Below are 288,358 nucleotides of genomic sequence, written 5' to 3' on the forward strand. Positions count from 1 at the left end.
CACATAAAACACGATGCTTCCTGAAAAGAAGCAGTAGCCTTCAACACACTAGTGAAACTCACCCAGAAATGGGCAGGAGGTGGAAGATGGAGATGGTGACTAGAATATGTGAGTCCAAGAGATGTCCAGTCAGATGGACTCTTGGAGGATCTCTGCCAAAATACTAGTGAAACTTTACTTTTAGCAACACATTTATGTTTAGCCCGATACAAATCTTCATGCCTCCTAGTCTATTCAATACCCTGCTAAAAGTACCTTTTGCTTCCCTACATTCAGCACGTTGCACACACACAGCCCAGTTCTGCTCCAGCAGAGCTGGAACTCGTGCTGCTTTGGACTGTGCCGTACATCTTAGGCAGCCATGACATAGCTTTGCTGCTGGGGCCACCTTGTGCCCTCGCTGCTCAACAAGCTTTGCTGTAAACGCACCTTAGCACTGCAGAGACCAGAGGGAAAATGTATGCACTAGTGATGGTTGCTCCATCACCTGGTTATTTTGAAGGAATCTTCCTTCCTGACAGGCTCTCCTGTGAGTGAGGACAACCCCAGTAGACAAATTTGAGTTTCCTCAAATCACAGTTTTGCCAGCGCCAAGCCGTTTTGAGATGTATTATTTCTGCTGTGGCTGTCACCACCTCCTCTTTGCTGGAATGGGAGAATGCCACTTCTTCTCAGTCTGCCCAAGTCCCACTTTCCCAGTCCAGCTGTTACCCTCCCGATGATGGAAGGAGAACTGCTGCCAAGAACCCATGAGAGAAGAAGGGGAAGGGGCACTGCGCTGATGTGTTCCTGCAGTGGGGGAGGTGATCAGCGGAAAGAGGAAGGAAAAACCAGCTAGACCAGGCCAGCCCCCACTTTCTTCCCATCCTACCAAGGGAGAGAGCTAGTGCCTTGCCAGCTGTGCAGAGGAGGGCGAGCCAAGCTGGAATTGGACCAAAGCTGCATAAGGGAAGGAGGGAAAGGCAGAGAGCTAGTGCTCATGCAAACCTGCCCCTGTTCTCACTTCCTCTATGTGACTACAGGGAAATAGTCAGTCTTTCTTTTCTTTGTGTTTCAGCCTGTTTCCAAGGGAGGTAATAGTTGAGAATAAATATTTCATGTCAGCCAAGTGTTTGGGTTCTACAAAGATGACAGAAGTGTTTGTTCCTCAGCCATCACCTGGGTCCTCGCTTTCTTCAAGCAGAGTAGGTGCAGAGCCTGTGCCAAGCCAGGCACTACCACCCTTTTCATGGCATGCTTCCCCATGGAAAAATTTCAGGCTCTCGTTGCTGTTCGCTGTGGCATGTTAGCAAAGGGTTCATCTTCTGTCCTGAGGGATTTAGTGGATTCGGTGACTGATTTGCCACTTGTGTAACAGGAGCTTCCCTAAAGAAATCTAAGCACAGTGATCTGTCTCTCCACGTTCTGTCAATCAACCTGGATATATGGTTTTTAACTGTGTTGCCAGTTGCCTCGAGGCCTTGCCTTGTTAGGCTCTGTTTAAACACGTAGGAGGTATTGTCCCTGTCAGGAGGAGCTCTCTAACTAACCTGACATATGTAATGCTATAACATGTAGGCAAAGCATGAACCAGCCACCAAGGATTCGTAACTGTTCTCTTTGGATTCCTGCTTGTGTTTTAATCTCCCTCAAACTGTTCACCTTCCTGTCTGTTCCTCTCAATACTCAGCGAGTACCTGCTGCCTTGTGAGTTGCTCAAAAATACACTTAGTGTAATGTGGGTACCTATGGGAGAGGGGGTCACTGGAGACAACTGAGCGTTATTAGGGTTGGAAAAAGATGGACAGTATCAAAAGGCTACCCCCGTTCTGCACATCCATCCCTTGCTCTTATGGGGAAAAACTTTGTGGTTTGAGAGCATAAGTGAGGTCATGACACCTCTTGAATCTGCAAATCTTCCTTGTTCTTATTGCATCCCTTATTGCATCTCCTCGGGAGAAGGGCTTGTATTCTTTTTTCAAACTGTGGGTGACAACTGCTTAACAAGAGACACAAGGAAGCGGGGATGCTACAACAGCACAGGGAGTCCTGGAACCGAGGTTTTGTCCCCCAACAGTGTGCAGGAGCTTCTGTCTGTTTGTGGGGGATGTGGCCTTTCCCTCACCAGTCCTTTGAACTCTACTTTTGGTGAGGGCAGGTGAAGGGTGTGTACAATTCACTTAATTACTACCTTACCCTCCTCTGAAGTGTGGAGCAAGCTTCATTTGTAATGAGTTCACCCCTGTAACAACTTAAAAAAAAAAAAAAAAGATATATCTTAACAAATGACATAAAGACTCTTAAATATAGAGTACTCTCCTAATTGCATGGTAGTATAAACCTATCTCTCTCTAATACATACGCCCATAAGTCTTTGGACTAATGGATTAACTGTTTACATTTACTAAAGATAAGGTTTGATCCAGAGCATCTTTGCATTGATAGAATGGAGAGGATATTTCTAGTTATCAATACATAAAAATAAAAAGAAAGGAGAGGGGTTATTCCTATACTAGACTCTTATTTTTACTTCTTGACTTCCTTGAGCCACAGTGCTATACTGATTGGGCAGGGAAAGATTTTTAAAACACAACAAATTATGAGGAGTTTGGTTTTGTGCTTTGTAAGACAAGATGGAGAATCCCACTGCACTCCCTTGTTTTGGTCAAAGAAAGTACCTACAATTTTTTCCACAGGATCCTGCCCACCAGTAAAGTCAGCAGTGTGAACAGGAGTTGTGCCCCAGGTGAGGTACCTAGCGCTCAGGATCAAAAGCAAGTTAGACGCAATGTGATAGACATATCAAAAGATTCCCCTTGTGCCACGCATCCTCTCCTTGCCCCAAAAAGGAAATCATGGTGGTTTGGGAGCACAAATGCAATCAGGACATCTCTTGAATTTGTGACTCTTCCTCTCATTCCCACTTATTTATTATTGTACCTACATATTCATTCTCTTAGACTGTGGGGGGCAGAATTACCCCCTAGCACCCAGCACCAGGTACTGATTAGGTACCGCGCGGGCTCTTGCAGGGGTTTGGGCTTCTTGCATTCAGTGCTGGTAATGCCTTTCAAAACTTACTCTTAAAACATTGTTAGAATAACAAAGCAATTTGATGTGTTTCTATAAGAGCTTTTTGATTTAACTTTAAAGTGATTTAAAGTGATCACTGGAGGCAGGGGCTCCACGGGCTGGATTTAAGCTGGATTTAAATTAATTTGTATAGTAGACAACATTTTCCAGGTTTTCTGTAGTAGAAGATAAATTCTCTTGACCTGTGCAACTTTTAAATACAAAGGATGAAATTCTCTGACATGCTCCTGGGAGGCGGGTACTCTCATGAAAGCTATGAGATTTTGAAACTATTCTAGGAACATGATGTTGAAAATCCTTTTATGGTGGCATTCAATCAACATATTAAAAGGAGTATGACGTGGTTAACTATAAAAGCATCTGGACATCTACTTCCCAAACCCTGCGTTTCTAGTGAAATGCACTGCTGCTTTATAATTTTTCCTGTATGTTGTTGAGAAGACTTATCTGCTCCTTTAGAAGCTGAAGAGCGGATAAAGCCCAGGAAAAAAGCTCATTCAAATAAGTTAATTCTACTGGGGCACTCTGCAGCCCTGTGTTTGCAATCTCTGCTCCAGCCAGTGACAAAACATAGTCAGATCCAACACAGACAGTCGTGTCTACCAGACACGGAGCACTGGCACGAGTCTCAATCTCTCCAGTGATAAGGCACGAGAGATGGTGGCAAACACTTTTTCAGTGCTGTGGCTCCAGCTGACTCTTCCTGAGGGAGGGCGTGTGGTTCCTTGCTGAGCTGGAGACGTAGGCAACACTCCTCGCTGACGGGAAAGCCCATCACACCGCAGTCACAGACTGCACTCTCAGCAAGATATGGGATGCCTGGCAATGAGCCTAGACATTTTGCATGAGTGGATGGTACCTCTGGAGCTGCATGAGGAGCTTGTTTTGGCCCACACAGTTCTAACAGACTCAGGTGGAAAGGGCCAGAAGTAGCAGATGCCTGGCCAGATTGTTACAGGTCCCTGGCTAATTGGTTTGGAATTGGTGAGTCACCCACTAAACCCATGGTTATGGATGCTTGCTGGGGGCAGTTATTGCTTCGGTTCACTTGCAGGTGGCAAAAGAAGAGTAGTGTTCTCGAAATAATTGCAGGCTTTCAGTGAGCTGCAATAGGGACACTGAGGGCACACAGGAGCCTGTTATCTGCTACCCTCTGGAGTATGCCAGCAGGAAAGGACCTTGCTCAGATGACGTACAGGCGTTGTCAGAGGGTTGAGAGGAATCTATGGACACTTACCCATTGGCAGCTTCCAAGTGCCAAGAAATAATACCCGAGACACAGCTTCTTTGCATGCTAGTAGTCTTCTACCATCTAATTCTTTGCGGTGTGATGATCAGCTTGAATTGCAGACATCTGGCTGAAGTTTTTATGATGCCCCAAGCCGATGTGTGGTGCTGGCAGAACGTCACTCAGTGATCCTGCCTAACCTATGGGAGGAAAAGGGGAAAATGTTAGCAATGCTGCTTTTATAGACCAGTGCCAGCAGGCTGTGAATGCACCTCAAGAATTTAGACTACGTTCAGGAGAACTGGGGAAACAAGGCTGTTCCCACCAGACTCGGCTATGGGGAGGTGTGTTAGCACAAGTACCTCTTTTGTGCTCTGTGCAAATTAATTTAGGAGATATATGAAAAGCTGGGTGAGGGCCAGAGTTTCTTCCTACTGAGTATAGACACCTTAGTCCCAGTTGCTAGAATTAAGTGTGAGGTAGTAATAAAACGAGTTCTCTAAGAGACTGTCTTTCACACACAGAGGCATTTATTGAGGCATAGCCCAGCTGCCAGAAAATAAACCACAGACAAATGGGCAAAAGCGATGCATTACCTAAGCCATTTGAGACCTGGGACAGCAGGGTGCCGTGGCCCATGGGCTAGTATTGCAGACTGTCAGTGTACTGGCCACCCTTCTCTCCTGCTGTCAGGGGAAGCTGGGGGTCCTGGGAACCTCTCACCTCATGCTGTCCCCTCTGCAACAGGGCAGTGCAGCCTCCAGTGTGAGTTTCCAGCTGGCTGCCATAGCAAGGCAGAAAGGTGGTGGCATGGGCAGGGCTAGGCTTGAATCTTCTTTAGATCTCGCAAGGGATGTGTCGCTTTGGCTGCCAGAGAGGAGGAGAGGCAAAGGCTGCAGGAGCCTATTCTCTGCTTCTGCACCTCCATCTCCCAGTTCTCCTCACCTCCAGATCCGTGCTGCTGTGGCCCGATTTTCCAGCATCAGTTTGTGCTTTGTCCAATGCACTCTGGCATGTTGTCTTGGCTCCTTTTCCTCCTGCTGCAAAGATTTAGTAAATGGCATGCTGTTAGCACCTCCTGGTAATAAGTTAATTCCACTTTCAGTATAGCGGCTGTGGAAAGCACTAAGACACTATATAATTTGGATTTTGGGGAGAATCCAGGTGGCACAATGCTCTGTGTCACGGGAAGGCAAAACCCAACACTTCTACCTCATAGTGCTTTACACTTTGTCTTTGCCTCTTCTACCCTTGTGGCTCCAGACATCGATGATATACCTGTTTATTATATACTGTTTAATGTGCACTGCCATTCGTAATATTACATTGCAGCTAGTGTAGTTTAGATATTTTTCCTGTGTGAGCTCCCAAAGGGGGTCAGGAGAAGGAAAGGGGCAGATGTCAGAATGGAGACACTGCCTCCTTCATCTGATATTTAAACTACCTGGACAGCAAAAAAAATTCCTCCTTTCTCCTTTCACTATATTCTCAGCACTAGTGTAAAGATGGGATATTCATAGGCAAACCCACACAGCAAGTGCCACTGTATGTGATGGTGAAACACACTGCTAACTGCTAACACGTGTGTCTAATATGGGTTGAAGCTGATGGGTCCACTAGCCGGATTCTAGGCATGCTATGTAAAAGAAGTGATTAAGCCTTTTATGGGTTAAACGAGCTAACACAACAGAGGCCACCTGCCAAAGTGTTGGCCATATGAAATGCCAGTGCAAAAATTCTCTCAGAGGAAAGAAGGGAGGCTTTCCCAGGAATGTGAATACAAACACAGGACTGAGACATCGAGAGGTTTCAGAAGTAGAAGGCAGTGAGGACACGTGGCCTGAATGGAAGCTAAAAGATAGAAAGTGAACTCTAGTTTTGGGTAGACAACTGGATGGGGTGGGTGGACTGGAACTGTGCAGAATAAAATAGTCTATTTTTTTTCTTTTTCCTGTTTTATTGCAGAAAAGCGGTCTTTAAGTGCATTGCAAGTAAACTGGAATGCAACGAAGAAATACCTAGCACATATCTTCATTTTCTACTTATAAATGAAACAAGCTGTAATTCCCTGTGCTTTCAACTCATTGCTTAAATCATGAAGGTGATTTCTAAGGGAGATCCAGAAGCCCAGGAGAAAAACCCATTGAGTCAAGATGTAATGCAGTTGAAGAACTCTTATGTCAGGTGGTAGAAGTACTTGCAAAACTCAAATATTGACTAATATATTTGAAATCGAAACTGAAACTGAACTTGTCAAAAGCAATGAAAATAGCAGCCTGAAGCATCCCAAGAAGTCCTGAAGGGTGACCTTTCATACAAGAGAAAAGCTCTGATGCAAAGACTTTGTTGGGTACAAGACGTCAGAGCAGATTGCTCTCCCAGCTTCAGATGCCAAAGTGAGAACCAACAAATCAGACTCAGAAAGAAATTAAAAGGATGACCTAAGGGAAAGAATTGGGAAGTGAACCACCTAGAGAATGTGGATGAAGTAGGGCATTGCCATATGTTCCTAGCCTTTTTTTAATCTGTGGAAAGCAGGAGGAGAAAGGTCAGATAATCCTAGCTCACAGGATACAAAACAACACTTCCTCTGAAGGGAAAATCCAAAGCTCATTTCTCTGAAACAATAAGACGACTTGTTTGTCCTAGATGAATGGCTGGAAGGTAGGGGAGAGAAGGGCATTTCCCATATCCAACTGAAATGGTCCAGCTCTGCCAATGCTGCAGAATTTAGCCAAGGAGGAATTAGTTAAAACTAACACAGCCCCCTCACCGGCAGTTTGGAAGCAGCCGTCCATCAGAGTGGGCTGAAATACAGCTAAGAATTAATAAAATCACATGACACTTCCAAATATCAATAATGAATTTTAGGATGAATTAGTAAAGGACATGGCTGTTCACCTTGACCTGAGACTTGCAGAATCAGACCAAGAAAAGAATGCCAAGGATCCTCTCATAAATTTGGAGTGTGGATTTTTTGCTCCAGTGGTAGGGTACTGGAAAGGAAAATACCTCCTGTGAGGAAGCTGGAAGCTGGTGTTCATCCACCTGGTAAGTACAGCTTGCTGTCTAGTAAGTGCAATGGCAAGGGGGAGGGGACAGTAATCCTGGTTTATCTACTTTATGAAAGCCTGGAAACAAAATATTGGTTTGCAATATGAAACAAGCAAATCAAATTTTCAGCAATGCAAACTTTATTGGTAACCCCCCCCCCAGCTTTGCAGCTTTTTTAAGGGAACTATGGGACAGCACGGGGAAGGCTCTCTTAGACAGCATTCAGGCTACTATTGCAAGAGAATAACCTGAGGCTTCGGTCTCAGATGGTAGGGTGAGATCACCCAAACTTTGCCCTCAGCCTCACCCACAAGCCAATTTGTTACAACAACCAGTGGGCGTGAGGAAAGGTTTTGAGATGGGTGGGTGGAAATCAAGGTAGTAGGAGCATTTCTGCTTTTGTTGTTGTGCCCGGTACCACTGACACCCCACCCTTGGAGCACAAACCTTCACCACCACCAGCACCTTTCAGCAACGGCTTTTGAAAATACTCTCCAAATTGACCTTAGGCTGTTTGGAAAACCACTAGGTTTTGTATATAAGTTAAAAGTACGTTTCTGGGCTTTGTTAACAGAATACATAATATTAAAAACTGGGTTTGAGTTAAGGCAATTCAGTATCTGTAGCTCTTTGTAGATACCTTCGAGAGAAGTATTTTGTCCTGAGCACCATTCATGTAGCAATTGTGCGTGTATTCATACAGCTATTAGAAACTAAAACAGAAAATATCAAAGCACCAAAAATAGTGATGGAAGATGCCAATGAGTTAATAGTCAGGGACACAGCTCCTGGACAAGCGTGACCACAAGTAAATCTTAGAGTTGTTGTTTTCTTCTATACCTTCTGAGATGGTGATTTGCCCTGCACAGCAGAACAGATCTTGGCCTTTCTTTTTCACTTACTAGAGGATTTGCAGAGCAGGAAAAGAGGATTACAATTCCTCTCAGCAGAAAGTAATCCTTTTAAGTTAGGTATGTCAGCATTCATTGAGAAGTGTGGGAAAGTGCGTGCTACTTAAAATGCTTGACAGGTCTCAGAGAAACGTGGTGGCAGGAAGATGGGGGCAAAGCCCCCAGTCATGATTACAATGGCCCCCAAATTAGAGACTGTTGGAAGGAGCAGTGAAAACAGAGCTCAGGAGCGAGGATTGATTTTAATGCTTATCCACCTCAGTAAATTCACAGCATTAAAGTCCAGAATTATAACCTAGAGTGGTATTTGTTCATTCGAAACTAATGGCAAACAAATTTTGCATTTACAAGGACACTTCAGAGAGATGGTGGTCCCATCCCGTAATTTCACTGTGCATCAGCATCTTAGTGAGGTGGTCCACATAAACTTGTGGATCTGCTATACCTGATACACATTCCAAGCAGCTCTTAATTCCTTCAGTACATATTTGTTCTGTTCATAAAGTTATAGTATGATTATAATGGTCACATCGAGCCTGAGAGAGAACTTATTGCTATGAGTTTCATTATATCATTTAGGATTCCAAAGACCTAGACTGAGACATTATCAGCAACACTCTCACGGGATGATCAGCAAGGTCAGAAACTATTCTGGACCCACTTGTTGCAAAATAATTCAGGCTTAATATATAAGGCTGAATTTGAAGAGTACCCGGAATCCAGCTGAACCTCCTCTGAGCAGCTGACGAGATCCTACTGACAAGGCAAGAACATAAAAGCTATCGGGGGTTAGAAAAACAAACTTTGAAGTAATATGAAAAGAGGTAAAGAAAATGGGCAGGAATTCAGCGATGGAAAATCCACACTGAAAAGTATTTGAGGTACAGCTGCAGACAAATTAAACTAAGGAAATTTAAAAAAAAAAAAACAACCACTTTGAATAGAGCAACATAAAGAGCAATAGCTGACATGAAGGGCTTGAAAATGCTGGAAAGGAGAAGGGTTGTGAAAGTACAAAACGAAGTGGAAAGTTAACAGAAAAAAGAGAAACAAAGCAACAAATTGCATAAAATAGCACAAGATATTATCAGGAGGTTCATAATGTATTTGTAACAGCATAATAGCTGCACATCTCTATTGTAACAGAATGCAATTTTATTCACTCTAATTTAGCACAGGACAGCCAACACAGTCATTTCAAATCTGTTGTTCACAATCCAAGATAGCATCTTGACAGCTTTTAACAAACAAAGTGCTTCATAGCGTATACTGTTGGGGACAAGTGAAAGAACCAAACCCAGGGTCAGCAGCAGAATACATAAAATACACGTCTTTCAGGAACGTATCGCACAAGAGATCTTTATTCTTTCGTATTTTAAGAAGTCCGCATTTCAATTTTGCTGATATTATACGTAATTCCTGCATTTTGTCTTCTACAGAATTCCGTCCTCCCCACCTCATCCCCAAAGCTTCTTATTCCTGCAGCCTGAGTGACAACCGCAAGTGCCTCTATAGCGGATATTGCAATGCAAACCAGTATTTAAATGGCCTGCTTTGGCTAAATGGTTCTTTGTTTGCATGTAACTACTTTCCTCACATTCCCTTCCAACCAATACTCTCCATATGGCTGGAATATAAAGGCTTGGAACTACTTAAATGGGTAGTCCACCATGTGTTACACTGAGGATCAGATAGCATGGTACACGGAGAGGCTCTTCCACATGTTAGGGTGACTGTTCGGAGAGGGGCAGAAGACCATTTCTCATCCATCCTTCACTTTTCTACAAAATGTAACTTTTCTCTGACTTTTATTTTAAGTCAATATTTACAGTACTGTATTTAAAATACCAGTTCTGGGAACTCATTGTAGTAGGCAGACTGTACAATGCATTTTGGAGCTCTCCCCTAAACTAAAACATACATAGAACATTTAATTCAATGGCATCCAGAAAGTATTAAAATAGTCAAAACAATCTGAATTTATTTTTAGCGTGGCAATTCACAATTGGGTTTGAAGACAAGCTACAGAGGAATGCAGTTGGTTCATCCGAGTTGCTTTTATCAATGAAAAAACTATAAATACAGTTATCATGGGCTTATTTCAGCCAGATTACGTGGTCAAGTGAATCCCTTGCTCTCCTGGTCCAACTATCCAGACTAGAGGGCTCATGGAAGCTCACCCACATGCTGCTAGACAGAAACGTCGGTGTGGAACACGCCCCCAGACCTCATCCTGGCATCCCCCGATTCAGACATAGCCATCAAGCATTCTCCTATTTGCTCAAATCCCAGAGAGAGAACGGTAAAGACGCAGGTTTATTTTATAGCACTGCGAACACTGAAGGTACTTCACTGCCAATCCCAAGAGGGCTCTTTACCTGTGAGCCACCTGCAGAGGCCACCCTGTTGAGATGGATGATGAGCAGTTGCCAACAGCCCCGTCAGAGGAGGCGTGCGCCCGCAATACTGCCAAGATGGAGGACGCTTCTCAGGCCCACCGAGGGGGAAATGTTCAGATGCAAGAATGGGAAAAGGGAGGGGAACTGTATAAAATGCGCCCTAATCACAAGAGTTACTTTATTACGACCCTGTTGGAAAGCACACCATTCCATTACCAAAGCTGCAGCAGGAAAATACCGTCTCCACAGGTTTCTACTGGACCTGCTACACATTGCATGGGACAACTGAGGATTCAGAGTGCCAGCGGGATGGGGGGAAGCTGTGCATGGACCCCCACCCGATCAGCCGTCTCTAGGAGCACATCTCTGCTCAAAGGGCTGCTTTTCTCACTGGATTACTGAGTAATCATAAGATAAAGTGCCTAATATAGTACCACCCCCCCTTGATTAATAAGGGGACGCATATAATGTTGTAAGTTTTTAATAAAAATTAAACTTCTTAATTGAGGAATACAGGTTATTCAGAGGAAAGCAGAAAAATAGCTTCCATTCCTTTGTGTTCATTTTTCTTCCTGCTAGCTGAAGAGTGGAAAAATATAATAACACAGGATATTTCTTGGAGGAAAACTGCTTTAAAAATTTATATATTCCCGTTTTTCCAGTTTGCTTTCTCTGATTTACTTTCCACTATTTGTGGTATTTTGAAATTTGAACTCTTGACTTGCAGTTGAAAGAAAAGGGCTCTGCTGCTCCTCGCTTTAGATTTCCCCTGCACTGTGAGTTAAGGGCACTTCGGAAGCTGGGGAACGCTCACACAAAGCATTTAAAGCTACATCATCTCCATTTTCTCATTCATCCCCCCCCCCCCCCTTTTTTTTTAGAGGCTTCAAAAGGCTTACACTTCACACCTGTACCGCAGAAGTAAACATTTTAAATTATTTGCAGGACGAGAGGGTTTCCCCCCAGGCAAGACCGCTCCTTTCAGACTAATAGCGGCTGCCGAGCGAAGGGAAGAACCGAAGAGGCTGGGTGCCAACGGGGGGGGGCACCCGCTCCACCCGCCCGAGGACCGGGAGCTCCGCAGAGGGCCCCGGCCGGTTGTTACCCATCCCCAGCCAGGCCACACGGGGTGCCCGGTCCCCATCCCGCCCTTCCCGCCGCCGCCTGCCGGCTCCACCCCGCCACCGCCCCCCGCTCCTCCTTCCTCCTCCTCCTCCTCCTCCTCCTCCCGCGGCGAGGCGGGCGGCTCTTCGCGCCATGGCGCGGCGCGGCCGGCGGCGGCGGCGGCGCGGGGGGCGGCGGCCGGTAGCAGCGGCGGCGGCGGCGGCGAAGAGCCGCGGCAAGGTGAGGCGGCGCGGAGCGGGCGGGCAAGGCCGGGCCGCAGGGGGGAATGGCGCCGGCCCGGCTGCTTTCCGCCTTCCCGGGGCCTTTGTCCGCTGCCCGGCGGCGGCGCGGGGGTCGGGAGAGCTGCCCGCCGCTGTCGGCGGCGCCGGGATCGGCGCCGCCGACAGCGGCGGGCAGCTCTCCCGACCCCCGCGCCGCGGTTCCCCGCCGGATCCCCAGGGTCGCGGCGGCCCGCCGTCCCCCCTCCACGTGGCGCGGCGGCTGCGGGCTTGCAGAGCGGCGGGGCGGGGGTGGAAGCCGCTTTTGGGGCGGCCCCGAGGCGTTCGGCATCGGCGCAGGGAAACTCCAGCGGTGCGGGGTCCTGCAACGTCCCTAATAAAGGCCGATGGGCTGCGCGTAGCTTATTGGGGAGGAGCTTTGTTAATTAATTAGTCTCTGTAAGCCTGGGGATGTCACTTTTGAAATAGCTTTTTTTTTTTTTTAAGTTCTGGTGTTCTCTTTTTTTTGTTGTTGTTGAAATGCTGCGATGCCACAAACAGATATTTGAGTCGCCTGAATACATGTGAGTATTTATAAGGCTTAGGGACGAACGCAGGCGTGCTTTGATCCGCGCACCCTCTTGGGGTCTGGTCCAAGCCCGGTGCGCTTGGATCCATCAGGCTGCTTGTGGGGTTCAGGGATTGAAAGGTGGTATGGTGAGTCTCCCAGGGGGTGGAAGGGAGGGAGGAGAAAGTCAGCATCTCGGTCCGCCCTTGCTGGTGGAAGGTTAGGCAGTTACATGTGTTTCTGTGGAACAGGAGGGTTGTAGAAACACTGAAATGTTTGTTTGGACCTCTGTCTTCTCAGGGACTTTGTAAACCTACCACCTCTCCATGGCCTCAGGCTCTCCATCGGCAGAGTGGAGGTAACAGCACTGGAAAACAGTTTGGGAGACACCTGATTGACATGGTACAATAGAAGCAGATAGCACCTACTTGTCACCTCTGGTGCTGTAAGGAGAGGCTCTTACTGTCTGCTGGTCACCTTTCTACTGCACAGCGAAAAGAGTGTACGTGGTGTTTCGTTTAAGGCTCAGCAAAGGGGAGGACGCAGTCTGTTCTCTGTGCTCTCCTGTTTCTCGTGGGAGCTTGTTTTTGGCTGAGCAAGGCCGCCTGCTGGCTCCTGCTCCTCGCTGTGGCACACTGGGAGCAGCGGTTCAGTCCTGGCTGAGCCAGAAGGACGTGGTGGCAAAGGTGTCCCTGTCTCCGAAGTGACGGGTCGTCTGCTGACTGGTAAATTAGCTTGTAAGTGAGTATGTGCCCCCATTGAAAGCAATTGCCAAGGAAGTCAGCAGTACAGAACTGTTTTGAATCGCGAGACCTGCAGTTCCACTTCCCATCCCGGGGTCTCATTTAACAGGTCCTTGCACAGCAGTTTCAGTACACGGAGCTTGGTAAAGGGGTGCTGTCTGGCAAAGCATTTGCACCCAAAAAGCCTGGATGCTAGCCGTCCAGACATGAAGAGGGGACAAGTTGCATTCCTGTGACGTTGTACAAAAGTGTTTTGCTTGGAACGCTGGGGCTTGGAAAGTAATTAGGCACCACCATGGATGTAAGGGATGCTCTTGAATTATGCAGAATTAATTCAGAAATAGCTGTGACTACTGTTTGGATCAGCGAGAGATTAGATATTACAAAAGAAGAGACAGTAGCAGTTGACAGAGCATTTGTACTGTTCATATGCCAGCATGCTGGTATTCACGTTATTAACAGCGTTTTTGAACAGTAGGGGATAGTTTCTAGGTAGATGTTGCCTATGGAAGGTAACGTTTTAAATGACTAGCCATGTGATTACGATAGTCGGACATCCTTTATTTTAGGGTAGCTTGATGGGTTTTAGCTTATTTAATTATCAGTTTAAATAAAGCAACGTAGAACCCATTCTCTACTGTTCTGAAAATAGCTGAATTTACTAAAATTTCATGGAGTCCTTGGGTTTAGCAGTAGGTTGACTGGGGTGAAAATTCCTGTAACTTTTCATGGGGGTAGGGGGAACCACCCTCAAAGTCCCAGGACTTGTTGCTGTGACAGATTTCCAGGCTCAGGCATAGTCCATCTTCACCTTTGGTGGAATCAAATTATCCCTGCGAAGATGGTAAAACTATGTGATGACTGCTCATTTTATCACTTGTTCCTTCTTTTCTCTGAATGCTCACTTGCCTTTCACCCTGGTGCCACTTATGCCGGGAATATACTTCACCGTCCAAAAGGTTTCAGGTTTTTGTGCTCTGAAGCTGTTGAGAAATTGCCGAGATCATCTGGGATCTTCCTTGCCTTCCTAGATTTTGTTGTTGCCCTTGAGCCTCAGGCTGGCTGGATGGTGTTGACTGTGTGTCTAGTTGTGTGATTCTTCTGCACTGTAATACATGCCTTTGCCTCTCTGCCTTCCGCGTCTTTCTTGTATGATGTTTAAAATTAAGCTTTCATACAATGTTGTTTGCCTTTATGATTCCAGTGGAAAGACCACGATTTTGACTTGTAAATAGCTCGGGTTTTTGGTTTGACACCTATCAACATTCTGGCTGGGGCCCTCTATTCTTGTAGCGCTGCCCGTAATTGTCGGCCTTGGAGTGCTTCCCTGTTCGGTTGTTATTTCAGGGCTACGAGCCAAATCCAGTGCCTGTAACCCTTGGGCTTGCTGCGTACTAAGCCCAGGGCAAGTCAAGAGGTTTTCCAGCATGAGCTCAAGGTGTGACTTTGCCTGAGTTTGGTTTGTGTGAGTATGCATTTGAGATTAAACTGGGATTATTTCAGTTTGACTGAAATGAATAAGCAGCAAGTTTGAACGTTACCAAAATTATCTGTCCTCTGCTTCAAACAGGAATGGCCATCCATTGTGCAAACTTGAATGAGGGGAAAACAGCCCAATTGATTTTCTTTTTTCATGGTAGGAGCAAAAATAGGGAATTACGTCTAGCCCTGCTTTCTCACACAGTACGTTCTCCTGATACATCATTGTCAGAGAAGAATGTGCGAGTGTGACAATTGGCAATGAATGTGGTATGTACAAATACCTCTTAAAAATAAAAAAGAAATATGGTTGACAGTGGCGTAGAAATAACTTTGATGCTTCCCACCAAAGCTGAGGGTGTGCATGCGCGCGAGCGTTCGCTCCTCACAGCATCCCAGGGTGGTGCCTTGCAGAAGGGCAAGTTGCAGCTGTTTTGGTTCTGGTATCGGGAAAGTTGCTTTTTCACTTGAGACACGAGAATTCTTCCTGTTGATGTGGAAAGTAAAACATCTCACCTCAGGCATTTCTTTTTTTCCTTGCCTAATGTGGCAAGTGGAATTCATGGAGCTGGTGCTTAAAAAAAAAAAGTGTTTTGACTGGTGGGGACCTCAGGTGCCTTACTGTTCCCATCACTTGCATGGTGAGTGCGGTTCAGTCGCCAAAACAGGTCTGACATCCCTCCCGGCCTCGTTTGCCGTCTCAGTCACCCTTGTCCCTCGGTGGCAGGTCTGCCAGCCCCCACGGGCGCGCGTGAGCCGCCTGCTCGCGGTCCTGCAGGAGCGGTAACTCTCCTCTGCGCAGCCCGGCCAATTCGGGTGCGCTCCTGGGTGTACTGATGGCATTTTGTCAAATTTAGAGAAGGAGAAACAGGGAGATGGGAATGTCTTGAACTTTGATCTTTTGTTGAAAAAAACGTACTTAAGGTTGGCTGTTTGGAAGTTGTTGGATTGTATGCTCTTTGTAGTGGGGAATGTTTTCTGCTGCTTTTGAAAAGTACCTTGTGGGTGTTTTAAACAAGTAAGTGTGTTTTATGTGCAAAAATAACTGAGCTCAATAGGTATAAAATTTCCTACTAGAAATGAGACTTTGACTTTTTCAGCAGCTGTGAATTATTTCCAGCTTTTACTAGATTTTCAGTACTTAGCTTTTTGTAATTGGTATCTTTAAAAGAAAGTATTTCTCACATCTCTGCAGCATTTCAGCAGACCATTGTGTCTGAACCTCTGTTTTTTTCATGTTGAAATATTTCCCCTGAGCAAGCTTGAAATGTTCATCATCTCTCTGCCTTCCTGCCTTTTTTAGGAGTTTAGTGGCAAAAAGGTCCTCTTTTGAAGCGCCTGCATCTTTCAAGTGTTTAGAAGAGGCTAATATTTTGACATTTGTGTTTAGGCAAATATGTATTTTATTTCTTGGTATATGCTGCTTTGTTGCCAGAGTTAAAATGCTAGGCTCTGATGCTGATTATAAATCAGTTTCTGAATGTATTTTAATTGAAAGTTCGAAGTGGAAATGTCTGTGGCTTCCAGGACTACACAATAAATAACGCCAAACCAACCCATCACAGCAGAGGTGTTTGGTGCAAGCTTGACTTTGATGTCTGTCTGCTGATGGCAATGGACTTCTGCTGGAAATAAACTTCACTTGTGATTTCAGGTGTACAAATACTGGATTCTTCATAGTCAGGCTATGGCGAGCAAGTCATAAACTAAAAATCTTTGAAGTTCTGCAGTAAGTTACTTAAATCAGTACCTTAGTATATGGGAATGCATAAAGATTAAAAAAGGTCTTCTACTGGGAAAGATTTTTCTTTTTTCCTTTGTTCAAAATCAGTAATTACACCCCCATAACATCTCCTCTGGTGCAGATGCAGAAGTAATAGATGAAGAAGAAATGAGTTAGGCATACAGTAATCACAGCAGTGGCTAACTCAGCTGTACAATAGCACAAGAACTAATGCAGCAGCTCCTGGAAGCAATTTATTCATAGCAATGAGCCTCACAGCTCCTTGTATGTTTTTCCATTAAAATGCACGATACTTCATTTTTAATGAGTGAATTCCATCACAGCAATGGAGCTGGATTCTGCCTGTTCGTTTTAAGAGGTGGGGGTGAGGGAATATCCAAAGGGCTTCAAATGCAGAGAGCACGACTTCTGCATTGCGTCGTGCTGTTATATGCCTGCAAGGGTCAGTTGTCCAGAGGTGAATTCTGCTCTTGCTGAAGCAACAGTAAATCAGTTTTGCATCAGTCTACATCAGCTTTATAAAAGCAGAGCAAGAATAAAATTAAGCCCATGTATGCCCATTACTGTAGCTTATTTCAGAGGGCGAAGCTTTGGTCAAGGTGCAGCTCGCTCTTCTAATGGAAGTGGAATTTTGTCAGCAACATTAATTTTAGAGAATGAGCCCCCTTTGGGCCACTTGTCTTGGCACAAATTAAAAAAAAAGATAATAATAATAATAAAAAATTCATTATATGGGGCCCTGTATGAGCAACCTGGGTTAACTAGGACAGCGGATAAGGGCAGGCTGCTCTCGGTTCTGGAGTTCATCTTGGGAATGTTCTCTTGAACGTTCAGGGCTGGGGACCTTTCTCCTTTGGACAAGGTGGCCCCTCTCACCAGGCACCTGTTGGTCTCATGGTCTTGAGAATTAGCGAGCGAGTGGGAAATCCACGTGCGGCTTTAGCACACAGCAAACAGCAGAGAGGCTTGCTTCAAGTAAGAGTACCGTGCGTGACTTGTACATGTGGTCCTGGGGGTGTAGAAGATAAATGTCCAGGTGCTGGTGAGCAATGCAGACACTTTGCTCTCTGAGCATTTCTGTGAGTGGCAGAATGGTTTTGCAAATGATACTAGGATGTGTTAAAACCGTGTCCTGAAACTTGGCAAAATGCCTTCTGCCTCGGTTTTTAAGGCTGGATCTGATCATCCCATCCTTCCACACACCAAATCCTAAAGCAGCCAAGGTGGGAGCTGTCTGAAGGCTTCCCTGCTGGCCCGTTTCATGGAGAGGCTTATCCGAAGTGCTTGGTGAAGTACGTGGCCGGTGGGAATGGTTACCTCTGGTAGTACGAGTCTCCTTCCATGCTGGGACTGGACTTCTCAAACTCTGAAGTTGTGACCTTGGTCACCTCAGAAAGTGCCGCTGCCTGCCCTTGGCAGTGCTTCCTCCTGGCAGGCTACATTGTGGGCTTCTAGCAAACGAGAAATGTTGTTGGTTAAAACGGGTTTTCACTTTCTTACCAAGTGTTGCGGAAAAAGCTCTGCGGCAGTACTGACGAAAGAGAATGAGTTGCATTGGTTTTATTTTTGGAGTTAGGTAAGTGTCTGATAAAATATGTTACAGTACTGTTGTTGGATCTAATGGTAAGGGTTCTTTGTACTTGTTTAGCATTGCAGTATATTTGAAGGTGTGTTCCTCATCGTTGCTCTGTAAGAGGAGAAACGGTGGTGGGTTTCACTACGGATAAAGGGTGCTCTGAGCACATGCTTGCAAAGATGAGGCACACGCGTATTTTTACATCTGAGAAGCACTGTTGTGTGGAGCTAAACAGCCCTGCATATTGCATCCCCTCCCTGGCCCCAAATCTGGAGTCTGTATTTAGGGATTAAAACTGCCTGTACAGAATTTCCTGGAGTTTAGCTAAATGAGGTACAGTTTTGCTACACATAGCATATTTTGTGATACAAATTTGTACTTGCATAGGAGTATAAAAATAAGTTGTACTGTTGCCAATTTGAGTTTTCGTATTAAGTTGGCGTGTCTGACTCGTGTCTTCTGTCTTGTTTTGAATCAGAAACAGATACCCAAGGAAGTGGCTGACATTTTTAATGCCCCCAGTGACAGTGAAGATTTTCTGGGGTTCCAAGATGATGCTTCCAGACAGAGGTTGTCAGAGGACAGCTATGCTAATTTTGATTCCCTGGAGTCAGGAAAAAAGGTAAGAATGGATTGCCATGGCCCAGTTATGCTCTTTTGGTGCAGTAGTACTCTGAGCTTCTGTCAAGGCTGCTCGGGCCGTAACTCGTATCAAAACCCATAATCTGCAGTCCTCATATTAAAAATAAATGTAAACAATCTTGCTAGCCTTTTTAGGTTCTGATGATGATTGCTTTTAAAAACTCTTTCACAATATAAGGAAAATAGGTTTCATTAGAAGGTGAGTTTAAGTGAAGTAGGTAAGTGAAGCAAATGGTAGAGAGAGAATTACCATCCTGGGCTGGTGTGCTCTGGATACGTAAGACAATGGAAATGCATGGTAATAGATGGGTTTTGTGAGTATGCAGACTTCAAGGTATTTCTTCCAGAAATTTATATCAGTGCTGTTTTCTGCACTGATTTATATTAGTGCTTTTTCTGCGCAAAACCTGCTGTTTTAGTGATGGTGACCCACAGAAACCATCAGCTTCTGCTTCAGTTGTGAGATTTGCTGGTTCTCTGCTCTCTTAATGGTGAAGTAGCTTGGATCAGCATAATGCTTTGATGTTTTTCATTCTCTGACTTGGTAGCTGGAGGTAGTGTCTGAATTCACAAGAAAGGAAGAGAAGTGGTGTGCTATCTTGGCTGCCAGAAAATTTAGTTTGTCATCTTTTAGAAGCTTGTAATTATATACTTGATAGATATGGGCTAATGTGCTAAAAGATACTCTTGTCAGCTGTGCTCTCAAAAGGGTCCCTCCATTCCATTAACAAAAAATTGAAAATGTCTCCTTTCTCCTCCCTTTCTCCTCCCTTTCTCCTCCCTTTCTCCTCCCTTTCTCCTCCCTTTCTCCTCCCTTTCTCCTCCCTTTTCCTCTGTCCGTTAGGTCAGTACCTGGTTAAGAGTTGCTGAAGACAAGGAATATGACTAGTTTTGGCAAAGGGAACAGACAGAATGAAGCTTGTATGAGTATGTGCTATTTCTGAGCCTTCATAGGCAAATGGCCCTCAGAGAGGCTTGTACAAAGTGCAGAAGCTGGTTGGGAGCAGAGCCTCAAGTCTGTGCTACGGAGAAAGACAGCAGCTTAAAAGTAATGAAGTATACTTGGCTCTAAATCGCTCTGTCATCTTGCTAGACAGTGGTACTGGTAACTTCAGAAAACCAGGAGGTAGCTTGCTCTTGTGTCTGTGGCTTTGCGTGGAGCATGAAGAAGGATCAGCGAGTAGAGGTGGTGATGGTGGAGAGGGAGCCTTGTGCAGGAACCTGAGCTTCTGCTGCCTGCTTGGGGACTGCAGGCACCTTACTTTACTTCTCTCTGCTTTCGTTTCCCAACTTGTGAGATAGAGATTATGATAAAGATCTTTTCTGCAAAGCATTTGAAAATCCTCTGATGAAAAATGCTGTGGAAGAGCTAGGTACTGTTAATTTAACATGCGTTACTGGGAATCCCAGTAAGACTTGTTCCAAATTTACAGTTGGCACTGCAGCCTTCCTCACCATTCCTGTGTTTCCCTTGGACTGAGAATTATTTTAAATCTCCATCACTATTGAGTTTAACTCCTTTACTGCTAAATGGTACAACAAACCCACGATTTTTTTTATCCTGAGTTCCATCCATTTATGATGCCAAACACCACTGTCGCTGAGAAAGACCATACATACTTGTTGTGCAGAAAACCAAAAGGTGTGGTGTGAAGACGAAAATGATGGGAAATTCAGAAAAACGCTGCAGTTGTTGGCAGAGGAGGCAAGGCATCTGCCCTGCTGGAGTGGTGAATGGGATGTTAGTGCATTAGATGTTCCCTTGGATGCTGACGCGCAAACGCTTTAACAAGTATTGACCTCTGTGTGTCTGCTTTTCCTCAGGGCTTTCTGCAGTCCTACTCCCATAATCTCTGCACTTCTGCTGAGTTTCCACTGTTTCTCCTATAGGTATTCCTGATGCATATTTTACCTTGTGTAGAACATTCTTCATAGGTGTAATAGCATAGCTCTAGGTGTGTTATTCTTAGTCACTTTAGCTAACAAACAGCTTACTTCACCCCCGCCCCCAACCTTCATTGTGGAATTTCATGAAAACACAGAATGCATAAAAACTTCAGTTTCCCTCCGAGAAATGCGATTTAACTTTAAAGTAACTTCCCTATTGTGTTTGTTCCTTTCTCAAGCAGCTGCACTGCAGCTATCAACAAAAGAATAAAGTAATTTTGCTTAGAGAAAACTCATTCCAATTACCCGTAATAATTTGTAGGAGATGTGTAAGTGTAAAGAAATGGCATATGCAGTAGCTCCCCCCTCCCATTCCCCTGTGAGTATTTCCACTCATCTATTGTATCTGTTTTTCACCAGATATTATCTTAACGTAAAGAAGTGTGTAACTGAAGTCAGGGAAGGGAGGAAATTGAAAGGATAAAGAAGAATAAAGATATTTAGCAAGTGCATCGTATGAAAGGTCATTTTTGTATCCCGCGTGGCAGGAAGAAATAGCAGAGGAAAATTGGGGAAACAAACTTAAGTGAGTGTTGCTGACTTTCAAGAGGCAGGTGTGGTGTGAACATGGGTTATATTCCCACCATGAATGAGTCTTTCAGGAGACTAACAGGGACAAGTTGACAGATGCTCTTCTACTAATTCTGATTAGAAGTATGCAAATATATGTCTGATTTAGTAAATGCATTGTGTTTAATTGGTATGTAATGTGCGTATCATGGAGAGTGTTTTAATGAGATCTTGGTTTATTTTTCATGGACTGACTTTTTACTTCCTAGTTTGTAGGCAGAAATTTGGGATCTGTCTACCTTAAACCCCATTTGAATGATAAACTGCATGATTAAAACAGAGAGTTGAGCGGTCAGAAGGTGGAGGGGTGTTAGTCAGGCTGTTCAAAGCTCCGTGGTTTTGTGTTGGTATGTGTCACTTCAGTGATGGTGTAACAGCGTGAGAAGGAGCAGACTCCATCTCCAGGAGCCTTGAGTACTGCTGCAGCAAGCCCAGAGGAGAGGGTTGTTTCTACTGCTAAGTGAAAAAAAGGAGGGCTCTTTCTTGCTATGGTTGTAGTTTGTATTTTCTTTCATTCAAGGCCTGTTTCTTTACATCCAGAAGAAAACATACAAAACAACATGATAATTTACACATAAGAAAACTGATAGTTTATTTTTATTGGGTAGTAGTGAAGAAGAAGAGGTGAAGAAGAAAGTTTCCTTCACAAGAAGCAGCTCAGTTAAAGCCTTGTGCTCAAAGTGAGGAAAAAAAATCCTGCTAAGTTAAAATAACTCAGTGCTGAAACTCTGAATGTCTTCTGCTTTTTTCTTTTGACAGGGTTTGCCTGCAAAGTGCTTTCACACTATATGCCATCTAGTTGGTATCTGCTCGAATCTTAGAACCTGTTTATTGTGACTGTGTGACTCCTCTGTATCTGACTGTCTCTCACAGCTGCTGGCTGGTATTTTTACAGGGGGTTCGATTTCAGTCCAGGTACCTCACTGAAGAACTGCGGAGGATTTTCACTGAAGACACTGACTCTGAAACGGAAGCATTTGAAGGCTTCGCTTCAAGCGAGGTGGATGTGAACAAGAAAGGAGTTCTGGTAAAGGCAGTCACCTACATGTGAATGTATATGTTGACTTCTTTTTTTCTGTCTCTTCTGTGTAAACCTCATGTTCTGGTAGGAGTGTTTCTGAGACACTGTGATCTTCTTTCTTCATGATGAAGAAAAATATATGTTGCGTTAAAAGAGAAAAAAAGCTTTATTGGATGTAACATCACATATTAGAAATGAGAACTTCTTCCCCTGCTTATAGACTGACTGTGCTGGGCAAGATTGTTCCTCTGAAGACAGCCATTATCTGTACCCCAGACAATATTAATATGTAGATTTTGTGTTGTTCTCTGCACAGAAAGAAGTTGTGTACTGTGTACTTTTAAAAATTTGTTCATTTAGGTGAATTTATGACAATGCCTTCAGGTGCTGAGACTGCTGCCTAGAATTAGTGATTTAAAAATGACCTTTCTTGTGTCACAGCCAATGATGTAACGTGGGATTCTTCCTGCCTCTAGGCGATGGAGTCGGACTTGAGTGATGAAGAACGTGATAATTTATTGGGTAATGAGGAAGAAGAGGAGGAAGAGGCGAAGAAGAAAGTTTCCCCCAAGAGAAGAAGCTTTGGCCTTCGTGTTGCCTTGCAGTTTCCCACCAGAAAGTCGTCTGAGAAAAAAGTGCCTGAACAGGCTTTTTCTAACTTACCTCTAAAGGACAGTGAACCCCTCACACCTCTTTCAAAAGAAATAAGCTGCAAGCGGTGGGACAAACTAGAGGGCTCTGCTTCAGAGTCTGAAGAAGACATTAAAGAAATACAGGAGGAAAGTTCCAGTGCTCTGCTTAAAAGAGCCATGAATATTAAAGAAAATAAAGCCATGGTAAGACTTACGAGCGGTGCTTTGTTCTCTGACATTTACATCCGAGTACTTAGCTTCAGCACACTTGAATTCTGGCGTCCCCGCTGGTGCTGTGCTGGGACTGTGCGAAAATCGCATGGTGGTTTGTGTTTGAATTTTTCTACCTGGGAAAACCCTAGAGGACCATCGGCACTCAGACATTTACCCCTAAAATAGCCTCAAGTAGGACTAGCCTGCTCAAGTTTAAAACTAGAGTTGAACCAAGCATTTTGTATGTGGATATGAGCAAAGTTACAGATGGCCAAGTTGCAGTCCTTATATTCAGAACATGTCAGAAAACCAGCTGGTCCCTTCAGGTGGTTTGTGGTGTCATTTGCACAATAGAGTTTCTACTTTGCATTTGTGCCTGACAGATCTGCTGCAGTTACTGATTGGAAAGCCAGCTAAAAACTGCTAAGGACGATAAATGCAATTTTTCTGTTGTGTGGGATGTGATGCTTACAGTTACGCTTTGCTATATAACTACTGAAAATGTGTGTATGTGTGCGCGTGTAGGTGCGGAAGAAAGAGACACTGATCATTCCCTAATACTTTTTCCTCTATTGTCCAAAATGCCACCACTTCTCTTTAATTGTCACGCTGCTGTGCAAATCCGAGTTGATGCTGGGTCCTCAGTGGCTCCTTCAGTTTTACTGTATTCCAGGAAAAGTTGCAGCTTCCAAGCAGTCTTGGGGCTCAAGTACACCTCTTGGGTATGTGGGCCTGCAGGTCCCATGTAAAAACTGCTTTAGTTTTGTACCTGTGTTTCTAATCTGTGTTGTATACTCACTGCTGTTGTGTTGGTCTTGCTGCTCTTCCACCCTTCTCACCTTCCACTCTTCCTTCTAGTTCAACCACTGCAAAATTCATTCGCATCCTAGTTGCGGTACTATAATGACATTAAATAGCTCTTAATAAATGCCACACTGAAGTATTTACTGAGAAATGCTGTATCCAGCCTTTAATCTCATGATTGATATGGCAGTGGCAGAGACAGCTAGCAGCCTGGCTCATCCCCACTATTGCTGGCTTTTCAGGAGATAGCCTCATCCTGGCCTTGCAGAACAGGTCAGTATTTTTTTTGGACCTGTCAGCCACTGCTTCTGTTGAAGTGTACCTGCAGGACATCTACACAGTGCAACAGATCATCCTCCTGAAGTGCTTCTGATACTGCATATGCCATGGTTAGGGGACCGGCCAGCGGGGCTTAGTTGTTTTAAAGCTTTGCAAATGAGTGTGTACCCATGTCACTGTGTGTATCTGCACAAAGCAATGGATGTGTAGCATTACTGGCTGTGGTTTGCAGCATTTGTGAAATCAGCACTAGCTGTCATGATTGAAAGAAGAGGGACGTTCGTAGTCATTGCTACTAAGGACCACTGAAAAACCACAAGCAGTTTCCCTGCTGCAATGTCACTGGTTAAGGGGACACTCTGAGTTCCCTGGCAAAAAGCACAGGTGTATCAGCAGTCATTCAGTAAAACAGCCCACAGGGAACATCGTACAGTCTTCTGGCCAAGGGCGCCCTGTCTTCCTTTTCTCCCTTCTGTCATATGAACTGTGAATTTCTTGTTATCGGTCATAGATATTGTAACCACGTTGTAATGCACTTCTTCAGTGCTGTTTCAACAAGATTGGATGCAATTCTAGCTAATTCTAATCCCCAGTAAGAATTAATGGGAGCTGTGAAGTTGGTATTGCCTGCAGAGTTTTGCTCATTCAGGGGTAAATGAACCCCTTTTATGAGCTCCACTTAAATAAAGTGCCTCCAAAAAGGTTTTATGCACTGAAACTTCATGTGTTTAGATATAATTCAGAGTGCCTGCAAAGAGTGGATAATAGGTGTTGCTTATTTGCAAGTTTGCAGTGAGTTTTCAATGCAGCATCACTGTTGATTTCAGCTTGACCAGCTGCTGGCAGAACTGAATTCCATACCCGACTTGTTCCCGGTGAAAACGCCCACCTCGACTCCTTCAGTAAGTTTCCGGTACTGCCTAGATGTGACAGTCGTTTTTGCTAGATTTAGGATGAATGTGTTTCCTCATGAAACACTTTCGCCAAGTTTGTTATGGTTATCTTTGGGTTTGGTCACTTTATTTGTATAGATTTGCTGTTGGTCAGTATTTAAGTACCAGAGGTTATGTGAGGAAATGGAATTTTATAAGATAATTTATGAAGAAATATGGAGACCAAGGTGATAAGCTTCTTAATCATTTTTGCCCCAGAAATACTGTTGAGATGCTAGACAAATGTTTGTGTATGTGGGAATAAGGAAGAGTAGTTGCCTTCCTTTGGGTTTAGATCCTGTTCATTTCCCTGTTAATTTCCCTCTTGCAGGCTTTTCTTTTAAAATCCAGACTTTCCAGTAGAGCAACGCTAATGAAATTCAACCACTTCAACATGAACCTGGAATGATACTGTAGTTATTTCAACTGACTTTCTGTGGCTAGAAACAGAAAACTGTCAAACCCTCTAGGTTCTTCATAGAGCAATGTTTTTCCACATATATTATAAAGAGATTTGAGGAAGAATTGAAGGGTCATGTCTTTGGGAAGCCCATGTAGAAATGCTGGTGGGGTGGTGGTTAGGTGAAAAGGTGAAGCCAAATTATACAGTCTTTGAAAGGCTGGAACCTTGCTAGCTCTAGTTAAATGCTTTAGAAACTTAAACATCCTTTGAATACATATATAAGCCTGCTACTTGCATTTAGTATCTTTACTTGAGGAGGGGGAGGGCATCAGGAGCATTCTAGTTATCTCTTCTTGGCTTTTGACTGTCTCCTTGTGATGTGCCTTTCCTTCTTTTGAAGGAACTAACTAAAGAGTACAGTAGCAAGTAGACTTGCTTCCTACATCTTGTTTATCCTGTCAGATTTACTAGATGTCTTTATGATAGTTATCTATGCAGGACTTCCGTTGCATGAGTTCAATCATGCAGTAATTGGCAGGTTGACAATATGAAGAGGGTATCTTGTGCCTCCTAGTAATTTCCAGATCTAGGAATCTGGAAGTAGGAGAAGAAACTTATTAATGCCCTTTCAATTTAAAAAAAAAAAAAAGAAAATAAACTAGAATTCAGATTATTCCTTGAAGAAGTATTCAGTTTGTAGGAAAATCTGAACCTTTAGCTGCTGAAGAAGAGTGAGAACAAGCTTCTACCTTAATATGCCATACAAAAAATTTTGGTGTAGTTTTGTGACGTTAATTGGAATAGAATTTGACTGTGAAAGTGTGGTGTTTTAAAAGGATCAAAAAGGCGTAGCATGTAGGAAGAACTCTTAAGTATGCTAGAAATTGGTGAGGTTTGGCTTAACAAGTATGGAGTGGGAGAATAACAACAGATTAATTCATGATAGTACAAGCGTGGTACAGACATTTTGAGATAATTATTTCTGGTGTTTAACACTACAAACGTAACTGAAAGGACAGTTACTGGAATCGTCTTCTCTTTCCAGAAACAGAAGAAAATCCCAAGGAGGACATTTTCTGAAGGCCAGATAACACGTCGCATGAACCCAACCAGAAATGCTCGTCCACCAGAGAAATTTGCCTTGGAAAAATTTACTGTGTCAGCTGTTAAATTTGCAGAACATTTCCGTAGCTATAGACAACAAAACCTCTTGAAGAAGAGACTCAGTGTGGTATTTGCCAGACTTTGATATCTCCAGTAGTCAGGGATTAGGAAACATTCTTTTAAATTGTTGGGCAGCACTTAGAGCAGACATCACATCCTATAAAAAGTCAATGAGAACCTTTGGTTTGGGATTAGCTACAGAAGAAGTTGTCTTCAGCCCTTCCTGCCCCATCTTTCACCCATTAACTGGGTTCTATCTGTGACCTGTGTTGTCCAAAATATAACACGGCAGTTTACTTACGGTCTATTACTTATTTATTACCTGAAAATTATTAGAGCCCACAATGTAGAAGGCCTTCGAGTGACAAGGCGGTGGGTAAAGGTAGAGGTCACAAAGGAGATCTTCTCTGTCTTCCGGCTCAGGAAAAGGTAGCAAAAACCTCTCTCTGGAAATAGCAGAGGGAATATAGAGAGGAGTTACATAGCTGGACTGAGAATGAATAAAGGGAATCTGCACCAACAAACTGCTGATGTACTGGCTAGCCATTCAAAAGTTGCAAATATTATTCTTCCCTGTTTTTTTTAAATCTCCTGTTTTTCCTTCCCTTGTCTTATGGTGGTCATTTGTCTTAGTGATATTTACTGTATAGCCTTTATGATGAAGACTCTTAAGTTTGTATCTCTATATAGCAGAGGCTGGATCCCAGTTCTGCTTATAGGAATGAGTGCTGGGTGTAGTTGAAGCATTATAGAAGGAATTTGGCTATTAAGCAAGGTGGAGTAGCACTGAGTGAGAACCTGGGCTGATAAATGACAGTTTTGGAGAGACCAGAGCTGATTAGGGTGAAGGACAAATTAGGTGTTAAGAGTGGGGTAGGTGGAAGGCTATGGATCTGTTGAGACTTGTACATGAAATTTGAAATCTTCTGAGGGGCGTAATGATGATCCATGGCTTGGGGTCAAAGAGAGTGATAATTTGGAAGGAAAAAAAGAGCACTTAATAGTGAGTAGAGGACTCTCTTCCAGATAAGAAACAGGATAGTAACAAAGGACTGGGTATGGCAGGACTAACCTAAAATTTCAGTAAAGGTTTTTTTTGCAGGACATTAGAGATTGTCATTGGAGAAAGCAATTAGCATGCTAGGAGATTGAAGGAGCAAAGCACGGGAAGGCAGATGGTTATAGTTCCTTATTTTGAGAGGGAAGAAATTGAGTATGAAGAGTTACAGTGGAGGTGTGCAGGGAATGCAAAGAAAAGGAAGTTGCAGAAAAACACGTTAGGAATTTGTGGAAATAGAAAGTAGCAATGATAGGAGGGAAGAACATATAAACAGAATAAATAATTAATGGAGTAGAGAAAAGATTAGGGAGGAAAGGGAGAGAAAGAGGCGGTGATGATTCGGAAACTCTATTCCCTGTTCTTCCAGTGGTCCATGAGCCTGCAGTCTGCCCCTTCTAGCCTGCTTACTACACATTATAAATGAAAGAATTTGTCACCAAGTGTGGTGACAGAGTCTTCATGACACCAGACAAAAGGTGTTGAGATGAGTTTGTTTAGCAGGGGGATTGTGGAGTGCGCAAAAGAAGGAGATCATCAAAGTATTCATCTCACCGTCCAGTAGAAGATATTACTGAGGAGGACTTGGACAACATTGCAATCACTGTTAAAGACAAAATCTATGACAAAATTCTAGTAAGTGGCTGCTGTTTTCTCTAGCGTGTCCATTTGCTTGAAATTGAAAGTCTCCTAACAGTTCACCTTGCTACAAGGTGTGCTTTCCTGAGATTCTGGAGAGTGCAGCTTTGCACTATTAGATTACACAAGCACAACTTGGAAGCCTTGCCAGGCTTCTGTGGGCTTGCCCGTGCTGGTTGATACGCTCTACCAACTTTTTACGTCTGCAAAGAAATACTTTCTTGCCATAGAGCTATTAAGTAGAATTTGCTATAGCTATGACTCACCACTGATAAGAGTTGACATCCCTTTTATCTCTCAAGCTCACTTCATATGAATGTGGTGGTGGTTGTACCATTAAATAATAGTGATCCCTGCTGTTCCTTGTACCCCCTGGAAATGACATTTCTGTACAGGTTGGGTAGTTTCCAAAGCTCTTGAGGGAACAGCTCCTCCTCTCTTTCACCAGGTTTGGCTATGATTAATTGTCATAAAGATGTAGATGATCAGCTTACTATATATTTCATGCTTCATTGTATTTGCAGAGATAAGTCAGAAGGTCATTTTCTGAATAGATTTAGCTTTTTTCTAGATAGAGGAAAGGGTCAGAACTGCGACATGAGGTACATGTAGCTTGAGACTCCCAGTGCAACTGAGGCTGGGCACTGTCTCTGTAAAATCCATAGTATCTCTCCAGATAACTATATGATTTATCATAATAACAGAACTTAAGGTTCTTACTAAGATTTTCATTGCTGAATTTGACTTTGGTTTGAAATTTGTGCTTTGCTATCAGCAGATGTATTAGGAAAATTCAGCAGCAAGCATCGAAGATATCCATCATACATACATATTTCTCCTCCTTTCCAACTTCAGGGTAGTACTTGCCACCAGTGTCGACAAAAGACAATTGATACAAAGACAATCTGTCGCAATCAGGGCTGTGGAGGAGTCAGGGGGCAGTTTTGTGGACCATGTCTTCGGAATCGATATGGGGAAGATGTGAAATCAGCACTGCTTGATCCAGTAAGTATCATTTCTTGGGCTTGGAAAGAAAGTGTAATGAACACTGTTTTGTTAGTAAGCTGTGACGAGTATATGCTCATGATAACATGGTGTTCAAAGCTTTTTGCCTTGAGAAGATCTGTAGTACTGTTATGACTGACACTGATCTTGTTGGAACTCAAGTGGAAGGTGCTGGACCTGGGTTACAATCCATCCAGCTTCATGCTTTGAAGCGCCATTTGCTTACCAGATAGTGGAGGGAAAGCATGAAAGCTTTTGAGGGAAGGAAAGTCCCCTTTCAGAAAAAATGCCAAAATGTACCTTTTTTTTTTTTTTCTTTCTTTAATGCTCTCAGTAATGTGGCATGCAAAGCAGGTTCCTTGTTTTAGATTCTAATTTTTAAATATGAGAAGAAAGAAGGATACCTAAAAGTCGTAGGGTTGATTCCCTTTTCTTTGTTGGCCCCAAGGGCACTGAGCAAGGAGAGAGCACAGGCTGCTGCCAGAGAATGAGGCACGTGGCTACGCAAAGCCCTCTTGGCAGAATAGCTCTCTCTGTGCTCGGCTTGTTCTGGGACTACCTCTGCCCCATCTCCGCTTGAGAGAGGGGCTTTTGGGCTCTTCTGAAGGACAGCGAAGAACTAACAGCTCCCATGTGCTGGCCCAGTGTGGCAGTGGCTGCTATACTGTAATGCAGGCTGTTAGCACCTGCGCCTCCGTGTTCAGTTGCTGAGCAGCTGGGAGATGCCTGACTTCATGTACATGCTGGGTAATTCAGTCTCAGGAATCAGGCTATGCCAGCAGGCAGAGCCAAAGAAACTTGACACGGTGGGTACCCATCTTTTTCTAGGGAGTTCAGTATGGTCACCCTAACATAGGATGAGTTATCACTAGGCATTCCAGATGCCTTTAGTCTGTTTTAAATTAATACTGAACAAGTCAGAGAGCCTGAGTCTTCAGAGTAAGAAGTATTCAAGCAAACAGGGTAGTACTTAATTTCTTTAATCCTGCACAATTTGGAAAGCGTTAACAAGGTTGGTTGGCTGGCTGATTCAGGCTTTTAAAACCTTGCCCTGAAAGATCACGCAGTAAGAAAGCCATACTTTTGTATGTCTGAGCAACGGGAAGGTGAAAATAACCTTACTCATGGCTTGCCTTTAACCCCCCCCTCCCACATTCACCCCCTTGCAGGCCTGGATCTGTCCTCCTTGTCGTGGGGTGTGCAACTGCAGCTACTGCCGCCGGCGGGATGGGCGCTGTGCCACAGGCATGCTCATCCACTTGGCCAAGTTCTATGGCTACAACAACGTCAAGGAGTACCTGGAAAGGTGAGGGCCATGCTCTGCAGTCATTCCTTTTCAAACTGTTGTAGCCCTTTAAATAATACTTGACTTTTGTGGCCTGGGGCAGATCCGGGACCTATGCAAAAGAAGTCTCTTGGACTTGAGATTTCTCCTAGGCTGAAATCAGCTGCATTGAAGTGAGTCATATTGTCTGTGTAAACAACTCGTTTGCTTAAGAAATTGAAATGCTTTTCCCTATTTTGAAATCAGTATTGATTGCTTCAAGCATATAGAACAGCTGTTTTGGAAGTTGTCATCTTCAGCCATGGAAATTGTCTGTTTATGGGGAAGCCGGGTTTCCTAAAAAGCACTAACACTGTTTTCTCACATGTCTTCTAGTTTACAAAAACAACTGGCGGATGACAATTGAGAACACTGAACTCAAGCTGTGCCTGCAACTGCTTACTATGTTACAAATTTTGACTTCAAAAGGTTATTACTATGTTTTATATAAGATAGAATTGTAGAGTATAGTACGTACATTTCTGTGTTGGGAACTTTTTGATTGATGTGGTCTTATGCAAAAGATCTCTCAGGAAAATGTTTTAGTAGAGAAATCTACATGCACAGACCTATAAGTTAGGTGAAATGGCACTCTTGAACCTTGAGTGGTTAATTTTTAATAGAGCTACACAACCACATGATGGAGAACTTGGTCAATTTGAGCAATATTTTTATTTCTATAATTGTGCAAGTTTGCAGAAAGGGTGTTTAACAGCTACCTGTAAAGCATACCCCATCTTTAAAGAAAGAAAAACCCCCTTGTGTTCCCGCTTGACCATTAAGATTCAGTTTTCCGACCCTTGCTTTCTGAACCTATTCCTCCACCTGTAGTTTATGGAATTTGTCCCTGGAAAGAAGGGAAGGGTGCTTTCATCTGAATGCCATTATATTCCAGCCAAAGCTGATGCAACCTACTAGTGGGAGGATGATTCTTTTTTTTATTCCAAAGTGCAATTAATCACTGAAACATGAAAGTGGAAGAGTGTTTTGTAAAAAAAAAAAAAAAAAAAGTAAAATTTTAAAAATTTTAAACATCATCCCAATAAAGAAAAAGAATTTCTCACCAGCAGTTTGTGTGTGATGCACCTGCTGCCTGAACCAACTACCTTACAGCAGTCATAACCGGTTAACTAGTTTAAATCACAAAGTTCAGGATTACTTTTTTTACATACAGTTCATACTTAGATGTTTTATCATATGTACGACTAAGCTTTCAAACAACTTTGTTTAAATGCAACATGTTTGTATTGTATTGCAGTATGATTATGTTAAAATTCTTGTAAGATACACATTTCATTTTATGTAGAGAGAATAAAGAATAATCAAGAGGAGTATTTTGTGAGTCAAACTACACCTAGATGCTGATGTTTCCATTTACTTTCCCATAGCTGGTGTAATGAAGGAATGCTTGCAGATCAATAATCATGTGGAGAAACACAGGAACACAACACTGACGGATGAGGAAATAACAACGTAGAGCACATAAGTGTTTGTTAAACTAAGGATTGTGTTTTTGTGAGGCAAATCTCCTGCTCCAGCTGACTGAAAAATATTTTTCTCCTTTTGCTTTAACTAGCATGCACTATTGAAAGCTTAGTACTAAACTGGCAAGAGTAAAGCTACTCCTGGCTTCTCCTGGCTTTTCAGATTGAAAGTCCAAATGTAAGTTGGCCCTCTGCTTTTGGTTTTATAAACTGGACGTTCATAAACATCCTTCGATCCACTGGAATAGCCCTTACAAAACTGACTGACATTGCTGGAGTCAATTCCTTGAGCCGGGCTTCAGCTATGGCCCCCAGCTAGATGTCCCACCTGGCACCTGCAGTAAACGTAGGCACATGGTTTATGTGGTGCTCTGTAGTGCAAGACCAGAATAATTTGGGTTTAAACAGTTGCTTATTGCTAAATATTTAATGCTACATTTGAACATACAGATTTAGTGTCGACTGTGGTTGGCCTGTTGTGCGTCATCTCTTTGTATGAATGTGGAGATGAGTACATAGCATCTGCCTGGACTGGACTTCTGGTTTCAGCAGCATGTCCTTCTATTGAAAGCAGAGACTGGAAACTACTTAGAGTTGGGACTTTGAGTATGCCTGTGACTGAGTGTGCCTGTCAAAGTCAAGTGCTCAGATTTTCTCCAAATTCTCCACTAGTTTATGGTCAAGTATTCCAAAAGCTGGAGAACTACACTGGAGTATTTAGTATATGTTTGTACAGTGAGATATCAAACAGGTACTTAAGTGTAGTTAAGACAGAGGAGATCTGTGCTGCTGAAGGGCCATGCACTTTCTGAAAGCTACTGGATTTGTTAACTTTGTTGTTGTGTGTTCTAACATAAACCAGCATACAAAATGTTGCAGATGCTTGTTGTGGATTTTATGAGTGTTTATGTAGCAACAGGAAAGTTTATATTTGCAAATACCAACACAAACGCAGAAACACAGCAACCGCAGCTCACAAGGTTCCTCAATACCTTCCTCATATCCAGAGGAGGAATGAACAGTATTGCCCTGTGAATGACAGATGTTTAAAAAAAAAAATCCTCTGAAAAATTCAGGCTACCTTTTCAAAAAGCAACAGTCAGATGACATGCTCGCCATTGCTCAAGTCCCTCACCCTGACTTTCCCCTTGGGGCTTACCTGCTGTAGTAGCAAGTCCCCTCCAAAAGAGTGGCTTTCCTTTTATTATATTCAGGTCTAATGAAGAGTACGAGTAATGATAATGTTTCTCTAATTGCCTGTTGGAGTCATTCCCCTTTCCTCTAATTAGCTGTAACTTAGTTGACAGCCTTTCTAAGTTAAAACTAAAATCCCATTTTGACTACAGGCCTTACTTGTCGTTCCTGAACTAGATGCTTCAGTCTCAGGAAAATACAGTTCCAAAAGAGCAAGGTACAATGTTTATCCTCTGAAAGTTGTTAAAAGAGGGTTGCAGCTCAACAGATGAACACGGTTTCCATTCAGGGACAGCCTACAACCATACTACAGCTACTGCAATAATTGCTTGGAAACCCACTTGAAAATCTACTCATGTCATACTTGCACCTCACCCACTTAGGTGTGTCATTATACCTCATGCTAATACAGGCGTTCCCAAGTATTTCTTTACTTCTTGGTGTCTCCCCAATGACCTCTAAGTATTATGGCCTAGGAAATGAAAAATTCAGAGTTCTTTAGATCTGTTCATTTAGAACTGACAACTTTCTGCCAAGGTGGAAGAAAAAATGGGAGAAAGATGATTTTGAAAATAGCTTTGTTGGTGGATTGTTTGTTTGCTTTGGTTTGTTTTGGGGGTTTTTTGTTTGTGGTGTTTTGTTTTTGTTTTTTTTTTAACTGCAACTGTGTATACGGCTTGATCCAGGTTACCAATATCTGTTAGCTACTAACCCTATTCTGCACCTCTAAGAGCTGCAGAACATTTCTAGGTCATCAGTATCGGCGTGAAATTTAAAGTCTCTGGAATAGTTGTAAGCTTCTGAACCTCAACGAGATTAGAGCTGCTGCTTTATTACAGTGCAGACATTGTTCAGGCTCAGTTAACAGGTATTTAAATGCATGAAGTATAGTCAGTGATTAGGACACCAAGCTGGTACGAAATTTAAAGTCACAGTGGACCAACACCAACAATCCACCACCATTCCTAAACTTCCTCAGTGGTGTTCATAGGATCACAACACTTCAGTCCAAGTCCTGATGGAACTTATCTACCTAATGAAGGAAGCTAGAGTCCCTGAACTAGGTTACTGAGATCAAGCAATTTAAGTTTATTTCTTACCTTCCATGAGAAGCCCACAGATACAGGCTCCTTCCCTTGGTGGGTGGCCATAATCTTCTTTGGTCTTTTTGGTAACATCTACAGTCAAGCACACTTTATCCAAAGGCCAGTTGTTCTTGCGTGCCATGCTCTGCATTACAGCTTTAAAAAATAATACTTTCAATAATTCAATATCCAGATAGTAATTTTAATGTCAGAACTGTTAACGTGCCCCTCTTGGGCCTTTTGTGCACAAGCCTGAGACTGACGTGTTTATTTTGTTTTGGTTTTGGTTTTGTTTTTTCCTTTGGCCATTAGTTGAAGTAAGGCAAAAAAGCTGCATGAATGCAATTGTTTGGGAAAAAAACATTCTGCACAGGACAGCACAAACCAACCCCCTCCTAAGCAGGGGAGCAAGACCGCATTGCTGTCTGCACTCTGAGATACCACCTCTCTCCAGCTGAGTCCCTGTTCAGAGCAAGCCCAAGCTAATGTCTATTCTGGCCTGCATGGTCCTTACGTCCCCCCAGCCCTTGACAGGAACAAGCACCCAGAAGAGAAAGCTTGGAGACAAGCAGTAAAGGGAGTGAAAAATACAGCTGGGCTTTTGGTGGCCATGCAGAATTTGAGATACCCTGTTATCGGGCTCTCATGTGGCTTCACTGTGGTCTTCAGAATAAATAGATTTATATGTGCTGTGATCACGGCAAGAAGTGAGACATCAATACACTGCTGAAGATTTTTCATCCCCTACTGTGGGAACAACTACACTGGCAGACATTTATTTTTTCTACTGAGCCTGGTAACTGCGTTAATACTAAGGAATAAACCAGAATGGTACCATGACATATGCACTGAATTAGTTAAATAATAATGGCAGGAAAACTTGCACTCTTAACCTTTTTTAAACTATGAAACTCAGCTTTTATTTCCTTAGCTGCTTTGTCTTCATGCTTCTGAGTAGACTGAAGACGTGTTTGGGTTGTTTCCCCCACTTCCAGATGGTTATTCTGATACCAATGAGTCTACCTACAGGAGAACTTGGACTAGAGGATTTTAAAAATGGGACAACTCACTGCTAGGAGTCCCTGTTACAGAGCAAGTTTTGTCATTTCTTTACTGTTTTATTCAGCTTAGATATTTGGCTGATTTTTATCTTTTTCTTTAAACTGTGTTTAACTCTCCAAACAGCATCAAAAACATAGCTAGCACCAATGGTAAAAAATAAATGTCTGGCAGTGAAAGGATATGCCTGGTTCCTTACAACCATCACTGCTTACCTGTCAGAAAGGACTGAGGATTGAACAAGCCAGAAAGCCACACCACTGCTGGCAGCACAAGGTCCTCTGTCCAGATCTCAAGTTCTCTGTACCACATGAGATCGGTAACCCTAAAAGAGAGGTAGTAATAGCTTCTGCCTTAATCTATTCGTACTACTTTTTTAGACAAAATAAATTGCAAGACGTCAAATGTAAGAGTCCTTTTGTCTACAGAGAAGGTACACGGCTGAAGTAACCAGAAAGTATATGCTTATGCAAGCATAAGGTCGTGGTTTTAGTGGACTTTGTTCTTTCCTTGATGTAGGTATGTCTGAAATCAGTTGTAGAAGGGGATCAGCATGAGACACATTGCTGGCAACAAAGAATGTGAGTATGCTCAATCCTGTAAATCTTGGGGAGAAAGCTGAACATCACCATTAGTCATGTTAACACACCTTCAGAAACTGCCAAAAATCGGTAAAAACTGATAGCTTCTTAAATGCAAATTGTCTGATACCGTCTTCAGTGGTGCATTTAAACTTCCAATAGGCTAGAGCAAAGTACAAATCAGGAGCACAAGACAGTCTGAGAGAGACTCCAGATAACGGCATACTGTAGCACACATTGTGGTGAGATGTTAGAGGAATTTCCAAAAACACTGCCTATTTTTTCCATATCTAATGGCCTGCAAGTGGCAGGGTAGGGGAAAGGGTATCCTGAAGGATGCTGAACACCCCTAGCACGTGTGACAAGGGAGGTGACAAAGCCTTGCTTTAGCAAAGTGCTTAGCATTCCTGCAAAATTCACTTCAAAGTAAAACTGACTTGCATTAAGACAAATTTTGGACGAAAAAATAAATGGGACAAAGCTACTGGTTTTAGTTCACTGGAATAGCTCTGTGTATATAGTGAAACCCTGTTACTGTGGCATACTTACACGGGGCAAGGCTTGTATGTGGATGGATGTGCTAGTTTAGTCTATGTGTCTGGCACAGCATCATAGAAGAATGTGGACTGCAGCACTACCATGTGAGGGGAAAACATCAACTCCCCCTTTCTTTGGAGAACAATAAAAAGCACACTGGCATCATAAAGAATAGCTATTCTTTCATTGCCAGAAAAGCAACAGAAAGCCCCAAAATACATAGAAGAGCAACAGTACTGTTAATAAAAAGGTCACTTGCCTTCAGACTGAGGTCCAGCTGTTTAAGAGACCTACAGATCTCTGAAAGGAGGAGGTTCATCTCTCACACTCTTGAAGGCAAACAAGGGCATAGGGCTTCAGGCAGTAGTCATCTGCATGATTTCTGCCATATTAAACTCCTCAGGAAGCATCTCCAGAATACTATCCAGGACATTCTTAACCTTTCCAGGCCAATGCAAACAGAGCCATTAGAAATCACTGCAATTCACTCTTTTTGACTCTTCTACTTTCAGGTCTGATTTCTTCTCCAGGAGAGTGCAAACATCCCATTTTCTTAGGCAGATAAAAAACAGAGATGCTCCCCCACCTTTGCCCTCTCTTTGGCAACAGTATTGAGAGAAATGACTGCAAATCAGTTAACACTTAGCCGCTTCTATTTAGCTTTACATTTTCAAGTAACACTGACTGCCAAAGCCCACCACACATCACCCCTGGGCTTAGGATGACCACTGTTACAAGGATGTACCCTAAGATTGCCTTGGTTTTTAGTCAAGTGTGATTAATAGTTTGTATTTCCATAGTACCTAATAGCTTCTGTCTCCCGCTCCACCGCCCACAGTCCTTACTGTCTTGGGCATCAGGCAAAATACAGCGCAGGCACATGCACACACAGTCTCACCCCCAAAAAGAGCCTCTCTCCCTCCTCGCAGGCCTGCTCTGGAACTGAGACAGAACACAACTGAAAGCCAATTCATAACAGTACTAATGAGCAGGAACTGAAATCACAACATTCATGCAGCTCAGTTTCCCTTTCAGCCCTAGCTTTGGCAGAATTAATGATGAATGCCGTATGTAATTGTCCACACTCACTAAAGTGGATGGGAACCAAACATGAAAAGCACAAGCTTCCCCGGGGAAATGAAGTGTTGTTTGGCTACTTACATGCAGAGCTGTCATATTCCCTTCTGCAAAACCCCCATGATCTGATAAGAGATGGTGATAAGAGAAAAAAAAATAGTGCCCAGAGGTAAAGGACATAGTTTCTCAGGTCTACACTCAGAAAGGAAGGTGCAGAAGACAGCAGGGTCTGATAACGGAACTAGCTGAGATTTCTGATTGCATTTTCCTTTCCTGCTCATCCTTTATTAATTTAATCTATTAAGCACAGCACCAGTGCTTTTCCACGCTTAAAACCCAGTCTTTTACATTTTTCTGGAATCAGTTTGGCTGTACTAGGATATCTGGGTATCTGAGATACCTTGACTGTGAACAGAACTACAGTGCCCCAGTTAACTCCATATTAAGTGACAAAGCTTATCTTTGTATTAGCACTGGTCCCTTCAACCCAGCATCTGATAGCTTATAGGTATTAATGTTATTGTTCTGCTAAACTCCAGATTTGGTACAAGAGAGGTGCTGAAGCTAAGAGATGGTCAGACAGCCTCCTTGCCCAGATTTCATCTCTTCAGACTACCAAACTAAAAATCCCTGAAAACCTCTTCCTCAGCTGCTGCTTGCAAGGGAAGTCTCTTGGAGCAGCCACATGGCTCCTGCTCAGATCAAGGGCCCAGGAAGGGGAGCGGTAGGAGAGCACTGTCCTTGGGCTGCTCTCCTGATGTGGAGACCCTACACATCACTGCTAGGCAGAAAGAAGCCAGGACCATGGGCTGGGAGGGACCTCCTATGCGCAGCACAAGTGGGAAGGAACAGGGAAGCTACACAAAGGGGATTTCTCATGCAGGAGATGGGAACAAAGTACAGAGGTGAAGACTAGACTCACCAACTCAGCCAACCGTAACTTTCTTTGGTAAGTTAGCGTTGCTGTACTTGTTTATAAAAGCACACAATAAAAGCAAGATAGATTCATCCCTTGTTTCCCACCCTATATTAAATTCAAAGTGAAAAAGAAACAGTCTGCATAACAGGTTAGATGTTCCTCTGGTCCAAATTCCTCCCTAGTGCAGTATGTTGCACCAGCTGGCGCATTACCATCGCTACTATTAACTCTCAGCTGATCTTTGCTAATTTCACGCACCTCTATTTTCCTAGAAACGCAGTCTCTTCCTGAAATAACACAGTAAGATGTGTGCTCCACATGTCATTAACAGCACTGAAACGCACCAGATGGAGAACTTTACCTTTTCCTGTGCAGACTGGCCCGATCCTTCTACGAATGAATTCATGGGTTGCATTTCCAGAAGAGTTTTGAAAAGATTCTCTGACTTTGCTGTCAAGTATCCCATCTCAGCATTGGGGTGCAACCCATATAGTACAGGGCTTTTCAGAAGCTTTTCATCTATATAGTTATGGTATTCAGCATAATCCAGATTTGGTGGGGCCAAGAAACCTGGTACCAGAGTCAGTTCCCCTTCAAGCTTCAGTAAAAGAATCAATAATGTTATTGATAATGCTGTCACCAGTTCTCAAAACATTCTTCTGCATCTACAAAGTTTCAGAAATTCATCTGGAGTCTATGAAAATTACACCTATATGTTCTGATATAGTGGAACAGGGTTAACAAACTATTTTTAGTACAGTTACTGTTTGCACACTTTCCCGATGTTCCCATTTTCTGCAGTATTGAAATACTGTTGCTGCTTCCTTTTCCTTCATGAGGACGCTCTGAGTTTATTTTAAGGGCTGCCACTACTGAGGTGAGTGTATTTTAAGTACTGAATTTCTGCAGCCCCTCAGTAGACAAGCAAGGATCGTTGTGCTGTTTTGCAGATGAGAGTCTGAGACACGCTGATGGTGTGTCACACAGGACACCTGTGCGAGAGGCAGGACTGGAGCTTCAACTCCCCTGAACCCCCATCCCAATAACACATGAGCTGCAACATTAATTCTGCTTGGTGTGTTGTTAATTAGGGGCTTTGCACAAACACACTGTGCTCATAATAACCTTAAAGAGATTACAGGGAGCGACAGGTCAATGAGACAAGTAAGTGCAGTGTGGAAATGGGACAACACACACCAATATTTGTGTAATTCTTAGCTTGTCAGAAACAGTGATCCCAGTTTCCACAGAAATGGTTGCCAGCTAGGACATTTCTTCATGTGTTGATGTCCCTTCCTTTCTCTTCTGCCTGGCTGTTAACACCCAGGAGCTGGAACAGAAAGGAAAAACACACTACTCCATTTCATCTCTCCAAATGCAGGACTCTTGCATGGGATTTTGTACTGCTGCTTTGGCCTCAGTGAGATAGACAGTGGTGATAATTTTCACAGCAGAAAAAATTAAGGTTTCATCAGCTCAATATTGAACCAAATACTATTAACTGTACCATTCCTATAGAACAGGCAGGCCCTACCCCTGTCAGGATATTAAAGATAAGACTCAGGACTTGGGAGCAAGTCAAGAATGAAGTAGATAGACAGAGGGCTTTGGTGAGATGTACTCTCGGTGGGCTGCCCTCCTACTGATGACAGGACAGAATAAAAGCTGTAGCAATCACATTTATTTTCCAGGCTCCCCCAGCTCCTGCGCTGTATAGACTTCTCTGGATTCAAAGAGTTTCTCTGAACTTATTGCCATAGAGCTGTCTGGGATTTAAACCAGACTTGGAAGTTGTTTTTGCTGAAAAATATTTCTAGCTCTAAGTGGTACTTTTCACAAGAGCTATTTCTTCCTAATGCAGGGTCCACTCCACAAAATCACAATAAAATTTAACAGCTTTTGGCATTTAGAACAGTCAACAACAAGCTGCTGCTCACAATAACACCAGTAAGCACTTATTTCTGAAGTCATTTTGGTTCTGCAACCAGCCATTTACCTGCGCCTGAACCTGCACCACTAACCTCACCCACAATAAGCTATCTCTTAAGACGCCACTTTGAAGTAGTGCGCAGGTTTTGCAAAAAGCCCTGCTATTCACCTCGAGTGGAAGATCAATTCTGTCAGACAATCTGTACTTACCGGTCTCTCTGCTGGCACTTAAAATGAGTTTTACTGTATTCCTTGGAGTTATGTACACAGAGGGAGGCTGCGGGTTACGGGGGTTCAAAGCAAGAATTCACCGCCCTTCTGTCCTCACAACAGATCCCAGATGAGGTATAGCAAAGCTGACGTACACTGAATTATTCTAACACACCTTGTGGAATGAATTTATAGCTAAAAGAACTCATCGGCAATGCGAATAGGTAAAAGGTAGGTAATCTCCCCAGTGAACACAAAGTGCCATCCCTGACAAAAGGCATTGCCATCCTGTTTGCATTCATTTGGCTGCCAGTCAATGAAGGATTTTCTGGTTTTGCTGGTAATTTGGGGCTCTAACATTTTCCAGTTATGGCAAAAAGCTTGGAAAGATATCTCACTGTTTAAAATACCAGCGGATCCACACTCGGGGTTGGGTCCCTAAACTTTCCAAAGGCCATACAAATAGCAGTGATTCTCCTCAGGTTTCACCACCTATACTTATTTTACAATTATTTGAATGAAAGTTCAGGCTTGTGAAGGTTAATGGACTGCCTAAACTGGAAGCAGTAATTCTTTACTTATCCATAGGCTAGAGGCAGAGCCGGAGCTGGCAGGATGAGCTTCCCACCATGCCCCCGCGACCTCAGCTGTCATTTGGAGAAATCAGCCTCCGCTGAGGTCAGGAGTACAGTGGTGTTTAGCCTTTCCATCTCCATGGCAACTTACTCTTGGGCATCTTCTTCTGAGCAGTTACTTCCAATTGCCTTCATCTGAGTGTGGCTCTTTGACATATGAAAACCCACTCGTTAGGGACCAAGGAGACACCAGCAAGCTCATCTCGCTCACGACCAAAAGGCAGGCTTCAGCCGCGTCGCCAAGGGCGAAAAGTGCGCTTTCCCCAAGTTAGCCAGGCTCCGCAAATGGCCTGCTCACACGTAACATGCTAATTTTATTTTTTTTTTCTCCCAAATAACCTTTTTACCTTTGGACAATGAAAAATAACAAGTCTGGAAAGGGCACTTGAAAAATCTCTCAGCTGTTTTTAGCAAATTGTGTACAATCAGTTCTCTAAAATGACTAGTTCAGCAGCTTAGGAGAAGCAGCTAGTTGGGTTTTTAAAATTTTTTTATACACACACCCCCACCCCCCTACACCTATATATGCATACACATTTTATATAAATGTATGTATATGAAAATAGATTAAAGCAGTTTCCATGCAAGACTTTATAGAACTAAAGTTAAAGCAATATTTTCTTTTTGTATCCTCAAAAATTCTACCATTTGTTTCTGATTAGAAGCAACTTTAGTAATCTTGCACCTTGGACTCATGGATCCTCCACATACACTGCTGTCCAGGGCCAAAACTCAATAGTGAAATTTGAATAATTCAGTATATATCAGCTGGTGATAATCTGACAAAAGTACAGAAACAGATGTGTGAGAGGGTGGTGGAAAATAAGAAACAGGCTAACAAACTGTTTTCCCTATTATGGAAACAGGAAAACACAAGGAAGTGTATAATATTTCCATTCTATTATTTTTCCAGAGAAGAAAACATAGAAACAGCAAATATCAGTTTTGAGGATAGTGCCATTCTGGCCTGCTGCAACTGGTGAGTCTATCAGTTACGCTGGTTAAAGCGCAGTTCCATAAAAGATACTTTCCTATGCCCACCCAGACTTTTCTGAACGGCAGCACCTTAAAAGAGAGTAGTTTTATTAGGAGAATGGAAACCTAAATGTACTATCCCCTAATGTCATTAAGCTGGCTATACAGGCAGTGTTACAAAACGCTGAATTCAAGTTGCCAAGTAAGGGTGCTTGCAAAAGTATTTAAACAAGCAATATGCGAATTCACAAACCCTTGCAGACAAAATCTGCTCATGATGAATCACTGTGCTCATTACAAGTTGGAGAATTTATTCCCCCACAGCCAGACAAGACCTTGTTACAGGTGGGGCTGCGTAGATGAGAAAGTTTGTGGTCTTCTTCACAAGGCTCCAGTTCTGAAAGATGACTTTCTCTTAGGTTGAACGTACTATACACGTGTTCAAGAGCTTTAGGCATATATGAAAGTTCTTACCACAGGTGGGCTGATGAATTCTTGCAGATACATACAGCAGAGCCTGCGGTCCCAGGCATCGGTGATGTGGCCACCGTACATGATCTCACCAAAGAAGTAATGCAAGTCTTCCCATGGAACCTACCCGGGGGAATAGAATGCATCACTGAATGAAACAAGTCCTTTCTGAAGGACAAACCAAAGCTGCTCAGAATAGATGCTGTTAAGAGAAACAAAAGAAATTCAAATACTTCTTTTCAGAAAGCTTCATCGTTATATATTCACATTGCTGGGTTTTGTTTGTTTAGCAAATAAGTACATTGAAACACAGATTTCTTTTATTTCAATCCAGTGAGAGGTATCTATAAATATCTGAGTAAAAATATCAAGTTTGTGACTAAAATTCAGTAACAGTGTAAACTGTATCATCTGAGCCTTATGTCATGTTTTCTACCTTATCCCTTATAAAAAGCTTTTAAGAGAAAAGTACATTTTCAAAACTCCGCGTGATATAAGAGAACATAACTCATTAACAAGCGCATGTATTTTCCCATACAGATCGTTAAAAACATAATCCTCATAAGTGACAGGAAGGTAACCTACTGTGCCTTTCTTAGAGGAGAAATAAAAAACTTGTATCTGATTGCAGTCTTTTATGTCTCCTCTCTAGGAAACACTCAGTAACTGAAATTCTACATTATTTGAATTTGGGATGTATTCAAGAACTTTGGTAAAAATTGAATTAATATTAATCCCATTACTACCACATCATGTAAGCATTATGATTATTGTAGAACTCTAGTCATAATGCCACTGTTATAGCATCTGATTAACAGTGGTAACACATTTTATTCAAGGAACTACTGTCTTTTGCTTTTATTTGGCTTCACAGAGTTCGAAGCTTCTTTTTGCTACTCTTTGGTTTGCAAAATATGCCAGTTTGTGATGAAGCCTTTCCAGACAGGAACCTTTACGCCCTTGGGGGCAGTATTTGCCTCCCAACAGTTCAAGTAAAAACTTAATTATAGGCTTTAAATATTGCATGATGTGACAGAACAGAACAAGTAAAATAGCTACAGCTATTCCAGTCTGCTTGCTACAAGTTTATTTCAATTTGAATATGTAAAACTCTAATCCATCTTTCTTTTAAACTGGTTTGAAGAGAATGAAAAAAAGAAGAAAAAAAAAAAGTCCACTGGAATATAATATGCAATGCTGCATGCTGATGATGAGAAGCCTGAACAGAGAATCCCTGTGAAAAATGCCAACAACTTCGATTTAGAATGAAACATTCTTGCAGTTAGAATAAATCTGCTTTTCGTTTTGTTGGCAACAGAAACACATTTAATGTTTTTCTAATTTCATATATATTTATCTCACGAAATGGCTTTTTCCTTTGTCTTTTAGAAGAGTGTATCAATATTCCAACTCAGTACAAGCTCATCCAGCTGCACACTTCTGGGGACACTGATTACACTGGGATAATCAAAGCTTGTGATATAAAAGAGACATTTTTGCTAGTGTGAGAAAACTGAGGGGTTTGCATTAGAAATATTTTGGGCTCTCAGGTTTGCATAATTGCCATTGTACTGTATAGAAAACTGGTTTGTTGTACTCAAAAAAAACACTGAGCCATTGCTCAAGGGATGGGTATGGTGAGGCTGGAGTCCACATCCCCCTCGCAACATTGAACGACAACTCCATTAACATGCATATGGGGATCAGAAGGCGGAGGGGAAGAGTGGGACAATGAGGCAGGATCAGGCATCCTGCACTTCACCTGAGGAGACCTTAACTATCAGAAGTTAGTGTGGTGGAGTTTGTCTTAGCAACAGGAAAATGGGTTAAGTGAAACTGAGATGCAAGAAGATTAAATATTCACAGGGAAGCACCATAAACTGGTACAAGTGATGATGGAATTGGGGCAATTTCCACTAGCTGATGGGCTAGCTCAAGTTTCCCAGTTTATGCTTTCTGGTCTGTCCCTAATTGTCTTAAACAAAGTCATCCCCAAAGGATATTTAACTGGGAGTTTTTATATATATATACACACACACACACAAAGTAATATACATGTATATGTACATACAAAGTCACGTTTTGAAAAACTATTGTCTCTTTTCTGTCTCCAATATCTATGTTAAAAAAATGCTTATAAAGCCACAGGGTAATGAATCACTAACCAACATAGTGAGAAGGGCCAATAAGCAATATTACCAAGAGGAGAGAAGAAATAATTCTCGCTCTTACAGACCTTTCTAGTCCTGCCTGCCATCAGAATCCTCCCTCTCATTAATTAGCAAAATTAATTATCCAGCTTTTGAATTGTGGTTTGAAAACAACAGAGCTTAAAGCAGCAAGATTTATTAGCAAAGAAAACTAAGGGTTGGAATAAGCTGATTTTATAGACTTGTTTTCTAAATGGGAAGCATTATTAAATCATCACTATAAAATTAAGCAATTATTTCACTATGACACCAAGTACTACAGAAAGGAAAAACAGTTTCATGTCCTATTAGCTAAGTAAAGGTCAGTATGGGTTAAAAGAAAAAAGGAAAATGAATTTCTAAGAGTAAATACAAGTTGAGAGATACGGAGAAAACCATACCATCAAGCGGTGAGATTTCCCTCTCTTTTTTTCTTTATAAGTATCTCTTCAATTTCTTTAAATTACTAAAATGAGAGGATCTGTTCAGTACTATCCTATATCATTCAGTAATAAATAATTATTGCCTTTATTTAGGCATTTCATACACAGAACTTACACAAATGACCTCAGCTGAGTATTTAAACTGTACAAGTGTGAAATATGCTGTAGCTCAGAAATAAAATCACTCATCTACCCTTAACTTTGACTCAAGGGGAACATTACTGAGAAAGTCACAACAAGGTGGCATCCTTAATACATAATAATGACACATGCAGGAAATGCACCATTATTTATACATGTGACGTGCTGTAAATTGCTTCCATCATCAGAACTAATTGTAGTGATTATTAATGCAGTGTTATGAACTGTCAGAATTGCTGTATGTAATTACATTTGTGCAAATGCTTCATTACCTGCCTAATGAATTTGGCATATATGCACATGTAAACCACTGTTTTTGTTAACATAATGAAGGGCATTTTTTTCCCCCTTAGCTACTGATGTGGAACTGGTTTGACCTATATTACAAAGTTCAAGCATCCACTGCCAGAAAAAAAACACACACCCCCCTTGGATCTGGTTTATTTTCTACTCAGCAACAGCATCATATAATGCCAGCTACTTAAATAACAGCTTCAGAGAAAGACTTGTATCCTCCTTATTCAGTATAAACAGCCGATTGAGTTGAAATGACCTTGGTGTGCGGTTACCTGATCACTATGTCTTACCTTCGTATGAGTCTCTAAAGAGTTGCAGAGGACAGTGATGCAGACGGTGAGATCTCTAGCACCGAATGGGTACCTTCCATTCCAGCCCTGAGGGCCAAACTTCAGTCTCCCAGCAACACAAGTGTGAAAATAGCACAGAGAAAAAAGGATGCTTTTAAATTCCCCTTCTCTGGTACACAGTTCAAGGGTACCCTGTCAAAGAAAAAAGGCATACATTTATCCAGTTAACAACCGGCAGCGTTATCGATAGCTGTGCCTGCCTCAGCTGCTGAAAGGGAGCACTCACAAGCCTGAAGTTTGAAGGAGAGTGAGAAACAGGTTTCTTAGTGATAAGTGACTATTAGGCAGTATTTTTTGCAGCAATTCCCAGAAGCAAAACTGTTGATGGTTACCATTCTATTTCCAAAAGTCTCTCAGGAAAGAGAACTGTTGTGCTGCTGAAACCAATAAAAATAGATACTTTAACTAGAACCCTATAAATATTACTCAGATAACTGCTATAGTTTCTTAGCATAAATCATCCATAGGCTTTATCCCAAGTAGAAGATTTGCCAGTTTAACATTTATTAAAAAATGCATTATTCCTTCAAATTTTACACTGTTTCCCAGAGTCATGTTTGAAATTGAAGTTTAATAATTTTTTTTTTGCCTCCTTTGTTTATAGTGTTAGTAGAGAATCTCGGCAAGATGAGATTCTGCTCAGGGCTTCAACTGGTTTTTAAATTACCGAGACAAACTATTTGGCATTTTCCTATAAAACCTGCAGAAATTCATTAGTTCTCTGACAGTTCTCTATATCCTATCTTTTACTTTAAGAAGTAATTGACATAACAAAATGACTTTTGATATCCATAAAAACATAGATGTGTGGAAGGAACTTCAGAGGTATATGCTCTTGGCTGTCAAAAGGAAATAGGTCACCCCGAACTGAAGAACAGGTAGCAAAGTCTAAGCAAAGGTGAAGGATTTTATGTCTGACAAAAAACTCTCCTTAAGTCAGAATCCTGAGTTTAACCATGAACAATACAACACAAGCTTCTATCCTGAAGAAAACCACAAAACCTGAAACCTATTCCACCTGGATTACGCATAGTTTGATTTTCTTATTACAATTCTTTTTTTTTTTTTTTTTTAATTAAAATACCTTAACCAGAAACATATTAAAGACAGTGTCTACACAGGAATTTGTAGCAAGCCGCAAACACTCATGGCTCAAAATAATGGGGGAGAAAAGAGGGTTTTCTAAAGTATCAAACTTAGAAATTAGCTAATGAAAATACATACTATATATATATATTTCTTGAACTGAACACAGCCTGAAGTGGGGCAACAATGTGTGTGAACTGCCTTTATTAAAAACTTTGTCTAGCTTTTTCAGCTTTCCATTAAAAAGATTAAAAGTTACTAAAAAAGAAAAAAATTGCTGCATTAATAGCTGTCTGTGTAGCTACAAAATCACAGCCATTCTTCCTTTCTCACAAGTATCTTTCCGAATCGCCTCAAACTATCAAAATCAATCAATTTATAGCCAAGGCAGCTTTGACATGGCTCTTTTAGTGCATGGCTCTTTTTCTCTAGGCATTGGTTCGCAGAATTCCCTTTAAAAGAAACTCTTACCCTTTTCACATCCAAGCTCTGCCTTCATGTGTCCTGTGCTCAAATAAATATATGCTAATACATTGCTGGAAGGCTGAAGTGTACAGTTACAGTTGTCTTTATCATGGTCTGCTTTGCTGACATGAATAAGCTTGCTGCTCCAGTGCTTTCACAGCTGCGGGCAAGTTGACTTGCACCAAGCTTGAAGTTCCTCAGGGTAACAGACCGTGATAACCAGGGATCCGGAGGGAAGGAGGCTACACACATCCAGTGACACCCCTGTCCTCCACATTCACATGTCTTCTTTCTCCTACTTCTTCTTCCCACCCACCAAGCAGCTCTGAAGAACCTCACGCAGGGAAAGAACAAAAAACAAAACAACAAATGATGCATAACCCTTGCTCATGAACTCCTTTCTTTATGCCTAAATATGGGAGTTCATACACAGGGTATGAACCATTGCCTGAACATCTGGGTATATAAATCCACTCTGTAGGAGAATGGACATGGTCAAACCAAATTTAGAGCTCAGCAAAGTTAGCAAGTACCACTGAATGAAAGAGCTCTGACTTCAGAGCATGGACAGTTTTTTTTCATAAGACTGCACAGATGGGTAAAGCTGGTGCCATAAATGTACTTCTATCTTTGTAAGCATACCTATGCAAGTCTATATCTAGATATTTAATAATACAAGCGTACACATTATTGTCACGTGTTTCTTTCTGCACAACATTGATGGGAAACATGGAGGCAGCGCAGGGCACGGAGGGCTGGCACCCTGCAGCTGCCAGGTTAGTTTGGAAGCAAAAAGATCCCAAAGTTCTGCTTTCTACAATTTGATCATCAGCATTATCACTTCTCCCCATGGGGGAAGGAGTAATTAAAACAAATTAATGAAAAAAAAGTACATCTTGCTTTTACCTGGTCAAAACTATAGAGTGCAGCATGTAAGTTAGCCAGCATCCCTGTAGGAGGTTCACTGGTGATTTTAATCGAGTTTTCCAGTATTCCTTGAGGAATGATGTGCTCTTCTGAGGTTGGAGCTGGTTCAGCACTAATAAAGACATGGAAATCAGGATGACTTTCTTCACTGCATTGCTCGAGGAGTTTTTCTGAAATTCTTAGCCACTTGGCTACTAGATGAATATTCTGTTGAAAAACAGCCAATATGTTTATTGTGAGGAAACAAACAAATTTGTTATCCTTAAAACATTGTTATTGTGGCTTTATAATAAAAAATAGCTGTTACTTAATTCAAAACATCACTTTATTATTAAATAAATTGATAATACAAAGAATAAACTTGAAGATTCTTAGCTATTGTGCCATTTCTTGGTATCTGTTGCAATAATGGAGGTTTTGCCATTAGCCTCTAAATTTCAGGCCTTGATTCTGAAGCTAACAAAAATATTATAAACTCAGGGTTAAGTGATCTGGGGGTGTGGGTGTTATCCTATGTAAAGATAAGCATAACTCAGCAGAGCACTTGGACTCTACTTAAATTCCCTGTAGATCTGGGACCTAAGACAAACCATGTCCAATGCATACCAGGAACAAGACTGAAGAAGTGCTAGACAAACAAAAATATTTACAGCTATCCTACTACTTAAAAAATATGTTTCATACCACTTCAGAGCCTAATTGTCTTTAAGATTCTAGTATATGAAGACAGTGGAAAGTCATTGATAGACCAGAGAAATTAGTTAAAATTAGCTGCCTCCAAAGCACCTACTGGTGAAATATGGGAATATCAAGAAAAAGGTTTACAATGTAGCAGGGCTACACCTGCTTTCACCCCTCCATTAGCCCACACTCCACTTTTTTCTTACAGAACTAGCAACTCAACTTTCAACTCAGCTGCAGCTTCCCTCTGGCTCTTCACTGCTGTGCCAGAAACTGCTGATTGCACTGGCTTCCACTTCCATGCAGCGCAAGAGGAATTGCAACTGCATGCACCAGCCAAGGAATACGGCATGTCAGTCACGCTCTGGCTGCTGCATCACTTTAACATTAGACCTGCTGAGGGGATATTCCTAAATTGTCTCTGGACACATGGAAAAAGGAATAGGGGGGTGGAAAGAGAGGGAGGCTTTCATATCACATTACCTGATAGCAGCCTGGCATTTTCATACAGGCTACATCCATCCACTGCAAAGCAGAAGTGATTTGAGCCTTAATATAATAACAAAACAACCTTTCAATATATCAGATGTCTGAGTTTGAGACACTAATGTAAGAGTGACACAAGAGTTAAACCTGCTACCAAAAAATTTCAAGTCAGTCTTTCTTCTGCCAGTTTACCAAACGCTGTGCCAATTGCTTTTGCTACCGTTTTTCAGATCTTGCATTGTTTACTCCACAAGATACTTGTGCTACCTCTTGCTCTGTCACCTTCTGGACTTCCCTCTGCTACACCTCCAGCAGAAGCTTTGCATTAAGAGCTTGACCTACCTCTGCTGAGGTCAGTAAAAAATTTCCTCCCTGCTTCAAGGGCATAGGTCTGAAGCCAAGGCAATTTCTTAAGTATTTCCCACCCAGAATAGTAGGGTGTTTAAAATGTCTAATTATACACCCCCTAGCCTCCAACAAAATGCATAGTAAAATAATTCATCTTTTTGCTCCAGGATTTTTTTTTAAAACATAAACATAAACATATAGGTATTTCAGCCAAACCTCAGAAGAACGAAGCTTGAGAAGTACTAAGTACATCCAAATCCCACTAGCTCTAGCTGGCTTAGCATCATTTCAGATTTGGTCCAAAATCTTTATTTAGTCTCCTTTCAGACTTTCCCCAGCCCTTCACTATCAAAAATCTTCACAGCAAAATTGTCACCTCCCTTCTCTCGCAGAAGCCAGGCATAACGGGCTGGAAAATGGAGCAGGCCTGTAATGCCAGAAGCCTCTCAGATGTTTCCCATTTATCCCTGTGGCTTCAGACACACAACACTGCTGATTTAGGGCCTCTGCCATCTCCCATTTTCTCGCCCTGTCCTCAGAGCAACTCAGAACACCAAAACTCCCCTTAAAACCAACTCTGCTCTTTCCTTCACATTTCTATACTCACTAGGAGAAAAGCAGGGTTATTTTCAGACTAGCGTGACTAGCTTACTCGTGCGAAACCTGGTTAAAGAATTCTTCCAGTTTCAGTGTCGATGAAGCGGTCAGTTTGTGCGTGTTTGCACCGTCCCTAGCTCACCGAGGCCCCTCACTAATCCCATGGTGATTTTATTTCAGCCGGCAGACAACACTGAGTCTAGCCCATCTCTTCATTTGTTGCAGGCAACCTGGTTAACAGCAGAATGTATATCTGGTCCCCATGACCTCCTTAATATCAAGGTCCAGAACATGCATTTCTTGCTTGGCTTCAGGGCAAAGGGATTGTTACAAATATCCATTGGCTATTTAGCTTAAGATGGTGGGAAGGAAGCACCTTCTTTCATTAACAATTACGGTGCTCCGGTCCGCTCTGTCATTGCGCCGGGAATCGCAGCTCACCAGGGTATTTGCACAGATCTTTTCATCTGCTGCAGAGGGGGTTCCCAGTCCATACAACGCCGGCCAAAGCTGCGGCTGCTATCTCAGAAGAGCAGCACTCCAGGGCTAATTATACAGTTTCCCAAGGGGGAGTCAGACCTGTTTTATTGAAGTCTCCATTATGGCCCACTGAACAGAACAGGAGCTCTTAATTACATGGGGGCAAGTGTATGCCTGTGGGCAGTCCTACCTACCCACCAGAGGCTTTCTGTTTTATCTCTTCTGTTCCTCCTAGGGGGGGTGAGGACAGTGTTCAGAAAAACACGACATACGCCCTATTAATATGATGTTCATCCTGTTACAATCAAAAGCAAAAGCAAAAAAGAACAAGATTATTAGCTGTTTAAAACTTCCGCTGTAATCTACCACATATTTTGTTTGTATTCTGGCAATATCCCTCCAACTGAGGAGACAGTCCCCACTGGAGGGGCTGCTTGACACTCACTTGGAGAAGAAGCCAATGGCCATGTCTGACAGCCTTCTCGAGTGCTGCCTCTGCAACCAACTCCTGCCCTTGTCCTAAACAGATGTTATGAAATCTTCCAGAGTCTATAGTGAACCCAAGCTTTTTGCCTGTAAAAGAAACAATTGGGGAAGGGTGAACGACAGGGGGGAGGAGATAGGAAAATTAGCAGAGCAGAAAGGAAAAAGAATGATAATGCCCCCATTAATTTCACTATCACTTGTGCAATGCATATTACTTCTTCTGAAGCACTTCACTAAACCCTTACAATTTCAACAAGCAAAATTGCAAGCTCTCAACAGTGGCCTTATTGCTGGTATTAGAAAAAGCCTGCAGAAATCTGTTCCCTTGGTTTTAAGATAATGAACCTTTTGACATTTTGATAGATGCTCGGCATTGTTACTGAGCTTTAGAAACTCTTACAGGGGGTACAGAGCAATTCCCTTATGAAAAAGGGAGCAACATGTGGTAGATATCACATCAGTTTTTTAACTGATTGGTTCAGTGGGTAAATGCACAAGCCTCTCACCTTGTGAGGCCTGAGTTTAAATTGAGCACAGTGAGGTCACAGCTGTATTAACCTGGTATTCTCACTATTGTCTGTGGGGAATAGTAATCCTAAGTATAAAGCCACAGAGCCCTATACAATTGAGTATAGTTTGTATAATGACCATTATTTAGTCACAGGGGGCACAAGATTACATGAGCATGGAGAAAATTGCCCTCTGGCCCTCATCTAGTCAAAAGGTAGAAAACAGTACAAAGGAAACCTGCATTATGCCAAGCAGAGGAATGCTCGGTCTAAAAATTTCTTCATACTGTAGTGCTTATGGCTTTACACTTTTCATCTACCCCATTTACCATGAATATGGTGGGGGTGGAAGAAACTTTAGAACTTGAATCTTCTGCTGAAAATAAACCTTGCCCAACTTTCCCATAGTACTGTATACTCCATTGTAGTGACAGATGATTCCAGAAGGCTTTGTTCTGTGTAGTAAAAGTACACCCATACTTGTACGTGTGTATGGGCACATACACAGAAGCATATAACTGTCTATTGATTTATCTACATTTATAGCCCTGCATGCTCCATTTCACTTTCGAGCTCAATTTTTCTTTCTTTAGTGGGAGCACAGCTGAGTGATCCTTGCACCAGAAGCAAATAAGAGGCTTACCTAGTATCCCAATATCTTCAAGTGGGTCTTCTCTTGGAGACAGAATGAAAAACACAGGAGTGGCTGGACTGCTCTCTTCATAGGATTTTGCTAAGTCCATTCTTGTTCTTTCCACATATCTTGAGCCAAGCTTTTCCTCCACAAAGTTCCTATACATATGAAAAAACTTGCACTAAACACCAAAGACGTTCCCTGATACAAGCTTCAAGCCTGCACCATTCTCAGACTTGAGTGGCTGACAGTGATGGTCTAACAGTCGCTTCATCAAAAAAATTGTCAGGGAAGTGAATGAAAGGCAAGAAGGGGAGGCAGGGGGTGAAGCAAGACAGAAGATGATCATTCCCATTTCTCTGTGGGATAGGGTCCATGTGACAGAAAACAGCAACTTTTGAATTAAAAGGACCTCTTCAATAACTGAATCCAAGAAGTTGTTATATGCAGGCAATACTGTCATGTAAAGCCAGGGCAGCTGGGCAGAATAAACACCCAGGGCACAAAACCTACATTCTCAGAAGGCATGTAAATGGGTAAAAGCTGTGATGGTGGGGTGTGGAGGATCAGGTCTATGAGACCATCACTTGGGATCAAAAGATTAAAACAGTACAACTGGAAAACAGCTGGGAGAAGATCAGTAAGCATCCACAATTGAATCTTTCTTGGTATCACAGAATTTTAAAGAAGGAGACCTGAAAAATTGTCATCCCATGGGGTTAGCTACCAGCCCTAATGCCATAATGAGAACTAACACCGAGAAATACACTTTTAGCTATTAAGAGCATAGCTTACTATATTTCTGTTTACTAATGAGCACTCTCCTCAGGGTATCTATATGCAATCTAAAAGAAATCACAAACATAGCTCCCCAAATATGCCATTACTCATGTCTCACCACACTACCTCTTCATAAACTCTTCACCAGCAGAACAGGCTGGGAAGGGCCACAGTCATTGATTTCAAATTCTGGTTGATCGCCTAGTTTATAAGTTATTTGCCTGCCTCTTAAGGTCTGAGTTTTCTCCATGCTGACACATACAAGCCACCCTCACACACGCTTGCCCTGAAAGACGTACCCTCAGATTTCATACCTAAGAGCGTACGTCATTCTGTCCAGACAGAGCGCCCTCAGTATGATTAGTTCCTGAACAGAGCTTTTGTTTGTCCATTCCTGGTGGAGCTTTTCCTTTTCTGGACATTCTGATTCCACCCACTTCTTCCACCTCTTGCTGGATCCTTCAATATCTTTATCTAACACCCTGAACACATCCATCACTGCCATAGCCTGGAAACATGCCAAGGACATAAATATAGATGATGTACCTTCTGCGTGAAGACTGAAACGGGAAGACAAATACTGATACTTGTGGGGTATGTAAAAAAACATAGCTTAACCAATTACAAGGGACTCAGGACTTACCTTAAAATGCTGAATTACATATATATATATATATGGATAATATTATTTATAAGCATTTACTTTGGTCAGTATTGCCATATTGTTTCCTTACTGTTAAATATCAAGATATGACAAACTGGAAACCTTGTACAGGACATTTCCTATAGTAAGAAGTGGTATGAAGATGAAAATTTTATTTCTAGGGGACTGGACAAATTATGGTAAAACAGAATTTCCCCAGAAAGCACAGTAGGTGATGTCTAAGGAAAAATACACTCAAAAAGGAATGACAACTCCTCTTTGAAAGCATCACTGGTTCTGCTAAAAATTACGGTGGAATGTATGACTTTATCTGAAATTGCCTACTTGTAGCATGCTTCCAGAAATAACATCAGAAAAGACTTAGAATGAAAAGCAATTTTCCCAACCTATCCTAATGGCACTCCATGACTGAGTAGTCAAGAAGTCAACAGGACTCTAGTAAGTGTGTTCAACTCTGAACCGAAGAAGGAAATCCAATTCAAGGAGTTCTATCTCTTTACTTCTAAGAAGAATCTTGACAGCACACAAAATTGAAAAAGGTCATCAGACTTGCTTCAGAGCCACTTCTGCCTTAGAGTATTCACTGCTCAAAGTATTACTGAGTAGGGAGCTCAAAGCAACAAAAATTCCTATGGCTGCATTTTCTAAAACTCTGATATAAGAATTTACACCCTGTTTTAATGATATTTTAAAATATTGATTTGAAATCTATTGCAAATGGAGTGATTCTTAGATATTAATCACTAAAGGGTGTGACAATTTTTTTCAAAACCATTCCTACACACACATAGTGTGACACAACCCGGAGCAAGCTCTTTAGAGCAAAATCTCCCACCCAGTACAACTGGGTATTTTTTAGTGAATTCTTACTTTACATACCACATAAATTTCAACCCTAATTATCCAACCACAAGCAGCTAAGTCATGTTATTTATCCTCAGTGTAGCTTCATAAAGTCATTGCAGCATTTTAAATGAAAAGAATTACATAAAAGCCTCTTTGGAATTTTTGCAATTATTATTGATATTGAAGCAGCAGTCACGCTGTGTGAGAAACTGCACAGCCACAAGGTAACACAATAACTTGTCTGGGCAGAGGCATCACCTTCTAGTGAAGAAAGAGCAAACTCAGTAGATATCAGCATCACCGATCTGAAAATTTTTCCTCACCTCAAAGGCTGTTTGGGCTAAGAAAATGAGCTTATCCTTTTGAAAAAGTCCTTGGCTTGTGAAAAGAAAGGCTGAATATGTGACAGCTTCTGTCGAGTTAGAGATACGACACTGAATATCCCCTGATTTTTCAGCCTGCTTAAGTGCTTTGTGGAAGACTGCATTGAAAGCCTGAAAATAAGTACAATTATTTTCATTTATTGAATTTCAGAATCTTGTTTGTTTGCTTTTCTACACACAAGATAATTGGTTTCTGACTGCAGGCTTCTAAGAAGAGCTGGCCTAAGCAGTCTAAAATGCAAGGCACTTCTGCCAAGAGGCTTTTGAGGAAACTTCCAGCAAACCAAGGGTGAGGGTTGCAAATGGCAACACTCTCCTGCTTCCTTACTTCACTCAGAAGGCAGAACCTCTCACTTAAGCCAGCTGGTAATTTTGCAGTGGGTGATCTCCCTTTCTCGTAGCATTAGATAATTTGGTAGATTTGCCACAGTGAATTGTTTATACAGAATCCCTCAAAACTCTTCCTACCTGACCCTGTGGGATGGCTTAACGCAAGGAAGATAAACTGTATAAGCACAGCCAGAAAACACCGTCAGAATGGAGACGGCCGACAAAGAGACCTGTGGGAATGTACTGTGTTATGGACCAGCAAGAGATCACATCGTGTTCTCCTTTCTCAGACACACAGCCTTGCAAATGTAAACATCTGGTACAAGTAATAACTAATGCATTGAGCATCACTGCTGGAGCCAGAACTCTGTTTCTTGCACTTTGAAACAAAATCAGCAAGACAAATTTTTACCTTCAGTGACAACTGGTAGATGGGGTTGATGTTGCCCAGACTATTGGTAAAGAAGTAAAGAATGGACGCTCTTACAGCTGTTGGGCTGTAATGCTCTCTTGTAACGTTAATCTGAGCTTCATTTTCTTTGGCTTCAGCTATCTATAGGATGACAGTTGTCTCATTTAGTTTTTAATGCGCCATGATTATCCCACACAATTACCAAAACATTCCTATCCATACAAAAAAGAATATCGATATACTCTAGAACACTGACTTTATTTCAGACAGTAGCAAATATTTAAGGTAAGCAAGCTTCTTATTTTAGACAAACATTAGGCAATGACTGCTCTCTGCAGCAATATGCCTGTTCACTTGTGAAAACATGGCAATCGTATAGTATAGGAATACATTTCTTCACATTTCATGCTGATACTTCTTTTATGAGTACTAACTTAAGCACCTAATTCGAAAGGAAAAAAATTATTATGTGACAACTACATACCACAGATATGATACTGTGAATATGTGGGTGGACAGCACTTGCTGGACAGACAGGAATTGGACTATTCCTAGCTCATAGAAATATTTCACTAAAAATAATTAATAATACACATTTTAGAGGTGACTTTAAGCTGTTAAAAATAGTTTAACTGTGATTACCTTGCGCTGTATTTCTGCTGCAGTTGACTTTGTTGATTCGGGTTTCTCTACCAGTTCACCGTCATCTAAGAAACTGCCTTGGGCAGCTGACAGGCTGAGCAGCATGTCATCCTCCAGCTGCCTGAGCTCAGTCTTGAAACAGTTCTGCTGCTTGGCCAGGATTGAGTAGCAGAGGGAATGAAAACGCTGTATTTAAACATCACAGCAAGAAATACTGTTTTACAGCGTTTGTGAGCTATATTTTCTATTTAATTACATCAGTTGATTTAATTTAAATTTCTGAAGATGACGGTTTATCTTCTGTCCCTGTACACTAGAACTAAGGTTCTAGGACACTCAAAGCAAGAAGGTCAAGGTCACCATGGACCAGAACTTTATCTCTCTCCTAGCCTCCCTCCTCCTCAGACTACACAAAAGGATTGGGATCTCACCAGAGACGGCAAGTGGTAATCTACGTGGCAGCTGAGAAAACCAACAGTAGCACTGGAGAACGCCACTTCAGCAGCAAGCAGTGTGGGAAAGTGTGGTCGTAGTCTGCTCTGCTGGACCGACCTTCTGACAGTGAAAGAGCTTGACTAGTCTTATGGGGAGCTCTCCATCAGAATCTGCCCCTCGCACCAAAAACCCCTAGGTGATACAGGCGTTGTAAGCATACAGCCCCACGTGGAACGAGGTGCAGATGCAGAGGAAAATGGCCAGCTGTTTTCAGATCGTGTTCCCAAGTGTATGGCTTTCATTCTTTAAGGGGTACTTAAACTCTCTGACCCAGTTTGCCCTTGCATGAAGCAGCAGTACCTCAAAGAGGTGTAGCAAATCTTTGCAGATGAAGACAGTAAATTACATGAGATAACTGGAAAGACACACTAGAGAAATAGGAAGTATTCTTATTATTCATTTCACACCCCTAAGTATTTTTTCATTTTTTTTAGCTCATAGATCACAGTCTGCTCAAAGTCCTTTCTATAACCAGCTATAAAAGTGTTTCTCTTCATAAGTTACTATACATTGGTATGACTGCAGCAGCCACAGAACTGCATCTTTGCAGGAATAAATTATGATTTATTAACCAAATGCCCCAGGTCCTAACAGTGCCATCACATCCCCTTACGGACTAGCATGAAATTTTATTCACACTTATTGGCTCAAGATCACTGAAGCACAAAGGACTGCAGAGGGCTTTAATCCTGCACTGTAAATTAAATGCAATGCACAGAGCAAACCAAGCAGTAGAGAGAAGTGTGGGAATAAGAATACAATAAATTTAATTTCTAGCAGTGCTTTAGGTCAAGCGCAGCCCTCTGCGAGTGCGGATTGGAGCAAATCAGTAGAAGTACTTTCTACACTTTGAAGAATCTGACCCTTAAAATCTTTGTAATATATGGGTTGCTAACAATTACTGTACAGCAGATTCAAACAGGCATATTAATGCTAGCCTTAAAATCTCAGAAGGGGCAACGGACAGATCACAAGATAGCCTTTACCTTACGCTTTTCTAAGTCCAGCCTTTCAGCACCAACAACCTCAGCCAACAGCTGGTCTTCCAGCCTGTCCCTGTTGACAGTGAAATTAATGAGGGTGGTCTGAGCCTGCAGTTCTGGCTTGTAGTGGGGGTTAGCCAGTTTAGTGTGAAGGATGAGACGGAAATTCTTCTTGAATTCACATTCCTTGTCTTCAATCTTGATATATCTGGGAAGGAATAAAACGCACAAGAATGGGGACCTCACTGAATTAAAAGCCCATAAATATCTTAGATTGCAAAAGATGGGTGCTGCATGATCTTGCCAGCATAGGAAATGGATACAAACCAAACTTTAGGTGCCTGCAGCTTAAGAAACAAAATGAGGATGATTGAGCACACCAAAATTATATGAAGAATACACAGAGCATTTCTTAATTGACATGGTTTCATTTGCATATACAGCAGACACCAGTAGATTATTCACTGCTGTACTGAAGAGTCTGTGGCTTAGGGGTAAATGTCTATCTTCATTAGTTACTGCAAACTTATGAAAGTTTCCAAACAACCCTTAATGAGATAACTGTTGGTTCTTACAATCATTTCCTTAAATATAGTTCACTTTTCCATCTTTTGAAATAGCTTAGCAATAAATCCTGAAAAACTAAGCAGATACATGTATTTATAACAAACTGATAGTGACCAGAGAAGAGAGAAGGGCTAGTGACTGAAATAACAAAAATAATTTCTTAAGGCAGCCTACTAAATGTTTTGTTCCAAATCAATTATTTGCTGGGTAAAAGAATCAGTTATAGTAGGTTTACCTTTTATTCACTGACTAAGATCCCTTACTGAAGAGATGCCACTTCCTGACCCCTTGTCTTCAACGAGAGGTGCCAGCCTGTCCTATACTGCAACACCACTACTGCTGAACTACCATTTTGGAGCCCAGCAGTGAGGCTACATTAAGTTCACCTTCCTACTTCTATGGCACAGCACCAAAAAAAAAAAGGAAAGACTGCTAATAGACAACAGTGTGTGCTGTGCATCTGGTTTGGTGTGAGCAGGTGCCACAACTTTGTGTCACCTACTTGCACAGTGAGCAGTATGCTGATCTTCAGCCATCACCTGCCACATATGAGCACAAGTACAATATTTTCTGTACAGCAATGGCTTTGAATGTTCTTGGCCAAGAAAGGAGATACAAACATTAGTAACAAAATTCTGTTTAAAAAAAATCAGGAGAACATTCATACAATGGAACATAGGTAGACACAAACCCTTTTCACAAAATTCCAGTTGACATTTGTTAAGTCAAATCATTCTTCAAAGTGATTGCAACAGTATAGATACTAAACACTTAAAACGCAATTCACAAAAGTCACATCAGAACATGAATAAAACAAGTCTTTTCTGTACAAATTCTAGCATTGCTTTCTGTCTAGGATATCACAGTGCACTGCCAGAGTCACAGAAACATATTTCAGCTCTTAACATCCTTGCCTGCTTCTGACATGCCCTTAGCTGGAAAACGTAGGCTAAATTAAATGGTGTGCTGAAAGCACTTCTGCATTTCACCAAGGATCAGGCAGAAAAGACAGTAATTTATGATATTCTGCAAGTGAATTCCTAAAAATAACCTAATATGTCTAGTGCTAGGAAACCCATGACTCTATAAAACTCAACATCAGAAGCGTATGTTGTATACTACTGCCACGCAAGCTACTGGAGATGAGTTTTCCTGGCTTATGCTTGTATAATAGTGAAATAATTTAGCCATACAGTCGTGTCCTTCAGATAATACAGCCTTTCTTAGGGGGACATGAATTCACCTTCCAGTTCTGCAACATGGATTTCAATTCTGATACTGTGGTCTCTCCACAACCTTCAAAACTGGCTACAGCTGGAGGGAACAAAACAGTAGAGCTTGACAGAGAGAAATTGTGCTCTGCTTTCAATACACACACATAGAGGCAAAAGATAGAAGCAGAGATTTGACAAAAGACAACTTTTTCAGTTTGTTTTGTCAGTGGAAAAAACTTCGCTAAGGGAGTCACACTGTATTTCAGGTTTACGTGGCAATATAATAAGGTTTAGAGTTCTGGATTCAAGTATTTAGTTTATGGGTTCTCAATTCACAGGAGCAATAAATTACCAATTTCTGTGGTTATCATCTATGAAAGACAAAAACTACATAATGACTCAGTGGGTTTTATTACTGCAACTATTCTAGGTTTTCTGTTAATTACAGATCTGGGAAAAATAAATGTTTTGTTATTGCCCTCACACGGTTCAAGGAGTATAAGCAACAACGATAAACACAGAGATGGGGAAACCCAGTAGAATTGCTTCAGTTTTTTTCAATGAAATGCATCTGTTCAGAGGTTAATTCTGGATTCTGAAGAAATGTAGCACACATAGGCACTATTTATGGAAGTCCATGATAGAAGACATAGCAAAAAAATGATCGCCAAAGAAATTGCTAAAGACAAGTTGTACTTTTGGTAATTTTTTCCTCATAATCTCCTGTTCCACCAGCAGAGGCAGATAGAACGGACTGAATTAATGCACTGTTCTACCCAGGAATAGACAGAACATCTTTCATGTGAGCTCCAGCACCCTGTTATTTAAGACCAGACAAAGTAAATTAAAATGAGATTGTTCTCCACTAGTTCTTTCCTGTTGAAATTCTCACAGATCTTGAAATAAAGTTGATTAAGGGATTCAAAAGAGGTTCACAAAGCACTTTTAAAATCCTGTATAAACTTTGAGGAATAACTGAGTTTTAGCAAAAGCAGATATAAAAATAAATACATCCTAGAAGCTAACATGAGTGCTAAACTGTCAGCTATTAAAAGTCTAGGAATAGTGCAACATCTGGTCTGATCTGTCAAAATCTGAGTTATTGGCACAAATAACTGCTTCTCCCTTGTGTACATGCTGCCGAAGGAAACAATGCCTAGGACTTTCAAAGACTTTGACACCAAGTTGGGTGGAAGTGTCGATCTGCTGGAGGGTAGGAAGGCTCTACAGAGGGACCTGGACAGGCTGGATCGTTGGGCCGGGGCCAACTGTAGGAGATTCAGCAAGGCTCAGTGCCGGGTCCTGCACTTGGGTCACAACAACCCCATGCAACGCTACAGGCTGGGGGAGGAGTGGCTGGAGAGCTGCCCGGTGGAAAAGGACCTGGGGGTGTTGGCTGACAGCCACCTGAACACAAGCCAGCAGTGTGCCCAGGTGGCCAAGAGGGCCAATGGCATCCTGGTTTGCATCAGGAATAGTGTGGCCAGCAGGACCAGGGAGGCGATAGTGCCCCTGTACTCGGCACTGGTGAGGCTGCACCTCGAGTACTGTGTTCAGTTTTAGGCCCCTCACTACAAGAAGGACATTGAGGTGCTGGACCGTGTCCAGAGGAGGGCAACAAAGCTGGTGAAGGGTCTAGAGCACAAGCCTTATGAGGAGCGGCTGAGGGAGCTGGGGCTGTTTAGTCTGGAGAAGAAGAGGCTGAGGGGAGACCTTATTGCTCTCTACAACTACCTGAAAGGAGGTTGTAGCGAGGTGGGGGTCGGTCTCTTTTCCCTAGTAACAGGCGATAGGACGAGAGGGAATGGCCTCAAGCTGCACCAGGGGAAGTTTAGGTTGGATATTAGGAAAAACTTCTTCACCAAAAGGGTAGTCAGGCATTGGACCAGGCTGCCCAGGGAAGTGGTTGAGTCCCCATCCCTGGAGGTATTTAAAAGATGGGTAGACGTGGTGCTTGAGTACACGGTTTAGTGGTGGACTTGGCAGTGATGGGTTGACGGTTGGACTCGATGATCTTAAGGGTCTTTTCCAACCTTAATGATTCTATGATTCTATGATCTGAAAGACGAAAAAATATTGAGTATAAGAACATGACTTCATATCATGAAATGGCTCAAGAGTTTATGCAAAAACTTTTCTTAGCAGATACTTTCATGCAACTGAAAATTGAAAAGAGTACCTTTCAGGGCAGATGTTCTCCAAAACATGCCATGACTCTAAATGGCAGAAAGCAGGAGAGTTTCCTGTAGCTAAATGTTTTGGATCAGCTCAGCAAGAATGAAAAGAAGTGATAAATTCTTGGACAGGAAAGGAAAGGGAAACAATATTTTTCAGTGTAAAGAAAGAAGGATAAACACATTTTTTTCCAAAGGAGCCTTCTTTCAGTTCCTGCTGCTTAAAATTAAATGCTTCTGGAACCAACTTGCAAACTCCAACAAGTAATGTAGAGAAAGAAGTTGAATAAATCAGGTGAAAACAAGTGCAGAATGGAGCTGTTACTAGGCAATCTCAGTAGGCAAACTGTGCAAGTTGGTCAAACTAGTTCAGTGGGAAAAGCACTGCCTTAAAGTTGCACAGCTGGCAAGACGTTCAAGACAAGGAAAGCTTCTCCCTGTGGAGAAACCGAGTGAATTGTCTTGCTGTTTCATGAATAATAGTCATGCCTCATAAGAATGGAAACTTGTTCATACAAGATACATTTGCACATAAATCAAATTTCAAGACATCTTAAAGAATCTTGTAATAACCTAATCTTGCAACTGAAGAGACATGACTACCACTTTGTGAACGTGCAAAGGATTTGGGCAGGTGTAACAACTCATGTGAATGCAAATAGGGGCCTTATGAACAATGAATTTATTCCTCTGTCTTCTCTCCTATAAGTCAAAATGACATTGATCTATTATAGTTAATGCTCATATCCAGTGATCTCCAGAACAGCGGTGCTGGGGAGACAGGATAGGAAACACACAGATAAAACTCAAATATTAAAGCCTGTCCATACCAAACCTATTCAACATCATCACTCCTCTTACAGCAGTTGAGGACCGAAACCCAACACCGTATGGAATTGGTGCCTTGATTTATCTGCTCCAGAAAATCTAAGTATGTGCATTTTGAATCCTTTTTGCATACATTGCTAATAAGTTGCACCCAAATTTTACCTACTTTTTTTTCTTGTGCCTTTCATGCTTACATAAAGCTATGTACTACAACTGATATTTTTTTGAAATTGTTTTACTCTTTTGTCTTTTCTCCCTCTTTTTAAAGCAATCCTGAAATATTTTAATAAAATCTTAGCATTTTAAATCCTTTTTGAATATAAGGTCACAGTCTAAAGTGTATTAAGACCCACTGAGCAGGTTTGCAGCTCCAAAATTAAAATTAAAAAAATATCTAAACTTGAACACCTAAAACTTGTTAGGCTTCTAAATATATCCTGAGGCACTTAAGGAAGAAGTCTAATTTTCAGAGATAACCAGTACCTGTAGTTCACCCTACAATCACACACATTTTGAGGAAAATATAAATTTATACATATATTTGAAGTTCTCTGAAGCTCAGAATTTGTTTTGCAGGCTTCATTCAGAAACAATACCAGAAGCTGGTGTTACAGAATATCCAAGAGTACAACACAAGAACAATCTTGGTAAACAAGGAAGAGGAGATATACTTTTATGAAGCTGCTTCACAGATCAGCAGGTTCTCTAATATGCTGGCTAGTAAATTTGCTTTGGAAGGAGTACAAGTTGATAAATCTCCCTTGCAATACTTTCTGTCGATTGATATGATAAGATATATTTTACTTAAAATTAGGATTGTCTGAAGCTCAGTGGATTTAATTATTTGTAATTATCCAGCTTTTGTCAGTACGTGGCCATTTTATGACAGTGGTATCTACTGTGTGGGTCAGGTTCAACTGTATATCTTTTCAAACACAGAATTAATGTACTATTGATGAAACCATTACTAGAACCAAATTAAAGTCTGGGCTGATGTATTGGTCCACAGGGTGCTGTCAGACATGAAAGGAGTAATTAGTATTCATTACTTCATACTCTGCAACATTCCAATTATTAATGAACTTCAACTGCTGGACTATGCCATATCTATCACAAATACCTTTCTAGTCTTGCTTTATTAGGAAAAAAAAAATTCAACATGCCTGACACAACTACTAAAATAAACAAATAACAGAAATGAATCCAGAATGAGGAAAACTCTGCTTATTTGGTAATAAAGGGTTATATGTATTACCAGTGCCCCACAAAGGAGACCTGCTGCATCTCCAATGAGCCACAGAATGCTAGGTCATGCAATGCTGCTAAAATATTCACTGGAAGAAGCTATATTTGAATAGCTTCATATATTTGTGTTTGTGTCTGTGTGCATGTGTACAGCTCTGTTGTGCTGCATGGAAGCCTTTGCTAAGTAAATGCAAAACTATATTGCTGTGACCCTTGTCCTTTTCAATCCAACTTCTTTCTACTGTTTTACATCCCTCTATCTCATGCCTTAAGACTTGTTAGACTGTGCAATTTCTGATCTCTTTCAGACCAGTATAATTCTAATTTTCAGTAGAGTTTCTTCACTATAGATTCTAAAAAGCAAGCTATATGATGTTACTCTGAAGTACTTCAAATACCATTATAGAAAAATGTAACAAAAAGGAATAATTTCAAGATCTCACACTGCAGGGCAAAAGTGCATCTTCCAGGAGCTTCATGTATGCAAGGAGATTTGAGCTGTTGTGTATTGCTTAGATTTACTGTGCAGGCACCAATGCCTGAAATATGGGAGGAAGAAAGGAGAAAAAGCTTGGGTAATCTACCCAAAAATAGATACCATTTTTATTTAACCTATCTTGCATATTTTCTCTTTTAAGAATCGGAAACTGCGTAAGTACTCTAAATACTCTGAGTAACATTTGAGACCCATCCAGAAATGTTTCAGGGCTACCTCTGACGTTTTATCAGGATAAACATCATATCCTTCAACATGAAAAATCTATCTTGTTGAGGTGTTGTTTGATAACAGGAATAGATGAGAGGAACACTTTCAGGCTTAAAAATAAATTCACATTTGAGCAGAGAAAATAACATGGCATTTCAGTTCATCAGATGAAACATTTAATGAGTTTTACCAAGTTTACTCTCATGCAACCACAAATCAACATTATTCTTTAGGTAACAGTTGCCTTGAAGACTCAACAGGAACGCTGGAAATTTTCATGAAAAGTGATGGAAGACATTACAGACTGAAATTCCCTTGCACCAAGGACTTGACTACAAGCTCCTTTACTTTTCCTATTATCATCCTGAAAATGTGTATCTAAAGGTATCTTAATTAGATATTAGGAAATATTTTTGATGATATTTTCTAAATTTGACAACAATTTTTCAAAATCTAGGGAAAAAGGAGGCATGGGAATGAAAGATGAGATTCACAGACATCCCCCACAAAAGGTCAGAACATGAGGTTTCCGTCCTTTGTACCATCTACCACTCCTGCCACAGCAGTGTCAGACCAGGGAAGACACGTTAACTCAGCCTCACATTACCTGATTTGAATTTGAATCTCCCACTTGAATGCCCAGCTACAGACTCTTGGGTGGAGCTCACACAGCTGTCAGAGCTGTAGTCCTTCCATTGGGAGGGAGAGGTCAGAACAGTCCCTGTACTCAGCTATTCGAGAAATGGGGCATGTGAGTTTTGGTGCTAGCAGACTAGGTTTCTGGGTAAAACTGAAGAGAGAGCAACACCACCGCTATGTCTGCCTTGATGGATTTGTGAACACTATCAACTGGACTGATTTGATGCACAGGACATTGGCAGCAATACCGATGCAAAGAGCTCCCATCTCTGGCTTGCTCATCTCTGCCCTGTGTTGTAGCATACCAGCTTTTCCTCATTAGCCTTACTTTTTTTCTTTTTTTTCCCCTTTTTAAGCCAGTTCATTGATTTGTTTCATGGGGTGGCCCAACAAACAGTTATGGCATCACACTGCAAAGCAGAGGCATGGTTTTCTTATGCTGATATTGCAGCTGGAAATCCCTATATTGTTAAATCCGAACCTAGTCTGTCATTTCCAATGCTTTCCATTTTGCTATAGATGCCTAACATGGAAATGAAATATTTTCTTTTCTTTGAGCCAAATTATAATATATGCTCCTCCTTATTTTGTTCCTTTTTTGGAAGTAAAAAAAGTAAAGATTTTCACTTTGGGTTGAGAAACTCATATGCATGTCTGTATTGTATTTCAAGTCCAATTTGCAAATTGAGAAGAGAATTTTGTTATCTAATCATGCAGATACTAACATATTAATATCCACTCATCACCAGTTTTTAGCCATTGCATTTTAAAAAGAAATAAATAACTTAATGAAGGGTTATGAAGTAGTAAGCAAAATGTGGCAATCAAAGCAACATAGATCCAGTTATCATGGAAAAATTCTGATTACTCAAGTATACTTACTTTCCCTTTTTATCTGTATGTCTTCCAAGCAGGGGATTAAGTACGGGATCAATAGATTCACCCATGTTTTCAATTAGTACTGTCTCCCCACAAGCCAAAGCTCTTTCAATGGTCTTCAGAAAACTTAACATGAAAAATAAAAAAAACAAACCCTCAAATATTAGATAAATGCTGATCATAGAAAGATTTCTTTTATATAACAGACTTGGAGAAGTTTTTCTAAAAGAGCATGGTTAAACCACATGAAACTGTTCACAAAGAACTTCCCAGTGGTTAAGAGGTCGACAGTTTTAAGTTCAACATCTTTACATCTATGCTTTTACTAGTCCTCATAGTAAACAAAAAATATATTGGTGGGGCTTTTCTTATAAGCAAATATGAGGATGTAGCCCCACATTGAAGCCATTGGAATTGACATAGAGAAGTTGAGGGGGGCACATATATTTTTTAGCTTTTGCTATTTTTTTAATTATATGTTTTTGTGTTATAGCTTTTGGTACAACCTCTCCTACACCATAAATGCTTTCTTGAAGGCATGGCCTCTGAATGACTTGGAAGAACTCTGTTTCAACAGGCACTGAGAAGAGGGTAGATAATCGTGGAAGGATAAGTAAGCAGACAATATAGCTTCATGCAGAAGGGCACTGCAGGGTACAAATGAAAATCGCAATTATTTGTGAGGGTTGGAAAAAGAATTAAAAAAATCAGGGCAGGTGAGGGAAAAGAGTTTGTTCAGAGGAACAGACCAGATAAATGGTTAGATAAAGAAATTTAACACTTTGTTTAAAAATGAGGCATTACCGTGACCATTTACTGCACTGTGTAATTGTTTGTTGTATCTGAAATTCAGTAAAATAAACTCAGATAGCCCTTTGAAACAGAGCAGTTAAATCTTATCTAGTTGTCTCCCTAAATCAAAATAAACATGAGAAAATATATGAACAGATCAATTACATGCAAGTGCTATCAACTTACATATAATTCAGTAATAGTAACGAGAATTAAAAACATGTTTACCAGCAGAAGACTTGATAATTGGCTTTTACCTTGAATGCTGTACACTGGATTGAATCTTTCCCTCTGTAAGGTGCACATGCTGTGTTCTGCTGACTAAACTGTTCAGTATAAGCAGTGTCATATCATCAGGGTTTGTACCTTACCTATTGAAAAAGTGACTTGCCGGTCACAAGAAGCGTACCTCAACTTCCACTTCATTTCCTCCTCAACACTTGAAAATAGCATAAAAAAGGTCCTCTTTCAAGCATCATTTTAAATGGAAAAAGATGCCATTGATAAATAAGCAGCAGTGAGGTAATATTTCAAGTCTTCATGTAAGTGCATTCCAACAAACACCAATGCCTTACAAAAATTAGGGGAACTTCAGGGCAGTAAACATGAAAGCCAGTTCTTCAGCATGCACATACCCTTTCTGTCTTAGATGTATGACTTTAAGGTCAGCTCCCTATTTATTCTTTATCCATTTAATTCCCTGTTGCTGGGGATCTATCATCGGAAGCCAGCGCTCACAGTTTGTTAGAATAGTGGCATTTTCTGTTGACATGCTATCACTGGGCAGTCCCTGGTTACTCCACGGCACAATCGTAGCATCATCTGTCAATGTGGCAATCGGGTCCAGGTCCTCCGTCACAGGAATAGGAACCTTTGAATCAGAGTGGAATATAATCATCCAGCAAGGTTACCAAGCAGCAAGACATGACTCAGTGCAATGCACAAGATAACTGGGCTGATACAAATTAAGGCTTTCTAGGCAGAAAAGTAAGGAGGATCCCTGTGGAGTCTCAGATGCAAAAGACTGTACTAGGAAATGTGATGAGAAGCAGCTTATTATATTTATCACAGATTTAAAAAAAAAAACTGTTTTCATTTAAGACATTTACTTCATAAAATATATTTATAGTTCAATAAAGTTAAAAAAGCACCATATATTATAAATTTCAGTGTGTATGGATTCTGATGTTGCAAATTCAATGCTCATGTATGCTCTTAGGCAGGCATTTCTGGAACATAAATCAGTATTTATCTACACAAAAATGACAAAAAGAGGATTCCCATGGTATCTTATTAATATAGTTCAGCTATATGCTAACAAGGTCAAGAGCCAGCAAACAGGACCATCTCCAGGGGCAGAGGCAGCCTTGAAGCTCCCTGCGTGGCACCAGCTGTGGCAATGCTCTTGTGTGAGTGCCTGTTCGCTAAGAAGGAAGCTGCAATCTCCACGTACGCTAGAGCAGCTGTCAGACAGCCACGCTTGCTGGATACTATCTTGTCACAGGCATTTACAAGGAGATGAAAACAAAAAGAAATGGCACATCTGAAATCAGCGCTTACCAAATGGGTATGGGTGGGATGGGAAATGCCTTATGCAACAAAACAGAGTAAGAGAAAGTAAATAACTAAGTTATTTGTAACAAAAAAGTGCTAGTGGAAGCATAAAAGATCTATGCTGTTTGCCTGGAATTAATTTTTTTCTTACTGAAGCAAAGGGCAAACTCCCACCAATTCCTGCATGATGTTATCCCAGGCTTCCTTATTAGTGATTTCTGGATTGAATTCTAAACCCATAAATTAAAAGAAAGCACAGCATCATCAGTATTTAGCCTGAACTATCTTCTACCCCATTCAGAAGTGTTTTAAAAACCTCCATCAAAATTTTCCTCCTCTCTAGACATGCATAGTCCTTAGTGCTGGCTTATCGACTGGAGATTCTTTTAAAAGTGCCCACTGAAATAAAAAAGCATGTAAATCTGGTGGTTATTTATAAAGAAAATCATTACGTATATTTAAGTTGAGCCAAATTTGCACAATTATCGGTATTACTTAGAACGGCACCATACCTCTAGTGCAGTTTCTGTGGTACAATGTCATAGTTACCATATTATTACAAAATACATACCGCCTTAAAATTGTCTAACCCCTGATTCTAATCACAGAGCCCAAAATAAACCTAACTTTTGATGAACTTTCTGAAAATACAAGCACAAAAAGACCAACAGGCGTACATTCCCCTCTGCAAGCATGCAATGTATTTATCTCCCGTGTGTAACATATTTATCTAAATATACCAGAAGACTGAAAATATGATTTGTTTTATCTCTGGACTGTAGGGCAAGCAATACAGTCATTTCCATGAGCTGAAATACTTCCTTGTGGAAAACACTAGCACTGGCGTATTATCAGGGTTTCTAATACAAATTTTCACACAACACAAGAAAAATATTTTAATATATAGATAGGTCTATTGTCTCCATATCTGCACAAACCTGATACTTCATGGTATAGAACTAGTTGTGGTTCCTTCTAAAGAGGACTATTAATAAACATCTGTTTTTAACATCACTTCCTAAATGCATTTCTATCCTCTTTTTCACTCTTCCCCACTTGCAGGGAAATAATCAGAACTGAAATTAGGTATTTTATCTCACTGCTGTTCAGTGAAAGCATCTTAAAAAGTAAGAAGTTACAGTGTGGATTATTTTTATTTATAAAAATGTTAAATCCATTTCAGAGGATTCTTAAAAGAGTTAAGAATGACATTTATTTCAAGAGTCCCACTACTGAAAATGAATACACAGGGGTAATTTGTTCTACCTATCAGCATTAGGCTGCAAGTTAGAAGGAGGTTTTTGAGAAGGAACTTTATCCGCAGACAAATTTTTGGTGGAAAAGGTCAGGGAGATGTTCCAGGCAAAACAAAGCTCCACACAAATTAGCGACTGTTAAACTCTGGCACAAAGCAAACATCTACAAAAAGATGCCCCTGCGGTTCTGAGTGCTGACCTTGGGAAGCTTGGATTTGGCTTTAACTGTATTTCCAGAGTGTCTTCAAGGCAACTCAGCTTGCCTGCTGTGACTTAGCTTTGTGATTTAAAATGGGGTAAGAGTTCCACACATCACATATTTCAGAGAATAAACTACATTGATCGTGATATAATGCTATGATTTGTGGCACATGAGAAATAGGAAACAAGTAGGAAGAGGTGAGAAGCATTTGCAGCAGTAAGGAAGAAAGGAACGGTCCAAAGCTTCACAAGGAAGGATGGAGAAAGCTTTGCAGAGACAACTCTAAGTGTTAGAGCGTCTATACATTTATTGAGTACTATCACGATTTACTCCTTGTACAGAGAAATGGGGATTATCATAACTACATGCTCTTCCTGGAGTTGAAAAGTTAAACAGAATAGGTCTCTCTATACAGCTGTATCACTATTTACAGCATTTGCTGTTACACAGGTGTCACAAAGGACAGAATTTGGCACGGAGAATTGGAAAGGGAAGGGATTTTCTTTTGTCAAAAAGAACTCAACCTCTCTCTCCCATTCCCCTCAAAATGTACCTGCAATCTGAGGAAAGTATATGTGTGTGTGGATACATATATACACACACATATGCACACACACACATATATATACACACACACACACACTCTGGAAAAAAAATACCTGCAAAGACTATTTTATAGCCACTTTTAAATACAGATCTGTACTTCAAATTTTTGAAAGACAGCAACTTTAACAAACCAGAGTCTTGACTGAAGACTTCCATTTTGTACAGCAAATTTTACCTTTTGTGACTTCAGAAAAGGAATCGAGAAATGGTCCATCAGTTCCTGCTGATACTGTTTTGTGAAGGGTCCAAAGTAAGACACAAATGCTGCTGTTAATAAGACGTCACTATATAAAGTTTTCTTTCATGATTTGAGGTTTTCACCAGACTGGCTCCAACACATGTTTTCAGACTGCAAAGCAAACTTAAAATGTCGTCTTCCAAACAACTTGGAAGTGGCAGAAGGTTTAATCTCCACATTAAAAACCAGAAGCATGCAAAAGCATGACAGGGAAGGTACTGTGTTAGCAAGAGATACACTTCCTAAGACTGCAAGGCTGAAACAACACATAATTTCTGGTGGTGATTTGAAGCCTTTGAATCTGAAAAAATAGGATGGAGCTCTTCACCAAGTATTCTATGTCCTTGCCTTTTCTGACTTTTTTCAGTAATGGTGCTTTTGCCTAGACCAGATACAGTATGGCAGACACACAGCAATACTGGCAGCATCTGGCATACAGTACAGTATGGCAGCAGTGCCTTGTGCAAAGTGTAATCATTTCCAGCAAGATTCAGAAAATGCAAGGAAAGAAGAATATTAAAAGACAAAAAAATGAAGAAAGGAGAAAAAGCTGTTTCAACCTCAACAAAGATGTGACTTCTACTTTTTTGTCATACTTTTTTCCAAGGGAAGGGGCGAGGCAGAAGAGTTGCAGGTTTTTTTTTTATTCTTATTTGTCTGGTTTGTTTTACCTACTAGCTACAGAAGTTTTACTGAGTTAAGAGCTGTAATGATCTGGCATTTCGACAGGAGGAAAGACGAGGCTGGTCAAACACACAGGTTGCCCAGAGAGGCTGTGGAGTTTCCATCCTGGGAGATATTCAAAACCTGACTGGACATGGTCCTGGGCAATCTGGTCTAACCAATCCAGTTTGAGCAGAGGCGTGGACTAGATGATCTCAGAAGGTTCCTTACAGCTTCAATGATTCTGTCAAAATTTAACTCTAGAAATTGTTTTCTTCATATTTTTTTTCCCCACAGAGAGCCCCGATTTCTGGAATCCCTTGTGCACTTTGCAGAGTTCATCTTAACCACGCTTACCTTGGGATATTTTGGATGAATAGTCAGGAACGGTCTCAGATATTGATGGTATCTTATTAGTAGCTATATGGTAAGCTGTTATTTTATTCCAGTTACATTGTAAAGACAGACCTCTGTCTATTTAAAACGTTGAAATGGTGGCTAAAGTATTTCAGAGAAATGAAAGTATCTTCTTTAAAGAAAGTTAATGTGGATCAAATCATCATCTCCTTTTCAATCAGAATTTATGACATGGTATAAAAACCAAACTAGCAGTATTTGGCACATTATACTTTGATTGTTCTGAGTATACAATTCTCAGCAAAGGAATGTATGCATGAATGTATGCTAAAATAGTTTCAGCATAGAAAGGAAGGTAAAAATTGATCATCCATTAGAGTCATCTTCAAACTGATGAAAATCTAGATGTAAAATTGGAATAGACTGCCATAACCTTTCTTCCTTGTTTGTACTGTTTGAAATACTCAGGATAAAAAAAAACTTGTTTCACAGTTTGTTCACTTGCATCAGGGAAACCTCAGGAACTCATTCTCCAGTGAGCAGAGGATCTGAAGCAAAGAAAGGGCAAGCATGAAAGAAGGAAAGCACACTGCTGAACAACTTATAAGGACTATCCTTTACCCACTGTCCATACAGACATTATTTTTTCAGAGCAATGACAGTAATCAAAAAATATTTTTCTGGTCCTTTACATGATGCAATCAAAATCAATGAAAACCACTGAATAGAAAGTATCCTCCATACTTCAAACAATTTAATGTAAAATGCTTGCCTTTTGCTGGTGCTAGCTGGCGGAGAGCTTAAAAGAATACTCTTAGATATGGTCATCCTTGAAAGCCTTAAAAATGTATAAAATCAATCTCAAATAACAATATCACTCTCATTTTAAAAATAAATTTCTATGTGGGCAAAAACAAAGTAACAAAATAATTGTTAAATTTGATATTCATTAAGTATTTTTCATCTATATTTTTCAGAAAAATCAGAAATATTTACTGAAATGGTTAAACATCCTATCCTGCAAAGACAGACACAGAATTCTACGATAACAGAAGACTCAAACTCTTTTGTTATAAAATAGGAATATAAAATATCCACTAAGAAAATGGAAGTATCTTTAATCAAAGTACTGCGGTTAAAAGAGTTAGCATTTAAATGTTTCACAGTGTAAATGCAGGAACTCAGTGTGTGAAGGCCTCCTAAACCCTGGTCACATTCATAAGACATGCCCAACAAATGACAAGTAAAGGACTATTCCTGTTGAAAGCTCTAACAGCAATCTTTGTAATGTAGCAGGGGTTTGGGTTTTTTTTTTTTTTGAAGTATTTTAGACATCCATTTTTTCCTACAGAAGTCATTGGATTCTTCTTTAAACCATTAACTGAAGGCAACAAGACAATAAATCCATTAATTTACAAGCGGGCTTTTTTGATTTATCCATTCTCTCTTGTTGTCACTGACTGGTAAGTCATAAACAATAAAAAGCACCCACCTCATTCTCCAAAATAGCTTTGAAATTTGAAGATTTACTAAACATAGAATGATTGTCTATTTAAATCTTCAGTAATTTTACCATACCACCCAAGCACCATAAATCACTAGTGACATTGGCTAACAAGGGTTTAAGAGTTGGAACATGCAGTGTAATAAATTTCCAGACAGTTAAAAATCACTATAATTTTATTCTAATGCATTATAGATTGCCTGTAATGTCATCCTGGCCGGGGTGACCCATTTCTAATTTTGAACAGCTGTTCAGCTCGGGAGTTAGTTAATGATTAAATATAAATTGCCTGATTTATTAGTCTGAATGGTTGAGCTTCCAGGTCAATGCTATATAGACAAAATCATCAGTCTTGATGCTTTTCAGAAGTTAACTGTCTCCTGTTCTAGTCAAAAAGAATTTATTCTCAGAGGAAAAGACTTGACGTTCTCAATTAATCCTTTTAAATATTTCCCCCCTTAATCCTTTTAAATATTTCCCCCCTTAACTTACACAATAAGATCACTAACAAAAACTCAAATGTTGGAGAAAAAATTATTTTAACTATGTAGAAATCTTCAAATCCAAGACTTGGAGACTACCTATGGGCAAAGGCCATTGGCTTCCACAGAGGTTCCAAAGGCTTTGGGGGTCTGCCGGGTCAGGCTAACAGTGACTGTCTCAGGCATCTTGGGGCAAACAAAAGTTTTCATATGCAGATAGTAACAGTGACTTCACTGTTCTTCTACCAAAGAAAAGATTATTTACACATTTTATATTTCTAGGCATATTAATTTCAGAATTGGGTATCAAAATGGATCTGTTTTAATTACACTGAGAATTTTTGATTAGTTTCTTACGTTATTTTTTTTTCTAAACTGATTTAATCTTCTTGATTGTCAGCCTCTGCTGAGAGATTTACAGAAACAAAGCTATTCACCCTGTGATCTTAGAAAGCAAGGTCACAGGGATTTTATGAAATCCAACTTAAAATATTTATTCAGACTGCCTTGGGAACTCAAGTAGTAGTGTAAATATTCTTTGTACTTTTTATTTCCTGTTATTTACACTTATTTGTCAAAAAGGAATGGTTAAAATTCTAGATGATGAATTGAGACAGCACGATTTCTGTAAAGACTGAGGAGAGACTGCACAGCAAAGCTGTGGCTGACTTGAATGATTACTGACCATTAAATAGGCATGTGTTAGCTTTAGTGATGTTTGTCAGGAAATAAAGGTAATAACCACACTGAAATATATATAATTTTAACATAAATACATTTCATTCTTATTTAAAAATTAGTAGTTTCTGCAAAAGGAAAAAAAAAAACAAAAGCAAACAGCAAATATCTGATTGGTGCCTTCCACTTATTTACAATCTAAAGTGAAACGGGGGCAGATGCAGGGTGACTCCATCCTGACCTACAGGATTATTCAGTCTTTCTGCTCATTAACTAGAGGCTGCCCAGCCTGTCACAATGTGTTCACAGCTGTGTATAAATGTGGTAACTTAGTTATCAAGACTTCTTTCTAGCAATCATGCCAATATCAGTTGCTCAGCAATACATGATTTTTAGGAAATGCAATTGTGGTGCAGCACATTTTACTTCTCAGGATTTTATTATGGGTTTATTTGTGTTTTTTTTTTTCTTTTTTTCTTTTTTTTCCCCCATTTAAATGATTTCTAATAAGGGTCATCTTGCCCCTGTCCTGCCCGCACCCACCACCCCCCCCAGCCTTTTTTCCCCACACACTTTCCTCAAAAATTTAAGTTTAATCTCATGCTCAACAAAACATTTCAAATATTTCAAAACTCACACTAGCAAGAACATTCAGGCAAGCTCTTCTTACCTCGAGTCCCTTGACCAGCCTGTTGGCCAGCTCAGTAGTTTTGTTTGTTCTGTTCACATCATCTTGACATCGGACTTTCTCGAGTGAAGCCGTGAGCTTACACAGATTGCTATCCAGAATCTATTCAGAAAAGGGATGAGTAAATACTATAGCTTAAGGTTTGTCGTTTTTTTTGGTGTTGCTTTTTTTTAAATTTTATTTTATTTCATTTTATACAATATATTTTAATGACAATAATTGTAGATGGTACCTTTAAGTCTGAAGGATACAAACTTTAGAGGAAAGGTTTTGTTGTACTCTGTTCTTTCTACAGCTCCTGGCACAATGTAAGTACGCTAACTAACAACAACTTGGAACAAAACCATCACTAGAATACTCTACCAAATATTTATTTAAAATGTGGAGATCAGGTGCTTGGAGAAAATAATAGGAAGAGAAATATTTCTGTGCGATGACAATGGCTTGTATTGCAGTAGGATCTATAGGTCCCAGACAAAACTGCCAAGTTTATTATGCTAGATTCAGTAACAAACATCCTAGGCCATTGTAATTATGTCCTATGCATTCTGGAGCATTTAAAATTGTGCCAGAGAGAAAAAAAAATGCAAGAAAATAATTCTTATTTTTATTTGGTATATGAGCCTGGTGGCATAAGAAGATCCAGCAATTTGCTCTTGGGCGGTCAGGATGGTTTCAACAGTGGCAAAAACCAAGCAGATCTCCTGCATGCCAGCCCACACCTTCACCAAATATCTTTAACCACACTTTTATGCACTCTGCTCAAAAGGCAGCAACATGCCCTCCCTCTGCTTTCAGGGATTTCATACTGAATGTACCTCAACTCAGTAGCAGCCACTGCCCACCCCCAGCGAGCCCCTGTAAATTCCCTCTCAGACTGCTCAGACCCTTGCTTTTCTTCATTCTCTGTCACTCCTGCTATGCAACTGGTAATTTGCTGAGCTGAAGCATTTTCTCCAGGTTCTTTTAGGACGACATGGGATTTTTAGATAAAATTGTGAAAAATTGTTTCTGTTAATGCCTACTTAACTAAGACAGCTGAAAGATGCTTGGCTGAGGAGCTATCTTGTTATCATTGTTGAAGATACAACACCCTGTCTTTCTGAAAAAGTCGAAGAAATACAATAATAATCAGTCAAGAATGGTTAGTCAACAAAACAAGGGGGAAAAAATTACAAGTGTCTTCTGGTCATAAAAATAAAAACTCCAAACGAATGCATTTGTTCATCAAAAAGAACCACAAAGAGGAAAAGTACCCACAATGTGTCTATCTCAGTTTTCCCTTTCATCAGGAAGATAAACACTTACATTCTTTCCTATTCTATCAGAAAAAAAGGAGAATCCTTTCCAGCTCAGCAAATGAAGAAGACCTAATGAAAAGAAATGTGTTAGAAAACTCAGATAGTTGAGTGATAAAAGCTAAGAGGTTAACACCTGGAAAAGTACTATTTTTACAAATAATCAGGTGAGGCAAAAGTTGAATACAGGAGCAGGACTTGAAAGACCATTTTGAAAAAAGAAAAGACAAGGCAAGACAACAGAGGCTGCAGCAGGCAAGTTGCCTGAAACTGTTTTGTTTCTCTAGAGTAATTACAGAACTAACAACAGTGAGTTCTGCTTTAGAACAAAATTTTCCCATCTCGGGTTTAATGGAAGAACCGTAACAGGAGCAAGGAGTACATACCTCCACAAAAGCTCTGTGGCTTTGAAGAATGAGAGTTAGAACTCATCTGCCAAGTTTAATGCTTGAATTGATGGTGTGCAATCAGGAAATTTCAAAATAATATATAAATTAAAAATAAGAAATTAATTGGCCAAGGGGGAAAGATGAAATTACAACTTAGAGCTTGATAAAGAATGTTGGCTTGATTTCTTAGGGATAATGAGGCAGCCAATCCACTTTTTAATGGTGATGGATCTTAAATTGAGAGACTAATGATGACTTCTGCTCAATAAGGGCATCTCACAGAGATGGGCTATAAGTAAAATTCCATCAGTCTAGCATGCAAAGCATAAGAAGAATGAACACAGAAACAGTTCTCTACTCTCTCTTTTTTTTTTAAGAGAAACTTATTTCTAGGCATTTCAAGTTTGCTTGCATTGTAACATAGACCTGACCATAGTTCAGGTACACTCATCCATCAAAGGCTCAGGTAGTAAAGATGGCAAGAACATTCTTCTGCAGTGAGACAAACAGTAAGGAATGCCTCAACATCTCTGTGGGCTCGGTTTTTGGGTTTTTTTTTGTACATAATAGCCTCCTTTATCAGAGCACTTCTTACCTCATGACTTTTGAATAGGAAAGGTGTCACTACAAAACACGATATTCCCTTTTGTCATTCTTTCATAGGATGTAACATAAACAAAGCATAAGTCTAGCAACAGCAGGATTACGTATGGCATTTTACACCCCAGTACTCTAAATTCTATGGGATAATTCACATGTTTTAAAAATGCTTATTACTGAGAAAGTTAGTGTCAGGGAACTATGCTCCACAAATCACAGCAGAGAGCCATTACTTTCCACAGCAAGCCTGCTGGACTGTGCCCTTGTATAATCCTTGTCAGAGTGTATTTTCACTGTATTTAAGTGCTCTTATATGTTAATAGTAATGATTGCAATGTTAAATAATACAAATTGTACCATCTCCTCCAAAAGGATGAACTTTGCCCAACTTCTTAGCCTCAACACTAAGAAACATACTACCTTTCCTTCTCTTTTTTTTTTATATAATAGTCATACTTGTAATATATATGTGAATGTAAAATCATAATTTTCACAAATATTTTTGCAGCTAACTTTAGTCTCTTTAAATATGGAAATCTGATTTAATTTTACTAGAAATGCTTAAAAAATATTTTTGCTTGTGAAGAAACAATCCTTTTTTCTATTTCCTAACATGTTTTACTTTCCATTCACTGTAAACATAGAGCAATTGTTTGACTGGATGGACAAATGTATGTCTTCGTATATTAAAACTTTAGCATGCAAGAAAGCATCAGTAGGCATCACCATCCACGGAGTATTTTTTATCATCTTTAAAACATTGTAAATGTTTAAAATGACATACTGTATTAGTATTAGTGCCAGTCTGTGTATAGCTGATATAAAAAAATTACTGTGACAATATTCATTACAATATTGCCCCTGTTTTATAAGAATTTAATTTCTCATTTAAAGATATATTCTGGAAGCCACGAGAAGTGGAAGGAGGTTAGTTTAACTGTGCTGTCTAGACCAAAGATGTATTATTGATTACTAACAACTGCACCAATTATCATCACTGAAAACTGCTGGCCTCAAAAACTTCCATATGAAAAATACGTACAACTCTCCTTCTCTCTCTCTTTGCCAACAGAAAGAAGCTGAATTATGAGTCAGGGAGCACAGAACATCCGTGCATGCAGGAGCAGAGACTACTAACAACTGATGCTTTGCCTTCAAGTCTATTCTTTGGATAGAGCAAGATGGGTACGAGACAAGCAAATAAATGACCAGAAGGGAAAAGATCAAGAAATGAACTGAAGGATAGGGGGCAACTGAACGTGTGGATTGATGCCTAGATAATGATAAGAGAAACTCTAATGCCACTTGAAAGGTATTTAAAAGAGATTAGATAGAAGAGTAACTGCTTCATTGCTCTTATTGAATTTGTTTAGCTCTGGAATAAATAGGACTACTAAAGGCTAGTATTCATAAATGACATACAAAATATCTCTCTCTTCTGTACTGCTTGATTTCATGCAGATTCAGATGAATTTGCACTGGTGGAGTACCTTCTTCTTGTGGGCTCTACATACTGGCCTTGTGCAAGTTTAAAAGAAATTCGGCTCCTCAGAGGATGACTGACATGGCTGCACAGCACTTCTACTACTCCTGAAGAAGAGGTGGTGTGTGAGGTGAAAACTTCCCACAGACTGGATCCAGTCAGCAGGCATCCCAGACAGAGATGTAGAAGAATGTTCATATATCGAGAGTGATCATCCTTCAACATTAGAGGACTTCTTGTTTTTACAGACTATGGATGCATACCACTGAAATAAGGAATAAGAGCTTTCTACAGGCTGATGGGGTACAGAGGGTTATCAGCAGCTAAGGTAAATAAAAACTAGGCACTTATCACTGAGAAGTGCCTGCATTGTTCATTTTTTTTTTTCCAGAAGAAATACAAATTTGCCTTCTCTTTATACCTGTTTCACAGACTCCCTTACACAGTGAGTCATAGCTGTAAAAGGTGTGACATGAGCCAGCTGGAATAGGCTGCACAGGGCAGGGGTGCACATTACAAAATACTGAATGCAAACATTAAATGAAGCAGATCGAGAAGTTACCATGGTTGGAAAAATGGAGCTGATGAAACTTTGCTAGATGTAAAACTCTGGAAAAGTGGAAGACAACTGATGAATATCTATATAGCACTTCATTCTAACTCTAAAAATGGATGCCAGCAAAAAGTCAATGTTTCACTTTGAATTTGCATGTTTTCATCAGCTAATCCTGGTTAATGCTACTGCTGTACGTAACAGTCCTCCCCATGGGACATCACATTGAACGTCACGTCCTTTAACATGTGGATTGATGTAAGTTTCCAGCTGAGAAATGCAAGCTGATTTTAAATGTAAGATTGAACAGTGCAGTTCAGGATTATTGAACAGGGATGAAAATCTACAGGCTGATATTCACTGTTGACCATGTTGCGCATGTTTAGATGGAGAAAAAAGCTGAGCCCAGAAAGCTAAGCTCTGTGAAATGCCAGCTATAACTATGGTTAAAACAAAACCAAGTAAAGCAGTGGATTTCATGGAATTAATGAGTGTCAATTCTGTTAAAAAAGCGAAAGTGCTAAGACAGGAAAGGATCCTGTTCTGTACCCACCAGTCTCCAGTGCTCATTCCACCTGCCGAACCGTACTAATGAACTCAGCCTCTCATCATCCTCTAACATTTCACAGGTAGGTAACTGGGCACTAACTATCAGAGGAAATGCATCTCACAGCCATACAATTTTTGACAGTTGAAACTTCTTGGATGAACATTTTATAAAGTGGGTGTCACATGCCCAACTTGTTACAGTTCTGGAAACTTCCTTCTAAGATTCCTAGATTGTTTGAAGCTCTGGTGCATGCTAATTTGCGATTTTTTTTTTTCCTTCTAGTTGCCGGTCCTGAGGAAACTGTCAATGGCTTTTATATAGACGTGTCTTCATGTTATGCACTTCACTTTTAGACACTTTGATCATTTCCAGTCTGCCACACAGCTATTAGATAAGACGTAAGTTAAACATGTAATTAAAACTAGGTTACTTCAATCGCTTTCAAATCTTTTCTTTAAATAACATTTTAAATCTTCTTGATGAACAAGAAATTACATTCTTTCTATGAGTTCAATAGATACATAAATCATTGTTAGTCTAAGCCTATGTAAGTTTATGCACAGTATACCCCATTTGGATACAGCATATATATAGGTAAGTAGTTCACGGAAATGAATAACTTCAGTCACATCACACATGGAAAAAAGCATGACAAATTAGATGAGAATCCTATTGCTAACTGGAATTTGTAAGACCTTTGAATGAACAACATTTTGCATTGGCCTGTGCAAAGAATTGCACTGTAACTGAAGCTTTTGAAGCGAAATATTGGGAGACTGCATAGGAGAATACTTAAAAATAGAGACTGTACATTCTTCTTGAGAAATTACATGCAACACGTGGACTGCGAGAAGCAAACACAGAATTGTCCAAGAGGAATAATACGCCTTCAAAATAAAATTTTACCAACAATCCTCAGTAATTAAATGGTGGATTAAGACATGAATTAGGGAAGTATATAAATTTTTCAAGTTTCCTTGTATATAAAAATTGAATCCCTTTTTGATATCTTCAAATTCTGGACTGCGTCACAGCTCAGTTACAAGAAACAACCCAAAAGCAAGGCTTCCAGAGTAAGATCTGTGCAGCAGTTTTTAGTACCTCATTATAACACTCTCTTACCACTCACTCTCTTAAGTGTTACAAATACATTTTAGCATACATAATATACACACTGCACAGACAAGTATTTCCTTTTTATTCTTCTACTGAAGTTCATATTCTTGTAAAATATTACTGGATGAACGAAATTTCTGCTTTGTTTTTGGAATCATGAGATGGTATAGGCTAGAAGGACCTTTGGAGGTCATCCAGTCCAACTCTCAGCTCAAAACAGGGCTAACTTCAAAGTTTTCTTTGAATTATCCACAATCAGCCCTGGGTCTTCTTCCCTAAACTACTAATGAATAAACAACAATCAAGAAGTATTCATAAAAAGTTCAAATATTTCATCCCAATATGTATTATTTTGCATTTACCAACAGTGAATTTCACCAGCTATAGTGTTCTCCGTTCAACAACCTCATGAGGTCTAGAGCTTATTATTGCTATGAGTAAGACCTACCGGAGAATCAAAAATCACAGCCACAGCTCCTTAAAAAAGTTCATCACGTTGATCAGCTATGGTATGATCAGTTATAAAAATAATAGTTTTAACTGGATCCTCCCACCTTGTAAAAGGAAGCCTGATAACTGCAGAGGGAACTGTGACTTTGTCTGCGGTGCAGAATTCTTCCTGCTAGGAACTGAGCATAGCCAAGAGAAAAACTGCTGCTAACCACCTCCAGAAAAATTCATGAGGAGATAAAAAGAGAAGTAAATAAATATAAAAAGACAGCACTAGATTCAAAGTTGGAGGCTTACTGAACTGCAAGGTCACCTAAACCAGGAAAAGGTTCTTTGAGATACTGTCAGGCAAGGAACAGAGATGCAATAGTGCTCTCCTTTGAGGAACACGTTAAAACAATAAAAGATTCCATGAGTTTCAGGGGTGACTGCTGTGTGTTAAAAATAATTTTAAAAAAATTCATTAAAAAGCCATTTTAGTCCAAAAAGTATTTGCACTTAATAAACATACCTCAGTATAGATATGTGAAATAAAAGATTCTTCAGTAAAGCTATCTTTTAGTGCAGATACAAGCTTCACGAGGGCAGATGTGCTTTGATCTGTACAGGCAACTCCAAGGTCATGAAGCTAAGGCTGTATTGTATGAAGGCAAAATACTTGCCGTAGCAGTTGATGGGATTTTTGGAGTGAGGGGCAGAGGGGACCAGAAGAGGAAGAGAGATGGTAAAAGCTATCTTTTTTTACCCATTAAATCTGCATCACCTTCAGAACAAAAAAACTTGGTACTACAATAGCAGGAGGAATAACAGGAAATTGCTGAAATAAAGAATGAAATTCTGAGATACCATAACTCACAGATTTCTGAGAGTTTCAGTAAAAGTGAATCTTGCCCTTTCTCTTAAATTGATAATTTAAATTGATAATTTAAGAGAATACAGTGAGAATAATCCCCACGTTACATTTTTGTTCAGCCTTCATTTATTGCTTGACATCTTAAGTTGAGAGATTTCAGGTCTAAGCGTTACCAACAAAAAAAGTCTTAAGCCAAGTCAAAGCCTTCTAAACCCAATTAATGCCATGCCTTCTGTGCCTTAAAGCCTTCTTTACTAAGTGAGGGTAATTAACTTGCAGTAGAGAAACTCCTTCCACCCACCATCTCCCAAGATACCACAAGGTGTCTTTGTCTGTTTCAAGAGCGCTTTGCATTGCAGTTGCTCCATCAAATGAATACTTAATAAACAACAAATAATCCTTCTCAAAAGTTCAATAGGTACTTGGTGGTAAAGATAGTCTTTGATTCAATCATTAACTCAAAAGACATTTGTCAGTAAAAGACTGTAATCAAAGTTCCCACTTCTTTGTGCATGTGTGCACGCATGTGTATATATGTTTAGAGCTCTTTCAAAAAATCAAAGGAGATTTGATGTCATTTTTATGATATGTTTAATGACAAACATAAACACAGATGAGCATGAGCTTCCAAAGCCTTTCTGGAAGTTATTCCTATATTCTAATAGGTCATTACTCATATAAACACTTCGCATATATTCCTTGTAAAAATCACAGGCAGTTATTCATATCAACTGTTATTTCAGTTTACTAATCTATTGCTTATAACGTGTCTAGATGGCTTTGAGGAAATTCAGTAATTTCTGATAAGCAATTTCGTATGCTACCACCGAAACTAGGGAATATTATTCAGTAGGTTTGTGGGAAAAAATAGTGATAATCCCTAATAAAAACATATCTTTAATACTTGAACTACGAAGTAATAAAAATAAATAAAAATAAAATAAATTAACAAAATAAAATAAATAAATAAAACTAATAAAATTAAACAAGCTCAAGATATTTGAAAAGAATGCTTATTAATCAAGCAGTACTTACAAGAGGCTTTTTCCTGATGGCTTCTAGTTTTTCTGTAGCTGCTGCTAATTCAGCATTTGCCTAGGCCAACACACAATGTTTTGGCTCTACCTCATGATACACCTTGAAAAAGACATATAACATAGATACATTAGACAAGAAGTTGGTCTCACATTCATTATAAAATTTGCAAATGACTCCTGATAAAAGACTTTCAGGTAATCCTAGTAATCTCTCATTACATATATTTGGTTTAGAGCCATTTTTCTACACAATAGTGAGACATGTGGAGATTTCTTTCATTATTGACCTAAAGATTACAGGAGATTTGATTATAACCTACATAAGGATATGTTAAGCAGAACTGAATGCATCTTCACTGGGTCTACTCTCAAACTAAAATTAATTTATATGTATCACTTTCATAATTTTAAGATACAGGTAGAAATCAGACAGGCACTAAGCTTAAGTAGATTTCAACTAAAATTGATTAGCTTTTTACTATTTTATAATCAAATGATAGCCTGCCACAATACTAGGATGAATGGAGAAATCCTGCTGCCAGGTGCTCAACGGAATCACAAGCGATAAGCTCTGTCTTACACTCCAGACAGCCAGACTCAAATGGATGTTTCAAGTGAAACGTGTACATCTGGAGAAGAATATTTCCCAACTGTTGCATCATAATAACAATTGAAAAGTCCTGGACATCCACATGTTTTTTACCACTTTCTACTGAAAATAAATACATGTGTACATACTGTTAAGCACTGAATACTTCCCGTTACATTCTCCCCAGAACACTAAACTGAGCTTACCAAAATAATACAACACTTCAATAACAGAAATTTCCCCCCATCAAGTCAAGAGAGGAACTGAAATATATAAATACATGATTGAATTTTACTATATTGATGACCCAGGCACAGAGACCAGCTGCTGCAAAGGATTTTGCATGAACATAATTTCAGTTGAAATCTGGGTCTTTCAGGTAATGTTCCTTGACAATTTTCAGACAATTCTGAGGAATATGCTCCTTATCATAGTTGATTAAAACTTATGCGAAGTCATCAACCTGCAAGAAGAGACATTCCAGTGCATCCATCCTTTTCCATTTCAGAGAATAAGAAGCTAACTCCTACTTTTATTACAAATGCAAAACTGGAATCCTGCACTAGCTTATTGTTTTGGAAATGTTATGCAAAACATTCAGCAAAAAATATTATTTCCCCCAAATGCCTGAAGGATTCAACCTCACAAATACATTTTAATGATTTTATGATTCATTTGAGGAATTTGGCAGAGATGAGATAAATACAATAAAATGCTCTCCCTTTGACTTTTCTTCTCTTTTTGCAATTAATAAATCCCAGTGGTGCTCAGGCTGGCTTGAGTTTGTCACCAAAGGTACATGGAAGAGAACAATACAGGATCGTACCTTATTCCCCTAAATTCAAACTGTAAGAAAATGACATTGTGATTTAGTTTCTCTTCTCTGGCTCTCGTTTTTAACTATTCTCTTCCTCTCTCATCTCAGATACTCTATGATGTCCCATTGATCATTACCTTTTTTTTTAAAGACTTTTGTGGCTTTCCAGCTTCAGTCTTTGGACACTTTCCCTTTATATGCCAGTAAAACCATTACTGCAGCAATAACATTGGTTACAGCCACTAGTAGGCTGGTGAAGGTTTTTAGTTCTGTAAGAGCAACCTGAAAAAAGAAGATCAGAGGAACAGGTACAGAACCATGCAAAAACAGTGCATTTGTTCCATGGAAGCTTTCTGATTACCAGTGTACAACTCTCAGCTCTTTGAAGACTATTACTAATTATTTTACATGGTGAAACTACTCGTGATCACAGCCCTTCCCTTTCTCTGCAGTCCTATGTGCAACTTGGCCAAGTAGGGTGATGGGAAGTGTAGTGCCAGGTCAGGTATAGCAGTTGCCAACCTGTTGCTTTGGAGCATGCTGCCCAAAGAAGACAGAAATTTGATTGTGCTTGGCAGCTTTGCACCGGAATGACAATAGCTCAATAGCTCAATAGCTGTGAACTATTTGAACAATGAATAAATTTTTTTTGCAGACATCAAACTGTATGATCTTTACCTTATTAAGTGTGTCTAAGGCTGCTGTAGCAGCAACAAGAGCAGGTTCAGCTTTCAGCAGGTCATCCTCACATTCTTTCTGTCCCAGATATACTTCTCCTTGGATTGCTGCTACTTATTAAAAAAATGAATCTTAAGATTTATATTGAAAACTAAGGCTGTAAATCAAATCAGAGCTGCTTAAGCACTCACACTTAGAGTGTAATGACTGTATACACAAACAGATTTTAAAACCCATTATTTTATGTTATGCATAAAAAAGACATCTACAACTCTGATGCTCAAGCAGGTTTGTGCTCAGCTCTAGACTCCATCTGTTCTGCATGGTGAGAATTAACATCTCCTGTTTATACTACCATACTGCAGAAGAGTCAGCCTCACCTCCATGCCCGAGAAGATCATGGAACAGATTCCTCCTAGAAGCTACGCTATGTCACATGGAGGACAGGGAGGTTAATTGAGCCACCAGCATAGCTTCACCAAGGTCAAGGCTTGCCTGACCATCCTAGGGCCTTCTATGATGAAGTGACTGCATCAGCGGACAAGGGAAGAGCTACAGATGTCATCTATCTAGACTTCTGTAAGGCCTTTGACGTGGTCCCCCACAACATCCTTCTCTCTAAATTGGAGAGATACGAATTTTATAGGTGGACTATTCGGTGCATAAAGAATTGGTTGGATGGTCACATCCAGAGAGTAGTGGTTGACAGGTTCAATATTCACATGGAGATCAGTGATGAGTGGTGTCCCTCAGGGGTCCGTACTGGTATCAGTACTGGTTAATATCTTCATCAATGACATAGACAGTAGGATTGAGTGCACCCTCAGCAAGTTTGCAGATGACACCAAGCTGAGTGGTGCAGTGGACATGCCTGAGGGATAGGATGCCATCCAGAGGGACCTGGACAAACTCAAGTAGTGGGCCCATGAGAACCTCATGAGGTTCAACAAGGCCAAGTGCAAGGTCCTGCGCCTGGGCGGGGGCAACCCCCGGTATCAATACAGGCTGGGGGATGAAGGATTAAGAGCAGCCCTGTAGAAAAGGACTTGAGGGTACTGGTGGATAAAAAATTGGACATGAGCCAGCAACGTGAGCTCACAGCCCAGAAAGCCAACCATATCCTGGGCTGCATCAAAAGAAGTGTGGCCAGCAGATTGAGAGAGGTGATTTTGCCCCTCTACTCTGCCCCACCTGGAGTACTGCATCCAGCTCTGGAGTCCTCAGGACAGGAAAGACATGGACCTGTTGGAGCAGGTCCAGAGGAGGACCACAAAAATGATCAGAGGAATAGAACACCTTTCCTATAAGGAAAGACTGAGGGTTCGGGTTGTTCAGCCTGGAGAAGATAAGGCTCTGGGAAGACCTTATTGCAGCCTTTCAATACTTAAAGGGGGATTAATAAGAAAGATGGGGACAGACTTTTTAGTAGGTTCTGTTGTGATAGGATAAGGGGTAACGGTTTTAAACTAAAAGAGGATAGATTCAGACTAGATATAAGGAAGAAATTTTTATGATGAGGGTGGTGAAACACTGGAACAGGTTCCAAGAGAAGTGGTAGATGCCCCATCCCTGGCAACATTCAAGGTCAGGTTGGACAGAGCTCTGAGCAATCTGATCTAGTTGAAGATGTCTCTGCTCATTGCAGGGGGCTTGGACTAGATGACCTCTAAAGGTCCCTTCCAACCCAAACAATTCTATGTTTCTATGATTCTAAGAGCTCGTGGGCCAGACCCTCAATGACAGCTGAGTTTTGCAGTGCCAGGAGTTCCAAAAGGCAGCCAAAGCTTGCTTCAGTAAAGCTCCTATATGCTGTACATTAGCTAGCACATACAGCTGTTCAGGACTGAAGTCTTACATGTAGTGAGGATAATGTGATAAAGAGCCAGGGACAGAGGGATATGCTGGCAAATCAGCTATCTACGATCATTAGAAGTTAACAGGCTTCTCAGTGACTTATGACATCATATTGTACCTGCTATTTCTACTAAAGCAGTAGTTTAACCTCTGGGTAGCTAGATCACATTTATTCTCATTGCTCCAGAGAGAAAATTTGGTATACAAAGTTCCTTTCTTCCCTGCTGTTCTGAATCATGAAGCATCTCTGCATGTTGCTCTGCCCTTTTAAGGACAATAGCATGAGATAGGAGGTGGAAACCTGCTGACTACCCCCTTTGTGGAGAAAACACTCTGAGACTAAGAGACATGAATAGGAAACAAAATAGCTTTGGATTGGCATACCAGAAACCATTTTTATTTATGCTTATGGGCAAATGTCTGTATCATCACAAAGAATCTTTATCTGGGTTTTACAACAACTGGATATTCTCCATCATCCTCCTCTGCTCAGTTTTGCAAACTACAAAGTAAGGAAGAAATACTGGTGCTTTATCTGCTAAAAATGATATATGCTTGAAATATTCACTTTTCAAATTCTCTTCTTCACAGCCTGCTCTCGTTCTGATCTTGACAACTTTGCGTTATTCTTATTACCACGTTAAATATACGTGTAGTTAACCTGATAAAAAAAAATGTTTTACCTTTGGCTTACTATAGAAAATATGACACTTCCACACAACTTTGGAAGCACTCACCAGGTTGACAGTGAAAGGAATATGGGTCTCTCAAAGACCAGTTCAGCTCTTGTAAGACTAGATCTCTCAGGTTAATTAACTAACTGTTGCTTAGCACAGCCTCCCCTCCTTCAGGGCAACGAAGGACAACACACTACCACCACAATATTGTTAGAGGACTATGCAACAGCTTTATGAAATTTCTGTTAATTTCTGTGAGACTATAATAAACTGCATACATTTTTCAAATCAGTACTGGATTAACAGATTTTGTGTGATGCAAATTTCTTTCTTGCATAGGACACTACCATACAAAATATTGCAAGTAATGCTTTCTTTGCCATCTTGATACCCCAGGACATAAAAGAGAGGTACAGCTGTAAGAAGAGTAATACATATTTATGGGTTTTTTTTTTCTTCTAGATAAAGCTTTTAATATCTCTTGCTGAAAAATTGCTAGTATGAAGACTGTCCTAGTAAGTGTACCTGTCTACCAGACTGTGATCAAGCACGTCTGTATGGATGTGAAATACCACCCGTCTGCATGGATGCTTTTGAAAAAAGGAGCCTGTAAGCTTGTGAAGACACATCAGATAGAGAATGCTCCTGGTTGCCAACAGAAACCTGGAGATCACTGTGTGAGATACAAAAATTTAGAAGGACTCCTGTGTTTAGGACTCTCTATAATACTGGAGGATGCAAAGGTAAGAGATTTAGTAATGCAGAATAGGAGACCAGGTAAGGTATCTGTGCAAAAAAGCTGGGAAATATTAGGGCAGCCTGTTACTTCTGAGGAGTTGTCAAACACAGGGGAGAACTCAATCACTTATGCCATTTCAGTATGCAAGCTGCAAGCATTTCATGATCTACGTTCAAATGCAGAAGCTGGAGCTAAACAAGAGATGTATGGTGGAAAGAAAGTAAAGACTTTTCACTAAGATTTTAAGAGCCATGACCTTTTTTTCCTCACTCCCCCATTTTTCCCCTTTAAAGGGCTCCCCTTTAGAAATAGAGAAAATATGTGTGTATATATATATATATAAAACTATATACAGAAATAGAGAAAATACCAGGGAGCCAATGGTCAGTTCTAGTGACACACTGGAGGTTTCCCTCAGCAGTAAAACATTTGCTGCATTTTTAGGGTATAGGTAAATATAACAGATTTGTCAAATCAACCTCCATCTACTGGTAAGTTTGCCCTTTTCTTTTAATTCCTCAGTTCCAAGTCTGAAACCATAGGCCTCGACAAGGGAGAAAACAGGAGAAACGGAAACATCCTATAGGAAAACACTGTACTTAATTTCAGGTTTGAAAATTAAACAGATACCAATCCAAGCAGATTTGTCAAAACGCTTATTTTGGTTTAACAGTGGCTTAGATCAGTGACTTTACATCAGCTAGCATCAGTTCATAAGTGAAATCTGAGCGCCTCCACAACTTTCTGCAATGATTTAATTATCTGTTTAAAAGCTGATTATGATTTCATTGGTGCAAATTTATCTGGTAGAGTAACCCTGGAGGGTGTTCTGCATCATCTGCAATTGCGTATTTGGAAGATTATCATACACATTTTTAAGGACACATTGCCTGGGGCTGGAGTTAGTTATATTTGGTTCATCTTTATCCTTGTACCTCATGCTCCTCTCACAGGCCCATTTCCTGTCAGGTCTTGCTTAAACAAAGTCTAATTACAGAGAAAGAGGATATTATAGCGATCAAGATGTTAATACTCGGATCAAGCGCTATGCATTGGCAGTAACAAGCCTCTGTAAGAATTTAATATCCTTACAAAACATGTTTCTACAATTGTTGGGGGCAATTTCCATGTATACATTTATTACATAGGACACACAGAGACACTGTCCGTGGAAATAACAAAGATTAAAATTCAATATGCATTACATTACAAATGACAAGTTACTAATAAAGTTAAATATTTCCCCCATCTTTTGTGATATAGCTTTTAGGATGAAATTCTCAGTGTTTATTGGTTTGCATCTTAGCCACAACATATTTTTTAAATTAAATACTGCATATACATTTGCAGTTTTGGTTTGGTTTATATTTTCTCTAACACGGTTTGAGACCCATGTTATTGAAATTAACTTAAAGAGAAAAGTTTACAACAGCTAAATGCTCCTTCTGTTAAAGTTTTTAAGGATGTAACCAGGTGAGCAAGTATTACATTTACAGTACGTAGTGCTGCTAACTTGACATGGTATTTTCCATTAAAACAAACAGCTAATTTAAGTCATACAAGTTGCATTATAGTTCTGTCTCTCTTTTTTCTTATACTTAGTTATTCTTTGCTTGCTGATGCCCAAAGAAAATATGGGACAAGATAATTTTTTTCAAGGGAGAAAAAAATTAAAAAGAGCAGGTTGCAGATAAGTCTTCTCAAATCTACTTCCCCTCACAAAGAAATGAAGGAGCTTTTCATTCCTGTCTGCAGAAGTTTAGTCCCCTTCACATCAATAACTTCTATTGTGTAGAGCTCTTCAATGATGGCTAAATTGTTAGAAAAGCTGGAAGCAGTGTGCCCTTAACAAACAGATCATGAGTAGGGTGGCTCAAATATACCATGTAAATAAAGAATGTACTTCACCTGAGGGAGGTAAATCAAAAAAGCTGGTCAGTCTGGATCCATCTTTGCTCCTAATCCTCAGCTAGTGTCCCTATCACTCATATACCTACACCATGCTCTGCATGTTTTCTTCCTCTGAAGGGGTAGGTCCCATTTCAGAAGGCAATGGCATATGCATCTTCATCTGTAAACCACTCTGACTGGCATCGTTCAGAGCACACAGCCAGTAAAATGACAGCAGTGTTACTACCTTTGTTTTAAAACTTTAGCAGTGTCACATTCATAGTCAGACCCTTGTTGATTACTATACAGATATGTAGCTCTGCCACATTTATGGGGCATCCAGACTGACCCCACTTTTCCTAATGAGTCTGATCTAAAGTGACTTCCACTCTTCACCTTTTCTGAAGTAATGCTTCACTCTAAGGCAATACCGCCAAGGTATTTACTGGCTTAATGCTGTAAAAGTCAAAAACCCCTTCTACACTCCAGTTTGAAATCTATATGTCCTGGTTTCAGCTGGGACAGAGTTAATTTTCTTCTTAGGAGCTGGTATAGTGCTGTATTTTGGATTTAGGATGAGAATAATGTTGATAACGCTGATGTTTTAGTTCTTGCTAAGCAGTGTTTACACTAGTTAAGGACTTCTCAGCTTCCCATGCTCTGCCAGGTGCATAAGAAGCTGGGAGGGGGCACAGCCAGGACAGCTGACCCAGACTGGCCAAAGGGGCTATTCCATACCATACGACATCATGCTCAGGATACAAGCTGGGGGAAGAAGAAGGAAAGGGGGGGATGCTCGGAGCGATAGCGTTTGTCTTCCCAAGTAACTGTTACGTGTGATGAAGCCCTGCTTTCCTGGAGATGGCTGAACACCTGCCTGCCGGTGGGAAGTAGTGAATGAATTCCTTGCCTTGCTTTGCTTGCATGTGCAGCTTTTGCTTTGCCTATTAAACTGTCTTTATCTCAACCCATGAGTTTTCTCACTTTTACTCTTCCAATTCTCTCCCCCATCCCACCGGAGGGGAGTGAGCGAGCAGCTGTGTGGTGCTTAGTTGCCAGCTGGGGTTAAACCACGACACTATAGAACAGGAAAGCCAAAATAATTTTTTAAAGGGTGACAAATTTTAAACAATTATGAAGAGTATTCACAAATTACTTAGCTGGAAGGCATATTCTCATTTGCTGATTTTTTTTTTGTAACAAAATTTATAGAATATTAATATTTAGAAACCATCAGCCTTATGAAATAGTTTTAGATTAATGTAGCACAAACTAACACTTTCATTTCCAATATAAGCATTTCAGAAGTGCAATAAAGCAATGAACGGGGGAGTACGGTAATCATTAGTGTCATATGCTGAACTTCATCCCTGAAACAAAGTGGTCCAAAGATGTGATTATCCCACAATAATCACCCCGTGTGTTTCACCTAGTTGCTTAATGAAGTAATTTGAATTGTGTTAAGGGTGTATTTTGATCATCCAAATCCATCAGAAGCATATGGACCCAATACAGGAAAAGCACTACTGAAAAGTGGTTGGTAGGATGTTGAGTTGTTGGATCCAATTTGTGCAAGTTTAATTAATTGCACTATTGGGACTTTACACTTCATAGCAATTTTTAAGTCCTATATAAGATATGGATCAGCAAAAGACTGAAGTCCATGATTAGCATAATCCAGAGAAATATAAAGGTCCTGATCCAGTCTTCATTCATGTCAGTGTCAAAAATCACTTTTCCCTCAATAAAATTAGGATGAGACACAAGGTCACTAGAAAAGTATTAAATATCACCGACACACAATAAGTTATCTTTAGGAAATGAAACAGAAGAGAATGAAAGACCATTTTGATTGCTCAGACAGTATAGTCTTCCCTGTTCATCAGTATCTGAAAACTGTTTACAAAGTTCTTGGCAACTTGAAGTTTCCATAGCTCAAAATCAGCCATTAACAACTCTTACGAGTCAATTAAAAGTTTCTCTCTGCAGTATTGATAAATGACACAATGTACATCGGATTTTGTAGCAAAATGCCAGAGCTGAATGAGCCCTTTGGACTTTAAAGGCAGAGTAACTTCAGTTTACAGCATTCCACACTGCTGGTGTTTCATTTCAAAAACCGTGCTTGTAACAGTAGATGAAAATTTTAGAGTCCAGATGAAATTATGCATTTCTATTCATTCTGTGGTGAGGACTAATGCTTGTAAAATTCTATGTTTCCAACCTGGATGTTGATAAGTAATGTTAATAGGCTGAACTGAGAGCAAAAAAAAAAAGATTCAACACTGATGACACATATTATTAGGAATGCTATTATAATCTTAAAATTCAAGGTTTGCACCTTGTAATATTGTGAGATACTGGAATGAACTTCTGTATCAATTGAGTTGTTCAATTTACCTAGAGCCTCAAAGCCTTTAGAAATCTGAAGTGCTCAGAGATGACTCTCTGACCTTTACTGTATTACGAATAGGTCTGATTCTCAAGATCCACATCCATTAAATGCTTGAATGAGCTCAGTATTTATTGTTCTTTCATCTCATTAAAACAGCTAAAAGGTTGGGAAAAGGCATAATGTAAAGAAAGGTCAAGTGGTAATCATGGTGTGAAATGCTGTTACATGTGTAAGTATAATAATTCTTTAGACTTTATGCTCCCTGGAGAGGAAGTTGTTCAAAACTGTTCACCTAAAACGGTTTATTTTGTGCTAAATATAGCTCAACAGCACTAAATGGGGGAATTAGACTGACCTTTTGCTCCTCTGCATCTGCAATGGCCTTTTCTTGGCTCACTTTCTCAGTCTGAAACCCTATCTTAGCAATCAAAGCTTCAGCATCTTGATTTCTCAGTTGCCGTTCTGCCTCTTGAGAAGCAAGTTTGGAGTTTAGATCTTCTACCTACAGGGCAAAAGGTAATGCGTTATTCGGGAGAAAGGGTCATTAGGTATGGTTCTGGAAAGATTATACCACATGATCCCCAAAAAGCTGAACTGAAAACAAAATTCATGTTTCGTGGGTCTCAGTACTAAAAGTGTCATCTTTTCCTTTCTTTATTTTGTTCCCATTTGACAGCTCCTTGTTTGTAGCTCACAGAATTTTGTTGACATAAAGAATTTAATAAGAACAGCCTAACTGCTCCCACCAGGGAGCCCGCAGCTCCCCTGAGATGCTCAGATGTCTGTCCACCTGCTGAGGTTGTGTTTGTAACCAGGTGTCTCAGCAGTGAAACAAGGCCCAGCTGCAGCACCTAGCAAAGTTGCAAATGTAAAAGCAAAAGGACATTATGGAAAACGCTTAGTAATCACTCTGAGCAGATAATTCCAGCAGAGGTTTGCTGAAAGGTTAAGACAGACTTGGAGACTGATGAACAAAGACTACCTGTTAATTTGCTGAAATAGCAATTTATTGCCTGCCAGGTGAGAAACCTGTATCAAAATATCCAGTAACCATATCTTTCCACATATAAAGGAATTGTTTCAAATACCTGTTTGTTTCCTCCCTTCCCCCATCCCTCCAAGCATTTTATCTGGCAACTATTCATGATAAAAGGCTATATTTTAACCAGAGATGACTCTTGTTAACCTGATCTGGATAGGGGTGGTAAGACAAAGAGAAAGACAAAGATTAGAGGGCTTAAACTTTCGTCACATAGAAGGTGTTGAGGGCTCTTCCTTGGTAAGCTCCTGAAATCTTACAAAATCTACCTTTTCAAAATTTGACCATTTCGAAATGAGAAGACAAAGCTGTAATACTGAGTTGTAACATATGACTGTAGAGATCCCAAATCTCTCCACTGACTTTATTTTTCAATTTATTTGAGCTGACTTTATGTCTCTTTCTTTCTGAAAAAACCTAAACGGTGCTGCATTTGATATTCTTTTGTGTAGAGCTCCAGCATGCAAGATAAAAATGGCTCAGTGTTCAAATACTTGAAATTGTCAAATTACCTTTTGGTCATCGTCAAATTAGAATTCAGAGAAAAAGTGTGTTTTAATCATTTACTAGCATGGGGTACGTTATTAAAAATAGACTTTAAAAAAGCAGTCACCCTTTTCTATTGACCATTTATTTTTTCAGGTCTTCAGCTTGAGAAGTGGGAATCAGCCATTCAGCTCCCATTATTGTCATGCAGTAGCACAAAGATGCAACATTACACAAGGACTGGAGCTGAGCATTTCATTTGCAGTTTTTATATAAAATGTGTAATTTTTGTTTTTAATGAAGAAATTGCTGGATTACGGCTTCCTTTCAGCATCTGCAATAGGGATTATGGAACACATGGCGGGGGGCAGAGGGAAAGGCTTTAAAGCAGTTTCCCCTCCCTTCTGTCTTTGTGGACTGACTAGCCAGAAATGAACTGTAGGTGGAAGCACTGACTGGGGGCTAAGTGGCACTACCCACAAGGAGGCGATGACAGCTGATGCAAAGGCTCCACACTTGTTCCTCCTGCTTTCATTACCCCTCAGCTGGTCACCGGCCATGCACAAAATCCCCACATACGGAACTGCATCTTCTCTCTCCATGGTCTGGCTTTTACTGTGGCGCTTACTTCCCCTCCCACTCTTTTACTGTGGCCCCACTACACTCCCCTTCCCTCCAGACTTTGTCCTTGCCCAAATGGATGGACCCCTCTTTCCAAAGACAGCTAAAGAGCTCAAAGAGCTTCTACGTGAAGGAAAAAAACAAAGCCCAGTTTCCAAAATCAGGTAATTTCAATGAAACACAAAAATGCCACCCCACAACTAATAAGTCTAATGAAAAGGTGCTGCGATAACTTTGTTTTATTAGCAACAAACCCAAGATTATTTATAAAGAATGAAAGAAAAGGTTGTGACTTTCACAGTTTACCTGGAAAGCTGCTGCCTTCAGCTTCTGCATGCCATTCACCAAGTGCTCCATGTGTCCCGATATCTCCTTGCTTTTCTTCTCTAGGAAGATCTTATAAAGCATGATTTGCTCCAGAAAACTCTTCGGAGTGGTGTAATTGTATCGCCTTTCATTATGATTCTATTTGGCACTCAGCATGTTCACACTGGTGTGGACATAAGCCATGAAATCTCAAACGGAGTCCTGGATGAGTGGCTGAACATACCCAAGGAACAAGAACAAATGTAAGCACAGAAGCAAAGAAATGTTTCAAAAATTAAGTATATCTATGTAAGTCAGAAAAGGTTATGTTTCTAAGGATGGCTTGTTCACAAAACTGTTCTTCAGTATACCCTAAACAATTTTGTCAGCATGTAAAAAACATTAAAGCAAAATGAGTCTTCCCCAACTTTTTTGCATATAAATTAATTCATTCTGCACTGGCATTCATTAAGTCTTCATCACCACAGAAGTTCAGTGCTTCAACATACTTTAATTTTTTTTAAAATAAATACTCCTAAAAGCTCAAAACAGAGATTAAATCAGTCACTATACTGCTATACGCAGACTGCTATACGCAGACTTAATACTACATGGATTTTCTGTTTTACCTCTGGAAATCCTGTTTAAGAAAAATTCTTTATAGGTTAAAGAAATACAATAGAGTGGCTACTTTAATCACACTGATCCCCACATACCTCATATATCATCAAATTCCTATTCAGAGTGAAGTGCATTTATGCCATTAACTTAAGATTGAGCAGAACTGGACTGATTTCTGAAGTTGTACAAGTCCCTACTTGTCCGTGCTTGTCAAAGTCAGGGATAAACTAACATAAACTGGTATGAGGGCAGGATTAGAGCACTGTAGAGTGCTTCTGAAAGCTGAGTCTCTACCATAAAATGTCAGAAAATCAGCAATGTTTCTGTGCTGAAGAGATTTGCTGTCAGTTTCAAGGGGTATTTGACCAGAAAAGTAGTTACAACTTCATGGAGTTCAGAGTCACCCCGAGCTGTGAGAGTTGAGACTCTTCCCCTCCCTAGGTGCCACGCAGGCGCCAAACCACAAAGTATACCTCCAGCTCCAAGCAGAACCCAGCACGCTGCAGAAGGGACCCCAGAGCGGTCCTACGGCCCCAGAGAGCTGCGCTGGGTGCCACGCAGCACTGCATGGGGTTTCTTCCTCATCACAGGGAGGAAAATACAGCCGTGAGACTGGAAAACTCTTTTCACATACTGTATGATAACCAAAACAGGCTAGGCATATTTAAAACAGCTCCAGATGGTCGTTTAGTCATGTATTCCTGAGCAAAATGCAGAGGTAAAATGCCTGTCTTTATTCGCCTCTCACAGAAAGAAGAGAGGTAGTTCCAGGACTAAAGCTCAAAGGTCCTTTTTCTAAATTTTTTGGAAACTGCACTAGCAAATGCAAGATACTACAACACTACTTTGAATTAGAGTATACTTCCCCAGGATAAAGGTGAAATAAGAAACCCCCCAAATTCATTTTTGTTTGTTTTGAAGGACCCTACCTACACTGCTAGAACATACACATATATGTGTCTAAGCAAGAGTACTGTATGCAAAATTAACAGGGAAATACTAAGAAAACCCATTTAACACCATCACTGTAGCTAACTTCCATTTTGTCCTCTATGACTTCTAGCATACTTAACTTTATAATTTGTGGAGTCACATCTCCCTCATTTTAATGATTATTTATTGCATCCTGTACAAGACGAACCCAGTTCAATTAATCAAGGGAAGCCTAAAAATCAATTAATATGAATTAAATGAGCTACACCAACTCTTAGGAAAGTCACACATAATTTACCAAAGCATTGTCAATAATGCTTAGGGAACTTTGGGAAAATTGCTCACGAGTGGCTGTTGATGCAGTTAAATGTTTTAAGCCTACATCATTAATATTACAATCAGGTTGATGCAGAAAGACTTGCCATTTTTCTCAGTAAGAAACCTCATTATTTTCTTGTGACTTTTAAAAGCTAGTTTAGAAGAATACTTATTTCACCTATGATTACAAAAACAGAAATTAAAACAAGGACTAAATAAAGAATGATTTGCATTTAGGGAAAGTAGAAATAAATTGCTTTACAAATAAAAAAAATCTGAACATCATTAGTTGAGGCAAAGCTAGCATAAATTTATCTTAAAAATAAAATTGTTTGTAAAAGCAAGGCTACCCAGCAGCAATGGACATTTTATGAAGATTTGAGCAGCACTTGGCTTCCAACTGAAATGCGTTTCAGCCTTTTTCTCCTTCTTTTCATTGTTTGTGACACACACGCACCCTGCAGTACAGCTCTTCCTCATGAAAGACAACCTCCTTACACATGATCCTTATGAGAGGTCTCTACTCAGCAGCCCTGAAAAGCCTTCTAACAACAGTTTCATTTGTAAATCAGTGAGCGAAGAAGTGGGTTCCGGTAGAGCTGGAAGTGGCCCGAGACAACTTGTCTCAGTGGGGCAAAATAACTATTGTTATCGAGCTTAACAAAATGGCACAGCATGGGAGACATGCCGAGCCAGAGAGCAGCTGGTTGTAATTCACACTGGTTTTCAAAAAACACTAATCGTTCCCGAACAGACCTCTTTGAGGATTGGTCTTCCCTGCATTTTCAATTTGTCACTTTCTCTTATGATAAGGTCAGCAGTGACAGCACTTCCTGACATTAACAGCTGTGGCTTTTAAAAGGGTCATTGTGGAACTACTAATTGCAGTAATTTCATTAGCATAAATTATTTATTCTGCCATTCATTTATCTCCAGGGTTGGTTTTTTTTTTTTTTTTTTTTTTTTAATACTACATTGTACTTTTCAATATATGCCCATTCAGGGTTATAGGCAAAGGAAATTATTATTGCTAATTTAGCATTCTTTATTAAAAAAGGCAAACAAAAAAGAGTTGATACAGTAACAAAATCTGATTTAACTGCAGTTCACTAGAAAGCATAAAGTAGCTTGAAGCCAATAATGAAGATTAGGCTGGTACAAATCAAAACCATTCAACAGCCCTAAAGACAACTGAGCAATAAGCCTATATACAATCTGAAAGAAAATATAAGGGTGAAGTCTGTTCATTCTCATGCCATCTCTCTATTCTAGGCCTTGGCTAACTGACTTTTAAGCATGCAAAAAAAAAAAAAAAAACAAAACCAAAAAACCAATGGAAGCTATGAGTAGAGTTTAGACAGGAGTTTTGCCCTTTTACTTTTCTCAGGATGTAAATTACCAAATTGATAAATCTTAGCTCTTTACAGTTAAGTTGAGCTAGCTGAAACACGCCAAGCAAAGAGCAAAAAAGACCAATGTCACTGAACTCGAATGCATCCCGCAGGCAGTTATCAAAACTGAGAATAAAACCAAGCCAGAAGGTTTCAGTGGCTGAAGGAAGAGGTAACTAGGAAGTGAGCGTGGGGAGGAGTGAGGAGTGTAAGAGGCAAAGGGAGAAAGCAAAAAAGTTACTTCAGGCTTCTTCTTTGCCGTACCACATGTGTAAAATACTTTGGAATACAATAAATTAAGAGTTTAATGAATTTATCCTTGGTATGCTTAACAGTGCGCGCTGCTTGGTGCTAAGCACCAGAGGAGCAGCATACAAGACAGCAACAGCAAAATGCTCAGAGGAGACGGCAGAGATGTACGTTGCTGTTATTTTCAAAGGATTGATTAAACAGTCCTGACTCTTTTATTCTGTACTCAGTCCTGATATGTGAAACCAGCTGAAAGTAAGGAAGAGAGATTGTGTCATGTTAAATTTGGAGACAGAGACATTATTTCAAAATACTATAGATCATGTTTCATACCAAATGAGGCGCTTTTGTAAGTTCGTTAAGCTTTCAGAATCACTGCACAGTGTTCTTTGCTTGTGCTCCTTTTAAATGTAAGTTTAGCAATTTGAGTGCTGAAACAGAAGAGGGCTCTTTTCCTTTCTTTTCTCCCAAGAAATCAAAGACATCTGAATTGACTAAATTTCTGATACTCTCAATTTCTTTCCAAATATCCCTGAACCCACTGTCTCTTGTCCTTAACCCCCACATCACCCAATGTCCTTCTGAGTGAAAAGGGACTTATTTTCAACAGGCACCATAATTAAGGAGGATCACTTGTTCTTTCTCTTCAGATACTTTCACACAGGGCAGAAGGGACATTTGCAGCATCCTTCAGAGCACAAAGGGATGCTGCCGCTCACCATCTCCCTGCTGAGGTCAATCTTCCCCCTTCCTTCCCTGGATAAATTGTATCTTCCAGAAAAGTATCTAGACTTGGTTTGAAGATAAAGACATGGAGAATCTAAGACTTTCTTCTCAACTCCCACAATCACCATGAATTTTTTATGGTTTTCTCTTACCATTTAAACACAGAATTTTTTGAGCTTTTCTTAAAGCAATGTAGATATGATGCCATATTTGAATTGAACTTCTAAGAGGGAAAAAAAAATAATTAGCTTAACTTCAAGCTACCCTAATTAAAACAATCCGTAATATTGTTATACAGTGATGAACAAAAAAAAAATCTAGCACTTACTAGTGGTTTTTTTTTTTGGAAACACTGAAACAGGACAATTAGGAACTAAGTGTCAATTACGTTAATGTACTCAATAACAGATCTTGCATTGCTCATCATAAGGGACAGCAGGATTACAGTACATTTCAGAGGTCCAGGCATACATGAGCTCTGGCTAACAAGATGTGTCTACTAAGAACAAACAAAAGGCTTTCCTGAGATATCTAAAATGGAGCAAGTGGAAAGATGTATCAACACGCCAGCGCTAGAGATGAGAGAAGGAGACAAGACCACCTCCTATAAATCTTCGACAGAGAGGGGATGGCAGACTGCAGCTAAGATTCCCTCTCTTCTTCAGGGTGGTCTTTTTCTACCCTGCCCCTCTCATTCTTTCGATATCTTAATACACCTCTGCAACTCTCTTGTCCCCTCCTCTCCCTTTACTATTTTTCTGTGATCATTCTCTCTTCACCTCCCTTTTACTCCTCCTCAGACTGTTTGCTGTACACCTCTTCTCCCTTTCTGGTTCAGTTTTGCTTCTCTTCTACCTTTTTTGGTTGAGCTCCCCTCCTCTCCCACCATAATACTGTCGTAGTTTCTCTTATTTCAACGCCTCTGTTCTGAGCTCTCTTTTTCCATCACTTTCAAACCCTTGTCTCCTCCTAATATTTTTTGCATTCTGCTGTCTTGTCTGTTGGTCTTCCCATCGGCTGCACACGCAGACATGACTCAGGCACCCAGTACTGCTTTACGTACGTTGATGACACAGAAACCTCAACTCACTGTAAATAAAGTGTCGCGTTATTTTGTTAGTTGCCATTTATTTCACTTGCTGGGAACTGAACAGGAGAGATAATTACCAGGAGCAGTTTACATCAACGTGCAAAAGAGACTCAAACAGTTGCTTGGATCAGTAAATTCTTTCCTAAATATCTACAAAAGGAATTATATTCGAACATAATCCTTAAATGAAAAAATAATTAAGCCCCCCCCCTCAACAGTTTCAGTATTAAAAGCCTAAATTCTGATGACCAGATGTCTTTTCAAAGCATCAAAATATCATTAATTAAGGATTTGGGGAGAAAAAAAAAAAAAAAAAGGGCATTTAAGTCAAAACAAATTCTGTTCTCTTTTCTCCATGTAATTCCAGCAGTTTCTTTAAAATAAATGGGAATACATAAGCTGGTATCACATTAAAAAAAGGGCAAAACACTCACATAAGTCCACTGGACCACAAATAACTATGCTAGTAACACTTTAAATCTCTTATGAGCTGTTAAAATAAAGCAGAAAATGCTGATGGAAGAATACAAATGACAAGGATTTGCAAACCTCTCTCTTTCCCTATAGGAGGCATCCGTATGCCACTGGAGCGCGGGCAGGAGCCAGCAGCGAGGCAGCCGGGGCGGGCTCCCCGCAGCCGGCAGATGCCGGCCGCCCCCTCCCTCGCACAAGCCCCGGGGAGGGGAAAGGCCTGCGGGGTACCCTGGAAGCAGCCCCAGGCATCCCTGCAGAATTCCCTTCTCCTTCGCCTTCATTTCCTGAGGACTGCAGGTATTTTGTATGGGTTTGAATGGAGGACAAACGCTGTAAATGCATCAATCTCTTAGGCAGAGATTTGCCTGGGGACTGGTGCTACCCTTGACTAAAACCAGAAGGCTCTTCCTTGGGCATTCCTGAAATCCTCAGTCTCTCACAATTACAAATCCCCTATACAAATAAACGGTCCCAAATATAATAGCACTCTGGAATGAAATTACTGCAAGTGCAATCACTGAAAGAAAGTAAATCTCTTCTAGATCTATGTGAATTACTCCACCAGCAAACACCGGAGCAGTCTCACCGCCAGCACGACAGTGTTGTCCCATGCAGGGTGAGACAACAGAGGCAGCTTGTTAAAACTCTCAGAAGAATATGAGAATATTTCTTTCCCCTGAAAATAAACTCAGTAATGCATGATTTTTTTTTCTGAAAATAAACAAGTGATACTCCAGACCCATCAGGAACAGAAGGAGAATAATTGCCCAGATATTAAAACTCTAAATGCATTTGTCATGTAGTTACAGGGGAAATTTTCACCTGCTTAGTTGCTGAACAGAGGGAAAACTTTAGTTAGCCTGGACAGTGCACTGCAATATTTCAGCCTCAGTTGCTACAGCACTAGTAAATATATTTAACTGTATTGAAAAGGGTTAAATAAATTATATATCTATAAGATCCTAAAAAGCCTAGAATTCAAGGATTCTGCAAAGACAGTGCTATGAATTTTACATCTCTCTTCTTTCCCTCTTACTTCTCTGCCTGTGCTAGACAGCTCGCTAAATCCTGCTGAAGGAACTGAGCAGTGACATGCCATAAAAATTCAGATTTTAGCAGGGGTGAGCTTGAACAACACCGAAGGCAACAAGTATGCAAAGAAGGAGTAAAAAGAGCATTGTTTTTTTCAGCTTATTCAGTTATTGATCTTTCAATGATCTCCATTGCTTTCTTAGAAGACTGACGAGCTTGAAACTCTGTACCTCGACCCCCTCAGCTTCCTCAATGAACCTCCTGCTGACGGAGCGCGGGGCCTCCCGCGGCCCCTCACGAAGCCAGTCAGTAGTGGGACAGTTAATTATGGCTGGGAACTCCTAAGCTCGCGCTCACAGCGTGGCACCGGCGGGAGAGAAACCCAGAACGATCTGCGGAGAAGAGGGAGGGAAAAGAGAGAGAAAAGAATCACACGGCAAGTTGAGGCGAGCAAAGAAAAGCATGCAACAAACCATGGCCCATTGCAGGCGTGCCCACAGCTGAGGCTCCAAAGTAAATTTGTCAGCTAATAAACTTCATCAGCTGCCTTGGGCAAATAGATTTTACTCCCTTTACACTGTACAAACACAGAATACTTGCACCTTCCTTCCCCTCTCTCCACGTTGGTATCAGTTACTCGGTTTGATAGCTATAAATAATAATAATACCACCAGAGGGACTGCCTGGCACGCAGACAGCCAGACAGTGCACATTTGCCTGGTGATGGTGACACAAACCCAGATCTTGAGTTGGTAAATCTATTCAAGCCACTTCCTGCCACTCTAATATGCACTGCAACCCTGTTAAAAGAATGAGAAGAAAAGGAGATCTGGATCTTGGCTCGTATGTGAAGTTTTAGGGACTATTCTTTACAAAAGTGGAAAGGGATGTCCAAACAAGGGTAGGCTAAAACAATCAAAGAAAAATAAATAAGTCTGTAATTGGCTGTTTGTATCACTGGGCCTACCCAAAGCAACTCACATTTGGGAAGAAAGGGTTATTCTAGTCTCTCAGTTGTATCTGTGGACCCACCTACTGCCATTAGCATGTGTTTTGGCCATTGTGTTTGCTTTTAGTTAATTAGCAAAATGACAGACATCAGGCTGTTAAGACAGGACTGGAGCCTCTCCTATACACTTCTTATGAAATGAGCTATTTTTGCTGTACAGGGCTTCTCAAACCATATGGCACTGATGTTGTTAATTTCAATAGAAAATATCCAAATGGTATCAGAAAAGACTGTCACTCCCCCAACAGCCATGAGAGCCAGGCCAGAGCCCAGTCAGGCAGGCTAGGGAAGTGGCAGGTTTATTCTGCTTCTAGAGTAATCGGGAATTGACATTACCTAGTAAGAGAAAACTGGATGAAAAAGGAAGAGCAGGAAGTTGAAAGAAAAGAAGGAAAAAAAAGAGTGAAGAAAGGAGGAGGTTGACCTGGGACAATACTTCACTGGGTTTTAAAGCAGTCAGAGAGGAGAGAGAGAAAGTGATGGGTAGATAGTAACAGTGGAAAAAGCTTCTATGGTATATGGAAAGAAGATTACACAGAAAATGGAGACTTGCCAGTATCTTATAGTTTCTAAAAATACATCTCTGCACTGCAAAACACAAGACAACAATATCTGCAATTAACCTTTAGTTATGAGCAAAGATGAGTCAGTTTCAGTAGAACTAAGTCAAAACAAGAAAATCTTTTACCATTGCTCAGAAAACCCTCTCGAAGAGAAACTGTTTGCTGGGACATTTATACAGTTTGTAAAGCTTGGATTTTATGCTGAACCACAGGGTATGTCCTTTTTTTATTCCTATGCTTTTCAGCAAAATCAATTAAGAAATGGCCTCTGGTCACAAGCACTGGTCAGGCTGTACCTCACAAAAAAACCTTCTTTCTCATGGCTCCACAAACTGAGTGGAATTTTGAGATTATTGAAGGCCTCAGATCAATGACACCATTTTCAGAAGGGTGTGATATGGCCAAGTGTAACACCAAGAAAAGTACAAGTGGTCCCTTCCGTTCGGAGCCATAGTGGAAACAGAGGAGGTGAACGGCAGAAGACATGAAAATCTTAAAAGAAAAAAAAGACAGACCTGAAAAAGGGTAAGAGGAAGAAGCACGGAAGGCAAAACAGAAGCACTGACAGTCTCCCATGTTGTGACAGACGGGAAGAGAAATGATGCAGACTAAAATACTAAATGGGGCATAAAATAGAGAAGAACTCACTGAAATCTTTACTGGTGAGTGGACCATAAATATTCAATAAATTAGAGCCCCCAAGCCCATGCTTTAGACTGCACTGTGAATTAACTGCATGTTCCACCATTTTTTAATCCATTTACTTCTTTATATTTCTAAATGGAGGGTATTCACTAGTACCTATTCCCTTTCCAACATGCTTACCAGTTTCCCAGAGCTACAAGATCTCATAGTACATTTTTTCTGTGTCTCATGGAATGGGATGTAGAGGATTATTTCATGTTATATCAGTTTTGAATTGCTGTAGTTATTCTGGTCCCCCTACTGATCTAGTTTATTGTCAAACAGAGAAAAACACCTCTCTTACATGAACCTAAAATTCTTCTAACCACAGGTGATTTACACATTTGTCTAGGAAGTACTCGAGAATGTGTCAGGAAGGGAAACCATTGGTTTTAAATCACTTGTGACTTTTGACTCCTGCAAGAATTACAAACAGCAATGCATGTTCTCATATTTGCAAGAAGATAATGCTCTCCTTCATCTTCAAGAATTTAGGCAGAAATGTAGACACCCATGCAAAAATGTAATGAAGTCCAGGTTGTCCACTGATGTTACAAAGACAGGCCGATCAGCAAGTTGATCTGAGGGTACAGAAGAAAATGTCATTTCCTTTGAATGTGTTCAGCATGAAGAGGCAAATGGCAGAAATGTCCATGTGGAAATCCATTCTAGCCAAGTGATGAAAACTACACTAAAACTGTACAAAGACCACAGAAAGATCTTGGAATTTGCAGTAAAATTTTACCAGGCTGATGAGAAAGAAGGACAAATACCGAAAAACAATCAAAACGATACAAAAATAAATGGTCTCCACCCCAAAACTCTGAATCAGAGAAGAAACGTACATGAAGGATCTGCTAGGTCTGTTTCATGATTCTCAAAAGACCTTGGACACTTCCGTGAGTTTTCCGAAATGTCTTCTCTATTATGCCTCGTATCCTTCAATTAGACATTCTCTCTCTTATTCATGTCACCTCATTTTCTGATTCTATGTCCAGTTATAATATCAGAGGCATGGTAAGCAATGTTGATGCTTGGGATACCTCATTTTCTCCTCTCTTATTCCTCCACAGCCACCTTCTCAGATCTGCATACCATCCTTGCTATGGTAGCAGCAGTAATGGAGAGCCTGGAGATACCTGTCCCCGCCTTGATGTGCTTCTCACAAGTGCCCTTGCTATAGCAGTGGTGCCAAACTGAATCTATCACACCTCCAAAGCTGCAAACCATACACTGTCTTGCTAGAAGTTACATCATTCTACATCCTCCTACACTGCTCACATTGCTCATATGTGGACTTAACTCGCTAAGTACTGGACTGCAAGAAGAGCCCAAATCAAAGTCTGGAACCATTTGCCAAACACAAATCTGTATTCAGTGTTTTCCTTAGTCTTATACCCTAAGTAATATTTTATCCTCCCTAAATATTAATCAATTGTTTTTATGGAATGATTACTATTTATGCCCTATTTATATCAATGTTACGTTGAACTTCAGGGGAGAAGGTGTTTTCTCTATCCAACATCATTTGTTAGGAGTAATTTAAAAGAACTACTTCTATCTATAAGGAGTTGCATTAGTTTATATGAACTGCAGATCCCTGAGAAGATAATACTGACCTTTCAGGATTGTTTACTTTTAACTTTATCTTAGCATCTAAATTCTGGATTTACTAAGTCATACCCATACTCATCTATTCTCTCCTTGCCCTTGGCCACCTCTCCAAAAAAAATTTCTCAGAGTTTTAAAGAGTACATTATAGTAGCATGTTCTAAACTTTATTTTAACCTCATGTTTATCCACACAGTACTACTGGAACTCATGTGGATAACTACAGGACACAAAAGCCTCTCAACAGTTAACTTCCATAACAAATGAGTACGGAACAGGAGGTGAACAGTGATGAGTGAAGACAGACAGGAGAGAAACGCTTGAAGCAACAGCGCTTTTAGCGCAAGTTGCTAAACATGGTGAGCGAGTCCTAGTGAAAGTCTTTGCAAGAAGTACCAGGCACACACTAGTCCTACCAGGATTATTCGTCTGGAAAGCCTGACCAAGAAAAAGGAAATATACCTGAGTAAGCATCCTGGACTCAACTGTCATAACATCCCTGAAAACAGCTAGTTTAAAGGCAGGTGAACTTAGCATACGTGAAATACAGATACGCCAATCTTGCTTGCAATGCAGACATATTCAAATACCTAGCTGTTATTTCACAAGTGCAGGTTACAAAGCAAAAGGTAACACTTGAAAACAACTGCTATGAAGGCTAAGAAGAGAAGTTTAGAAGAACAATTTCTCAATCCTTTAATAAATTACTTCTTGGAATAGCTAGTTCTAGAACGCAAATTTAAACACACTATTTAAAATTTCCATTACTTTTCTTTAAAACACGAAGTTACAACTGAGTGCTTTTTATTATATTGTATTGTTAGGCAGAAAATTCCCTCAGATTCCTAGCTATAATGTAACACCCTGATTAGATAACTATGCCTTTAATAATTATTTTTTCTGGACAATAAAAAATAGGGTACATCATATCCTTGAAAAAGTAGTCATAAAAAGCATGTAACCAGATCCTCACCATGGCATAACCTTTCTGTCTCCTTTAGCTTTAGTGAAATTTGGTAAAATCACATCAGGCAAGGATTTGATGCAGCATGTTTTCAGGGTTCATTTGCATTCCCGCCAGTGAATTCCCAATATTATAAAGGACCTTGTGCACCGCTTGCTTTGCGCACAGAATAATGAAGATGTCATGTGATCTGATAACAAGAGAGCTGTGAGGAAAAATGAGTAATTATTACTGACTACATTCTGAGCAATCTTTGCTTAAGCAAGGAGGTCATATTTTGAAAACATTCATCTTCTGCCCAGGCCATAAATGACAGTCTAATTTGACAGGGCGGGGGGGTGGGGGGGGAAGGAACAGGAAATACTCCATGTAAGAAATGCTTCATTTCTTTCAAGACAACCAGGATATAAATATTACAGTGAGAGGATATAAATATTACAGTGAGGGTATTTCATATAGTAATAGAAAAACTTAGGAAGTTCTCCAAGATAGACCCGTCTCTTTCTTTGAAAGAAATGTGGATTGAGATGGACTACGCAAGAGTATTTCATCTGACATTTTTAAGATTTAAATTTGCACAACTGAGTAATGAAGACAATCAGTGTGGACAGAAGAACTGGTATCCTGTGAAATTAATATCAACTTCCATGTAGCATTCACCATTCCTAAGAACACAAAACCCCCTCTTTTCTCAAATGTCCCATGTGAGCCTCACACTCACATGTCACTCTCACTATGGATGTGTCTCTTACACTATATTTTTTCGGCTCAGCCTCCTCTTACTTATCTCAGATACGCAAGCTCTCTAGGTTCACTGAGTGCTTCAAACAGAGCAAGACAGACAACAGTGTATCTTAATACTAATGAACAAAAGAGCACCTCAGCACATGCTTGAACACTGGTCTGACAGGACCCATCCTATTTATGTGTTAGCACACTCACTTGCATGATTTTCCCCATGTGAAACTAAGCAGTGCTGCAGCAGGCGTAAGGAGCTCTACAGACCAGGAATCATTCCTAACCAGCTCTGCGCTGCTGCCGTCATTTTGTGAGCAGAGCAAGGGAAAAGCTAAGCCACATGGATGCCAGCCATGTCATGCCACTAGCCCTCAGGACCACAAAAAACACTGCATACATTTACTAGTACAGATGTATCCTTAAAAATCAGCTTCCTAAGTACTCAAGAAGAGATGGCTGACATCCAAATGAGAAGCGCCTGGAGCTTTTCATAGAGAAAGAGGAACTCTGTAAGAGCCTGCCAACTGCAGAAGCAGCTGTTTTGTGTGCTACAGAACTTGGAAATCCTCGATAGCTTCTCGTCTGTCTAATAACATAACTGAGCCTTCATTCGGCAGGTGGGCAGTAACTCTGTCTGTCTGTCTCTCCCTGATCCACCTGCCTCCTTGGTGGCAATTGGTTGGTGAGTTCAGAAATTAGAGATGAGACTGATCAAGTGATAGACAGCATGATCAACTGAACCCTTATTTCCAATTGAATCAGACAAATATAATCGCATCTGGGGTTAGTATTAGTTTAACATAGAACCAGAAATCCTAAAAACGTGGTTCTCTGGCAGGGATTAAAGCAGTCAGGCTAATAGGCACGTGTATTTATTCCCTCAAAGGAAAAACCACAAAAGCTGGCCAAAAGCTGAGCTGTGATGGGGCTGCACAAGTTCCTCTTGGATTCATAGATAAGAGAGCTGTTCTGTCAGTGGCAAAACAGACCACAAGGAAAATGCTAACATGTCCTGATGAAAGGTACTTGGAAATAATTTAAAACCAAAGTAATAGTAATAATATGGACAGGATTGCTTGTGGCAATGCAGTGCACCTGCCCTGCCTATGTTTGACATTAATTCTGGCTGAAGCATGAAACTGCCTTGCTGCTGAGTTCCTTAGAAAATGGGGAGCCAGATAAATACCGACAGAACTATGCAAGGAGGAGACCATTATAAAGATGTAATGACTAAAGTAGTCCAGCCAAGTCTACCTGTTGGAAGGAAACTGGAGAAATGGTATTCCCCTAAAACCAGCAGACTTAGTTCTTAATGCTGGGATTTCACAATGGCCACTGAGGGACTGTAAACTTTGAAACATGAGGAAAATACGCAATAAGGAAACTCGTTCAAGAAATGGGAGCAAGTATTTGTAGCAGACATCTGCAACTCATGAAGAAAACTGGCTGCACAGGGACTAAGTAACAGATTCAATTCAGAAGAAAAGCCATATAATACGTATGGCTTTAGAATACATAGTAATGTTTAAGAGCACTGAGGAAACTGAGATGAGCTAGTAGGAAACGTAGAACTCAGAAAACATGCAAAGATGAAATGCTATAAAGAGTATGTTTACTGGAAAGAGTACATTTAAGAGTATGTTTGTGTAGGACATGGTTTGCAAGGCATTTAGGCACAGTATCCCCATTTTTGGGAAAATGTTGTAAAGTTGCCATGACCAAAAGAATAAAATAAAATCAGATGGAGCTCAAGAGACAGCAGGACTGACCGACCATGCCTCATATCCATGCTTTCGAGAAATAGTTGCTTCTTCTGGCCTTTACTTCTACAAGAAAAATTTGGTAACGTGCAGAGTATTTAAGAGTGATTACTGCACAGTCATATGGGATACTGAAAAACTTCTGGAGCTCCAGTAAATCACTGTGAGCCTTACAAACTTCTTAGCCTATGCAATGCCATGCCTTAGCACTGTTGGCACATTACCATTCACAATGTTTGGCCGTCAGCTTTGTTTGCTTAAGCAACATTCTTCCTTTTTAATTTATTTCATTGTTCATCACAAAAGTTTTTGAAATCCTCAGGTGCCTATATGTCCTCGCACACACTTCAACTGTGGGCCCATATTTTATAATGGTGCAATCCACTGTCTTTAACTGACATGCTTCCAACTTACACTGACATAAATTTGCACCTACATACATGGCATGTTCTCAGTACGTTAACAGCAGAATTGATTGCAAGTTCCAGACTGAAAACAATCAAAACAAAAACAACACAAAACTGAAGAGCTATGGTGGTTCAAAGAATTGGACTGTGTAGTTTGGGTTCCTGAGCTACAGATTCCTCATCATAAACAGAACTGTAGGGTATAAGATGATGGGTAAGCACAACAGAAATGTAGCTTAATGTAGGATGTTGGGTTTCTAAAATGAAATTGAAAAATGAGACTATATCACTTCACTAAGCTTTAACATTCTGAAACTGTCTAAGTTCTCCCCTTTGTTCTCTTTTACATTTTATTAGTCTTTTATTCTTCAAATCTAGGGAAAGGCGGAGGTGATAGGTCAACCCAGCACCAACTAAAAGTCCATATAGATATCTGCCAGTGTGTTAACTCATGAAATTTGTCTCCTTCAGTAATCTAATGTCTCTACTTTGCTTCCCTGCAACATGAATAGGTATCTCCTGTTAGTGCCCCCAGAAGTACTAATTTGCACAGTGGGGGACTGATGAAATGGTTGCAAAGTAAAAGGCATTTGAAAGCTAGCTTTCAAAAAAGCCCTTTTAAAAAAAAAAAAAAAAAGAAAAGAAAAAGAAGAAATTGTTGGAGGAATAAGGAAAACACAAAGGGAAAGAAATGGAAAAGAAGAAAGTGAAGAGAGGTATTAGACTTTTTTTTTCTTGTCCTTTCTTAAAAATGTACACAAATGTAATAGTCATGAAACAGAGACAAATAACACTGACTAGAAATATATATATATACATACACAGAGGGTAAGCACCACTGTTTACCACGTCACTGACGTCTGGAAAAGTGAAAACCAATACAGAATAGGTCACACTAGATCCCGTACAAGTCTCCACTGGCCTTTAAGTTACAGAAGAAATTTGTGGAGAGACAGAAGTGATGGCAACAAAATAAGAGATAGGAGGGAACATCAGCAAAACTAAAGCAGGACAGGAAGAAGAGAGAAGATGAGAGGGGAAAAAAGAGAAAGTGGTATGTTGTGAAGTGTAAGAACTTGAAAAAAATCTCATAACCAAATAGGAATGGGCTTTAGATCAGTGGTGGTTAAACTCTTCAGAAGAAGCAGAAAAAACCCACACAGAAGACTACTGTGGAATAATCTGCTATGGGAAGGCTCTTCTCATCCCCAAACAGATCAGTCTAATACACAAAGCACAGGGCATATATTCCTTTCAAAACAGTCTCTTTGTAAAAGGTTAATGGTTTTCAGACTTTTAATTTTCTTTTCTCAACTTTCAGCTACATACATGTTTGAGATGATATACAAAATTGAAGCCTGCATAACCCAAAAGTTCCTAAAGATTCCACTCCAAAACCAGTGTTTCCAGCTTCTGCTTTCCAGCTTTCAGGAAAGAACTATAGTCAACCTCAACAACCTTACTGCTAAAATGGAGTTCTAAGAGAGATACTTGTTGCAATTGTGGCATTATATTAACATGTATTGTTAAACAGCTTTTGACCTGAAAACAGCTACATGGATATTTTTATTTTCCCAGTTTTAAATGGCATAGGAAAAGTAGAAATAATTAACGTTTACTGTGAAATTTCAGTCATTTGTGCAAATGTTTACGAGTTGACTACACATACAGAATTACTGTATGTGTAATTAGGGAACACATTTACAACTGCACTAACTGCACCAGTAACTCATCAGCATCTCACTTCTCTCCGAAATGCATCGTGATTTTCAAAACATAAGACCATGTAACTAAGACACAGAGCAGCTATGTCACTTTCCTATGAGCAGGCAGGAAGTCAGTAGTCAAATCTAGTAGTAAAACTTGGCGTACACCAAGCCTCCACATAAAGAAGGCTATTATAGGGGTAACGTGATGGAGGCAAATTGGGTGTCACCTGTTGGAGAGTATGTCTTTCAAAAGAAGTATGCCAATGTACAGGGGGTTGTAAGACCACTGTGATACGTTGTAACTTTAACCAGCTTAGTACTGCCTCTCTCTGCTGAGATATGCCTTACTTTTAACTGCAGCCGCACTCTACTGCAGAAGAGCCTCCAGCAGCTTTCTCTGATGTCCATCAGGCCCAGGGCTCAGACTTCTTTTCTAACTCATGTAACTCTGCCCTCCACATCTTCATCACTGAACATCTGGAACCTCTCCTGCAAAAAGACAAGGAGGTAGTTAGGAGAAGCCTTACACAACACAACCTGAGAAATAAACTTCTATGTGGTATTTAGCACAATGGGGTTTAGGCGCATAACTAGAGCTACGTTGTGATAATAGATCAAGTAACAGAACAGTTTCCTTCTGTTCTCCACATCTTTTCACCTAAAAAGAACAATTCTTTTTGTAAGGGAGAGGAAACAACATTGTTTTAAAAAAAAGACAAAAGTATTTGCCCTGATGGTAATTTCACTCATAAATTATGTATCCGTCAGAATAGTGGTTTGGTGGGTTTTTTTGTTTTTGTTTTTGGTTTTTTTTTTTTAGGCTCTTAGAAAATTGTTTTTCAGTCTGGTTGCAAAAATAAATAATAATTTTAAAAAAAATCTTTCAAGATGCTCTCCAACTGTACAGCATTGTATTATTCCCATTTTTCTTCCACCCTATCTCCAGATCCCCTCGTTCAGAATTCAGATTCTCAAATTTTCAAAACATGGGTGAAACTGCATTGCTGTCTATTACAGTTGTGCAGTCACAAAGACATTGCTTGAAGTCAGTGAAATCATGTTAAAGCAAACATGGCATTAAGTTAAAGAGAGATTTCCATCTTGCCCAAGATCAATGCACTTATGCACAATAAGCCTTAGCAATTTGTCTCCTTATAGGCAATGGTTTCTTAAGCAAGTTAGACTCAATGCTCAAGTTGAATGGGTTGACTTGGTCTCTCTAAAAGCTGCCCCTACAAATACCTGAAAAGAGAAATAATCTCCTTAAAGTTCAATGAAACCACAGATCATTTGTCATTGGAAAAGATCTTTCAAGAAATGTGTTGGTCTAATCAACTGATGCCAAGAAGTCATTAATCAGCACAAGAAAGCGTTCATCTGGAACCTGGGCATCTGTCAGCAAAAACAGTGTGGGCATGTTCTTGGCACCAGTCTTGATGTACAAACTGGCAAGATCTACCTGTAAGGAAAGGAGGCAATCACTCATATTCTGTTAAAACATTGATACAGAAAAAGTGTGAAATTCATGTTAGTGGATGGCAACGCATTGCTGACTTCTCCTTACTTTCTTCAGTTTATTTACATATTGCTAATTTGCTGCATAACATCCAAAGGGAAAAGCAGTTTGCCTCTGTGTTATATATAAAACACGAAGGTTTTGACATGACCTAGTGATAAAGATCAAAATGGACTACTAATCAAGGAAATCCCCCCATGAATGTACTAAAAAAGGGATACTGCAGCCATGAAAGTCCTTATCAAGAACAGCCATATGCATAACAATAATGTCTGGGAACTGCACTGAAGAGTCAGATCCATTTTAAATGTTGTTATTTCTGCAAGACTTTTTTTTTTTTTTAGTGAATTTATTTAGGATAGCGTTCTCATGTTAAAAAAAAGAGACTGAGTAGCGCACTATTAATTTTGCTGTCACACATGGCTGGCCCAGAGAGAGACATGGCATGAGACCATTGTGCTAGCAGTGGTACAAACATGGAATGCTTTTTGGCATTGGATTCCAGAAAAAAAACGAACCCACATCAGTTGCATTCGAGTGTGGTCACATCTGAAACACAGATTAAGGTCAGTACTGGCCAATATGTACAAGTTGCCACATGACCTAGCAGAAAGCAAATCCTCAGGCTTGTTAACGGAGGCTTAGAAGTTTCCCTGCTTGGAAACAGCATGGAGGAAATGACCACTTGAGCCCACATCTTACACTGCACCTCATTTGTCCAGGGAAGGAGGGCACAACAAGTTAGACAATACATAAGACACTGAAGAACATGCAGCACTTTTCCGAAACAGAACAGTGTGTACCTCCTTCTGAAAACTGATGCCTTGGGCAGCATGCACTGTGGTGGTTTGGCCATGGCCCAAGGCTAACGGAAGTAGCCTTGACCAAATTTGGCCATAATCATAATCCTCATTTAGCCTTGTCTGAGATTCAGAAGCATCACTTGTTGTCTGCGTGGAGTGAGGACAAAGAAAGTGTTTCCTCCTTCCCTGTTTGCTCACATACATAGGGCTCAGCTTTGCAAGGTCCCAAAGTCTGTAAGCCTGATAGAGCACCTCACTCAACTATGTTCCTTATCTTTGCACATGACCAGTTTAAGTGATTAAATGACTCGCATGCAACAAGGACAAAATTTTGCCTAGTGTTCACCCACATGAATTTTATTCCACTAAATAACACATATGCAATGACATGCAAAAATTTGTAACAAATGGATAATTTTAAATACCAGAACTCCACCCACATCTTTGCAGTGTGTCAAGTAGCTGCCTTGGAAAAAGTGGAGAAAGTACCGAAACTCTGTGAAGCATATAGAGACACTAAAATACCTTTTGACCACCAATTTTTCAGAGATAAAACAAGAGGTACAGCTGGAAACCACAGGAACCACACCGGTTGTTACTGCAAATTACGCTGCTTTGCCTGTGATTTTATCAAGCCTGCGTAACAACAAAACAACTCGTTCTTGAAGTAGTGAACTCCACAGACTCAAATAATATCTGTTCATTTACCCGCAGGTCCTGGATCCCGTAGTCTTTCTTCAGTGTGATTTGGAAAACCTCCAGGGAGCAGATGTATGCTGCCAGGCTCAACAAGCTTTGTCTACCACTACCACCTACTCCAATTAGAAGTGTGTAACCCCTAGGGACTTATAGGATATGACTGATCCAGCACCTGATGACAAAAAACCCAATAACATAATATAGACTTCAATAACCTCGTTAGCCAGGTTTCTCAATTTCTTTTTATTGCACCAAGCTTGCTTTTTTTTTTTCCTTCTTTCTTTTTTGTCTGTTTTTGTCCAGGTTGACTGGACCGCAGGAGCACATGAAAATTTCACATCTGGCAGTTTGCACCTTAAAGGCTGAAGGAAGATGAATCACTTCACGAAAAACATGCATCAAACTTTAATTTACTCTTGGAATATCTAGCCCAGACTACTTAAGGCATGCTTTTATTTGCTGATCATGGAATGCTATAGGATGAATGAGGACAGATAAGAATCCAGCCCAAAATTAGACAAGATTTAGTTGCTAAAATTTTCAAATATAAGTATTGAGGTAATTCTTTCCCCAAAAAATTGTTTGAGACATTAAAAAAAAAATATCTTGCAATTGGTATTTTAATCATTTATATGAACATCTAAAAATTATTTTCAAAATTTCTTTTTTTAAAATCAGATGCAGATTCTAAGGGATTGCAGCCTAGTATCAGCAGACCAGAGCTTAGAGATAGCACATTGGACCTTTTGCTTCATTTTTCTTCCATGTATCAATGAAAAAAAAAAACAAAAACCAAAAAGCAACTCCCTCATTCTCTTTATGTCTCATGCCACTGAAAAAACATTGATGAGAACCTTCTTAAATAAAGGGATAGTGTGTCTAATCTGGTTGCATCTAATAAAGAGGTGGAAACCTGTTCAACCAAAACATTGCTGGAAGCCAATTCTCTTTGACCTCACTATAGAGCTTTGTCAGCCTTATTCATGATTTCACAATGGATCCATAAAAACAACCCATAAAAGGTGCGGAAAAAAATTTACAGTATTTAATTTCACATATACTTTTCTGGGACTGCCAAATTGTAAGGCTAAGACACCCTGCCACTTTATTTGCCAAGCTGGGATACTACTCTCGGTCACTAGACTTCAGAGAGAAGATAATGGCTTATCAACATTTTCAAGCAAAACTAGCGATACCTGAGAAGGCTTCTGTCTGCAATTCTGATGATTATCACATCAACCTCTAAATCAGAGGAACAAAATCTACAGTCCCTATGAAAGATCCATATGATTATCTTTGTAATTTAAGCTCTTTTTTAATCCTCTTGGAGAGAAACTTCTACAATAGACTGCTTTGTCAAGAGCGCCTTCTCTTACATAGCTCCTGCCTGAATATGTGCAAAGTGAAAAATGATGACACTGAAATCCTAGTCCAACTTAATGAGAAGAAAAGGTTCTGTGTTAAATGATTTGACACTGCAAATAACAAACTGCTTTAACAAAACTAAGCTCTGCCAGCGTGGGCCTCTGTCTCTTTCTGGAAATCGCCGATATTATACATGACCAGAATGATTGTATATGTTGAAGAAAGATTATAAATAATGACAAGGAGCACCAATGAAGCCTGTGCCTCACTTATGAAGTGAAGATTTTTCTGAATCTCCTGAAAACTGTCTGGTTTTCTTCCATGCAGGAAAACAAAGCAAATGCAGTTAATCAGATTTCAGAAACAGATTTTGGGCCATGACGGATACTAACATATTGCCTGACATAAGAAAAACAAGTTACATTAAACTGAGATAAGGTAAGAATACACATGGGAAAAAAAAAAATCTATGGGTAAATAAAATAAAATAAAATAAAATCTATGATGACACATAGAAGCCTGGGCTCGTTTATATTTAAAAACATACAAGGCTAGGGAGCAAAGCAACTTCAAGTCTGCCATGCAGACGCATCATTTAGTATATGCTTAAGGTATTACTTGTCCTTGTTTTGAATTAATCTAATTTTAAAAGCATTTTCCCTTTCTTGGAAACAAAAGATAAATATTATTTTTCTTATAAAGGCCTGTTACATCATTACCTAATTAAAAGATAAGGCAGGCTATCTACAGCATTATAGATTATCTTTCCAACCTCAGAGAATAAGTACTGTTAATTTCTGTGCAGCACAAAAAAGGATGAATCTCTGTTTAAACAAACAAAGCTGAAGTTAGCTTTAACACCGAGCCACAATCCACTCTTCCATAATGGCACCAATAAAGTACATTTAGCAGGACTATTGCTACGTGGTGCCCTTGCATAAGCCTTCCATTAAGAGTGCTATGAGTCTGCACTGCAACCACCTCTAAACAGTAAAAAGCAACAACTTCATACAAACATTGGTAGCATCACTATGAATTACTTGCTCCCTTTATAGATATTCCACTTACATATGCTGCATAGCACCCTCAAATAAGCTAGGTTCAGAGAAGCATGCATTTCATTGTAGCTTTCTAGGAACTCCTCAAGTAATTCCTTAGTGGTTCCCACCCTTTCACTGGCTTGTAGCAAGGATCTGCTCTGCTGTTTGCAAAATGGCAATAGATGAGTGGAGATTGCAGCAACACTTGGTCTTCCACGTTCTAAACACATAGTGAACGAAAAAAATAATAGTTAAAAAAATGCCCCAAACACAGCACATGAAAAATGTTTTCATGAAAAAACAGTCCATTAGTGTAGTGATTGATGTACCCATGTACTGTGAGTACACTGAAAGACTAAAAGTAGGCGCAAGTATGGACTCAAAGCGTTTGCACAGTACCTCCAAACAGCCAGATTCCAAACAACTACTAGTAAAACTGTCTAACTGTCTATATCTTCTGTTCATATCTAAACTATTTAAAACTAAGGAACAACAGTTTCTTTGTGATGGGAAGTCACTGTTCAATCTAGGTTGAAACGCTCCCAAATATTTTAAATTTTCTGTTTTGGTGTTCTTATTCCTTTTTCTTTTCAATCCTTTTTTTACTGGAAAATAGAAATTAGAAAGGAAGGGAAAAAAGGACTTGTAAACAAAGCTGATGTTTTCCGGTTTCCATTTTTTGTCAAATAAATTCAAATACTCTCTCTTCCTTTTTCTTCCCTCTCCTCCCCAACTGTTAGGAAAACTATTTTCTTTTTTAGAAATCAAATATAAATGCATTTAATGTGTTCATTTTAGTTCATGTTTCTGCTGCTTTGTCTACTACAAAATGAGTATGCTTTTAAGTGAAAAGGTTTTGAAGGGCAAGTAGAAACAGTATTGTGGTCCTCACTAGTTAATTCATCCTTGGTATTGGCACCAACACAGATTAATTCCAGAAGAAACCATATATGCTATAGTACTATATAATATGTGACATTATTTCGTCTTCCTTGTGCCATGTCTGATCCAACAAACAATACTGAGAGGTACTATATTTCATTATGTATGACAAGTTAAGGAAACAAGAGGCGTACGTAACAAAACTTGACCAAGAACATCAAGGCAAAGGAACATACTTGTTTCCTGGATTATACATGCAGTGTTTGGCCTGTGAAAACCCTCAACCTCATGCAACAGAAAGACCAAAATGAAACTTGCATATCTGTTTTATATATGTCTTGCAACGTACAGTGTCTTAACTCTTTAATAGTTTAATTCTGATAACAAGTACTTTTATTTGGATAACCAACAGTACTCACAGTTTAAAAAGTACATGCTGTTTTACTGACACGCTCTGAAGCCCAAAGAGAGACTGCAATTTAAAATTATTTGAAAAATAACTTCAATTCAATTTTTTAATATCCATGTATATACATACACATATATGCACACACTTAATACTCAAGATAAATTATCCAGGGAAAGAAAACTAATACAAAAGGAAGGATTAGTAAAGAAAAATAAAATTACATTATTCTTGTGGTTTGAAGCACAGAATCAGGAAGCAGAAAATGAAGATTGCAACTTGTTTCCACATACCCAGTGAATGACATGAAGAGTCATGTTCAGAGACAGGTTGCCACCTCCCCATTCTAGGGAAGGCTCAAGTATTTGCTTTAAATTACCAACAACGCTGCAACAGAGATACCTGACAGTCCTCTGCTAGTCAAACATTACAGTCAAGGTAAGAATAACTACTTCTGAATCTTCTCAAGGGGGAAGCTTCCTTGGTTTCCCCTTTTTACTCACTCTGGCACTTGCTTTTCCTCAGTAAGGAACATGCTTGCATTGGGGGCTGAGGATAAAAAGATATTGTGCTACTGCTATTTACGGTTCCAGTAAATAAGACCTTTCACTACCCAGTTTTTAACTGCTGGCATTAGGCAAAATACTTTCAAGCTACCAACGTACCTCAAAATACTTGTGCATAGCGTCCACCATCATTTTATGAAAGAAATTGCAGTCTTTGTTTTCAACCACTTTATCCCCATAGACATGTGCTGATTAATGAAGCCAAAGATCATTTGTTGTTGTAAACACTCAGGTGTAGCAAACAGAATGCCCTAAAGATAACACAATATATTTTTTTTTAAATGCTGTCATCTGGCATTAAAATAGGCCACCCTGCAAAGTATCAGTTAGTCTCCCTTAAAAGGGCATTAATCATACTGAGTAGATACCCAATGCATATCATGCTTGAAACTATATATTCTTTAACATGAACCAGAATGTCTCTAAATTAGCAAGTTCTCCAGCCAACCGAGCGTGCAAAATATAATTAAAACAAATGTCTGTTCTCTGCTGACTAGCACACTTAGGTGACTCATTAGGGTTTCAGGCCCTTGTGCAGTACCGGACAGAGGGAAGTATTAGCACTGCCAGGATCTTACAGGTTCACTAGCCCCGTTTTGCAATACCACTCAAGAAAACAGGACACAGTTTATCATGACAAAATTAGCACTTTCTCAGCTGTCACCTCAAACTTCTTTCCTTAACAAATTCCATGCCAGGATGGGTGCCAATGTGCATGATGGGCCAGTGCATCCCCATCAAACCAAGTATGTGTTACACAGAGCAGTAACTTAGGAGGAGACCTGACAAATCCTTCCCTCCTTGCTAACAGTTCACGATGATCCATGGGGTGAGCAGCCAAGAAAAATATTCTGGAAGAGAACAGAGCTACACTCCAAGGAACACGAAAGCAGGCAAAACCAAACCAGGACCAGACTCACCTGATTTAACAAGAGGGACCAGGATTTGCTGATCATATTATATCCTTTCTTCATTTTTCTCTTTAATCCCTACTCTGATGTTTGGCTACTGGTTTCAGCCCCTGCTTCAGAGCTTCTTCAATCTCTGTTTCATTCTACCTAGTCTCCAGAAAGTTGTTCTTCCCTCCGAACAAACGTTGACCTTCTCTTCTCAAAATAATAAGTAAGCATAGCAAACTTTGCAAACCATTACTCTATTTCCACTAAATATCTTTTCCTTCTCAGCATTCTACTGTTTTCATCTACCTGACCATAGTCACCTCAGAGCAGGGACTATTTTCTACTTTGTGCAAAGGCCATCTGTTCTTCATTGGTCCACTGGCCAATTTACATCATTAAATAATAAAGAGCAGCAATAACAGAGTGTTATTAGGTAGAAAATTAACCCATAATATAGACCTAGAAGACACTAGAGAGGTTTCTTTTGTTAAAGATATTGTGAAACTTAATAGCAGTTGGTAGGAAGTTTTGAACCACCACCTGGTGAAGCCATATAGCTGTTTCTACTATGGCTGGAATATTCTTGATTACTGATGGAATAAAAGCATGTTGCTGATGTGGAAGCAAACTATCTTGCTATAGATGGTAGTCAGGGAATCTGAAGAAGGGAAGTTCAAAGCAAATACTGCAAAATGTCTCTGAAAACCAAAGGGGAAAAGGAGATAAAGATTCTTCAGCATCAGACAGCAGTTAAGAGTCAATGAAGTGTTAAATGACGATACAGCCTGGTGAAAACAGTTACTTGTGTGTCACAAAAAATACTTCATTTCTAGCCTCATCCTTGATGCAGTTCTAGAGCAGTTGCATGTCTGGCTATGAGCCCCAAGGGCACATCTGCCCGGTGAAGGACCCAATGAGACCGCAATTGCTATGAAATTCAGGGGAATCTCAATATCATAATAAATATGGTTTGTCTCTTCATGTTTAGCTATAGGAACAGCAGAATTTTGAACCTCTGCTAAGTTTCAGACACTATGTTTTTTCCTGTCCCCTTTTGTCTCCTACCTATTGCAGTAAAAAGCTAAATAGTAATTATCTCATATATTAAATACAGGATTACTATGATATGACACTTCAAACCATACCTGGAGCCTAGGGTTGATAGCGAAGCTGCCAGCAGTTGGATTCATACAGGCAGTATACCGACAATTATGAATTTCTTTAATAGTTAGCTTCTGCCTATCATACCTGAGAAAGAGAATGTAGCTTGATTAATAGTAGTGACAAAATACTGTACATTTTCCAGGTTTAATCTCAGTGGAAGAATCAACATTTCTGGCCTATGGGAAATCCGGAATACAAATGGCCTGGAAGTATCAAATTAGAACAGACATTTTAAAATTAAGAAAAATCCCACAATTTCTAATCACATAATACTTTGTTCAACGTTTTTGTTGAAATGGAGATATTACATTCTCACAAAATATTCTGACAATGATAAAGAGATATTTTTGAATGAAACTGGCTCCGAACCAACTTGGATGAGTACAACGTGGTCAAAGGAAGTTCAAATCAGTTTGAGAATACACACAACCACAACAGATAAGAGCAGACAAAATTAACAGATTTCAATAAGAAAAAATCAGCAAAGATCATCTTGACATGTATGAAGAAATGGCTTTGAAAGCTATGTAAAACAACTGTAATCAAGCACACCTAAGAGAAAACATCACAGAGTAGGAGGTGTCAGGCTTAAAAGATCACTTCTTTTTTTGCAGCATCATCCAATAGATACTCTTTCTGGCTCTCCAGATGACATAGCTCCAGGTGAATTAAAAGGAGGCCACTTTAAATAAACAAACAAACAAACAAAAAAGTGGCATTTCGGAGCTGGCAATTTGAGTTCTGATTGCCCAAATCTGAAGACGGAGTCTGGTTTCTTTAGAAGCTAGCGTACAACTGAACTAGGCCAAGCAGCTACCATCTTTAAAAAAAACACAGTAAAGAAAAACTCATAAATAATGTAGGCACTGCCTGCTTAAATCAACAAATCCTCCCCAGAACTTCATAGTATAATACGTTCTCTTTCTTTCCATACATTTGCAACAAAAATTTTACGCTATTTTAGAATTCTCAAATGGTTATGTTCAAAATTCCACAATGGCATGGTCAACTTTTTTCCTAATTTGATTTGTTTTGTAAAATGGAGATTTTAATTTTTTGGGTTTGTTTTGTTTCAAAAGAAACAATTCAAAACAATTCAAAAGAAAGAAGCATCAACAGTTTTAGGCAGTAGGAACTTTTAAGATCTGAAGTTTGGAATCTTTGTGAGAAAACAAAAAGATTCCAGGCTAGAATACCTTATAGCTCTGGGAAGAAAACAGAAGGGCATTGAGATGTTAGCTTTGCATGTCACTGAATTAGACCCAACTGATTTCTCTGAGCTGGAGATGCTTCAGGTTGAGAAGTCACTTCCTTTTTTCTTCTTTACATCTTGTTCCTTAACAAAATATTCTGCTGACACCTGGTATCATTTCTTCATGAGATGAAGTATGACCTAGTGAAAAGCTTATATGATTCAACTGAATCTGCATTAAAAGATGCAAGAACAGTGCAGATGCTGTTGCTTCACCTTGGTCACAATTACAGTCAGATCACAATGTACATGACAGTGAAAAGAAGAACCCTTGATGAAACAAAAATTGTAAGGCTACAATACACAGACAGATATGCATTTAACTTTTTTTTTTGATGTTTGATTACTTTTCTCCTTTATCCACCAGATCATTCACAATGTTTTCTTTGTATGTTGCATGTTTTCTTCATGTCACATAAGTGACATGCTTGCATATGAACAAGAATCTAATATGCATTTATAACAACAACTAAGTATTTACAAAAGATATAGATCCTCCTGTAACAGAACAAAAATCAAACACTAATCAGTTGATTTTAAACTGAAGACTTTCTCCTTCCACAGACTCTGACAAAAAGATATTAATATATTTTAACTGTCAAAAAATAAAATTGTCCTTTGGAAAATAAGAAGAGAATTACCTTAATTGCCCAAATCAACTTAATTATCCTTCAGTGGTCATCTTCTGTGTTTTTCTTCTCAGGGCACAGAAAGATCATTCATTTGAACCAATACCATAAAGTTTCTGTGTATTTTGTCTGCTGTCTTTACCGGGTGATGAAAAGATAGGTGGTAGTATAAGCTGAACATTTGGCAGGCTGCAATTTAGGGAATCAATTTCTGTTTCTCATACATCCTTGTTCTCATCAGGTCAATCGATGAGGTCAACATCCAGCAGCTCCGTCAGGAGCAGCTGAAGGATGCTTTCCTTCCGAGAGTCTCTACAGCCCCTTCACTTTATGCTTCTCTTTACTAAAACTGTTTATAACCTCCAGGGAGAGTATGCTTTTCCATTTAAGCAATGCTCTTTGAAGCTTTCTGTTTCTATGTCATTTAGAAATCCCATTATGGAGCACAATATAAAAATTATAGCATAACATGAAGTAAGAAGTAAATGCTCACCAGTGTCTGTAGTCTATACGCTGCCAAATCAAGGAGTGAGGTTGAACTGTTCCATATCTATCCACTTCAAGCATATTCAAATCATCAATAAAATAGACAAGCATTTCTGAAATGTAACACAACATACATAAAAATGATTACCCTACTGAGCAATGCTGAAACTAAACAAATCAAGAATTCAAAATCATGCTGGCTAAAATTTATGGAACATTTCACCACCACCAAGGGTTTTTGAACTATTGAAGTCCTTAGTAATCAGTGAAACTCACAGAGTGCCTTTGAAAAAACATCACACTGGGATTCTGAATTCCAGAAGAGTCTTGTTGATTTAGTTGGCTGACTACTTCACAGCTTTTGAAAATCTCACTGCATATCCATCTGCATCCTTTGGAACTGAAATGCTTTGAATGTGAAATCTCCAGCTATCCTGACACTCAGCAAGTTTATCAGTGAAGTAGATTATTTTCTCCTTCTCCTGGGAAGGATTAAACAAGGACTTAACCATATGTAAAGTATAAAAATATGAATGATAAATATAATTTAATCAGGACATTTAATCAGGAAACTAGTGTGGCATCTCTCATACTAAGGAATATTAAACTGATTGTATTAAATTTCAGCCTATTCCCCAAAATGAGGTGCTTACATGATGCTGAATACAGACCATCAGATAACAAAATTACTATAACAGTGGACAAATTAATTAAAATACCCTCATGTATTCATCAGAACTGTAAAATCTTGAGACATTAATTTTGAGGTTATACAATTTTTATCCAACTGCGCTGCTTCCCTTAGAGGCATAAGGGAAAGAAAGACTACAAAAAGCTAGATTCATCTTGGAAATACAGAAGAAAACCACTTGTATTAAGCATTATTAAAATACTGAACTTTAGTATGATATGATCCTTAACTTTTGCCACAGTGAAGTATTCCACAAATTCACAAGAAAGGATTCATTGTCCACGGAATTTTGATTTCTCATTGCACTGTTTCTATTTTGTGCATGGAAATAAGAACCTGCAGAAATCATTAGGAATTTGTTAAAGCAGGACTGGAAACTAATAATCTCATCTCTCTGCCTTCCAAGGTCATGCATTTTTGTTGTCTAGACGATCACATAAATGTTTTGCACAAAATGAAACCACAGTAATAAGTGGACTTCAAGGAAAACGTTTCAGCATGTCCCAGGGACTGGGCCTTACATCAAAAGCTCTCTCTGCCTCGTTCAGAGCAGGTATTTGAACCAGAGGTGGTTATGAAATGTTTAGGGAAGATGGTGGTTACAACCCTTGCAGCACAGGAGAGAATTTAACTCAGATTTTATATGCATGAGATTTCTCACTCAGTACTGCTGGGCAAGAGGAAAAAGATTTCTCAAAAATTTTGTGCATCTAGCCCAGATTTTTTTTTTTGGTCTAGTCAATAGTGTTGTGAATTTGGGCTACACCTGCTAAAAAAGAGTGAAATATAAGCATATGGTTTTGAACTTGTCTTGTTTGATTTTTTTAAATACTGGACAACATGTTCACAAGAGCTTGTAGGAAATGGAAACTGCACTGGCATAGTGACAGCTGAATGCTGTATGTCATAGCCCTGCCACAGTTCTGACTCGCAGCAGACTTCTTGGTTTCTTAGACAAAGCAGTATAGACAAATATATCACTGCAATCAGTTTCCATTAGGACAAAAGGAGTATTGCGTTGTCATCTTAGATTCTTCAAAGAGTGAAATAAATCATCTAGAAACCTCAGCAGTGATTTTTGTCTGGCCAGTTCAAGAAAGGTAACAAATGCTTCCAAGGACATTTCCATCTAGTCACAGTCAGCTAAAAGGATGGTTACTGCCTGTGGAGAAGAAAAGTAAGCAGATAAAAAGTGAAGGTGTGCTGGTGGACAAGACAGAAACGTAGAACCTCAACATATTTGGATGATCATAAATTTTGGGGAAAAAAGCCGTGACTACACTTATCCTGCTTTTCTACCACAAAGGGAAAAAAAACTTTTTTCATATGCACTATGTTTGTATGAGAGGTTTAAAGTATCTTAATTACCTTAAGATCTTATGTAAAAGAATATTTTCTTCTTCTTTTCGCTGAGGTACACATGCACCTGTACTTTTAACCCCCAAATTAAGAATATTCTTTCTTAATCCTTAACCTTATCTAAATTTTAAATAGTGTCCACAATTATAATCTATTAGTCCCATTATATTTTTAAAAATATTGTATTATTGCAGTACAATAAGGAAATATATTGTACTAAATTCCATTGTACATAGATGACCATGCAAATTTCTTCTCTGTGGCACTGTTCCAGACTTTAGTACTATTGAAGACCACAAACTTAACGTACCAATATTAGTTTGCATCAGAACCTGCCTCCATCAAGTAACATTTTGAAATTTTCTGCTGTTCTAGAGGCAGAGTGGGTGAGTCATATGCCTTGGGGGAATGCTAAATAAAACCCAACACTACATGCTAATCTCACCCACTCTAGCAGATACCTCAAAAAAAAAGTTATATGGATAAGGATAAGATGGGAGCTGGCAGAAAATACTGCAGATATGAACGTGATATGATTTCTAAGAAAAATCTTTCAACCGCTAAACTACGGAAAAAACATGGCAATGTAGTGAATAACTGTATTTCAACAAGTTCAGCTCTTAAGCTCTTCTTTTTGAACTGAGACTTAAATTGCTCATTTGTGTAATTTGACGTGAATGCCTCTTTCCATTAAAAAAAAAAAAAAATCCAACAATTCGATTGTTCCAAACAATTGCGTGGAGCGATAGCCTAAAACACATAAGGAAGGCATTTCAGTGCGTCACTTGAATGCATTTTATAGGAAAAAGCATTGGTACACACAAACACAAAAATAACATGAGAGGCAGTCATTTTGAGCTATACATGACAGAACAAAATCATTCCATCACAGCTCACTGAAAAAATGTTGTAACACCATGGAAAGCCAATACAATATATTTGTTTCTGAATTGTCACGCAGTTCTTCACCTGCTGTGATCAGCAGAGGGACTTGCCAGCAGACCATTTAACAAGAGGGACTTGGCTGAAGAACAGCGGACAGAAGGAAGAGCTGCAGATGACCAGAGGAGTTCACTTCTTTGTTCATGTCTTAATATTTCTCAGAAGGAGCGGTGGATGTTTTACGATACTGACTTGACTTAAAATCTGAGGGAATACTACTAACATTTCATAGCAAATCCTTAAAGGTTCATAAACTCCCCAGTTTTATGCCACAGTACAGTTGATGGGTGTGATACACTTGGAGAGAAAGCCCCTGTGATGCTGACTTCACCTACTTGGTTTATTTAAGAAGTTTCCTGCAAGAAGAATACACAACCTTTGCTGCCTAGGAGCTCCTTTCATCAGCTTCTCTTTGCAATGGAAAGCGTTATGCCTTTGTGCTCTAGTGCCTTGGTCATGGTTGCTGCTGGAATGTCAATCATTAGCTAAAAAAATCCCTCTCAGAACAGAGGAATATCTGAAAACCTTTTAAGGCTGATTCCCCATTAAAGGAGCTATAACAGTTTACACTGGTTCATGATCTCACATGCAGCAGACTACTTTTCCCCAAATCTGTCTATTCAGTTTGAGGGGCAAAAAGGCGATTAAGTTCTGTTAATGCAGGATTCTAAATTAGCATGAATTTGGAAACACTTCAAAGAATGAACCAAGTTACAAAGTAAACCGAAAGTAATATTTGCTTATCTGACCTGAATACAGAAGAAATCAACAGGAGACAGGAAAGAAAAAGCAGGGTAAAAAGTTATTCAATAGAGATTTGTGGATTTATCCTTATTTTTTTAAGTCTAGTGGCAATTCGATCCATTAACAGCCATGGAGATTGGCTAAAAATTAAAAATCTGATTGCACAAGCAGTTAAATTAAGCATCAAGCAACCTTAAATACTTCCAAAGATTTTATCTAAAGACTCCTTATATTCTGGAAAGTTTTTAAAAGCAAGCAATTGTTTTCTGTATTTTATCCTCTCATATGTCTGGGAGAAGACATTTGTATTAACTTTTCTCTAGTGCTTTTTACAGCTGTAAAAAGCTGTACAGTGAATAGGGCGTGTCATTTTTTCTGTGTAGTTGTATCAGTTCAAATTACTGTAAGGATGAAAAAAAGAAGGCAAAGAGGGCATATCCACTGACAGCTGGACTCTCCCTTAATTGTGTTATTCATGAAAAGCAGAAAAGACACAGAGCTTTTACTAGCCTATTTTACTTTGACTGTATGACTCCTCTTGTTCCAAAACGTACCACCAGTGTAACATTTTTGGCCAACGTACAGCCCCCTCTGCTTGTGTGTTATATTAACATTTCCTTTGCTCTGCATCCATCTCGCCTATGGAGACTCCGAACTTCTCTAGACAGGGATTGCCCCTCCTCAGGGATTGTATGGTGCCTAGCAAAAGCAAGCTTAACTCCTGACTGTCCTTTTTGGTACATCTACAGGCACAATGCAGAGACACCCAGGCTACCCAAAGCTGGCTCAAGGCTTCTTGTTAACATAGGTAAAGCCAAATTTTCTCTTGTCCACAAGCACAGACCAACTTGTGGGAGCAGTGTCAGTGCCAGTTTGCCCCAAACAGTTTCATCCTCCTCCTTTCCTCTTGCCTGCCCCAACTTTTCTAAGTTTTCCACTTTGCGAAACAATGAGCTTTCTAATACCCAGACAACAGCAGTAGCCAACAGCTGTAATGAGATCGTTATAACTGCATAATATTTTTCTCCTTTGGTGTTGAGAGAAGATAAGTTTCTTGCATCTGTATGGAACTTACTCTGGAGCACTGCTGATGATGTGTGGTACTTGAAAGGGATGCTAGCCGGGAGGTAGCCTTCAGAGAGAGCAGCAAGCCTATTGCCTACAAACACTGTTCTTCTTACTCCGGCACTTCGAACAAACATGACTGGTTTGCCTTTCGTTAAGAGTAAATAAAAAAAATATTTGAGACATGCAGTCTCAGATGTGTGAACAAAGATTGCCTGAAACTGGGGTGGGGGGGGGGGGGGGCGGGGAGGAAATCAAAACACTTGCACAAAACAATTCAGTTTTAAAAGCAAACAGTAATTTCTGTCTCTCTTTCTCTGGCTAGGACTGAATTCTAAAAAGCAATGAAACGGGATACACCGTTCTCTTGTTCTCAAACATAATTACTAAAACCAAAATGTTTTACTGGATTACTTTTTACACAGCATTTCTACTTGAAAACTTGTGTTCAGTTTCTTCTAGTAGGAAGGTTTTGAAATCAGGTTGTAGCTGAAATGCGTTGGTTCCCTCTCAGCCTTTACAGAATGCCAGCCTCCCAAAAACTGGTAGAGAAACAAAGGCTGGTGCAACAGGTATTTGGTTTAATTTTTCAGTTAGTATTTCCGTTTACTTTTTGGCCTGGCTTTCAGCATACCTAAAACTGTTTGGGCAAATAGTTGGCAATAGGTTAGCTTTGCTTACTGTGAGCACCCAAAACCTGCATTGTCTCATAAAGCTTTCTTATCCAAGATCTGTATTTTCGTACCAAGTATTAACCCTTAAAGAGAACTTGTTACAGGATAGCTGATAATGCATAATGTCTCTTGATCATCAGCTCCATGTTTCTATGCCCACAAACTTCTTATCTCCCCAGGAACATTCCTACTTGTCTAAGCATTTAAAAAGAAAAAGACCTAGAAGTTAATGCAATCAAAACACCATAAAGCATTTGAGAATATTCTATGCAAATCACACTGAAAAAAGAGCAAAACCAACCAAATCCCCAAACTGAGGCAATTAAAATTAATAGCTCATGCTTTCTATTTCTCCACTGACAGGTATATATCATACTATCATAACTTCTACAATTTGTATTCCACAAATATAACTCTAACTTTGTAAGTTGATCAAGAGCATAGCAGAAAGGTGATAAAGTGATTTGCTTCCCCTAGACCTCATACACTTCTGTTAGTATGAAGGGAATTTAGCTGGTGAAAGAATATCTGTGCATAAAGCTGGCAGTAGAAAAATGTTAAGGCTTCAATTTGTGGTGTACAGTTGCTGTGGGCATTATTTTCAATGATTAAATGGACTTGGAGCCTGACTTTCTCCTGCTGTGGAAAAAGGGTATAAACCACTAACAAACTGAATATGGCATGTCTTCAGGAGTGCTTTAATAATATAAAAATCAATAAAAGCATCTCTTCATCATTAATCCTCAACACTCAACTAAAGGCACATGGCTCAGATAGCCACGATTTATCCAAACACTTCTAGAGAGTGCTACTTGCAGGACATCTAAGATGACATCAGAAATCATGACAAGACCCTAAAATGTTCCTGCGTCTACCAACGCTCAGCATGTGGTCACTGGTGTGCTCTGTACCTGCAAGGGTGTATCTGGATCCACATCAGGACTCAGGACCTTACCCACCCAGGGCAGGAACTTCCTGGTCTCCGGATCAAGGTAATAATCAAACACTGTGCCCTGGGATGGAAACTTCACTGCTTTCATCTTCTTAAGCCACCAGCAGCTGAATTCACCTTGGTAATGTCAAAGCTATAAAATAATGCATTAATTGTTTACAGTACATTTTCCATATCTAGACATTCATGTGAAGCACACATGAAAAACAGACTTACAAATAAATCTTATTTTTAAATGCATATACATGTAGACTGTGATGAAATAACCAAGAACATCAAAGCAATTTCTTAGTGTTCTTGCTGTTTAAGGGGCTAAAGACAAGCCACTTCCTGATGACATCCTGGATTGAGTGCAGGTGTCAATATGTAAACACAGCTTCTCTATGCATGGTAAATGACTCTGCACGCAGTCTTGCACTGTAGGCAGTCAGCTCCCTCTGGTCAAGTTAGCTCATTTACAGATGAGCTCTGATAGCTAAAGTACACAGGACTACAGGCCAACAAATCAGATGCGTGGGCCATTGCTCTGCACCCCCTATCGGTATTAGTGAGTAGAAACCTGCATATACGTATATACACATACACGGACATATGCCTTTATAACTGTTTAAATATGTAGGTAAGTGTGTATATATATCTGTTTTTCAAGCACAGTGAGATACTGTGGCCATTTTCATTAACTTACTTGATCTTGAGAGCACAGCCCACCAAACGCCCAAATACAAGCAAAGCAGAGCAAAAAAAAAAAAAAAAAAAAAACCAAACAAAACACCACACACATCTCTCTGGGGCAATCCACTGGCACATTTTCAGGGGTCAGCAAACAATCCAGCAGAGAACAGAGTGTCTGCAATAAATAAATATGCGGAGAGCGACCTCTGAGTCTTACTCCATAGGAAGGCGACAGTGACCTATGAAGGTATTTAAATTTAAATAGGGAGATTGCAACTCCTTGCTGTGCTTCCTTATTGTCTAGGAGCTCCTTTCATAGGTCAAAGGCATGAAGAGGCCTTCTGATAAAATGTACCAAAATACCTTCATTCTACACTACTTAAAGCAAGGTATATGAAGAAGACTACACAGTTCAGGCATGTATGTTATGACCAGTTCTTAACACATACTCAATAATTAGTTTTCTCCTCTCATGCTGACTTATTTAGAAGCAGGCAAACACTCAGAGTTTAGAACAACAAGGCATATTAAGTAAATTTAAAATGTCAACATAAGGATGTGCAGTATCATTTACATATAAAACAAACAGAGCTCAGCTCCATTCTTTAATAACGTAGGGCCTCATTATCAGAGTATGAGAGTAACTAACGCTAATGAATTTAGTGAGCATTTACTTACAGAGAGGCAGAATGCTTGTATAGAGAGATGAAATGGCTAGCCCTAAGCTACCTAAGGCATTACTAACAGAAGCAACACAAGAACTGAGAAGCCAGGGAATTACAAGCAGTGCCATAAACATACTACATTTCTTCTTGTTACAGTGGACCGCTGCAATATGAAACCTCTGAATTCCTGTAGGTCTCCAAAATAAGGGTCCAGGTTTGATATATAAGAGCCTATCAATTTCATCTCACATGTTTCAGATACACAGTAATTTTAAGCATTTTTACTCCTGCACAGGACCACATGCTAGTGGATGTTTCAGAAATACTGTTTCTTAAAATAGAAGTAGTTTTAATCCTAATGCATACCTGAATCATACTATTCTCAGGAATAGGAGTAACAGTTTTAAATCTTGTTCTGAGTTGTTCTAAGTAAGGAGGCACATCTTTATCAAAGAGAACAGTCAAGTTAGCCTTTTCAGATTGGTATCTCCTTGCTTCTATCCAGCTGCCAGTATACCTGCAAAACAAACTGGAAAGCAACCAATTTTTTATCAGAGGGAAGTTGAAAAAAATACAATTTCTTCCCTCTAGCTTTGAAATGCAAACTTTTGTTGACTTTTGAGAACGGTTGGTGACTGCCTTTAGTGCAATGCACAAATACTACTGCACCGGCTGTAAGTCAGACATACATGCTGCCAGCTGAACAGTATTTGTTCATGCAAAGGTCATTATACTGTGGCATTTCTAAGAGCTATTATGACAGTTGAGCGCACTGGCATATGGCTATACTCCTTTTCCTTGACTGCATCCTTTATTCCAGGGAGGGCAAGGAGAAAGGACCTAGACGATAGTTTGCTCCCACTTTCAGAGGGCTGCACCACCAAAAAGCAGATGGGAGCAAGGATTCTGTATTTGTTTTGTTGTTTGAGAACAGACTATTTAAAATACCAGTGCATAAGCTGTACAGAAGACTGAGGATTATGTGACACCTAAATTCAACATAACTTGGATTTCAGATATGTACAGTAGTATATATAACCCAGTCTAGCTGAAAAGTCCGTCTATATGTAATTGAAGACAAAAAAGTAATTCTTCTCATCTGCTAGTTCCTATCACAACCAAGTCTAAAATTCCTTATCATTACGCCAACTATAGCACATGCTTCAGGTTAGCAGCCACATGCCTAACTGTCTATATTCCAAAGGATTAGGCAATTTTATCACCTGCTCATGTTCACACAGTATTAGTCAAACACAGTCTAAACTCATTTACTCATTCACAGCTATTCTATTTGGACAGTTTGTTGCCTACTGTTTCCATCTCTACAGTCCTCTGTTTGCTGTGAGAGATTGTGTTGCCTCGCTATGTCCTCACCAGTCCTCTTATCCTCATCACCCTAGGTGGGCAGCTTGTACAGAGTCATGCTGTTTAATTAAATTTTCCCACTAACATGATTTCTTTGGGAAATACAGGGACTGAAGGCTTCTTTTCCCAATGGCATACAACTTTAACACAGTTAGAACTGACTGAAATGTTCATGACATATTGGAATGCTGCAAAATTGAATTTTGACATGAAACAGCAGTAATGCTGCTTGGAAATAAAAACACTAACTGACAAATGTTGAAAAGATTCATTTACTAAAATTTGTAAGAACAGTTTTGGATCAGCTCAACAAATGCAAAAGAAAAAGATCACATTGGACTGCTTCAAGTTAATGCGTTGTGCCTTGACCAACTAAATTCCCTTTTATAAATGGAAACCCATATTCTTTAGAAAACATTGTTCTCATAATTAATTTGCATGAAGCATAGATATAAAACAAGTTAAGAGAGTAGTACTGTGCTCCAAAGGACTAACAGAAACAAAAAGCCAAGCTGATGTAAACCAGTATCCTCAGTAGTATCAAGGATGGTGACAGTTACTAAAAAGCTGTCAGAGAACAGTAGCCAAGTTGTTCGCTTCTTGCTACTGCCAAATTTGCATTACAAAAAGCAGACAGTTCACTACTTGTATTGGGTTTGCATGGCAAGGTTTTGGTAGTGGAGGGGGGGCTACAGGTGTGGCTTCTGTGAGAAGCTGCCAGAAGCTTCCCCTATGTCCAACACCGCCAGTGCCAGCCAGCTCCAAGACAGACCCACCGCTGGCCAAGACCAAGACAATCAGCGATGGTGGTAGTGCCTCTGGGATAACATATTTAAGAAGGGGGAAAAACTGCTGCGCTACTGCAGCCAGAGAGAGGCATGAGAACATGTGAGAGGAACAACTCTGCAGACACCAAGGTCAGTGAAGAAGGAGGGGGAGGAGGTGCTCCAGGTGCTGAAGCAGAGATTCTCCTGCAGCCCGTGGTGAAGACCATGGTGAGGCAGGCTGTCCCCCTGCAGCCCATGGAGGCTAATGGTGGAGCAGATATCCGCCTGCAGCCCATAGAGGACCCCACACTGGAACAGGTGGATGCACCTAAAGGAGGCTGTGACCCCGTGGAGAGCCCATGCTGGAGCAGGCTCCTGGCAGGACCTGTGGATCTGTGGAGAGAGGAGCCCATGCTGGAGCAGGTTTGCTGGGAGGACTTGTGACCCCGTGGGGGGACCACGCTGGAGCAGTCTGTCCCTGAAGGACTGCAGCCCATGGGAAAGACCAATGCTGGAGAAGTTTGTAGAGAACTGTCTCCCATGGGAGGGACCCTGCGCTGGAGCAGGGGAAGCGTGAGGAGGAAGGAGTGGCAGAGACAATGTGTGACAAACTGACCACAACCCCCATTCCCCATCCCTCTGCACTGCTGGGGCGGAGAAGGTGGAGAAATCAGGAGTGAAGTTGAGCCCAAGAAGAAGGGAGGGGTGGGGGGAAAGTGTTTTAACATTTAGTTTTATTTCTCATTACCCTACTTTGATTTTGATTGGTAATAAATTAAATTAATTTCCCCGAGTCAAGTCTGTTTTGCCCATGACAGTGGCTGCTGAGTGATCTCCCTGTCCTTATCTCAACCCACGAGCCTTTCGTTGTATTTTTCTTCCCCTGTCCAGTTGAGGAGGGGGGAGTGATAGAGCGGCTTGGTGGGCACTTGGCATCCAGCCAGGGTCAACACACCACACTGCTGCTTTGATTAAGCAGTACACATAAGAGGGAAAAATAAAACACTTAACTGATGGTGAAATTTTCTGAACTGCATATTTGAGAATATACATAGCCACCAATTAAATCATCCCACTATTATGAGAATAAAAACTAGAAGGAAGAATTAATATAAATAATGGAGTCTATTGCCATCAATCTTCAAGATGCATCTTAAAAATGCTAACTAATATAATCAAATACTCACGGATTCCACCCCGTGTCCCGAGTGTTCAGACAGAGAATACCAGCTCTAGATACTGTAGCTGGGGTAGCAGCTCTTAAATGGTGTACCTCGAATAGCAGCCGCATTGACAGAGTCATAGGGACGTGTTGGTGGCTTGTAAGGGTCAGAACCTAGAAATAATCAGTAAATTTTTCAGCAAAAGCAAGCTAAGATACACTGTCTAACAAGAACATCATCAGGGCAATCGTGTTTATTAGAGCCCCACAAAGGAGCAAAGATTATCTGCAACACCATGCACATACACTAGTTCTTGAAGGTAGCTAAACAAACTTTATTCGAACACAGCTATAGTTTTTTACTTCAGAAACACAGAGGAGGACAAATTGAAAAGGTTTTACTTGATCTTGCATGAGTTTTTCCCAGTTTAATTCATTCAAAAGATGACTAGCGTGCTTCATTAACACGAGTTCTCCTGAAAGCTGCTAAAAGCAGGGGATGCAAACTCTCTCTCAGTGTCAATGGAAATAAACAGAAAATGACACAGAGCAGGAGCCTAAACTGAGGCGCTCTGAAGTGGCCCTTGGAAAAGCCACTTTCTGTTCATTAGCTTAAGTTAGGCTATGTGGCTAGCCCCAGACAGACACCTTGCTGAGTAAACAGAGACCATGTCTCTAGATAGGTTTAAGTTCTTAAGACAGGAAAGCTTGAGAGAATGGGCTAAACTACAGTCACCTTCCTAAGGTTACATTGAGATTTTAGATGTGGATTTCATTACATTACAGCATTTCTAACAGCCAACAAAATTGGTTTAGCTGTATAATGAATAAGAAGCAAATAAGAAGTCTGGATACTACTGCTGGTTCTTAAACTAACTTATTCAGATTTCCTAACACTAGCTTTCCTTAGTACAGTGATGTGAGGACTTCGCTCATGGAATCTTAAATCTATTTTACTGAGAGGCTTTCCAAATACCAGTTTCAATAATCTTATGATGGACATCTTGAAATACACCAACTCATACACTAGGAGGCACAATTACCCTTACAGTATATGTAGGCTACTTTAAGTCTTTTTTTTTTTGTACAAAATAGGCAAGACAATGTATTAATCAGATACCAAAATATTACTTAGCAATAGTGAAAACCAAAGAAATTATAAGAATGGAAGAAAAAAAGGAACGTGCATTGCAAAACTATCTTCAGAAAAATAAAGGAAGAGGAAAATGTGAAAATACGTAGAGAGGAAGCCACTATACTTGCTTCTCAGTTGCTCATGTTATCATCATCCATAACAGTGTTGACTGACTCAATCCACATAGGAGCTATATCCCCATCTAAAACTAACCATTTTGGCCCCTCATGGGTAATATTAGCTTGCTCTCTTGGAAGAGATGACAGGAGGTCTACAAGTTATATTTCAATAGAATCCCATCACTTTAATGCTTAAATAACAACACTGCACAGCAATTAAAACTTCAGAAGACTTAATGCATCACTGAAACAAGAAGCTTTTGTAGCATCAAAACCATGTTTTTTTCCTTTTCCTGCTTATTAGGTGGTTATTCAAAGTAAAATAAAAAAAAGATTTTCAGTGAACACCTGATACAGCAAAATGACTGCATTTATGTAATAATGACCTATTACTGTTTTGATTACAGGAGAGTATGTCATTAGTCTTAATGATATGGGCAAGATATAGGAGGTCTGGGGAGAAAATAACTCGCCCTTCAAGGCAGCTGAATCAGTATCTTTCAGGCTAGTACTTTTCTGTCTACTAGCGTCCTGCCCTGCCTCCAGTCTTTCCACAACCACCAGGGCTCTGCACTTACATTTCAGTGCATCAAAACACAGAAAAATGCAAGAATTCAGTCTCTAACACCTTCTCCAAATTCTGGCATTGTCCATGCCTGATGGAGAATGATGCCTCCAGGAACAGGTCCTAGTAAGAACACGTGTGCTACTTGCCATCTTTCCATTCTCAGGTTGCATGGTGTATAAAACCAAACACTTCATCAGCTGTCCAAACTTTTGAGTTAAGGTCATTCCAAACAGCCTTTTGTTTCTTGTTCACATGTGTGTGATGCAGAACTTTCAGCACCTGAAGAGGAAGAACAGGCTGCATGTTAGTGACACAATTTTGATACAATAGGAATCTTTGAGTTTCTTCCTGAACTGGGTCTCTGATTGCAAATCCCTGCACTCAGTCAACCGTTCACCTTGATTTTCTCACCTAGAATCATAGAATTGTTAAGGTTGGAAAAGACCCTTAAGATCATCGAGTCCAACCGTTAAGCTATCACTGCCAAGTCCACCACTAAACCATGTCCTCAAGCACCATGTCTCCCCTTCTTTTAAATACCTCCAGGGATGGGGACTCAACCACTTCCCTGGGCAGCCTCTTCCAGTGCCTAACCACTCTCTCCATGAAGAAATTTTTCCTAATATCCAACCTAAACTTCCCCTGGTGCAGCTTGAGGCCATTTCCTCTCGTCCTGTTGCCTGTTACTAGGGAGAAGAGACCGACCCCCACCTCGCTACAACCTCCTTTCAGGTAGTTGTAGAGAGCAATAAGGTCTCCCCTCAGCCTCCTTTTCTCCAAACTAAACAGCCCCAGCTCCCTCAGCCACTCCTCATAAGACTTGTGCTCTAGACCCTTCACCAACTTCATTGCCCTCCTCTGGACATGCTCCAGCACCTCAATGTCTTTCTTGTAGTGAGGGGCCCAAAACTGAACACAGTACTCGAGGTGCGGCCTCACCAATGCTGAGTACAGAGGCACTATCACCTCCCTGGTCCTGCTGGCCACACTATGCTTGGTACAGGCCAGGATGCTATTGGTCCTCTTGGCCACCTGGGCACACTGCTGGCTCATGTTCAGGGGGCTGTCAGCCAACACCTCCAGGTCCTTTTCCGCCAGGCAGCTCTCCAGCCACTCCTCCCCAAGCCTGTAGTGATGCATGGGGTTGTTGTGACCCAAGTGCAGGACCCAGCACTGAGCCTTGCTGAATCTCATACAGTTGGCCCCGGCCCAACGATCCAGCCTGTCCAGGTCCCTCTGTAGAGCCTTCCTACCCTCCAGCAGATCGACACTTCCACCCACCTTGGTGTCATCTGCAAACTTACTGAGGGTGCACTCAACCTCCTCATCCAGATCATCAATAAAGATATTGAACAGGTCCAGCCCCAACACTAAGCCCTGGGGAACACCACTCTTGACCGGCTGCCAACTGGATTTGACTCCATTCACCACCACTCTCTGGGCTCGGCCGTCCAGCCAGTTTTTAACCCAGTGCAGAGTTCACTTAGCCAAGCCGTGAGCAGCCAGCTTCTCCAGGAGAATGCTGTGGGAGACAGTGTCAAAGGCCTTACTAAAGTCCAAGTAGACAACATCCACAGCCTTCCCCTCATCCACTAAGCAGGTCACCTTATCATAGAAGGAGACCAGGTTAGTGAAGCAGGACTTCCCTTTCATAAACCCATGCTGGCTGAGCCTGATCCGCCAGTTGTCCCACACGTGCCTCATAATGGCACTCAAGGTGATCTGCTCCATGACCTACCCCAGCACCGAGGTCAGGCTGACAGGCCTGTAGTTGCCCAGATCCTCCTTCCAACCCTTCTTGTAGATGGATGTCACATTTGCTAACTTCCCATCATCTGACACCTCCCCGGTTGACCAGGACTGCTGATAAATGATATGTGCCCAAGACAGCCTTTGACCACGACATCACCCACTAGGCCTTCTATGTTTGTCAACAACAGGTCCAGTGGGGCACCTCCCCTGGTTGGCTCGATTACCAACTGTGTCAGGAAGTTATCTTCCACACACTCCAGGAACCTCTGAGACTGCTTTCTCTCTGCTGTATTGTATTTCCAGCAGATATCTGGTAAGTTGAAGTCTCCCCCGAGAACAAGGGCTAGAGACTGTGAGACTTCAGCCAACCGCTTATAGAATACTTTGTCTGTTTCCTCATCCTGGTTGAGTGGTCTATAACAGACTCCCACCAGGGTATCTGCCTTATTAGCCTTCCCTCTGATCTTTACCCATAAGCATTCAACCTTATCATTACCGTTGTTGAGCTCTAGACAATCAAAACACTCTCTAACGTACGAGGCTACCCCACCACCTCTCCTTCTTTGCCTGTCCTTTCTAAAGAGCTTACAGCCATCCATTGCAGCACTCCAGTTGTGTGAGTCATCCCACCATGTTTCCCTGATGGTGACCACATCATAGTTTTCCTGCCGCGCAATGGCTTCCAGCTCCTCCTGTTTATTGCCCATGTTGCATGCACTGGTGTAAATGCACTTCAGTTGGGCTATTGATCTCTCCTCCAACACAGGCATGCCACCCCTAGGCTCACCCCTAGCAAGCCTGGTTTTATCCCCTTCCCCCTTCACATAGTTTAAAGCTCTCTCAATAAGGCCTGCTAACTCCTGAGCCAGGATCCTTTTCCCCCTTTGCGACAGGTGAACCCCATCTGTCTCCAGCAGGCCTGGTGCCATGTAAACTGCCCCATGATTGAAAAACCCAAAATTCCACCTCTGGCACCAGCCTCTGAGCCACGTGTTAATGAGATGGGTCTTCCTGTTCCTTTCCGTATACCTTCTGGCTACTGATGGGATGGAAGAAAACACTACCTGCGCTCCTGATCCTTCAAGTAATCACCCTGGTTCTCTAAAGTCCCTTTTGATCATCTTTGTGCTTCTATCAGCTACCTCATCACTGCCAACCTGAACAACCAATAGTGGATAATAAATTAGACGATTTTACTAGCCTAGGGAGCTTCCTGGTAATGTCTCTTATCCTTGCCCCAGGGAGGCAGCAGACTTCCCTATGGGATGGGTCCGGTCGGCATATCGGGCCCTCTGTTCCCCTCAGAAGGGAGTCGCCTATGACAATTACCCTTCTTTTTTTCTTACCAGTGGCTGTTGTAATGCGCGGGGCTGACTCGTTCCCCCTAGTCAACCCCTTGGATGGATCACTGTCCGTATCTTCATCCTCCTAGCCCTCGAGTTCCAGAGCCTCATACCTATTGTGTAAGGGCACCTGGGAGGGCGAGGTAGGCTGGGAGAGGATTCGCCTGCTGCACTGAGCAGGGATCTGTTTCCATCCTCCTCCTCCTTCTCTTAGGTCTCCTCCTTCTGCCTGGTGGCAAGAGGGTAGGGGAGCCTCTCCTTCTCTTGATGCTTCCATCTGGCATGCTCATCTCGGGGATGGTAGGGAGTGGCTCTGCCAGTCTACCTTCCTGTCACACTCCCTGATACTCCTCAGTCTTGCTACTTCTTCTTTCAGCTCTGCCACCATTCTGACCAGATTCTCCACCTGCTCGCACCTCGTGCGGGTGTCGTCTCGGCAGCCCTCCGTCACCAGAGCAAGGCTCTGGCACTCCCTGCAGCCAGAGATCTGGGTGGCTGCATGTTTTAGTGGGAGCTTCATCTGCGTCACCACATCCCTTCTGGCGATGGCTTTTGCCCAAGTGGAAACCATGGCTAAGTCTCTTCCGGGAGGGCGTAGGCCACAAGGAGAGCTCGCCAGCTGCCTGCTCGCTCTGCCTGCGCGAACTGCCACGCCACGTCCTTTCTGTGCTAGTTTAGTCCCAAGTTTCCATTAAGCCTAAGGATAGGAAAGGAGATTCCCATTCCGAAATGGCTGTACTCTGCAGTTGATTCTAATAGAAAGTGTTAAATGAGGAAGAAAATCCAGGCAGCTGGCAACATTTAGTAGCAGAAATGGGCAAGCATTATCTATTAGAAGTATTTGTCTAGTGTTTTGGCAATATATTCCACTATTTCTGTCTAGAAGCCTAATTAAACCATCCTGCTCCTCCTTCCAGAACAAAGTATTACTTAGTCTATCTGTCAAATTGAATGCTCATTACTTGGTGCCACGATTAATTTTCCTTTGGGACATGCAAACAACACAAAATGTAGAATTTGCTTGTAACATTTGAGCTTTGCCATTGAACATCACGTGGCTGACTGGATGGCCTGAACAGCGTGTTATTACGCTGCAGCTTAAGGCAAAGACAACGTGCAGAATGTTTTCTAAAAGAACCATGGCAATTTCTTTACGATGTAAGATAGGAAACATGCTGCGTAGGTAGGCAGGTACCTTACTCTTTCCAGTCCCCACATTTCCAACAACAAACACAGTGTGACACACTGCCAGTAGCTCCTCCAGCTGAACAACCTGCCACACAAAAGGGATACACAGCGAGCACCTCTCCTCTCCTATTGTCCTTCTTATTACAGAGACACAATTATTCACAAAAATTATCTCCCCTTCCACGTTCCTATTCCCCTTAACAGGAAAAAATGAACTTACACCTTCTCGGCAGATTTACCTCAGCTGAGCTGATGTTGCATCAAGCAACATTGTTTGTATTCCAGAAAACGGGAAGAAAATTGGCTTAAATTAATGAATGCAGTTATCTCAACAAGCGAGAACAAATCTTATTCTGCTAGACAGCCATACAGTCCAGTAGGATTGTGCCAACCCAGGGATACAGAACAGTTATCACTATTTTGCCATCACTTTAGCAGAGTGAATTCCACACTCAGAACAGTTGCGCAGCTACAATTTGGTAAAATACAAAATCAGTCCACTAAAGTAAACTATTTCTTTGAAAGAAATGTATATGTGAGCCACAGAATGAAAATAGTGTGGCTGTTTATAGATTTGTGGCTGCTTATAGATTTCTGTCTTAGCAAAGAGCATCCACACTGATTTTTCTGAAGTCCAATAGGAACAAGTCCATGTTCCTCAGTGCTCATCTTCTGATTCACCCAGTGAGCAGGAATCAAAATACTCTATAGAAGGCTGATTGAAAACTTCATAATACCCCAAGGTATAGCTTACTGTCTTTCACCCTTCTGTCAGGATAACGGAACAAGATAGACAAGAGCAGAAAATCTTTTATAAATCCTGAGATCAGTCACATTTAACCAGCTTGGTTATTTCAATTGCCAATCTACCCTAACAAAGATAAGGAGTGTGCTATCACATACAGCAGATGTAGGTGTTCCTTGAAGGAGGGTGGGAATATACTTTCTTAGTAGTCCAAATAAGCACACGTTTTATTTGGTCTGTATACTAACCAGTGTTTCCAAGTTTCACCTTTTCACCCTGTCTGTAATTCACACTAGAATTAGTGTTTAAATTTAGCTTATAGACAACTAATTCTTGTGAGTATACATGCATACATACGTGTACATGCATGTTTTTAATGTGTACAGCACAACGTGCATTATATTATACAGAAATACCAGAACACACAAAAGTCACATGTAACCATGCACATTCCAAATCCGTGCCTTCTTATTTATGTTTTTGCTCCCTTACTCTTCTTTCCTCCCTATAGATAATCACCAACAATTAATTTGCTACCAAGTACAACTGCTTGGTACTGTACACAAACACGTTTGTCACTGTCAACAGCTTTTTTGAACAGGATACACGTTTCCTTACGGGCATATTTATCATACTGAGGAGCATTACTGCCACGACAAAACGCCTTTGAAGTACCGAGACATTGAGGACATCTTATCAATACTGTAACATACTCAAAAATAACCTTCATGTCTAATACAACCCATTTGCAATTATTTTGATTGAAACTCTTAAGGGGAGTAATTAAAAGCAATGAATTCTTTTACTTTGAGAATAAAGCTCTCTTCAGGCTGCAAGTGAAGCTCTAGGGTAGATTGTTTAACCATCTGTTCAAATTGCAGGTTCCTCTTCCTCGGAACATCCAGAGCTGGAAACAGGTCACTGATCAGGCCCGTGAAAATTGGGATATCATCTGTCACTGTTTTAGGCAAATTGAAGTCTCTTAAGGCTCACATAAGCACCTGGAAAAGGATGGTAAACCACATACCATAAGAGCATTAAATCCTTCTCTTTTTAGGATTCTGTTTTTATTCAAAGGCAAAGCACCAGAAACAGCTCCTACTCTTAGATGCTTTTAAGTGAAGATTTTACCTGATCCTCAGGTCTATTCTTGTCTTCTCATTTCAGTAAGCCAGCCACTATCAAAACTGACTTGATAGCACAAAGTCTCCAGTCATAATGGTCCTCTGAAAACAGTTTAACTAGTCATGTCAGCACAGGAAATAAAACTAGGTGGTAGTGTTCACGAAGAAAACAATCGGTTTACACACAGACTAAAATGACACCTTTTTATTCCCTTGTGGTCTTGCAGTGGCCTTAGGCCAGTGTTGGAAGTCTAGCAAAGAAAAAACAAAAAGAGCGAAATGTGTATATCTATCTATCTAATTCTTAGTATTCCACCACTTTGTTCCCTACTTTTACATAGCAAAATTTGCACCATCGAGTATTCATTACAACTATACCTCCATGATGAAACAAGGCAAGCAAAAAATTGCTGCCAAACTTCTACTAATTTGACCTGATGCTAGCAATATTTTTCTGTTTCCAAAAGAGAAGATTGGACAGACTATCAACATATTTTGCAACCAGCTCCAACACCAACATTAAAGGAAAAGAGAAACAGATAGGTTCTCAGCCTACAGGAAAAACCTAGAAACATTTCGTAAGTGAAGGGCAGAGAAAAAGCCTATATCCTCCCCTAAGCCCTGCCTGTGGGAAGGCAGATACCCAGTGCAGAAGGCACAACTTTTTCCGTCACGCATATGCTTTTCAGTTCCTCTTCCTCCTTTTTCCAGGGCTGTGTAACACTTACCTCTTTCCCTCTCCTTCCCAGGTAACACAGAAGTAGAAATAGAAGGAGCTTGAACCATTTTTGAGATTTAAACAATTTGAACAGCACCTTGTATGATTGAAGGGAGCCAGTAGCAAACCCACAACTTAACAATATACAATTTTTAAAGTTGAGAGATGTCACTATCGCCTTCCATGATAGCAGCACTCTATAACTGTGAATCAAATGCACTAAATATATCACAAAGAAGAAAAAATAAAAAGTAATTTTCAACTTCAGAACAGTTCATCATCAGTAAGAAAAAATGTCATTTTTTTTTCTGAGGTACTAAAGATGCTGAGTATCCACAATGAAAATGAGGCTCCACATTTTACAGATGGTACACCTAGCCAAAGAAATTAAACACAGAGCTGGTTAGGAAAATAGGAAATTTAGGAATATACTGGGCTTAATGAGCTTTTGCTTAAATTTAGGTAAGATTCCCCCCCCCCCCCCCCCCAATTTTTGTTGGTTTGCTGTCTGATGTGTTGTTAAAGAGCAAGCTATGCTTCTTCACAGAAGCCTGCTGTGTGGATTGTCCAGCATACAAGGATTTTAAGACATCCAGGCTATTTGCCATGGCATGACAGGACCAGAAGTCCCTTGCTTCACAGCATATGCACTAGAAAGCCCTGACAACCCTGTTCTGAAGCAGTTTTCATAGGCTAGGATCCTAGTGGCCCAAAGGTATATTGAAAGTCCTAAAAACCCCAACACTGGACTAATATTTTCAGAACTCTCAGAACTGCTGTGTATTTTCTGCAGCAGCCCAGAATTTTTGTCAAAGGGATTTGATTTCTCCCATTTCCATTAAAATTAAAACAAATAAGATTTTAAAAGTAAACAAACAAGAATATTCTAGTTTTTGCTTCAAATGTTAATAATATTATTATTAATATTGAAGAGGCAAACACTGGTATAAATGATGTTGCTGAATTCAGAAAATTATTCCAAGACAAAGTAATCATTAGAGCTGAGGAATCCCTGGCTCTAATAAAGCAGACAATATTGATATCTTAAGATATACACAGTTTAAATTCATTATCTCTAGAAACATTGTAAGAATGTGTCAGGAAAACTTCAGGATATTTAGAGATAATTTCAAAATTATGCAGGCATGAAAATAAAGCTGCTTTTGCTTTTGTAATGGCCCTGCTTGTGAGAGTTTATGGCTTAAGGTTGAAAAGTTCTCTAAGCTCTTATTCCACTAATAAAACTGAATATTAAGAATGTCTTGTGAAAAAATATACAGTTGGAAATGAGTAAACAGCACATGTACAGGGAAGAAATGATAAACCTTCCAAGTTTTACAAGTTGGAGATTTTTAAGATAATTATTCTGAATATGAATTCTTCCTAGTATAATAATTTTATTTCCATTTTTCAAACAGTCCTCCACTGTATTTATTGGGAAAAGTTTAAAGAAACATTCATCCAAATAGAATAAGTTATTTGTTTTTCAGAATAATTCTTACTCTGCTATAAGGTTTTTCTCTGCTCCAACAGATAGTTGTATTTCTAATAGAGGTCTTACACAACAGCATGATGTAGTTCAGTCATCCCAGGTATGAAGCAGTGATATACAATTATTTAATGCAAAATTAATGCATTACAAGTGTCCCAAGATTAGAGGAAAGGGCACTTTCTTCTAAATTCATACCTGACAATTTAAAAATTTAAAGTGTCTTCAAAATAAAAGATAAGACTATATACATAAAAAACCCCTATTATTATAGGGTCCAGCCACACTGGTATGGAGTATGTGCTAATTAACATGTATCAAACCTAGAAGCCCAAAGAGACCCTCACCTGTTTAGAAAGCAGCTCCCTGCAGAGGGTATACAAGGTAATAAACTTCCCGGCTAACAGACGTGCATCAATAAACCCTTCAGCAACCAACATAATTTCAGAGATCAGTTCAATGTCGGGGACGACCATGGCACAGGGTCTACAGAAGAAAACAAACCCCATAATCCAAATACACAGATTAGTATTTAAACATAAGAATAAGTCACTTAAATCAAATGACTGATGTGTGCAAACATTTTTAAAAACAGAGCTCGAGAGAGTCACAATTAAGAGTGTCAGTCAAAGCTAACAAGGACCTTACTTCAAAGTAAAAGGAGCTAATTAGGCACTGTTGATTGTTAGTGTTCAGTAACATCGCTGTACACAAAAGAGGCAGCTGATAAACGCGGGGCTTGCGAGACAGGTACTACTGAAACTTAGAGCAGGCACAGTCTGCAGTGGCGTCACCTGCCACCAACAACTGGACGACACTGGCAGCAGCTGTACAGGGTCTGGAAGTCAAGTGCAACACCCTACCATTGCTAAAAATGCCATCCTTTTTTTAAAGGACTTCGATTTTTGGAGGGCTTTAATGCTTTTATATGAAGTTATGGCTGCCTTTGGAGGTTTCACTGTTTGTTTCTTTTTTAATTATAACCTTTAGGTCAAACTTTTAGAACAAAACCACAGCCATTTTAGTGATAAAAATGAGAAAAATCTCTAGTTAAAAAAGTAACAAAGCAATAATGCAAAGGCTAAACAATTTCCTCATTTAAAATCACTACTGAAGTTACATAGTGGCAAAGATGAGATCTTCAATTTGGTGTTCAGCTCAGCTACAAACCAGCAAATTTGTCCCTCAGAGTACTTTACTTACTACTGACAAATACGAAGATCCCTTTTGTTCCCCATTCATATTTAAATATGACAAAATTAAGACCAGTGGTTTAGTCCAGCAGTATATTTCTGACAGAAATCAGTAACATACAGTCTAGAAAAAGAGTAAGCACCCCTCTGTTAAACAATTTTTAAGTAAACTATTCCCTAAGAAGCACTTCTTCATAAGCCCAGACAAGGACTGCTACACACATTGCAGTCAATTATGAAAAATTATATGCTCTTCTACCTACCATAACCAATACCCTTCTTGCAAATAGAATAATTGCTGGCACAAGAAATATCAAGCTAGTAGTATTTAATATTTCTTCTCTCTCTTGTGAGATTTTATTAGGTGGCAAATACGAGGAGTTAATGCTTTACCAGTTACCTCCCACCTTTCCTGTGCATTGTACAATGGATAAGAGCTATTACAGACATCAGCTACAGGGCTGAATTCCCGAGTCCCAAATGCAGCAGTTCATACTTTAATTCCAAAGGCTTTCTATTTTATGTGACTACCAAGTAAAGGTAACACTTCAGCTCTATGTAGCAAGTACATTTTGAAAATTTAAAAAAAGAAACAAAACCATAATAGAAAGCACATCAAATAAAGCAATAATTTGACTTTATCTTTCAATAGAGATATTATTAATATTCTTTCATATCCCTTATCTTTTCTTCCTAAATAAAAAAAAAGAAAGGAACAACAACAAAAAAAACCCAAACAACAAACATAAATCACACGCATCTTCTGTCCTCTGGTAGTCCACTGAGATGAAACACCTGGTAGCAACAGGGAGTGAGCCCTCCTGCTCTTGCCAAATACCACATCTAGCTGACTGCAGAAGACGTGGCTGCCAAGGCAGCTGACCCTGAATGCAGAAAGGGTGGCAGCCACACCTAGCAGACACGGGTGGATGGGGTCCCCATCACGCTGTCCTCCCTTGCACGAGGTTCTGAATTGAGGGGCTGCCCAACATCATTCCCTTGGTGCGCACCAATCCAGCTTTTCCTTGAAGGGTTCTTAGATAGCAATTAATAAGAAGGCTTGGTAAAGCAATAGCTAACTTGTGAAATATTAAAAAAAAAAAAAACACTTATGGGGAAGCAGGATGCATCTCTTAGGGTCTCCCTCCAATGTTTGCCAAGACATAACTATAGGGTCTTATTCAGCAACAGTCTTTGCAGCGGCACATGAATTCAAATCCTAACCTCCTCCTTGTAAACAGATGTTACTTACTGCTTGTTACAAATCATTGTAATTTAAGCTCAAAGAACAAGAAAGCTAATTGCTGCTGCTGCCCGGTCCTTGCCATCCGAAGCAAGATGTTTTGTTGGCAAGAGGATGAGATGTGCCTGAGCAAACCAGCTTTCTAACTTTAGCAGACTTTGTGTCTTTCTGCAGTGAAAGCATGAAAGAGTATGGTGTCAGGAATTCCATGGCTAAAGCAGAAATAATAAAATACACCAAAATCTTGATGTACCTTTTAATACAGAAGAAAGTAGTACCTGTGTTTCAACTTGCTCACAGAAGCAACAGTGATGCCTAGTTCTGCCCTAAGTTTCTATCTTTTAAAAATCAAAGGGAATTACTGCTCAGAGAAGCAGATCCCAGAGAGCACGTCTATACTTGTGCCTCCCCAGGCAGCCTGGCAATGCCTTGCAGCTTGCCCCATTGAACTTCAATACGTTGAGAAATGAAATCACAGAATCATTTTTTTCCTCCAGTCTTGATTAAATCCATGAAAAGCGTTAATGCAAGAGCAAGGATTTCAAACGACAACTCTTTTTTAAGCAAGCCCTGCACCATTTAAGTCAAAGACCATTACCACATAGTTCAAAGAGCAGCTCCAACACCTTGTCGGAATAAATTGGTATCATTTTACTGCCCACCATGCTGAAGCAACCGCTTGTGGAATTAATTCACTCTCAGAAACATTATTTTGATACAAACTCACTGAGCGCAGCATGCAAAATACAGTCAGATCTTTTAATTTAAAAAACTTTCTTCCTTGAAACATTAGTGTTAGGATATAAAGCATAAATACATACGTTAAAAAAAAGATAATGAGCTGTCCTACAGTGTCGAAAAGCATATACATTTTTTTGCTGTGCGTTATACTTTTCACAGCTTCTCAATCACACATCCAATATCTTCCTAAGTAAGAGTATACAGCTTCATTTTTAACTGGTAGTTATGAAACATCTATGAAGGCATGCATGCCTACACCCATGGAAGAATGTGATAGCTAGACATTTATATAGGTGGTTATTTTACTAGGCTAAGCCAGCTGTGAGGATTCCTACTTACCACAAAACAGCAAATGTTCTTGCACATATTTAGGTACATTCCACGTGTTCACAGGCACCTTTAAAATTTTAAGTAGATTTTTAAAAAAGGCAAGTTATACATTTAATTTCCCTTGTCATTGCGGTGTACAGGCAGGCACAACATGAACACTGATTCCCCCCCCGCCCCCCGCACAAATTCTGAAGCAAACACAAATTGCACTTCATTGCAAACCAAGGCTAGTAGCATTAGGTGACATGTGTACTCTAAATGTACACTTGCTATACTTGTATACCATAAAAATACACTATAGCATACTTGCCTGAACAGAGTTTTGAAATTTTCAGGTAGTTCTGTCTGACCTGCATATCCTGGGTTCATGGTAATAAATATTCCAACTGATGACTTCAATGTAATGTTTTCACCGAGGAATAAAAATCTGTTATAACAAAGATAATGCTTACAAACATTTTACAGTTGGATTAGATGTAAACAACTGCATCATACAAAACCAGCCATCATGGGTCAGGTGACAAAGGTGCATTGGGCCTGGATCCAGTCTCACACAGTGGCCAAAAGCAAAAGCCTAGGAAAGTTTATTAGAGCTGAGCAAACATAGAGGCATTTCCCTGGTAGGCACCAGCTTTTAGAAATCTGTGGCTCCTCTGGTCAGCACTGAATTTGGAAAGACAAGACTGGACTGCTAAAGCAACAAAAAATTCATATGTCTGAAGTATGTCTATAGGAGGGATTAACTTTTAAAATATGCAAAATAAATGAGACTGATAGGGATGCGGTGGGTTTGAAAAGGACGGGAGACAGTGTCAAGAAAAGGAAGCAGAGGAAGGAGAAGATCGTACAGTGGAAACACAAGGCCTGTCTCAAAATCACTGGGAAACCCTGGAACACCTGAGGCTTTTTGGGAAGCTGAACGCCATCAAACTTCTCACCATATGATGCACTGATTTCACATGGTGGGACTTGAACAAGACCAGAGTTTCAACAGCAAAGCTTTAATTGGACTCCTATAGGGCCAGGAGTTCACTCATGTTTACTGCTACATTTGGAAGATAAAGTTATTTTGAAGTAGTATATTACACAAGTAATTTAATGTCCCCATCTACTCCCTCCCTGCATTTACAAAGGGTTTCAGAGGAACTCTGGAAGAAATTTCTACTGGTTCAGTATTTATAGCCTGCAAAGAATAATAAAGCAGCACTGCTAAAATGCTCACTTCTTTCTCTTGTTCCTAATGGCATCATAGATAGTCTTTACTTGCACTGACACCACTGACAGAACTTCTACTGATATGCGATTGAATTCATCAAAGCATCCCCAAGCTCCTGTCTGGACCAAACCTTTGTAGATATTCCCTATAGACTAAAATAAAAAGTGAACGATTTAAGATCTTTTTCTTGAAAACAACAATATCTGATGTACTTCGTATGAAAAAGAAATGAAACAACAATTTCCATACTGCTTAGCAGAACATCTCACCTTGTAATCCATCTGCTCAGAACAGTTGAAGATGTACACCATCATACCAAGGGCACAGCCTAAATCTTTGGCGGTATCTGTTTTACCTGTGCCGGCTGGTCCTACAGGACCACCTCTCATTGTTAGGTGGAGAGACTGAGTTAGAGTAATGTAACACCTGAACACAAGAAAAGCGATTGTTAGCATTGCAAGGAACATCGACAATGTTGGGTGGTTTGTTTTGTTTTTTTTTTTTTTTCCTCCAAACCTTATGTTTCATGGGAAATTTATTCTGAGTCCACTTTCTCATTATAATTTAATGTTTCATGTTCATGTAAAATGATGATGTGGCACTACTCGGAAAATGCTTATTTTAGATATGAAAACCGACCACACCAACATTTTTTAGCAAGAAGGAGTATCCTATTAGCGGTCACACAGGACAAGAAAAAGGAGGCTGTATCTGCCACTTTCCCTATTTCAAATACTTGAGCCCTGGAATTGTCCCCCTCAACTGAATGTTGTAAACACTAAGCCAGCCAGGATTGCTAGGTGCATCATTCTGGATCACCAATTTTTACAAGAAATTCTATTCTGGAGCCAAAACACTTCCCGAAAAAAGCTTCATTGTACGTGGCATTAAAAAAGTAGTGGTTTGGACTTTAACAGATGGAAACAAAAATTCTTTTGCTGAAAACTCCTCATTAACCTTGGTATAGATCCATTCATATTCTTCTTCAGACTAGACACTGAATATATACATGAAGTTACGCAAGAAATATTTCAGTTATTTGAAAAGTAATGGACATTAAAATCATACCATGACTTCAGTATGCACATCTACCTGCACACATATACTCAAAGATATTGTGTCTTAATAACCTTTTAAAATACCTATGAAGTATGAAAGAACACTGAATTTCTGAGAAACATTTAACTTTTTATTCACCGAAACAGATAAAGCAGACACTGTCATTAGTAACAGTCATTACCTGTCAGTCAAAGGTGTAATAACTAGCCGAGGGGGTATTTCCCAAGTACTGATAGAAGCACTGAAACTGAACATCACAAATGTTAGCAAAATAGTGTTTCTGGGTGTCATCCCACCTATGGCGTAGCTGTGACAGACAAGCAAAAGCTTGGCAACTGGTGACCTAAAAAGCCACTGCAGAGCCATTATGCCAGGTAGGAGCTATCCAGATGAAAGAAATGTGACCCATCACAAAGCCACAGCTGTCTTCACTAGGTTTCACACCTCATTCCTAGCCACTTATGAATAATAACTACTATAACTAATTATAAAGTATTAGACGCACCTCGAGGCATTTGTGCTTTTATACAGATGCAAGTGTAATATAAGATCTTTTAAATAGAGCTATTACAGCAGAACGCATTGCCACTTATTAAGCCAAGACCTCTCCTTACAAACAATGCAGTCTTTGCATGGGAGCAGACATTACTTTGACCAGAATGAGTTTCATTTTACTCCTCAAGCCTTGTTTCTTCTTGTCTTCATGCCATCTTAGAAACTCATTTTATTTCTGAGGCTCAGGAGGTCAAAAGGAAAATGAGATTTCTTTCCCATTTCACTCCCCATCCAGTGAAACATTTCATGCATTCAAACCAGCAACATGTGCCAGCCACCTTAGTTTTACCTGAACAAAGTTATACATAGAAAGAGGACCTCAGTTTAAATAAACGCTCAAAATTGTAATTGTATGCACTTATAAAGAGTCACCACACAAGAGGAGTACCTTGCTCTAAATATGCACATGTATGCCTCTAAAAGGAGAGCAAAACACACTGTGAATGATTGAAGATGGAATAATTAAAAGCAGAATAACTAAAGACATTTGGAAAAAACGCTCAGATTGCCCGAGGATTGTCTGCACTCAGTTTTGTGATCTGAAATTTAAAGGAAATATCTTGCTGCTCACAGAAAATCTACTAAAAGTTTGAATGGTTCCCAGAAGTAGAATAAAAATTGAGACCCGACTTTTGTTCAGGAAAATTTTAAATTCAGAAGGCAATAGCCCCCAAAAACACAAGCACGGCACACAGCTCTGAAGCAGGCCATCCTCATGATTGTAACTACTACACCTTCTCCTTCCTCATGCCCACATGCAGATCCAGACCCAAACTTAGCTTAAGTACTATTAATTCTTTCCAAAACCACTAAAACTGTGAGCGTAAAAAATAGTCGATCCAAACACATACCTTCTGACCCACAAGGCTTGCTGCTACATCTCTAGCATGAATATCTACAGTGCAGATGGTCATGATTTTCTGTTGATCACCCAAGGAAAGTTCTCCAAGCAGCACAGTAATAAGAGCATTTAGCTGAATGACCTGAAAGGATTTAGGTAACTCTCTAAGACCAGATGGATCCCAGTAGCATCTATCATTATCGCTTCTAGAAATTATTTCTGCCTACATCATGAATTAAATCGCCACAAAAACCAGCTTGTATGTACAAATTTACTGATATTAAACCTCAGATGCCAGAATAAATCCTGGTTTAAACAGACATTTCAATCACCTCCAAGACAATGACAATCCAGATGAGCACAAATACTGAAGATGGTCAAGTAGGCAGGGTAGGAAGAATGGATGGAGCAAAAGATTTGCATGAAGTTGAATTGTAAATTTTGTGGTTACCATCTCCACAGAGATATCCACCAGACTCCACAAAACTTGTGGTATTAATTGCTTGAGAACATGTATTGCCAAACTGTTTGAAAATGCGCCTTAGGAAAGATCACGTTTTGAAAATAGGCAGAGCAATGAAGGGAAGATCACAAAACATTATATGAATTTATTATACCGAGTTACATAGTAGAAAGACCCTATGGAATTTTTCAGGTTTCATATTAATAGGAAAGAAAAATGTACACAGCTACTGCACGCAATTTTAAGGAGGCAAATATAACTAACTTTTATAGAAAGATATATTTTATTGGGTAGCTAGTGTGAGACAGAACTGTGCTTGTACATGTTTTAAAACTCTGGCTTAAAAATGGGTGGCGAATTAGTGAGACCTCAAACACTACACTTTCTGCATTATTTTTATATAATATACAAAACCACCTAGTGGTGCTGTTTTCACTGAGACAGAGTTAAAGCCCCAGAATGTAATACTCCATGGAAACAAGATATTTGAGAATCAGAGTCTATGCCCTAATAGATTTCGAAAATGCAAAATACAAAAATACAAAAATAAAACCAGCTGGTAATTTCATCAGGCTTATTTTTCTTTATCATAGCATGAAGGAGATATCAATAGCAACATTTTCAATGAAATTGTCAGGCATACTGAAATATGCCTGGCATCTTCCTTTAAACACACCCAAAGCTTCACTTCTTTACGGCAGTGAGCTGCTATCTGCAGAGAGGTCCAGATGATCTTTCCTAGTCCACCCTTTTTACAGCAGAACAACTCCAAAGTCGCCACCACAGGTTACACCATCAGGAAGCAGCAAAGCATGGGACAGCGCTCAGCTCTGCTTGCAAAGCGACCACAAAAGCATAGCCTGCCTGGATCATATAGAGGTTCATCAGGGATCAGTCTTTCACAGAAGCTAGCAGAGATTCTTTAAAAAACAAACAAACAACAAAAGGCATATAAAGAACGAGTCCAGGAGACGGATATCCTGGGAACATATGCCACAATTTGCCACAGACCTATCAGCCAGAATTTACTAAGCAAAAAAAAAAATCCACAACAACTCAAAAATACCAAACCCTCAAAACCACGCCACCTCTTTTATCATCATATTTAATAGTCATGAACTGGACTGAAATTTGGCTAACCCTTTATTTGGCCTTTTTTATACTTCTGTCATTCTGTAGCCAAAAGTTCCACATTTTAAACTGTACACTGTGTAAAAGTATTTCTTTTGTTTAAAATCTGCTGACAGCTTCAGGTAGTGCTTATTAGCTCTTGTATTATGAGAAACAGCGAACAAAGATTAATCTTTATCCACCTTCTCTATTACAGGGATAATTTTAGACACCTTTATGAGATTTCCTCCCCCTTAAAAGTCTCTTTCCTATTTCATATTTCCGTTTGGCAGATTTTCTATGTTGGAAAATAAAACCAAAACTGCTTAAACTTTTCACATAGAGAAACAATATCCACACCAGAACAAAAACATTCAAAAGAAGCTGGAGGTGAATAAGGATGAAACAAAAATCAAATGGCAGAAGGTACCCTTCTGAAGTGGGTCTAAATCAAATAATAGAAGTAGTAATCTGTTTGGTTTGACACAAACAAGACCAATGGTTTTGGCTTCCTTGCACAAATATATGGGTTTAATACTTGTATATGTACTAGTTGCATACTCTGTTCTTGCCACACTATCATGGTTGACATTTGGCAGTATCTTTGCTTTTACCTTTATCCTGGTTTCAACTGGGATAGAGTTAATTTTCTTCCTAGTAGCTGCTATAGCACTGTGTTTTGGATTTAGTATGAGAATAATGTTGATAACACACTGATGTTTTGATTGTTGCTGAGTAGTGTTTACACTAGTCAAGGACTTTTTAGCTACCCATGCTCTGCCGGGTGCACAAGAAGCTGGGAGGGGGCACAGCCAGAACAGCTGGCCCAGACTGGCCAAAGGGGCTATCCCATACCATATGACGTCATGCTCAGTACATAAACTGGGGGAGTTGGCCGGGAGGCAGCAATTGCTGCTCAGGGGTGGGCTGGGCATCGGTCAGTGGGTGGTGAGCAATTGTATAGCGTATCACTTGCTTTGTATATTATTATTGTATTCTTATTATTATTAATAATACTATTACTACTATTCTATTTTATTTTACTTCAATTATTAAACTGTTCTTATCTCAACCCACAAGTTTTCTCCCTTTAACCCTTCCAGTTCTCTCCCCCTTCCCACCGGGGAAGGGGGAGTGAGCGAGCGGCTGCGTGGTGCTTAGTTGCTGGCTGGGGTTAAACCATGACAACCTTTCATCTCAGTTCAGAATAATCCCACGGAAAACTCAGTAATTAAGATGTGATAAAAACACCCATGAGATACCAGAAATGAAAGCAAAAGGCATATTTCTTTTTTCAGTAGATACTAATAGCAGTTTATTTACTACAGGATTAAAATTATTATATATGCCACTCATCTCTTTTTATGAGACCATTTTCACACTGTACCTATTTTCACCAAATTAAAGAAAATGAAGATATCCATACCTGCTTCTTGTGGCAATCCTTCAGGGCTGATGCCAAGCCCTCTTCCAGCCTACCGAATGCCATTTCAACATCTGAAACCCACCAGATTTGTGAACCAGTAAGTGCAACCTGGGCTGGGCAGTCAAAAACCCACTGTTCTCTCTGCTTCTCTTCATAGGCCAGTATCACCTCCATGATGCAGAGGCACGCTGTTTTGTGTACAATTTCCTCAAGGCGTTGCAACCAAGACTCTACCTTTTGAAGAAAAAAAACCCCAAACATGCATAAATTTATGCCTGTAACATAAATGGTACATTTTATACTAAGAATATAGGAAGCTCATCTCATTAATCTTTACAAAGGATTTTTTTTTACATAAACACTCTTTAAAAACTTGAACCAAGAGTGGTTTTTTTCCTTCCATTTTTCTCTCCTACTGCCTCTTCAGTAGGATTTAGTTCAGAGGAGCCCTTCCCAATTACTGACATAACAGACATTGTTTTGTTTTATATATCCATTTGACTTAAACCCACAGACATAGAGCCTTAGAGCTCCAAGTATGAAAGTCTGAAGTTTTTCTGTTCATCAGACACAGAGTAAACACAGACAATACAGTCTTTCCTATGTCTCTATGCACTCAAATGTAGCTGTATCTTGGAGAAACTATCTCTAAGAGGCGAGCTGCATATATTTGCCCATTCAGTCTGGGGCCTCCCTGCTGAGACAGTCAATCAGTAGAACCACACGCAACATTGATTTTATGCAATGTGAATGCTTATCCATTCAGCACTGTTCTGAGAACAATACGTTATTGTCTCAGAAGCTGCTGATCTGTTCTTTCTGACCTACCACTACCCAGTTAGCACATATACTGGCTGGCCAATTAGCAAATACAAGGCTCAAAAACAGCTAAAAGCCTGTTCAGCTGATAGGGGACATGGGGGAGAGCTGGAGGTCTGGAGAGGTGTGTGCTAAAGGATAAGAGAGGAGGGGATCTGAAAGTATAATGGAAGATGAAATAAAAGAGCAGAAGAAGAGAGGAAGTATGAGAAATGCAACATTCAACCATAGGCTTCATCAGTTCCATAGCTTTTAGTACATCTTTTTCTCTTTTTCATTATTCCTAAACACGTAACTCTCTACACTTCTTAAAAAAAAAAATTTTTTTAGGGGCAGCTAGACAATTTATTAAATTATTAGTTTATTACACGGTTTTGGGGCACAAAATGTTTTGAAATTTAGAAAAAATAGTTGTGTTTTTTAATTACTATTTTTTCTAAATTTACCTTTTTAAAAGCAGCATTTCATGCCATTGAAAGTGTCTGCTTAATCTACTTCCCAAGGAGTGCAAAATCCATGAAGGAAATTTCACATAACTCAACATACCTGACCACTGCATCCATACCCTTCATAGAATGCAACATACTCCTTTTCTCTGCTGTGCATCCCAAGGGCAGCTTTTACAGATTCTTCTATATTCTCCTGAAATTTAAGATCAGCAACTTTATCAAAAAATTTTGGTAAGATGATGGGCCACCTGCACCCAAAAATACCAGACATATAATGAAAATGATTACCTTAGATTTGTGTCAATCACACTACTTTAATGCCTATTTCTACTAAAGTGGATAACTACCACTCTAAAATTTGCTATACACAATAAGATTCTGTGGTTCAGCAAAATTTAACACAGTTTTTAGCAACTAACTGGATAACATGAAGTCCTTGCACTAATCGTACAATTGTGTTTCTTATTCTAATGCTTTCAGCACATAGTGTTTCAATTGATCTTAGCAAGTAAGATGCACTGAATAAGCAGGTGATTAATCAACATTTTATTAAGTTTTAAAGAAAATTAAAAAAAATTAAAATATTTTTTTCCATAGTATTAGAACACATGCCAATTGAACAAATAATGAGTACTTTTGATTTCCCTGGTGGCACAGACTGACACGGTGACACTATCCGACTGTCTGGTGCACAATCACTACACAGGAGGTTTTTATGGGAAAAGCTGAGGTTAATTACACTATCATCAGTCACCAGAAGAATCTGAAGGACAAACATAGCTCAATATAAAACTGAAAAGTCTTGAAATTGTTATTAATTACAGCTAGTGCTTATTTCACAAATTGTCAATTCAGGTCTAAATGCCTTGTGTAACTACACACCTCTCCAAAGACCGTGGAGTTTGAAGATCACTGTCTACGCACCAGCATCTATGCCTGATAACTAGAACTAGAACTAGTCACCGAGACTTAGTTACGTAAAGAAGCTATGAGACTGTCATCACGTTTGAAAAGGCTCAGTGTTCAAGCCTCAAGACCTTCATCCTCTTAAAAAGTATAATTTCTTCTGTTAGATGTCACATCACATCTAAAAAGGCTTTGCCTGAGACACACCAATAACTAGCACTCAGAGAATTAATGGCCATGGCTGGATAGTCACTGAGGCCAGGAGTATCATCTGGCATGTAGATAACATAGTATAAAGCTTCTGAAATACATCAAAGTGCCTGTGCTTTCATACAAATTGGTCTCAAAGCGTCACAAAACCTAGCAGATCATTGCTCAAGGGAGGAAAACAGAAGGATAGCTACAAAAACATTCCTTGTACAATGGTCAGCAGCTCAAGCAGAAACAGCCTAACAGAGACCATAGATCTTTCAGTCTTATCATCACTCTGCATAACATGCCTGAAATTTGATCAATCAGCACCAGAAGCAGAATAATTTGATAATCTCATTGACCTTTTTCATTTCTAATTCCTGCAAACCTACAATCCAAACATCCAAATAAATGCAAATTGCACATAGCTAGATTTCTAGCGAGAGACAGCACAGGATTTGTAACACTTCTCCTCAGCATGATGGTCTCATCTCTCCCTGCTGAACACCTTGTAGTTGTCCTAGCTGGGGGGAAAATGTTTACTGCCTTCTTTACACAAAGTGTTCCTATTTGTAAAGTAAATTAACACTCAGAAACAAAGGTGCAGTTCTACGATAATACCTCCTCACATGGTTAGCTGGAAAACTTGCCTTTCTGTAGACAAAATTAAGTACAATAGTATGCAAGGAGGCTCACATATTTTGGCTGTGTTCCTTTTGAAAGGATGTCTAGCAAGTCTGCTGAAGAAAGAAAGAAGCAAGGAAAAGCTATGTGCTTGGTTTCTAAATATTTAGCCAGAGCTTATTCACAAAGAGAAAGTCTGAAAAGAACACAGATTTTAACATTACATGCCTTTAATCACCCTAAAGCCAAGAATTCCCTCCCAGTTAAGGAAGAAATCAGATCAAAGAGTAAAACAGAACAATACAGTCCACTTGCGATTTAAAATAATAATGATGAATACAACTGTAAGGAACAGGTAAGGTGGCAAATCTTACACATTTCCTTGCCAGAAACTGAAACAGAACATGCTCTTTTTACTTATTCAGACCAAGGAACCTAAGAGAACAGAATTGTGCCAGAAAAGTCCCTGAAAAGTTTGGCTAAGTGGAAACTCCCCTTCAGCCTTCCAGAGTCCAGCCTTAGAAAATAAGGGACAAGAACAAAATTTCTTATTTGACAGGGCAGTTATTTGCAGATAAATTTAAAAAAAAAAAAATTAAAAAAGCTAAGAACCAGTCTAATGGGGGAACAAAGTAACCACTTTTCTTAAGATGCACACATTTCCTTTTATGTATGAAGGATAACAGACAGGAAAACGTGTTGGTATTGACACAAAAAGTATTAAGCATCAAAATACTCAATGACATGCCTATCTGGAGAGGAAAAAAAACCCCACATTTATTTACGTGTGACTGATGCACTTTAGCTGTTAGCTTAGTATCTCTCATAACAAAAGTGACATCTCAAAAAACAGCTTTGTGTTTTGTTTTTTTAACCTTCCTATTACAATTTTGCAAGGAGAAACAGGCTATGGCTCCAAACATCGTTGCTCCTACAGGCAGGAAGAGTGAAAGTTAGTGAGAAGTTCAAGGCATACCTTTAAGTGTGCTGAAGGAGGACCTTTGCTGTACACAATCCACTATCTCCTGCTGTAAGCGTGAAAGAAAGACTCCCAGCTCCCAGGTTGTGGATAAGGAGAAAATTAGTTTGATCCAAACTGACCTTTGACAATTTTTACATCATGCAACCCATAAATAATGAACCAATGCCTCACATGTAATTGATCATATAAAAAGCAGTAGAAATCCAATATGTCAAATAGAAAAAAAATGACAAAAATACTATCATAAGATCATCTCACACCCATACAAAAAGCAAACATGACCTGACAGGTCTCATTTCCTGACCGTTCCAGAACTACACTTTACAACAATTCATAATCATACTGGAAATTTTACCTGTGCCACAAAGCTTCAGATTTTTCATACACCTTTGGCTTGGTTGTAGCTTCCATCACATTTTTTGTATTTGCTATGTCAGTCACCAACTCCTGTACAGAAGTGCGAGGAAGTTAGTGCAACATGTGGAATTCCCCTCAGATTTTTTTTTTCTACTTCATATTGTTTACTATACTGCGACAAGAAAAGCACTGGGAAAAACAGCTGGAAGAAGGCATCTCATCAGATTGTTTTAGATTCTAGTTCTTAAACAGCAAAAGAAAAAAAATCCACAAATGCCTATTTTGACAGCATTTAGACTGAACATGAAAGAAATGTAAAGTGAACAGAAAGGATTGCACTAGAGGAAAGCAAATACCACTGACTATACTATTAGAACTCTTCTAACAAGATAAAAATGACAGATCATAACAGAAGCATTAACTTGTACAATAATTCTGCTCATGTGTGCAAGCCCAATGCCTGCGTTTTTCAACATGCACCATGAAGAAACTTATGCATGTTAAATGGCATGAATAATTTCATTGTTCTTAACAGGGTTCTCAACTCGTACAAAGGTGTGAATATTTTTTTTTTTTGGCATATAGTTAGATGTACTGCTGCCCACATTGTTTAAATTGCAGATTTAAACAATTAGAAATGTATTTGAAAATTTAAATGTAGAACCTCCCTATAGAACATTATCATATCTTAGCTTTTCAGAATCATACATAATGGGAACTTTCCCTGGCATAAGTGGATTGAATTATAGGTATATTGATAACATACAAGTTATTATCTTTTCTAAACAAGGGTTCAGTGACTTTTTTTGGTCAGAATGAACAATTAAGGCATGATACTTTGTGTAAGTTCAAATGTTTAGGTTGATTGCTGTGATTACCTTTGGCCAATAATAAATAATAGACCATAAACTTGTACTTCAACTATCATTGTCCTAAATGATACAGAGTTTGGCAGAAGGGATTTCTGTAAGTCAGAAGTATCATATCTCTATGTGACTCCAGGAGGTTAAAAAGCTAACAAAGCATAAATAAAAGAAGATATTAAAGTCATGTGAAGGAATGACCTGCAGAACTTTGTCACAAACCATGGTTTGTGACAATGTGTCAACCAGCAGCTACCAGTCCATGCAGAAGGAAAACAAGGCAAATAATTACTTTGATTTTAATAATAAAGAACGCAAAAATCCACTTCTGATATTCTCCCAAGTAAGCCTGAGACTCTCATAATAATGTTAAATTCAGTGGGTTAGAAACAAGCCTATCAAAGAAACACTCAAACTAAACTGTCAATATGGTAGTACTTAAAAAAAATCTCTATTTAGTTATACACTAAATAATTCAAATGCAAGATATAAATGGACATAAAACACTAACTCTACTAACTTTGAAGTCTCTGTTGACTTCATCAAATCCATTTGCATCTTCAGGCAGCTGGCTTCTGATATCTTCAGAGCTAGTGAAAATATTTTCTAGATAAGACCACGTGCATTGAACTTCCATCCAAATGGAAATGACAGAATCTGCCATGTTTAATTTATTTTACCAACCTTTCACTTGTTCGGTGAAATATACCACATATTTACTTTTCAGAATTGTTTGCAGCTGAACCAAGAAAAACAAATAACAGCAAAAACCACTAATCAAAAGAATTTATCAAACAGAGCAACCAGAGCTAATAAGAGTCTAACAAATTCTCCTGTAACTTGTTATTATCGTATATCATAACAGAAGACATCTTTAAACACTACAAATGGACAGCATATTATTAAATGATTTAGAAAAAAGTTTTAAGAAAATATTAGCTCAGAAAGCTGTAATTTTATTAACTCCTACATGAAGACGGGAAATATTTTTAGAATATATATAGTTACATAGCATACATATAATTTCCCAGGACTAATATCTGGAAAAAACCTAACTCTGCAATAAAGACTCAGGAAAAAAGTTTTAACTAACCAATTGTGCCAAGGGAGTGAATAATATTGCTATACTAATAGTATTTCTATTAATTAAATCCTTACTTGATTGTTATCTAAAGTTTCAAGCAGCTGTTCATTTGACTTTATTAAAGGAGCTGCATTCCTGTGATGCTCTTTGTAAGAAAATTCCATGGCAGCCCATGTTTGGCTGATTTCTGCCAAAATCTGGGAACAACAAAAGTAGTAATAACATCTGTCTATATATATCACACTTCATAGTTTGAGTTGAGAACTTTAATTAAATTATATTTAATTCACAGTGATGGTAATCTATACCACAGACAAGAAGTTAGTTTCACTAGGCTGTGAATTTTGCTCCCTAGGTAAGTCACATGAAAATATTCACTTCTATCATTAATTTCTGGAAACAAAATTTAATCAAACAAATGCAAAAACAGAAGGAAAAAATGGGTACCTCTCACCTTTTCAGTACCGAACTCTTTCACAGTGTTGTCAACTATACTTTGGACTTCATCTTCTACTTTATGAAGCTGAAGTCCCAGAAGGTCTGTCAAGGTAGTATCTTCTGCTACTAAAAGCCTGACCTATAAAACAAAGAGACAGCAGAGAGCAAAATAAGTAAACAAAAAAGAAAAATCAGATATAAGCATATAACGAAGTGTTCAAATGGAATCCAAGTAAAAAACAATGAGTAAGTTATATGCACTCTAGATACTGAATATACTTCCAGATTTGGACTAAAACTGTGAACTTAATCAGCCTAGATGGAATATTTCTTGATGCTGTTACTGTATTTTTTGTTTTTTCTTGTACTGTGGCATATTGTGCGTCATAACACTAAAAGGCAAGGTTATTTGCACAGCTGCCATTGAAGCTGACGTAAGCTACGGACGCAGTATTTGCACACTAGAAATCTTGGGAAGTGGTGGGAGTATCTGCCATGTTTTGTTACTGCTTTGTAAGATATCGATTAAACAAAAAAAAAAAAAAAAAACCCTTTAAAATTTTAATCAAGGCTTTGAAAAGACAACAGTCAATCCTATTTTATTAAAAAAAACCCACAAAAATTTTGTGCTAGGCCTGTTTAGGAGCTTTCTGCATTAAAAATAATTTTAAAATGTGTTTTTATTAAAACTGTTAAAAATGCTTGGTATATTGGAATAGAAACATCCTGTTATGCTCACCGTCTTTGTTTTTCTTTCAGCTTTCCAGTTTTCTTCATTTTAAAAAGTGATTGAAAATTGAACTTCAATTTTTTTTTTCAAAATGGCTAAAAGAAATTTTTATTCAAATTTTGAAAACTAACAACTGGTCCATGTTATACCCTAGGATCCAAAACCACTGGGATTCTTTTTGAAAAATTGAAATAACTTTTTGTTGTTGTTGTTGTTCATACAAACTTCTTTGGTTTTCCAGCTATATAATCAACAGGTGGGTAAACTGCATACTTCTCTCCCCCTTCTGGCACCCCTCTCTTCCCCCGCCCCCCCATCTACTGTCAGGTCAACAGTCTCCCTATGCACTAATTCTTAAAAAATTTACTAGTAAGCTGGTATTTCAGGTGGCCTGCCTTTCCTTACCTGCCATTTCCCTCTGCCCATCATTTTCTCTGTTCACTATTAAGAAACATTCTCTTTTGCTATCCAGGAATGTTTCTAGCCACATTGCTTGTTTTTCTTATAAATATTTAATAGAAATTATTACTGGGAAGTATTCCCCTGTCCCAGACAGGACACAGAACCTTTCAAGCTTATTGCTATTTTCAGGCTTAGCAGGGAGACAGCCAGGTATGGAAGAACCCTCTAATTTAGCAAGGCAGGTCTGCCTTCAGGGAATTGGGTCCTTTTGAGCAGAGACCACAAATTCACTTGTCAACCCACGAGATGCCTCTATCTGAAACCTAAATCTCTGCTCCACTTATACCTTGGATAGTTGGCAGCAGTGGCTCTACCATGTGCCTGACAGTACTGCTGCATGTATAGTAGAGCACGAAAGACCATCACCGAGGTCTCTTTGGTCGAATACTTACTGCTGTCACATTCATGACCTGGTACCAGTGTCTCTCTCTGATTGCAGGATTTTGCAACTCTAGTATTGCCCTCGGTGATGACATCAGATTGTTCACCTTTAACTCCAAGCCCCTATATACATCCCAGGAACAAACTTCTTTACCCAAAGACCGCATTTCCTAAGGAATAATATGAAAATAACTACAAAAATTACTTGTCATTAACAGGCACCTTGCTGATAGCTTTAAGAAAAATTTAGGTTTGTCAGAAAATTCTACTTTCACATGCAGATGTGTGGGACAGTTGTAGTTAGCGCAAGTCTAGGGAATATTTTATTGGGGTCATTGGTTTATGTGGCAGATAAAGCAAAGGCTCTGGAAATGTACTTCCCAGTATGTCACTTATAGTAATGGAACTGTATTAACGCTGCATTTACACAGTGATTTTATGATTATAGTTGGATCAGAGCCATTTACTTCATCACAGCCCTGATGATTTAAGTCTAATTTTCTTATTAATTATTTCACTGCAGATAAAAGTATCCATAAATTTAATATATTCAAAACCAGCATCCAGAGGGGTAAGGAAGACTCATAGGCACACTGGAGCATGACGAACATGACACAAGTGATCAGCTCACAGGCAGTGATCAGCATCTTCTCTGTTCCATGACCTGGCATATGTGCCACAGCAAATGATGCAAAAGCAGAAGGGGAATGTGGTTAGCTCAACCCTCTCCTTTTACCACCCCTATCACAGGTATCATAACGGGCTAAGTGGAATCACATTGTTTTGAAGCACCCTAAGTCAAGGCATCTGCTGCAAGTCTCATTCTTCTCTTCAAGCACTGCTAACTGGGCATGCAATTAAACCTATTTATTCCTGAATGAAACAAATGTGTAAAGAAGAAACTTTATACCCATTAGGTTCAAAACTTCTTTCCTTCCATACTCAACTACTATGCTGTCTATGAACCACAGCTATTCCTCTAGTGTCCTACAAATAGTCTAGGGGCCTTTGCTGCTATTTTTGCTTCATACTTCACTTGTCCCATTGGAACTGTCTTCTGCAGGCTACTATCAACAAAATTTTGCAAACACTTCAAGCAAAGAAAGTGCCATCCCTTTAAAAATTAGCATCTTGGCTGCAACTCCCAACATTCTGCAGTTATGTCTAAGAGCAGAGCAGATAAACCTCTGCAAATTCCACCTGTCTCTAAAAATTATGACTTTCATTTGGCGGGGCCTGTCATAAAACCCCACCCTCTTTATTCTTTCACATACTGCCTCAATTCAGAGAAGTGACAGCACGGTTAGACCATGTACCTCCACAGGGGCTGGAAACTCAGTCAGAAGAATAAAGTTTTAAAAGAAAGCCCCCAAAACAAAACATGTTCCAGAGCATTCAGTTTGGATGCAAGCAACAAATCCACTGGAACATCAAAGTGGGTGGGAAGAGTGAGGAAGGGGTGGCACCGAGACAGATAAATTGCAGAAAGAGACAGCTATGGAACCTGCCTTGGCAAACCTTCCGAGCTCCACATCCATCTGTTCCACATTAATCTGTCTCCACTGGGTTTTAGCCCAATCATCAGTGCTGCTCTGAAACAGAAAGTACAGCTAAAAGTATCAACAACATTTGGTAAAGACAAGCTTCTACTATATAACAGATAAATGGATGCAGGGGGAAAGCCCATCACCAGCAATAGCTCTTGAACCCTATTTTTTCCAACCCTACACCACCACTACCCAGAAAGCATGCAAAATAATTCATCTTCTCAAAATTCAACCCAAAACCCAAGCATTTAAACGATTTTATACTTGTTTCTGATAGGCATACATACCTACCTTTCTTGTGCTATTAAACACTCACCTATATCCACCGATAATATACAGATGCACCTGGGAAATGTGGCAAAACCTGCCCTGCACCCCCTCCTGGCAATACAAATGCTAGGCAAACAATTATGGAAAGAAAATCTAGTACATATATTTTTAACCTTGCCTATGAAAAACAACTTCTTGAGGTAAACAGAACTTTACAAGGCTGATTTCCTATACAGGTCTGTACACTGACTTTTCTGGACTCTTGCTTCTAGTTTTCTACAGCTTTCTAATGTACAGTCCTCAGTTCCGACGTGGAATTTTCTGGCTTTCCGAATTTTGAGTCAATGATTTTAATTATTCAAAAGCAAGCTATTGGTATTTAAAAAAGCTCAAAATGAAACTACAAAGGTCGTTTTGCTTTGGGATTGTCTTGAAATGGGTTAACTTGAGAACAGAGATATTTTTACTCTGGGTGTCCTAAAACATAGCAACTATAATTTCAACAATAAAAGGAATACAAAAATCTTCATTAGCTTAAACTTTTTTTTGAAATCAAAACTATAACACTTCTTGGATCAAATTAGAAGCATAACATTCAAAATATATTCTAACTTTATAATAAAATTTTTAAAAAATTTTTACATTAATATAAACACTGATATCCCAAACTTTCTTGAGCAACCACACTTCTTTTGGACATTGTTTCATTTGCTTGTAGTCTGGAATAGCTACTTCAAATAGTTCTGCAGATTCCTGCATCAGTAACATTTCTTTTTCCAGCACTTCAAGCTCTTTATTTGCCTTGAAGAGGAAAAGAGCACTCAATGAAGTACAGTTATGGGGTATATTGAGCTTACCTAAATCTGTCAGTGAAATCTATAGATTTTGTATGTATGATTCAGTATAAGAAAAGCTGAGAGTAATTATTGCAGAGAGGTTAAAAAGTTGTGTTTGCATTGTCCCTGAAGGCACCCAAAAGGGCTCTACAAAGGGCTCTACATTTGAACAATAAAAAGAAAAGCTGTATAGAAAACAGTTAATTTATACTCTTGTAATAAATCTCTTAATGTATTAAACCACTTCTCCTTACTTTAAAGTTGTATAAATGCTAATAAAGTCCCTTCATGATGTTTTTAAAAGATCCGCTGAATCTTCCACTGTAGACTACTGTATTCAAGAGCACATTCTGCTGGCTTTTCAAAAAAACATGAATAAAGAATGAGTAAGTATTGTGAAAATTTTTACTTTATCAGCGAGCATATGCAATATTGGAAGAGAAACCTAGATTTGGTGGTGCTAGATTTATACCAGGTTCTTGGAGAAAAAAAAAAAAAAAAAAAAAAAAAACCCAACCCGAAAACCCAAAAAGCAACACCACCACCACCACAAACAAACAAAACCATATCACCAAAAAAAACCAAACCCAAAACCCAAACAACTCCCCCCTAAAAAAGACAGAAAACCTAACCCACAAACCACAAATATTTTAGTATGTACATCGAAATATCATTAGATTTAGTACTGAAAGATTACAAGCAAATAAGTTTTTCTGAGATTCCCCATTACCTTATCAAGACGAGCATATGCATTTTCTGCATCAAACTGAAAGGGAGCTTCTATTCTAAGTCTTTCTCTGAACTCCATCTGCTTCCCCTGAAGAAACACAGGTAGTGACACCTGTCACTGATCATGTTCTCATAAGAAAAAAAAAAAAAAAAGAGATAAAAAAGACTGATCACAGAATTCACCATATATCAAGTAAAGTGCATTTTCTTCTGATAACTGTAACCTCAGATGCCTGAAGAGGAGTTACTTTGTGCTTTACCAACACAGCTCTCTTCTTAACAGCATTCCAGTTTTCAGGCAATTCCTGTTTAACAAAATAAAATTATCTTGGAGGAAAAAAAAAAAAAAAATCACACATGGCAGAAAAACATTAGTAAAATTGTATATTAACAGTGAGGATACCCCAACACCTGCCTATGAATAAGAAATTATAGTGGAGGATTTATTTAACCACAAACTATACTCTATGTCATAGCTTTTACTAGAATTTTTTTCAACTGTAAAATAATTAATTTTATGGATCATTGGTAATCATAAACTACTTGAACTTAATTAACTCAGTTATTTTACATATAATCACATAAAACTCTATTCAAAAATGTTGGGAATCTTGCACACAGTAAAACAGAGAGCTCCACCCCTGCTGCTTTAACACATTTTCAAATATACACAATATATTATTATTACATATTATACATTATTATATACACATTATTATCAATTATTATACACAATATACAGCACAAAATAGTCTTCCTCAGTCGCCTCTCTTTGAAGTCCACCATCTGTCACTTTTATAATTTCTTCTAAGTCAGTCAGACTACCAAAGAGAGACAGGTATGATTACAAACAGGGCAAACATTCCTTACTACAGTGAATAAACATGTAGTAAGCCCTACTGGTACTACTAGTGGCACTTACGCTGTTTTTACAAAATACAGTTATTTTATTTTATAAATAAAAATAATATAGTTTTGATATATCATTTTAAGACATTTTGGGCCTGACTTCCAGAGATGGCAAGTGCTACTGTTGAGAATTAACCCAAGAGGATATGCAAGTACAATATTTGGAAAACAAAACAAAAAAACACAAAAAACCCCAACCAACCACTAAAAAACCACTAAGAAAACAAAAAAGCTGTAAACCCAACTCATTGAAGTATTGCGTGTGAAAAGACCCCAAGCTTATATTTATTCCTTTAGTGCATATAAACATGCTCACACACACTCCACTTTACCTAACAATGACAAATCTCAAGAGATACTCCTTAAACATCCAGCTCCATTTCTTAATAAGGTTTAGCAAGCTCCTTTTGAAAGGCTTCATATCCACTTTAAACCAACTTTCAAAAATTTGAGTCTTCAAACTTGTTTATCTGAACATAAAGATTTTCAGAGATGTCAATCTAGAGCAGAAGAGAGAAAGATAAATGCATGTACTCCTCCATTCCCCCCCTCCCCCCCCCCCCCCCCCCCCCAAATACCCAGTTGCTAAGACTAGTTGCTTTCTTGCCTGCTCTTTAAACAGTTTAATAGTGGAAGGCTGTTGAGAGACACTTCATCAGTAAGAGGCATCTTTGTGGATGCTAAACCATGACCGTGGAGAAGGAATTGCTTCATAAACTCAGACTGGTCTTCCAGCCAGAGAGACGCATAGCCAAAGATCTTCTGTACTCCAGGGCTTTGCTGGTAACATTTGCCACTCTCTCCATGATCTCCTGCCTGATTTCAGACAGATCAAACATGTTGTCCATATCATTCCAGGCATCAAAAAAAGTTTTGTTATTTCAGCAACTGAGACAGTAATACTAATTGGTTAGATTTACATGCAGATAGAAGACTGGAATTCACCCCTTTTCCCCAGAGATCTACTAACAAGAAAAATTACAATGCACTCAGCTGTTCCTATTTTGGGTTTACATTTCATTATATGAATGCACAAAACCAAACCAAATACATATCCTTTGCAAGTTATTCAAAGCTGAACTTTTCATGGACTATATATAATTCTGACCACCATTTTAGTGGATACTCCTTTACTTGTCTAAGAGATTAAGTTTCCACTACGTGCAGATTTACAGACTCCAACATGGCACCCAAGATGGAAGTTCACAGCACAGGAAAAGAGAGATAAATATTCAGCTAATCTAAATTAGCTTTGCGTAAAATGGACAACTTTATTCTGCTGCTCATGGATGTGGAAGTGGGTGAAAGCACGAGTAAGCCTTCAGAAATTAATGGGACTATGCCTCTATAAACTGCATAACCGAGAGAACAGATGAGGCTCAGGATTTGAAGACTGATGTTATTAAATGAGTTTGCAACTAAAAATAAACTTCTTGCAGCTTACAATTAATTGGATTAATTATTTCCAAACATAAAAGAAGCTGTACCTGGTAATGTTCTGATCCCAGGTGTGCTGCTATCCTTTTCACCTGGGCAGACATTTGGAAAATATCACCCAGAAGTTCATCTACTAGGTCATAGAAGCCATCACCAGCCTCTTTATCTAGAGATGGTTTAAATTGAATCTCAGTGCCATTAAGGATCATTTGTGCTTGAAAAAGTGGAGCTGGCTTCAAACTTTCTTCCGTGGTCCCCAAAAAGAAGTCTAAAGTATGCATTATGGCGTTATATAAACCATCAACCACAATGTCAGCAACGTACTCTATATAAATCTTCCAAGAGGCTGAGGAGGAATCTGCTTTGAAGAACTTTAAATTTCCCTAAATAAGCAAACAAACAAACCATCTCACAGTTATAAAGCACTTTAACATATCGTTGTGTTAATGTTTGTTTTCATTCAATACACCTCCTTGTTTCAGTATTATTTTATATAGTTGACGTATACTGCAAAACAACACTTTCTAATATTTCTTGTATCCAGTGTGCTTCTGGACTGTACTTTGGTGCATGTAGGAGACTCCTGAACCTCCTTGGAATCACGTTTACACTAGCAAAACCTCTGCACAAGGGTGCAGGTATTCCTGCATTGAAAAGACTACAGGTTGACAGAAAACTATCATACAGTACATCAACTTTGATGGAATATCCACATTTTGTAAGAACACTTCTGCATGTTTGTTCTGCATTGCGGTATCACCCCTTGTTATATTTAACTAAACATTAAAAAGAAACCCTTATTTTGATCTCCCTCTTAAATAAATATCAATAGTATAAATAAAGGCAATAATACAAATAAAATTAGGTCCAAATCTGAACTAAAAGGCACTCTTCAGATAGTAACACTAAGATTAATGTTGGTAATGGACACAAAAATTTGTTGCAGTAGACACAGAAGCAGGTCCCTCAAAAAATTGGCAAAAATGGGGCAGAGACAAAAACCTCTGCTTCTGCATTCATGTCTTATTCAAGTTAAGGTTCTTTGACCCAGTCACTGTACAACACATCCCTTGTAGTCACGTAATGCAGCAGTTCATATTCAAGGGTATTATAATTTGATTTAGTGTTCATAAGTAAACTGGTGAATTATCTGTTGTATATTTTTAATTACACATATAAGAAAGCAATATTCACATTTCAAATCAAAATTATTTCATTAATTATTTATGTAGTGCAAGAAAGTGTTTCAGGATAATTTCTCCAGCTGCAGAAATTACTTTACCCGTGGGGATCACAGGAACAACAATCGCTCACAATAACAAAAATGAGACAACAGCACTATCGTGACTGCAACTTGCCAGTCATTCCCAATCTACCAACTTAGAAAAGCACTAATGTTCTTTTCAGATGTTGCCAAAATTGTTCTCTCTTCTCCCTATTTGTCTTCAAACATCAGTCTTTTGTGCAGTTTGTGCAAGTATACAAATAATTGAACAAAAACATGCAAGTGACCAAGTATTAATATTCAAATATTCAAATCCCATGTCACCACATCAAAATACAGCTCACTTAGCCAGTACCTCTACAAGATGATGGATCTGGTAGCTATCTTCTTGCACCATTTTGTATATTTTAGCAAGCCTTTCTCCTTTGTCATCTAGGTATAATGGAGCTTCCTTTTTACCTTTCCTGAAAAAGAGGGTATGTTCCATCCAAGCATTCGGAATTCCCTGGATTGATCTAATGTTGTCCTTTGATTGCTGAACTCTTTGCTCCAAACCACACACTGACATTTTCACTTGTTTGATGCAGTCCCAGCAGGTTGTCTCCTACCACATGCGCATTTCTTCTGCTTCGTTTAGCTGGTCATCAATAGTTCTCAGCTCTTTTTCAGTCAGAGGACATTCTGCCTCCAGAGTAGTCTGCATTAGTCTGTTGTATAGCTGAATGACAAGGTCAAGGTTCCCAACACACTGTTCTCAGGAAAGACACGCACAGGATTAAATCCCTCTAATGTCCCACACATGCCTTTATGCACTTTGCTGAGCAGAACAGGTATTTGAGGGAGGTCATTTCACACCTACACACTATGAAAGGGAAATCACGCAGACCTTGAACGTGTCCAAACAGAACAGGCTACCAGGTAGAAGGTAAGCTATGGGAAGGCAACTGGATCCACAGCCTGGGAGATCCAGACTGGCAGTGTCCCCAGGTATCTAACGCTCAGCTGTGGCCTGCATTGCAAGCTGAAGGGTAAGCTGCAGCGGGATTCTGTTAGACAAAGATGTGATATTTCCTTTCAACAAGGACAACAGGACAGTTAGAGCCACGCACGTGCTCACACACACGCATGTAAGTTGCAAGGGCCATGGTGAAGAAAAAAGAAAAAACAAAACACACATTGCTAACATATCCTCCCATCACAGACCTTTGTAAAACTGCTCCTTTTCTCATACATAGCTAAAGCAGAATCTGGAATACTGGGTTGGTTCAACATCAAGAGATACTTCACCTCTCTCAATAAAGCCACTAGCTAGAAGAAGGAAAGAAACAGTTTATCTGGTATTTATCCTTTCAGAAGCCTCAACACAATGACTTTTTGTTTACTTTGTATTTAATCTCAGATACAAAGACATTAGAATATCTTTTTGAGGACTAGAATATAAGAAAGTATAGAGCAGACATCTTTTAATTAGTATTCAGCAATTTAAGGGTAGAGATTTAAGGGCTTTTTGAAGTTTGATAACTTGAAGGTACATTACAAAGTAAGTGCCATCATTATTACATTAACATATATTATTATATTTCCTCCATGAGTCTCTGGGGAAACCATTTACTACTGTAATAACCTTCTTTACTGTTTAAAGTAAGAACTCTCCCCTGAGCAGGTATAAGGCAACTAGATTTCCTGACTGGAAAACAAAGGCAACAAAATAAGTAAGATTTAAGATTTACTCATACCCTAGAATATTACTGTCATTTTATGAATATGAAGTCAAGGAGAAACATCAGATACAGATTTAATTACAGTTATACATACACACGTTAGGGTCAAAAATTCACACTCGGGAGGCCATTTCCAGGGTTATGCTTAATTAGAGGTTGGTCTAAATTAATCTGACAAATTTCATCCACCTGAACTTTCCATCCACAGTAGGTCTGATCTTCATATTGGTGAAGGAATTTCAACATCTCCACATATTTCTGAGAAGAGGAAAAAAAAAAAAAAAAAAAAAAGCAGCTTCTGGACTTTCTAAGACTCCGCAAGGAAAAACAACACCTAATCAGTTTTCTTCATTTAATGATATCAATTCACAAACAAATTATGGTGAAAAGTTTTGGTTTCCCACATGGAAGTTCCATGTATGCTGGCCACTTTTAAGCTAGCCATAGCCTCACCAAATTGAACCAGAGGGGAAAAGATGCATAAAGCAAGAAGTGAGAATAACAGGAACAATAAAATTCTGGGAAAAAGGAGAATATGCCCCCATTGATTCTCAGTAGCTATGTCAGTGGTCAACAGTTGGAATGTTTGTTACTCGATAATTTAATTCAGATGGGTCTAATTCTCCTACAGAATCTTTCTGTTCTTTGTGCTACCACCTACAAGCATGTTTGCTGAAGGATCAGGAAAGGAGGGAGACATGGGGCACAATTTCCAAATAACTTGGATGTCTAGGTCCCACACCGGTATCTTTGAAAGTGGTGTCACCGCAGAAGAATAATACTGTTTATCTGGGATATGTTAGTGTTGTCCTAGAGCAGCAAAATTCCTGGGTTTGTTAGTTAATGACTCATCCAAAAAATCATCAAGCAAATCTCTTACAGTTCTTAAAAAGCAACCCTGAAAGTATTCCTGAGTGCACTTCAATGCAGAAACACGACGTTTCCAGAATATACCACAAAACTTGAACTGTACATGTGCACAACATGGATGTATAAATTCACTTGGCTAAGAGACCATATTATGCAGATCACACTTGTTCAGTGACTAGCAATGCCTTATTTAAAGGCTGTTAACTTTCCACTAAATCAGTGACTATGAACACTTACGGATGAAGCAGAGATGAGAAGTAGGACTAAAATGTCTGTATTTGTTCCTTCAGTTCTTTAGCTCATTTAAGGTTTCCCGAAGTAACTGGCATATTTTCATTATTTCATTCCCTTCTCCTGCCTGCTTATTAGAACAGAAATTAAGTCATTATGAACAAACAAGAGCATAATCTTTTATTTTTGCATTGTGGCATACCTTTTTAATGTAATCATCATGTATATGTCTGCAGTTATTCAGTTCTTCATACAGTATTTCCAATAAAATATTGCAATTTGGGCTAAATATCTCCATGATGACAGGTTTTTTGAGAAAGCTTCCAAAGATAGTTAAAAGCTTAAAAAGAAAATAAAGAAAAAAAAAAAGAAAACAAACAGCAAAGTAAGCATTACAGTTCTCTTTCTGTAATACTCTTCTCTCAACTTGAAATCTCACCCAAAATGCTTCTGAAGTACAAGGATTGGAACTGTACCAAGCTATACTATAGGTATGTACCATGTGCTGATAAACAGACCACATATTTCCAAATATCCTCTTAAATTATGATAAACAGACGAATTCAAGACTGCTAAAAAAATGACAGGTTAGGTTAGATCCTAGAGAGTATGGAACTAGGATTTCCAAATCCAGGCATATACCCCACACTCTAGATACTTTCTAAATCCTACCCTGCACATTTCTAACCTGTGTATTTTTGCCCCTTTTTCCAGATACATTCTTTCTCCTAAATCACTAGCCTCTTCCTCCAGTGTCTCACACAAATTCAAAGTCTTAATTGTATGGTGGTTTGGTTTTTTTGGGGGGAGGCAGGGGGGGAAGCCTACTGCTGTAAAAAATTACCAAACAAGAGGCAAGCAGAAGTGACTTCTCTGAGGATAAGTTGTCTTCCATTGTCCTTACTATGTTTAAATACAAGTTATCTGCCTTTTGAAAGAGTAGATTTCATACTGTATATATTATCCAAATTCAGTGAGAAAGTAAATTTGGAAAGAAATAGAATAAACATGACCATTAAACGCAGAATACTCATTTAACTTCTAACAATGCCAAAAGTGACAACCGAAGAAAAATTTGTTTACTGAAAAAATTGTAGTTAAGTATTAATTATTACTGCCTTACACTTACCACCACTAATTTGCAATACGTTGACACAGTTTGAGTGTGATGTATACAATGTCATAGAAATGTATGCCTAAAAGGGACTTCACAAGCAATTAGTCTGTGTTCCTGCCCCAAGACAAGGTCTGCTATACCTATGCCATTTCCAAGAGACGTTATTCTAGCCCTCCCTGAAAGATTTTTTTAAAAATGAAGAGCCTGTCACCTCCCCTAGCAACCTATTCTAACAATTCATTATGCTTGGCATAAAGTGGTTTTCCCAGTCAGACTTGAACCTTCTGCACTTTAAATTAAGTTCATTATGTTCTGGATGTAGAGAACAGACTATTTCCTTCCTGCATGCAGAAGTTTTTTTACAGATTTGAACAGTTACATCTGTTTTCTTTCTTTTCTTCTTCAGCCTCAATAACCATCAACGGATTCTCTTTCCTGAAGTGTAATGCTTACCTGGGCACAATACTCCATTGAAGGCCTTATCAAGGGCGATTAAAATGAAGGATTTCGCCTTGTGCCTTTCAGGACAATCACCCTTTTGAACATGTTACATACTTACCTCTTTCTTAATAACATGACATCTTTGACTCAGGCTTTACATATGACAACTCCTAAATCATATTTTTAAGAACTGTTTCTAACCAAATGTTCTCTATCTTACATTTTAATTATTCATGCTTAAGAACAATACATACTGCTGCAGAAACACACTGCAACTCCCCAGGCTAACTATATGCTGCACTAGATGGAAAGCCTGGATGTGTCTGCCATCCCCGAGATTCTCCATGCCTTGCCCAGTCAAGTGCAAATACAGAATGATAGTGAGTGGGGAATCTCTTTGTTTCTTTGAATTACATTTTAGATCTGGCCTTAGCTATGGGTTGACTTCTGGAAAGCACCTGTATTCAGAACATCATTAAAATGAGAATAGAATTGAAGAACTCCAAGTCTGCAGCTGAAATAGCCCACAAAATTACATTTATTTCAAAATAATGTATTGCCAAAATATTTTCTCTTAGTCAGTATTCCACATCATTCAATTCACAAATAGATTACCGAGATATAAAGTATAATTTAAGCAATGCACAAACCTGGGTTTTTTTAAAATAATAAATGAAGAACAGTTTTACGTGTATGGGTACTGACCTTGAACATGGATTCTAACCCTGAACAGTCATGAAATCCTACACAAAGAACTGAGGCAAGACGTCTGTCAAGATCCACTGTTTCGGCTTTAAATTCAGTATAATCATCTTCAAACTCCTGTAATGTAAAAAAAAAAATATATATAAAATGCATGACTTTCCAATGGGAAGAAAAGCTAATAGGCAGTATGGTTGTGTTAAACACATAGCTCATTTCTATCATTAAATAAACTTCTGAGATTTTTGTATTTCAGGTTTTTCAGTAATACTTTAACTGATGATCAATGCTATTAACAGTCATGCTTTTGCTTTGTTTTTTTTACAGAAACCGAGTTAATAACTGAAGCATTTTCTTAGCAATACAGATTATTTTTAAATAACAGTGCAAGATCAATACGTGTGTGTACCCGTGATACAGATATTCAAGGAAAGGAAATTATTAAAATATTTGGTTAAGGAAGCTTGATAAGAGGGACAGCCATCTATGCCAGGTAATATTACTCTCTACTTTCATGCTGACACTACTAACCCTCCCATTAAACAAAGAACTTCTCAATAAGTTTTTACAAGCCCAAATTATCTCTGCATGTTATAATTAAGTAGGATATTATGAACATCAAACTTCAGCTACTCAGATATTTGAAGCCAACTCACTAAGTAAACAGCATCTTTTGACTCTGACTAATTGTTACATTTAATTAGATTATCTTAAGATTCCACAGCTACCACATGTATTAGGCAACAGAACAACAGTCATTTTCTATAGCACAGCTGTACTTTCTTAATACTCAAGGTAATTAACCATGTTCACAGATGAGGACTTTTGGAAAAATAATACCAGAGCAGGAAACACAGGTGCATATTAATGCACGTTGATGCCAGCTCTAAAGGGAGAGCTCCAGCACCTTCTGCTTTGTCCCATTAGCAACACAAACAGTAGCATGTACAAGTAAAGCTACACTTGTTCCTTTGTTAAATATGTTAAACGTTGATCACCTCTGAGAAAATATTCTTCTTTACAACTTGGCTAAATCTCTTTACTGTGGCAAGCCACTTGGAAAAAATAAAATAGAAGTACCAGTAGCCAAGCTGGACAGGTAAATAAAACTCATTCTCTTTGGAAAGGCATATCAAATTAACTCGTTTATTTAAGAACCTTCTTCCTTTCTAATCCCCTCCCCCCCAACTAATGTGATTTTGTTTGGTTGGTTTTTAAACACACTACACAAAACCACACATATATACCCAAAACACATGACAGATGACCTATATGAACTTCTTAATAGCCAATAAAGAAATTCAGATTTAGCTCTGTGACTGGGTGTGATATGTATTTAATATACCTATATTTAACACACCAAAAATCCACTTAAGACAATCAGTCTGAGAAGCCCATATCTGTGCCCTGAAACCTAAGTATCCTTTGGTCCTGTGTTGCTCTGTTCTGGATTTGGGGCAACGGCATCCACATATTAACCAAACATACTGCACACTGCCTATTCAGAAGCATGTCAAATTTGTTCTTGGAAATATCTGGCCACTATTCATATATCATACACTGAATAGCATGAACCTTGAAGCTTCTGACAAACAAATTAGCTTTAAGATGACAGCTATTGTTTGATAAAGCTCTTGATTAGTATTGTCAAACCCAAAGGCAAATAGTTTCTGAAAAACCTGAAAAAAAAAATTAGCGATGACAGTAAAAACAGCACAGTAATTGGTGTAAGTAATTGGAGTAAGAGTGGTTCAAACCTGAAAACTAACACTCGTTGGCTATGCTTTACTTGGTAATAAGCTGGAAAGTCAACAAGCTTACAATGCAGAGTGATCATTCAGAAACGTGCTAAAAGGTTGTTCTTGTCCTGAGTCAGTCGGGTCACTAAGGACTCACTGCCTTAAAAATGGATCAGCTCAAACCATCTTACAGTCTATGTCTGGCCAAATATGATAATTGCTGTACTTTACCTAGCAGCTTAAAACTGTTATTCAAGCATCTCACCACCATTTACATTTAATATACTAAGTATGCAGGGAATACTTCGTAGAGGTAAAGGCAAACCAGACAAACTCCATACAGGCCTGAGAAAGAGTGTCTTGAAACCACATCTCCCACGGAAAAGGATGCTTCAGAGCATCAGTACAAAGAGTACAGCATAGTAAGTCTTGACCTTAAGACATGGGAAGCTTTGCTATAGATTTTAAAGCAGCACCAGGATTTTACCCCAAAGACATAAACGACTCTGCAAGGCTTCTGCATGAATTAAACTTGTACCATTCATTTAGTTCAAATCTGGTTTACGACCATTCTTCTGGATTTTTAATTACCTGGATTAAGCCACATATTTGCAAGAAAAAACAGCACACATACACACAGATTATATTTCCTACCACATCGAATACAAAATTTCTATATTCTGCTAATAATTATAATAATATATATTATTTTAATAATAACAACTTTAAAATTTGGGTCTGTTTCAGAAAATTTGCCTGTTAAAATAACACCTTACCCAAAATGTGTGCTTCTTACATGCAGGGCACTCTCTCTCCTTAACGTGCTGCCAAAAATACCATGCAGCAGGTGTGAGCTCCCAAACACCAGCAAAGCTTACACCCACCAGGAGGCTGAGCCCGTCTCCTCATTGTCTGCACCTGTGCAAACCCAGTAAGGCTTGTGGGTACACAGGTGCCAGAAGCATGGGGAAATGGCAGAGACACAGCTAGGAGAATTAGCTGGCTGGAGGATTTTGGGGGAGGAATGGGTGGGTGTAAGTGTAAAAAAAACAAAACACAAATTGGTCATCCAATAGAGAATAAGAATTTCATTTAAATGAAGTTCAGTTAGCAAAGAGATTAGAAAAAGTATGTTTTTAATGTAGATTATTTGGGGTGATTGAATCCTGCTTGTCATGGCGACCTTTTGGATCAGGACAGCAAAGAAGAGAGTCATCACAGGGCACCCATTAAATCTGCAGCTGGGGCTGGGGCTGCCTTACCTCCCCTGGCTGGGGCACACACCTGCGAGGGGGTAGATCCGGGTTCACCAGTCTCCCCACCTCAAGAGGAATTTTATCGATAACCTCCCCACTGTCAAAGAGTACCCTGCTCCACAAAGCTACAAGGTAAAAAGGAAGAAGAGAGGGAATTTGGCTGCCGTTCTGCCAGCCGTGCCAGGTGGAGCAGCCCAGCGGCTGGGGCACTCACTGGGCAGCTCGGCTCTTCTCCCCGTGCGTGGCTGCCCAGTGCAAACGCTGAAAGCATCCCGTGCACTGGGACCAGAGCCCACTCCGAAGGCAGTCGAGTGCTCTAGCCAGCAGGCAGCAAAGCCAACTACATAACACGATAGGGTACTTCTTTATTTGAATTGATGTTAAAAGTGGATTAAATCCTTCAGAAAGCACCGTTTTCCAAGTTTACAGATACATATAGCTAAGAATTAACACCAGATCTCGAAAATGACAAAAAAAAAAGTCCCTATGAAAATAACAATAATAAACATTCTTTCTGTTTTTTCAGATGTAAGTACCATGACTGTTAGTGAGCATAGTGTTAGGAATAATGTTAGCTATTATTGCAAGACATCACTGTATACCAACATTTTAAAAACCTTCTCTATTTCTCAAGTAGAATCAACTGATTTATTATTTATACCAGAACTCTATAAAAATGACATCCTAATAGGGAAAAAAGCTTACAGAACTGACAGTCAGTTCTGTATACTGTATGTCAATAATTAACTTTTTTTTCTTTTTTTAATTTTGGGCAATGCTGGTGAGGGATTTTGTTTCACATTATCAACTTTCCCTATATTCATTTTATAAAAATTTATTTTATTCACTTAAATTTATTTTATCCACTCAAATTCCTTAGTGAGAGCCACCTGAATGCTTCTCCACATGTGGCACTTCTAAATAATTCAGTCATCTGATCAGGAGAAAGCATCCAGAAATCTTTTCTTAAGAAAATGAATTTCTAGGTTAAGAAGAAGTGGTAGACACTGAACCCAGCTGTGCTGGGAGCCTATTTCATGCCTAGTTCCATTCAATACTATAAAATTCCCAGTTTCACAACCTCCAAGTTCACAGATACTTTTAAATAAACAAGGAAATAACAGCACAAATGCCTATGCATAGGGTGCAATATTACCATGTCACTGTAATGTGAAGGATCGTATGTTCTCTTTCAGAAAACTTCAGTTTTCCAGAAACTCTTCATTCATTCTGCAAGACCTGCTCACTGAAAATTTTTCCCTTGATTCCACCAAACTCCAGCTTTTCCAGCTTCTGAAATTCCAACATGTTAATGAAAATTTCCTAGACCAGATGAATAAAAATTAATTAACAGTATGCTTCTACAAAAAACAGTCAACAAACCTGGTGTTTGAGATGGTTTTTGCCTCATTTGACCTTCTCTCTTCTGGTTTGGCAGAATGAGAAGTTAAAAACTGTGCCATCTTAAATAATTAATATAAAAATAAGGGGAGGAGCAAGAGGTTTTATCCTGGTTGAGTCACTTATAGGATTAAAACACAAGTGGAAATGAATTGTCCCATAGAACACAGAAATTTAACTTCATTTTAATTTTATTAGATTAAGTTAAAAAAGGCCTAGATAAAGAACAGCAAGCCCTACTAACACATACTTTCATGTATAAACACATGATTTATTATCATAACACAAAATGTTGCTATGAAAATTAAACATCAATCTTTCTCAGAGGAGTAAAATTGAACCTACTTTAGCCTTCTTTGTAACATGTGCCAAATTAATTTCTATGGTCTCTGATCTCACTTGAATGAAGTAATTGTTTTATGCCCCAAAGGGATGAAAATAACTGGTTCCTTGTGCGTTTCGAAATGTGCAACACCTATTCTCTCCAGGAACAAACCAGTCGCGGGTTCCCCAGGCGGGCTCCTGCTGGACTGCAGATCCCTAGGCTCAGTATTACAATCTACAAAGACTTAGCTGCCACCTCACCCCAAAGGGACCTGCTTGCACAGGACTGGGCTCTCTGTGGGACCATCTGATTGTCAAGAAACAAGGCTGTCAGCAAGAGTTAGTTCATGTGTCGCGTCTGTACGTGATGCTCCTGACGGGGCCAAGCAGTCACGCTTGCAAAACTGCTGGCACAGGATGCTGCTCCTAAGCATCTACAACTGCCCCCTGGCCAGAGCACCTCGACCTGTCCGTCTGTCAAGGGACAGCCAACAGCCAATGCATTCACCCCAAATCCCTTTCAGAGATTGCTCTGGTAAGCACTGTCAGACACTGTAAGACTGGATTTCTTACTCTCTGATAGTATTTCAAAGGGGCGGGATGGAGAGGCACACTAGCTAAATAATTGCAGAGCTAAAGCACATCATTTTCCAGCTCAGATCCCAAAAGTGAATCTCCCAGTTCCCAGAAAGGCACTCTAATCAGCAGCCAGTCTAGACTCCCACTGCAACTGCTTCCAGGCTCACAAAAGCATAAAAAAGGCCCCAGGAGCAGGAACCAGGAGCTATGACTGCTCCCATCTTACACAACTACCCTAACCATAATATTATAAAAATATTCTACGCTCCTTTCCTGACCTCAGATTTTTCATCTTTTCTTGCTTGTTGGGACAGATTTAAAAGGAGAGGTGAAGAGTATTCTGTCTCATCCAAGGACTAGCCTAAAACACCACATTTTTTCTGGCTATAAACAGATGACTCCTTCTCAGTTCCTAGAAAAAAACAGATGCAGGTGCCATGCTCAGGAGAAAGTCCCAGCCATGGGCTGCATATGAAGAGTAGCACTTTATTCAAGCAACTTTCAAAACACTGGGAAGGGCTGGATTTAGGAAACATGTTTGCCATTTTTCTTACTGCTAATACTAGTCTGCTCCTTGCACTGCATGCGATGTTTGCATCCTGCTCAACACTCCTAACTCTTCCTATGCACTGCAATTTTGCATTCTGGATATTAGAAACCTGAGTCTTGCTGTCTGTATAACTGAGAATAGCCCCTATTTCTCAGATACTATATTTGTCCAGCAACATAGATGATACGCAATAACTCAATCTTCAGTATGTAGTTGAGGAACATACCAACTCCGGAAAACAACATCTCAGATCTGAAATCCCATGGTTTAAATTCCTTGCCACAGGCAAAGTAACTCTCCAATCTCTTTCTGTGACTAAAGAATGAATCCTTAAAGCTTTTTAAGGTAGTTTTAGATATTTTCACATGCTCCAATGCTTCTTCAGTTTCTCCTTTGCAAAGATTTTCTGGTGAAAGATACAACCTAGACTAGAATGTAAACAAATTAAGAGCAAAAGAAAAAATTTTTAAAAAGTAACTTTTTAAAATGCAGTCATGACATCAGTCATAGAGTTACTTTCCACTTTACATATGAACACAAAAAATAATACATATTATCTTTTAAAATTGTTATCTCTAACTATTCTAGTTTGTCAGTTATCTCATAATACAACTGTCACTTTTGAGATGCTCCAAAAGTATGCTCAACCTGTTACAAATCCCACCAGCTAGACTGACCCTTATGTATCATCCTTTGCACAGTGAACATTTGGGAAATAACAGAGTAAAGGGACTTTTTTTCCGCAGTAAAAGTGATATTGGAAACATGTTCACCTGTTTGCCATAACACCTCCATAGTCTTTGGGTACTAATCCTCATGTAGCATAGTTGTGCCAGCACATACAAAAGTGCCAACACAAGCCCTTCTAGCTTTTTTCATTTAGTAAATTAGCAGAAGGCGGCTTCCCCCAAATCCAGAATCAAGCTTAGGACACGTATGCCCTAATACATGTATGTGTATTATAGACAGTATCATGAATAACTTGAAAGAGAACAGGATCCATGAAAAACACTTCACGTAATAAGACTGGGGGGGGAAAAAGGAATGGGGATGGGACTATAGATTGATTTTTGCTGTTCTTACCTCATCGGTTTATCCCAAACTGGTATAACTCACATTTATTACAGATTCACATCAAACACATGATGTTAATTTCTTTAAGTAATGCAATGCAAATAGGGTTGGCAGGGGAGGGGTGGGGGAAATAAAAACCTTCTCCTGGTCGTAGTTCTCATTCCGTTTCCCCCCTGCCATATTCTTCTAGTTCACATTGCCACCCCTCCTAGGTACTTCTTGCCCTCTCTTTCTCCCAGCCTTGCAAACTAAGAATTATACATGGCTCCATCCAAACCTTTTGGCACCACTTCAAAACCTGCTATTTTGGGCTGAGATCAGAATGCGCAGGCTCTGTTCTTCATCAGTGCTTGCCTTTTAGCAGAGAGCAATAATTCGCCAGGCACTCAAATTAATTTCAATGAAAATTTTATGTTAGCCTGTTAATGTCCAGCTTAAACACATGAGGAAGAAGATGGTGCACAGTCAAAGAAGCGGCAAATGAGGCCTTGTCATATATAACAGATGTCTGACAAAGTAAAAATAAATGGGAGATTTGATAGCGTAGTGCTGTGTGACGTGGGAAACACAATGATTTCTTCAGATTGAGTTTCTTTTCCAAGCAAATCTAAGCACAAATCTAAGCATCCAGGTCCCACCCTGCCAGAGAGAGGATTTCTCCAGTGCACAGATGTTCACACTGCAGTTTTTTCCCCTGAAAAAAGAGTGAAGTACCCTGTACCCACTCACCACTTCAATACTGCTGTAAGTCTGTAACAGGGAGAGCAGATTTACTCCCCCAGGTGCTCTCAGGAGGCTCCTGCTCAGTGACAGCCCTGCCAAGCCTCCTCCTGCTTCTGTAAGCATGACCCGGGGAGTTGTTTCTTGCTGGAGAAGAGAATCTGCTTGCTTCTCTCACTCCCTGGTCACAGGTCACCCTGGAAGCTGCACACTTGTCCCCTCAGGCAGGGGAAGTCAGGGAGGCTGCCTGCCTGCTGGTCCTAAGGGAGGATTGTGGTGGCCATTTAGAAAGTACAACAGGCCGGCTTTGAAGGGAATTCTCCTGTTTCTTGACCAACAGAAGTACCTCCAGAACAGTGAGTCCTACAGAATGGCTTTGCTTGCCAACATTTAGAAGTTCTCATATTCCCACCAAAACAGTGGGTTTCAGTGGAAGCATGGGGAAAGCTTACTGATGACAGAAAATGCATCAACGTGGCTCATTCACAGCTTTTTTGCAAATGCTGTATTTTCCTGATTTGCATAGCTCTTACCAGCATTTTGCAATTCCTGAAAGGAAATACCTACCAAGAAACATGGTAAGAAAAGAGGCAGCAAACTTACACCAAAGGGAGGAGGGCAAGGAGCATCAATCCAACCTGAAAAGGTTACATGGCTTCTGAAGAGTAGTTTTCTTTCACTAGACAAGAAACACATTTCATTCTTAAATACACAGTATGTGAATGGTACAGCTGATGCCTATTCAGTTCAACTTCAAATTTAATAATCTAATACTGGTTGAAAGTATGTATAATTTAATTATGGTGTTTATTAGACAACTAACAGACAGATTAAACCCATGCCTTTGTTACTGGCGTACTGCATAGCAATTAACATTTATTTATTAGGTACTGAGGTGGTTTACTACCCTTACTTGAAGCTACTTGGTCAATAAGCAGATTGCAAAATTCCTGCAGCAGAATTACTATTCATACATGCATGCTGTAGAACTCGGACTGGCTCCGTATCAGGCAGATGGTGTGAAATAAAGGTGGAATTAAATTACAGATCTTTGGGAATTCCATCTCCCAAAAGAGCTGAATGTATTTTTCCAGTGGTCTCAGATACAGATCAATATCTTGGGTTTCTACAAGTGCTGTAAAAATATAAAAGGGAACGATGCTACAGCTTAAGAGATGACCATTTCCAAATTAACCTAGCCTCAATGAAGAATCCAAAGTTATCCTGTACTTATTTAAGAGAAAGATACATAGGTTTAGTGGCATGTTACAGCCAAAGATTGCTTGTGAAACTGCATACAGGCTCTGCAAGTGGATAGGATGGTTCCCATTCCACTGCTGGTCGTTAAGGATGCTTAACAACTTTCTATAATCAGTCTGTTGTTCCTCCCGCTGCTGCCGACCGGACTGAGGAGAAGCAGGAATCATTGCAGATACCCAGGTCATTGAAATGTGAAATTCTACCTTGGAATGAAAGAAAAAAAAAAATTCTGAAGCCTGCAATCATTTTAAAGAGACAGGCCAGGTCTGATCACAAAAGGTCAAACGACAATCAGTTAATATTCCTGACTAATCTGGCACCAAGAGGAAAGGGCATCTTGACGTTCTGGAAAGGGCTTCTACACCTTCTGCACCTTCCAGTGTTATGTTCAATGGCTTGGTGTTTTTCGTCAAAGGGGAAGAGGACTCCATGTTTGCTTCAAGCTAGATGCTTAACAAACACTGACAACTTATTTCTTTTCATAGACTGTAGAAGCTTGTGCTATTTTGCCCTTCAGCAGAAGGCACAGCAGGCATGTTCTGGGCTGCTGCTGGCATGGGATGACGTGGGAAGGATTCAGACTCATACAAGCAGTTAGCTTTGGGCTCTGTTGAACATAGATAAAGTCTGTTCTTTTACTGCTCAAAACTTTTATTAAACTGAAAGTTGTAGAGAAATGCCAGCCTCTACAGGTGGCAAGATCCTGGTGAATAATGTCTTTCCGTTGCCTGGTAGGTACTCCACACATCTCTGGCCTCAAAAGTTCAGAAGAGACCTGAAAACCTGAATATTTTTGCACTCTGTCACTGTAGACTATTTGTTAACTAAAGGCACTTGATGAACTATAGAAGTTTCAATCCTGTCTTCTAGTCATACATCAGCAGAAAAACTGCTTAAATATATTTCAATTCACTAATACAAAATTATTTCCCCCATCAAGAAACCAAAATTCTAACACTGGGATTAAAAAAAAAACAGGAAAAACATATGTAAACGTGTGAGTACTTTAAAGTTTTATTTCAAAACTTTAACAGTGATCTTTAACCATGAGTAAAATAGGCAAGACAATACTTGTGAGTGTGAGCTGCTTGCAGAGCTAGTATCTCCTAAACTGAATTACATTATAGAAGAAGCTGGCATTTTATCATATTGCATTAAAGTTTAATTTTATATACAAAGTAGTATATTAGCTAAATATTTCTTTATTGCTAACTGCCTTATTTAATTTCTTTTAGCAGTAGAATTTATCTATCCACAGACTTACTGCAGCTCAGGAATCAAAAACGATGCTGAAAAAATGCACATACTAATTGATTTTGCTACTGCTATATCTCTCACCTATTTTTATGACAGGAAAGGTATCCACATAAAGTTTAAAAAAAAACCCAAATAACGAGCCAGTTCAGCACACAAAGGAGCTTGATTTAACATGTGTATGCCCCTGCAGCCCTGATATAACTCACCATCATGACTTATGTCAAGACAAATCATAGATTATTCTGTAATACACACATCTAAGCACAGACAAAATACACATCTCATTCACTCTACCCTTACCATCTTCTACTTCCTTGAAAATGTCCTAAGAAGCAGAATAATAGCTGCTTTCTTTGGCTTTTAAGATCTTAATAATTTTTTGAACAACAGGACTCTGAAGCTGTAATTTAGCAAAGAAGAAAGAAACCAATTAAAGATCATGGTCACCTGTCGAAAGAGTAGAAGGGAGAATTCAGGCAACTTACAGTTGCACTCAGAGAATTAATGAATAACTATGTCTCAGGTCTACTAGCAGATAAAGGCTGATCCATACCAGCTGAAATCCATGGAAAGGCCCCAAAAGCTTTCAGCGGGGAATGAACTGGGCTCTTCATAATTTTCACTTACCTGACACGGCAACATCGCTAACAAGAAGCACAGAAGCAGCAGAGGATTAAACACACCTCCCAACAACATTTCATATTTGGACTAATACTAATCTTGCATATCTTTTTCAATTAAAAAGAGCTGTTTCACTTGTAACAAGCTATGATTATTATCATTAAACAACAGTATCAGTTTTATAGCCAAATTTGGCAATATTTTCCCAAATAAAAACTTTGTTCTCAACCTCCTTTTCTCCAGTTTGAGAAATGTCATGGGAAGAAATTTAGAAGAGATGGACAAGAACAGCAGAATCCCTTACAGCTACGTAGCCCTTTATCACTTTCACTGTCCTCTAACGTTCAACTCTGTTTTTCTTTGGTAACTTATGCAAAGTCTGATTGGTGTCACATTTTTCAGAGTGCATGGGGAAAAGCAAACCAAAAGAAAATTTCTCCTTGATGTTTACAATAATATCTGAAATCACTTACTTGCTTATTTGTATATAAAATATTGTCTTTTCTTGTTTTCCAGAAGTTCAGCTCAGTTTGGGGGTCTGGATGAAAGCCACGCAGAAGAGGTTCAGCAGAATCCCTATCCATGGTGTCATGAATCTGATGTGACCACCGAATAACCATTGATTCGATGGCATGTAGTACTGCCCTGGAATGAGGATCTTGTCTGCAAAATACGAAAAAAGCCCCTGAATTTCGAAGCAAGTACTGTAGTGTGGTAGTACAGAGCTCTTCTCCCCTCACTTCCCTTTACATTTAGGCATGAACAACACTGAAATTCAGAATTTAGTTCTGATAAGAGGAAAATCATAAGAAAAATCCCTGAAGACAGAGCTAAAAAGGCCATTTATGAAGACACAGATCACACTTCCGTATGCATTCACTATTCAGAACCACAGCCAAACACCCTCTCAGAAATTATTGGCAGCAGATCCTTTGAATGGTTGCTTGCAATTATTCCAGATGTGAAAAATCTGCTTTTTACTGTTTAATTTTCTAATAGGTAAGTTATGTGGTAATTTGGTCTTTGAATGAATGCTAATCGTTAACATAAATATTAAATAGATTTTATTTAATATATTTTTATTACACTTTGCCAGTGTTTACAAAAAGAGGAACTAACTATACAGAGCAAAGCATTTTAATAAAATATTAATGGAACATTAAAGTTTACATTCTCCCTTTCACACTCTATTTTTTCCCCTTCAGTCCTTTCATTTAAGCTAATTCATCTGTTGTGCCTCAGTTTTATCTCCAAACTTACTTACACTATTCTGCCTGGCACACCTGCTTCACTGCCATGACATACAGCAAGGAGCTGACCCTGACCAGGGCATTAAAAATCATTTATTATTGGCAGGATTATAAATCTTCGCTTACCCAACAACTGACTATCAATCATCTCTGTACACAGTCAGTCCTAACTGAAATCAAGCCTTTCATTTACTTAAATTGTGAGTTCTCTGGGACATAGCTCATATCATTGCTGTTTCTATCGGTAACAGATGCACATCCCAATGATTAGCGCCACACTCCTTTTTGACGCCATCGTTTGAGATTAGTACTAACCTCATCGAAAACAATAAGACGCCTTTTATGATAAGAGTTCAGTTCACATTAAACACTCAAGGCACCAGAGAAATGCAATCTATTGGAAACACATTTAAAAGGTAATTCTACAGAATAACCCTATTTTGTACTCTGGAAGTATAGCTTCATGTGATTCAAAATCATGGTCACTCTACAGACAGCTTAAGTCTTGCCTTTGAAATTAATAAACCCAAAATATAAATTCTTGGAAATTCATGTTTTCATATGACAGAGCAATTACAGTGTTTAAAATACATTAATTGCACATAAAATACTTTGAAATACCTTTTAATGGTTAGAAAAATGGAGTAATAAAAACATTATGTTTGGAACACTAAGTATTTAATTACTTTCTTGTTAATGCAATTTACTGCCAGTTTACACCTGAGACTAAAAACCACCAAAAGCAGTGCGCTTTTTTTGTCCCTTTCCCTCCCCCCCGTGTTGCATAGGTCACACAATAGTCTTTCCGTACTTATTTTCAGCATATATTTGATGCAAGTCAGTCTTTGCTGCAACTGTGTGAATGAGAAGATGGGTTCTTCCTGACATCAGTCCTTTCATCATTTGTGTTTTATTTTTCATGATTTCCACATGATCCTCCACATCTTGGGAAACGCAACCTGGCCAGGACGTATGGTTTTCCTTATTGCTTAGAATAGGCACTAATGCCTGGAGGTGAAGCAGAAGAAGTAACATTACAAATCAGTATTAACAGTAACTTGGCTGTTGGTGACATACTGCAAACTGCTTCTTTAAATCTGAGACGAACAAGCTAAGCCAGGCCACACTTCTCAAACTCATGACTATTTGAATCAAAACCAGCTTTATATTTTCTTTTTCTATCAACATAAATATGTACTTGAATCTCAGTCAAATTGTACTGTTGATGGAAGTTATGTTTTGAGACAGTATGACTTCTCAGTCAGCTGAAAATGAATACTGAGCAGCTTCAGAAACTCAGAAGAAGTTTACACGACTTTTATTACCTCTCTCCTCCCTCCCTCCCTTAACTCAAAAAATAGAAACAGATTGGGAGTAAGGGGAGAACGGAGCAGGCATAGTTTCATATCACCTATACCCAGTATTTTCCTAACAGGAGAGACAAATCCTGTTAGTAGCACAAACCCTCCTTTCTGTGGTTTAATAGCCACTAATATATACCATTTAAAGCCGGTTTACTCGCAGGCTATAAGCGCATATTTAAAATTATTTCCTAGAAATAGACACCTGTGATATCCTTTGGAAAGATATTTTTTCTGTGATGCAAATGCATAACGCTGATTATGAATTTTCTTCCAGTTTATTTTAAATCCTTCATCTTCTTTCAGTACGTAAACATTTCCTAACTTCTCTCCACATTGTTTCTTAAACCATGTAAGTACAGAGTTCTGCTCAGGAAAGCATGTAGGAACTTGAAGTATGTTATTATTCATCATGACACTTAAAATTAAGTACATGCTCAAATCAAAGTACTTTGCTGAATCAGGTCCAAGCCATAGACAGATTAATTAAAACTTCACACCAGTAAGCTTCTTGGAGGAATGTCTTCATCAGTATATGGACTTCAGTCACTTCAGGCCCTCATAAGGCTCAAAGTATTTTATTGCCAAACATCAAAATTGACGAGTAACCTTTCAGTTACAGAGTTCAGGGAGATGGACCCTTGCTATGAACTGAGTTTTAGGGTCTAGTGCAGCTAAAGATGTGCTGCTACATCCATACCATGTCCCATTTACTCCTCTCTGTGCCAGAGTGATTTACAAACAAGAAACTGAAAAATAGCAGAAAGGGAAGCAATAAGGAAAATAGTGATGCAAGCCTGCTCTTGCACAAATAGTGACAAACTTGAGGTTCAGTTTTAGGGTTCAGTTTTGCTTGTTTTGACAGTGAAGACATGAATAGCACAAGAGCAGCCTCAGCATACCTGCTGCTTTGCAATTATTACTCAACTGTGATGTGTAAGCAAGTGGGCAAAAATAGAAAAATAGCTAGAGAAGCTAGGATGAGCAACACAGCATTTCTGTTTATCTGTTATAACCATCATCCCTCTCCCAAGACCTAATTTATTAGGCCCTGATAAAGTAACAAATGGTTTCTTCAGCACTTTGAAGCTCACACTCCATTGAAGCCTGCACCTGAGCACCGCCAGCTGCTTCAGAGCAGTGGAGCCCTGCTCCCATGGCAGCCTTTCCTCCCCTCCTAAAAGCCTTCCTGAGATCTCTCACTCGGGCCAGTTTCCATCTCATCCATGAAGAGAGCATGCTTTACACTGCTTGTATGCTCCCTCGTAAGGCAGACATTAATTTAATGAGTTAATTTGTGGCTTTATGAAGGAAATTATACTCCCTTAACATAATAAACCCCTTAAACTTCACGAACTTCATAAATCTGATAGGGTTTGGGTTTGCTCCAGCATGATAAAGAAGAGCAAAACTGAAATTTTGGGGGTTATTTTTCTGTTGTTGAACACTGAAGTCAGGGTATGAGATGTCACTGGAGCTTAGAGACTAGATTTAAATATCAAGGCTATAAATGAAACTCCTTGTATATATTCTGATCAAGCACTAAATTAATGTAAAAATCTCTAAACTTTCATTTCTCATTTAGTCTCTCTTTTGCAAAAGGTTTTAAAATATTTTAATTTTAAAATAAATTTTTAAGCACTTTTTGCTGAAGACTATTTTTTTTATGCCACAGATGAGCAACACATGGAGACTGGAAGTTATGAGATATTTAAGTTAAAAACGTCAGCAGGTGCTACTGCTGGAAAATTTTGACTTCTCTCTGCAGAATATGCTAGTTAAGTAAACAGGCACAATAGTGCTACAGATACTGTTTGTGACAACCAAATCTTAGATATTTGTTTCCACAACATCACACCAAAGCAGAAATAATCCCATTCTCATTTTAAGCAGAAATACCCAAGCCAGCTGAATGCCTGTATCAGGTTTCACAAAAAACAGCTTCCTTAATAAACACAGATTTAGCAATGAACTGTGAACTTAGTTGTCAGCTTCCTCTTCTCTTTTCTTTATGCTAGTCACGATTTGCTCTCAGTCTTTTTCTCTTCCTTACTAATCTTTGAAAAAGACCTTGACCTTTCCAAACTGCCCAACAGTGGATTTCGGATGCATTCAGGTTGCTGTGCTTGAAATCCTTCTCCTTTGAAGTTGATGGGAGTTTTGTCATGGGCTTCAATCAGGCAGAGATTTCCGTCTCGGCAGGAGAGTTGCGGTTCTATCCCTGCCCCTATTCATAACCGCTGTCTCTCAAGATCAAACCACTGAGATAATGACCAGCCTGAAATCTGGTTGCTGCTAACAAAGTACTAAAAGACAAGAAGGTGAAAACTATTCTTTTTGTCATTGTCCATCAGTATTTATACACAGTATCTGTAATACTGTGGCATAAATGGCACACATTTATTCCCTTCTTGAAACATCAATTTTTCATAGAAATGCAGGAGTAACAAGTAAAATTGTTCTGTGAAACCTGTTTGGCTGTCCTGGTCTTAAATTTGAGTTTCCTGAATCCCAGCTATGGACATGAACCACTATATTCATATCTTCCTCAATCTAAAATTTGATCCTGGATCTGTAATTACAAAAATTTACTCAGAACTAGAGTATTTCCATTTAAAAACATGTCATTTTGATGAGCCAACGCTTCTCAAAATTTTGGGAAAGAGTCCCAGATGATCAGGGTCACGCCCACAGGCATGACTCAGGACCTGGAAAGAACAGTACCACACTTTTAAATCCATGACATTGCCTTCTTGTACCAAGCATAGATCCACCATTGGTTTAAAGTAGAGCTTCAAATGCAATTTTAAGGGAATTTTTATTGCAAAGGTAAGAGTCTGATCTGGACTACAGTCTCTCTGCACTTTTTTCTTCAAGATATTCATGTAGACTCAGCTACACTTCAAAATGAAATATTTCATTTTATTCACAGAACTTTTACAAGACAAATAAAACAGACATTTTGTATCCAGCCCTAATTCTGAGTGTCTACTACACAGTGATCTTAATAAAGCAAGAGGTTTCTATGCAACTTTAAGACATGTACACTAAAAGAAATTGCACATATATGAATTTAATTACTTATGCCTTATTCTTTAAGAATATCTCATGTAAGTACTTGTTTTTGTAGCTTAATCCTAATAACTCTTATAAGGCAAGTTTTGAAACCCTGTATACGGAATCTCTTATGATTTACATTTCAGAAGCAGCACCATGTTAGGAAAGCTGGTAGAAAACTAAATACTACTTCTGTTTCTTACTACCTTCTTATGAGCTTTCCTCCTTTATGAGCTGTAAAAGCCTTTAATCATGTGACTTAATAAACTGTTTTTACACCATATAGTCAGCAGAGAGTCGATTTGAGGTGACGATTCCCTGTGTGTCTAACTGCTGGTGTGGTAGCTTCACCATGTCATGGCTCCCGAAGGAGAGGCAGTTAGTCATCACTGCCCACAAGGGAAGTGACTCATCCCTCATCTTTCACAATGACATATACTGGACAAGAAGTACACCACCTATCACTGCAGCGAGGATGGCTCTAGAAACCTGAGCACAGGAAAGAATATACATTTTGGGCTGCAAACAATTCAGATGACAGCAGTCACATCCACTATACAAAAGCAACAGAAAGCAAGAGTGACATGCTACACAGAACTAAGCCTCCAGCAACAAGCCATCTCTGAGGAGCCTATAGAGAGTGGAGTAGCTACTTTTTTTAAGGAGTCACTTTTTTCCTTTCATAAGACTTATTTTGCATCAGTTGTCTCTGGTGCCAGTTAAAACCTCATCCTTGTTTTTGCTGCTCAGTTACAAGTATTTGGCTATAAATACCTCTTCTATGAGTGCTACTGTATGCTTGAGTGGTGTTTGAGACAGCTTCCCCAACTGAAGGTCCTTTCTGTTGGTCTCCGTTCCAAGGCATTCTGTGGTCTTCCTCATAGCACTGACAGCTTTCTGCATCACCTCACGTGGCACCTGAAGCAAGTAAGATGCAGGTTATCAGTTTGATAATGTCACTGTTGCACTACTGTTTAGAGAGAGTAAAGAAGATGAGGGGAGCCTGTGCTGCCCATCAGACCTCTCCCAACAACTGATGCATCATAGAAGTCAAATTCTCAGCATGTTTTGTTGGGACTGCATGGAGAAAGCAAGGTACATAAACAGGCAAGTTGCAAATCCAAAGAATGTTTTCCAGAGCACCTATACACCTTAGTCTTCCTCCTAAACCTGCTTTTCCAGCTTCCCTATGGATGTGCATTGACCTTTTCCAAGCCTTTGGGCTTGGAAATATGACCATGCAAATCACCTTTTGAAAACTCTCCCTGGATACTCCACACCACCTTTCATCAGTACCGTATTTCAATATACCTAATTGCATTTAGTCATCTATATTCTCTCTGCTCTGCCAAAAAGCCGTACATTCTCATCTTCCAGAGAGCCTGCTTTGTAGCTAACAGATACAGAATCAGGGTCACGCTTCCAGACTCCAGTGAGGTTGCATTTTAGGACAGCAGATGAGACTGCCACAGATCTAACTCTGTTCAACTCTGTACACATGATTCCTTCTTAAGTTAGTGGGAACCAAAAGAATATTTCTGACAGCATAATCTCACCATAAGTTACGTATTCATGTCCAAAAATAAACTAACTCTTCAAAATCTTGTTTGCCAGAGCTCTGTATTTCATGACTTGGCAGCTGTGCATGTTACTGTGAATTTCACTGCTTGCTCAGAAATACAGACTCTGAATTTTCATTGAAGCAAAATACTTTTATGTTACCTGAAAAAGTTAAAAGCCATAACTGAGCACAGGCTGAACTGGCTGCAGCCTGGGACCACGCTGACAAGAGCTCAGTTCACTCCGGCACACCAAGAAGTGCATATAGCATTAAGCGAACCTTATGGTTAGGTTGTAGCCCACTGAATGCCAGCAGGCAGAGGGCTAATAGGGACTGAGGCAGCTCCTCAGCAGAGGAATAATCCCCTCAGAGAAGGTCAGCATGCTCCTGGCATAGATCAGCAACTAGAGGTAAGAAACAGCAAGAGTCCTGGCCATAGCGCAAGCCCAATTTCATCAATAGGAGAGGGGGGAGAAAGGGAGCTATGCAATGCACAACTAAAGCTTTCACAGATTTTCTGGTCGGACACTACATTAATGAAAACAACTCATTTGCCACAAAGCATTTTAACCAGGATGAAGCTTCACACAGTCCTCACAGCTCTCAACACAGACACCACTGAGCCAGTACAGCAGAGGACAAACCAATGACTTCTGTCAAAGTAAATGGCACAGAAGATCTTCAAAACCACATACATTCAAGGGAGGAGAAGGAAGGAGAGGATGGGAGGAAGACTGCCACTGTAACGGATCAGCATTTCAACCCCTTGGATTTTACCACAAAGTTAAACTATTCTTAAAATGTATTCAGCTTATTTGAGAAGAGATACAAGTGCAGCCTCGCGGTGATCCAAGGAAGAGTTACATGAACAGTTAATTTTTGAGCCTGCTGGTCAAACCAAGAATTTGGAATCAGCTTGAGGTTTTGTCTATCCCCCATCCCCCAGAAAAAAAAAAGAAGAACGACTTTTTTGTTTCGGGCTGAAACTAGCTTTCATTGAGAGACGACGTTCTCACCGTCTTCGCTGCTGGTCGCTGCGCTCTTCAGACTTTCACAATAACACAACCCTCGGAACTGAAAAAAGAATCACAAACCTGCTGCTTTCTCCCACTGTTCACACTGGGCGGGGGAACAACAAAAACCTTCTAAATTCCCGGGGAAAAGCCCACCACCCGCCCGCCGCGCTCCCCCGCGGGCCGGCAGGAGGCACCCGCGGCGGCTGCCGGCGCTGCCCGGCCGCTGCCTCCCGCGGGACGGCGGCGCGGGGGGGCTCCGCCGCCCGGCCCCGGCCCCGGCCCCGGCCCCGGCCCCGGCCGGGACCGCCTCTCGGAGGCGCGGTGAGGGCACCGGGCGCTGCCCGCGCCGCGGCGATGTATTCCCCCGCGGCGCAGTTAACCCTCGCCGCCCCGCACTTACCGCTCACCGCGTCCCCCCTCCCTGGGATGGCGGTCCCCGGGCCCCCGCCCGCTGCCGCCACCTGCGCCGCCGAGGGCGGGCGCGGAGCTCGGGGGGCTGCGGAGCTCGGGGGGCTGCGCCGCTCCGCGCCGCTCCGCTCCCTCCGCCGGCTGAGGGGGGCGGCCCAGCCCGGCCGCCGCCTGCGGCAGCCCCGGGGGCGGGCGGCGGAGCCCCCGCGGGAGGGGGCGGGGGAGGAGGGTACCGGCGGCCGGATTCGAAGGAATTCGTGATCGCTTACAGCATCGGCTCCTTATGGAGCAACACTTACACATCATCGCCCCCCCGCCGCCACCTCCGTCACCGCCGCCGGGAACGTATGAAACACGGGTCCCTGCCTCAGCATCCCCCCTCGCAAATGTTTACAAAACTGCCATAAATTAACTGTTTGCTGCCTGCCCATACTTGCTCCCCGGCATGCCCTGGGGATGCCAGGACAGCCCGTCAGATGGAAGCTGTTAGAAAGAAAAGAGACCACAAATGTCCGGTTCCCACTCGGGGCCCAGCGCCACTGCGTCCCCCGGGACGCGTCCCACCGGGCCCTGCTCCTGCACAGGGAGCGTCGTAGCTATTGTGACTTTATTTGGGCAGTTCTTAGTTAAACTTCAGGTCGTGCGAAAAGTAACTGCCTCTTATGCAGCCGTGTGAGGACAGCTGTTTTCTGAAGTTACACTTTCTGCTCAGTAAATATTTCCTATTGCGATTTAAAACTGCTTCTTGCGTTGCTTTTTGACGAAGGAAGAAGAAACAGGTCACTAGTTTTGCCTTCCCAACTCCACAGCTGCTAAAGCTGGCTAATTGTATCTGATTAAGCACAAACAAAATACCAATATTTGCAGAATATATGTTTTCAACCCAGTGAAAGCAAAAAATCTGTAGATGCTTGAGAAAAACATCCATTATGTCAGCTGCAAAGAAAGCCAGTTTTATTTGGTGTGTGACAATGATTTCTCTCTGAGGTTTCTTCAGTTTGGCACTTAGAGACTGCTCATTCCTCTGCCTCTTAACAGCAGTCAGCCAACCTGCTGGTCAGCCAAACTGTAGAGCACCGCTGTAGATGGCTACCCATTTCAGAAAAAGTTGATTTCCCCATATGACTAATGCAACAACACCCTTATAAAATATGTGTGTGCTCTTGGCATGGGCATCTAGAAGACCTCTGTCATCATGGAAGTCTTTGCAAAAAGAAAAAAAAAAAAACAAACAGATTGCATCTAGGAAAAACAAAATGTTGACTATGAGTTGAGCTCTACTACCAACGTACCCTAGAAACCAGTACCTGTAGGTGGGCAAAGCTCTGTCTGCACAGAGCCCTGCTCTGCCGTGTGTAAAGCTCTCCCAAAAGTTGAGCAAAAATAGCGAGGTAACGCCTAGTGACAGCAATCCACCGCGTGCCAGCCTGCTGCCCAACAGACCTTTGGAGCTGGCTTGCCTTCTCACTTTGTGCACGAAACCGTAGTGCTCCTCGATGAATTTTTCTGTCATTCTTCTGCAGCACCAGGGATGTTACATTTCTTTCCCTAGTTTCTTTTTGTGTGAGCACCTTTGTCCTCATGTTCTTAGAAAAGGGGATTACTTCCCCCTCTGACGGGGCCAGCCGGAGTTCAGCACTGTTGCTAGGGCTTGGAGTTTGGCTCTCTCGCCAGTGCCATCCGTTTGCTTTTCATGCTTCATTTGGTCAACACTTAGCACGTAAGCAACTTTTAGAGCACTTTCCACCTCTCTCAAGAAAACAGCAAGAGAAGTCTTTTCTTTCAACTTCTCTTGCTCTTTGGAGCCATCGATCTGTGCAATATAGCTCCTCACTGCCAAGCTTGATCTACTTCTCTTTTCTGGGATTGCAGAGTGGCAGAGAAAATAGATGTCCTTGTAAAAGTGCAGGGGTTTTTCAAGGCTTCCCCACAGACAAACCAACCTGCCTCTTGGGTCACATCCAGAGCAGTCTACAAACTTAAACGGGCACTGGTGAAAAAGTCTCATCCATCCATCCATCCATCTATCTATCTGTCAATCTATCTATCTATCTATCTGTTGAAGGCAAGTAATTTCCCCATGTCCTTGAGGGGAAACCAAGTGCAAGATTCTTTAAAGAAAATAAAATAATTCTACTATTAAGTGAGGGGTAAAAATCCAAAAGATTGACCCTAAGTATCTTACTGACTTCTTCTGTAACCTTGGCAACTGAGAGAAATTTTCCTCAGGTTTTATTTGCCTTATTCTTTGCTGATAATCCTTTTGTTTTTTTAAATCTTGTCTCAAGTAGTTCAGCAAAGCAGAAGGTCTTCCAGCAGTGCAATTCAGCAAGGGTTTGGTTGAAAGCTTCAACACAATTTTTTTTGTTAGCTGTTGCAGCTACAGCATAATGAATAGACATATTCAACAAGGTCTGTAGGGTGGATATTTGAATCTCTCTGTTGGCCAGTCAGAAGGACAATTAACAGATGATTAACAGACAAATTCAACAGTAATTTGATATCATAATCTTAAATCTTGAGGGACATAAGGTAAGAGTTGACTTGATGTACATGAAATAGATATCAATCCCTAAGATCTCAATGAAGTAGTTGAATAGAAGCTTTTGATCTCTGAAATGAAAAGGATTGGCACCTTCAGAAAGTAATTTTCTGATCCTTATTATAAACTCCTGTTTGTAGAACCTTTGTAGAAAGCTTTGGCTAGCTGAGAGATTACACGGGATGTTCTGTGAAGTCATTTAAATGGAGGAATTCATACACGTTATTGTGATACATGAATTTTCATTTCCTCAATATGACAAAAAGGTAATCCCCCAAAATTCCTTCCCTGATCCTGTGACACATTTGAAATGTTATAATTTTCCCCAATAAATTTCACTTTTGTTTTTCCTCAAAACATCATTGCTGTTCAACTGGCGGGGCTTGGTTGCAATAAATACTTGTCTCAGCTAACTTTTTTCACTGCGTGTGTTCCTGTGTATTTGCCAGACATCTTCTCAAGACCAAGGATAATTAATTTTTTCTGCAGGCCATGTGCAGAACTTGGAAGAATGGAAGAGACCAAATAGAGAGGATTAAATTTAGCATTTTTGCAGGTAATGCCTCTACATATTGGCTTGTTACATACTCCATTGCTTTCCAGCTCTCTGCTTTTCACATGCATGCTACTGGGTGATCAGTCAGCTACCGCCAATTAATTAGATAGCAATCTAATACAGACTAGAGTTCTTAAATGACTAAGAAATTTTGTTCTAACAGTGTGGTAACAGACTACTGTGCTAAAACAAACAGAAGATAGAGGCTATTGTACAGTCATAACTAAAGGAAGAGCAAAGGTGCGATCCTTCATTATTACTGGCTAAATAGCAATAATAAAAAGCAATCAGAGTGGTTTCTAGGTGATCCACAATGGCAAACAAGTTTTGAAAGCTTAAAGCGTAAAAAGAGAAGGCTACCCAAAGGTTTCAATATTAGTTTCAGAAGAGGCTTCATGCATTTAGTTCAACAGAAGTGAAATTTATAAGTGTTAATGCAGAAGCGTGGATTGTGTTTAATGAGAAAGCCATATTGACCATAATACATCTGATTTACATCGTTTGAACTTTTCCAGTAAGTTGATGTTGGAAGATAGTGAAATCGGTTCTGCCCATGTTTAAGAGCAGGAGCTTAAATGTATTGCTATTTCATGTCTTAAGCTCTTACCATTTAGAGTATTTTTATTCCATCAAGGTTACCAACTTGATTTCTGTGTAGTTTCACGCTGCTATAAAAGAGGAGGGGAAAAAAGCTGAGGGAAATTGAATTTTTCCTATGTAAGTAGAAAAATCTTTCTGTTTTATGACAGCCTGTAAAAATTGATTGCCTGTCTTAATGTAAACAGATGGTAACAGATCCAGGATGACTGACATTGACTATGTTTGTGCACAGCTCCCAGGGGAGTCTACTTTTAACTAATCCACTATGCCTGCAAATCCAGCAGTTTAGAAAAATAAACACTAACAACGATTTCCACTTTTAAAGAACTTTTAGTAGTGAATCTACTGAGTACTCAGTCACTTCTGCTGCTCAGCAAGAGAGAAAGAAGCTGCCTGCACAGTTTGCATGACCAGTGTTGTTTCAAAAGTCAAAAGTATAAAAAAATGTGTATTTGCAAAGGGACAAACCTACTTATTCTCCATCTCTTTCTAGCTCAAAATGGGAACAACTACTTTTCCTACTCCTCTATTATCACTTTAGATCCCATTCAGGTTTGTTCCTGTTCTTTAGTCTCCTCTTTTGTAATGTACTCTTTTATATCACCCTTTTTTCTGCTGATTAGGTATTTTATCATCGCTCTCATCCCACTCTCAAGTAATTCTTGCCTCCTTCAATTATTTTGACTTGTTTTCCCTTTACCAGCAGCAGTAAGCTTTAATGACAGCTGTCAATAAAAACCTAAGACTTTAGGGGGAAAAGGTACATCAGCCAGAACCCTGTGTATGCTCTAGCTACCTTTTTTTCCTTTAAATAAACACTTCTTCCACATCTAGTTATGGAATTTTCCTGTTAGGAACTGACAAAAGAAGGTGATGAAGATCTGGCATGCCCAAGTAAAAATTGTAACAAGATAAAAGTAAAATATGTGCCCAGAAAACGTTAATTCACTTGGTCTGGCTTTGACTTTCTTGGCTTTGTTGCACCTATCTGTGTAATTTTATGTATTAGTTCCCTAGATTTTTAAAACTGTAAGTAGAGGATGTGTATTTGTAAGACTGAAGTAGAACTGACTAAAAGGAGGCAAAAAGAGGATAGTGTCTTACATACTTGTTGATGGACAAACTCAAAAACCTTTCAAGTAGCTCCTGAAAGACGCATATGCATCATTCAGCAGACACACACGTTACCTATCATAGTAGTTTAAGTCAGTAAACTGAGCTATGAAAGTAAATCAATACCTCATTAATTCAATTATAGTTTTTAAAAATCTGAACGTGTCTAGGTCTATGGAGAGCATGCTTCTCTTAATGCTTGCTTTTAGTTGTTTTAAAAATCTTCCAAAACTTAGGCAAATGTGCGAACACCAAAAGGTCAGCCAGCTTTGAGATTGGGTTCTCCCTGGAATTCGTCCCAAGAATTTCCTTCAAAATATATACAAGTGATACAAAACTATGCATTGAACCTAAAACGGCTTAAAAATTAACAATTGACAGAATTTCAGACCAGCAGTACAAGCATTTTTTGAGAAACACCTCTGCCCTGCAAATTTATACTCATTTTAAACTCTGCCCTGGACTACGCTTCCATGATATCTGGGGATGGAACAGAGACCTCATTCAACTCCAATACACTCCAAAAAGAGTTTTCCAATCTAAATATTTGAGACAGAGTGCTTCTTTTGTCCAGTTTATGTGTTTCTGCAGTGGTTTTAGCAAGAAGCAGGAGATGATTAAGATAAAAAGCCATAGCATTTGAGAATGCAGCAGAGAGGTCTTAATGGAAACCTGGGCTAGGAAACCGAGGTTACAACATAGCGGACAGATGCGAGAGAGACAGTGAAAAATTCTGCAAGTGCTGTAAAACGTATTGCTGGTAAAGAAATCTCTGAATATTTATGGTCTCCAATACACTTCATTTTAGAACAGAAAGAGGTTCTTCCTAGGGGAAACTCTAAAGGTTGACATGATTTTTGTAGGTTTGTTTTTTTTTTTTAAATGAAAAAGTTGTGCAAAACCCATTATTATAAGAAATTATGAAATCATTCAAGGCTAGGCGTTTTCCATACATAAAAGTATAAATGATAGGCAAAGCTTGGAATCTACATATTATGAATCTTACATTGCACACTGTTGCTCATATAAGTCAAAGAAATGCCTACGTTCCTTGATCTGGCAATTTAGAAGTAGGTAATTTTTGATCCTTCCTAAAAAAACACCCAACAAACTGAAATAAAACCAGACAGAAAAATACCTCAGCAATGCTAGTGGAATGATTTGAAGAAACATTCCACTTGAGCAATTCCCAAATATCAGAGCCTGTTAAAAATCCTTTGCAAACTAGAAATCTTCTATCCCAAATGCTCCTGGAGAAGAGACAGGCAATTCCAGAGCAAAATGAGGGACCTTTCAACATTCCTGTTAATAGTAAACCACTTGTGTTATGGAACAGGCACACTTAGCCAAATCCCCCAGTCACGATGGTTTAATGTCCAGCTTAGTTGAAGAAAGTGCCTTTAGCCACATTCACATCAACTGATTATACCACCAGTTACCTGCTGGTAATGACCTCTAGCAATTTTTGGAGTGAAGCACTTCTGCTAAAAAAGGTATCTTGCTGTCCTCTCCCTATCTAGCAAGCACAGATAGCTTATGCTAGCTGTGCATTGACAAGTCTCAGGATATCGTGAAATGATGCAAGTAGCTTTGGGGAAAGGAAAAGGAACGGGAAGCAGGGACATGGAAAACCTAAGGAAGTGAAGGTGACAGCAAGAAGTTCGATATGAACTATGAATTTTACATATAGAAAACAACACCCTAGTACTTGCTGCCTAGTTGGACATAAAATTAAACTAATGGAATAAATATAAAATGTAATTAAATTAATAGCAATGGTACTGAATGTAAAGTTGTAGAAGAAATTTCTCACTTTGGTATTATACTTTGCTTCACAGAGTAGAATGATCATATTTAAAGGACTAAAAGGGTAAAATGGAATATGCATATTCATCCTCAATGTCCTTACGTTAAATTTTGTTACCTTTTCTGATATCGTACCACAATGGTGGTTGTGTAAGTGGAGGACTGCTCTCTTACCAATAATCTAGAAACTGCTTCAAAACTCCACGTATCTTGTAATTCACAATAAATATGCCACTGCCATGATACGACAGAACTTGGCAATAACGACGTATTAGTTGGTCAGACGCAGTTTGAATTATGGCATAGTTTGACTTCAGTTAATAAGTCTGTGTGACATTGGAATCATTGCATTCAAATAGAGGTTAATGAGACTTAAACAGGTATTTCATCAAACATACAATAAAGATAATTGATTTTAGGTCTCAACTAGGAAAGAGGAAAGATGATTCTGTCTTGCAGTACAAGGCCAGAAGCCACAAAATTTAAGTTCCATCTTCTTTTGGAAGATGGAACAAGCAAGTGGTCTTCTTGATATTTATTTCTTCCTTTGTGAAATAACACTACTTGTTCACTGCAAAAGTACTGTAAGGCTTACCATCAAAATTCTTTTAGTATTAAAGAAATTTTTTTTAGTATTAAAAAAAATAAATTAGTATACAATTATAATTAGCAATTTGGTATACCATCAAAGTTATTTTAGTATAACACCATGCAGGAGCCCGTTTACATTTGACTAAGAAAAGCTCAATATATTTTCTCTGAGTTGAAGTCAGTACTTTCAGGTTTCCACTTATTTGTTCTATTCATTCCCTGTCTGCAATACAATCATGACACTTCTGATTTATCTCTCTCTCAACCTGAATTATCTTTTTAAAAAAAAAATAATTATTTACTTTTGTGCCTTTCTGTTCATATTCCTTACCTTAGAAAAGTTTTTCCTTTGGTTATTCCTTTGGTATGTTCAGGAATAACGGTAACTTCCATTCGCAAGAGCCGAACCAACCCCACAGAATTCGTGCTGAGCTAGAATCTGCTGGTTTAATTCCCTGCTGGGAGCCTGCCAGTTGGGAAACGCTGACCAGCAAGTCCAGGTCTTAATTACACAAATCCAGAAGCTGCTGCCAACCTTTCCCCATTGAGAAGCATTTGCTTTCTAGTGTTCTTCTTGATGAAGAGATTATCACTCAAACACAATTTATTGCTGCTTTATATTGTAAGTAATTAAATGAAGAAACCTTTTAAACTCAAGGGAATTTTAATAGGTTACTTGCAAAATGTTATTGCAGGCAACAACTTGTACATGATTTTAGTTCCAAACCCACCAAAAAAATTATACAAATCAGCATTGTAAAAGTGTCAAATTAATGCCTTACAGGCTTTGCTGGCAGAATTAATTTCTAAATACTAGATGTGGGGAAACGTTACTCTCATTTTTTTCCTTTTCCATTTTTTTAGAAAAATTTACAAGTGAAATATTACTACAAAACTTTTTATAAGGAATTTTTTCAAAACATTTACATTTTTACCATCAACTATTTTTCTGTTTCAAAATCATCATGTAGATTTAATACCCTATGCTGCACATCAATTCTTGCGGGATGACAATTCAGTGACATGCATAAAAAAACACCACAAGGCATTAAAATGAAGACTTAAATACAAATATTGTTGCAATAAAACAGTTATAAAATTGAAAAATAGGACCTAAACATCATGCTTACCTAACTTTGACAAATTAACTTTTTCTCCTAGATTACACACTTTTATTACTGCTCTCGTGAAAGAATGTGATAAATAATGACTTAACACCAATTTCTAATGTAATCGGCAACACATACACAAACCTAACCAAAGAAAGTATATTGTAAGAAAAAAACTATTCTAACACTGGAGTTCTACCATGGTAAATACACTTTGCACTGATAATTACAATAAAGCAAAATTTTTAATGGTGGCAAAGGGAATGAACAGTGAAATGCCATTAAACAAGATACTACTGCACATCTGTGCCCTATTACTTACAACAGCTATATCCCACTGAGTCAAATAAAGGACATTGAAATTTACGATCCTTTTAAGACAGAAAAGTGGATTCAGAATGGTATGCAGAACAGACCGTCAAAATGTTTCAATTCCAGCGGTACAATATGCACCTGCTAACACAAGTTAATGTATTTGAGATGCTATGAAGCCAACCACATTTAGATTTTGATACATCTATAATAGGGATTCATTGCAGATTAAAAATTACTTCAGTTTCCTATCTGCATACATAAGTATGCATGAAAAAATTATATATGAAATGGTTGTGCAGAATGCTCATAACTTCAGTTTACAAAAATTGTTAACTTCTAGGAAACATGGTATTAACATTAGGAAAGTTCTTTCTTTGCATAAAGAAATTTATAGCACTGATTGTGAAGCATAATGATAAAATATATATTTGACGTTTCATTTCCTATATAATAAAATTAACAGTTAATACTACCTAATGTTCATCTGTATTAAATGTAACATCTAATTGATTCTGATGTTTTAAATCCAGATACATCAGTTAAGAGTACTTTAAATAAAATATACAAAATAATGTACAAAACCCAACTAAAATTTAAAGACTCTGTTACAAGTCTACAAAAGCTTTAAGAAACTTGAAATTTATAACCACAGTGTAAAATTGTTTTTCTTTAATCTCAAAGCTTTTTATGTAAACTGAAAGTATAAAATACCTTCAGCTTAGTATTTTGCTACAAAGGGCTGGCCTAAAGTGTACACAGTGTAAACAATGATTGGTATTTCTCTTGCTTCAAAAATACAGAAAACACCACAAGATTGACAAAGTATTCAGATGAGAAGTATATGTTTTGTGAGGGAATGCACAAGGTATCTGTTATGTCTCTCAAACCAACAGCTACCAAACACATTCTTCCTTTTGTAATTTGCAGGGAAAAACCAAACAAACAAACAAACAAACAAACAAACTTATCCTTCTTGCACTGTACTTCCTTTAGTTACATCAAAAATATTTTGGTGTATAAATTTTTTAAAAAACTGGTCATGAGAATTATTACCAAATGACTGTATGTGTAAAAGGTTACATTTATGCCTATGGGAAATAATTAAAAATCCTGAGTATGAAATATTTGGCCATCTTTCCTCCTTGTACGCACTGGAGTTTTCACATACAAAATGCAGTTTGTTTTTGTTATTGTCATTTTTCATTTCCTCTATGTTCCTATTAAACTGGCATATCTGAAAATGTAACCAAACCTTTGAAATCAAAAGTCGTGTAGTAAAAAAAATAACTATGTTCCTCTTTCCCCAGTTTGTTTTGTGGTTGGAGGCTCATGTAAGACTTGATAGGTAACATGTATTTATTATTAGCCCACGTATTATCTTTGAAGAGAAAATAAAGACAGTAATATTTCGGGGAAAAGAGAGAAAATGTTTACTTTCAATACCTTTTTTTGGTTAAAATGTGATAGTTAATTCTTTTCTTTGGCTATTAAGTCAAAGCATAAAGAACTCAGCACATTAACCACAATATAATAACTAGTATTTACAGAGAGAAGATACTGGAGAATGAGCTACAACACTCAATTGTCTGATTAATTTCCATGAATTCTAACAAAATTAAAACATTTAAATACTTAAGATTGAGTTTTTATGATTCATGTTACCTATGAGTTAGAAATGGACCACAGATGTTTTAAAATATAATGAAATGAAATACCAAAAATTGACATAAAAGTTGCCATATTCATTTTTCATCCTACATAAAGATACCATTACTATTGTAAAATCTTATGTTAATATCTTTCTATGGTTTTATCTTTCCTACTGTATACACTAATCCTACATCACCTTAGCTCTCCAAACAAAGAGAGGAATTAGAACTCACTGATTGTCATTTATACACACTACTATAATGTAGTGGTCAAAATTAATCTGAGGTCCACCTCAGAACCACTTTGCAGCGTGCATCATCCAGCTGCTATTTGAGTAATTCCAAAACTTGAGAAAAGACGGCCAAAATCAACTGACGTGTTCTATGGACTGAGCAAAAACCTGAAATATTTCCACTATCGTTCAATATGTATGCGGTTTTTCTGTGCCTTATGGGAAAAGGATGTTCTCATGAAAATACTACAAATTTATTTTAAAAACAAAGTACCTTCATCAAATGATATTAATCCTAGTCGAGGTCCACCCTGTTTTACATTGATATTATCTGATTTTATAAACACATTAACATACAATGCTAAAATAGGGGGGGGGAAGTTCATTTAAAATCATTACATGATATACAGACTTATAACTAAAAAAGTACAGTATGGAAATAATATTCCCCCATCTGTTTATTCAGTACATCAATTTGCGCTGTTTGTATTTTTGAAATTTTTGTCTTGTTGCACCGGTGTACACTTCCCATGCTGACCCTCCAACCTGGAACATTTAATAGAAGTCATGACTGAAAACATGATTTCCTGCTCTGTAATCCACTTTACCAGCCCACTTCCATATCCTGAAAGGTATGTAAACTTAAGTGCAGCACTAGGCGTCCATATAAATGATCCTTTCAGAATTCTTCCATGTTTGTTGAAACATTAGGGGTTGCTGGGTTTGAATCTTGAGAAATGGCTGCAACAGTGACAATTCTTGGAGAACCAAGAACCTCAGTAACTGAAGAGTCCAGTTCTCCTGAGGTAACAATAGCAAGGGCCGTTCCACCACCCTTCTTGTTCTGATGAGTTTTGACATGTTTTGAGAGATGGTCACTTCGCATAAACCTTTTAGAACATTCTGGGCACTCAAATCTCTTTTCACCTTTTTTAAAAGAAGAACAAAACCAAAATGTTACTGAAAGAGAGCACTGAACACTTTTTGCTTGATCATTTGAATCTGACCCTTTTCTATTCAACATTTGAAGTGTCTTTAAAAGGATACAATGTTTTCTTTTCTACTTGTCTAATTTCCAGGTCATGGGCTCTTGGCAATCCACTCTTCACTACTAAAATGTTCTCAACAAATATTTGCTATGCTGTGATTATCTGTCGAGATGTTTGAATTTCAGGTCCCCAGAGAATTTTCATAAACCTCTATAAACCTGACAGAGTAGGAGAGGTAAAAGCCCTGAAAGAACTACTCGATAGCATTTTTAAGGAACAGTTTTGCTCTTTAGATTACAGTGATGAGAAGGGAATTTGGAAACGTGAATCCCAAAGCTCCATAAGGATGTATGAAATCTATGTCAAGAGAGATATATTCATCATACTAAAAAGCCCTGTCACTGTTCAAATGTAATTAGTGCTAAGAATTTTGAGTGCTATCTTCTGATGCTATAAGTTGGGCGGGGAGGGGAACCTTCTTGGGGCTAGAAATACAAAGGTTGATAAAATGTTCCATTTCTAAAAGGTCCGCCTTTCCAATCTGAACTGTAAAGAGAACTTGCTTTATCAGTTCTCACTTGAAGCTTCAAGAAATGTCCCAAGAAGATCAAACCTGATGTATGGACTAGGTTAATAAATTTCTTAAGGATTGAGCCGGTCCAAGTGAGGAAATGACAACCCTGGTCCATGGCCAATCCACGCATGCTCCAGAAAATTTGCCAAATTTAGATCAGGTATTAGCTAATGTACATCAGCTATCTGTGATGAAACGGTCATCTTTTTCTAGCACAGGTACAGAAGAACAGTTTGAACAGATCTCATTTATTTATTTGATTTCACAGTCAGCTTGCATTGATGAAAACTGAAATCTACCACTTCCTCTGTTTTAAAGTTGCTTTATTTACGTGTAAAAGTAGTTTTCAGAGATCCTAATAAGTGATATCTTTGATATCATTGTTTAACCATGGCTACTATGATTCAGACTTGCTGTACTATGCATAGAGAGCAGGCTGACCAACCTGTGTGGGTTCTTCTATGTCTTTGTAACTCATCGCTCCTTGTAAATCGCTTGCCACAAAAAATCCAGTTGCACACAAATGGTCTTTCACCGGTATGCCAGCGCAGATGTGCTCGAAGATGAGATGTCTTGCCATAAACTTTTCCACATCCTTCAATATGGCAGATATGTTGTTTCTTTTTTCCTGGCTCATTGCTGCCTCTAAAAAGATCAAATGTAAACAGGTAAGTAATTATATTCTAAAATATGAATAACTATTAGGAAAAATATTTCATGCTAATAGAGACAATTGCAATCCCCTGTCTAAAAAGAAACATATAAACATACTTTCTAATAGAAAGTATTAAAAAATGTAGGCAATATAAGAAAATCACATGCCCAAATGAGGCAAACTGTGATAAGAAGTCTAAATACGTACTGATAAAATTTACATTTACCTTCCTTCTCCCTCTCTGCAATTAGGACATGAGCAGGCAACTCTTCTCAGTCTCTTGCCAGGTTGCACTTCCTGGTCAGAAGCTTGCTGAGCTTGTTGCAGCTGCACTTGTGTTATCTGATCAGGACTAACAGCACCAATTGCTGCATTAGCAATGCCACCTACTGCTACAGTAACAGGAGCTATTGTGGCTTGCTGTACTTTTACTCCATCCTGTCCTTGCTGTTGACCTGTAAAATAAGGAAGTGTTTGTACCTTTTATTAGTCACTTCAGTAAGTGAAATGCACAAATACACTTCATACGTTTTCTGGAACAAAAATCCACCTGAAGTTAAGGGAAGCCACAAAACAAATGTCAAATCCAGCCATTTTCCTGAAGCACTACCAGAGGACTTTTATCTGCTAGCATAGATAGCCCTGGTTAATTTTGTTTGTTATTAGAACAGTACAAGACTGCAAATTACTGACTGATACTAAGAAATGTAAACTAGTTTAACAAGTGTTTTCTTTTTCTCAAAAGCTGACATAAATAAGAAAACATTAAACAAAATCTTACACAGAAAGATTGTTAAATCTATTGCCAATTAATGTCTCTCTAATAACCTTCGAAAACATATCCACATTCAGAAAACTACAATTAGCTAATTTTAAAAGTCGCTTTATGGCACATACAGAATTGTCACTTCTCCTACAATCTGTCCTGAATCAACACTGAGCCACAAAGAAAAAGAAATGTTATAGGACTAGACTTGAACAAGCTAGCATACCAGAGCTTTGTTGTTTTGCTTTGTTGTTGGGGTTTTTTTGCAGCATTCTCCACCTGGGACGAGGTAATCCTGGTTATAGGCACAAACTGGGGGACAAGAGGCTGGAGAGCAGCCCCATGGAAAGAGATCTGGGGGTCTAGCTTGATGGCAAGTTGAATATGAGTCAAGTGTGCCCTGGCAGCCAAAAGGGCCAATCGTGTCCTGGGGTCCATCAAGCACAGCATAGCTAGCTGGTTGAGGAAGGTGATTGTCCAACCCTACACTGCACTGATGTGGCCCCACCTCCAGTACTGCACGCAGTTTTGGGTGCCTCAATATAAGAAAGACATCAAACTATTAGAGTGTGCCCAGAGGAGGGTGACCAAGATGGTGAAAGGCCTCGAGGGCAAGACTTACGAGGAGCAGCTGAGATCCCTTGGTTTGTTCAGCTTGGAGAAGAGAAGGCTGAGGAGTGACCTCATCGCAGTCTATAACATCCTCAAGGGGGGCAGCAGAGGGAGAGGTGCTGATCTCTCTCTGGTGACCAGCGATAGGACACGAGGGGATGGAATGAAGCTGCGTCAGGGGAAGTTCAGGTTGGATATTAGGAAAAGGTTCTTCACTGAGAGGGTGGTCGGTCACTGGACCAGGTTCCCCAGGGAAGTGGTCACAGCACCAAGCCTGTCAGAGTTCAAGGAGTGTCTGGATGACGCTCTTAGTCATATGGTTTAGTTTTAGGTAGTCCTGTAAGGAGCAGGGACTTGGACTCAATGATCCTTATGGGTCCCTTCCAACTTGAGATATTCTATGATTCTATGATTTTGTTTTGCAGAGGGGAGTATCTTTTCAAGAAGACTGGAAAACCAGCTTGACTGAATCAAATGGAATTCTAAGTTGATTGACATGATGAATTAAGAATTCAGTTTCATTGCATAAGTTCATTGATCTCATTGGCTTTCTTGATCAAAAGGTATCAGGATTACTGTCTTGATATTAAAGCAAAATAAAGACTATTCCAATATAGGTAAGAAGTGTAGTTTCTTGAGCAGCAGGGTAATATTATGTTTGCTTAAAAAGTTAGTATTATACGGTCTAAGGAAATAATGTGACAAACTAAATCTGGCATAGATACATGACTTCTAGCTGCAATCTGACAACACTGAATGCCAGTCCTGCCAGTCACAGGAATGGGACAAAATATCATCAGATGCTGCCATTTTCAAAAATTCAGTGCCTTCATACAAATGGGAAATAAGAGGAAATATTACCTACTTATTGAGAGTGTAATGAGCAACCAGAATTCCTTAGAATAGACTGTAATATTTTAAGACTTGAAAGTCCTCAGTATTAAAGCATTAATTTAAAACTCAGAAACTCCTTCGAGGTAACATGATTCAGAGAGATTCAAATGTGTACTCCAACTTACTTAAACATCCGTAACAGACACCATCAATGGGGATAACACTGAGAAGAACACTCTGAAGTCTAAACTGCCTAGCTACCAAGTGAGTTCATATACAACACAGCACGGGATAATGACTACTTCATTCACATGATTGCTGAGGAGCAATATATGGTATCTTGTATAACACCATGATAACAGCCATAAACGAAACCCAACACACACCACCTAACACCACCACACACACGCAGATAGGTTAGGACTAAAGAACATGATATACAGAGAACCTCCCAAAGTGACTTGACTGTCCTCTAACAGTCCACTGTTGGCTGCAGGAAATAGAATAAATCTGTCTTGTGTCTAGGTTAGTACCAGGTTATTTTCACCAGAAGCACTGACCAAATTTTCCCAGTTATCTCTCTTGGTTTCCATCTGCAACTTGCACCTGATCTGCCTAGATATAAATAAACATAAATTACTTGTTTTCTTAAGTAGCCCACAAATATTGACAGATGCTGAGTACTTCAGGTTCTCTGAAAAGAACAAGGACAAACCCAGAAAAGATAACATTTGAATCCCACTTGCTGTTGGATAGATAGATATTAAAACAAAAAAAATTTAAAAAAAGTCTGGTATTTGCAGCAGAGGAACCATAGAAAAAGAATTACAGGCTTAATCTTGAGTGCAGACCCTCCATATGTCTAGGATAGAACAAAATCTTTCTTTTCAGAATAGCTATGTACTGGAAATATATTTATTTCCCATATTCTAATGGGAAAGAAAAGCACTCATGAAAATCCTTGAGGGAGTATATGATAGGGTAAGGAGAACACTGCGGTATAAATGCAAATAGTAATATCTACTTGGGTCTAACAGTGGCAGAAGAGGACACAAGGGCTTCCAAGGAAAGTGCTAGTCCAGGGGCAATTCCTTGTCAGGCTGTTAACCTGCTGAAGTGCTGACCGAGTGCTATGAATAGCCAGTCAAAGGCAGCTGATCATTTTTGTTATATCTAATGCTCATCTTAACATGATAATGTGATTGCTTGTGTTGAAAACCAGCTGCAGTTTTTGGTTAGACAAATGTAAATAAATTAACAGGAAGAACTTGTTCAGCTTGTAGTCTTCCACAGAGCACAAACCATTCTCCTGTCTGTTAAACAAACCCAAGATGCAAACTCCTTTAATTCACAGAGCAGCACTATAAATGATGAGTCTACAAATGGTTACTGCAAAACTCAAAGACGTAACAGATATTATGGCAATACCTACTGCAGCCTCTTATGCTATTTTCACTATCAGTTACATTTTCAAATATATTAATAAGAATTATCCTTTGTCGTTACAGTCTGTTAGAGGGATGACTCCATCCATGTCACAAAGTCCTATTCGAGCAAAAAAGTCCTGGGACCTAACCAGTCTGTGGTCAGAACACAGCTGAAGAGCATAATTTTCTCTCAAATGTCCCTTTCTCTCCGCTTTTCTTGAATTGATATTAAAGTTTCAGTGCAACTTCCCCCCAGGCTGCCAGACCAAGGCTTTTCAAGTAAGATGTGAATTGAGACACTTGAACCCTGAGGAGGACGCCTCCATTTTTCACTCCACGACTAGTGCTACAGTGATGAATGTCCGGCACATAACTCTTGCTGGATCTGACCAATCCACATTTATGGGGAAGCCTGTTCAGCATTTCTAAAAATCCAATATGTTGTGCTGATTTGATATGAACCAACTTTCAGTCTCTAAGTCACGAGACTACCAACCATTCAAGGGTCTTCTAATACTTCTTCAGAATATCGAGTACCACTGCTGACACATACTTTATCTGCTCCCAACTTTCCCTCCCCCATGTGAGGACCATGCATATCTTGGAATATAGGATACACACTACTGAACTACAACATTAATCTATTTATTAAACATAATATAGTGATACATCTGAGTAGAAATTCTTCAAAATAACTGTAAAAGTAATAATAAAAATACAAAAGAGAAAATGCCAAAAGTAAGATTGCTCAGGCAGACAATTACATTACCCATATGGTTTCAGTTAAACAGTAATTAAATGACCACTCTTCAGATGGCATTAACAAAGTTACTACATTTTCTAATGTGAATGTTGATTTTTTACTTTAAATTAATCTCACAGAGTTGTTATTTTAAACTCCCTTCCCTTGTATTCCACTTACTAAAAGTTCTGAAACCCTCAAAATATCACACAAATAGCCTTATTTAAACATCCAGGCCACAACATTCAATAAGCAAATCTCTACTTTTTGAGGTAAAAGAGTAACTGAAGGAAGCATAAATATCTGATAAATATTCTTTGCCAGAGATTTACACAGTTATCAGAAAACACTGGAAAGTTCAATAACGTAATTCCTGGACTTAATTTTTGTTTTGAACTCCTGAAAGAGCATCCCAACAAGCTAGCACACTAGTAGCATACAGGATAGAAAGAAATGCATCTATTCTCATTTTAAAGTTGTTAAACACAAAATTTTTCATTCTTGCTCTTTGAGAGTAAAATGAATGTATTTTAGACCAGTTGAAAAATCTTTTATCTTGAAGAAAAATCAGAAAATTTTCACAAAACGAGTGACAGAACATGCCCTGGTCTAAATCTCAAAATGAGCCTGCTATAGTCTTGAGTTGTATGGGATTTTGATTTTTTTAAACTATATACTAGAATCCACTAGGGATCACTAAGGGCTTTAACTTTTACATCATTTATACTTATTAAGGGAAGATAAAGAAATGTCATTATTTCTTAAATCAAGTTTACTAAAGAAGAGATACTGAGAAAACTTAATTGTTGATATGAGCTTGTCAGCAGTCTACAAAGTTAAATGAGGGCAACTTCTAAAAGTTTATAAAAGTGAGGATTTTTTGGTAAAGAGGATCTAGATACAAATTAGCTTTTTGTCTGAACCAAACCCTGCTTATTCTGAAAACAGGTGGCTGAGATAATGTTATCCATACTGAAACAGAATGATCTCCTGACACTTTCTAGATGGAGAAAAGAGCCTATTAAAAATAATCCATATGACTTCTTACCAGTGGCATTAAAATACCACTTAAAGCCTCCCAGAAATTCTGCTACAATCAAGAGATCACCTGACATTACTTCTTCCTGACATACTCCAAACCACAAGACCTGATATCACTACACTTCACCATTGATAATCAAACCGTTCAGTAACAAGAGCTCTCATGTTTCAACACAGATTTCAGAGAGAGGTCTAAACAAATCATTACACGAGGAAACGAAGTCACACTTCGGTTCATCTATGTTATTCTATATGAGTTGTCAAAGCAGCCACTGCACATTTATACCTGCTTTTAGAAGATAAAAAGTTTTTCTCAAGTTCCCATGATTTCTTTAATAGTGATTTCCTGAAACTGTGGAACATTCTTGATTAATAAAATCATCACTGAACTTGTGTATGACTGAATTTTATTGTACATCCTGTCAAGTTACAACGTTAAGTTACAACAAAACGTTAGTGTACAAAATAACACTGACACCAACTACCCCATTGCATTTCATTTTCTCTCAGGTCTAAGCTCTCTCTTTCTTTTGGATAGTAACCATTTATTTGATCCAGGCCAACATGCAAACAACAAGGCAACCTGATATGGTATTTATTTTGCAAACCAAGTGCAGTAAGACTCTTACTCATTGCAATATTGCATATACGATTATGACTGAATGTAATTAAGAATAACATCAAAGAAATTTTTAAAGCTTCTCAAACAGAAGAACCTGCATGATTTTAGACACTAATCTTTCCCATTTAAGCAGTTAAGTAAATGCATTACTTATTATCACAAGATACAGGATTATAAAGATAAAGGATTGCACATCCTTTGTTCTTCAGCATCACTCACTCAGCTTTCCAGTTTTGCAGTAAAACTGCATCTTAGCAGTTACAACTCTCATACGCTTTCCCGTATACACGAGTCTATACCACATTCATGCAAGAAAACTCAACAATTGTAATTAATTACTATGAAGTCAAATAATATCTCTCTCTCTCAATCAATCAATTTTAGGCTTCAAAGCTAATTTGCAAAATAATAACTCCCATAATACCACCTAGATGATTAAAGAAAGCTAATGCATGGTACCTAGGAAATACTTTCCTATAGAGTGATTGACCGCTGAAGCGCATGGTTATTAGGCCTGGCCATCCATCATAAATCAAAACAAGTTTCCTTTTACTACATATTGCACCTGCATTCCTATTCTTGTTCACCTGAAGTAGCAAGCATGAAAAACTACTCTTTGAGGCAAATAGGGCAGAAAGGGAAGAAAAGGACTTAACTTCAATGGTACACAGAAAACATGGGAGTCAAGCTTTAGAAAAGTAGAGAAATTTAAGACTAAGAAAAGGACACTTCTAGTTTCTGGTACTTAGTTCCCCAGAACAATTTGTATAGATTTCCTGTTGCTGTTGTGCAACCAGCATTCAGCAGTCAAAAAGATGGCAGCATTAAAGACAGAGATATCTCAGTAGCATGCACCTTACTGCAAAATCTGAGGACCACTTTGCAAAATATACCTAGAGCCAGAGCAGCTAATGTTGCAAAAAAAAAAAAATTTGTTCAACTGCATATTCTAAAAATGAAAGAGAAGGCTGCAACTGACATCCATAATTCAATGTATATTGCAAAAGGACAGCTAAGTAAAGTTAATGACAGTCTGCAGAGTTCCAAAGCTCTACAAGCATCAGAGCTGATGCAGCAACTCACCCATTCAACAACTTACTGATGCAAAGCAATGGGGGAAAAAGGTTTCTCATCTCTCCTTCCCCTGCATACACAAACTGCAGTCAGCTTGCAAACATCCTTTAGTCTAACATTCTTTTTCCACAATGGCATACAGATAATTTATAAGATGACAATATATTTACATATGTTTATTTTTTATTTATAATACACTATATTTATTTATAATAATGTATTTATATGTGTATAATAAAAGATAATACTTTGATTAAGATATAGCAAGATTTTAAAATTTAAAAAAAAAGTCTGTGGCCATAGTTTATAGTCAGAAATCATGTTTTGCCAAACAAAATCTACTAGGAAGGAGGTTTCATGCCAAAGAATGAAGTGCAAATCATGTCTTAAAATTAAATATATGTGAAGACAACACTGAGTTTCAGTATTTACACAGAAGACGATGCGATTCAGTGCTACTTAAATGGTATGCAGACGATTCTGCCCTCTCTTCTACCCTGAAGCAGTGGTTTATAAAAGATTTATGAAGAAACAATATGTGACAGAGGAAGAATTCCCCAGAACAGAAACTGTAAAAGGGCTGATGCAAGGGACCCACACATTCTGTAGAGAAGAATAGTTCAGAGTAGAGAGAGGAACTGGATCCACACAACTACTACAAGAAGTTTGGGTTATCACAGCACAACATTGTATCCAGATGCTACTACAAGCATAAAATTTCCAGTGCAAACTGCAGCATCAACTACATATCTGTCTTTTCTACCTCCTACAGGGACATTGCAGCAAGTTTCTATCTTTTGATGTTTTGCCTGTTGCCAACTTTGACAAGATTTGTAAGAACTTGTTATCCTCTCCTCCAAAACCTTCCTATGTCAAATGGCTCCCTGTGTTCAAAAATTACTGAACAGTATCATAATTATGCTTAACTTATGTGAAAAATACCACTTAAAAGCATGAGATTTAAGGCAGTTAAAAAGTAAGTTGGAAGTAAGTTTTAAACACCTCAAAAAAACTGAAGTCTTTTTCATTTTGTGCAAGAATCTTATTGGCAACACAAAGACAAAACAAGGCCCAAAAAGTTTCATGAAGGTACTTTAATGGCTTTCCAAAAATGTAAGGCTTTACCAAAGTGCTTTAGGACAACCTGAAGTCACTTCAGTACTTTGAGACAGAAAAGGAAGTTTCCCAGTTGGCAGTATTTTTTATTAAAGTGAAAGCCAGTTTTCTTTTTATTACTTTAATAAACTTAGGAAAGAGCTACCACAAATACAACACAAAAAGACCTACACAGAAACAACATAAAAATAAACCACAGAGCTACAATTTCACAAAATTTAGTCTTGCACAATGAAGCAGAGGTTTCAGTCAAAGCAAGGCAATGCCTCTGGTTGTTCTGGATGCTGTGGCCTCAAATGAAAAGGAAATATGGTCAATTTATTAGGTATTCTAAAGTAGAAGTTGGAATCAGAAAAGTAACTTGTTATATTACTGCTAAGGCAAGAGACCCTTCCAAAAAACCCTGATTTTCATCATCATTGAAAAAACAGTCAAAAAGAAAAGTGTATTTAGGATGAGTGTTCAAGAACACTTCTCTGCAGATGAACACAAGTAGTTCCCTGCATACTGAACCTTAGAGCAAATAGATAACTGAAAACTTAAGTACCAACTATGCTGCAGAACATCAGAAGCACTGCATGGGAACTAGTAGTAGATCTAAGAAATAGAGGCTTTTAAGTTTATTTTTATGGAACATCTCCCTTTACCCCATCACCCTGCCCCAAGTCTCAGGTTATTCTACAGCTTATAGCCACAACAGAATGGGGCCCCGTTCTTTTTTCCAACTATTCCCCTTAACTCTAAAATAGGGATAGGACTAGAAAGAAGCTTTTTGACCGTTAGTCTCTACAGTCTGACTAGAGGAGCTCAATATCTGACAAACTGTAACAAAAAAAAAAAAAAAAAAAAAAATCAAATGCCTATCTTACACACTTCTGCCATATGGAAACTAAAATACTGGTCTTGGAAAGTGTGTTTTTCAACATCTCAGTTCAATTTCTGTATATTACCACGGAAATTGTAGTAGCCTAATCTTGAAAGGACAGAAGGAGGCTGGCATGAAAAAATGCAAGCTTAGTTTCCAGTACGCTGTTTGGTTTGGGGGGGGGTGTGGGGGTGGGGTGTGTTTGGTTGGGTTTTGTGGAGTTTCTGACTACGGTTTAGCTAGCCTACATATTTTACACTTGACTAGAAGGTTCATGAATGTCCTTGAAGTAAACATGTTGGCTATATGAAATGTTATCTTCATATTGATCAAGATAAAAATAAATATGCCTCTATGCACAGGAGGGATTAGTAAACAGGTACATACATGGAAAATGGAAAATCCTTTCAACAGAAAGGAAGATAGCCGACTTCAAAACTAGGTTAAGTTGCACAGCAGTTGATAGTTTATTCAGATAAAAAAAAAACCCTGGCAAGGTGATTAGAAGTTATTATCAGGAAAAACAAGATTCATAAAACATTTTTAAAGACTTTCACAGTAAGACTAAACATGAGACACAAGCCTTCGTTTTATAACAGCCTGTGGGTAGACAGGCTAACCAATACGAAGACCAATTTTTTTTAGTAAAGATGTAAAAACTGTAACTTTGTTACAGTCTTCATCAGGCAAGGACCAACAAAGCTACATATTATAGAATCACAAAAGAAGGGCCACGTAAATATCCAAGAACCAAACCCTTAGAAGTTCTGCCGTCTTCTTCTGTATCCCTATAAAATGACATGTTTAATCTTAACTGGTCTTCCTTTTTGCTTCAGAACAAACTGAAAAGCTTGATGTTTTAGTCAGAGTTACTTCCTGATGACCAAAGAAACAAGACAACCAAGGCCTGTATTTCTTAGACTTCAGTATTTTGCTCAAGTGAAAAGTGGTCACATCATCACTTGAAACTACTCTGTAATTAAGGAAAGTCAGACTTGTACCTAACATGTATCCCAAGTTTGTTTTGGCAGAAGGGTATTAACTGATCATTTTCTCTTTACAACAAAATGATACTAGTCTGCCAATCTATTAAGACTAATTATGCATGTTGGGATAACATGGTTTACCAATATATCTGATTAAGGTATACGACTGTTAGCCACTGTCAGTAGTATTAAACATCACTCGAAACTACATTCTTAAGAATGAATGCATATAGAAATCCATGTAACTACAGCCCAAACTAACCTAAGCATGTGCTGAGATGCCACATTTCTCAAGAGACTGCAGATGTCCAGAGGTATTGTTTTGGTGAAAGTGTCATGACAAGAGCAAAGTATTCATTATAAAAATTACATTTTGTTATGCAGTCCTGACTACTTCCAAAGCTACTACGCTACAGTATATGAATAAAACAACTTTTATTAACCGAATTGTCCATTAAAATCACTGACCATAGAAAAACAGTTGTTTTTCAATAACATTGTTTATACTTGAAATTAACATTCCCCTTAGAACATGACATGCCATTCCATATATAGTTAGATTTTTCAATAATCACCATTGCGATTAAACATTTTAAATATATTAAAACAGTAAGAATTGATTTATATTATCTACCAGCACCAGAATCATATGAGTAAGTATTCTATAATTTAAGTTACACCGAGGAAGCTATTGAAATCAGATTTTGAATATGCTTCTTGCCACCCACCCCCCCACCCCCCCCAGGTGGTAATGGAAGAACAAGAAGGTTGGCTTAGTGCAGATCTAAGCACCCTTAAAAAAAAAAAAATACTAACAGGCTGATGAAGATGTGCAGTATCACTCAGTTTGCTTGCTTCACATTTTCTGAACACAAAAATTCAGTCAATTCATTTCCTGTTCTATATGCTCCGATTTCTGACAATAGGGACTGAGAGAGGCAATGGCAAAACCTGATATTCTCAGAGAGCACACCTGCATTGATGCAACATTTTTATAAGACCACATACTCTAACAGGGAAATACAGTTTTACTAACATTCTTCTTTGAAGACTTAAGAACTTACATTTAATTCTTGAAGTTAATAGCATAGAAACGGCTCATTAGAAACCTGCTTCACCTCACAATTATGAGCAAAGTTGGTACTTGAAATGTTTCCCCTTCCCACTTTATCTAGAAGTAATGATAAAGTCATGCCTTGCTACTCACAGGTCAGACAGAAAAGGCTTGTTTTACTGAGGCATTTTTACCAGGTTACTCTCCATAGGCAATTTAGCTGAACAGGTGGATTGTGCATTCTGTATGCATGAATTGATACTTGATTTTTAAGCTACCATCACCAAAGCAAACATTTGTTTTCACTAGCATTGTTTGTTGTTAAACCATTTCTGCCTCTATTTTGAATTTCGATTTAAGAAAATCCCCAAACCAAAGCAATTTTGTCATTAGAAGACTAAATGCTTCTCCTATAAATTACTCTGAAGCATTTGAAAAGGGTGCCAGTGCTATAGTATTTAGAACACTGGTTCTGCAACAATTCTCAGCTCAAGGCAACCTGAGAACAGTTGTAAGTGACCTTTCATGACTTTGGAAAAAGTATGCTAAATTTCTATACTCCTCCCAACTACACCCTCAGAATGCTAAGTAACACACGATGAAGTAACAAACTAAGGAAACCTCCTGCAATTTTCTGGTTTTGTGGAAAATAGCTCAGTTCTTTGTACTTATCTTTTTACTGCAGATTCCATAGCTTGCAGCTTGTTTCTTTCAAGGTATTTGCTGCAGCTTGCTTGCCAATGAACATCCAGGGAAACACTGGATGTTATTCAAAAAAAAGATCATGCAACCACCATCCTTCAGCTCCTTCCACTTCTACCCTTGGTATTTATATTTGCCAGTTTGCTTGTATATACTGTGGCTATTTTAAACTCTTTTCACCTTGTTAACCCCTACAGGCATCCCTCTTTGCTTAGCTACACAACTCACCGAGTTCTGCTTCTACACATACTCACTATTACATTAACATGAGCAAGACGACCCGCAGGTTACATGTTGTCATGAGAATGCATTTTCTTTCGTTCACCAACATACATGTAATATTCTAGGACTTCAGACTAAACACCTTCCTCTCCCTCAATAACTAGCATATGCGATAGAGATAATAGAAGACTGTGAGTGATATAAAGGGGAATCAGATAATTTAATTTTTCATAATACAGGAGTTTGAGAACATGAAATAAAAATGTGTCAATACTTACAAGTATTGAACATGTAAAAAATTTACATAGACTCAAAAAAGACAAATTCATGGAAGAAAAGAAATCCATCAAGGATTATTAAATATAAAAAAAATAATAATAAAAAAATCCCACTTCTGGCTCAGGAAGACCCGAGCTGCAGACCACTGAACAGTGGGAAGAGTATCTGAGCAGGTTATTCTTGTATGCATCGCCTGCAGTCAGCATCAGACAGGGTCAGAAAGAACTTTGGCTCTTATGTTCATAGAATCACGGAATGGTTTGTGTTGGAAGGGACCTTAAATATCATCTAGTTCCAGCCTCCCTGCTGTGGGCAGGGACATCTTCCACTAGATCAGGTTGCTCAGAGCCTCGTCCAACCTGAGCCTTCAACACTTCCAGGGATGGTACATCCACAACTTCGCTGGACAACCTGTTCTAGCATCTCAACACTTCCATAGTAGAGAATTTCTTCCTTATGTTCAATCTAAACCTACCCTTTTTCAGTTTAAAACTGCTACCCCTTGTCCTGCAACTACAGGCAAACCTTCGTAAAAAGTATCACTCAGTCTTTCTTATAAGCTCCCTTTGTATATTAAAGGGCTTGCAATAAGGTCTCCCCAGAGCCTTCTCTTCACCAGTCTGAACAATGCCAATTCTCTCAGGCTTTCTTCACAGGAGACACGTTCCAGCTCTCTGATCATTTCCATGGCCCTCCTCTGGACTCACTCTAACAGGTCCATGTCTGTTTTCTACTGGGGACCCCAGAACTGGACACAGTACTACAGATGGGGTCTCACAAGAGCAGAGAAGGAGAGAATCACATCCCTCGACCTGCTGGCCTCAATTCTTATACGGCTTTTTATGCAGCCCAGGATATGGTTGGCTTTCTGGGCTGCAAGCATACATGGCCAGCTCATATCCAATTTTTCATCTGTTAACATCCCCAAGTCTTTCTCTGCAGGGCTGCTCTCAATCCAGTCATCACCCAGTCTGTATTGATATTGGGGATTGCCCTGACCCATGTGCAGGACCTTGCACTTGGCCTTTTTGAACCTCATGAGGTTCACACAGGCTCACTTCTCAAACTTGTCCAGGTCCCTCTGAGTGGCACCCCATCCCTTAAGCATGTCAACTTTGTGTCATCTGCAAACTTGCTGAGGATGCGCTCAATCCCACTATGTCATTAATAAAGATATTGAACAGTACTGGTCCCAATACAGACCCCTGAGGGACACCACTGATTACTGATCTCCATTTGGAGATTGAGCCACTGATGGCAACTCTCTGAATGCAGCCATCCAGTCAATTCCTTATCCATCTAATAGTCCATCTGTAAAAACCATCTCTCTCCAAGGCTATTGTATGGGACCATATCAAAGGCCTTACATAAGTCATGGTAGATGATATCAGCTGCTCTTTCCTTACCTACCAACACAGTCACTCCATCATAGAAGGCTGCCACATTAGTCAGGCACGATTTGCCCTTTGAAGCCATGTTGGCTGTCTCTAATCATCTCTGTCACCCATATGCCTTGACATAGCTTCTAGGAGGATTTGTTCCACGATCTTACCAGGCACAGAGGTGAGGCTGACTGGTTGATAGTTCCTAGTGTCTTCCTTTTTACCCTTTTTAAAAATGGGTGCGATGTTTTCTTTTTTCCAGTCGCTATTCCTGAGTTACATGCATTTAATCTTATGTATCATTTTATTCCTGTTTAAAGAATTTGGTAGAATGTTTCAAACTCCTCTGCAAAGTTTGAACCAAAATGATAGTAATATCTAAATAATGTCTTCAGTCTTTGAACAGCAAGTCATAAAACTAGTGACTGTCACACAAGAAGAGTTACTAAAGAAGGAAAGGGAAGAGAAAGCCTTGAAGACAGGATGAAGTTGGATGCAGACAAATGAGAAAAGGCACAAGAAAGCAAGAGGAGACCTGGAGGTAGTGACAAATCGCATAACTACTAATAACAGTGCAATGAAAGTAGCTGGTCAAAGAGAAAACTCACATTACTCACAAAAAGTAACTCACATTACTACAGAGTATGAAACAGAAGGGCAAGGTTCATTATGTTTTTAAAGTGTCCCAATAAGAACACTTGGTATTGTACTTCATTGTCATTAATAACTGTTTTAGAGCCCACAGCACATCCCTGCAAAAGACTTAAAACTCTCCAGTTCCAGTATTGCCGGGCAACAGACTGCTCCACTGAACAGAAGTCATTCCTCCATGTTATTTTGGTGGATGAACTCCAAATTCCCCATAATTCAGGCCATGGCACCACTCATCTTAAACAAAATGGCTTGAACTTGAGTTGGAAGGTGATAGATGGTGACTTTTGCCTAAAGCAACTGACAAAGCTTGGACTAAGTATACATAAAATACAAGTAATATTTTTCACTATTTTTAAAACAAAAGCCTCTCATACACTTTTGTGTGGGACAAACACCTTCATCACGATGTAACAAAATTACATCAAGATATAATTACGGTAGATACAAGTCTGACTTATTACTATTTTTTCCCCATAAGAAACAGGGAATTATTCTGAAAAGACATCATCACCACCACCACTAGACTCCCACTGTCAGCAAAAACAATGAACCAGTTCAGAAAAAGCTTGCGACCTCTTCTGAAGGCTCCAGTGAAAGTAATCCTACAAGCAGAACACAAAATTTTTACAGGGAAGCCATTAATACTCAGCATTTCATTACAGTTTAACTGCTCTGTTATATCTCACCCCATATTCCTCAGCATCGACAAACGTTCACATTCCGTGCTATTCCTAAAACAAATATACTCCAAGCCCAATGTGTTGAAGGACAAAGAAACTTAGCCCACCGAAAGGGAATAGTTTTATGAACCATATATTGTCTTAGAACCATCTAGTACTAAATCAAGTTCCTTCCACATAGTCACTTATGTTGTCAATTAACACATCTGGACAAATAAAAGGGCCTGAAAATAAGCTTTAAAAAGGCAAAGGATGCCTTATTTTAGGAAGAGGATGGGGGGCAGGGGGGACAGGAATCCTTCGAACTTGCATCTACAGCTATGACAACAGAAGCCTTGAAAAAAGGCAAGGGAACTGTGCAGTACCTGCTTGTCCCCAAGCTCATAGGGGCTAAATTCAGGAAGTTGCCACCTATTAACATTAAAGGCTATCCCATTCCACAGGAAGTCATGTATAAAACAATTCACACAGCACAGAAGAAATGCAGTTTACTTTGTACAGAACTAGCCTGCTTAAAGGTCATGACAAGGTACTGATCTCATAGCAAGGCAGGTATTTGTAGATCCCTGCATGTTCAAGTAAACACGGTTCCTTTTATGTAGTCCGTTGTTTGATTAGCTCTTAATTAAATAATTGTTTAAAGATCTGTTTTTAAGGCTCAGATACTTAGTTTATATCTTCTCATCCAGCTTTCTTCTGTACATTTAATTACTCCTTTGACTGACACTTTGTGCATCTTCTCAACAAACTTTCACAGAATCAGAGAGTGGTGTAGACTGGAAGGGACCCCTGGAGGCCATCTGGTCCAACCACCCTGCTCAACCAGGGCCGCCTAGAGCAGGTTGTCCAGGAGCATATCCAGACAGCTTTTGAATATCTCCAAAGATGGAGAGTCCACAGCCTCTCTGGGCAACCTGTGTCAGTGCTCAGTCACTCTCACAGTAAAAAGGCAATTTTCCTCTACATCATTGATATTGAATGAGTTCTCCTTCAGGCCAGAAAGTGAAAGGATGTGAGAACTTCTCTGCTTTCCCCTGCTTTTTGACCATTCACGCAACATACAACCCAAAGTGTGATACTTACCAAGAGCAATGTTTGAACTTTTAACTGAAAAACACAACAAAAAAAAACCCAAACACACTTATTCGTCTTGCTTGGTTTACAGTAGAGCCTACACACCTTGGGACCAGAGACTTCGAGTAACAAAGGTTATAAAAAGCAGACCAAAATATAATATTTACTTGAAGATTTTAATATTTTTTCTTCCCAATGTGAGATTTGTCTCATCTGGAATTTAGAATCCATTTGAACAACAACAACAAAAAAAATACTTTCCCAAATTAGTTCTATAGCTTAACATTTCCATAATAATTTTAAGCTAAGAATTTTTGTTATTTAGGGTTAATTATTTAGAGCTTTACTATTTCATTTGCTACTGAAAAACTCAGAAAAAGGTACCTAAATTAGCCCACTGTAGAAATAACTAGGAAAAACAATGTTCATGGAACAGAAATGCAACACAAATAAAAGAACAGTTATTTCAGACAAATACTTATTGTGATTTTTTCCCCCCCCTGTAACTCAGCTGGCTTGTTCAGTTGGGCTTGCTTGAAGGACAAAGTAACTTTTTTCCCCTAACAAAGTTAGAGCACCTGAATCAATGCATGGGATAAGTCCTTCACTCAGTCTTTTTGCTGACACTTTCTGGACATCCTTCATACGGCTCATTTCTAACACCTACTTCTACTGCTCATTTGCAGCGAATGATCCACTTCTGGAGGGTTCAGTTAACGTACAAAAGAATTCACACCGACAAGCTTAGGTACTGCAGAAAAAGAATGGAAATACCAGTCTGCAGATGTTGAGGTAACCAAGTCGTTCATTTTTTAAAAGGTTTCCTGTAACAATAATAGCAAAAACGTGTCAAATAAAAACCAGCAAATCTGAGGAAGTTAATAGCCCTGATCAAGACAGTTTATTCCTTATAAGTGGCAAGCAACGTTTAGATTTCAGCATGTTTGTAATTTTCTATTTCATTACCATTCTTTCCTTGAATACTTAATATAGCATTGAGGATTGCACATCACACTCTTCACTCTCCTTTGTGTGCTACCACGTCTCCCATTCCCAAAGTGTAGCATCAGGAAGTTTCACAGGAGAGAAGTAGAGATTAGTTATAATTTCTTTCTCTTACTTATCTCTCACATTCTCAAAGTTTGCTCTTTCTCCATAACCTCAAGCCTTGGGAAACAGAAATAGTACCTTATATACAAAGGAATGGAGAAAAGGTCGAGGATTCACTGCTACTAGCATAAAATTATAAGTGCAACAGAAACGGCCATAAGGCCTACCTGGATAAAAAAAAAATAAAAAAAAAATAAAAAAGGTGGAGGGGAATTCAATGGTCACAAAGCTTAAGTTTAGTTAGCATATGAACCCTGTATGACTAAGGCTTGGCTTCTGCAGGACCATACTTGTGACTCATTCCCCTTCTTTCATCCTCAGTTACAAATTTAAATCACTTTGTTTTCCAAAAGACATCACATGCAAGCAAAGGAGCAGTCAAGATAACTGAGCAAGATGATATTCAGAATCTCTTGTTCTAATACCTATTAGTGTGTACAAAACACTTGTACACCATTAGTAAGCAGGAAAAAAACCTGCATGCAGAAAGGTTCTTCCTGCACCCCCCAAATCTAGGCTGTTCCCAAAGCAGGCTTCCTATGAAGAATCCCCTACCAAAGTAGGAACTTCTGTCTAACAGCAGTAGTCAACCAGCACCTTCCCATCAAGAAAAAATTTTTCCAAGGCAAATTGGACTGCAAGATATTGTAGCAGCTGGTCAGCTCCACCTAACTGAAATGTAAGGTCAAGATTTTAATTCTGATTACCCAGATTAACATTTCTGTAATGATCCTTAAGTAAGCCAAGTTTAGTGCATCAAACCCAGATCTTAGTATTTCAACATGCCATCAAGTGCCAAAGAGTACCGTAGCAGATTAAATTCTCCCAATGGCAAATTTATTATGAAACTATGTTTAGTCTCCTCAAAAATGTTTCAACTAAAGGGAACAGTCCTTTGCCCAGTTAAACACTTCTCGTCTTCGCATATGATTATTAAAAAAAACCACAAACAAACCCAAAAAACCCCAAACCCAAACAGATTAAGAGTCAATAAGATACTAACATTTGTTTATGCAGACCGGACAGTAGTTAAACATGAGTTTTTTCTTACAGTTTTATACTAAAAAACTGTGTCTATAGTCAGGATGCTGTTAAGAGAAGAGTTTATTTTAACTACTACAACAGAAGACTTTTACTTGTATGAAACAAAACCAAGTTCATGAAAGCAGTTACCAAACTGGCAAAGAGATTGCCTAAATTAAGGTTTACCTGAAATGTTAAAAGTTTGCAAGTTTTGCATATAAGGTTGCCCTTCTGGGACACTGCAGAGACCTTGCACAGAACTTCAGAACTAAGCTCTGTTAACCAGCCTAGAGCCTTTTAATAGCTCCTTTCCCACCTATTAGACCAGCATAACCAAACAGGCATTTCATAATACGTATCAAAAGTTCATCAGCAAGCACTGAGGTACAGTTACCATTTGTTTTTATTTTTTTTTAAAAAGACAAGTCACAGGAACTGTGCACAAGCATACCTTCTTCCACTCAATCTCTTCGCAGAACTCAAACTTTTAAGGGAACAACTTTAGAAGCTAGTGCAGAATACAACAAATAGTTCCATACAAATGCATGCCATGACAGAATATATCCCAGTTCACATACTGTCACTTTTCTCATCCTACATCCTCCATGCAGAGACTAGGAATACTGCCTGGTTGGAAAAAGCTTTTTGTTGGTTTTAAATATATCAAAGCTCTAACAATAACATCCCATGTTCACTCCCGAAGCCTACAAGTCTTAATACGATGGAGAACAGGATCATTTGAGGATAGTTTATCAAATAGCTACATTTCAATTGACACAACTGGTAATATTAGCTTAATGTTTAGGAGAAGCATCAGCTATTTTAAAACCTGAATTTTAGTGATAAGTATAAGGTATTTCCTCGCAGTTAAGGGTTTAACGTTTACTACAGAAGATTGTGAAAAAAGCATTAATTTAAAACTGTCTAGTATTCTTGCAATAGTAAAAAAACAAACAAACAAACAAACAAACCCAAAACTTTGTCAGACCACTCACCCGCAACACTGGTAATGGTAACAGGAACTCCTTGAACTTGAACACCTGCAGCACCCAGGTTGGCAACACTTACTGTCTGAAGATTAGGTACTGAAGCAAGCTGGGCAGCGTTCAGAGTGATGGGGGTACCAGCAACAGCCACTGGTGCAATCTGGGCAATGGTTGTGCCACCACTTGAAGACACAGGGGTAATGGTTAGTTGTTGGGGTAACCCAGCATTTTGAACTTGAAGATTTGAAAGGCTTTGCAGATTCTGAACCTGTACAGTTTGCCAGCTGATCTGCCCTGATGGTGTTAAAGTTGGAGCCCTGATGAGCACCTGAGTTGGACTCACTGCCTGCAGCTGAACGTTCTGCAAAGGCTGCTGCTGGATGGTCTGTATAGTCTGCCCTGACTGGAGCTGAAATGACTGTGGAGGAATGGCCTGAATAATCTGCTGTTGAGGCTGCTGGATCTGTATTTGCTGCAGAATAGGCTGACCTACAATTTGGACCTGCTGAAGGGAACCCGACTGATCCTGGACATTCTGTAGTCCATTGGACTGAAGCTGACTGGAGCTCTGGGCTTCAGAGTCTGTAGCAGTTGTTTGAGGTTCTTCAGTCGTCTGCTCTGAACTGCTGCCTGCTGTGCTTGTGTACTGGCCTGTTTCTGCAGAGCTTACTAGCGTGTCACTGCTAGTTAGAGATGTTGAGGCAGTGGTCGTAGAGGTGGAAGATGAGGAAGGAGACTCTGGCATTGTACTAACAGAGGCAGAAGTGACAGGTGTAGATGCTAGCTGATTTCCGTTGGAAACTCCGCTCTCAGTAGACTGGCCAACTTGACCTGAACCTCCTCCAGCCGCCACGTTGTTTATCACAGGCAATGCTAAGGTTACCCCACCAATGTTTATAGGTAACGTTGTTACAACTTGCGCCTGAGTACCAGGAATAGTTTGCAGTTGCAGTGGTATGGAAACACCAGGCCTAATTTGGACTGGAACTGTCTGATTTGCTAGGTTTTGAGCAATAACATTCCCCGAAGCTGTCCTATTTGCAGTTGTGAGGATAGCTTGATTATTCCCTGCAGGAATAAGCTGAATTTGACCCTGTATGTCTTGTAGACCAGTAGTATTAGATGGATTGATTTGAAGTTGTTGACCTTCTGTTGTCTGAATCTGTGGGATCACTTGGTATTGGACACTACCGCTTGGATTTTGTACTTGAATGACTTGGAATTGTCCAGGGGTTGTTGCAGAAGAATTGCCCGATTTGGTTTTCGAAGGAGATGCACTTCCATTGTTACTGCTGGAGGGACTTGCTGCACTTGAGGCAACAGAAGATCCTTGTTGAGCAACATTATTTTCTTTTGAAGCAGACGGAGCAGCAGCAACAAGCTGCCAAGCGTTTCCAGCAAGCTGAGTTGTTACCAATTCTAACTGCTGTGGCTGATTCTGAAGCTGCACCAAACCTTGATTTGGATCTATAATAATCTGCTGCTGTCCAGTTCCTTGATTCTCACCAGGAGTTCCTATTTTGCTGCAAGTGGCTGCCAGCAAAGCGAGAGGTGAAGGCTGAGAATCCTATCCGTAAAGACAGAAAATAGAACAGACTCAGGAGAAGAGCATGAGTATGAACGATCAGAAGTAAGCATTAAGGTTTACACAGGAAGCAGGGGAAAAAAAAAAAAGTGCTTCTGCATAGAGACCAATGATACAGCTCTGAATAAGGAAGTATGTATTTCTGTACATAATCTTCAAACACAAAGCCCCCAATTATCAATGAATATGTGACAGCCAGGATCTCAACCGCATAACCGCATCCTCAATCCAGTCTTTTTTTTTTTTTTTCCCTCCTTAAAATAAAGAAAAATTTAAAAATGCTTCTATTACATGGAAAGCAGCTGATCACTGCAAAATACAATAAAAAAAAAACAAAACATGTCCAAGCAGTAAAAATATTGCACCCAACCAACTATGCTTCATCCAACCCAAAGAAAGATGCCCTGAGCAGGAAATGCTGTTAGCTGAACATTTCATTTTAAATGCTAATAGTTCGGGTACTTCCCTATTCGGGTGTGTGTGCTTTACCTGTGAGCCTCCAGTTTTTCCTTTTTTATTATTATTGTTGTTATTCTCTGCCTCGGGAGATTTCTCTCCCTCTGTGGGCATAGTTTCCTCCTTCTTTTGATCTGCAAAAATATCAAGTGTAACAGGTTAATTATTCACCTTCATTTATACAATAACAAAACGTACAAGCGTGTCTTTTTTGGTTCCCAGCTTGTCGCCTTTACCTTTCCATAAAAACAACAGCGCAAATCATTATTACAAAAGAACGAGTCCTAAGAAACGTGGTTTGAAACCCAACCCATGGGGGCTGGAGAGTTAACACCCAGAAAGGGGAGGTTTGGTTTCCTCTCCCAGAGACAGCAGGAAAAAACCACCCACAACCCTCCTCCTCCTCCTGCCCCCTAAAGCATCGACGGCCACTCAGTGGCCGTCGATGCTTTAGGGGGCAGGAGGAGGGTTGTGCATGGGAGGGAAAGAGGGAGGAAAAGAGGAATGAAGGAGGGAGGGATGTGCACAGGAGGGAGGGTTAGCGAAGAAAGGGGGAATGGAGGAGGGAGGCACGGAGGAGGCAAGTCGGAGGGGCAGGCAGGGGAGGCAGAGAAGAAAGGGGGCATAAGAGGAAGCAGCACGGATGGGCGGAGGGGCAGCGAGCGAAGAGCGGGGTGAGGAGGGGGAGCAGCGGGGAAGAAAAGGGGGAACCCGGGAGGGCGGGATAGAGGGGGGATGAAGGGTGGAGGGAGGAGCGGAGGGAGGGAGGGGTGTGCACAGGAGGGAGAGAGGGAGGGGGTTACATACCGCTCATCCCGCATTAATGCCCCGCTGAGGCGCCGCTCTAGGGGGGAGGAGAAGGAGGAGGAGGAGGCGGAGGGTGGGGTGGGGGTAGCGGGGAGAAGGCCGGTCGCAGCCGGAGCTGGGAGGAGCGGGACGGCCTATTTTTCCACGAATGGCCGCCGCTGGGCTGTGGCGTAGCTGCCTCTCTCTCCGCCCGCCGCCGCCGCCGGCCTCAGCCCGCCGCCTTGAGTGACAGCTGCGGGCCGGCCGGGCGGCGAGGGGGAGGGGGAGGGCGGGCGAGCGGCGGCGGGGGGGGCGGGGCCCGCCGGGGCCCAGCTGACGCCCACTGAGCAGGAAACCGAGCCCCGCCGCCAGCCTCTCGGCCGCCCCTCTCCGCCTCAGCCCGGCTCCCCACGCCGGAGGCAGAGGAGGCGGGGCGGGGGCGGGACGCGGCGCCCCGCGGGCCCGGCCCCGGCAGGCAGCGGGGCAGGCCGAGGGCCCTCGTCTTCCTCCTCCTCCTCGTCTTCTGGCCGCGCGCCGGGCGAGAGGGGGCGTGGCTGCCGAGGCGTGCGCGCTGCGGGGTGGGGGCGGGGGCGGCGGCTGCCCTCGCCGCGGGCGGGCGGGCGAGCGGCCCCGGCTCCCGCGCTCGTGCCGCTCTTGACAGCGCGCGGGGAGGGGAGGGGCGGGGAGGGCAGGCGAAGGGCGGGGTCCGGCCGCCGCGGGGCGGGGCCCGGCCGAGCCGTCGCCCTCAGGCTGCCCGCGGCCCGCCGCGCCCCGGGCGCTGATTGACAGCGCGCGCGAGCCGGCCGCCAGCAAATCCGGCGAGGGGCGGGCGGGGCCACGCGCGGAGCTAGCCAACCCGGTGGCACCTGCCCGCCTCGCGCGCTCGTAACTGACAGCGCGCGGGAAGCGGCGCCGCAGCTGCCCCTGAGGCGCGGCCCCCTCCCTCCGCGCCGTACCCCGCTGGCAGCCCCTCACCCCCCGCCCGGCCCGGCCGGAGAGGGAGGAGGAGAGACCCCCGTGGCTTCCATACTGAAGTCGGGGCCTGTTCGCTCCCCCCCGCTCCTCTACTCCTTTGCAACAGCCTTCCCAGCCAGCCCGCTGCCTGCGCGCCCGGCCCAGAGCGAGCCGGGGGAAGGGCGGCCCCGGGATTTTCTCCGCACCTGCCGGGGATATTTCCCGCAGCCGGGGGCGGGGGGGCGGGAACCGGCCTCCTCCCGCCCCATTGGCTCAGCCGCGGCGGCGGGCCCGCGCGGCGCGCCGGGATGTGTAGTTCTGGGCGGGCGCATGCGCAGAGAGGCGGGGGGCTGAGCGCGGCAGGTGCCGTTCGGCGCCAACAGCCGCCGGGGCGGGGGGAGCGGGACGAGCGGGACGCCGGGCTGGGCCGCCTCAGCTCACCTCAGCGCTTTGAGTAGCCTCGGCGCGGATTCACAGAGCGCAGATTCACAGTCAGCCCCCAAGCAGCCTGTGGCGGGCCAGGCTTGTCGTCCTTGCATTAAAAAACAGATAAATGACGGTTGTGCTGTTGGTTTCCTCCAGTTGCTGTGCTGCCCGTTCCCTGTGGGAGCAGGCCCCGGCGTGCGTGCGAGCGGGCCGGCAGTGTTGCCCTCTCAACCTGACTGGTTTGGAAAGACAGCTGGGAAAGCCGAAACTGGTTGTGGCTGTGGTGTGGTGTAAGAAACGGTGGATCTGCAAAAACTGGCAGTATGGCAACGCGTGTTAACCCCATTCGAATTTGGAAGAAATTTGATTGTACTGGTAACTGCGTGCGCATCTGTCAGTTTAAATTTCCTATACTACATACCCAAATTCTTTGTCAAGTAATACAGAGCACCTACTAACCACAAGTCGGTGACAAAAGTGCCAAAGAATTTCTTCACCAGCTGTCCAACAGTTTCATCCTTCAAAGGGGTGAGGACGCCCTCAATCTCCACCCCAGGCCTCCAGCACACCCTCTGGAACAGGAAGGTACAAATAGCAAGCTTGTCCATCGTAGAGTAAGAAAACCATCAGAAATAAATACAGCGCAAGCTGTTACCAGGCGTTGTACGTAGTCAGAACACACAGGTCACAAGTAGGTGCATCAGAAAATGACCTTATGAATGCTGAATAAATGCGTTCAGATAAGAGAACAGTAATATCTCACACTTTACAGCTCAGCCAGATCCCAGTGCCTTCTCCTAGGCAGTGCCGGGGAGCGGGAGGAGCAGGGCTGCCCCGGGGAGGGAGCCGACTGTGAGGCGAGCCCAGCCCGGCAGGGCAGTGCCCTCGCAGGCAGGATGCCATCCCCCACGTTCGAGCAGGGCCGGGGTGGTGGCAAGACACGCCTGATGGTCCAGTGGTCATCAGATGAGCAGGAGACGGGTCCACCTCCACCACAGGGCCAGGGCTGAGCTCTGGTGGAGCTCCCGGTCCCTGGGCAGCGGGTGGGGGTCCTGAACGAGGGTGGTCAGGGCACCGCAGCCTGCCCCTGCGCACAGGGCTCTGAGAGGTGGAGTAGGGAGCACCTCCTGAATGAAAGGTTGCATGAAGAGTGGGTGAATGTATTAGCAAGGCCATTTTTTTAGTGAGAGATGGGCATTTTAAGTCCTATGGAAGCTTTTAAACTTTCACTGAATTCCACTGGATCTGCGGCTGTAGGTACAGTGCTTTTGAAAATCTGGCTCTAGGGTGCAAAGAGTAAAAGCTCTGTCTCAACTCAGCGAGTGATTGAAGCGACAGATAAAAGATGTTGCTGGTGTAGGTGGTTTCAGTAGGGGCATCATGATTTTTATATATTTTTACCATCCACAGTTACTCCTATACCACCTACTCTTTCCCAAATTCCAAATGTCACTCTTGTTCAAATTCTTTCTGCCAACTTAAGCTTTCTGAGCCTACCTCTTTCAACATTGTTCCCACATGAACCAGTACCTACCCTGCACTGATTGCTCTCTGCAGGCTCTCAGGAGAAGCCACCTGTTGAGTTCCATGGAAGTAGGATTAAGTCTGAGGATGTATATTTGTTGACACAGGAGCTCCAACTGCTGTTGGAATGCATGAAAGAAAAATATGAGAAATAGGGAAAAATTAAGCAAAAAGTTTTCATCACCACCTTCTTTCAGGCCTAGAATATTAAAAGTGTGTTGACACCCAGGAAGAGAGAGCAGCATGGAAATGCGTGGGTGAGCAGAGACCCACTGAAATGCGAGATTCCTGGCAAGACGTAGCTCAGGCGTAGTATCACATAAGGGTGGCTGGTTTGCAGAGCAGCCCAAACTAAGAAAATCCACTTAGTGCTGAGTCTCTACTGCTTGGCATCTCTCATAATATATATCTCTCTCTTTTGTTCAATTACCAAGAGTTTAGCTCCTTTTTTTTAATATTTTAATTATCCTTTCTCTGTATCCATTTCTGCAGTTTTCTGTCTCTCTTGTTTATCAGTTCTTCTACATTTTGTTTCTAGATTTCTAATCTTTTGATGACATTCCTTAGTACCCTGATTTAATTTTCTTTATTTTCTCCAACTTTTTCCTCTGTGGAGTTACTTCCCTGGATCTTGCTTGTCCCATTATTTTTTGCTGCTTTCTTTCTTGGTTCTAATACCTACCTACTCTTTTCTCCACCTCAAGAATATTCTTCCACCCAAATTCCCCACCTGTGTTTTGCATTCCTTTTTTTTTTTTTTTTCTTTTGTAAGCTCTCAAACTATCTTGTATCTTCATTTATGTCACTTCTGTCTTGCTCTCTAAGCTATCCTTAGCATTCCTTGATTTTTCAACTAACACACTGACTGATATTTTTCAATATATTTAGGCATTGCTCTACTGAGCACAGCGAGGCTTGTAATGCTGAACAGAGCAACACCTAAATATCTTTACAAAGAAAAAAAAAAAAAGAGGGGGGCGTGAAGGGGGAGGGAGAGATAGCTGGCTGCGTGCTCCAGTTTCATTGGTTACCCTCTCTACTATCTGCCAGCTCTTACATAGGTTGCGTTTGGACAGAGAGAGACGAGAGGCCAGCAGCTGTAAACAGGAGAGACAGTAATGAGACAGTGGCTTCACAAAACTGTAAATCCAGTTGTAGGGTAGCTAGTATTAGATTAAAAATGCTGCAGCCCTTAGACACAAGATGTTGAACTAGTATAAGACCACTCTGTTTGACTGAAGGTGGGGGTGGGGATAAGAATATATAAATAAACAAATGAAGGAATAATTTTTATCTGGCAGAATTATGCAAGATCAAGTATCAGATATTCATGTTTCTGAATGAACCTTCGTTGCCAGCCCAAAGGCTCTTTTGCCAATTCTTTCATGCTCCCTTTCTGCTCTTGATGCTGCTTTGTCGTGGAAGCCAAATGTTTCCAAGAAATTGCTTCCCTGTATATATGCAGGTTTGGGTGCATAGTTTTCCTCTTTTATTTGGGCCCTTGCTGGAATCCGGTGTTTTGTTGTAAACTGTCTCGGCTCCAACAACAGCAGTTTTGAAGAATTTGGTGATGGCATAGCGTTACCAATCAGACAGAGCCTGGACCAGAGCCACAGGGGAAATTGTGTACTTGGCAAGCATGCTCCTTAGGCATTGTTCCACATGATCCCAAGTGAACCAAGTTGGAGGTATTTGACCTGCTTGGGTTCTCTGGAAAACATCTATTGACAACGCCATGGGAACTCAAGGCATGAATTCTTCTGTAGCGTCATTTCTTTGCAAATTCCTCAGCCTGGGGGACCTCAGACAGCACAGGACTGGGTTAAGAATCCTGGCTCCAGGAAGGCCAATGGTTAAAATGAATGCTCCAGGTCCGCCTGCCATGGCCCTAACTTGTCCAAGCCTGAAACACGAAGCTCCCCTTCCCTTCTACCGCATCTATACCCATTGCACCTGCTTCTCACTCACCTGGTGTTCTAGGGTTTTCTCATGTCATAACTATGTGGCGGTAATTATGAGAAAGCAAGTATGTCTCAGACACTGAATCAAGCATTTATTTCTTCCACACAGAATTTATGCGATAACATGACTCTAGACAGGGCCCATGCACTCCCCACCCCATTACCACATCAGCTCTGATCATTGGGTGACGCTGTGTCAGACACTGTAAAAGTGAGCTTTTAGCTTAGGATAGAAAAGTGGAATCCACCTGACACTACTCAAGACATCAGACTTTATTCCTTGTCACAGTAACGGGTCACAGCTGCAATCAAGGACTTCAGCATGTCCAAGGGCACAGCATGGACATCAACTTCAGGACATTCATTGATGGGCTTTCCCTGGCTTAGTCAAAGATGTGCTTTTTCACCACCCAGAATGACATTACCCAGCATGAAGGTGATGTGCATACCTTAAGGAAGTGATCATTCTCTTCTGCACACTTTTCTATGCTTGACCTATTGCAAGTTTGAAAACTAAAATAAGTCTTGCCCAAAGTCTGTTTGAACTCAAGGAGCTACTTTACTCTACTTGACATTGTTATGAAGTGTCTTTGACATCTCTCCTCCTGTCCCTAACTTCTGACGGATCTAAGTCTCTGCAGACATCTTGCCTTCTCCTTTCTCCCAAGCCAGAAAGCCCCGATTGCCAAGTATGTGACATAACCTACCATAATCAGAGCTAAATTAAATAGGGAAGGAAAAACCTTGGGATGCACGTCCTCACGATTAGGAGATAGATACTGTTAAATATGTAAAAAAAATTGTAGGAAAGCTATGGGTAGAATCAAGTCTGACAGAAAATTAATTATTTTTCTTTGAGCTGGACAAGTGCACACATCCAACTACCATTTGACAGCAACTTAAGCAGTAATTGAAAAGGTCCCAATGGAGATTGCCAACGGATGAGCTCATGAGCTTGGATGTCAGGGTGCAGGCATCGTCACCGATGGGTCAGTCTGTTGATCTCAGCATACTGGAAACTTGAGGGGTCATAGCCTGCTTCTGTCAGCATGGCAGGGAGAGAGCTGTGGGACACCCAGACATCGTGCACCTTGCTAAATCCCCTGACACTGGCTTTGTCTTCCATGGTTATCTACAACAGCTTGCAACACAATTACTCCTTCCTTTTGAGCTAGAGCATGGAGACCTGAATATGCAGAGAGTATTTTTTCCCCTTCAGTGACCCTGGTGCAGCTGAGAAAGTATCCAAGAAAAGTCTGCTACCACTTCTTATCAAAATGGTTGTTTTCATTTCCTAAATAAGCTTGCTTGCTGTTGATTTTCCAGTCCCAACATGCTGCCAGGGCACTGATATAATGGAATTGGGTCTTCACATGACTAGTTATCCTCCTCTACTTGTTCAACAACATGCTTATACTAGTCATTATCTCACCAAATAAGGGCTGAACTTATCACAAATCTACCAATAATATTGTACTTCCCATTCTAGAAATCTCATTTCGCTGCTGAGCTGCTCCACCTGTGTTTGCAGAACCCTTCTCACAGAGCCAGACATGACACTCAGAGAGATCCTGTCTTTGTCATCAGTGACAATATCTGACTACACAGAAAGTTGTGCCTGATGTAACTCCAACTTTGCAGTCTTGTTTTATGTGGCCAATTGTGTGCAGGAAACAACGTTTCTGGCTCAGGAAGTCTGCATGCATCTGCTCTGCCACTGAGAGCACTGCTGCCGTGACCAGATAAGTGATTCTTGCTCAGTTCGTCTTGCAAAAATGGAGAGGCTGTGATGGTGGGTGTGGTGACAGGTTCGTGGTATTTTGCATGAGTTTTTTAAAGCTGTTGGGTACTTGAAAGACAGAAGCATGATCCCTCTCCCCTCTTCTCTGCAGTGAAACATGGCTGGCAGCTTACAAAGTACCAGAGGATGGGAAAGTGGGATGCAGTACAATCTAGGATACTAGTTAACATGCCTATGATACACATAAGCATAAGCAGGATATCCTATGCTCTACATAATTTGCAATTTGTGATCCAAATTTTGTATGTGCTACTAGTGACTCAGTTCTTCACAAATCTTGTATTAATAAATGTAAAAAATGCTTCATGAGAGATGTGTCAATAACAACACCGGTTCTCGTTTGAGAAAATCAATGAATATACTTGGAAACTCAAGAAACTCAATTCTACAAGTACAGCAGGTGTATGGGAGAATGTGAGGTAGAATTTTTACCCCTGAACTCTAATAGAAAAGAAAACTGACAAAACAAGCACATTCCATAGTCTCAAATATATTTTCTAATCTCGACTCTTCAGTATGATACAGTTTTACTTTAATGAAGTTTCTGAGGTGAGAGAACTGAGAACATGAGCCATGGACTCCGTTTTTACCTAGATCCAAATCTCAGTGCATTTTGTGGTAGAAGAATGACCCTTATAAAATAAGTGCACAAAGAAGGGTACAAATGGAAGTAAACTAGTAGTAATAGATCATTTCAAGTACCGGGCATGGTGGCTCCAATGCCACTGAATGCTCCAGTGCCGCTGAAGGATATGGCTAAGAGTAGCAAATTCTTGTTACCACAAATGACTGCTTTAAGCAGTAGGTAGCTTCGCTGGTACACAAGAGATTTAGACCTAAGTAACAAACGAGATCTGATTTAAGAAGTAATTACAGCTGACTCCCTCTGTCACAGTAGCTGCAAGATATTAAGATTAGTGTTGTGACCTGAACTGCAGAAAGAGTGTCCAAAGGCATAAAACCATGAAACCAAAGGCAAAATATTTAAGAAAATAAAATCCTTAAAATGAACTTGGTAACTATTTAAATACACCACAGTAGAATGGTAAAATCAGCAAACGTTGCATTAGGTAATTTATTCCGGTAATAAATAAGTCTACCAAGAATTAACAGCAGCCCCAGTGACGCCAGGAGGAAGCGTCATGAACAGTGGCGGCTGAATTCTGTGGCTGATGTGTGTATCAGAGGGGCTCTGTGGGGAAACGTAAAATTCAAGTGGCCAGAAATAAATCCAAAAGAAGATAAATATTTGGAATCAAAGACCTGCGGGCATCAAGAGATGCATTAAGCTGTCTTGAGAGAATGGATCAAAGTCAGCAGCAGATCTAACTTCTTTGCCAATGTTACTACTTACAAGGAGCAGACCGCCAGGGCATGAATTTCTTTGTGCAGATAAGAAAGGCAAGTCACTGTCAGAAACTGGCATGAAAATATTTAGTATTAAAATAAAAAAGCTAATTTAAGTTACAAGTTTCTGTTTCTTTGATACTGTAACAACAGTAGCTGGAATGAAAAAAATTCCAGGACCTCATACTGTTTGCCTCTTGCTCCAAGGAACGGAGAATCTCTGACGAGTATTTTTCTACCCTGTTCTTAGAAACCTGAATGGTGGAGATTATACCACATCTTTAGGTGACCTATTTCTGTCCGTAGCTATCCTTAGAGTTAGAATTTTTTCCTATCTCTAGCCTAAACCTTTCCTGGTGCAATTGAAGCCAGTTAGGTTTTATCCTGTCCTCAGTGTCGTGAAGATCAATTGGAACCCTACTTATGAGAACCTTCTACATATATGAAGGTTTTTATCATATCACCTCCATACCTGCCATCAGCCTTTGTTTTTTAGACCAAATGTATCCTTTCCCTTTTTCAATCATTCTCCATCTTTTAAACCTCTTTTTTAACATCTTTTTGTACTATCCTATTAAACTACACCAAACTAAGACTTCTGAGAGGTGAGTTAAGAAAAACTATTACTAACCCTGTCCTGCATGCGACAGATCCATTAAAATGTCCCAGGATGAGTTTTTCTATTTTTGCATCCGCGTCATATTGTTGACTCATATTCAATATGTGGTTTACTGTAACACCCAGGTCTCTTTCTACAGTGCTGTTACTATTCACCATTTTGTATCTACGCATTTGATTTTTTTCTTGCCTCAATATAGTTCTTGGTACTTGTGTTTATTGAGTTTCATCTTATTGACTACAGACCACTTCTCCCATTTATCAAAGTCATTTTGAATTCTAATCCTTCAGCTCCCTTGCAGCCCCTTCTACTTTGGCACCATGTGCAAATTTTGTAAGTGTGGTCTCCGTTCCATCATCCAAGTAATGTATGAAAATGTTGCATTGTATCAGATCTTGGCTAGACCTCAGCAGAATTCTGTATTATATATCCTTTTTGTTTGAAAACACAATATTGGTAAATCTTGGAGTATGTTCTGCAAGCAATTGTGCACCTACTGTGCAGCAAATTAGCTGACAACAAAACATTTCTGTACATTGTCTATGAGAATGTCATTTAAGACAGTGCCCAAAGACTCCCTAAAGTTGATACACATCACTTCTACTGCCTCTTTCACTGCAGGCCAGATACTCTGCTAAAGAAGGAAAATACAGCAGTTTACCAAACTTTTGTTCGCAGCAAATCTTTGCTGGCTGTTTCTTTTTTCACTGACCCTCCAGGTGCTTTTAATGTGTCTGTTTAATAATTTATTACAGTATTGTTCTTGATGTTGAAATTATGTTGACTGCTGATTCCTCCTTTCTTTCTGAAGATAATGTTATGTTCTCCTCTATTCAGACTCACTCATCTTCCATGAATTCTTGAAGACAGTGATGGCAATGAGGTATTATGAATGTTCTAATTCTAGAACAACTCCACAAAAAATTCCTGAGGTAAATATTTAGATAACAAGTGGACATAGAAATCACAACTCTGTGCTTAAAATGAATATTTGACCCTTGGTTTAATCAGAGGCATAGAGAAAGAAAAGAAATAAATAGATCAGGAAATAAATAAATAAAACAAAAGAATAAAGTAGAATAACTTATCAGAAGGAAAATTGTATGACTGGAGTATTAGTATTCTTTGTAACTTTAACAGACTTTTCCTTCGAAATATTGCCAACGGTTATTAAAAGAAGCTATTTAAATACTTACTAATTTTCTTTGCTTACTTTAAACTACATTATCATAAAGTGCTGGTTGCCAAATTGCTTACTTGAAAGTTGATTGGCAATAAGTCAGTGGACAGAAGGAGTTAAAAAGGCAAACAAAATGTTAGAATACACATAGCAAGATACAGAAATACTGAAATACACAGTATTTACACAAGACCAGCCCTTTTTAACCCCTTACTCCTCAATTTTCCCACTCTTGTTCCTCCCCAAATCACCTAAACCTCTCCCTTTTCCTGCCTTTTGTTCCTCCCCTAAACATCCCATAGTAGGTCCTGTATGATCCCAAACTGCTTTTCTCCTGCATCCCATGATCATGATGTATCCCACCCCTGCGCAGCAACCCCCCCTTGGTCTGAAAGGTGATCCGGAGAGCTGCTCACTCACAGTGCCTCCTCGTGATGGTTTTTCACCTGGACACTGGGGCTGAGGCTCTGCTGGAACAGCCCGTGGCCGGGCCTGGACAAGGTGTTCATTCCTTGGTGGTCCTTGGTTCAGGTTCCAGCCTGCCACTCTTCATTCCTGTGCTCCTCTGGGCTTGTGGAGGTGGGTCTTCAGTGGGCTGATAGCTCCTGATACTAAAAAAATTAAAAATACAGCTGGAACCTTTCAAATGTAACCGATTTCTGTTAGTGAAATTTAAGCCTCTCTGGAAAGCACCCTTTTACTGTTGGCCTTGTAAGCAAAGCTATCCCCATTTGATGTTTTGGGTTGTGGAAGGTCCAATGGTTACTGGAGTCTGTTCTTTCTTCTGTTTTAAGGAAAAAAATGTCAACAAACCAGTGAAGAAAATGACTATGCCATTTTACACTGGTCGTATTTTGTTTCAGTATTTTTTTATCTTGTTTTTGAGTTGAATTATGATGGAAAAGCAAAAAGTGCTTTCTGTTTTATAAAGAACTTCATGCAGATTGCTAAGATTCACCTCCGAAGTGTTAAAAGTCACATTCTAAATCATAACAAAAGTCTTCTCTTTTCATCAAGTTTTAGTTATTATGTGAGAGAAAAAAGGAAATTGCTTTTGGATGCTCCTTGGAATTATGTGATGCTATAAGAAGCTGTTGCTAAGAAATAGGAGAGTTCAACCTTTTCTGCTTGGCAAAAGAATGTGGTCATGAACAGCTCTCCATCTGACTTAGAAGAGCACCTTAATTTATAGCTGTATGTTTAAATTTTTATTTTACAGCACAGGCACAGTTGCCTGACACCAAAGGCAGCTTTCCTAGGCTGCAAATTTATTATACTTTACTGCCTCAGTAGCTGCACGTTGCAACAAGCAGCTCACAGAAGTGGACACAACTAATTTGACACCATGTAGCCCATTCACCTTAGTCTTCAGATGAGCAACAACTGAAGAGTTTTAATGTCAGAGTTGTATCTCTTGCAACGGTAGGTAACAGCTCTGAACTAGCTAGATGCATCAATAGCCTTCTGCTACTCTCTAGGCTGAACAGGAAATCTAATTCATCTCATGTGGTTTCCTGCTGAAATACATATTTGCAATGACAAATGTATGAGCACTGCAAAATTCAGTTACTAGATAGTGAAAGATATCTTTCATATTTTGGTATTTTTTTCTACAATGAAACATTAAGCTTGCCAAAAAAGTGACTAAGCTCAACAAAAAATATAATGTGGAAATTATTTCTCTCTTTACCTACTTGAAAACTAATAATTAAAAGATAATTAAGAGAATGATATATAAGCTTTCTGTTTTAATGTGAATCTTTTACATATTGAAAAATGGAAGATATTTGCCCTGGAGTGAAGTCTGCCCTCAGGCTTCACAAGGGCACCTCACAGCTCTGGAGTAAGCACTGCTCTGCTGCCTAGCTGAGATGACTAAAGAGCATGCATGGAGAGCCAAACTCTTTGGGTGCCATGAAGTCTCCCTCTGTGGGAATGTATGCATTCAGTCACTAGGGAGAGGCAAGGGCAGAAAACATCTGAGCAGTGGCTGCTGTAATCACACAGTGGTGCAGATGGAAGATTTGGCTCCAAGCGGCTGAACTATTTTGTCAGTTTGACGACAAATTATACCATAGGTGGAATTCCCCAGTCCCCATCCCTACGCTGACACTACCTATTTTTCCTGTTTCGAACAAAGAGTGAGAAGGGGAATGACAGGGATAACCGAAGTCAAACCTGACCCCTTCTGTTTCATGCGACCAGCATATGCTTTCTGCAAAGTTCCTGCAGAGTCTCTCTGTAAAGCTGAGGTGGCCGGTGGTGTTGAACACAACAACGCAGGAAGCATCTCTAGAAGTGGAAAACTGGCACACTGGAGCTTATGCCAGTTTGATCCCTTCTGCAATCCTGTATCAGAGGACATACTTAGGATTCCTTAGTTTCAACTATTTAAAAATTATTCTTGTTTTGGCATAGTTTATAGTCTCCCACTGCTAGTAACAGAAAGACTTTAGAAACGTTTAACATTTATGCTTTCTCTCAATTTGCTTGTTTTTGACAATACTCCTCTCGTAGTCAGAAAAGCCTCTCAAAATCTCACTGGTCACTGCAGCACTAGTCATTAGCAACTGCAGTGCTACATTAACAATAGTCTAATTAAAGTCTTTTGGGTTTGGCGTTTCGTCTTATGTGCTGATTCACAGCCACATACTTACCTGCGCCGGGTTCATATTCAGCTGTGTGGTTTCACAAATATCTTTAGCCAATTTGAGAAGATGCTCTTCCATAAAGAACGATTCTCATTCTCGCCCCAGCGTGCGTCACCATTGACTCCCTTGTGGTAGCACTGGCGCTTGTGTGGCCATGCAGTGACTCAGAGAAGCTCACTTAACCCAGCTGGAGAAAACAATCACAAAAGAGGTGTTTTCTCAGCTAGGTCAGCAAGCTGTCACAGCTGCCTGTGCTGATGAAGCAGCACAGCCCCAACACAAAGGGAAGGTTAGAAGATGTGGCCACGCAGAGACTGCAATCGCACCTTTCAGCGGCAGTGGAGATCACCTACAAGAGGTGTGAAACCACTTCTTCACCGCGGGGTTAGCAGAATACCTCTGCACCGATTTTCCTTGCTACCATGAGGTCTTTTCTTCTCTCCCTCCTTCATAATAGGCTCAGCCATGCTGTGAGACTGTACTTGTAGCATAGCTGAAAAGAGATGCATGCTGTGTTGGACTCTTGAGCTGCCTTTGCTGGCAGCATGACCCCCGTGAGTACCTTATGGCTGTTACTTCAGCTCAGGTGTCGAGTCCAAACTCCACATTTATCCATGCTGTTTTTCACTTCAGCTTGTACATAAGCACAAGTTGACTGATGTGCTAGGAGGGGAGACTCAAGCAGGAAGTATGGAAAGGAGAAATTAGTCTGACCTCCTCTTCATAGGCCTCATGGGACAGAGTTAGCTTAAGTGATACATAATGAAGAATTAAGCCCAGAATGAGGGATGTCTCACAAGGACTCTGCATGACACATGGTATACCAGCAGCATCAGGACATGTGATGGCCTCATAGGGATTTTAAAGCATATAATTTGAATTTCATACAATATGTGGATGAGCCTACAAATAAGCAATAAGGATGAAACAATTACCATTACTTCTCAAAACATTTTTGAAAGTTGGTCCTCTGTCTACCATGTTGCTGATACAGATATTTACAAGGAGATAATAATGCCGTTTTAACTGGTACAACACAGCAATAATCCCTGGAGAGCTACTGTGGCATGTGAGAATAGCTGGTCCTGTACCTCTTTGACCTTGCTCCCAGCCATTTCTCTTATGCCAGAAGCTAAACTGAGTGATCAGGCACTGCTGTTCCACTGGTTTTACAAGTCTCAAGGTATTCTGTAATTTGGAGAAGCTCCTTGGCTGGACATTTCATATTGTTTAAGAACTTTAGGTCTAAAGTCTGTCAGCTTTCTTTTTTATTGCAGACATTTTATTATTTATTCTCAAGAAAAATCAGTTCTTGATCAGCCCAGTACCTCCCAGCCACACACACAAGTTAAGGACCGTCATTGCCACATCCTGCTATTTGGCTTCTGGGGAGAGGATACTTGTGCTGTTAGCTGTGCCTGCGGTTTGGGGAGAACCTGTCGAGGCTGCGGGTAGCCCAAGTGTCTGGTCTTCTAGTTCACCAGAAGACGACCCTAAAATCTGAGGAACGTGTCTGGGATGTGACTCATCAGCAGATACTGAACACACTCTAGAAAAGAACCACCAAATGTATCACTAGTATGAGCAAACTTGCCCTGCCTTCTGATCTTTTTAGCCTCTATTTATTATTAGTGAAGGAACACACTAAAGACAAGAGTCAGCAGTGAATGACAGTGATCTCGGTGGCCAAGAAACCCTTACTCCCCAGCCCCTTGCTCCCGCTCTTCCTCATCCACGTGTTCCTGACCCCATCCTTCCTTGTGCCAGCTCTGACAGTAGGCAGGCTTTGCTCTAAGTTGATCTAACCCACTGCAGACTGAAACTGGCTCCCAGAAATACCTCACTAGCTGTGGAGCTGGCGCGCTGTGAGCAGCAGGAGTGAGTGGTTAGCGCTGGGGCAGAAAAGAAGGCTGGGAAGGGAGCAGTGTGTGCATCAGCTGTGGTGGGGTGTTAATTCAGCTTACTAGAGTTGTGAAACCATCCCTCGAAGCTGAACAGTGTCTTGCAAGCAAAGGCAATGAAAATACCTATCGCTAAACTGTGGTTAACAGTATTGCTACAATTACTAATGTAGGCAAAAACTGGAAGGTAATGTTACTCAAGTCTTCACTGCAGATACACTACTGATAATAGAGTAATACGCAGTTGAAATGTAATTGGAACGCTGAAAAAAGCTTAAGCTATTTATAGTATTTAATAATTAATTTAATAGTAAAAAGTGCTCTGTAGTATTAATTTTCCTATTTAATTTATTACTTCTATTTCTTAATTAATAATGCAATAGCTTATTTTTGTATAGCACCTTTTTTGCATAATTCCCATTTTGCAACAGAATTTAATCAAGATCTTTCTGTTGTTCATAAAAAATCCATACATACCTACATGCATACATTCTGAACAATTGCTTGAGATTCTAGATGTTGTAATCTACCAGAGCCCCGCAAGACTCATAAAGGGCATCTTATCCCTAAATGCTTATTCCAGGATGTGTGAGACACCTCTAATTTTTTACATTCTTATGCTTTCAGCACTCTCATAAAATCAGGGAGTTTTATTACCCCCAGTAGAGCTGGGATATCAAAGCACAAAGATGTTAAAGTCCGTATTCAAAAAACGATATTTAAGTGCATGGATCCGACTAGCTGACTTGCCTAAGGTGGGAAGAAAAGCCTTTGTGGAACAGGCACTGAACTTAAACCTGCCAAATCTAAGAGGGTCTTCATTACTACTGGACTTTGTTGTCTCATTAAGATTGCAACAAAGGGTTTAGAGTACTTCGTTGAGTGTGTAGAAAGATTTTCATGTAAGGGGAGGTTTGGATATAGGTCACGGGAGGGCAGAAATGATGTAAAATAGCTGCTGATGCATATGATGCCTTTTATGACTAACGAAAATGAAAGCTGTAAAGTTTTGGAAAAAATAATACCCATGACATCAAAAACAAGCTTAAATTACTCTCAAGGGCAGAGAGGCCCTGCAGAGAGATCTGCACAAATTAGAGAGCTGGACAGTCACCAACCGTATGAAGTTTAACAAGGGCAAGTGCTGGATTTTGCACCTGGGACACAGCAACCCTGGATGTACATACAGACTGGGGAACGAGAGGCAGAGAGGGATCCGGGGGTTTTGGTCAATGGCAAGTTGAACATGAGACAACAGTGTGCCCTGGCAGGCAAGAGGGCCAACCGTGTCTTGGGGTGCATCAAGCACTGTATTGCTAGCCAGGAGAGGGAGGTGATTGTTCTGCTCTACTCTGCACTGGTGCGGCCTCATCCTGAGTGCTGTGTGCAGTTTTCGGCAACACAGTACAAAAAGAGGCTACAAAGCTACTAGAGAGGAGAGCCACAAAGATGGTGAAGGGTTTAGAGGGGAAGCCGTACGAGGAGCAGCTGAGGTCACTTGATCTGTTCAGCCTGGAGAAGAGGAGACTGAGGGGAGACCTCATTGCAGTCTACAGCTTCCTCACAAGGGAAGGAGAAGGGGCAGCGCTGATCTCTTCTCCCTGATGACCAATGATAGGACCCAAGGCAATGGCAGGAAGATATGCCAGGGGAGGTTTAGGTTGGACATTAGGAAAAGGTTCTTCACCCAAAGGGTGGTGGAGCACTGGAACAGGCTCCCCTGGGAGGTAGTCACGGCACCAAGCCTGACAACATTTAAGAAGCATTTGGACAACGCCCTTAGACATATGGTGCGAATTTTGGGGTTGTCCTATGCAAGGACAGGAGTTGGACTTGGTGATTCTTGTGGGTCCCTTCCAACTCAGGATATTCTATGATTCTATGATTAAGGAATACTGGGTTATGCTGAAGCCCTGAGGTACTGAAGTCAGGAGAGTGGAGGCATTCCTCTGGAAAAAAAAAAAAAAAAAAAAAACAACAAATAGAGAGACTCCATAGATTAACTTAGCATTGCTTTAGAACAAGTTGTTGTTGTTGTAGTTATTCAGAAAGCCGGTGTGGTGACAGCCTCTGCACCTATTTGGAATGTATAGCATGTAAAAAAAAAAACAAAAAAAACCCCAAAGAATCAGTTTTAAGGTTAAGTCTAAACTGTGAAAAAATAGGATGCTGTTATCTTTGTGTTATGGGCTTGCTTTGCTATATTAATGTTAAAATACTTCTCGGAGTTGCAGGTCATTTATGAATATAATCATGGCTCTAAATTTTGTAGCTTTATTTTATATGAAATCAATTTGGTGGAGATATTTAGAGGGGGTTTGCATACAATTTTTTATGGCTAAGAAAGGAAATTTAAAATGGAAGTGCATAAAGCATGGAGCACATATTTTCCAAAAGAAGTTTCCCTGACATGAAAGGAATTCTTGATGTGACTTCTAACTTCCTATGCTGGCTGTAGGAGACCAGCCTAAAGGAACAAAGAAGTTGAATTTCTAACAGGTGACATACAAAAAGTGTAGTAGATATAGAATATGCTTTATTTTGACATGCCTTGTTCTGGGAGTTTTAAGTATCACTGGTAACAGAATAGGACTTTGGAGCTGTGCATGATCTTCCCCAGGCCTATATGTGGTGCAGATACATGCATGGATGTGTTGACATTGCTTCTTGAGAATGGTCCTAAGGTTGAACTTAGAGTCCGCTCTCAGAATGCTTGGAAGTGCTGTCCGTTGGTAGCCCACAGAAGTCGTCAGGCTTCGCGTGAACCAGCTTCATGCACAGCAAGGCAGAAGGAGATGAAGAATGTCATGCTTATGGCCTGTTGGAAGTCACATTCAGACTGGTATATAGGTGGTTGCCCTGTGGATCTTCAAAGTCATGTTATTATTTTTTACTATTTTTATCTAAGCATTAAGGTTGTTAAAGCTGGGCAAAATAGACAATACACACTAGTCTTACTTTACAGAATATAGTTTTAGCTCAATAAATCTGTTTATATTTTCATAATATAATAATTAGCTTTTTATTTTGTTTTAATTTTTATTAATAAAATTATATTAATAAAACTGGTTTTATGAAATGCAGAATGTATAGAAAATCACTATTTAAGTGTTGCTATTTTACCAGTCCTATGGGTAATGTATTTTCTATTCAAAATACTTTGGTTTTATTTGGTGCTATAATAATAAATTATTCTTTTCAGGATGTTCAGAGTATTTGATTTAATAAGTGAAAACTAGATTTAAATGCCAGAATTTAAGACAGATAGTATTAGGTAGCCTTGAAACAACAAAAAACATTAAATACATGAAACTTGTCAGCAGCAATATATTAAAAAACAGAAAAACCTGTGCTGAACATATGCCGTGGTTTTTTTGTTCTTATACTTGTCCGGGTTAATACTGTTCCAGTGATTTTACAAAGACAATCTGTTTTCACTGTATTTCGTCTTTCTTCCTTCTCATCAGTATTATTCTGGCAATACTCACACAAGTAAACACTGACACATTTGAAAAAAACCAGAGAATGAATTTTTCCAGGGTGTGTTTCCATAAGCCTCTGGGCTTTTCTAACATCTCACTGTCCCCTGAGAAGGGGAAGTCTTGCTCCTCCTGTGCTCAGAGGGCCTGCTTGCAAGTCTCTCTTCTATAAGCACTGTTGGCAACTACACAGTCCTTTCTCCTTCTCTTCTTGCTCTAATACTCATCAGTCCCCTCACCGAGCCAACTGAACTCACTATTGGAGCAGAATATGCTTTTTTTGTTTTTGCTTTTTTTTTTTTTTCTTTTTTCTCGGTTTGTGTGCTGGGTTACTGAGCTGAACAGGTCACAGAGAGGTCCACCGGTGCTACCTACGTGCTGGCAGCAGGTAGGGGCTGGGGAACACAGAGGAAGGGAAAGACAAGGAGTGGTTTTCCCTTTCAGTGGCGATGAGTTCAGCTCACCCTGCTTAATGGAACTTCACCCTCCAAGTGGGTTTAGTGAAAAAACAAAGGATTTTTTTGTTAAGTCAATTAGGATGAAGACAGAGAGGTAGGGGAGCTGCTGGTGGGACTGTACCCTGGGTAACTCCCAGCATAATACTGATTGTGATTAGACAGGCATGAATGTATTGTGTTGATATCATATTTAATATGGTACTGAATTAACCGATAAGAAGTTTCAGAAGATGTTTGATAAGCTTTGTCCTGAAATGATTTGGCTGGAGATACTGTAATGAAGACTTTTTACAACAAACAATGTCCTTTTTATTATATATATCTATATATTTATTTTTAACGAGGCTTTCACACATTTCCTAACGCAGGTGAGTTTTAGTTCTCTGAGATTCTGTCAATGTACACACTAGCAGCATCAGCTTTTCACAGAAGCCTAACAAGGTTTTGAGGACTAAGCAATCCCTCTCCCAGCAGTCTCGCTACCTACTGAGGGTACAGTTCAAAGCACAGTGAGCACCTACCAGGCTGTATCTCTAGTCTCTGGATATTACTGAGGTAATTACATAGCTGGTGTTCAGAGCAACTGGGAAAGTGAAATTACAAGAAAGCAGAGCTATTTTTCAGTTTCTCTAGCTTCTGTTCTGCACAGACTGACATGGCTTGTTCCTTCCACCAAGTGTGCTAGAAACTGCAGCCCCTATGTCCCCTCGCGAACTAGCTTCTCATCACTGTGCAGGACGAAGGCCTGTGTAACTGCAGGTAGTGATAAGGGTCACGCATATGTCAGTGAAGGAGCGAAACCAAGTTAAAGCAGAGCCAAAGGTTTCCTAGAGAGGTGGTCGATGCCCCAAGCCTGTCAGCAGTTAAGAGGCATTTGGACAATGCCCTTAATAACTTTTGGTCAGCCCTGAAGTGATCAGGCAGTTGGACTAGGTGATCGTTGTAGGTCCCTTCCAACTGAACAAAGAAATAGAAAATAAATAGAACAAAGCATTAGTTTAGAGCAGCTGATCATCCAAGGCATGTCAGGCCTGCTGAGGACACTCTTGCACAATGGGCTGTGTAACGGGGACCTGTGCAGGTCAGCCCGCTGGCCCCTCCCAGCTAGCTCCTCTGCCGACTTCAGAGAAGGTGCAAGAAAGGGCTAGATTTATAGATTGACAACTCTTTCGGTTCCAAAAATATTAATTTTGCAGTAACGAAGTACTGTTAAAAAAATGGGCAGTTTTCTCTTTTAAACAAAAGTAACAAGTAACAGTTATTTAAAAGGATATTAGAGCTATCAAGAAGTGCAAGTTTCAAGAGACTGTAAGCAATGTCACTTGTGGCTGACAGACACCTTAAATATGTGTGATTAGGCTTGAAGGGGAAGAGTAACAAGTGTGGCTTTTTAAATTAAAAAAGCCAATGGCTTTTCTTTTCAGCACTGAAAAGATAGGATCCAGTACTTTGGCATTTAACAAGAGTTATTTTTCTGTGTGCCTGATTGAAAAGAAGAGTGAATGAAGGGGAATGACGAGCTCAGAACTCAGATCCTTCTGTTAGCTTACTGAGGTGGAAAAAAGAAGAACAATTATGATGAAGAAGAGATAAGTTGCAAGTATATCAGATTGCAAACAACACAAAAGATTATTTTCTAATGACAGATAGCAAAGTCAACTTACCAATGTTTTCTGGAAATATTATGTTTTCATTTTATGAGGCAGATGCTTCCAGAGAATATCATAAGCACGTTCAGTTATTTCTTCAGTGGCTATAAAACCAACATATAATCATAGACAGATTGACCTAACCATGCTGAAAAAACACAAGCCCCAATTCCTTGAGCTGCATTCAGTTTCAGATTGCACTATTTGCATAAGGCAAATATGAAGACTTTTTACTTAATTTAAAGTAGTTCTTAATGTTGTAATTTTCATAGAGCTTCTCTGATTTACTCAAGCTAGGACGTACTCTCCAAAGTAGCCTAGGCTTAGACTAGTCCCAAGGTCTGATCATGGCCCAGATATTGGGATAGGCTGTGGTTTGCCACATAAGTAAAAATCTGTTCAGAGTCAGTAGGAGCGTACAGCTTTCTTGTGGCTTCCTCTTGTAACCTGTCTGTACCAGTCAGGCAAAATGCAAAGCAGCAACAGCAATCATAGTCATTTGGAGTAATGGTAGGCTTGAATGGGGAGATGGAGGTGGCAGAAGCTGAAGGATGAGGAAGTGATCAAGAGAGAATGAGGCACAGAAGGGCTGTGGCGACATGGCCCTGGGAAACTCCGACTGACGCAAACTCAGCAGAGGACTCTTAGTAGCCACATTCTGCCCTTGGGCTCTCCAGCTTTCCCTCAGTGAGTTGGTCTATCCAGCCTTTCCTTAGCCACAGCTCTGTATTTGTTACCGCTGTAAGGAAAGGAAACCTAAACCTACCACTTTTAAGTACCCAGAACCAGGACAGAAATCCCCTTGGGAGGATATGCCCTAACATCTCCATCTATTTCAGAGTAAAAACAGGTATCTCCTCCAGGAACTTCCAGGCAGGTGAGGAAAAGAGATTGCAGGCAGGTAAACAATGGATAATTCTCCTTTAACCATGTGGTAGCATAGAAATATCAGAAACTATTTGGAATTTCCATGGTCACAAGGCACCATGTAGCCACAGATGACAATAACGCCTTTCCAACCAAATTTTGCAACAACATTGTCTCAGCTGAAAAAGGAACTAATAAGCTGATGGCAAGACAGGAATCATGTGGTGTACATAAATATATCATTTTAGCATGAGTGCATCCTGGAAAACTATATGTCACAAACAGATGATGTATATATGAAAGATGATGGTTAACACTACTTAAAACATTTGTTGCCTCTACAGAAGGCATCTTATAATTTTCTATATTTTTCATGTTTGTCAGCACCGTAAACACTGCAAGAGTTTTGTTCTAAAATTATTAGAATTATTGTTATTAAGCATCTCAGTTTGCATGCTGTCTTATGCTTGACAGTCCACCACAGGCCCTTCTGCATAAACTTCACTAGTTCTTATCTCAATTTTTGCTGGTTTTACCCCTCTATGCAACATAAATTTTCCATTTATTCAGGTAAGAGAAAGATTGTTTTTTCTTTTTAAGGGCTGGAACAGTTGCCATCACTGTTTTCATCCAAGCAGAGCAAACTTGGCTAATAAAAATACAAAGATGATGTTTTCCATCAGCCTCGGGTCTGTACCTGTCTTTACACAGCACAACTATATATAAAGCCAATAGGTTTAGATACTTGGGTCTTTTATTGCTAGTATTTACTACATGATAAATATTTGGGATAAGATCCTGACTAGCATATGAAAAGACTGATACACAAAAAGGTTGACTATATAGCTGTGATTGATTGATTAAACTTACAAAAGCTATTCAAACATATTTTAAAAAAAATAGTAGCAATGATGGGATTAATTTCTATAGGAAGTTTGTAAGGAAATGAAAGATTTTTTGTCTTACAGTTGCTGCATAAATGTTATCTGTTGCTTGACATGACATCTGTGAGATACTTCATAAATTTCTAATGTCTTCTTCAAAGAGTTACAATCTTCTAGTAGCCTGGATCAAGGTTTCTACATCTAACTGTAAATTTGGGACAGGCAGTCACCAAAATTCATGTGTGTATCCTTTCCTTTGCTGGAAAACAATCTACTCAATTTGCTATTATGCTCTTTTGCTGACAAACAGAATCACAATCGGAAGATAATTTACTTCAAAATAGAAACATCGATCCATTACCTAAAATAGACCACATTTTTAGATTCAGTCCTCCTCCCCATTTTAATTTTAGAGTTTATTGTTGGTACTAGTGGTTTTAAATAGGTTGGTTTTGTGGCAGAATCCCACATACACGTGACTTCTGGCAAAAATAGCTCTTGGCAAAAAACTGCAAAAATGGAGACCAGCCTAAAGCTAGGGTGAAAATATCTTCTGTGTACAGACACTAAGCGCAAAGAGTGAGTCAGTCTGGGGAGGGAAATTTAGGGAGAAAGGAAGGCTGTTCTGCAAAAAGATGACATTGTAGTCTCTAGAAATCATTTTCTAGCACATCTGCGGCAATGACTCAATAGAAGAGAATGAGCGGTAACCATCACTTATGGCTTCTGGACTTTCCTCCTAACCTTGGCTCTAGAAATAGATTGTACTTGCTCTAACACATACCTACCAGCAGCCATCCCACCTGCTGAAGACAGGCACAGCAGATCACTGTTCCAGCACAAATACCAAGAAGGATATGTCATACCCATCTTGGGCAAAATCCACCAATTGTCTTAAAAGCTTTTACGTTTGTTCATTGTGTGGTTCTCTATGTTTGAATTGCTATTCTAGTGAGGGAGCTATGAGTACGTGCAGTTAGTATGCTGTATCTGTGGTGAGGACGTGAATACTTTTTAACCATTTATTTTCTGAAATTTTGGTGACTGTCCTTTTCAGAAACTGCAGAAACTAACCAGTTCTGGGTCAGAATTAGTGTAGTGAGATCATGAAGCAGTTCAACTATGCATGCAGAAGGACCGGTAATAGTGGGATGTTAGTACACTGATATTAAATTCAGCACTCCAGATTGTAGGAAGCAAATAAAAGCTATTGGTTTCTTCATTGAATCTCATACTCTTTGTGCAACCTACCAGTCATTATCAGGCTCTGAAGGCAAATGAAGGAGCTGGCTTCCTTCAGGCTCTAGCAGGAGAGAATGACAGCTCTTTCCAACAACCGTCCGTCATAGTCTTAGAGGTCATGTTACTGATTAACAGCCTGTATGCATTAGCTTCAATTGAGTCATCGGAATTATTCTGGGTCTTTAATGTGCATCTTAGACTTTAACTTTACTGTAATTGCCTAATTTAATGTTATTAAAGCATTTGCCTCCAATATCAATGTAAATATTATCATCTTGCTGAAAAATAGTCAGCTGATGTCAAGGTGACCTGTGAACCGCTGACTGTGCAGAGCAGCAGAAAAGGGGTAGGAGAATGAATTAAGGCTGGGAATACCATAAAAAAGCCTTGCAAAGATGAAGAAGATATGATAAAAATATGTCACTTTATTTTTTCCAGAAAATTCACAAGGTGGATGGGAAACAGGACCAGGACAGTGGTAGACATGTCTGAGCACTGACACTTTCCTTAGCAGCCCGTGGAGTGAATTCTGTGAAGAAACGGGGAGTTGGTCAATGCTACCCGTTTTACCTGTTTTGTCATTCCTACAGGTCAAGGAGCAGCAGGGGAGAAGATTAGGTTTACTGAAAGCATGTGTTACCTCTGCTTTTCAAAAACCAAGTTGCAGCATGAAAGTCATGCAGGTCCCTGGAAGATCTATGTCTCCACCTATGGATAGACAGGTGATAAGTGCTTATGTTAACTGCATAGCTGTCAGGTCTTTAACACTCTGTTACACTCTGTATGCACTAGGGAAAATACAGCTATAGACTCATACAGACTAATGCAACAGTTATTGTACCCCAGGAAATTCTACACAGCTAGGAGCATCCTGATCCATTTCAGGAGATACTTAAGCACAGATCAGGAACTGGGCACCAGACTCCTTTCAGCAACTGAGACTACTGTGAAACAGGGCTTTTTGTTTGTGTGTTTGTTTAGAAACTGCTTTTCTAAAGGTAGCTGAGAGATTTTCTACCTTAAAGTACATGGGATCTGATCCCAACCCCAGCCAGGTTACAGAGTTTATAGTGAAATGCAGTGTTTTGTCCCCTTCAGTCTCATCTAAGCACGATGATGAGCACCACTGGTTCCCATTTGATCCAATACAACCACAATGGAAGTTGAGACCAGTCAGTTGAGAATTGTCCCTCTTAAAATAGATAAACGGTAAGTTGTAACATAATGTTCATATAATCTTTAATACTTAGTAAAACTGCAAATATGGCCTTTTGAAATAATATTAATGCCTTCTTTCCTGAAATGGCTGTAGTCCTAGAGGCAGTATTTGACAGTCTAGTAGTAAAACGTCTTATTAATATGCCTGTAAAAGACAGGTATACAGAAAGAGTTTTAATGCACTTTGCCACAGGAAAATTTACTAGCTGTGTACCTTCATGAGTCACATATGTTGAATATAGTATTTACAATGACGCTAAGAACCAAGATATATTAATACATAAGTGAAAGTTACTTATGCTGTCTTTTTACAATTAATCTCTGGCATAAATCTGGAATGAGGCCCATAGAAATTTCAACATGGAAACCTGAAATGCAAGATTAATAACTTGAAATTGTGTACTGCTATTGAATTGTAGGTAGAAATATTATATCTTTAAATATAATTAATTTCATTAAAATTCTACATACATAAATGATGAATGTGCTGCAGGACAGTATTAAGAAAAAATAAATGGATTAACAGGTACTGCAGATCTTGGCAAGCAATATTAGTCTTTCTGTAACAGCCTTAGATACACAGGGATTCTAAATAAGGGCTCAAGTTTGGATTTTCCTTTAAAAAGAAACCATCACACTCTATAACGTTTGAGGTTTTTTTTTAAATACTAGCAGCAAAATGAAATCCCTACTTTAAAGCATATCTAATTCATTTCCATCCTTGGCTGTCTTTTATTACTCACTTTCTGAATAATGAAAGCATTGACTAGTGAAAGCACTTGTGAGAAGCAAGAAGAGGAAGTTTGTCTCACACCAGTTGTCCATATTTCCATGGTTTAAGAGTCCTAAGAGACCAGGAACCTCATTACAGCCTGTATTGGTACTTTAAAATGTTATTGTGTGATTTTTTTTCAGTGCTGAAAGAACAGGTGATTTTTATTCTGTATGCTGTTATTTCCATTAAAACAAACGTATAGAAACAGACGCAACCAAGTGATTAACAGATACAGGGCCAGGGGCAGTGCTATAGAAGGATATTTTGGCATCCAAGGCAGGATGTCAGTTTGCCACACCCAGCCTTTCTTCACAGTGCAAAGAGGGAAGAGAAGATGCTTCTCTCTTTTATTACAATGTTGCTGTGATAAATGGCTATTTAGAAGCACCTGGGTTTCATGTGCTTAATATATTTCTTCCAGTTTGGTGCTGTTTCGAAAGAGGCATTGGTGAAGGGGAGCTCCTCTTCTACTGTCTTGCATATTGTCTTGGATGGAAGTGACCATTGTGATGATCCTAAATAACACAGTCCTCAGGTCTCCTCAAATGGCTCCCTTAGACTTCCAGTATTTCTCTGAAACTTATTTTCTTGGCAGGTATTGATATCAATTGGGAAGAGTTAAGTGAAGCCTTCAGACTCGCTTTGGCAGGTTGCTCATAACCTCACTCAAATGGAAGGGTCAAAGAGTGAAATGAGAATGAAATGGTAGGTAGAAGAGGCCTAAGAAAGCATCTTTTAGGAAAAAACATGCATGGGGAAAGAGTGGCCTCTGCACCTTTGCTAATTTACAACCTCATGAAATTAAGTCCCAGAGAGATTAATTTGGGCTGTATGCAGTGTGCAGCCTTGGGGATGGCCATGCTAGCTAAGAAATTTGCCTTACAAAACCTAAATCAGCCTTCACTGATTCCCAAAATCTAATCAAACCTTTTAGAAATGGCTGTCTTAAAAAATTGCCTCAGAATTGGACATAAGTGCCTTTTTATCTCTAAAAGCGTATATCAGCTTAATTTGAATTTCCCCTGGATGCATTTTTATAGGCCTTGTTTTCTTCTATTTAGTTTATGTCTTGCCATTTTAAACACTATTACATTTGAAACTGGATGGGCTGGCTGAAAACATGTTCTTGGCTGGCTTTTTTTTTCTTTTGCTGAGAAAAAAAGTTATTTTACAACCTGTTGTAGATAGGTCTGTACTGAGAAAGTCTGCTGATGTTTTATTTTCTAACATTTAATATAGGCGTCATTTTTGATTGCTATTTCATATGATTCAAGCTTCGTGCCTGGCAAGCTGACAGATGAAAGCCACAAGTTCACCAACTAATTAGAGGGAGGTACCAGTAATCTCACTTTCCTGATCTGTATCTGCAGCTTCCTGGCAAGTATTGGCCTGTGATGGAGAAAAATGCATGCAACTATTAGCATATGGTATCACGAAGAACCGTTACTTGATAAATATTTTTCATCAATATCTGATAATTATTAAATATAGAAACATAATAAAATAGGGCTAGGAGGGAGTTCCAGGGTAATCTTACCCATCTCCACACCTGAGGAGCCAGACTGTCACTGCACAGCTGTTTGCATGAGCTGTTTCAGGGCCACCGGTTGGTAGAGAGAGTTGACCAGAGAAGATTTTATCTATAAATGCCAAGGGTGTTTCTTGTTGCTGCTTTCAGAGGAGGAGCTTCTCAAAGGACAGCTGGGAAGTAAGTGACTATACAGGCTGGAAGGAAATTAAGCAAGTGGATCTGAAGATAAAGGGAGGGCAAGGACATTGGCAGACTATGGTCAATCTGGGAATATTACTTGGAGGCAGGATCATAAGACCGGAGTGATGGCACAGCATCAAAACTGTAGAAGTGAGAAGGATGGAAATGCATGAGAGTGGTGAATTATCACGTACCAGGAATCAGGAAAGGGTCAAACGTGGCCTTTATTTTTAGGCTACATTTTCAAACTGACAGAATCTGCACACCATTCAGGGTGAAAGAGCTTAATCAAAAGTTTAGAACTTTAGAGACTAACATAATGCCACCTACTCATTTAACTGTTGTTATTTTAAGCATCGAGGGGAAAGAATTGTCTAATTCCCACATACGATGGCATTGGCAATATTTTTGAAATGCTGATGATAAATAGAGGTAGTGCTTATTCTCCGATCTACATTAGGAATCCATAGGATTAAAAATCTGGGATGAAAGTCCCTACAGTAACAGGTGGCAACTGTAAGTCAGCATGTGAAGCAACTGACTAATGGGTTGTGTATATACAGAGAGAATAAAGTGCAGGCATAATGTTTTAATTGTCTTTGGTAGCCAGTACAGTGCGTTAGTACAGAACAAGCTTTCCTTCTTGTTGTGACATTTGGTAAAACAAAACTATTTCCGCTGGAGGCTGTGGTCTATATTTTATTCCCATGAAAGGGTGAAACTCCAGCATCAGCCTAGGAGATGGCAGATAATAACTGTACATAAAACAGAAGGATGAAGTTCAAGTTGCCATGTCAACAAGCTGGTATCTCTGTGGAAATGTAATAGGCTGTTGACAAAATGTCTTCTTCTGGCTTAGTACCCACCAAGGTTCCCCACTGAGGAACTTTTAATCAGTTACAAGAGGATTACCTCAATTGCACCCTGCTGTAAGAGAACATACAGGAAGAAATTACTGTACTGCATAGTTTTAGAGTAAAAAGATATTTACAGGAAGAGTGCTGGAGAAGAATGACACCAAAATGCAGAAGAAAAGCAGAACAATTTTAGAAGTTTTCTAGCAAAGACTAGTCTTCATGCTTGTATTGTACCTTATTCAAAGGTAAAGATAATTTTTTTTTTTTTTCTGTGAAACTTTTTATCTCTTACAGTCCCAGGACAAAGTGGCATTTTGAAGCAATTGAGAGGACTCTTCAAAGTCTGTTGCTCTGTCTGCATTTCACAGGCAGGAGAGCCTGTATTTGTGAATAACCAGATGCTCAGAATGGGAAGTCCTTCCTGTGGATTGTTTGCAAAGCACAGATATAAACTGTACCTGCCCAAGTTTATGTGTGCACATGTGTATGCTGAAAGCTGTAAACCTGGCCTGTACTCTACTTTGGCAACAGGTATTGTTTTTCTCACATGTATAACTGTGATACCAAAATATTTTAAAAAAAAAAACAAACAGTGGGAGGTACAGTAGGCAGCACTGACAACTTGCAAATACTGTTTGTTCAGAAAAAAATGGAAGTACAAAGAAGTGCCTAGAGAGAAAACTTACAACTTCTAAGAAGAATGGTTATAAACATAGGTCTCAGTATGTCAAAGAAGAGTCAGATTGATTTTGTAGATGTTTCAGAGTAAAAGCCAACAGGAATTAACAGGAGATTTCGTATTTAAAAAAAAGAGGGGAAAAAAAAGGAGTTAAATATGTTACTTATTAGGAAGCCACTGGTTCCAGAAGCAGAGAAGGTGCCACAATAGCAGAATAACTACAAAGATAAATAGAAGTATGCACCTGTTCCCCATATACAAAATACTGCAATACTACCAAGCAAAAGAGGTGCATGTTTTCCTCCCATGTTTCACCTGTCCCAGAACAGATATTTTCCTGATAGTCTGAACATGTCCCAGACTTAACCAATATTCAGGAATCAAGAAAAAGAAAAAAAAGATTCACAGATTCATTTTGATTTTTGAACGGCTTAGTCCAGTATTTCTCTGTGAGCTAAATGGCTTGTCCAATGCATTGTCGTATTGACTTGTACGGTTATGTTTGCCCCTTCAAGTCAGCCCCAACATCTTCTGAAGCTTTTAATACATAATTATTTTTGTTTCGTGGGGCAGCTGACTCAAAAAGAACGGTTGTTGGGATAAGCCTATATAACATACAAGGTTATGCCATCACTTGCTTGGAATTATGTATGATAATATGCACCTGAGTAAAGCTGAGCCAACAGCTTAGAAAAAGAAAGATTATTCATGAATATACATATTAAATCAAGTGTCTATATGAGGGAATCAAGTGAGATTCTTTGTGCTCTGTCTTCTATGTAGATTGCCTTTACAAGGGAAAAAATTATATCTGTGCCTTCTCTTTGAACTCAGTAAATGCCCTCTGGGTCATTTATCAAAGAGGAAAGGGACTTCTTTACAGTCATCTTACTAAAGGAATTACAGAGCTCTTCGAGGAGGTGACATGCTTTTGGGTACCGTAACGCCCACATCAATAATATTAAATAGCATTTGCTATTAAAGGGAATCCTGTTACGAATGAATTTCTGGTCTAAAACTCAGATTCCATCTAATCTTTTAGTTGGTTTCATTCCTTTGAGACAGTCTTGAATAGAAGCATTAGGTTTGCTCAAGCTGTATAGCATTTCTTTAATGCCAGCAACTACAAAGAGGTTTTTGCTCAAGACCTTAGAAAAGGATCTGGAATTTCAGGTCTTCTTTTGGAATTTTTTCAAATCTGTTGTTTTCTAGTCCTATGAAGTGATCTCTTTTTTTCTCTACAAAAATAAAAAATCTTTTCTGCAGTTCGGTTTTACACCTTCCCTTTAAAATCACTAATAACCTGTAACTAAATGCCTGTCATGTCCTAGCCTTAGTTGACAAGAATGTTTTATGCATGGATGTGTGCACTCTCACACACAGACAATCACAAAGGAGGCATGTTGGAATAGATGTAAAGTGATCATCTGGTCCGTCCTCCATCCACATGCTGATTGATATACATAATATGGGTGTTTTCACGTGCACTGTATTTGTGTATGTTATCCACATACAAGAAGATTTTTTTTTTTTCAGATTTGCCATTTTTCTGCTCACTTTTTTGTAGCAGCCTTTTTTCAGAGTTAATATTTTCCTTGTACATAAATAGTCAGCCATTTGATACCTAGTTAGTGAAACGGTTATGTTCTGCTCAGAGTTCTTTTTCTTCAGGAATCTTATCTGCTGGAATATAAGTTGTCTGCCAGGTACGAGATAAAAAGCCAAGTAAGTATTCAAGAAACTTGTCAGTTAAAGAAGAGAAAACATCAGCTCTTGAACATTTCCCCCTTACCTTGTGTTTTTCTTTATAACTACAATTCCTTTTATGAGAATACCTAAAGCACTTTCAGTGCTATGTGTTGGTGAAGAATAACACCTCTGATAAGGCGTAGTGTGGGTTTGTTTTCTGATTAAGTATTGAAAGGAATCCCATTGTGCATTCTTGGCTCTGCATAGTTTATTCTTGTAAGTCATTGAAAAGCAGGAGACACTTCAGCTCTCCCAGTTGATCATCACAATGGAACTGTGAGATGCAAAGTGATCTGAATTATACTTTTCAATTTAAAACTGATTGTACATTGCTGAACACGTATGCTGACACACACTCACTGCCCTGTTTTTAGGACTCTGTCAAGTCATTACAATATTGAGATTTTTGCAAGTACTTAGTAAAACTACTAACAGGAAAATTGTTTGGGGAAAGAAACCCCAAAAAGGGAATAGATTCCAGAGTCTATCTTCAGAGACAATTATATTCATTAATATTTAAAACAAAAGTTTTCACACTGATATCTACAGAGCGTTGCTAACAATCCTCAGAGAGGAGGCTTGTCCAGTGTAGCTGCCAGGTAAAAATACATTATCCTTTCTGTAAAACTGCCCATGTGTGCAGTTGCTATTGTTGCCACAAGAAAGTTATATGACCATGCTGAGGGATGTAAACAATACAAGCAAAGGTAAATGGCAAGTAAAACGTCTCTATGCAGTTCTCAATGGGAGAAAAGGAGGACTCAAAGACGTTTCTCTGCTACCAAAAGATTTAAAAGTTCTATTTCAGGATATGACTTCAAAAATCCATAAAAACTGGACTGTCTTTCAAAATCTCCTTAAGCAAACTATTTTCCCATTGCAGGCAAAGAATAACAGGCATGAAGGGTTGAGTGTATAGCCAACAGAGAAAAATAAAACATTCCCTGAGGGGAATTTCACCGATAATTCACACCATAATAATTTCACACCAGCATGTACATCTGCCTTGTCTCCAGCTTAATAGGATGGATACCCATAGCCATACACTATTCCGCCCCGCCCCCCCCCCCCTCGAAAATACTTATTTACTTGAAATATGTTCCACTAAGTACTGGGAGCAGAGGGATGCCCCTGGGGGTGGATAAAGGCACTCTCCATGGTCCTGGAGAGAAAGCATCTGCCATGGGAATGACTGGGTCAGGGTTACGGAAAAAGACCATTGCTCTGACTTTTAAGTAAATGATAGCAGAAAGTAAGAGGCTTTCACGGAAAGAGTCTTCAATGCTATTTCTGCTTTTCTAATTAGTAACCAGAATTAGTAATTTAAGGGAGCATATGGCTCATTTCTTATCAGTTGTACATTGGCTCTGTTGTAAACAGGTTCTCTCCCCGCAAAAAAAATGCTTCATGAGATATGAATTGCACATAAGGAAAACTAGCTAAAGAGGCTGTAACAAATGACAGCAGACGAAGCAGTGGATCTGCTCTGCAAGTGTGTGAAATGGGAGTTCAAACTACAATTGGACAATTTAGCAAAGAAAACAAGGTCACCCTCTCCCTCTGGTTGAGGAAGTGAGCAGAGATTTGGGCAGTGATGTACTAATTTTCTCCCCCACATCCCATATTGGAGACAGTCAGTGTATTTCTTCTTAATCCAACAAAAAAATATACCTCAAAGCACCGATACTTGGCATATCTCAAGGTAGGTGAGCTCTTTCTCACATGACTGGTGGCTATGGATGTAAAATTGAATTGTGGAGAAAGCATTGGCTGCTGCTCTGAAAGTGAGCTGAAACCTGCAAAAAAGATGGACCTATTTAGGAAAAACAGCTACCAAAATGATACCAGTAAAAAAAGTGAGTGGATGAAATACTCTCTTTCTTATGCAACTTGGTTATTTGTCATGTTAATTCTCCAAAGGCAGTCTCTTCTTTCATTTTCTGAATATAAATTCTGTGTGAAGAATACTGTGTCCAGTCTCTTCTTTTGCTGATCTCTGCTACCACCAACTTTGCTTAAGTTGACCTTTGTTCTCATGGTAACGAAAATTTAAAAAGTAAGAATGTTATAGGTTCATGATGGAAGGTACAAGGTGAGACTGAGATTTGGGATGAATATTTATATATATAATTCTGAAATGCACTTACCAACTTTTTTGAGTACACAAGGTGAGTTCTCCAGCTTCTTCCAGGCTAGTGTTTGTGAGAACAATGGTAGAAAGATAAAATGAAATACCTGAAAGCCGTTTCTAGCTTTGGACATACAAAAACATGCTCTTCCAAGGAACTTTGAACTTGGAATCCAGTTTTCCCGAAGACATTCTCCTCTCTCCTCTCCCACCAGCTGTTCTTTGAAATTTCCTCCTCAGTATTTGTGCAAGTCTTGGAGAGGGAAGTTGAGCAAATAGAGCATGAATTAACCCTTTGTTTGCATAGCAGTTGGTGTGGTCCCTGACCTTTGTCACTGATTATCCGACATTACTTGCTTAAGCCCACTCTCTGACAGTCTCTTCAGTACCTTTGATTCTGAGGGCCCCAAATTCCCCCAAAACTTCATCAAGTTCACCAAGTAGATGATTCAAATGAATATTGTTAAGCATTATGAAAGACTCATTTACAATTTCTGTCTATATGTGAAGTGTTTTATAACTAGAGGAGAATGTGAGGCAACATTTTTAAAGCCTAAACTGTCATAAATTATTAATGCTGACATACCCTGTGTTGTATAAATTTTTTACATTTATTTAATGTCATTAATTGCTCAGGAAATAAAACCCAAGCAATTAGTATCTCTAAAAAGAATATGTACATATAAAAGTAAGACTTGCCAACACAGCTGGAAAGCTAGAAAGGAGGGTATGAAATAACTTAGCTCTATGCCATCTTTTTATAGGACATTCTGTACCATTGGCCAATCATGGTATTTCACTGCACAAGTAGTAAATCACATCTACCATAGTGTGTCACACATAACAGATTAAAAAGAAGAAGTCCTGTTTTCATTCCAATTGCACTTCAAAATCATCATTAGCAGCTATGATCCATTACTGGAAAACTACTGTCAAATGGTATAATAAATCAATGGGTTAGAAACACTCAGTAGTCTGCATGCACATCACACTTGCACTTTTTATAAATGTTCTTTTGTACACTGTATCACTTGTAGATAAATACAGATGTGCCTCTCTATGGAGTTCATTGTCTAGGCTTTTATTACAAAAATCTTTCAGCTTTTGGCCCTTGTTTTCATTGTTTCCTTTCAACATAATGTGCAGATTGCCTAGCACAAATTCTATTCCATGCCCTGCATTAGGAAGACCTGACCAAATTCCTTTCTGGCAATACAGTACCTGGCAGTAGGACTGCAGACCATTTGCCATAGACACAGGGTAATCCAGAATGCTTTCCAAATGCACAGCTGAATGGGACCACTCCAGACCAGAAGTGAGGAAAATTTGCATGAAGGAGAGTCATAGCTTGATCAGGCAATGCTGATTCTGCATGTTTTTACTATGATTCTTTCAAATGAGACAAAAACCTCAGAAACTAATTATTCTTTCTGCATATAACATGCTGATTATTCTCTACATATGAAGCATACCCTTACACCAGGTAGCTGACTTGGGTCTTGCATGGATGTATGCCAGACAGGGAAAAAGCAGAATCAAACAAGTACTTCTGTGACATGCAAGCACTTCCTCCACAGACCAGCAGTGCACAGCGAGAGTATGTAAGGATGTCACTCACCTGGTTATGGGCACTGTGCAGTTTTAGTAGAATGCAGCTCTGTTGCACCAAACTGGGAAGGCAACTTGTTCTTTTGCATTCAGTCAACACCTGCTCCACTTTAGAAGCTGTCAGTGGGCACTGTGTGCATGAAAATGGTGTAGGAGAAGTTTATGGTAGGGGACTTTGGGTTGTATGTAGTTAAATAAGCCCCTGTGCTTACGTAACAGAATAGAGGAGGCAGTCTGCAGGGGAAAAACACAACAAAACATATACTACCTGTGTGTTAAAGTAAGTATAGCCACACAATGAGTTCCTCTGGTCTTCCAAGGCTTCATGACCATGAACAAAGTGAGGTTCTAGATGAAGAGTAGGGACTCATTTTCAGTTCACAAGAGATTCTGTGATGAATAAGTATATTGGGCAAAATTCAACCCAGTTGACCTGGATCAACTGATCACCTCACCTAGCAGCATGCACAGCAATTCAAATGCTCAGTTATTGTCATAACTTGTTTACAAGTCCAATTGGTCCCCCAAATAGATAATTGCTAATAACTGAAAATGGCAAGGAGAGGAAATTACTTACCTTTACTCTTTTTTTTTTTTTTTTTTAATTTTAGGAGCCACTATACATCCAAATCCGATGGTTTCTTATTTTATAACTTCTGGTATGTTAGGCAAGGTTTCCATACCATCTGATGAAAAATTCTATACAGGACTTCTTTTCAAAGTGACTGTTCTCTTCAATCCTAAGTACATCATAAAGTTAACATTCAGAAAATTTTAAAAATAAAAATGAGGACTGTATCTGCTAGGCAGGCTAGGACCGTGTATTTTCACTGTTCTAGGGAATTTGCTTTTGTCCTTGTAGACTGCAGAATAGAAACATTGAGAAATACCTACACTGGGTCATTCTTATAACATTTTACATTCTGTTATGATCATTTATCTCTCCTTTAAAGGTCTGTACAGTTGGATTTATGACAGTAAGTCAGACTGGTGGGAGAAAGAATATGAAAAAGAGAACCTCACACTTTTTTTTTTCCTTATTCTTTAGACATTTACTGAAGTATTACTTCCTATGAAATGTGAGCTAAACATAACTTGTGACGATGTGCTCTGGGATTAAGAACTTTTTTGTTCTAGATTTTGTTGATCTGGAACTCATTCATGACTTTGCAGTTCGTATGAATTGCAGCTATTCATGCGTATGTATACATATGTAAATTTCTTTTGAAATAAACACAACTTTAGAAAAGCCCAACAGCATAACTGAGTTCTTTTGCCAAGATAGGCATACCCTTCAGTGCACAGGTGTGACAGTGGTGACACTACAGGTCAGAGTATGTAAAGTAATGCTCATTATTGTGTAATTTTTCCCTGAAGACTATGACCTTCAGTGAAAACAAATAACATTTTGAAAGCAAAGGTAGTGCAATTATTCATAGACTGTTTTGGATTAGTTGGCAGAAAAGCAAATATTTCAGTTTCAGCTTGAAAATCAAGCCATTATTTAACTTTCAATGTGAAGTTCCCATAGTAAATTCACTTTTAATGGGATGGCGTACCTGGTTTGTGCTTGGTAATTCAGCCATAAGAAATCTGAGCTGTGCCCCATAAATCAATCTGAATGGTATGCCATAAGACTGCAATAAATTTATGAGCTGCCTTAAAAAAAAACAGAGCATGTATTAAGTATTTTATGTGTTGTACAGATCACAAGTCAAATCTTTGACTCTAGAAATACAGCTATGGGAGGTTTAAATTGGTAAAATCTTGTTTGGATCACCTGGAATCCTACTTAGTATACCCCCAGCCTGAAACTGATCTTTGGGATCCCTTTCAGATTTACTGGAAGATCTGGCTGTGAGTCGGTTCCAGGGAGTCTTGCTGAAGTGCCTTAAAGATAAGGTACATTTGTGCTACTGGAAAATCTTTACTAACAGGAAAGTGTAGTTGTGTATATGACAACTTTGTTTGTCTCTGCAGGTCATTCATTTCATGGATGACAGTAGTGTCCCAGAGTTATATCACATCAGCCCCTCACAGAAGCTTTTTCTTCTCTATCTATATCTGAATGATTAATATGTGATATACATGGTAGTCAGAATGATAAGAAAGGTGTAGAAGCCTAAATAGGTGGAGTAACCTTTTGCTAGTATTTATAACAAGCAATGATGTAAAAATACAGAAATTAAGAGCTTATGCAATTGCTTACATTCAAAATTATGATGACTTTTTAATACTATCTACAGACATGTTCTAAATTAAACTTGAAAGATGATACAACCAGATTTACAATTTTTAAGAGATACATGGAGGTTAGGATGCTCCAGGTCATGGTGTAGAGACCCTGATGAGACTACTCATGGCAGCTTAGGTCCAGCAGGACCAATGCTGAGCTGAAACTCATATACTTGCCCAGACCTAGCACAATTGCTGCTCAGTGTCCCCGCACTCTGGTGGCACATTTATTAATTGAGGGTTAGCAGTGACTCTATGCATGTGCTCACGATACCACGTTCAATGACTATGCTTTCGGCCAGGCTGCCATGTTGAGGCTTTTGGGCTGGCTCTGCCGTTGGCTGGCCAGGAGCTGCAGGTGCAGGTGGCTCAGCATCTCGGTCCTGCAGAGCTGCCAGCCCCCGGCGTGCCGTGCTGGAGCCATGCAGGGGAGTGGTGCATCAGCCATGGCGTGGCCAGGCTAGGAAACCTCATGTCTGAAGCCTGGCTGGAGTCCTTCACAGTTGCCATTGGGTAGCTGACAGCAGTGTGTGTTTGGTGCCAAAGTTTCTAAATCGTCCGAAGTGCAGAATCGGTAATGGCACTGGGTGAGCACATGAAGCTGCATCTTTGCTGAGACACCAAACCGGCTTTGGACAGCCGCAGCCTCCCCCATGGAAACAGAGGGAATATTATACCAGGCTGATTTAATGACTAGTTCATGCAAAGCTGAAAATCTGACAGAGCAAGCAGTAATGATGTCATTATCCTCTTTCTACCTATGGAAAGTGAAAAAAGATGGAATTTACTAATTCTAAAATCCTGAAAGACATGCTGAAAAAGGGACTTCTCAATTACTTGATGCTTGATTTGATAAATCAGAGAACAATATGCTGTGTTGGACTGAACTTTTCATCCCCTCTTGTATATCCGTGCCTTAAGTTAACTATCTCAGGTTCTGTTTGGAGTCATATTTAAATGAAACCTAATTTTCATTCAAGCGTAGTTGGTCTAAACCATAGTGAAAAAAATCGTCATCCCTTATTCTGTAACAAGTTAAAAATATAAAAATTAGGAATATGAATTAGCATGTTAGTTATATGATAATTTAAATAAATATTCATATGCATACAATATCTGATATTATTGTATACCAAAGAAACATTCTGTGAGGGAAACAAATTGAAATTTTGTTGACTTTCTATGTTCTTGAGAGCTAACATCATAAGGAATACTGGTGGTAAGTGACTTTTATATCAAATAGTTTATTCAGGCAAACGTATTTGGGCTAGACCTAAGGAGGTAAAGTATGAAGTGAAGTCTTGAGACAGTGAAAGACCACGTTATTTGTATTTCCAAGGAGCATATTTTAATGCGTTAATGCTTCAATTTTCAGGATGCAAATGGAACTCTCTTTTTTCCAGCATCTGGATGGCAAATTTTACTCAGTATCAAGATTACTCAGGATTGGTCCGCATGTTTTGCTTCCTGTGTGTTACTAACCTCCAGATATTTTGAATCTATTTCCCTCCAGAAAGAAAGAACTTGGAAGGCATTATAATCCATCATACTTAACTTTTTGTGCAAGTTACTGAACATCCGGTTTAAATAATGTAGAAAATGTTGACAGGTATTTCAGTGAAATGAAATTTCCCTATTAAGAGCTGTAGTCCATTTGGTTATTTAGCACACTGACTAAAATATTAAAATGCAGAAATCTGAAAATAGACCATTGGTCCTACTGTACACCTGTATTTACATCATCAATTTCTGCAAATTAAATGCTTTTTCATGGTTTTATATATTTAAAGAGTTAACAGAGATTCTGAAAGAGCTCGTTATCTTAGAAATGAGTGATCTAAAGATAGAGAGGAATCTGTTGTGTGGTGTGCATTGTAGGTACTCTACTGAGATAACCAAAAGCTATGTGACTTCATTCACAACATACAGAGTCTAAATGTAAAATCCTGCTAGGTACCACTGCTTGGAGCTGAGCAACAGGGTATATTCATTTTGAGTTGGCGTTGCTTTGACACAGTCATCTGATTTTTGGTGAGTTAAGAGAGTGAGCAGTGAGGGTTTGTCTCTCACATTTGATAAAATTTAGATATAGCCTCACTGATTTTTTAAAGGTTAGCATGATCTAGTTCCAAGAAATATACTTTAAATGCTGCAAAAAAGATAATAGTGAAGTCAAATGAGAGTTGCTATAAGCAGACTATATTTTCCAGTTGAAAAACAAAGCCTTGCACATTTCATGTTAACTTTGCCATGCAGACAGGTGTTAAGCAAGACTGATTAAAATAATTTAAAAAAAGAAAATTGATTCAAATGGAGAATGAGACTCTTGTGTTCTCAGCAGGGACAGTGAGGCATGAGGTGAGATTCAGGAGCCATCCATCCAAACAAGTATAAACCATACTGTCAGCTGTTCCCCACTGTCTGCCTCTGCATACAGCTACATACAGGGTAACAGCAAGGTAAACAAAGGTCCCCTTCCTTTTTCACGGAGGACAACTCTTTGTAGGGCTCTGCTTTTCCCCTAGCGATACACCCAGGTGCCCTATACACAGCCTATGAGAAAATAGTGAGTTTGGCTGACCATTACCAGCCTCTACTAGTATTCTTCCTTCTCCTGCTCTCTTCCACGAATATTTCCTTACCTCCAGGCAAAGAAAAGTTCTGAAAATATCTGAGTAAAAGACAAATCTTCGTCTGATTCATGTATCAAAGGGAGCACAGTTGCATCCGCAGACACATCTCTTTCAGCCTCCACATCTTCCTTACAGAACTGGAAAAACCTTGTCTTCTGTGTGTCTTCCTAGGACTTTTGCTGCCTTTGAAATGTAGGTAATCGGCTGCACCTCCTGAAGTTCTTCATGATGGTGAAATCTGTCATTAATATTTTAAAAAGTCTTGTTTGACAGAAGACAGCACTATTTCCTTTTAATCTCTTCATGTCTTTAAAACAGAATTTTGACAATATCTGCAGGGTTCCTGTCCTATTCCTCTCACTCAAAAAAAATTTTTATAGTAAGTATGGAAATATTTTTTTGAAAGAAATCACTAAATCCTGTTACTTTCCTCCGATGTTTTGAGAAGTAGCCAAGGAAATACCTCTAAAAGAAAATAGTTTTTAGCATCTTTCCAATTTTGCTTTCCTCAGTAACTTGATGTTTTAATGCCTGTTACTAGCCACATACCTCCAGTTCTTCTGAAAAGACACTTCTGAAGGTAAACATACTGGATGTTGTGAAGAAAAAGTGTTTTTCATGAAGTGTAGCCTTAACATAGCAACATAGATCTGATCCGGCAGAAACAGCAGCAGAAGACATTCTCCAGGCTATGGAAACCCTCCCTGAAAGCCATGGTAGAGCAGAGCCCAAGCTGTTTGGGTGCTTCATTCTCATATTTCCTAATTCAGCAAGTTTGGATTTTTTTAAAACTGAGCTTTCACTAACTGAATTTTATGAGTTTTTGACAGATTTACAATTTCTGCTTTTGAAAATAACAGCGATGTATCTTAGCAGCTCCATGCTACCTTTCAAACATTTCTCATCCATCCTACTTCTATTTTATTGTACTTCTAGCGTTCAATATATTTTTGAAATTCTAGGAATTCACTCTTTTAATGTCAAATTTCCTAATTTATAGAGAATGGAAAAATAATTAAGTAATCCACTTGAAGTAAAATATATAAATATTTGTTCTCTTTTCTCAGGGGATATGACCAAGCTTCATTGCAAATGGCATAGAAAAGAGTTTTCATGAGTAGGATTAACATATAAACATTAAGGCCAAAACCCATTTTAATATTGTTAGATGGCAAGATTACTCTCTTGCTGTAAATGCCACCTTAATCTTGAAGCTTTGATCTAGACTTGCATGATCCCCACTTAAATAAATGTGTACATTTTTGAAATGCAATTGCCATGGATTGATTATGGTGGTTCTTTAATCAGGTGGACCTACAGGACTTTATTCTGAGGTACTGTCACATTCCTTTGCTTGCCTCTGGGAGTGGTAAAGATGTTCTGTAAAAAGTGTGAGTTAAATTGGATCCAGTACTTAGTTAAATTAGATCCAGTATATTAAAATGATTTTCAACTCTTTTCAGTTTGCATCCCCATGTCTTCCTCTGAAGAGGTAGATGTCTTCAAAATGAATTCTAATTTCATGACAATGACTTTGCTTTTGCTATTTAGCTTTTCTGGAAGTCTTGGAAATAGTCCATCCATGCTTAGGTTTTCTCAGACCACGTGTTGAAAACTGCAGCTAGAGTCAGTTGAAACCAGTAAGTGATGAAGATACGGAGAATGGAATTCACTAACTGGAGATGAGGTCAGCACAGTGAAGTTGTACCTGTATACCAGACCTAAAACCATCTCTAGATTTTTATCAATGTCTAAAAGTGTTGTTAATATTTCAGTTCTTCAGCTTTGCCGAAACAATGCACCTCAAGTACAGATCTATCACGTAAGCCATACACCACTACCTTGGTGTTACTTGAAAAATAAGACAGCATTGACTGAGAAAGAAAAGATCATGCCCTGCATGACAGAACATCCTCTACTGCAGTAACAAGTGTTTTGGTGGAGCTGTGTAATCCTGCAGCTAAGCCAGACCTATTCTGTTTAACAGAAGAGCTGAAAAAAAATCAGTTCTTGAGGTAATAGAAATGTAGACACTCTAGTTTGGTTTTTCTTTTATTGCAGTGTATATAGACATGAGATGTTATTGCATACAACTGACAGAAGTGTTTTAAATGAAGAACAATAACTGTGCAAGATAAATTAAATGATTTTTCATTGTGTAACTGTCATAGATCTGTCACATGATTATTTTCTATGTGTGAGGATTGATTGCTGGCAAATTTTGCAGATGAAAAGCAGTCTTAATTGCAAAATATTCCATTCCTTTCTTTATTGTCAAAGGAAGCATGAATAAAAATTATTTTTATTTAAACGCTATGATTTCCAGGCACAATAACAAAAAAGAGAGAGAGGAAAAACCCTCTTGTATTTCGCTGACATCAGCAAGGTTCTCAAAGCACTTTGCAAGGCTGAGTGAAATGAAACTCATCAGACCAATGTGTTAGGCTCATAATATGATCACTCCCATGTTACAGCTAGGGGAACTATAGAACAGAGCTACCAAGTAGAACGCATGAAAGTCGGAAGAGCAAACATCCGTCTCAACTTCCTTGTGCGATTTACCAACTCTCCTGAGTTTTTGAATTAACTCTCCCTCCCTTTAAAAAACAAAGCAACAAAGCATTGTTGCATGAAGATTATCTACTCTTCCACAAAATCTGGAGTGAAGAAACCTGGCATGTCCCGTATACGGTTAGTAGCAGCAATCTAGATGAAGACTGTTGCCATATAAAAAGAAAAATGTCAGTCTACTGAATTGTGCAAAGGATACACAACTTTTCCTTGCAAAACTGGAAAATACAGATGGATATATTCAGGTTGCCACTGGTAGATGTTTTTGTAAGCTGTATTGTCCCTTTACAAAACTGTCAGACTTGTTTTGTCAAACATCTTTGCATGCATTATTCTGACATAATACAACATTCACTTTTGACGACTTTAAGAGCAGACACAAGATAAGAGGGTATAGGTTAGATAATGGCATGAAATTAGCTGGAGAATCAGAGAGAGATCATCAACTGGAGGGATTAAAGAAAAAATTATTTATATAAAACTGTTTTCCGTAACACATCAGATATATTTGCAATATTTTATGTGTCACAGAAGAAATACCTGCATCATAAATTAGATTCGCTCTAACTTCTGCATGATATGCTCGCTCTGAAGGGGAGAGTAAACAGAGTAGCAATAGATGCAGACATCATCTGGGAGGGCCTGCAGCTCCACAGGGAGTCAGTGGATTACTTCTAAGAGGTCTGCTAGAAATAGTGTTAAAATGCAATTACACAATCAGTGGCTCGCAATTCAGCATGCACCAGTGGGGGCAGTGACCATCCTTGAAGCGTCTGAAATTTGAAAGAACATGAACATGTGTCACAGAGTGTCAACTCTGCTGGCATTAACTGAACCTCAGGACAAGCCAAAGCTTCAGGTGGATACAAGAAGTAAAGCAAAGTTTTTACCCAGAGAAGTGATGTGTGTAGATCAGATGCAGACCTGCATTTCAAGGCCGACATTTCTGTACCCTTGAGAAGAGGAGTTACTGCTGAGCTGTGTAGCAGCCACTACCACCATCTGCCTGCTGGGAAAGACTACCTCGAAGTTGCAGGGCTGATCCCTTCACAGGTAGCTATGTGATAACATCTCTGCCTGCTCACTCTAAAGATGGTCAGAACTCTTTCCTGTATTAAATAAGGACCTTTCTAAGAAGTGGGAGGGGAGTGAGGGGATTAGAGCAGAGGAAAGAGTATCTGACACATCCAGCCTCTAAGCAGGTGCACTGTTGAGTTCCTGAACATAACATAATGTCTAGATCCACTGGGTTTTCAGAAAGACATTGCCAGGAAGGATCTTTCCTTCTTTCCTCTTTCACCGCTTTAGGAGTGATTAACAGTGCTTGTACTTTCACTGCTGCACCTGCAGGTAGTGAAGAGATGTATTCACAACAGCAAGCAATTTCACAGCATGAGCACTCAGAAGCATTATTTATTACTACCTTTCTAGCTAAAAAGTCTGAGACTGCAAAACAGTAACACATACAAGATCTCATCACTCATCTGTAATTTGCATTTTTCATGGATACAAACCTGGCTGGCTAATTGGGAGGTCATTTGACTTGAGACTTAATATACTTTTACCTTTTGATGGATTCAGCATGAAGAGAATATATTGTGTTTTCATTACTTAGAGCCAGAAGCAATTTTCAACTTTGTGTTTTCTAGTTTCAAACAAGAGAAAAGATTTATCTGCCAGAGTAATGGATTGGTCCGTCTAATTCAGCATACTTCCAGCAGTTGCCACCAGTACTGCGGCTGTTGCTGAGAGCCTGCCTTTTCCTGATAATTTTGCTATCAAAGAATACAAAATTAGACAAAAATAGGCAGTGGTAGTAGAGCAGGGGAAATTCCTCTCTGTTCAAACAGCGCAGGTGATGAGCATTGCAACAAAGAAAATCAACCCTCCAGTTGTATGTTCTGTGTTCGGGGTGAAGGAAAGGGGACTCAAGCTTGAATGTGGCCTTTTGACAGATCAGATCATCTCCTATTCTCTCTCCAAGCACTGGTTGTCTTTATTTCCAGAGCTTCTCATATTTAAATACACATAAGCAGGTTGCTCATTCTTTTTTGTCCATAACCCAGAGAAGGGTCAGTTTTAAAATGAGAGGAACACAGATACCAGACCGGGACAGCAGATGTTGAAAAAATGCTGCCAACACAAAATATGACCCAACACACAGCTGCTGACTCGCACAGGGGGGTGGAGGATCTCCATCTCCGCAGCTACTGCCAGTGGAGGCGTTGGACTCATGTCATCTCCTGTCATGGCTGACTCGCTGGGTGGAGAGTGACCACAAGTAATTACAGAAAAATAGAGAGGAACATCTGGATGAGTCTAGTCTCACCCAGCAACCACTGATATGATTTGACTTTCTAACTGCTATGATGTTATAAATAGATTTACCCCTCTAAATCTCCCTCAAACCAAATCAAACCCATAATTTATTTTCTCCTCCCCCTCCAGAGGGAAAAGAATGCCATAGTTTATTTTGCCCATTATGTGATCAACATCTAACTGTGAAATGCTTTACAAAAATAGTGGTCTGAGGCACATCTGCAAGGACTGGGAGTAGGGTCAGGGGATGGAGATACTCAAGGCCATACAGAGAAACGTACGTGTTTCTGCACTCAGCTATATTAAGCATATCTTTTTGCTCTGGCTGTGTCTCACTTGCTCCAAGAAACTGAAGTTATTAAGACAGAGAAAAGAAAAATCAGTGCTATGCAATCTACCTCCTTACATTCTAGTTTGAATGACTGTGCTTTTAATTCTTTATCTGTTATGACTGGGTTGATCACAGGTATAATATTATGATATTACTATAATATCCCCAACGTCTTAGTACCTTTTACTCCATTCATGCAATGAACAGTACAACCCTTGTGGGAGCTGTGAAAGTGTCATACTTATGTTTTAATAGTCCATGAACACTTGAGGTCTCTGATATCATTCCAGCAGCACACCAGGGATGTTGCCAAGCAGAAAACACCTGTTATGTTATAAAATTCATGTTTCTTGGTTGCTTGTCTTTATTTTACAAAATCCTTTCCTATGCCTCCAGATCTCCATAGGGTGCTATTCTAGCAGTTTGTGTTAGAAATGCCTGCCTGCAGAATCTGCCTAGTTCAGGCAAGTAACTTGAGACTGAAATTTAAGCAATTTGAGGTTAAAAAAGCAGTGCCTGAGCTTTGCAATCAGTGTGGAGAGGGAAATGTCTTTGAAAGTTTCCAGAGGGAAGGTTTCCATGGGGGAAATCCTATCCACTTTCTTGAGTATCTAAACTGAAGTTTGGTGGAAAAATAGTTAACATCTAAAATATGCCATAGATAAACCACAAATATAGAGTGAACGTTACCCGTCTTTCTGCATGACACCATATACCAGAACCCAGTATGGGTCTGGTAAAGGCCCAGCTAAGGGAAGAAAGCTTATTTGTAGTTTCATTAATGACAAAGTGTGGAAAAAGGCCTTTCAGATGGAGACAGACTATCAAAAGGCTGAAAAGTTGGAAGACACCACCATGCCTCCCCTCGCTGTGGTGCAGCTCTCAGGGAAAAGCACCCCGTGCTTCTGAAAAGGAGGGATGCATGGGTGCAAAAGGTCTGCCCTGTGCCATTCCTAGACAGCTTTCTTCTTGGAAAGCTTACTTGGAAATCTAGTTAGAAGATTAGTCTTGCATGGTCTAAAGTTATATATAGTCTAGGATACCTAAAAAACAAGGCAGCCTTCCGTGTCTAGGTTAGAGATATACCTATTAACTTTTAAAATGTTTCTTACTTACTATGTACAGCAGAAAATATTATATATTACAGTAGAAAATATATATGGAAAAAATGCCATATTTGGGCTGGTGTGTATCGTATTTAAAATGAGTAATAGAATAGATATTTTAGGGGCAGGTACAAGAAGTACAACCTACAGCTAGCTGTTGGCTGTATAATACTTTACAGTCAAGGCATGACCTGTCAGCAAAAATGAGATTTTATGGAGGTGTGTTTACACCCACACCATCTTCCTTCAGTGTAGTCCTTCTTCTCAGGTACTACAGAAACTCTGCACCTGTTACCTATGTGACTTTGTCCTGCTTCTGTTTAATGCTGCCCCAGAGTTCAATCTCTCCATAAAACAAATCTTGTCAGTGGTGGTTTTGGGTGTATCATATATACTCAACACAACAAAATGTGTTTGTGAGAGCTCCGGTAGTGCAATTGCAATACGGATACATCAATCGAGTGAGTCCAGTTGTACAAGTATAGTCACTCATTAAGGATTTTTGATCCTATCATTTCATCAGTTCGTTAGATACAGTGGTAAAATATATGATCTTTGAAATGGGAAGGAAAAGGTAAAAAAACCTGAGTATTACTTGTAAAACAGCATATTCATAAACTACAGATCGTAGTTGAACCAAGTGACAAACAAAAGCAGAGTGCCCTCTAGTGGCTACTGGGACAGGTAGAAAACAGGACTATAACAAATACTTTGTGTTGTCATGGGAATATTCTGCAATTAGAATCTTCTATATTGAAAGTGATTTCTACGTATTAATTCCATTATTTTTTAGGAAAATTATTAAAATTATTTTGATAAGCCAAAGGAAATTTATTTTAAATGTATGCACTCCAAAGCATTTTTATTTTTCCTTCCAGTTAGGCAATACATCACTACATTATTTTTCATGACTTTGAGACTTTCCTTTAAAAAAATGTGAGGGTTGTTAATCTGGTTACTCTTTTTTTTCTGTATATTATTAAATATTATTTTAAAAATTTAGTTTACTTTTCAGTAGTAGTTACCAAAAATGTGTATGAAACTATAGAATCATTAAGATTTCAAAGAAAATAAATTACAATCAATATGAATGTTAACATATATTGTTAATTTTCCAAAACTCTCTTGTGTTTTTCTTTTGACATTTATTCAGTCTTTTTTTTCTCTCTACAAAAATGTATTAGAAATGTTTCTGTTCACAACTAAAACAGGTTTAATCTATGGACCTGACAAAAAGAAGATTATATGCAAAAATGGTATTGATGAATGTAATTTAAAAGAATTTGTATTACCATTTTCTCAATTTAATAAAACCTCAGTTTTGTGAATATATGTTTTAATTATAGCATTTAAAAAAATCACATTTGGAAATAAATATAATGCATGCAAGAGGAAAGATCATTGAAGAACAGAGTTTCTGCATTTTTCCTCTTTAATTTCCAGACTTCTGGCTTAAGTCTGTATGTTTTATATTAGGAAATTAATGTTAATTTGCTGTATTTACTAATGATTTGTCTGATTCAAAAGGTGAATTGTCTGTATGCTTTTATAGTTACCACCATATTTCTGAATACACAGACATTCAGCATTAGAACCTGTTTCTTCAACACTTGGTACTGAAGTCCTAATACAGTAAAAGAAATTAAACTACACAACTCCTTTTTTTTTTACTACATCTTCAAATGGCTACAGAAGAATGGAGACTGGCTCTTCTTTATGACAAAATAGCACAGAACAATTACTTCTACAAATGAATCATTATCTGTACAATGATACAGACACAAGATAATTTGAACTATTTCATTAACTAACATATTAAGTATACACCATTATTTATCTCGATATTCACCATGAAGTGTGAGTCTGTTCTCAGCATTTCAATAAAATAAATAAAAGGATACATTATTTTATAAGATTTTTAATGCAAATCAATCACTTGCAGTGTTGACATCCTCAATCAATTAACATATGAAACAGTCCTAAGTATAACAATGCTTTCACTCTCAGCCAGCAAACAGATGAGAAAGGAAAAAAAGGGAAAAAAAAAAAAAAAGAACTAGTCTCATCCTCCTATGAATTCCTGCTCAGAAATTGCAATAAAATTTACTGTTTTATCAAGGCTTGCTGGAACTTAGTTTCAAAGAGTCACCAGAAAGGCAGGCCATCAATTTTTCTGTGTCAGGCAGGGACAACATGGGAGCTAAAAGCTGCATTCAGCTGTTTTGCTTTTTTGGGAAAACGCGGTAGGATTAAGTAATCACCATTTACTACACATTTTTTGTTACTCACCGTATTCTGTAGCGTTTAGCATCTGTGTTTGCATCTGTTTTTTTAAAAATACTATTTTTCATTATATTAATAGAAATGTGTATAACTATGTCTGGGATGGTAGGCACCAATGAACAGGCATGTGCATACCCATGAACACGCTGGGAAAGAAATTGCTTTCAGCTGGCATCACCAGGTATGTATCTTTCTAATCATCAGCATTATGTGTAAATATTTAGTAATGCAGTAGGTCTTAGGGTTTTTTTATACTTCTGTATTCTAACACCAATCTTTAAGTGGATACCTTCACTTTTGGAAAATTAGCTTTCTTTGCTTTTAACTGAAGCATTTGAAAAGCTGAGACTGTAACATTTGCTGTGTGAGAGCTTTAATATGTTAAAGGAATATCTTTTGATCAACAGAGGGCACTCTATGGTTTTCAAAGGAGCCTAATAGGAGCTTAAAAGGGTTGAGTAGGAGATGACTGAGTATGGTTTTCGAAGAGTCTTTAGTACTGGTCAATCTATAATTTATTGGAAATGCTACTGATTTCCACAATAACACAGAGTACAGGAATGAAAGAGAACCCCATCATTTGATAAAGTCAGATACTAGGAATAAGCCTGTGATGTACACAGTCAGCTCTTAGTTACATCTTCAAAATTGCAAATTATGTGTAAAAGTTGTAACGTATCCTGAGTTAAAAGTGTACTTACTCAGTAGCGGTGAGTTTTACCCCTTGCTGGTTGTTTAAAAATTATGACTTTGAATATTGTAACTGTAGGCAGGTCAGACACCACTGCTGTTCCATACGGGATATTTCTTCCAGTTCATAAATAGGTTAGTTTCCTGGCACCAGTCTATCTTGTGCTATTGATTTCACTGACCATTTTGATTTTTGTTGTTCACTTATTTTCAAATCAAAATCATTGCATTTAAATCTAGACCTTGAAGAGGAATTTCTTTAGAGCAAATTAGGTATTTTTAGCCAATCTGTCTAGAATGCACGGAAGTAGAGTGGAGTAATCTAATACAGGTGTAACATAAAATAATTCATCAATATAATGTAAAACTTCCCAAATTACTTGAAAGTAAGCCGAGATTTTAAAATATAAGCCAAACTATGAGAACTTAGCAGGAATACTGTACGTAGAACTATCATATATTAAGGTAGCATGCATGTATTTGTATAAAGTAGGCTGATCCTGCTAAAAACCCTAAAACTCAAACTGGGAAAGTGATGATGCATGCTAGCCCTGGAGAACACAGGAGTTAAGCACTGACACAGTTTTAAGTATGTGCTTGATTCTCTTCAACAAAACCTGCAAGCATGCAATCCACTTGTAAAGGTGAGTGCACATGCATTAGGCAGTATAGGCATCTCTAGCTAGAGATAAGATACTAAGGGTTAAGGCAGAGAAAAGTATAGTAAGTCCTCATTTTATCCATTCATTTATATTAATCCCCCAGAGAATTACTGTATCATATGTGTTTGTACGTACAGACAATAAGAGAGCCAGTGAAGACCTAGTCAAAGTTTAGAGGGCAAATTCTTATCTCTTTGCCATGCCTATGAGTATGGAATGAATTGAGGGATTTCAGTGAAGCTGCTGGAAGTGTACGTGGATCACAGCCTAGCCCTCACAAGGAAAGAGGATTCTTTTATTGCAAACCTGACAAGTAGAAGTTAAAAGCTATTTTCCATGCTTTAACACTTACATTTGCCAACAGCTGTTTCAACATTTATAAACACATTTCTCACTGGCTGCCAAATAACCATAAATTCATTTCTGCATATTTTTGAGCAGTAGGCATAAAAATAATGATGTCTGATTAAATCCATTTCTGCTTTCACATCTTATAAATCTATAATAGATATGAATTGTTGAATTGTTGCAATATATTATATCTAAACAAAAATTTCACGATGAGTTCGAGGCAGGTAATCTTCAGAAGGTTACGAAGCAATTATTTATTAGGTAGAGTCGGGTTGTTGTATTTCACAGTTTCATTCCAGCTAGAGCCCACAGTGTCTGGTAAGCGACAGCATGACTCGGGGCAGCATGCTGTAGGAGATTCAGGTGTTCTTGCTGTCTCCAGCTTCCTGTCAGTGAACTGTTTCAACATTATAGATATACCCAGAAAAATTCTATCTGTCGGAGAAGCAGATCTTCAGAGTGCTGCTACGAAGTATCACTTCTCTACAGGGTATGTTTTCTCCCCCTGCAAACTTAAACTGTGGCTAGTATTGCTGGACACTTGTTCCTGCAAGGAAATGTATATTCGACTTGGTCAAATACGAGGTGTGCGTGATGCTAGCAGACACCGCGCTTGCGAGCGTGGAGCTACAGAGACTGAGTTTTGCTTCTTCCCGCTGGGCGCATAATGCCTTTCATCGCATAATGTTTAACCTTATGTGTTCTACCACAGTCCTTGGTAACACTTCATTTTAAGCGTGCCAGCATTATTAATTCATTTGGTATTCACTGTAATAACACTGATCATAATTAACTCATTCTGTAGCCTTGTGAATGTCGTAAGTACACACATGGAATTCCTCTGCAATTCAGCATTAATTAAGGTACCACCTAATTTTCGCAGAGAAACAAGAGCATGTGATCTGCCTCATGAAGAAACTCCCTTAATATCTCAGAGCGGTCCAAATATTTGGAGTATATGGGTGTTGTGAATATGTTGGATATATTCCCTCTCTGAGGAAAATTGTGGATAAATAATGCAAGAACAACATTGTCTAAAACACAATACACACATGCCTACTCTGTATGTCATTATGTAAAGTATATTTCATTGCATCTAATACTGATAAATGTATTTCCTTCTACTTTACAAAACATGCATATAGCCAGGCTGCCTTTCTAGAGCTTAAAAGCAAAGCTATACAAGAAATATCTTTTTTTTTTTTTAAATCTTTTAATTTTCTAAAACTATACCCCACATATACATATTAATACATAGCAGCTGAAGTAATCTTGTCATATCAAATGCCATGTAGTAGCTTAACCAATCTGCTTGCTGCAATGACATTGTGAACTAAATAATCTCCTTTAATTGAAAATAGACATTAAATTGTTATGCTTTTTTAAAGCATGTTGTAAATCTGAAAATTAGTATACTGTAAAAATAAAAATACATGTTCAATTTCATAGCAACTTAGTAAAGTACATGTACAGCTACGTGATGTCAGTATATCCCTTAAACTAATATTTTCAGGGATTATTAACTTCATTGGGGAATGCGATTCTAGGCAAAAACTGGGCAGGCAGGGTCTCAGCCTGCAAACTGATTTTCTGTGCTACAGTTTCTTGAACATTCTTTCAAAATGACCCACTTTTGCTCATTTTCTAATGATAGAGAGGGCAAATATATGTAAAGTATATCTATATATTGTGTGTTCACACAAAACCAGATCATATTAAGAAAATACTGGGGATTTCTGGTTTAGCTTGTTTGATAGTCTTGGGTCTGTGTGGGAGTGTATGTGAATTTTTCATTTTGCTATGCTAAAAACCACCTTGGTTGTAAAAGGGAAGTTTGAAAACTGAAAGCAATGCCATATGATTTAGGCTGTTGCCTCATGTCTAAATCATACTCATTAAACCATCAGTCCACAAAGTCCTCTGAATGAATTTCTCTTGGTCTACATGAAGGAACCAAGGGAATTAAAAATAAACAGAATTCAGCCAGTAAATGTCTTAAAATAATATCGATTTCTTTTACAGTCCAAACCTGTATTGTGGAACACTCTCACCATTGGAAATCAATGGCAAAATTTTAATTGACTTCAACAGGGCCAGCATATCATCTATGAAACTTAAGGTTGAGACCTTGCTATATTTTTAACCCACTGCACTGCAAACAACAGCTTGAATAGAGATCTACTCTCCTTTAATAAGTAACTATGACTCCCATTAGCAATAACAGGTGTTATGTACTAAGTGGAAGAGGAATCCCGATATTCTATGCAATAGTCATTAGTGAGACAGCAGATACGAGACATTTAGACATAGCATAGTGAGGTTCAATACTGTATTTCTTAGAACTTATAACATTTTTTAAATTTTGTTATGAAAGGCAAATAATTATTTTTTTGAACACAGAAACACTGAGGAAATATGATCTTACTTTAGGAAAAAAACTGCAATATTTGATTTATAACTTCTTAGATAGAAGATCTGTCACCTTGGCTACTCTGTGGTGTGACATCCTGCTTCAGAGAGTGGAGGCAAATGTGTTTAGGTGCCCATCATAGCCACCAGTGAGTTTTTCAGAATTTTTAAAGTCAAGGCCTGAATTCAGCTCCCTAATCCGAACAGATATGCCTTCTAATCTGTGCTTTCTATTTCCAGGGTTTGGGGGTCTTCATTTTCTAGAAGCAATAAAATCCGTGCCTCACAATCTTGCTGAATTTGTTTAGGCAACAACCTCCTAAGAGGGAAATTCACTTTGAGAGCCTCTCTGTTGCAATAAACATTTTTTAGCCTGCTAGTGATTGTCACCTCCTGATAACAGCCAGAGCAAGAACTTTTAAAACTCATTTGATTGCATCACTAGGACAGCATGTTTAATTTAGTCTTGAATTTCTGTAGTGCTTCTTGTGTGGAAGGAGAAGTGGATCCTGAATCATGCAGCTCATTTCTCAGTTTGACCTTCCCAAGGGCCATTGGGATCTTTATCACATGGAGCTGGATCTAGTCACCTCCTTGGAAATACTCTAGGTGCAATTTCTACATTGGTGTATTTGGTGTTTTCTTATTATTTAGGTGAGCAAATCCATTTCCTTTCTCTCAAAGTTCTCTAACCTGAAAAAATGTGAAATATTTTGTCAGTCTCAAAAAGATTCAAAGAAACACTTTAAATAGATGAGAGAGATCCAGATGCTCCTTCTCTGGGTGTTTTCTGTTATGCAGTGGTACAGCAAAAAGGAGCAGAGGGGCATTAAGTAGCTCTCCTTTTGCTCCTTGCTTATGAAAAGTAAGCTGCAACAAGAATTAGTTAGACTATGTATTTTGGAAAATATGGCAGACTACTGGTGCCCATAAAGGAAACCTGTAGTTGAGACAGAATTAGGTACTGCAATCAGAAAATAATACTTTCTCTTAATACTCTAAAATAGATTAATAAATGAAAGCATACAGTAACTGTAAAGTTGTAAGAACAGAAATAGTGGAAAGAATGTTAAACAGGTGGGGTTGGTATGAAAAGCATAAATAGAGTTACAGGGACTACCATAGAACTGATTAACCCTGCAAAAATCTCCTACTAAGGTAGCGTTTACCATAATGGGCTAGTCCCATGTTAATACATTTAATTATAATACTTACAACCTCAGTTGCAGCACAAAAGGGGCATTCTTTCAAATTAAATTCAAGGAACAGGAATACAGCATTGTCATATGCTTTTGCTTCATTTCTGAGTTGTTTAGTTTCTCTTCACTTGAGGAAAGGACTCATTTTTCTTCCAAACAGGTATAGTTGTTTATTATGGTAATAACAATTAAAATAATGATAATAATGAAAAATGATGATACCAGAATACAGACTAGAACTCAAGCTAATCCAGAGCATGGACTACCACATCATGTAAGTAGTATCTCAGAAGTATTTAAAATCGCAGAGAAGTTCCATCAATTAGATTATACCAATTGCCAATGCCATATAGGATGTAACCAGATATTAGTAAGTCATAACAGATTTAAAACAGATCATGAAATACTAAAATGTAGATGAAAAAAATTGCTTTTGCATACCTTCATTCATATACACAACTTAAATAGATTGCTCTCTAAATCAAAAGGAAAATACTATTTAAAATAAATAAAATCTTTGAAGAAATGAAGTTAGTAACTGAATGTACACTACAGTCTCTATCTCATGGATATCCTTTAGCAATCGTAAGGCTTTCTCAGTTCTTCTTGGCTTAACCACATGACAGGTTAGTTCAGGATAGCGACATATCAGTAACATGTCTATTGCTCCTGCTTGACTTATCATTTGATCTCCTCATCTGTGTTAGGTGAAGCAGGTCTCTGAACTCAGATCTTGGCAGATCAGAAAGATTTTCTTGACAAGTTTTCTTGACCTTGTAGCATTTAAGGGTGCTACTTTGCATGCATAAGCACACGTATTTCCTATTAGGTGGTGAATTTAGGCTCCATAAGAACCCACATGAAGATGAATTCTTTGATATTTGTATGTGTGTGACTTTCCAGAGCTTAAGGCTATAGTCTTAGCACACCACTGGGGAGTGATGCAAGGAATTCTTAGCTTTTAAAAACCTAAAATAAAGGATGGTTAGATCTTTATCACATTTTCTTCCAGGATTATAAAGCCTGTGGGTGAAACAGATCAGAGAAAAATGGTGTAACTGTGACAGAATCACAAAGTAGTTGAGGTTGGAAGAGGTCTCTGGAGATCATCTAGTCCAACCTTCTGCTCAGAGCAGGGTCAGCTGCAGCAGGCTGCTCAGGAAGACAAAACAGCTGTTCTGGGCACAAGGATAGTAGGTTTTCATGACCAGGTTCCCTCAGCTGCTGTATGACATCAGGCTACTCATTAACTACTTTCTACCTTGGAGGTCCCATCTGTGACAGAAAAATGTTAAATTCTAGCACAATTCTTAAACTTTCCCATAATTTCTAGAAAAACTCCTTTCCCGTAGCAATGGGAGATTCTCCTAAGATTATTTTAAAAGCTGCTTTAAGACTTTAAGACTACCTAAAGCACTTGCATGCTACACTTCAACACTGTTGTAACTCACGTCTTCACAGGGTGTGTCAATATAAACTCATCCCTCCGTCACTGTTGGAGGAGGCTTGAAAGAGTTCTGCTGACTCTCTGCAGCTAGTTGTAGTGCTGAGCATGAAACTTCTTGCATGGATGTTGTGAGCAACACTTCACAGCAATGCTGTCAGCCAACATTTGTTATGAGCCTCCAGTAATTACCCATAGAAATACCATGCAAAGAGTAACGGAAGATGATCATTCCTCTTGGATGCTTCCACCATGCCCTCTGTCCTAGCTACATCTGCCTTAATTTGCACTCAAACTCATACCCAAAAAAACAGAAGAAAAAAACATTTAAGGTGGCATATATTCACTTGAGAAAAGGCCAGCGTTTGTACATGCTTGTACATGTAAGGCCAGTGTTCAAGCTTCAGCTCCCCAGGAATGCAAGGCCAACACTCAGATGAAAACCTGGTATTTCAAAGATCACCCATGATAAAAGTTCTCAAAATTGAGGTCATGAACAGGAGGATTTTCCCAGTTGTGCAGCAGATCAGGGTGTGTTACATTGGCATCGTAGCTGGGATTTGGAGTGTGCTTGTATAGTAGATGTCCTCACTGGCCTCAGTTAGTGAGCCTTTGCTTGCCTTGGGGTGCAATCTCTGCATTGCAAATTCCTTTTGGAGTGGGCATGCGGAGCACAGGACCAGACTAGAGAGTGTTAAAAATCCTGAGCTGTATATAATGAGATCTTCATGTCCTCTGCACCAACTGTTCCACTCCACGTAGCCACTCTTCTTGGCTCCACGCTTCTTACTGTGGGTATAGACCCTAGGGGCTTGCTCCGTTAATGCTGTTTCCAAGAGGGGATGAATTAAGTTGCTTTCTGTTACACTAATTTCTTGCATCTCCTCCTCTGGCTGCTGCATAGGATCAGAACATGAATTGGGTTAAAATACTTTTAGGTAGTTCTTCTACTCTTCCTACTACATCAACTGTGACACCAGTGGGTGAAAAAGCTTATAGTTAGCACGTTCCAGGTGCCATTTTTCCTGACTTTTTATTGGGAAATACTTTGTATGTATTTAATCCTTATGTTTTTAAAAGACCATGAGGGAAGTGTGCAATTTTCCTGCAATTTAATGCAAAGAAAGAAGGGGAAAGGGAAAAACAAAACAAAACAAAACCAACCAACCAAACAAACAAACAACAAAAACCACCAACCAAACAAACAAAAAAAAGCCAATCCCCAAAAAAGAAACAAACGAAAAGGACTATAGGGCATTTTTGACCTGAAAGTTTGAAAACAAATTCATAATTTTTGAGCTTGGGCTCAAGAAGTGCTTATGAACACTAGGGAATACATGGAATAAAAAAGAGCTGTTTATTTTTATATGGTACCATTGGTGATCATAGCATGACTTTATATTTAAATGTTTCAAAGATAGTTAGAGGTTAGCCTTTCACAGCATCCAAACATGAAATTCAGTCAACCTCAATGACTAACTGACCCCCAGTTAGTCATATGTCCTCTCTTTAGCAAATTACTAACAAATGCTTGTAGGAAGAATGTCAGACAAGATTACATGGCAGTACCATCAATAATTATGGATCGTCTTTCTTATTTTATGGTTAGATAAGAAATGTTTTGTCATTTTCAGGAGCCTTGCAGAAGTGAATTTCATATTCGTTTGCACTGTTTAGCAGAGGTAACATGGCAAATAGCAAACAGATCATCATTTCAGCTTTGAGCTCCTGAGGGTTCATTTATAAGAATTCCTGTAACCAAGCATGGAGTCAGGTGAAACACATCTTATTCCGGTTTTCATATGAACTTAAAGCCTGCCCCATACAACCCTGAATTCCTCACCTTATATTGTATTCCCCATTTTTCCTTCTATAGCATCTCAAACTCTCCATTATTAATTCAGTCCTTCAGTATCTCCCAGCAAAGGGTGAGTAGGGGCTTGAAAGTTCCCTGTTGCTATTTAGCAGGACTCCTCCATCATAACTTGCTTTTCAGGATTAGCACAATAAGCAAGGTTTTCAAAATGTCTTTAGATGTGTAAAGATGCTATTAGATATCCACTGGGATGTATAGACATGCCTCTGCCACCAAAATAAAGGGGAATGACATGCTTAATCTACTTCGGATTTTCTTAAAATCATATGCAAACTGTGTCTGTGTTTAACCCTCAAAACAGCTTTGTATACACTTGTACATTGTTCCCAAGTGTCTAGCACTGGCTATGCCTAGTGCATATTGCCCCTTCAACATCGTCTTGAAAAATACGGCATTAAAAACTAAATAGCCTTTCCATTAGTAATCTTTAGGTTCATGAAAGTCCAATTCTTATGTTCCATCATTTCAAAATCTGCGTATATATTGCAATGTGCTTTCTTATCTTGTTTTTCAAAAAGATGAAATATATCTTACATTACTTCTATTACAATTGACCATATCCTTTATAGCTGTGAAAGAATGGCTTAAAATACACATCAATAAGAAAATAGTTTAAAAAAATCTAGTTAAGTACAATGTAGCAATAACAATAACTAGCATATGCAGTAGTCAAGGATTCCATTAAATTATATGGTGCTTCAGAAAAGCAAGCATTTAAATCGGTTACACAGAACCAGAAAATAGGTTTATGCTTCTGAGAGGGTAGGGGAAAAAATAAATAAGTTTGACAGAAGAATAATTCAGAGTAGCTGATGAGATGATGGACTGAAAAAAAAGAGTAAGATGTTCTCCCCTCAAAGGAAGGTTATATGAGGACTACAGTGAAGCAGGGCTGCAGTGGTCCTTCAAAGGGGAGGTGACTGTGGAGCGAGTCTGTAAAGAAGTAATTTCTAGCATGTGGTAAAGCTGCAGCTGGAGACTAAGCTGCAGCATTTGGTTTAAAACAATTATCAGGCTGTAGCCCCCAGGTTTAGGGTCTGTGCCAGCTCTGTGGACTGAAGGCCAGCTGCAGGTTGTTTCACACCCTGTCTGAACGCTGCCAGTGGTGAACATCAGTCTCGAGGCCTCTGGATGACTGCTGCTTGCAAAGTTCATGAGGTCCTGTGTTAGGCAGGGAGCTAAAGCTCGAGGTGCCAGCTGGCGTCTGTGACTCCTCATGCCTGGGAAGAGTGGTCTGAAATTCCCAGGGCACTTCAGCTTCCTGGGAGCAGCCAGCACAACAGCCACAAACTTCTGCCTCCAAACTCGTCAGAGCAGAGCACAGAGAAATGGCCCTCCAACTCCTTCTGAGCTCGGACTAAGGGTCAGCTCCTCTTCCCCCATAAATCAACACCCTATATTATTCCCAGTCCAATCACTGCTAAAGGGGAACCCTACAGCTGGGACCAGAGCTTTCTTATTTAAACCAAATGAGGAAAACTGACTTACTAAAAAGGTCATTCACTTCAACTTTCCTGACCTAAGCAGCAGGGACTGAGTTATGTCACAGTTGCAAGCGATAATCCCAAGAGAAGCTGCTTTTCAATGACCACTGTGCATTTTAGTCCTGACTTTGTCTTTTATTCATACTAGGCCTAATTTTACACATGACTGTATGCAAGGACTGATGCTTAGGCACATTATCCCAGGTAGGGTGCCAAAGGGGTATCATACTTCCAAGCAGCGATAACATTTTCTTTGGGGTCCCTTCCTGAGTGTCTGCAAGGTAGGTGTTTCTCCTATATCAGCTTCAGGGAAGCTGCTCTTGGTTTTCAACATGTGCAGCCAGGCAGCAGGGGAGAGCTGGAGCCTTGAGCTGCACATACGGTCTCTCGTTGGTAGCGTGATGGCACTAAGAGATACGATGGTAGCTGCTACCTTTACACACCATCTGTGCCACACAGAGAAACTTATTTACCAAATAGGCCACAGAAAGGTTTGGGTTACTTTGCATGTGTTAATACTGCCTACTGCTTTTCTGTTGCATTTATTCCTGTAACGCCTACTTCAGCAAATACACAGTCCGTAGTATTTTTCATTTACTTGAGATGCGGATGGATATGCTCGGTTAACTCCTGAAATGTCCCTTCACAAAGTAAAATAAAAGAATCTTTGTAGCCATCATTAAATGTCTTCACCACAATATTTACTACTGCAATCAGGACAAAGCAAATGGATGTTTTTGGCAGCAAAAAACAGTCTTAAAAAGACACAGGGTGTTGTTGTTTTCCTTGCAAAGTATAAAATTCCTCAAAAATTACATGGTGTCACACAGCCTGCCATAGCTTATAAAAAAATGATGCACTGCCTTTAGTTTTATTAGGAAAATTACACTGTGTTAACT

General features: G+C 39.6%; 3 protein-coding genes across 4 annotated transcripts; 1 reads left to right on the forward strand and 2 right to left on the reverse strand.

Annotated features, from left to right (window-relative positions):
* Positions 1 to 11,921: 11,921 nt before the first annotated feature.
* CDCA7L (cell division cycle associated 7 like) lies at positions 11,922 to 32,232 on the forward strand. 2 transcript variants are annotated; one of them, XR_015703997.1, is made up of 11 exons: positions 11,922 to 12,008; positions 18,575 to 18,718; positions 22,151 to 22,282; positions 22,753 to 23,112; positions 25,032 to 25,106; positions 26,585 to 26,770; positions 28,262 to 28,396; positions 29,255 to 29,404; positions 30,574 to 30,710; positions 31,065 to 31,157; positions 32,117 to 32,232. XR_015703997.1 is itself a non-coding variant. In XM_087754206.1 (10 exons), exons 1-10 carry the CDS (start codon positions 11,922 to 11,924, stop codon positions 31,093 to 31,095), a joined length of 1,437 nt encoding a protein of 478 aa, XP_087610332.1. In that variant the 3' UTR covers positions 31,096 to 32,089. The 2 variants fall into 2 exon arrangements, 1 of the variants encoding a protein (XP_087610332.1); XM_087754206.1 differs by lacking the exon at positions 32,117 to 32,232 and having other exon boundaries at positions 31,065 to 32,089.
* Positions 32,233 to 32,327: 95 nt separating this feature from the next.
* DNAH11 (dynein axonemal heavy chain 11) lies at positions 32,328 to 195,517 on the reverse strand. Its single transcript, XM_087750792.1, is given in 95 exon segments — positions 32,328 to 32,440; positions 32,443 to 32,547; positions 34,507 to 34,647; positions 35,766 to 35,875; positions 36,230 to 36,294; positions 36,928 to 36,989; positions 36,992 to 37,030; positions 37,033 to 37,108; positions 39,026 to 39,262; positions 42,888 to 43,007; positions 46,245 to 46,436; positions 48,762 to 48,989; positions 51,820 to 51,947; positions 53,013 to 53,161; positions 54,098 to 54,293; positions 54,840 to 54,960; positions 55,617 to 55,787; positions 56,419 to 56,559; positions 57,061 to 57,223; positions 58,540 to 58,746; positions 66,794 to 66,916; positions 68,218 to 68,453; positions 71,376 to 71,549; positions 75,793 to 75,912; positions 84,138 to 84,239; positions 85,009 to 85,193; positions 85,686 to 85,827; positions 86,224 to 86,333; positions 94,130 to 94,280; positions 96,231 to 96,464; positions 103,295 to 103,456; positions 112,858 to 112,998; positions 113,846 to 113,968; positions 115,537 to 115,699; positions 117,961 to 117,988; positions 117,991 to 118,044; positions 118,047 to 118,152; positions 119,886 to 120,001; positions 120,004 to 120,037; positions 121,145 to 121,302; positions 121,305 to 121,383; positions 121,831 to 121,933; positions 124,224 to 124,329; positions 129,028 to 129,232; positions 130,603 to 130,776; positions 131,329 to 131,490; positions 132,347 to 132,497; positions 135,300 to 135,450; positions 136,555 to 136,680; positions 137,243 to 137,375; positions 141,387 to 141,464; positions 142,931 to 143,125; positions 143,256 to 143,348; positions 145,803 to 145,941; positions 149,273 to 149,389; positions 150,185 to 150,330; positions 150,448 to 150,604; positions 151,419 to 151,450; positions 151,452 to 151,580; positions 152,644 to 152,775; positions 155,633 to 155,866; positions 156,998 to 157,123; positions 157,125 to 157,148; positions 158,695 to 158,818; positions 159,960 to 160,051; positions 161,345 to 161,570; positions 161,984 to 162,105; positions 162,363 to 162,485; positions 163,931 to 164,089; positions 165,428 to 165,511; positions 166,379 to 166,537; positions 167,303 to 167,389; positions 168,047 to 168,122; positions 168,543 to 168,662; positions 168,664 to 168,710; positions 168,818 to 168,853; positions 168,856 to 168,962; positions 168,965 to 169,080; positions 169,714 to 170,030; positions 171,228 to 171,620; positions 172,076 to 172,180; positions 172,690 to 172,851; positions 173,548 to 173,599; positions 173,701 to 173,821; positions 173,893 to 174,034; positions 175,958 to 176,074; positions 180,106 to 180,171; positions 180,174 to 180,272; positions 182,034 to 182,231; positions 184,521 to 184,732; positions 186,415 to 186,514; positions 187,209 to 187,398; positions 188,797 to 188,993; positions 193,178 to 193,321; positions 195,381 to 195,517. Coding segments are annotated over 94 exon segments (12,696 nt in total). The 5' UTR covers positions 193,307 to 193,321; positions 195,381 to 195,517.
* An 8,228-nt stretch (positions 195,518 to 203,745) lies between these two features.
* SP4 (Sp4 transcription factor) lies at positions 203,746 to 230,825 on the reverse strand. Its single transcript, XM_087773499.1, has 6 exons — positions 230,220 to 230,825; positions 229,446 to 229,546; positions 227,381 to 228,938; positions 208,347 to 208,575; positions 207,911 to 208,110; positions 203,746 to 206,829 (listed from the first exon to the last, which is right to left on the reverse strand). Exons 1-6 carry the CDS (start codon positions 230,224 to 230,226, stop codon positions 206,582 to 206,584), a joined length of 2,343 nt encoding a protein of 780 aa, XP_087629625.1. The 5' UTR covers positions 230,227 to 230,825; the 3' UTR covers positions 203,746 to 206,581.
* Between the last annotated feature and the right edge of the window lie 57,533 nt (positions 230,826 to 288,358).

This window comes from Nipponia nippon, unplaced genomic scaffold (assembly GCF_047370975.1).
Source record: "Nipponia nippon isolate SJK-2023a ecotype South Korea unplaced genomic scaffold, ASM4737097v1 scaffold_1, whole genome shotgun sequence".
Classification (NCBI taxonomy): domain Eukaryota; kingdom Metazoa; phylum Chordata; class Aves; order Pelecaniformes; family Threskiornithidae; genus Nipponia; species Nipponia nippon.

Bases quoted from the DNA above. Each gene is read 5' to 3' on its own strand.
- CDCA7L (XM_087754206.1), top strand. From the start codon at position 11,922: ATGGCGCGGCGCGGCCGGCGGCGGCGGCGGCGCGGGGGGCGGCGGCCG. The intron at 12,009-18,574 runs GTGAGGCGGCGC...GTTTTGAATCAG, and splicing joins CGGCGAAGAGCCGCGGCAAG to AAACAGATACCCAAGGAAGT. The intron at 28,397-29,254 runs GTAAGTGGCTGC...TTCCAACTTCAG, and splicing joins AAATCTATGACAAAATTCTA to GGTAGTACTTGCCACCAGTG.
- SP4 (XM_087773499.1), bottom strand. The intron at 228,939-229,445 runs GTAAAGCACACA...CTTTACGGATAG, and splicing joins GAAAAACTGGAGGCTCACAG to GATTCTCAGCCTTCACCTCT. The intron at 208,576-227,380 runs GTGAGTGGTCTG...CTTATTTTACAG, and splicing joins TACCATTACCAGTGTTGCGG to GTCAACAGCAAGGACAGGAT.